Source organism: Microtus oregoni, unplaced genomic scaffold (genome assembly GCF_018167655.1).
Source record: "Microtus oregoni isolate MIOR12 unplaced genomic scaffold, Mior012 000129F_ref0000347, whole genome shotgun sequence".
Classification (NCBI taxonomy): domain Eukaryota; kingdom Metazoa; phylum Chordata; class Mammalia; order Rodentia; family Cricetidae; genus Microtus; species Microtus oregoni.
Window position 1 is genome coordinate 65,454 of NW_024544772.1, and position 288,358 is coordinate 353,811.

The window sequence follows — 288,358 nt, forward strand, 5'->3', positions numbered from 1 at the left end:
AGATCCCGATTTTTGCCTGGCAATCTTGTCTAATTCCCCTACCCAAAGGATAGCTATATGTTTTTCTTTGTGTTCACCTTCTTATTTAGATTCTTTAGAATATCCAATTATAGACTCACTGACCTTTATTTAAGTCTAGAAACCAATTATGAGTGAGTACATCCCATGTTCATCAGGATACTCAGGATAGTATTTTCTATTTCCATCCAATTGCATGGAAAATTTAGAATTCATTGTTTTTTACCGCTGAGTGGTACTCTAATGTGTAGATATTCCACACTTTCTTCATCCATTCTTCCATTGAAGGACATCTAGGTTGTTTCCAGGTTCTGGCTATAAAAATAATGCTGCTATGAACATAGTTGAACAAATGCCCTTTTCAGATGATCGGGCATCTCTTGGGTATATTCCCAAGAGTGGCATTGCGGGGTCCAGGGGTAGGTTGATCCCGAATTTCCTGAGAAACTGAAACACTGCTTTCCAAAGTGGTTGCACCATTTTGCATTCCCACCAGCAATGGATTAGGGAACCCATTACTCCACAACCTCTCCAGCAGAGGCTATCATTGGGGTTTTTGATTTTAGCCAATCTGACAGGTGTAAGATGATATCTCATAGTTGTTTTGATTTGCATTTCCCTGATCGCTAAGGAGGTTTAGCATGACGTTAAGTGTCTCTTGGCCATTTGAAGTTCTTCTGTTGAGAATTCTTTGTTCAGATCAGTGCCCCATTTTTTAATTGGGTTAATTAGCATTTTAAAGTCTCGTTTCTTGAGTTCTTTATATATTTTGGAGATCATACCTTTGTCTGTTGCAGGGTTGTTGAAGATCTTCTCCCAGTCAGTAGGTTGCTTTTTTGTCCTAGTGACAGTATCCTTTGCTTTACAGAAGCTTCTCAGTTTCAGTAGGTACCATTTATTCAATGTTGCCCTTAATGTCTGTACTTCTGTGGCTATTCCTAGGAAGCGATCACCTGTGCCCATCTGTTGTAGGGTACATCCCAATTTCTCTTCTATCAGGTTCAGTGTGCTTGGACTGATATTGAGGTCTTTGATCCATTTGGACTTGAGTTTTGTGCATGGAAATAAATATGGGTCAATTTTCATTCTTCTACAGGTTGACATCCAGTTGTGCCAGCACCATTTGTTGAAGATGCTTTCTTTCTTCCATTGTATACTTTTAGCTCCTTTATCGAAAATGGTTCATAGGTTTGTGGTTTAAAATCTGGGTCTTCTATACTATTCCATTGGTCGACTTCTCTGTTTTTATACCAATACCAAGCTGTTTTCAATACTGTAGCTCTGTAGTAGAGTTTGAAGTGAGGGATGGTAATGCCTCCCTACAATCCTTTATTGTATCGGATTGTTTTGGCTATCCTGGGTTTTTTGTTTTTCCATATAAAGTTGATTATTGTCCTCTCAAGATCTGTGAAGAATTTTGATGGGACCTTGATGGGGATTGCATTGAATCTATAAATTGCCTTTGGTAGAATTGCCATTTTTACTATGTTGATCCTCCCATTCCAAGAGCAAGGGAGATCTTTCCACTTTCTGGTGTCCTCTTCAAATTCTTTCTTCAATTCCTTAAAGTTCTTCTCAAATAGATCTTTCACTTCCTTGGTTAGAGTTACACCAAGATATTTTATGCTGTTTGTGCCTATCGTGAAAGTTGAAGCTTCTCTGATTTCCCTCTATGCTTCCATATCCTTTGTGTATAGGAGGGCAACTGATTATTTGGAGTTGATCTTGTATCCTGCCACATTACTAAATGTGTTTATCAGCTGTAAAAAGTTCTTTTGTGGAGTTTTTGGGGTCGCTTATGTACGCTATCATATCATCTGCAAATAATGAAAGTTTAATCTCTTCCTTTTCAATTCGAATCCCCTTGATCCCCTTATGTTGTCTTATTGCAATTGCTAAAATTTCAGGCACTATATTGAAGAGGTATGGAGAAAGTGGACAGCCTTGCCATGTTCCTGATTTTAGTGGGATGGGTTTGAGTTTCTCTCCAGTTAGTTTGATGTTAGCTGTCGGTTTACTGTAAATAGCTTTTATTATATTTAGTTATGACGCTTGTATCCCTAATCTCTCCAAGACTTTTATCATAAAGGGATGTTGAAATTGTCAAAAGCTTTTTCAGCATCTAATGAAATGATCGTATGTTTTTTTTTCTTTAAGTTTCTTTATATGATGGATTACATTGATAGATTTTCGTATGTTGAACCAGCCCTGCATCTATGGGATGAGGCCTACTTGATCAAAATGGGTAATTTTTCTAATATGTTCATGGATACAGTTTGCCAGAATTTTTAGAGTATTATTGCGTCGATGTTCATGAGTGAGATTGGCGTGTAATTCTCTTTCTTGGTTGAGTCTCTGTGTAATTTTGGTATCAGGGTAACTGTAGCTTCATAAAAGGAATTTGGCAATGAGTCTGTTTCTATATTGTGAAATACATTAAGGAGTATAGGTATCAGCTCTTCTAGGAAGTTTGTTTGGCAAATGATGGAGATCAAGTCAGGGTAAAAATCAGAAAACTAGATGGAGCTTCCAAGCTCCAGTTGAATAGCTGACTGAGGGAGAATACGAGCAAGGATGTCAGGATTAAATGGCTTGGTCCACACACTGAGACACTGTGCCTGAACGAAGGGGATTTCAACTAAACCAGTGGGCTGGGAATGAAAGAACATGGGATCAAACTGGAAGCTCTGAATTAGGATGAAAATTGGGGCAGACTGAGAAGCCAATGATAATGGCACTGACATTTGTCTGCACTTCATATACAGGCTTTTTTGTGATCCTATTCTATGTGGATGCATACCTTCCTAAATCTTGATGGATGAAGGGTGGGCTTGGACTTCCCACAGCTAGGGCACCCTGCCCTCTATTTAGAATGGAGTTGGAGTGGAGCGGTTTAATGGAGGAGAGAGAAAAATGTGGGAGGAGGAAAGGTAATGGAAATTTTGATATTTATTATTTATGAAGTAAAAATCAATAGAGGATAAGCAATGAAGAGATTGGAGCTTGGAAAAAAAAATTCATGTGAGCTGTTGACTCAGACACCAAAGACATTTTACAGAATAAAACACATAAAAGGATTGAGTTACTTGGTAAAATATGACTCATGTATTTGGGAAGATGAGTGGGGTTTTTATTCTGGGTCTCAGGGGGCTGTGTGAGCAGCATTATAAGACCTGTATGCTGGGTATTTCTATGGGTTAGTAGGGAAGAAACCTGCTTATGAGGGGTTTTATGTCATAAGTAGAGCCTTTTTGTACCGTGTTCCCTTTCATTGATCATGTTCTGTAGGACTTGGTCTAGAAAGCTAATGAACAGACTCAACCACACACAGGATAAACATAAACACATGGTGCATACTGGTTTGTGACATGTAAACATATGATGTATGCTCTGAACTCCATAAAATCGGTTAACTAGGGAATCTATGATGTGAAGTGGAGTGTGACAAAAACCCCACAAACACATTAGACCCTAATATACCAGTATGGTATTGATATCTGACTTCCATCATGTAAGGATCCTGCCATACTGTAAAGTGGCGATTTTTCGTTGTTCGTCTTCACAAAGTTAATTAAAATATTAGAATTTTCAAGCTGCCAGTTAGGGTCCAGCATGTAGATCAGCTTTCCCACGTCAGGTGATTTGGCTACAATTTGGGTGAAAACTTATACCAGGTTATGATGGTACACCCTCTCCCTTCTTCTCCCTGTCCTCATCGTCACTCTCATGTGTGGGCCTGGGGCACAAAGAAGGCAAAATGGAATAAGCCTCCTCTTTAGTGGAAAACCTTGTCAATCCTCAATTTGTCCTGACTCTCAAAAGGAATGCAGCACATATTATCCTACTAGGTCTCCTCATTCATTGGTTCACTCATTTATCCAATGAATGATTGAATTCATCCATTCTTCCATGTCTCTCTCTCTCTTTCTTCTTCCTTACCTTCTTCCATTTCCCCCTTTATTGTAGTAACTTGAGCAGTGGGGCTGCATCCCCAGCACCATGGCTGCTTCGCTAGCTAATGCCCTGAAATAACAACACAAAAACTGTATTCTATTAAACACTGCCTGGCCCATTATTTTCAGCCTCTCAATGCATTTCTAATAATGTATGAAGCACCACGAGGTTCTGGTAAAAATTCAGCATGTCTGACCTGTTGGCTGGCTGTATCGCCATCTGCCTCAGAGAGCAGAGCTATAGCATCTGCCCGAGTAGGGGAGCATGGCGTCTCTGAGCTCACTGCCCATGCAAGGTGATTTGTTGAGATTCCATCTCAATTGCCATTGGCTCCATTAGATATGTGGTCAACAATTTAGAAAGCGCTGTCTGTGGTGAGGACATTACTTGTGTCTTGAAGAGGACGACACACTCATGGTCATCTGCTGCTATCACCCATCTAAATGCATCTCACCTTAGCAGAGACTGATTTTGTTTTATCATAAAAAGAATTCCACTTTACTGCCTTAGGAAAAACTTAATGAAGATCAGTCAAAAAGAATGGGAAACAAGTCAAAGGTGGTTACCAGGTGGAGTGGATTTCTGAAAATAAACTGTATATTCAGAGTATCCCTTCAGAATCTCCTTTTTAATATCATTCTGCATCTGGAAGGCCACACAGCCCTCTATTAAGCCATATTTATATTTATTTTCAGGGAAAAAGGTTGCATACAGAACTCTCTGGGAGTTCAAGGCATGTCTGGTCTACAAGAGCTAGTTCCGGTACAGGAACCAAAGCTAAAAAAAAAAAAAAAAAAACCCTGTTTCAAAAAAAAAAAGTAATGTTTAAATTCAGAGATGAAAGCTGTCCTCGGCTTTCCCAAGAATGAACCAGGGAGTATCAGAAAGATTTTCTTAGTCATAAAATGTTGTCTGTGTTTTATTCATCTTATTTCTGAATAAGTCAACTATAGGATAATTCTTACCTCAGGGAAATTGCAGAAGAAAGGGTTAGCATATGTAAAACCTAGAAGATAACATAAAACGTTCTGAAAAGTATTCTCTAGCTACATTGGAAGCTAGAGATGGAGGGCCTATTTGAAGATAACTTGCAGAATGAGAAGATCTGAGGCTTTCTGGTAAATCATAGGCATAGTAGAATGAAACTTCTTTGGTCACATCACAGTGGTATGTGGCCCAAGTATATTTACCTAGAGAGTGTACTCCCATATATTCAGAAGATCTGGGAACCCTTTTTATGTGGGTGGGCTGTACCTCTATATAAGAGCAGGCAGGTCTGAAACCGTTTTTCAGACGACACTACCAGGGAGTATATTTGGGTGAGGGAATAATCTAAAAGCAACTTCAGGAAGAAAAAGAGGACACTCTCAAATTTCTCTAGGTAGGTGGACCATATCCATGATTGTGGAGTTTCCTCTGTGTTCTGTGAATATGATAAATAAATAAAAATCTATACTGTTTTGGACCTCTAGAAAGGCAGAACTTAGGTAGACACGGAAAGCTTAAATGGTCAGAAGAATTCCTGCTTCCACTTTAGGAGCAGGTGAAAGAGCTAAGCCTCTCTAGCTTAGAAGGAGGAGTCAGATGCTTCTTAGGAATGGGTAGAATAATCTCAGCCTCCTTTGGTCATATTTCTATGAGCTTATTGGCCAGAAGCTAAAACTTGAATGATACCCTGTGAAAGAGAAGAAGTCCCAGGCCCTTCCTTCTTCATCGGCATCAAACTTGAAATCACAATCTATAATACATATTTTCTGAATGTGCACGTCAGGCTTGTCAGAAGTCGTAGAAGTCTGTGACTCAGTTTCTTCATCTGATTTAGGTCCATCCACAAATTCCTCTTCATGTAGGATAGGAAATTTCTGTCAAAGGGGCTAGAGTGAAGACATTATTCTATGTTATACTCAGCTTGCGGTTGTGTTCAGGGACCTCGGTCCAGAGAGCTGAGATCTATTGAGTCAGAACAGCACTATATAGGCCACCCAAATTAGAAGTTATAGGTATGAAATCAAATGAAAATTACCTTGATCAAACATTGAAGGCCTGAGGCACTCTTTATTGATGTGAATCTAACTCTCACTAAGTAAGATAGAATGAAGCCTTGGTGATTTGGACAGAAATAAAAGGACAATTACAATCTTCCTCAAAAATGTAATGTGGCTGAATTCATGGGAATAATGAGAAATATTAATGCACTCTGGCCAGAACTGGAACTTATGAGACATTTTGTGCACAGGTAAGGTCTACACCTTTTTTGTCAGAGATGTGAAGTCTACGGCAATGTGCAATTAAACAGGAATGGCAATTTTCGATCAAGTGTAAAATAAGCACCTTGTAGATCAGAGGAAGGTCTTGTCGGGGCTAATCAGCTTCCAAATGTTTTTCAGTATTGAGAATATCCATTCTGCGCTTGTGAAATGCTGGGAAGTAATCAATGCATATTTTCCAAGTGGATGGATGATGTTTTTCTGTGTAAGAAGCCATTGGTCAGATAAGATATTCCCATATATGTAGATGAAAGAAAGTTTGAAGAATCCTAGAAAGTTGGATATATACCAGACATACATTATCAAGAGAACAAGATCTATAGGCCGCATTGTAGAGGTGGTAGGCCTGAGTCATTTTTGTGCAAAATAGTGTATATTTCATGCCATCTTGGTCTTTGTGAGTAAGCTCTATTTCACCATAGATAGAGTGGAAACACACGTATTTCCAAAGAGTGTATGATGCTATAATATTCTGAGTAAGACATTCTTAATCTCTATGAAAGCAAGGCATTTTCAGACTTCTGACAAGAGGACAGGAGTTTGAGGAACCTGGGAAAAATAACAAGGATAATGATGATGGTAACAGGTGATGTACTGGAGGTGAAACATATTTTAGTAAAAGGGGAGAAGGTCTTCCCATCCTTCATCAAGAAATAAATGATTGGATGCATGTTAAGTGACAGTAAGTTTTGAATGCCTTTTTGATTGGAATTTGAATGTTTTGGGCCTTGAGAAGGTAAAGACCTTCCCTGGCCACCTCATTCAGGCAGGGTAAGTGTAAGGCTCTCTTGATTACCAAGTGTGCATTTGAGGTCAGTTTGACTAAATAGATGGTGGTGATGAATGCAAGACTTTGGCAGACATAAAGAGAAAACCAAAGTCACAAACCACTTAGGTAACAGGTAGTATCCTAGTAGACCTTGTGCAGTGGAGGAAGGACTGCATCACAGTCTAGAATATTCACATCTTGAGGCAACTGTGGAAGGGCTGGCAGCAATTTGAACATCATGTATCAGTCATTGGCAGGCTCCAGTTCTCATCAGCAACATTGATGTGTGAATGAAGGATGAGACCTCTTCATTCTGCTGACTTTAATGAAGCAAAGATGTCCTAATTTCAGACTCTGTCACTTCAAAGCAGAGCAAGATTAAATTTCTTTGGGTACTCATATATTTTTAAAGTGGATGTAGTTAGAGGGGAAATATCTCCATTATGGGGATATTTCTGAGGCCCACAAGCAAAGAGGGGATGATCTGAGGATCCTTTGATCCTGTTCACCTTGAGAAAAATGGAAATTCTGGGATGACTTTAGTAAAACCCACATATTTTTATGAATTTCCTTAAACAGAGTGATAAAGCCTTGAGTGCTATTTGTAATTGCAGAAAGGCCAAACAGCTATTTTAATCATAAAGATCTTCAGATAACCAGTCATCAAAAATGCACAGTGTGAGATGCCTTGATAAAAGGAACATTTTGGGGAGATGATATTCATGGGGGAAACTTCTGAGGTCATTCTGAATAGTCTTGCTATGTGAGAAAATGCCTGACAATGTATGACCAAATATCAAGGTTTAATCACACCATTGTGTAGAAGGGAAAGAACAAGTTTAACTTGAGTAAGATTATTTTAGTCATCATTTGCTTCCTACTGTGTTTCCAACTTCCATGACCCATATATTACATCAAATATTGGGAAGATTACAAGAAACAATTACAATGCTCTTTCCTCATGATTAGTGGTGGTATAAACTTTCCTGCTTCCGAAGAGTTGTATTGGTCTGTGCATATCCACCAATGTAAGTGATGTAGGATGCCCTTGTATATGTGTTTTTCTTTCCCAGTTAATGAATAAATCTGCTTTGACCTATGGCAGGGTGGAATTTAGTCAGGCTGGAATAGATATCGAAAGAGAATAGGTGGATTCCAGGAGAGGCCATGTGCCTGCTCAAGGAGAAGTATACCGGAATTTTCCAGTAGGCCAGAGCCATACGGTGATACAAAGATGAACAGAAATGGGTTAATTTAAGATGTAAGAGTTAGCTAAAAAGGAGACTGAGTTAATTCATTAAGTGATATTGTAATTTTCTCTGTAATTATTTGGGTGGGGGCAGTTGGGAAACATAAGGGCAGTCTTCATTTACATGAATGATATGAATATTTTGCATTTCTGACTGGTACATTTTAGGCAGAGTCCATGATTATTAGTTTTAGCTTTTTATATTTTTCCCTCTACCAAAAGTCTTCTGAGGTCCCATGGTTACGAAAGTGTTTCCCTAGCAGTCGTAGACCCTGGGATTGGCACTAAGGTAATATGAGTCCAATGGTCAAGTTAAATGTGTCAATGGAAGCAGGGGGATGCTCTAAGGCCTCCCAGGGTCATTGGCTAGATCTGAATCTCTATTTATACTAAGTGAATTATTTGCAATCCCTTTGGTCATGGAAACCAATTCTGACATGTTATTCACCATTATGGACTCTTCCAGACACCCTATGGAAAAAATGGGATCTTTGTAAATTTTGTGGTTGAAGTTTGTATTCATAGTACCCCTTTCACTATACTGGACTGAATATGGGCAAATATGAATCTCACTTTTACATTGTCAGTGGTTTAAGGATTATTTAATCTGGGCCCTTTGTATAAAAAGGTAAAGCTTGAGGGATTTTGCCAAAAAATGAATCTTTGAGACCATCTTTGGCAAATGGCGAAAGTCAGGAGTAAGCTTTGTCCTAGGAGGGATGTCTGACAGTTTCTTCAGTGAAATCAATGGAGGAAGCTAACTTGAGGAGAGTCCAGGCATTGGCTCCTCATGAGAAAGGGTAAATTTTGAGACCTCTGTAGGGCAAGTGTATAAGTTGGAAAACCCTTGCACACAAGGGAGAAGTATTATTCAACATCCTGTTGTAGGTACATGTTCTTACTAACCCATTTAGAGAAGGAAGGTCCCATTATTGCACTTTAACTTCCAATACTTCTTGAGAGCTTTCTTATCTTTTTTTTGTCTCTTGGAGAGTTAGGCATCAGCAAGAGCTTTCTTCATTATGCCTTGGTGCCCGTCAGCAGCTAGATTTTTTCTTCTTTCTCTGGTTGTTTACTTATACCATGTATGGGCAGCTGTGATGGGGCCAGTTGATTTCTAGTGATTCGATTGAAAAACATAGCTTAGGATTCAGTTTCTAATTTTAAAGTTATGACAGGGACCCAAAACCTACAGGGAGCAATGCATTTCACTAACTACCTGTATCAAATATTAAAGGTTTAAATCATTTTTATTTAGAGCAGCATATTTTTGAGTTAGTTTAAAACAGAATAAAATTCTTGAGAGTTCTTGACAGAATCCTACAAGGTAGGATGCAGTATTATTCAAAATAACATCTCAAATGTCACCTTGTGAATAAAAGGAATGTATGAGTTTCCTTGAGTCAAAGACAATGCTTCCTAATCTTCCTGAGATAGGTGGATTAGGTGTAAGTACACATTCTTAATGGAGAAAAGGGTGATGGCCCAGTTTTACACAGGGTAGTTCTCATGAAACCTTCATTAAACAAAGTATATATGAGGTCTCTTGGAAACAGGACTACAGAAAACCTCTTCTTAGAATGGAAAGTTATGAGACTATCTTCAGCAAATGAGAAATCCCAATTGTTTTTATTCAAAGAGAGGAGGGCTCCAGTCATATTTGGTAAAATAGTAATATGCAATTCATCCAGGATCAAAAGTGGAAGGTCGCAAGGCATCATGGGTAATCAATAAGAGTCTGGCTCTGCACTAGCATCCAGCTAATTTTCACAATGCAAACATACATACCCAATGAGAAATATTTGATAGTCTAAGGCAAATATCATAACAATCTTCCAAGAGCCTAAGTAGTAATGCAAGAATTAATGTTTCCTCAAGGATGTGTTGAGCTGTACATATCTGTACATATAGAAACCCTGCATTTAGGCAGCCTTCATGTTCTGAATGGGAAATATGAACAAATTCCATGTTAGAGGGGACCTGTTCCAATTTGATTTTGGTAGATTTGAAATATCTAGAAATTCCTTGGGAAGAAGGAGAAAATCTGAGGCCCTCCTAATAAGGTTGTGAGGATTTCAAACTCCCTTTGCAGAAGTAGTAGTGAGGCTCTCTTTAGGCTCAGTGTTAAGCCTTGCAGCAACATTGATAGAAACAAAATCTCTGCCCGTTTTTGGGAGAATGGTGAAATTTCAAGCCTTCATCTTCTGTTGGCACAGATTTGAGGCATGATTCTTTAGAATCAAGTTTTGATTTTGTTTTCTTTGATTACAAATGTTTTGACCAACCTAGTCGAGAGGGAGTACATCTTTGATATTTTGTAGGAGTGGAACTAGATATGAAGTTCAATTCTGATGATACTTTGTTTGGAAACAATCCTGGGAGTGGTAGCGGTAGAGCGTGAGTCCTTTCTGATATATATGCAAGTGCGAGCCTACTTTTGGCAGACGTGAATGATCTTAAGGCATCCATTTCTAAAAGTAAATATCTGATACTTCATTTAATAAATGAAGCATGCTTCACTATTTTTTGGTTGAATTGGAACTTCTATGGCTTTTATTTTGATAAGAGTAAGAGCTCAGACAGTCACATGAGAAGGAATAGGAATGAACTGTCATGTGCACAAGTAGACATTCTTAAAGACTCCATTGAAAAGAAAGTTCCCACTCCTTCTTGGGTAGATAGTATAGGTTCTAGAAGCCATTGGGATGGTGTGGTATTTCCAAATGTAAACCAAATACGTCTTGGGGGCTCCATATTCTTGTGGTTATATACTGAAGGGCCTCGAGTACATTTTTCAGAATTACAATGTCTCAGAGCCTCTAGAAAGAATGGTAAAGATTCTAACGCACCTGACACAGTATCTGAGGTCTTACAAACCTCTTTTGCTGTTGGCAAAGTTTCTGAGGTCTCTTGTGTAAGGGAAGGTTGCAGAGTCTACATTGGGGGAGGTTGATATTCTAAGGAATCTTGGGAAGTTGTTGAAGTTTCTGTAACCTTATTGTAAGAAGATGTTATTTCTAGAAAACTTTTGTGAAATGGTGGAGTTTAATTGTACCATAATGAGAGTAAGAAAGTTGAAGCTTTCCAGTATCAGATGATGACTGTCCTAAGTCTCAAGGGTAAAAGGAGGGACTGAAGCCCCTTGGGAGGACAAAAAATTATCTGGAGACTCTTGAGTAGATGATGAATGTCCAAGTGATTCCTATGCTGAGATGGACAGTCCCAGAGCTTCTTGGGAATGCAATGAATTTCCTGTATAGCCTTGCTGAGAGGAAAATCTACTTGTACAAGTTAAGATATTTCCTGACAATGTTGTGCTGAATGGGATAATGACCAAGTCCCAGATGCAGGTAGAGTGGGTCTCAGAAAACCTAGGTCCAGCAGAGGAGGTCCCAGAGATTCATCCAGAGATACCGATGGTCCAAAAATTTCTTTTGCAGATACAGATGGTCCTATAGTACTTTGGCCAGAGAATGAAATTTTGAGAGTTTCTAGGGTAGACAGAAAAGTTTCGAAATCCCTAAGTAAGAGTCTGATATAATACCATCTTCTTGGGGGATGCCAATTTTCTTATGTCTCTCGCATAAGGGGGCCCGGTTTTAGACTCTGTACTGAAAGACCCATATGTGCTACAGCATTTTGGCCAGGTGCTGAAGTATCTATAATCCCCTGGGTAGAAGACGCATCTTCTAGAGTGCTATGCGTAGATGGTGATGTTTCTCATGGTCCTTTGAGTATTCCCTAGTCCAAGATTTCTTAGATCAGATAATGATAATGACTATTGTTCAAAACAAGTGCCTGAAGCCTATTTAGGTATAAGGAAATATATGGAGACCCAAAAGCATTTATTTAATGTCTATGCTGAAATAGACAATCTCAGAGCCTTTTGTGAAATCATAAAACTCTGGCTTAGGTTTTCTGAGTTGGTGAATCCTCTTGTAAATATAAAGATGTGTCCCAACAACATTTTTTCTGAGAGGGAGAGTGACCCTCTTTCCAGATGCAGGTGGAGTGGAACCCATAGATGCTTGCTCAGGAGTAGAAGTTTTCAGGTATTCCTCCAGAGATACTGATCCTCCTAAATTTCTTTCTCAGATACAGATGATCCCACAGTACTTTGGCAGAGAATGAAATTTCCAGAGATCGTGAGGTAAATGGAAAAGTTTCTGAAGTTCTTGGGGAAGAGTCTGATATATTACAAGCCTCTTTGTTAGATGAAATATTCTGATGTCTCTGGCATACGGGAGCCTGTTTTAGAATCTGCACTGAATAAAGGAGATGTGCTAGAGTATTTTGGACAGGTGGTGTAGTTCTATATTCCTTTTGGTAGAAGATGGTATTTCTAGAGTGCTATGGGTAGATCATGGTGTTTCTAGTGACCCCATGAATATTCAGATAGCCCAAGTTCTCCTAGATCAGATAATGCTAATGATAAGGACTGCCCTGAATGCCCTTGTTCCAAACAAGTGCCTGAAGCCTCTTCAAGTGACAGGGAAGTATCTGAAGAACTATGAAAATATGGTGAGTGTCAAAGAGATTCTTTTGCTGATACGGACATTCCTAGAGCCCCTTGTGCAGACAATGCATTTACTGGACAGTTTTGCTTCAGTGGTTTCATAAAGTAACCTGTTTGCATGAACACATTTGTTTTAAATCTTTGTCCATAAATGAAATTCTATCAGGCCCCCTTTGAGATGAGGCAGTATTCACAAATTGTTGCTTAGATGGAGAAAATCCCAGAGCTCTATAAGAAATTGTTGGTTATCTCAATGTCACTTGTTCAGTTATAGAAGGCCTGTGCACCTTTGGCAAATGTTGAAAATCTCATTGTCTCTAAAATAGATGTCAGGATGTATATAGACCTTGAGAGAGATTTCAAAATACTACAAATCTTTATATAAAATGGCAAAGGAACTGTTGTCTCTTTAGCAATATTCCGAAGAACGCAGAGGCCACTCCAAAGAAGCATGAATTTTTGGAACAATTTGAGCTAATAATGGTGCTGTTACTACAGACTTTTGGAGAGCACTGTGTGGAGATATTGATGTTCCTAAAAAATCTTTTAAAGACTGAGAAGGTCCACAATCTTGTAGAATATATGATGAATGGACACCAGCCTCTTGGGATAAAGAAGGTTCTAGGTCTTCTTGAGAAGATATGAACATTTCTAGAGGTTCTTTTTCAGATTTAGAATGTCCTACAAATGATTGTGCTGATATGGAAATTGCAAGAGCCTGGGTAACGAATCTCCTAAACACCCTTACTTAAGTGGTGATAATCTGAGAATCCCTTTGGCAGCTCTAGACAATTTTGAGTACAATTGAGCTGATAATAAATATTGGGATGTCCCTAGTACAGATGGGGTAGGTCTCAGTGAACATTTAGAAGATAGAGAAAATTGGACAGATTTTTGGAGAGATGATGTTTCCTGAATTTATTAGTCAGAACCAGAAAGGAACAGAGCACTTAGGGCAGACATTGAAAGTCCAAGATTAACCGGAAGAGGTGTTAATGTTTCAATACTCACAGATGAAAACTCTGAACATTTAAAAACCATTAGGCGAGATGTTATAGTTTCTGATGACTTTGGAATCCATTGGGAATTTCCCAACTACTCTGTGAATCAGGTTGAAGTTGCCTAGCACCGTGCACATCTAAAGAACCTTCTACTTTCTGGAGAGAAGAAGATGTTTCTAGAATAACTTGAGAAGCTGAAAAATATTACAATATTCCCTGGGCAGGAAATATGTGTTTCTTGTGGGAGAGATGGTAACTTTGCCACAAACCCTTGATGATAAGAAGTGTCTTGCACTTTGTGGGAAGGTCTAGATGATTCTGGAGACCCTTGGACTAATGGGCAATGTCCTAGAGACTCTTGTCCTGATATACACTATCACAAAGTACCTTGGAGAGATAATGAATGTCCTTCATATGCCTTCTGATGTGTTGTTTATCCTAGAGTCACTTTTGTGTATACAGATATTTTCTACCACAACTGATCAAGTGGGGAATATTCCAGAGTACCTGGTGTAGGTGGGGTAGGTCCCAGAGACTCTTGGGAAGATAAAGAATATTTTAGATAAATCTGGACATTTGGTGAAGAATCTAGATGCTTCTTGTAGGTATGTACAGTTCTGACTTATTTTGGGAAGATAGAGAAAAGCTCACAGTATGTTGTAGTGTAGAACTGAAAAGCCATTATGTCCTTGAGGCCGATAGAAATTTTTCTACAGGCCCTGAAATAGACAGAGCAGTTTTAAACACCCCTTTGGCAGATGACCAGTCTTTTAATTTCCCCTTGGAAAATTAAGAATTTGCATCAGTTCATCGGAAAGTGATAATCATTGGCATATGGAAAAGTCTCTGTTCTCCTCTGATTAACAATGCATTCCTACACCTCTTGGGAAGATGTAGGTGTTCTTGGAACACCCTGAATAGACACAGGAGGTCTGAGCATCCATGAAACAGATGGAGATATTCCTAACTCCATTTGGTTATGTGGAAATAATCCTAGAGTCATGGGAGTAGAAAATGAAGATATCAAATCCACTCTTGAGGAATTGGATAACACTAGATTTCCATGTGCACAGGTAGTAACTCCCAGAGTGTTTTTTCCACATGAATAAAGGCAAGATTCCACAACTTCTAGTAAAGATAATGAATGTCTGGAACTCACTTGAACAGATAAGGAAATTTCCAAAGACTCTAGGAAAGAGGATAGAGTGCTTTGCCCTGATAAAGGAATCATCATTTGCCCTTCTCAAGAAGTCAAATTTCCTAAAGTGTCTGGAGCAGATGGATCTCTTTGGTGAACCCTTTGTGCAGAATTCCAATATCCAATAGGTCCCATAAAATGAAAGATAGGTCCCTAGATAGACTTGCATAGATTTAGAGTAATGAAAAGTTTCTTCTTCCGACAGTTTAGATTTTAAAAGGCACTGGAAAGAATGGAAATAACTCAAGATTTCTGGGGCATATACAGAATGTTCCCATGGATCACCAGATTCCACATGTCATCAGGTAGTTGTAGAACTTTTGCATATACCTGATGAAAATGCTGAATATCTTGGGGAGTCCCAGGGTGGTAGCAAAAGTTCTACAAAAATTTTGGAGACCCTGGAACAGATTTCAAAGTTTCTATCATTTTTGGCATGCTGGCTATATCCCTGAGACTCTGCGGTACATGATGCATATGCTAATGTACTTTGTGCAGAGGTGAACATGATAATGTATGTTGTGTATATGAGGAAGTTCCTGGTAGCCCTTGAGCATGTATGTTGTCCTAGACTTCTTTGTGCAGTGTGGCTATACCCTTGTGTAAATACACAGGAACCTAAAGTTTCTTGAGGTCATTGAAAAGTTGATTAGCTCTTCTGGGAAAAGGAGTAATATCCCAGAGTCTCCTGAGGACAAGGATCATATACTGAACTTCCTTCATGAGATGGAGAAGTTTCTAATGTCTCTCTTTTAAGTGACATTGCCCGTGATAACTATTTGTATTTTGAACTTTTCCTTGGATGTCTGCAGAAGATAACAAAGGCCACAGAGTTCCTTTTGAAGATGCTGATGGACTCAGTGATCAGATACATTAACTTCTAGAGGCAGATTAGCAGAGATTAGAAATGCTGGATTACTTGGGACATGTGATGAAAATCTTCTAGGCACTTTATTAAATGGTGAAGATTATGTAGGACCTGGGATAAATGGACAGATTACCCCAGGCTCTCTGACAGAAGACAAATGGCTGAGATTCATTCGGACAAGTTGAGATGATTATAGATTAGCAAAAAAATGAGGTAAAGATAAAGTTCTCCATGAGGAAATGAAAAAATTACAGAGTTCCTTGTGCATACAAAGAAATTTCCGGAGGTGATCCAAAATATAGAAAATGTTCAGGATATCCTGAACTCACAGAAATTTGGAATATTTCCTGAGAACCAGAGCTAGATATTCCAGTACCTCGAAGAGAGGACAAAGATCCTTGTGTGCTCTTTTCAGATTTAGAAGGTTTCAGAGATCTGGGGACAGATGGTGGATACTGTAAAGAGTTTTGCACAGAATGGGAAGTTTTCTGAGGGATTTGGGATGAAGCAGGATGCTTCCTAGTTCCTTGATTACACAGCAATGTCACTAGTGTTCCTTGTACAGACACAGATAAGTCCAAACACCCTTGGGGATACAGAAGGGGCCACAAGCCCTTCTGCACCCTGACACTCACAAATATACCTGACTAGATTGCAAGGATTCTAACAGTGTCTGGGTATTTTGTATAAACATCAGAGGTTCTGTCCTTGATGCAAAATGTCCTACTGTATTTCTTACAGATGTCAAATTTCCAATTGTGCCTTTGGCAGCTAGAAACACTCCACAGTGTCCTTTGAAGCATAGGAACACTCTCAGAGTCCCTGTGCAGATTTGGACATTTTCAGAGTTCCTTGTGCTGGTGGGCATGTTGCCACAATCATTTCATTAGAACAAGAAGATGCTGGAGTTGTTTATCTTGATGACAAAACAGCCAGATGCCCTGGTACACATGGAATGTTCCCCTGTTCACTTGGGTAGATGGAGAATTTTTATATGGCACTGGAACTGCTTTGAAAAGTGTAGAAATTTGCAGAGTCTTTTCAGCTAATTATGCTAATTTCAGCATTTCCTCAGATGATATAACATGTTCCAGAGGCCCATATGCAGGTTTCAAAGCTCTTATATTCCCTTAGCCAGAAGGGAAAAAAAATCTGCAGATCTATGGCAGAACTTAGAAATCAGCTAGGCACTAGAGTTTGTTACCAAGTTTCTATTATGCTTGTAGCAGACTGAGAAGTTTACACACCCTCTCTCACACCTGAAAAATGCCCCAAGGTATTCTGGGAATATTGCTATTGCCTCAAAATTTTTGAAGTATATACTGACTGTTTTGAAGACTTTGCATAAAAGACAAAGTACTTGGGCAAGCAAAGTTACCTCTGTAGCTGTCGAGACTACTTTAGGAAATTTCAAAATAGCAAATTTCCTAGAGACCATGGATTATATTAATGATTTTCCTGAGCACCTAGAGAAAATGATAAATGTTTTATGTGTTCTAGTGAACACAAAAATTTCCCTGATGTTTCTGGCTAGATTTGTTTTGTTCTGTACTCCTGGTAATCCTTACAGTATGTTGGATAGATGAAGATAAATTTTAGACTATTGGGAAGAAATTAGATGTTTCAAAGCCCTATTAGACGGTAGCAGAGTCCCTACAATTCATTGTGTTGATATAGATAGTGTTAGAGACCCTTGTTCACATATGGAAGATCCTAGATTCTTGGGCAGATTCCCAAAATTCTACAGTTCCTTTTGTAGGTAAAGAAATTACCAGCAGCATTTGAGCAGATGGAGAAACACTGAGTTACTTATGGGCACATTGATTAGTCTCTAACTTAGAAGGTGGATGTCTTTCTGTGCTTTGTGCCTGTGTGGGCTTTACCAAAGTAGGTTCTATATAAGGAATAGATTTTCAGGAATTTGAGCAGTTTTCAGCATCACCTGCCTGATGTGTTCACTTCCAGTTTTTTGTGAAGATGGTCAAAATTAACCATCTTTTTTCAAAGATGGAGAAGGAGGCTCATTGGGCTACCAGCTGTCCTGTTTAGGTGCTGAGGAGATCCATCTGGAGGGGTGAGTGTGTGTGATCCAGGGGTGGAAATCCCGGAAGAGAGCATAAACCCCCCTCCCCAAGCTCCTTCTGAAGGGTTGTCTTTCTTACCGACAACCCCCACTCCAAGCATGCTTGCTCTGAAAGGTCCTTGCTCAGGAACAGGTTTCTGCTCCTACACTGAGGCTAGACACCCAGAGAGGTGAGTGCCTGCCTACCGGGCTGGCCTCAACAACCCCCAAAATTAGCACGGGCACCTTCAGCTTGGAGGCAGAGTCTCCTGTGCTATTCCGGAACCTGCCCTGCCTGCCACGTTCTTCCTTTTATCCCAGGTTCATTGGGTTACCTGCTGTCCCTGTTTTGGTGCTGAGGAATTCCATCTGGACTGGTGAGTGTGTGTTATCCAGGGGCGGATTGTCCCAGAAGAGAGCACAAACCCTTCTCCCCCAGCTCATTCAGCAAGGCTATCTTTTTTAACACTCCCCCAAAGCCGGTGTGGTCTGCAAGGTCCTTTGCTCAGAACAGGTTTCTGTTCCTACACTAAGGCTACCCACCCAGAGAGGTGAGTGCCTGCCTACCGGGCAGGCCTCAAGGACCCCAAAGGTAGTATGGGGATCTTCAGCTTGGTGGCAGGGTCTCCTGTGCTCTACTGGACCCAGCTTTGCCCCACAAGTTTGCCCAGTTGTCTGTGGGTCATTGGATTACGAGGCGTACATTTTTAGGTGCTGAAGAGTTTCATATGGAATGGAATGATTCCTGCTTCTACACTGAGGAGATACACCCAAAGAGTCATCACAGCAAAGTCTGTACCAAGACACCAGGCCCCTCCTGGCTCCATTTGAAATGAAAGATGGGAAAGTGCCAAAGCAGGTATTCCTCCAGCAACCTGAAAGGCAACATGACATCACCAGAATCCAGGGACCCCGAAATAAGAAGAATTGTACAGCCTACTCCAGAAGAATTAGAAGAAATTGGCCCAAAATGAATTATATGAAAATAATAGAGGACCTTAAAAAGGAGGTAAAAACTGCCATAAACAATTAGAGATTACAAACAAAAAGGTCAACTTCAAATTAAAATCAATCAGAGTAGATGGAGATGGACATTTTTACTTTTCACAGAAACAATTCACGAGGACAAAGTCTCAATCCTGAATATCTATGCCCATAATATAAAAGCACTCACTTATGTAAAAGAAAAATTACTAAAACTCAAGGCAGTCATCAAACCACACACACTAACAGTAGGAGATTTCAACAATCCTCTCTCACCAATGGACAGGTCAATCAGACAGAAAACTAACAGAGAAAGAAGATGATTAAGGGAGGTAATGAATCAAATGGAATTAACAGACCTCTATAGATCATTCCACCCAAATAGTAAAGAATATACCTTCTTCTCTGCAGCTCATGGAACCTTCTCGATAATTGACCACATAATTGTTAACAATGCAAACTTACACAGTTACAAGAAAATATTAGGAACAACCTATAGCTTATCGGATCACCGTGGTTTAAATTTAGAATTCAACAATGATGCTACCCCTAGAAAGCCTATGAAATCATGGAAACTGGACAGCCAACTATTGAACCACACCTGGATCAAGGAAGAAATAAAGAAAGAAATTAAAGTCTTTCTTGAACTCAATGAAAATAAAGACTCAACATACTCAAACCAATGGGACACTATGACAGCTGTGCTAAGAGGAAAGATCATAGCACTAAGTGCTCACTTAACAAAAAACAGAGAAAGCACACATTGGAGACATAACAGCCCACCTGAAAGCTCTAGAAAAAAGAAGCAGACTCACATAGTAGGAGTAGAAGACTGGAAATAATCAAACTGAGGGATGAAATCAACAAAATAGAATCACAGAAAACAATCCAAAGAATCAATGAAACAAAAAGCTGGTTCCTGGAGAAAATAAACAAGAATGATAAATCCCTATTCAAACTAGGCAAACGACCAGGAGTGAATACACAAATTAACATGATCAGTAATGAAAAAGGAGACATAACCCCAGACACAGAGGAAATTCAGAAAATCATTAGATCTTACTACAAAAGCCTATATGCCATAAAATTGGAAAATATTAAAGAAACAGACACTTTTTAGATAAGTTCCATATATAAAAGTTTGCCCAGAACCAGGTGAACAATCTAAACAGACCTGTTAGCGTGAAGAATTAGAAGTTGTTATACAAAAACTCCCAACCACAAAAAGCCCACGTCCAAATAATTTCAATGAAGAATTCTACCAGAACTTCCAAGAAGACCTAATACCTATTCTCTTTAATGTATTTCACAGTAAAGAAACAGAAATGTCATTGCCAAATTTCTTTATGAAGCTACAGTTACCCTGACCCATAACCACACAATGACTCAACCAAGAAAAATAATTGCAGGCCAATCTCACTCATGAACATCAACGCCAAAATCCTCAATAAAATAGTGGCAAACCGAATCCAAGAACACATTAGAAAAATTATCCATTATTATCAGGTAGGCTACATTCCAGGGATACAGGGCTGGTTCAACATACGCAAATCTATCAATGTAATCCATCATATAAATAAACAGAAAGAAAAAAAAATATGAACATTTCATTAGATGCTGAAAAAACATTTGACAAAATTCAACATCCCTTTATGATAAAGGTCTTAGAGAGATTAAGGCTACAAGGGTCATACCTAACTATAATAAAAGCCATTTATAGCAAGCCGACAGGATACATCAAATTAAATGCAGAGAAACTCAAAATTATCCCACTAAAATCAGAAGCACGACAAGGCTGTCCACTCTCTACATACATCTTCAATATAGTGCTTGAAGTTCTCACAATATCAATAAGGCAAGATAAGGGGATCCAAATGATTTGAATTGGAAAGGAAGAAGTTTAACTTTCATTATTTGCAGATGATATGATAGTGTACATGAGCGAGTCTATAAACTCCAGCAAAGAACTCCTACAGCTGATAAACACCTTTAGTTGCATGGCAGGATACAAGACCAATTCCAAAATATCAGTTGCCCTCCTATACACAAAGGATAAGGAAGCAGAGAAGGAAATCAGAGAAGCATCATCTTTCATGATAGCCACAAATAGCATAACATATCTTGGGGTAACTCTAACCAAGGATCTGAAGGAAGGACCTATTTGACAAGAACTTTAAGTCTTTGAAGAAAGAAATTGAGGAGGATACCAGAAAATGGAAGGACCTCCCTTGATCATGGATTGGGAGGATCAACATAGTAAAAATGGCAATTCTACCAAGGGTAATTTATAAATTCAATGCTGTTCTCATTTAAGTCCCATCAAAATTCTTCAAGATCTTGAGAGGATATAAATCAACTTTATATGAAAAACAAAGAACCCAGGATTGTCAAAACAGTCTTATACAATAAAAAGTCTTCTGAAGACATTACCATCCCTGACTTCAAATCTATTACAGAACTTCAGTAATGAAAACACCTTGGTATTGGCACAAAAACCGAGAAGTTGATCAATGGAATAGAGTAGAAGAGCTGTATTTTATCCCACAAATGTATGAACATCTGATATTTGATAAAGGAGCTAAAATTATTCAATGGAAGAAAGAAAGCGTCTTCAGCAAGTGGTGCTGGCAGATCTGGCCGTCAACCTATAGAAAAATGAAAATAGATCTATATCTATCGCCATGGACAAAAATCAAGTGAGAATGGAGTAAAGACCTCAATATCAGGCTGAACACACTGAACCTGATAGAAGAGAAAGTGGGAAGTACTCTACCACATATGGGCACAGGAGATCACTTCCTAGGTATATCCCCAGCAGCACAGACATTAAGGACAACATTGAATAAATGGAACCTCCTGAAACTGAGAAGCTTCTGTAAAGCAAAGGACACTGTCACTAAGAAAAGAAGGCAACCCACTGACTAGCAGAAAATCTTCACCAAATAGCAACAGACAAATATCTGATATCCAAAATATATAAAGAAACTGAATTTTAAAATGCTAATAAATACAATTCAAAAGTAGGGCACTGAACTGAAAGGAGAATTCCAAACAAAAGAAGTTCAAATGACCAAAAGACACTTAAGGTCATGCTCGTCCTCCATGGTGATCAGGGAAATGCAAATTATAACTAATTAGAGATATCACCTTACACCAGTCAGAATGGCTAAAATCTAAAAGACAAATGATAGCCTTTGCTGGAGAGGTTGTGGAGTAAGGGGCACACTCATTCATTGTTGGTGGGAAGGCAAACTTGTGCAACCACTTTAGAAATCTGTGTCGCGATTTCACAGGAAATTCGGGATCAACCTACCCCAAGATCCAGTAATACCACACTTGGGAATATACACAAGAGATGCCATATCATATGTCAAAAGCATTTCTTCAATTATGTTCATAGCAGCATTATTTGTAATAGCCAGAACCTGGAAACAACCTAGATGCCATTCAATGGAAGAATGGATGATGAAAGTGTGCAGTATATACTATTCAGCGGTTAAAAAAAAAAGAAAAAGAAAAGAATTCGCGAATTTTGCCTGAGAATCGATGGAAATATAGAACACTATCCTAAGTGAGGTATCTCTGACTGAAAAAGATGAGCATGGGATGTACTCACTCCTAATTGGTCTCTAGCCATAAATTAAGGACACTGAGCATATAATTTATGATCCTAGAGAAGCTAAATAAGAACGTGAACCCCCCCCCCCAAAAAAAAGATATATAGTCATCTGCCTGGATATGGGAAGTAGAAAAGATTGCAGGGCAATTCCTGGGATCTTGGAGGTGAGGTGGCTTGGGGCTACGGGAAAATGGAGTGAGAAATGGGAGAATGGGAGAATGGGAGCATCATGGGAGAATGGGATGTTTGGGATATAGGAAGGGTGGGCACGGGAGCAGAGAAATTTATATCCTAATTAAGGGAGCCATCTTAGAGTTGGCAAGAGACTTGACTCTAGTGGGGCTCGCAGGTGTCCAGGGAGATGTCCCCAGCTAGTACCTTTAGCAACTGAGGAGAGGGAACCTGAAATGACCCTATCCTATAGCCATACTGATGAATATCTTTCATATCACCTTAGAGCCTTCATCTGGCGACGGATCGAGATATAGACAGAGACCCAAATTGGAGCACTTGACTTAGCTTAAGATCCCAAGGCCAGCTGGAATGTGACTGAAAAAGCATTGGATAAAACTGGACTCTCTGAATCTGGCGGACAATGATGGGTGCTGGGAAGCCAAGGACAATGACACTGTCAATGATCCTACTTCATGTTCTGGCTTTGTGGGATCCTAGCCAGGTTGGATGTTCACCTTCCTAGGTTAGGATGGAGGCGGGAGCACTTTGGACTTTTCACAGGGCAGGAACCCTGACTGCTCTTCAGTCTGGAGAAGGAGGGTAGAACAGTGGGGGGAGGGGAAGAAGAGTGGGTTGAGGAGGAGGGAAATGGGAGGCTGGAAGAAGGCAGAATTTTTTTTTCAATTAAAAAATTAGATCCAAATGAGGAGCAGGAGGAGGGACAACATGAGCAAGGAAGTCAGGACAATGAGTGGTGCATCCACCCACTATGATAGCGGAACTGATCTATTGGGATCTCAACATGGCCAGTGTGACTGGGACTGAATAGCATGGAATGATACGGTACTTTCTGAAACTGGCGGAGAAAGAAGGCTGATGAGAAACCAAGGAAAATGGCACTAGGTTTCGATCCTAATGCATGAACTGGCTTTGTGGGAGCCTATCCTGTTTGGATGCCCACCTTCGTGGTCCTGGATAGAAGTGGAAGAACCTTGGACTTCAGGGAGGGCAGAGAATCTGGACTGCTCTTCAGTCTTGAGAGAGAGGGGGAATGGAGTTGGGGGAGGTGAAAGGGTTACAGCAGTGAGGGAATGGGACACTGTGTGTGAGGATGGGGAGGGTAATGAGAAATGGGAATGAGGTGGAAATTTTTTGCAATAACTAAAAAATAAAATAAACAAAAAAAGATGGAGAAGGAACTAGACTTGCTTCTGTTAGAGAGGAAAGTCCTTGAGTCATTGGTGTTGGTGGCAATGTTCCTGTAATCACTGGGACAAGTGGAGACATTCCCAAATCATCTGGTATAGAAGACAGATGGCTATGTGTGCACTGGTCAAACTTATATAGTCCCAACTATTCATGGAAAGATGCTGACTGTTGTAGTGATTGTTGGTTATATGGTGAAGAAGGTAGAGTTTCAAACGTAGATATGTAAAGTTGGTCATATAGAAAATGTGCTAGATCTTTGGATGTAGATGAAAAAGATTCATTGGATCTGGTGCCATGTTGTAAATGTCCTGTAGTTCCAGAAGGAAATCACCAAGGCCCTGTAGGCCCTTTGAAAAATGGTGATAAATATGTGCAAATCAAGTGTCCTAGCTTATTTTGCAAAGACGCTGGTGGACCCAGAATTGATGTGCAATATGCTCAATATTCTTCATTCCCTGATTTTGATGAGAAAGAACTCAGTGTACCTTGGAGAGACATAGAATTTTCCCAATGCCTTTGATAACACATGCAATTTGGTTGATTCCTTAGAGTTGTTTGACGAGGTATATGAGCATCTGGTGAGTTCGTTTAAATATCTGCCTTACCATATCTGAGAAACATTGCTCCTTTGTCATTGAACATGTTCTGTGGGACTTGGGCTATAAAACTCATGAACAGTCTCACTGGCACACAGGATAAATATGTACACATCGATGAACACTGCTGTGTGATATGAACACCTATGGTGAATGCACCGATCTCCATATAATTACTTAACTAGGGAATCTGTGATGTTAGGTGGAGTGTGGGAAAGACACCAAAAATTCATCATACCCCCAAATACCAGTGTTATATTGATGCCTGACTCCTATTATGCAAGTATCCTGCTCTCTTGTAAAGGGGCAATTTTTGGCTCCTTCATCTTCTCAAACTTGGTTAACAATTTGGAGGTATCAAACTGCCAGTCAGCATTCAGCATGTAGATCAGCTGTCCCTGAAAACGTGATTTGGGTAAAATGTGGGTGAGAACTTGTACCAGGAAACCCTGATACATCATCACCCATTATCCTCTTCCTCATCGTTACTCTCCTGGGTGGGCCTGAAGCACAAAGAAGAAAAAATGCAATAAGCCTCCTCCTTAGTAGAAAAGCATGTAAATCCTCAACTTAGATTACTGTCAGAGGGAATGCAGCACATTTTATCTTACAAGGCATACTCATCCATTGGTTCACTCACTTATCCAATGAATGTTAAAATTCATCCATTTTCCCATGTCTCTCTCTCTTTCTTTCAATCCCTCTTCTATTTCCCCCTGTATCCTGTCAACATCTTGCCTAGATAAATCTTCTATGTCTCTTCTGCTCTAGAACCTTTCATTTGTAAAGAACTTGCCCTCTCAGGGAAATTTTTTCTCTCTTCTCTATGGAAGGAGACCATATGTGTAATTTCCCATGAGCAACCATGACAAGTAGTGTGCTGTAAAGATAGGCAGACCATATAATGATGGCAGACATTCCTATACAATGAGTCAGAGGTCCATGAGCTCTGCCCTTGTTAACAGATATGCAGGCATCACTGTGGCCACACAATCTTAACTCACTCAGTGTTCACAAATCCTGGAGATTGAGGCTTAATTCTTGTCCTAATCTGATGAAGAAACAAAAATGAAGAGAACAGAGGAGCCTGAAGTAAGGCCTTCCATAGAGTACCAATGTCCAGCCAACTGCTAACCACACATTGGAACCCAACTGCCTTTGATTTCTGAAAGAATTGCTGTCTCCTTAAGGTCTCATAACAACACAAAAAGGTACATCAGATGTCTCCAGCACAAAATTAGACAAATTATAAGACCCAAAAGATGCATCAAGTTATGTTTATTGGTAAGAAAGATGGTTCTAGTGGGACAAAATGATGTAGCATTAAAAAACAGATTGGCGTTATCAATATGATTGCATGTGATATGGCCCACACAGGCTTCTGGTTCTGAATACTTGGACCTCAGCAGGTTTTGGAGATTGTGGGCTCCCAGAATTTGGCTGTAGGCATTGGGGTCTGAAAGGACAAGCCTTGATGTTTCAGGACATCCTTTCACTTGATCTCGACTGTTTACTGATTCTCTTACAGGGAACAAGCAGCCTCCTATTACTGGTGCCATGCCTTCCCCAACAAGAACAGAGAGAATCCTCTCCACACCCTAGTTGCTTTCATCACATATGAAGGCATAAGTCAGAAACTGTCTCCCACACCAGTTTATAATTATGATTAATTGAATGGTTATTTCTTTAAAGGGGAAAAATTTACAGATCACCATCCAAGTCAAGAGCCTTCTGCAGTATCAGGAAAGGAGCCTAGTAGTCGGAAGTGAAGCTATCTATCTATCTATCTATCTATCTATCTATCTATCTATCTATCTATCTATCTATTATTCATGTCCATAAAAGAGTCCAGAAATAATCAATATTATGTAAGCAAAAAAAAAAGTAAGACTTTTTCAAACTCTAGAAATGACAGAGTCATGTTGCTACGTGGAAAGGCATTGAAAGTTCCTCCATACTGTTGGGGTATCCATCATCAGCCTACAGGCCCATAGTTTACAGCAGACATTTCCATGAAGCTGGAAATTTCAAAGACAGTCACTATCTGCTTGTCTTGAAGAATGTCTTGCAGAATCTTTCATGAGTCAGGAACACCAAAAGATCATCTCATCTTTAGGCAAGTTCAGTAGTCCTCTCTCTGTGTATTCTCTGTGTCCATATTATGCAATATTCCAGGCAAGAGCAGTTTCTTGCCCAATTGGCTATCAAACTCCATAAAGATCCTTTTTGTTGTCCATCTTCTTTTTGAAGTAGATCGGTGCTGCCAAGAGCAGAGTGTCTCATTATCATGAAAAACACTAAGTTATTCAAATATTAAATAGCATATTTTGTAGTTTTGAAAAATATGAAGAATGCCTATGTAAATGAAATATATATCTATATAGCTAGAAAATCTAACTGACTACAAACTAGACTATTAAGGATTATCTATTGACAACGTATATACATTACATTTTTAAATGAACTACACAATCACAATAGCTCAATAAAGATCAAAAATGCAAATACATATTACAAATTTGACCTTAAATCTCTATCAATAAGGCAAAATCTAGAGTAATGCAAATTATTCTTGTCTATATCATATCCCCCTTTAAATGTAAAAGAACGTTTATAAACCATATTTGGGAACATGGGTGCAGTTTTTTTTTCTTTCCAAACAGCTTCCTGCTGAATGGGGGCATTGTTATTTTGGTCTTTCATGGTATAAGCTGTGTGCTAGTTTCATCTCAGTTGGCAGTTGAGCGTAGCAATTTTTTGAAGGTGTGCACAGCAACATTTCAGGAGGGCATGGTCCATCATACCATTTTGGGCTAGAGGCAATCCACAGACTCTCACCCTTAGTGAAAACAAAATAAGAAACTCCTTTCCAAAGCATGTCATTAGATCCAAATTTCAAAGTCAAGTCATTTTCAAAATATCTATGTTGGATTAGTTCACAAGCATTTATAAAAAAATATCTTTTAGCAGCTATTACTCCTTCCTCAGAATTCAAACGATTCAAACAGAGCATAATAGCATACAATACCAAAATTCTCTGTGTATTTTCCATCATTGTGTGTTTTATTTTAACCTCTATTTTGTTTATTTTTCTTTTTTTTGCCTTTTGAGACAGGTTCTCTGTATCTTTGACAAGGACTAACTCTGTAGATCTCAGAGATCCACCTGTCTCTGCCTCCCAGTCATTGGGATTAAAGCTGTATGCTACTACACCTTGAACTCACAGAGATATGTTTGTCTCTGCTTACTAGGCACTGAGATTAAGGATGTGTGCTACCACACCTTGAAGTTACAGAGGTCAATCTCCCTCTGCCTCCCAAGTGTTGGGATTAAAGGTGTGTACTACTGCAACCAACAACTCTCTTCATTTTATTTTAACTTTAAGAACTTCAACTTTTAGCCTGCACATATTTTTAACACACTGTAAATCATTTAAAAAATTTTTTTTGTCTTTGAATCTCTCTTTTTATCACTCTCAGTTTTTCTGACCACATGAGTCATTAATTTTCCAAGCAATCTCAGTAGAAATAAAGCCGTGGCTTTGCAGGCTAGATGTAGCCCCTTCCTTAGCTTTCTGCCATTCCAAACTTGTGGCTGAGGTACAGACCAGAGCTGCATTCAGTGCCACAAGTCTACAGTGTTTCACGGTTCTTGCCATCAAACAATCTGCAACAGACAACATTCAAGCCCTCTCACTGTAGCTGGCCCTCCTGCCTTAAACAGTCAGAGTTTGCCCTGGCAGGATGGCTCAGAAACTGACATTTTAAAAAAACACAGGTTTTTTTTTCCTGCTACTGCTGAAAACAAACAAGCATTCAGTTGGCTTTATCAACACCATTTAAATGTTTCGTGGCAGGACCTCTTAAGTGCTGCAGGGGTTTGCAGCTGAAGCTGAGTCAGGAAGCCTCTTTTAAATGAGTGTGCTTGCTTGCTTCTAGCAAGCAGAGCAGGCCCGAGAAATCGCTGCTACCAAGAAAACATGCTTTACTCTTTCCCGAGCTTTCTCAGGCTTTCAGTGTTTCAGTTGTCCACACAACTGAGTGCCATTCTGTAGTAATTTGAGCAGCAGGGCTGCATCCCCACCACCACAATTGCCTTGGAGGCTTATCTCCCAAAATAATTACACACAAACAGTATTCTTTTAAACACTGTCTGGCCCATTAGTTTAGCCTCTTAACCCATTTCTAATAATCTATGTAGCACCACATGCTGCGATTATCAGGAAAGATTCAGCATGTCTGACCTTGTGGCTGGCTGCATCGCCTTCTGTCTCAGAGCAGAGCTATCGTGTCTGCCCGGGAGAGGGGAGCATGGTGTCTCTGAGCTCACTTACTGTTCCTTCCAGCATTCTGTTCTTTTTACTCCACCCACATATGTTCAAACCTATCAGGGCAAGCAGTTTCTTTATTGAATTAACCAATGACCTTACTCCATCATTTCCCCTATTTCTGTTTAAACAAGAACGGAATCTTTAAATTTAATATAGCAAAATTACATATAACAAAACAGTTATCAAGCAAGAATTACAGTTACAATATTTATATCTATTTTATCTTTTCCATAACAATGGAAATCTATAACTATCAATTTATTCTTCAACCCCATCAAAGACTCTAGAAGAATACAATATTACATAAGCAAAAAAAAAGTAAGCAATATTCAAACTCTCGAAATGACAGAGACCTCTCGCTGCCTGTACAGTCAACCAACATTCCTCTGTACTGTTGGGGTATCCATCTTCAGTCAACAGGCCCATAATTTCCAGCAGACATTTCCATGAAGCAGGACATTTCAAAGGCAGTCACTATCTGCTTGTCTTGAAGAATGTCTTGTAGACTCTTTCATAAATCAGGAAACCCGAAAGATCATCTCAACTTTAGGCAAGTTCGGTAGTCCTCTCTCTACGTGTTCTCTGTGTCTTTATGCAATCGTTTAGGCAAGAGCAGTTTCTTGCCCAAATGTCTATCACACTCCAGAAGGATCCTCTTTGATGCCCATCTTCTTCCTGATGTAGATTGGTGCTGCCAGTAGCAGAGTGTCTCATTGTCTCGAAAAACCCTAAGGTATTAAAACATTAAATAGCATATTTTGTAGTCTAAGAAAGATATGAAGAATGCCTATCTAACTGAAATATATATCTATAGAGCTAGAAAATCTAACTAACATGACTACAAACTTGACTATTATTAATGATTATCCATTAACAACCTATATACATTACATTTTTAAATGAACTACACAATCCCAATACCTTAATAAAGATCAAAAATGCATATATATTGACCTTAAATCTCTATCAATAAAGCAAAATCTATACTAATGCAAATTATACATATCTATATCATATCCCCATTTAAATGTAAAAGAACATTTATAAGCCATATTTGAGAACATGAGTTCAGCTTTTTATCTCCAAACTGCTTCCTGCTGAATTGGTGCCTCGTTAATTATGTCTTTAATGGAAAAACCTTGTTGAGGTAGGTCTCCCCTTTCTCCAGCCTATAGCTGCTGAGATACCAGCCAATTGGGGGATGGTCTCTCTCTCTTTTAAAAATCCACAACTTCCCTCCCCTTGCTCTCTTCACTTCCTACTGACCAGCGACTAGACTCCATTCCTAGATGCGCAGAGGGCTGATGGTGACCTGTATGTTTTTTCCCCTTTAAATAAATACCACCCTATTAATCATAATTCCAAACTGGTGTGGCATTGTTTATGACTTCTGCCTTCAGTTGGCACCCAACATTTGGTGTTAGGACCTCTCCTTCCCTTGCTCGGCCTCCGGGCACGAGTTCAGCTTGGCGTGAGCCTCCCTTCCTCAGCTGCCGAGGCCGGCAGGCGGCCTTGTGGCCTGTGTCTTGTATGTGGAGCCAGCAGATTAATATAAATCTTCATGCACTGGCTTTTATTGCTGCAGTTCTTTATATTTTCTCTTTAGACACCTCAGATTGACTTCCAGTCCACATGCACCCTATCATATCCACAGGCCTGCATAGTCACCGCCCGCATGGTTTGCTCTTTTCTGAGTCATTTTTAAATCTCACTTGCAAGCACAGCTCTTAAGTGGCATGAACCAGACCACGTGGTTACGGAAAGCTGCAACCCCTCAGGGTGACTCTGTCACGTGGAGGCATAAGGGGCTTCCAGGTTGGTCTTCTCTACCCTTGGATTCTGGGTTTCTGGTTCCATCTCTAGAAATGATTTAATTACATTTACTTTGTTGAGCAACTTACATTTTTCAGTTTTATCAAATACTAGGCAGATTCTGAAAAAGGACCCTGTTTTCCTCGTGAGTTGGCAACAGCGCCACAAGCTGGATGATAGGTAATATGGCAGTTATCGTTTCCAACGCGAATTTTACTGTTCTTGTTACCAATACAATGGGTTATATCATGCAAGGTTTATATGACTATGGGGATAACTTAATTTACTGGTTACTGGGTTTCATTATTCTTTTACATATTCTATCATTTCGGAAGAATATGGCACTCCTAATAACCACACAATCTTTACTAGAAACTCATTCAGGTCAGGAGATTCAGGATTCAAAATAGACAAAAATAAAGACAATAATAAAAAGACTTGAAATGATTGAAGAAATGATTGGAGCTGGTGAACAGAGTAATAAGGCACAAGGACAGGATATAATGCCAACACCGGCTATTAGTACTGGCTTACCAAGGATTTAGCAGCATAAACTATACTTAATTCTGACAGAGCGTCAACTTCTAAAGGCTCAAAGGGAGTCACAGAAGCTAGATGGACGCCAATAGCAATGAATGATCTAAAAGAAATTAAGCAAGCTATTGTTAATTTTGTCTTGCACTCTGCATATGTAAAGGAAAGGGTAAGGACTTGGGCTTCTAATGCTAGAGCAACCCCCCATGATTTCCATCCGTTAGTGTCCGCAGTTTTAGATAATGGAACTTCCTTGATGTTTGGAATTTATTTCAGTGACGAATCCAAGCATATGGAACAGCAAGGAAGAGCAAAAGGTGTGGAGGTTTCCCAAGATAAAATTCTTGGTGCAGGACAATATGCTCATCCACAGGTCAAAGTTCTTTAGGACGATGAAGTACTGTGTCTAAGTCACCAAGCAGCTTTAAATGCTTGGAATAGGATACAAGATCCAGCAAAAAGGGTAGAATCATATACCAGAATTAGGCAGGGACAGAGAGAACCCTTTCTTGACTTTTTGCAAAGAATAAAGAAGGCTCTGGACGTAGGTGTAACAGACCCAGAAGCTAGACGAATACTTCTTGAATCTCTAGCTTTTGAGAATGCAAACATAGAATGCAAAAAGATAACTGGGCCTTTAAAGTCTAGATCAGCACCTATGGATGAATGGATTCAGCATACGATGAATGTTGAGACGTTTAGCAATAACGATGAATCTTGGGTAGGAGAAGCGATTTCCACAGCAATGAGGAGACATCAAACTGCCAGGTGTTTTAATTGTGGTAAATTAGGACATCTGAGAAGTGATTGCAGGCACAGAATTTCTAGGAATAATATCTCCTCTAGGAATGGCATAAATAGGAGACCTAGGCCTTCAGGTATATGTAGGAGATGTGGTAAAGTCCTTAATTGGTCCAACGGGTGCAGGTCAACAACCGACAAACAAGGCAACCCAATACCGTCAGGCAACTCCTTGAAGGGCCTCTCACAGGCCCCCAAGCCAACAGTGGCCCAGTCATTCCCAGTCACAGTGGAAAACGTGCCTCACCAAGAAAATTAAAAGCTCCAATTTCTGCTGTAAAACGTAATACTGGTCGAAATGATGAATTACGTGTGGATGATGAGTCAAAAAAACCCAGTAGGACAGAGTAAACATATATTTTGGCAGACTTCTATTAACGATCAAAGACCAAAGTGAAGGGTCTGTATAAATGGCATTTTATTGAAGGCTTCTTAGACACAGGTGCGGATGTAAGTATCATTACCCCAGAATCTTGGCATCCGAATTGGCCACATCAAGGGGTAGATGTTCAGTTTCTGGGAATTTGAACCCTATCTCGTGTAAAACAAAGCACAAGATGGGTTGAATGCATAGGGCCCGAAGGACAAATAGGAAGACGAAGGCAATATATAGCCAATATTGCCATAAATCTGTGGGGCCGTGACCTGCTACAGCAATGGAATACCCAGATTAACATTCCTGTAGTTCCAGGAACTCATAATTCTGGGACAATATGATGAGGTATTATGGAAAAAGGTCACCAGCCATTCAGGCTCTACAAGAACATTCAGCAAATATCAAACCTTTAGAGGTCCCAACAGCCCTACCTTTAAAATGGCTAACTGAGAAGCCAGTTTGGAACAAACAGTGGCCTCTAGCTGAAGATAAAATACAGGCATTGAACAGCTGTTGTAAGAGCAAATAGATGCTCACCATATTGAAGAATCAACCAGCCCTTGGAATTCTCCTGTGTTTGTTGTAAAAAAGAAATCTGGTAAATGGAGAATGGTGACAGATCTAAGAGCTGTCAACAAAGTAATTCAACCTATGGGCCCACTACAATCTGGAATTCCTTTTCCTTCTCTGTTACCAAAATGATGGCCTCTTATAGTTATTGATTTGAAAGATTGTTTTTTCACTATACCGTTACAAGAAGAGGATAGAGAAAAAATTGCCTTCACAGTGCCTACTTATAATAATTCTCAGCCTAATAGGATATATCAATGGACTGTCCTCCCACAGGGTATGCTCAATAGTCCTACATCGTGCTAATATTTTGTAAGTAAGCCATTGGAAATAATTCGTAAACAATTCCCAAGGTCCATAATTTATCATTACATGGATGACATCTTGTTATCTGATTCAAAAAAAAGATACATTAGAAAGGATGTTTGAAGAAGTAAAGAAAGTCTTGCCTAGGTGGGGATACCAAATTGTCCCTGAAAAGATTCAAAGAGAAAATTCTATTTATTACCTAGGTTACAGAATAGGGTTAGAGAAAATTAAAATGCAAAACGCACAAATTAGGAGAGACCAGTTAAACACCCTTAATGACTTCCAAAGATTGTTAGGAGACATTTCCAGTCTACAACCAGCTGTTGGGATAACACATGATCATTTAAACAAAACCTTAGATGGTGATAAAGATTTGAATAGTCCAAGAAAACTGACAGCTGAAGCAGAAAAGGAACTGACAATGATTGAGGAAAAATTACAGGAGGCACATGTGGATAGGGTGAACCCAAATCTTAGCTGCATCCTAGTCATATTGCCTTCCAGAATTTTTCCTACAGGGATTCTAATGCAGAGGGAAGATATTATTTTAGAGTGGATATTTATACCTAAGAAACCAAGTAAAACATTAAAAACTTATGTGGAAAAAGTCTCTGAATTAATTATAAAAGGTAAGCTGAGACTTCGTCAACTAGCAGGTATAGACCCAGCAGAAATTACAGTGCCTTTTACGACTGAAGAAAAAAAAAGTTATGGGAAGACAATGAACCGTGGCTAAGAGCTTTTGCTAATTTTGGGGGAGAAATTAATAGCAACTATCCCAAAATGGTAGACTTAACCTTATTAAAAGAACTTCTTGGATTCTTCCTAGAATTGTATGTGATGCTCCCATAACTGGAGGCCTCACATTCTATACTGATGCAAATAAATCAGGGAAAGCAGGTTACAAGTTAGATGAATTGAGTAAGGTGGAACAAAGCCCTTATAATTCTGTCCAAAAGTTAGAATTATCTGCCATTCTTATGGTGCTAAGGGATTTTAAAGAAACTCTTACTATAGTTACAGATTCACAATATGCAGAAAGAGTTATCTTGCATATTGAAACCGCTGAATTTATATCATATTACACAGAGTTGACTTCATTGTTTATCCAGGTACAAGAGATAGTCAGGAATAGGCTTTGTCCGATGTACATAACACACATCCGGAAAAAAGAAATGACAACTCATCCACAATGATGATATTCGTACAGGTAGTAAGAAAAACATATAAAGTGGGGGCAGGGTTCTGTTCTTATCTCCACAGGAAGACACTCATCTTTGAAAAATTCAAGGGACCCTGGATATTTGGATACTGACAGATGGAAAAATACCTGCCCAATAGGAAATATCAAGAAAACTGAATGAGTAGTATAAGTAAAATATATTAAGCCATATTTCTAAATTTATAAAGCTGGTGTTGAAGTTGGACTCTGGCTCAGTCCCTCTCTATTTCCAAGCCTGTTAGTAAGAGAAAAACCCAGAATGTGTGGAGTTTCTGTCTCATATTAAGAGAAATGATGTGGGACAGAAAGAAATATGAGTTTAGAAAACATCTTTGCTTTTCTTCATATCTATCATACTTTTCAATGAATATTTCTATCAGGACTTTCAATGAATATATATATATATATATATATATATATATATATATATATATATATATATGTATGTATGACTAAATTTTAAGTTTTTCACAATGAACAATGAGTTTTTCCTGAAGTGACATTTGAAGTTTCCAGGAAGAAGATGGGGCCCCATAACAACAACTCCACCTGGTTGATATGACGTCATGATACTGATAGTGCTACTACAAGACCTGATTTGGGTACAAGCTGCTCAAGACAATTCCAACTTGGTTAGCTGAAATGGTGCACATCTTATACAATCTTTTGGCCAGACCAGCACAAAATACTCAGAGACTATTGGCAATTTTAAAAGACATTTATCTTGAAATTTAACCATCATTTTACTTTCACAGGATCCCCCAGAGAGAACGTCACCCCCATGACACCTGGAAGTAATTCTAGAGGACAACGCCCCTCTCCCAGTAAAGTTTGCCCTTGGGTTTAGGGACATCAGTTAGGGGTTGATTATAATTATTATACGATTGAAGGTTGGGGGAGGAATTTAATAAGCTCAGGAATCATTTTAAAAAAAGTGGATGATAGGATAATAGATTTGTAATGCTGAGTTACTTTTTTTAGACTAATATATTGCTATAGATACTTGTATATTGATACAATTTACAATAAATGTAAATTTTATTGACTATTGTATGCATGCATGTTTCTACCTCTGTTTAAAACAATTTTATGTATTGTCATACATTGTATTGATATATATACATATATGTATATATATATTGTATATATTTACCATATTGTAGTGTACATTCCTACCTCTGATTAAGACGTTTATATAATGTTTGTGTATTGATATATATTTACCTACTGCAAAGTATATTTGAACTTGCATTGCGACAAAAAATGCCCATACCTCAACCACTGACAGACATACAGAGCGTGCATCAATGGATAAAACAAGATGGTCATATCCTGCCTAGACAGGGTAAGATAGTTTTGAAAAGTTGCCTGCCTTTGAAATGGTATGTCAGTTATGTTAGGCCTTAGCCAAAGTTGGTTGCTTCAACGCTGCTACCGTGAATTTGGGTGATTGTCCAGGTAGCTAATTGTCTCTGTGATTTGTTGCATGTTTTGGAAGTTGTTTTACTCAACTTCCTAATTAACCAGATAACATTATTTCCCTTCTCAGATCTTTGATGGGGTTGAAGACTATATAAATGTAGTTACATTCTCTCATGACTTGGCCAAGTTATTTATTATACAAGACCTATCTAGTTAGAATAGTATGTTTGTACTTATTGTATATAATTTCATAGTAGGTTTAGAACTCTCTTATTTAAACGAAAGGGGGAGTTGTTGTGGGAGGTCCTCCCATTGCTCAACCTATAGCTGCTGAGATAGCAGCCAATTGGGGCTTGGTCTCTCTCACTTTAAAAAAGCGGCCACTTCCCTCTCCTCTCTCAATTCATTTTCTGTTCTGCCGGTGACTAGACTCCCTTGCTGTTTGCACAGAGGGCTGACAGTGATCTGTAAGTTATTTCCCCTTTAAGTAAATACCAGCCTATTAATCATAATTCCAAACTGGTGTGGCATTGTTTATGACTTATGCCTTCATAACCTGTGTGCTAGTTTCATCTCAAATCGCAGTTAACTGAAGCTAATTTTGAAGGTGTTCACAGCAACCTTTCAGGAGGGTGTGATCCATCATACCATATTGGGATAGCCGCAATCCACAGACTCTCACCCTGTGTGAAAACAAAATAAAAACCTCCTTTCCAAAGCATCATGTCCTTAGATCCAAATTTCAAGTCAAGGCACTTTCAAAATATCTATGTTGGATTAGTTCAGCAGCATTTATAAACAAATATCTTTTAGCAGCTATTGCTCCTTCCTCAGCATTCAAATGATGCAAACAAAGCACAATAGCATACAATATCAAAATTCTCTGTGTATTTTCCATCTTTGTTAGCTTCAATTTAAGCTCTAATTTATTTTTCCTTTTTATTTTTTGCCTCTTGAGACAGGTTCTCTGTATCTTTTGACCTGGAATAACTCTGTAGAACAGGCTGTCCTTGAAGTTTCAGAGATCCACATGTCTCTGCCTCCAAGCATTGGGATCAAAGGTGTATGGTACTACACCTGAATTCACAGAGACCTGTTTGTCTCTGCCTTCTCGGCACTGGGAAAAAAAGTGTGTGCCACCACACCTTGAAGTTACAGAAGTCAATCTCCCTCTGCCTCCCATGTGTTGGGATTAAAGGTGTGTACTACTGCAACCAAAAACTCTCTTTGTTTTTTTTAACTTTCAGAACATCAACTTTTAGCCTGCACATATTTTCAACACACTGTAAATCATTTAAAAATTCTCTTTTCTTTGAATCTCTCTTTACTATATATCTCTCTTTGTTTTTTTTGACCACATGAATCTTTAATTTACACAGCAATCTCAGTATGACGAAAAGGTGGCTTTGCCAGCAAGATGTAGCCCATTCCTTAGCTTTCTGCCATTCCAACCTTATGGCTGAGGTAACGGCCAGAGCAGCATTCAGTGCCACAAGTCTACAGTGTTTCAAGGTCCTTGCCATCAAACAAGCTGCAAAAGACAACATTCAAGCCCTCTCTTTGGAGCTGGCCCTCCTGACTCAAACAGTCAGAGTTTGCCCTGGCAGGATGGCCCAGAATTCCGGCAGTTTAAAACAACACAGTTTTTTTCCTGCTACTGCTGAAAACAAACAAGGATTCAGTTGGCTTTATCAACACCATTTAAATGTTTCGTGGCAGGACCACTTAACAGCTGCAGGGTTTTGCAGCTGAAGGTGAGTCAGGAGTCTTCTCTTAAATGAGTGTGCTTGCTTGCTATTAGCATGTAGAGCAGACCTGAGATATAGCTGCTAAAAAGAAAACATGCTTTACTCTTTCCAGAGCTTTCTCGGGCTTTCAGTGGATTCAGTTTTCCACATGTCTGAGTGCCATTCTGTAGTAATTTGAGCAGCGGGGCTGCGTCCCCAGCACCAGGGCAGCCTCACTAGCGAATGTCCAGAAATAATTACACACAAACGATTCTTTTAAATACAGCCTTGCCCATTAGTTTAGCCTCTTAACCTATTTCTAATAATCTATGTAGCATCACGAGTGTGCTCACCAGAAAAGATTCAACAGGTCTGACCTGGTTGCTGGCTGCATCGCCATCTGCCTCAAAGAGGAGAGATATCATGTCTTACCGCGAGAGGGTATCATGGTGTCTCTGAGCTCACTGCTTCTTCCTCCCAGCATTTTGTTCTCTTTCTCCTCCCACCTATGTTCTAAATTAACAGGGGAAGCAGTTACTTTATTTAATTAAGCAATGAAATACTACCATAACTTTATCCTTTTAAGAGCTTACCCATATAAATCTTCCATGTCGATTCTGTTGTATAATCTTTCATTTGTAAAGAACTTGCCTTTTCAGGGGAGGATTTTTTTGACATCTCTGTGGATGGAGATCATATGAAGAGGATCAGATGAGCAACCATGACAATTTCGATTGGATTAGGAGTGGAGAAGTTTGGAGGGGGAGCGAGAAGAAAGTGGGAGGAGGAAATAAAGTGGAAATTTTGGTATTCATTATTATGAAGTAATATAAAAATCAATAGAAGATAACCAATGAAGAGATTGGAGCTAGGAAAAAAAACATTCATGTGAGTTGTTGACTCAGATACCAAAGAATTTTTTACAGAAAAAAACACATAAAGGGATTGAGTTACTTGGCAAAATATGACTCATGTATTTGGGAAGATGAGTGGGGTTTTTATTTTGGGTCTGCAGGGAGCTGTGTGAGAAGCATTATAGGACCTGCATGCTGGATATTTCTGAGCATAAGTAGGGAAGAAAATTGCCTATGAGGGGTTTTATGACATAAATATAGCCTTGATGATGTGACAAAGCTGTGGTTGGGGTTGGCAACTCTCTCCCACATGAAGCACTATTCTTCTGTGAAGGTGTCCTTACTATCTTCATTGTGGCTGAGGAGGTGAGTTCAGCTCTTGGGCTCCACAACTGTTCAACAGGATTAGGCAGCTGAACATTTCCAGAAGATGGAATCTGGAGAGCCAAGACATTTTCTTTTGGTAAATATGTTTAGGAAGCAACTGGGACCTCTGTAGTCCCAGAGAGGTTTCCTTCTAATCTCCTGTGAGTCTAAAATTTATGTTGTTAACAGCTTCGATATTTAATAGCTGTGGGGACGGTGAATGCCAGGTATTCTTCCCACTTTATCTTTGCTATCAATGTCCAATTCATCATTCCACGAAAGTGGCAAAGATCCTCTTTGTCCATATGTGTTTTAAAAGATAATAATTATTTCTAAATGGTGCTGTTGCCCAGATTAATGAGTCTTTATTTTTGCAGTTTGTCTCACAAAACTCACTTCTCTAATGAAGACATGGAATGGCTTTATGTAATAAACCTGGGTCTGGAACAGGAGACACAATACATAGAACCAATGGACTGGAGTGCCATGACCTTGGGCAGGTGGTTTTGGATCAACCACCTATCCAACACCTTGAGTGTGAAGGAGAAAAGTGGCTGTCCTTTGAATTCTTTGCCATCTGTTCAGATTTTTCTTTCTCACTTTGGGCATCGGCATACAGTCTCCTCTCATTGACACAGTCAGTCCGGAATTAGGTTTCTCAGTAGAGGTCCATTGCCTTTGGGCAGCAGGAATGTGTCTCTGATACACATATACTGAGCTGTAGACAATAGTTTGATAATTTTCCTATGAATTTCTTAAGACCAAATTACATTTAGGCAGCCCAAATCTATTCAGCACTGCCTTTTCACCTTCCCCAAAGATCTTCCAGAAAAGAATCTTGACCTCCCATCCTCCCCTTCTTATCCTTGCATGCACTTAAGGTGGAGGAAACCTCTTTGTGTCTGATTGAAACTGAAGAATTCTCCCAATGCAGAGATTGGTAGCGATGAAGCCCAAGCACAGAAAGAGTGCCAAGAGACAGTGGAACAGGAGTGTTGTGGCCTATCTCAGTAAGTCTACCACCATGATAAAGATGCCTCTTAGTATGAGATGCATGCCACCTCTCCAGAAGAAGAATGGGCCAATTCTCCAGAAGCAAAAACTGAGTAAGCCTTTTGAGGCCCTGGAGAATATTGTTGGCCGCAGAATTTCTCATGGCTGGAAGGAAGCCAATGAAACAGTCCCACAGTGGAAAGCCATCATTCTAGATCAACTGCCAACATTTCCCTTTCTCTATTTGTTGAAATATGATGGGATTGATTGTGTCTATGGCTTGGAGCTTCACAGTGATTAAAGGATTTTAATCCTTAAGGTCCTGCCTAATAATGTGCCATTTCCTCAGGTGGCAGACACTCATCTGTCAAACACCATAGTTGGCAGAGCAGTGAAACATACATTCACGGGCACTAATGGCTCTAAGGAAGACTGGAATGGGATGGTCCTAGAGGAGGTGCCAATCATGATGACTTGGTTCTATATTACCTACAAGAAAGATCCGGTCTAGTACATTTACTACCTCCTGGATGACTACCTTGAAGGCAAGCTCCACATCATGCCAAGCTCTAAGGAGGAGTGCAGTGGCGTGGTCCCAGATGTGGAGCAGACCATGATGACCTGTTTCTACATTGTCAAGGAGAATGATCCAGTCCTGTACCTTTACCACCATCTTGATGACTCCATTGAAGGCAATCTCCACATCATGCCTGAATGTCCTCCAGTAGAGGTGACTTTTTAATTAGGCAAGGATTCCTTGGCAGGCAAAATTGTGCAGTACAACAAAAAAGATGGAACCCAAGAGATAGGTAAAATTATTTGCCAAGTTCCCACCAAACCTTCTGTGTGTTTCATCAAGTTTAATAATGACTTCCATATCTATGTCAATGAATTGGTGAAGAAATGTTAAAGTGAAATTCTCAAATTTTGAGGGGCACACTTAAAACGCTGTTTCTGGAATGTGTTTTTTTTTTCAGAGATACCTCAGTTCTTCTATTAATCCTGGTATTTTTTCCAATGGAATATTCTTGCTTGAAAAATAAAAATTTGTGAACATGTTGTGATCTTTGGTGAATGATGGATTGTGATTGGTGGATGGGACATCACAGAAATACATGCCTCAAAACAAAGCAGGATTTATGGTCTTTCCCCTTGGAGAGGATGGACTGGGAATGCTTGGTGTAGTAAAGGACAAGATGGCTGTCTAGGAAGTAGTGGAGAGGGGAGAAAAACTTGTAGGATCTCGGGGCGGGATAAAGCTTGAGGGAAAAACATGTCAAATGGAAAGATGTGACAGATATCAGAGTGAGATATTGGGAGTTTAGAGGATAAAGAGTAGATTAATCAGGAAGGGACACAAATGTATACTCAAAATCAGAGGAAATTAGGTTTCATTTGATGAATAGTTTAATTCGTACTGGCTGTAAGTCACTGGATGTTTGATCTCCACTGGAGCATGTTGAGTGACCAGGAGCTTCCTGCTTAGATAAAAGTGTCTACTCCCAGTTGCTCTTCTGCAGTGGGATGGATGTCAAGCTACCTACTTTCTTTTGTCAGAATTCTTTCTGCCACCTACTTTGTCATGCCTGGATTGGGTATGCCTTGAACTCGCATAGGTCCTTTGCATGCCATCCAACCCTTGTGAGTTCATTTAAATAATTGCCCTGCCATATCAGGAAAACAGTGTTCCCTTTCATTGATCATGTTCTGTAGGACTTGGGCTATAAAACTCATCGACAGACGCACCCACACACAGGATAAACATGTACACATTGATGCCCACTAACGTGTGACTTGCACACATATGATGAATGCACCAATCTCCATCAAATCAGTAAACGAGGGAATCCCTGATGCTAGGTGGAGTGTGGCAAAGACACCACAAACCCATCAGACCCCCAAATACCAGTATGGTGTTGATGTCTGACTCCCATCATGTAAGGATCCTGCCATCCTGTAATGGGGCAATTGTTTCTTCCTTCCTCTTCACAAACTTGGTTAAAATGTTAGAGTTGTCAAACTGCCAGTTAGGGCCCAGCATGTAGATCAGCTGTCCCAGGTCAGGTGATTTGGCTACAATTTGGGTGAGAACTTCTACCAGGGCATTCTGGTACACCCTCACCTCTTCTTCTCCCAGTCCTCATCATCACTCTTGTGGCTGGGATTGGAGCTCAAAGAAGGCAAAATTGGAAAAGCCTCCTCCTCAGTGGAAAACAATGTCCATCTTTCATATGACCTGACTCTCACAGGGAATGTAGCATATTTTATCCTTCTAGGTCTCCTCATTCATTGGTTCACTCATCTTTCCAATGAATGATTGAATTCATCCATTATTCCATCTCTCTCTCTCTCTCTTTTCTTCTTTCCGTTCTTGCATTTCCCCCTGTATAGTAGTAATTTGAGCAGCGGGGCTGCGTCCCAGCTCCATGGCCGCCTAGCTAGCTTATGCCCCAAAATAAGAACAAAAAACTGTATTCTTTTAAACAGACCCAGGCCCATTATTTTCAGCCTCTTAACCCATCTCTAATAATGTATGTTGCAGCACGAGGTGTGGTTACCAGGAAAGATTCAGCACGTCTGACCTGCTGGCTGGCTGCATTGCCATCTGCCTCAGAGAGCAGAGCTCCCGTGTCTGCCCGGGAGAGGGGTACATGGCATCTCTGAGATCACTTCCTCTTTCTCACAGCATTCTGTTCTCTTTACTTCTCCCACCTATGTTCTAACATATCAAGGGAAGCAGATTCTTTATTTAATTAAGCAATGACCTTCTTCCATCACTTTATTCTTTCAACAGCATGCCCAAAAAATCTTCCATGTCTCTTCTGTTGTATAATCTTTCATTTGTAAAGAACTTGCCCTCTCAGGGAAGGATATTTCTGACATCTCTGTGGATGGAGGTCATATGAGGAAGATCAGATGAGCAACCATGACAACTGTTATGCTGTAGAATTAGCTGGACCTGGGATTGATTGCTGACAATCCTGTGCTATGCGTCAGATGCCCATGAACTCTGCCCCTGTTGTCAGACAGGCAGACATCACGGTGGTCACACATACTTAACTCATTCAGTGTTCACAGATCATGCAGATTGAGTTCTAATTCTTCTCCTAAACTAATAGAGAAACCAAGATTAGGAGAAGAGAAGAGCCTGAAGTAAGGCCTCAAATGGGTCGTTGTGCAAAAGTAAGTTTACCTGCCTCCATTTATGCTGTCTCCCTTTCTTAGTCAAATCCATCCTTCCATAGAGTAGCTATAGGCAAACCAATTTCTCGCCAACAGCTAAGCATAGGTTTGAACCCTTTGATTTCTGAAATAAGAACTGTCCCCTTTAGGTCTCATAACAACACAGGAAGTTTTGTAAGACTGTCCCAGCAACAATTTAAAGCAATTCTAGGACACCAAAGATGCAGCAAGTTATGTTTAATGGTAATAAACATGGTTTGGATGGGACAAAAGAAAAACAGATTTGTGTACTCACGATGATTTCATGTCATTTGGCAAAGACAGGCTTCTGGTTCTGAATACTTCATGCTCAGTGGGTTTTTGAGATTGTGGTGACCCTGAACCTAGCTGGAGGCTTTGGGGCCTGAAAGGACAAGCCTTGATATTTTAGGACATCCTTGTCCTTGGTTTCCCTGTTTACTGATTTCCATTCAGAGAATGTGCAGCCATCTACTCCTGGTGCCATGTCTTCCCACATGAACAGAGAGAACAACATTCACACCCAGGTTGCTTGAATCACATATGAAGGCATAAGTCACAAACAATCTCCCAGAATAGTTTAGAATTGTGATTAATAGAATGATTATATCTTTAAAGGGCAAAAACTTACAGATGGCCGTCCCTGTCAAAAGCCCTCAGCGGGATCAGGAAAGGAGCATAGAAGCCAGAAGGGAAACTGGAAGCAAGAGATCAAGCTGAAGGTAAATGTTGGTTTTTGAATGAGAGAGAGACCACACCTCAATGGGCTGGTATATCAGTGGCTATTGCCTGAAAGAGTGGAAGAAACCCTTGCAACACACTTATTTGGATATAACAAAAAAAAAGGTTACTAGAATGTGAGAAAAAAAACTATTTTAGTTCATTTATTACAGTCCTTCCAGATACATCACAGAGATCGGATCTCTTTATGCATGAGAGTCACCAATGATTTCCCTTTAAGAAAAAACCCACAAAACTCCCAATAACATCATCAGCATTCAACAACGTGTCTATGATTGCTTTGCCTTGCCTTTGCTTGTCAGTAAATGATGCTGCTAGTTAATCTCTGCAAACAATGCAAATTTCCCTGTAACTAAATAGACAGAATTGACAGGTTATCTTAAACACAACAGGGAGTCACACTACGATCGAATGGGTTAATCATCACCAGTGTGACAGTGACATATTTAAGATCTTTCCTTTGTCTATAAATCTCAGAATTGTCAACATGATATGTTGTCATACAGATTGCTTAGGGTTTTGTCCCACTGGTGGTTTCCTTGGTATGCTTCCACAATTTTTGCCAGATCCAATCAGTTTTGCCATGCACTCTCAGCTCCACATCATTGTGTTCCCCTTAAGTTCTTGTCCAGGCATTTTTGACATCTTGAAACTGTTGCAAGAGTATCTCATGTTCCACCTAAATGATTTGGACTGTTATTTAGGCTGAGTTTTATCTTCCATCCATGAGGTCATTGACTTTCCTTGGGCGTAATTCCTGGGACACTAAGCCTAACTCCTGGGGGATTCCTCTAGTTACTTCTCCTTGCTGAGACAGCTTACACTCCTTGTACGACTATGACAGTATTTCTGTAGCAAACATTCTTCTCAAGATGAGAAGAAATTTTAATATTACAATCCATTTGTTTTTATTTTGATTTAAACACACACACAAATTAATGCAAATACACTGATGATATCAATTTATTGGGCCATTCTGGGGTTGTCAAGATCATTATCTCTCAAGGGGTTCTTAGAAAGCCATGGAATGACCCCCTCTAGGAACTTGGGCAGGTGAGGAGAGGTTGACTGCACTATGCCATGTCCATAGTCACTAAGGGTGCCTTGTCCTATAGTCAGACTGAGGACTATCTTGAATATCACCATGGAACTTTTGTATGGCAAATAATGGAGATCAAGTGGGTAAAAGTCAGAAAACTAGATGGAGCTTCCAAGCTCCAGTTGAATAGCCGACTGATGGAGAATAAGAGCAAGGATGTCAGGAATAAAATGGCTTGGTCCACTCACTGAGACACTGTGCTTGAACGAAGGGGATTTCAACTAAACCAGTGGCCTGGGAATGAAAGAACATGGGATCAAAGTGGAAGCTCTGAATGTGGCTGACAATTGGGGCAGACTGAAAAGCCAATGATATTGGCACTGGCATTTGTCGGCACTTCATATACAGGCATTTTGTGATCCTATTTTATGTGGATGCATACCTTCCTAAATCTCAATGGATGATGGTTGGGCTTGGACTTCAAACAGGTCAAGGTACCCCACCCTCAATTTGGATTGGCGTAGGAGTGGAGAGGTTTGGTGGGGGAGCGAGAAGAAAGTGGGAGGAGGAAATGAAGTGGAAATTTTGATATTCATTATTATGAAGTAATTTAAAAATCAATAGAAAATGACCAATGAAGAGATTGGAGCTTGGAAAAAAAACATTCATGTGAGTTGTTGACTCAGACACCAAAGACTTTTTTAGAGAAAATAAAAAACATAAAGGGCTTGAGTTACTTGGCAAAATGTGACTAATGTATTTGGGAAGATGAGTGGGGTTTTTATTTTGGGTCTCCAGGGGGCTGTGTGAGCAGCATTATCAGACCTGTATGCTGGATATTTCTGTGGGTTAGTAGGGAAGAAACCTGCCTATGAGGGGTTTAATAACATAAGTAGAGCCTTGGTGATGTCACAAAGCTGTGGTTGGGTGTGGCAACTCTGTTCCACATGAATCACTAGTCTTCTGTGAAGGTGGGCTTACTATCTTCACGGTGGCTGAGGAGGTGAGTTCAGCTCTTGGGCTCCACAACTGTTCAACAGGATTAGGCAGCTGAACATTTCCAGAAGATGGAATCTGGAGAGCCAAGACATTTTCTTTTGGTAAATATGGTTAGGAAGAAACAGGGACCTCTGTAGTCCCAGAGAGGTTTCCTTCAAATCTCCTGTGAGTCTAAAATTTATGTTGTTAACAGCTTCTATATTTGATAGCTGTGGGGACAGTGAATGCCAGGTATTCTTCCCACTTTATCTTTGCTATCAATGTCCAATTCATCAGTTCATGAAAGGGGCGAAGATCCTCTTTGTCCATATGTGTTTTAAAAGGTATTAATTATTTCTAAATGGTGCTGTTGCCCAGTTTAATGAGTCTTTATTTTTGCAGTTTGTCTCACAATACTCACTTCTCTAGTGAAGACATGGGATGGCTTTATGTAACAACCTGGGTCTGGATCAGGAGACATAATACATAGAACCAGTGGATTGGTGTAGGAGTGGAGAGGTTTGGTGGGGAAGCGAGAAGTATGTGGGAGGAGGAAATGAAGTGGAAATTTTGATATTCATTATTTTTTTATTAAGAAAAGAAGAAAAAAAACATAAACAAAAAACAAGTTTCCACCTCCTCCCAGCCTCCCATTTCCCTCCCCCTCCTCCCACCCTTCTCCCCCTCCCCCCACTCCTCTCCCCCTCCCTCTCCTGTCCACAGAGCACTCTGGGTTCCCTGCCCTGTGGTAAGTCGTAGGTCCTCCCCCCTCCGTCCATATCTAGGAAGGTGAACATCCAAACTGGCTAGGCTTCCACAAAGCCAGCACATTAAATAGAATCAAAACCCCGTGCCATTGTCCTTGGCGTCTCATCAGCCCTCATTGTTCGCCATGTTCAGAGAGTCCGGTTTTATCCCATGCTTTTTCGGTCACAGTCCAGCTGGCCTTGGTGAGCTCCCAGTAGATCAGCTCCACTGTCTCAGTGGGTGGGTGCATGCCTCATGGTCCCGACTTCTTTCCTCATGTTCTCCCTCCTTCTGCTCCTCATTGGGACCTTGGGAGTTCAGTCCAGTGCTCATGTGTGGGTCTCTGTCTCTATCTCTATCCATCACCAGATGAAGGTTCTATGATGATATGCAAGATATTCGTCAGTATTGCTCTAGGATAGGGTCATTTCAGGTTCCCAATCCTCAGCTGCCCAAGGAACTAACTGGGAACCTCATCTTGGGCACTTGGGAGCCCCTCTAGGGTCAAATCTCTTGCCCACCCTAAAGTGGCTCCCTTAACTAAGAATTGTGGTTCCGTGCTCCCCTATCCACCTTTCCTTTATCCCAATTCTCCTGATTCCCCAAGTCCCCCCTCCTTCCCTTCTATCTTTTCTCTCCCCATCTCCCCTTACCCCCATCCCACCCCACCCCCAAGATCCTAATTTTCTCCCCGGCAATTTGGTCTACTTCCCTTAGCCAAGAGGACAACTCTATGTTTTTCCTTGGGTTCACCTTCTTACTTAGCTTCTTTAGGTTCACCTATTGTAGACTCCGTGGCCCTTATTTATGGCTAGAAACCAATTATGAGCGAGTACATCCCATATTCAACTTTTTGGGTCTGGGACACCTCACTCAGTATAGTGTTTTCTATTTCCATCCATTTGCATGCATAATTCGAGAAGTCATTGTTTTTTACCGCAGTGTAGTACTCTAGCGTGTATATATTCCATACTTTCTTCATCCATTCTTCCATTGAAGGGCATCTAGGTTGTTTCCAGGTTCTGGCTATTAAAAATAATACTGCTATGAACATAGTTGAACAAATGCTTTTGTCATATGATAGAGCATCTCTTGGGTATATTCCCAGGAGTGGTATTGCTGGGTCCAGGGGTAAGTTGATCCCGAATTTCCTGAGAAACCGAAACACTGACTTCCACAGTGGTTGCACAAGATTGCATTCCCAACAGCAATGGATGAGGGTACCCGTTCCTCCACGGCCACTCCAGCAAAGGTTATCCTTGGTGTTTTTGACTTTAGCCATTCTGACAGGTGTAAGATGATATCTCAAAGTTGTTTTGATTTGCATTTCCCTGATTGCGAAGGAAGTTGAGCACGACTTTAAGTGTCTTTTGGCCATTTGAACTTCCTCTGCTGAGAATTCTCAGTTAAGTTCAGTGCCCCATTTTTTAATTGGGTTAATTAGCATTTTAAAGTCTAGTTTCTTGAGTTCTCTATATATTTTGGAGATCAGACCTTTGTCTGTTGTGGGGTTGGTGAAAATCTTCTCCCAGTCAGTAGGTTGCCTTTGTGTCTTAGTGACTATGTCCTTTGCTTTACAGAAGCTTCTCAGTTAAAGTAGGTCCCATTTATTCAATGTTGCCCTTAATGTCTGTGCTTCTGGGGCTATACATCGGAAGTGAACTCCTGTGCCCATCTCCTGTAGGGTACTTCCCACTTTCTCTTCTATCAGGTTCAGTGTGTTCGGGCTGATATTGAGTTTTTTTTTTTTTTTAATTTATTTATTTATTAAAGATTTCTGTCTCTTCCCAGCCACCGCCTCCCATTTCCCTCCCCCTCCCCTAATTAAGTCCCCCCCCCCCCCCTCAGCCCGAAAAGCAATCAGGGTTCCCTGTCCTGTGGGAAGTCCAAGGAACCCCCCACCTCCATCCAGGTCTAGTAAGTTGAGCATCCAAACTGCCTAGGCTCCCACAAAGCCAGTACGTGCAGTAGGATCAGAAACCCAGTGCCATTGTTCTTGAGTTCTCAGTAGTCCTCATTTTCCGTTATGTTCAGAGAGTCCGGTTTTATCCCAGGCTTTTCCAGACCCAGGCCAGCTGGTCTTGGTGAGTTCCCAGTAGAACATCCCCATTGTCTCAGTGTGTGGGTGCACCCCTCATGGTCCTGAGTTCCTTGCTCTTGCTCTCTCTCCTTCTGCTCCTGATTTGGACCTTGAGAATTCAGTCCTGTGCTCCAATGTGGGTCTCTGTCTCTGTCTCCTTTCATCGCTTGCTGAAGGTTAATATTCAGGAGGATGCCTATATGTTTTTCTTTGGGTTCTTCTTATTTAGCTTCTCTAGGATCACTAATTATAGGCTCAATGTCCTTGGTTTATGGCTAGAAACCAAATATGAGTGAGTACATCCCATGTTCCTCTTTTTGTGTCTGGCTTACCTCACTCAGGATAGTGTTTTCTATTTCCATCCATTTGTATGCAAAATTCAAGAAGTCCTTGTTTCTTACTGCTGAATAATACTCTAATATGTATATATTCCATACTTTCTTCATCCATTCTTCCATTGAAGGGCATCTAGGTTGTTTCCAGGTTCTGGCTATGACAAACAATGCTGCTATGAACATAGTAGAGCATATACTTTTGTTGTATGATAAGGCCTCTCTTGGGTATATTCCCAAGAGTGGTATTGCGGGGTCCAGGGGTAAGTTGATCCCAAATTTCCTGAGAAACCGCCACACTACTTTCCAAAGTGGTTGCACAAGTTTGCATTCCCACCAGCAATGGATGAGTGTACCCCTTTCTCCACAACCTCTCCAACAAAGGCTATCATTGGTGTTTTTGATTTTCGCCATTCTGACAGGTGTAAGATGGTATCTTAAAGTTGTCTTGATTTGCATTTCCCTGATCGCTAAGGAAGTTGAGCATGACCTTAAGTGTCTTTTGGCCATTTGAAGTTCTTCTGTTGAGAATTCTCTGTTCAGCTCAATGCCCCATTTTATAATTGGGTTGGTTAGCCTTTTACAGTCTAGTTTCCTCCTGAGACTGAGAAGCTTCTGTAAAGCAAAGGACACTGTCGCTAAGACACAAAGGCAACCCACTAACTGGGAGAAGATCTTCACCAACCCCACAACTGACAAAGGTCTGATCTCCAAAATATATAAAGAACCCACGAGAACTTTTATCTCTCAAGCTCTTCCAGAAAGTTATGAGCAAGCTGGCATAGCTGGCCACCAGATTTCTTCTGTCAGTCTACAGCCCCACAGTGCTGAGTGCTATGAATCATTTGGGAATGAACAAGTAACTCTTTTGTAACCCACGGCAACCAGGCTTGCATCTTCCTTACCCCTCAGTCACACAAGAGATATCCCTGGCCTCCTCTTTGCAGACAGTCCTTTATATCTCTCAAGAAATTCTTAGTCTTCTTCTGTATAGAAAGTTGTTCTGTATTCTAAGTTGTTCACTTGCAGTGTTTGAACAATAATTATATTTCTTAAGCCATTTGAACATCTTACATATGGATTTTGGGAACTGTTACTTAATAATGGTAGGAAAAATGTTAAGAAGCTGACAGTTGTTAAGAATTACTTTATGTCATGAATTAGAGGCCACCAATCAAGCTGGCAAGGGCAAAATCCAACCGTGTTCGCAGTTTTTATGACTCCAGCAGTTTCATTGATGCTGACAAAGATACCCAGAGAAGTCCAGCTACTAACACTGTGTGTACAGATAATAAATTGTGACACAAAGACTGGGCACAAACTTCACCTCAAAGTCATGATCTCATAGTGACAGTGTGCTTCCCACTGAGGACTCATCCCCTGGGGGCTTCATCCAAACACAAACTCCCATACAGAGGTTTGAACTGGGTCTGAGATTTTGCATAAGTGACACCCTTCCAGGTAAGAAGAGGATGCTGGTCTGCAGAGCTCACTCTGAATACAGTGCTCTGCTAAGCCTTGTTTCACAGATCGGGAGAGGGCAAGCCTTAGGCCATTGACTCCAAATGCCACAAATCTCATGAGGGAAGTTCTGTGTATAGATTTGATGAGAATATGCAATTAAAGCTGTCTTTTCTCCAAGTGTGTTCCTCAGATCGCTTGTACAGAAACCCTTGTAATGTCTTCTATGTGCCACGTCCTGAGCATCATCACAGCTCTATTGGACCAGACTAGGAGAGGGATGAAACTGCGAGGCTGCTGAAGGATGCTACTACAGGCTGCAGTAATGACAATCTCCCTGGAACCTTCTAATGCAATTTAAGTTTGAGACAAGCTACAGGTAACCTTTCCACTGGATGGGTAGAAAGGAAATGAATGATGTTAATGATGACAGAAACAATTTGGAAAAGGCCCACAAACAAAAGATTCCAGAGGCAAGAGGAAGCCTTTCCCTCTACTGTGTCAAATGTGAGATTAAAACTGAAGATCTGAGCCCATAAAGTTTTAGAGTTGGAAGGAATCCAACAGGCAAAGGAAATTGACAGGCGAAATTGCATTTGAGATCTCAAGAAGGAATCTATCTCTCTTCTTTGCAGGGGAAAAGTCTCACTCACCTATAAAATCTGATCAGACATTCCACATGGATTCTTTGCATGCTATCTTGGCAGTGTAGAAAAGGAATAGATAAAAAGCTCTTACTTTGAAGCATGCCATCTTGTGTTAATATTCATGACATAATCATTCTTATCCATTGGCAGAGAAGATATGCAAACATAAGCCCTGGCTTACTCCCACCTCTGAAGTGAGCATGCTCACCTCCAGGAAGTGGTTATTATGTCAAAGTCAACTGCTTATCTCCAACTTCATGACTATATTTGGCAACAAGTTTCAGATCTTTCAGATATAGCTTGCATCAACCCATTAACATGTCCCCACCCCAGGCCATTGAGTCAGAATCTTGAGGACTAGGCTTGGAAATCTGCATTTCCAAAATCAATATTTTTGGTGATTCTTCCACGATCAACCTAAGGAACCATGTTAGGAACTGTTCACCTAGCTTATGTGATTAACAAAAATGTATCTTCTTACTCCTCCAGGGGACATCTGTAAGTTAAAAAGTGATGGGAATGGGACCTGTGACCTTTCTGAAGATCATAATGGTGGTAAGTACAACTTAGGGCCTTTGCTGGGTTTCAAATGTTGCTTGAAATGGTGAGCTTCCCAGAGAGGCTCCCTGATTCCTGGAGGTAGGAAGCTTTCTGAGATTCTCTTTTAAGAAACTGAGGGAAAGAAGTCATCACTCAGAACCATGACAGCTTCATTATCAATCTTTTAAGGTTAATGGACAAATTCAAATTTCTATAATTACAAGACATGGACAAAGTCAAAGAGGTCAGTGCAGAGTTAGATTCCAAAATGGCTCCTGGTTTGAGTCTTTATTAGGTGGATGGCCTGGGCTAAGTCAGCTAACATCTGGGATGTACAGACTCCTTCAGAACATGCTAACATAGTCGGGGTGGTGATAGGAGAGAACAAGAATGGGAAAATAACACAAAATAGATGCTCTTTCCATCTTAGTTTGTATCAAAGCTGAGTTTCCTCAAAAGGTTTAAAACAGGAACAAAAATTTGAGATTCCCTGTTCCTACAGGCAAGATCCAAGCCGCTGAGCCTCTAGGATCTAGTCCTTCTGTCAGATGGCACAGCCTTCCTTCCACATCAACAGGGAGGGCATCAAACCAACGAGTGTGAATGCTAAGTTTCTGAAAAGTTCCTAAGTAGGGCACTGTCTTAAAATCTAATATTTAAGCATGTGGAGACTGTTCTTTCAAAAATGTAATGCTTCTCTTTGAGAAACAAGAAAGCTCCAATGACTTGACTTTGTTCTAACATTAACAGCCCGCTCTTGCCAGAGGAATGACAAGAACACGCTGTCAGCGAACAAATGCTTCTCTCTTCATCAAGAGAGAAGGGGACACAGGGAAGTAGGGTTCCAAAGCCGGGTTCCACTGGATTCACAGAAAACAGGTACATTATGTGAGAAGAGAAACTCAGGTGCTATGGTGAAGACAGGTGGCCATAAAAATGGAAAACCAAAGCTTTGCTACCCGGAGGAATCTATCTGCATCCACTCTCCTTAAGTGGAGCACGAAGGCCCTCTGTTAATGGAAGCCATTTTATGACGGCATTCGCTGAAGGAGACAGTCAACTTCCTTAGATTGGGGGGAAGTCTGTTTGGGCGAGAGGATAAAATGTGAAGTAGTCTCACTGATAAAAGCTTTGTTTCCTCATAAACAACTCTCAGAAAGTCTATTTCTGGCCTCAGGCTGAGTAATAAAAAGCACCCGATAGGGGCAGAAAGACACAGGGTGTGCTCAGGAGGAGCTGGTCACACTCATGCTGCCTGAGATGTTCCTTTGTAAGACTTCAGCTGTCCAGACGTACATAGTATCCCTCCATCTGCAGGGTCTTGGGACTAAAAAGCCACAGACACATTTCTTCTCTAGTCAGATGACCTAGGGAAGATGGACCACTTAGCAGAGCATTTGGAGAATATGAATGCTTATCAAGCAGAGCAGGCACTTTTGCTGTTTGATTATGATGGGATGGATTCCATCAGTTCTTACGGAGTCACAGAGGTTCATCTGTCTCTTGCCAACAGACAGGGACATCTGTCTTTTTCTTTGTCATATTTAGACTGTACAGTGGCCACTTGTTGTGTATGGAATTTGCTGAGCTAGCTCATCCATACCCTTTCATCTCCCGAGTTGCACATATCCTGCCAGAATGGCAGTGTAAGGATAGATTTAGCGCCTCTGGCGGCCCAGTATTGGCCCCACTGCCTTCAGCTTCCTCCTCTGAAGCTGTGGCTCTCCAATGTGCTTCCTTCATCAAGCAGGGTAAATTCTCTTTCAAAAGCAGCTTTCAGTCCTGGCAACATGACTCCTGTCACTATAGCTCCCTTGGCCATACTTAGGCCCAATACATTTACAGAATTCATTTTTTTTTTATTTTTTGCCATTCTCTGTTTCATTCTTCTGTATCAATCACCAGAGCCAACAGGCACTGTCGAGTACAGCACTCCACTAAAATTCAAGCTATTTCCAGCCCTAAGGGATTTTTGTTACCTTAAAAGAAGTTAGTCTCTCACCAGCACTGGCTCTAAGAATGGTGCAGTCTGAATGTTCTATGGTATAGGATACAGCAGAAGAAAAATTTAAGGACTGTTTAGGGGAGAATTGGGGAGCTTAACACTCACCCTACAGAGGAGAAACTGGCTGTACCATTATAGAATCCACTCCAACAATGCCAGCCTTGGAGTGGAGGTAGATATAAAGGCCAGCTCTGTGCAGTTGCTGAGAAGCAAAAGATAATAGCGTCTCTGGGAAGGATGCCAAAGCTTGTATGGGAAGCTGCTCACTGCGGTACCCATTCTCAGCTTACTGCAGGACAGAGAGCTCGTTTAGGAAAACAAGGCAGTTGCTCCGGCAGTCATAACAGGTGAAAAAGAACACTCACTTGCCTGACTTGGGCTTGAAAGATAAATTCCTTAATCCAGTAGGAAACTCTGTGCCACCTCTCCTAAGTCAGTCTTCTGCCTTCTCACAAAGGGGTCAAGACAGTGTCTACAAACAAGGCCCCACTAAAGCTCTCCTTTCATTTTATCTGCACCTGAGCTAGTTGACAACAATGAAATTACTTTAATCACTAAGTGAAACTACCTCATCTTGACCAGGAGAAAATGAGATGATGACTCATTTAATTAAGTTGAACCTCTAAAGAGAAATTCTCCAGTATGGTTAGGACTTAGTAGGTATTATGAACTTAAAGGAGACACACATCAAAACTAAGCAGCATGCCAGGCAGCCATGAACATGTATTCCTCAGACCTGCTGAAAAGCATTGCCCACCCCAGACCTTCCCTGAGGTACCTAGCCAGGGCTGCACAGGTCCATTCAAGACCCGTGTGAGAATTAGCATGATACAGTGTAACTCAGGCTAAAGGACATACCAACACAGCTTCTGTAAGGGCTCTTATGCCTGGGTCACAATCTGGAATATCGTGCACTCTCCTGAGCAAACATCAGACCTCCTGCCTGAGAGTATTTGCTGCCTCTGCTCCTCTTCTCTACGGATTTTCCCTTAAAAGCCCTTCTGCACCCTCCGGTTGCTATCCTGGTATGTGTGCAGAGCAGAGGGCCTCCACTGAGACAGATGCAATGTGTCAGCTGGCATTTTTATTGCTGAGACTAAATGCCTGAGATGAACAACTTAAGTGGCAAAATATTCATTTTGGCTTATGATTCTCATAGGATTTCAGCCAACGGTTTTCCAACTATTGTCATATGCTGGAGGCAAGGCACCACATCTTCCAGACAATGTGTGGAAGCAGAGACACTCACTCATCATGACTGCTGGAAAGCAGTAACAGCAAGGAGAGCTCGGTGGTGAAAGACACACCCTTCACAGGCACGTCGGTGATCTACTTTCTCCAGCCAGTTCTTTCCCACATGGGTTCAATGAATGAATACACTGAGAAGGTGAAAGGAAATTACAACCAGGATCCAATTATCTCCCAGAGCAAAGCTCATCAGCTAACAGCCAAGTGTACATCACACGAGCCCTTTGGAGGCATTTCATATCCAAAACCATAACATGAAACAAGACACTAGAAAAATTATCAATGTAAAAACCATAACCCAAGATCTTGGAAGACTACATTCAGATGACAAACACAATTGGCTTCAATGGTTTCTAATAGAATCAAAGCAATACACTGAGTAATGGGCACTGTTAATACAGCTTATCTGAAGACTGATTTGCATTTGGAGGATTTGAGAGAGTTGAAGTTGGAAAGGTACAGAGAACAGATGCAGATAGCACTAAGTACATTGTAGCTGAGCCCCAAGAAAGTTTATCATGGAGACACGTTAGGATTAGTCACTGCAGAGGTGAGACAGACATCTTCCAAAGTCTCCAAGATTAAAGCTGTCACATTCCTGCTTCAGAGCAGACAGTGTAAGCAGCACAGGAAACCGGGAATGGAAAGCCAGCCCCAGTTGCCTGAGGGCTGTGATAACTAAGCAGTCCTGGGAGAACTCAGCTGCCGAGTGCTAAGCTGCCAGGTATGCTTCTTGTGAGCTTTAGGTGCAATTAGGTTTCCTAACTTATCTCCAAAAACTATCTGTTAAATGACAGGATGCACAAATTTAAGAAATGACATTAACAGTCATCAAGTCTAAGCTTCAAAGTGATGAAAAACCTCAACTCTGTTGGCATATTAGCAGCCCAGACCAGCCAAATTAAAGGCTGCAATTTTATACTTTCTTTCAAAACCTGCATTATTATATTTTTAGAACTTAATATGAGAGTCTAGTCAGGATTTCTAGTGAGTCCATGTAGAAGAGGAGGAGGAGGAGGAGGAGGGAGAAAGAAAAGAGAGAACAGAGAGAAAGCCGAGGGGTGTCTCCTTAGCATGCCTTCTCTTGAAGCTTTGCTGATATTATAAATACATGCCTTGAAGATGGAGAGATGGCTTAGAAGTAAAAATGTTTGCTACTCTTCTGGAGACCTGACTTCAACTCTTCGCAGTCACATGGGGTGACTCCCAACAACCTGTGACTCAAGTTCCAGAGGATCCGATGCCCTTTTCACTTCCACAGGCATGATATAAACATGCTATATGTTCACACAGGCACATATGCCCGCACATAAATAAAAATAATAAAAAATAAATATTAAAAAATATGTCTGGCCACACAGAAATAAAGTACTAAGGAGTTAAAATATCACCACCATAATGGACTCTCTATATCCAGTCACATGCATAGCCCAGATGTAGTTCTTGGTTGAAGTAGAGTCCCCACTGTCACACTTCTTTAAAGATAATTGAGATTCTATACACTCAATATCTTGTGTTCCCAGAAGAGAAAGAGCTAATTGATAGTCATTGGCATCAACATTGTTCCTATCCTATACCAGGTAAAGCTGCATGTGGTCTAGCCCTTACCAAGAGCTAATAATGCTTTGATTACATTAAAGTGTGTATGTCGAATTGCAAACACTAGCATACACATGTTCATTATCTGAAATGAACTGAATAACACTTCTAATAAATTCATTTAATTATGCTCTGTATTCCAATGCTATACATTACAGCCCGTTATCATTGACTTTGAGAAATGTTGCAATCACTTCCTGGTGGATGGAGCACCCTGGATAATAAATATCAGACATCATACACACTATACAGCTGTTACCAACTCTCAAAGAATGGGATGACATGAATTTAACAGAAGAAAAGGTAAGCATAGGAAATGGGTCTCTTGCATTCATATTGCTCTGGTGATCTCCAGTCTTTGCCTCTTCCTATGAGCACGGCCATGATAGCTGTCTTGTGCTGTGTTGGGAACACATGGGTCTAGGGAAAACAGGAATGTTAAACACAAAGTTGTCTTTTCAAAGAAAAAGATGTTTAACCTGTTTTCCCACCCATAAGGTGAGGAATGGAAGTGGTTAATAGTCTGTTGATCAGCCTTATCTGTAGAGCCAGGCCATACCTAGCTTCCAGATGCAGGGGCAGAGGTGGTTAATAGTCTAGGTGACCTTTATATTACATATGGCCAGTGGCTCTCCCAATCTCCCACCACCAGGACTAGAGATATTTAATAGTCTAGGTGACCACTGTGTTATCTCGATGGGAAGTGGATTCCCCCAGCCCCCCATAAAGAGGACAGGAAGTAGCTAACAGCCCAAATCACCTCTGTACTATCTGAATGACCGAGACCACAAGAGCTCCTCTCCTAGGTCCTTAAGGTAACACATGTAGCCATCTCTAGAACCATCTTCATGAAAGAAGTGACAAGTGCTTTAAAAAGAGTTTTGATGTAGGTATGCCTTTTTGTGCACAGGGGATTATGATATACCAAAAACCTTTTTTTTCCAAATTGTAGTGTACTTAAATATGTGTACAAAAAACTACCCAGGGTCAGAGTCCAGAAGTTTGAACCAACACCAGCTAACTAAGTTGTGTGGAGCTGGATTTCCTTCTTGCTTCATGGAAGTCATTGCTCTGCCAGCTGTAGCATTTACAGAAACTCCCACAATGTTTTCTTATAGATGGATTTTGCCTAAGGCGACCAACTCACAAAAAAAATACATGGAGATTTATTGTTAATTATGAAAACACGGCCTATAGCTTAGGCTTGTCCCACTAGCTCTTGTAACTTAAATGTTTTACCTCATGGCCTTTTACCTTTTTCCATCTTGCACCTTCTATTTCCTCTCCATGACCTCTGGCATGTCTTCTCTCACTCTTTGCCTGGAAGTCTGACCTAACTTCTTCCTGCCTAGCTATTGACCATATATCTCTTTATTAAAGCAATCAGAAGGTGCCTCTGCAAAGATACATCTTCACAGAGTATGGAAAGATTACTCCACAACATTTTCATAGTAAATTTTTTTTTTCGAGACAGGGTTTCTCTGTAGCTTTTGGTTCCTGTCCTGGAACTAGCTCTTCTAGACCAGGCAGGCCTCGAACTCACAGAGATCCGCCTGCCTCTGCCTCCCGAGTGCAGAGCTTAAAGGCGTGCGCCACCACGGCCCGGCCTTTAGTAAAATATTTTTTTTTTAATAATTTTTTTATTAAGAAAAGAAGAAAAAAAAACATAAACAAAAAACAAGTTTCCACCTCCTCCCAGCCTCCCATCTCCCTCCCCCTCCTCCCACCCTTCTCCCCCTCCTCCCACCCTTCTACCCCTCCCCCCACTCCTCTCCCCCTCCCTCTCCAGTCCACAGAGCAGTCCAGGTTCCCTGCCCTGTGGCAAGTCCTAGGTCCTCCCCCCTCCGTCCATATCTAGGAAGGTGAACATCCAAACTGGCTAGGCTTCCACAAAGCCAGCACATTAAGTAGGATCAAAACCCCGTGCCATTGTCCTTGGCGTCTCATCAGCCCTCATTGTTCGCCATGTTCAGAGAGTCTGGCTTTATCCCATGCTTTTTCAGTCACAGTCCAGCTGGCCTTGGTGAGCTCCCAGTAGATCAGCTCCACTGTCTCAGTGGGTGGGTGCACGCCTCGTGGTCCCGACTTCTTTGCTCATGTTCTCCCTCCTTCTGCTCCTCATTGGGACCTTGGGAGCTCAGTCCAGTGCTCCAGTGTGGGTCTCTGTCTCTGTCTCCATCCATCACCAGATGAAGGTTCTATGATGATATGCAAGATATTCGTCAGTATTGCTCTCGGATAGGGTCATTTCAGGTTCCCAATCCTCAGCTACCCAAGGAACTAACTGGGAACCTCATGTTGGGCACTTGGGAGCCCCTCTAGGGTCAAATCTCTTGCTCACCCTAAAGTGGTTCCCTTAACTAAGAATTGTGGTTCCGTGCTCCCCTATCCACCTTTCCTTTATCCCAATTCTCCTGATTCCCCAAGTCCCCCCTCCTTCCCTTCTACCTTTTCTCTCCCCATCTCCCCTTACCCCCATCCCACCCCACCCCCAAAATCCTAATTTTCTCCCCGGCAATTGGGTCTACTTCCCTTAGCCAAGAGGATAACTATATGTTTTTCCTTGGGTTCACCTTCTTACTTAGCTTCTTTAGGTTCACCTATTGTAGACTCCGTGGCCATAAATTATGGCTAGAAACCAATTATGAGCGAGTACATCCCATGTTCATCTTTTTGGGTCTGGGACACCTCACTCAGGATAGTGTTTTCTATTTCCATCCATTTGCCTGCAAAATTCGAGAAGTCATTGTTTTTTACCGCAGCGTAGTACTCTAGCGTGTATATATTCCATACTTTCTTCATCCATTCTTCCATTGAAGGGCATCTAGGTTGTTTCCAGGTTCTGGCTATTACAAATAATACTGCTATGAACATAGTTGAACAAATGCTTTTGTCATATGATAGAGCATCTCTTGGGTATATTCCCAGGAGTGGTATTGCTGGGTCCAGGGGTAAGTTGATCCCGAATTTCCTGAGAAACCGAAACACTGACTTCCACAGTGGTTGCACAAGATGGCATTCCCACCAGCAATGGATGAGGGTACCCGTTCCTCCACAGCCTCTCCAGCAAAGGTTATCCTTGGTGTTTTTGACTTTAGCCATTCTGACAGGTGTAAGATGATATCTCAAAGTTGTTTTGATTTGCATTTCCCTGATTGCTAAGGAAGTTGAGCACGACTTTAAGTGTCTTTTGGCCATTTGAACTTCCTCTGCTGAGAATTCTCTGTTCAGTTCAGTGCCCCATTTTTTAATTGGGTTAATTAGCATTTTAAAGTCTAGTTTCTTGAGTTCTTTATATATTTTGGAGATCAGACCTTTGTCTGTTGTGGGGTTGGTGAAGATCTTCTCCCAATCAGTAGGTTGCCTTTGTGTCTTATTGACTATGTCCTTTGCTTTACACAAGCTTCTCAGTTTCAGTAGGTCCCATTTATTCAATGTTGCCCTTAATGTCTGTGCTTCTGGGGTTATACATAGGAAGCGATCTCCTGTGCCCAGCTCCTGTAGGGTACTTCCCACTTTCTCTTCTATCAGGTTCAGTGTGTTCGGGCTGATATTGAGGTCTTTAATCCATTTGGACTTGAGTTTTGTGCACGGTGATAGATAAGGGTCTATTTTCATTCTTCTACAAGATGACATCCAGTTGTGCCAGCACCATTTGTTGAAGATGCTTTCTTTCTTCCATTTTATACTTTTAGCTCCTTTATCGAAAATCAGGTGTTCATAGGTTTGTGGGATAAAATTCGGGTCTTCTATACGATTCCATTGGTCGACTTCTCTGTTTTTATGCCAGTACCACACTGTTTTCATTACTGTAGCTCTGTAATAGAGTTTGAAGTCAGGGATGGTAATGCCTCCAGAAGATCCTTTATTGTATAGGATTGTTTTGGCTATCCTGGGTTTTTTGTTTTTCCATATAAAGTTGATTATTGTCCTCTCCAGATCTGTGAAGAATTTTGATGGGATCTTGATGGGGATTGCATTGAATCTATAAATAGCCTTTGGTAGAATTGCCATTTTTACTATGTTGATCCTCCCAATCCAAGAGCAAGGGAGGTCCATCCATTTTTTGGTATCCTCTTCAATTTCTTTCTTCAATGCCTTAAAGTTCTTGTCAAATAGATCTTTCACTTCCTTGGTTAGATGTACCCCAAGATATTTTATGCTGTTTTTGGCTATTGTGAATGGTGAAGCTTCTCTGATTTCCCTCTCTGCTTCCATATCCTTTGTGTATAAGAGGGCGACTGATTTTTTGGAGTTGATCTTGTATCCTGCCACATTACTAAAGCTGTTTATCAGCTGTAGGAGTTCTTTGGTGGAGTTTTTGGGGTCGCTTATGTACACTATCATATCATCTGCAAATAACGAAAGTTTAACTTCTTCCTTTCCAATTCGAATCCCCTTGATTCCATTATGTTGTCTTATTGCTATTGCTAGAACTTCAAGCACTATATTGAAGAGGTATGGGGAGAGTGGACAGCCTTGTCGTGTTCCTGAGTTAAGTGGGATGGCTTTGAGTTTCTCTCCGTTTAATTTGATGTTAGCTGTCGGCTTGCTGTATATAGCTTTTATTATATTTAGGTATGACCCTTGTATCCCTAATCTCTCCAAGACTTTTAACATAAATGGATGTTGAATTTTGTCAAATGCTTTTTCAGCATCTAATGAAATGATCATATGGTTTTTTTCTTTCAGTTTATTTATATGCTGGATTACATTGATAGATTTTCGTATGTTGAACCAGCCCTGCATCTCAGGAATGAAGCCTACTTGATCATAATGGATAATTTTTCGGATGTGTTCTTGGATTCGATTTGCCAGTATTTTGTTGAGGATTTTTGCGTCGATATTCATGAGTGAGATTGGCCTGTAGTTCTCTTTCCTGGTTGAGTCTTTGAGTGGTTTTGGTATCAGAGTAATTGTGGCTTCATAAAAGGAGTTTGGTAATGACCCTTCTGTTTCTATCTTGTGGAATACATTAAGGAGTATAGGTATTAGATCTTCTTGGAAGATCTGGTAGAATTCCGCATTGAAACCATCTGGTCCTGGGCTTTTTTTGGTAGGGAGGTTTTTGATAACCTCTTCTAATTCTTCGCGACTAACAGGTCTATTTAGATTGTTCACCAGGTCCTGATTTAACTTTGGTATATGATATTTATCTAAAAAAGTATCCATTTCCTTTACATTTTCCAATTTTGTGGCATATAGGCTTTTGTAGTAAGATCTAATGATTCTCTGAATTTCCTCTGTGTCTGTGGTTATGTCCCCCTTTTCATTTCTGATCTTATTAATTTGCAAATTCTCTCTCTGCCGTTTGATTAGCTTGGATAGTGGTTTGTCAATCTTGTTGATTTTCTCCAGGAACCAGCTTTTTGTTTCATTGATTTTTTGTATTGTTTTTTTGTGTTTCTATTTTGTTGATTTCAGCCCTCATTTTGATTATTTCCAGTCTTCTACTCCTCCTAGGTGAGTCTGCTTCTTTTTTTTCTAGAGCTTTCAGGTGGGCTGTTAAGTCTCCAATGTGAGCTTTCTCTGTTTTCTTTAAGTGGGCACTTAGTGCTATGAACTTTCCTCTTAGGACTGCTTTCATAGTGTCCCATAAGTTTGAGTATGTTGTTTCTTTATTTTCATTGAATTCCAGGAAGACTTTAATTTCTTTCTTTATTTCTTCCTTAATCCAGCTATGGTTCAATAGTTGACTGTTCAGTTTCCATGACTTTGTATGCTTTCTGGGGGTAGCATTATTGTTGAATTCTAACTTTAATCCATGGTGATCTGATAAGACACAGGTGGTTACTAATATTTTTTTGTAACTGTGGATGTTTGCTTTGTTACCGACTATGTGGTCGATTTTCGAGAAGGTTCCATGAGCTGCAGAGAAGAAGGTATATTCTTTCCTATTTGGATGGAATGTTCTATAGATGTCTGTTAAGTCCATTTGATTCATTACCTCCACTAATTCTCTTATTTCTCTGTTAGGTTCCTGTCTGATTGACCTGTCCATTGGTGAGAGAGGAGTGTTGAAGTCTCCTACTATTAGTGTGTGCGGTTTGATGGCTGCCTTGAATTTTAGCAATGTTTCTTTTATGTACGTGGGTGCTTTTATATTAGGGGCATAGATGTTCAGGATTGAGACTTCATCCTGATGAACTGTTCCTGTTATGAGTATAAAATGCCCCTCTCCATCTCTTCTGATTGATTTAAGTTTAAAGTCAACTTTGTTAGAGATTAGTATGGCCACACCTGCCTGTTTCTTAGGACCATTTGCTTGATAGGCCTTTTCCCAGCCCTTTACTCTGAGTAGGTGCCTGTCTTTGTGGTTGAGGTGTGTTTCTTGTAAACAGCAGAATGTTGGATCCTGTTTTCTTATCCAATCTCTTAGCCTGTGCCTTTTTATAGGTGAGTTGAGTCCATTGACATTAAGTGATATTAATGACCAGTGGTTGTTAACTCCGGTCATTTTTTTTTTTTAGTCGTAGAGTTTGTGAGTTTCCCTTCTTTGTTTTGTGTTGGTGAAGGGTCTCTAGATGTCTGAGGTATTGTGGTCATTGTTGGACTCCTTGGTTAGTGATTTTCCTTCAATTACTTTCTGTAAGGCTGGATTTGTGGCTGCGTATTGTTTAAATTTGTTTTTATCCTGGAAAATTTTATTTTCTCCATTTATAGTGAATGAAAGCTTGGCTGGGTATAGTAATCTGGGCTTGCACCCATGGTCTCTCAGTTTCTGCAGTACATCTAACCAGGACCTTCTGGCTTTCATGGTTTCCATGGAGAAGTCAGGTGTAAGTCTGATAGGTTTACCTTTATAAGTAATTTGGCCTTTTTCCTTTGCAGCTCTTAATATTCTTTCCTTATTTTGTATGCTTTGTGTTTTGATAATTATATGGCGAGGGGATGTTTTTTTTTGATCCAGCCTATTCGGTGTTCTGTATGCTTCTTGCACCTTCATAGGAAAATCTTTCCTTAGGTTGGGAAAGTTTTCTTCTATAATTTTATTAAATAGATTTTCTGGACCATTGAGCTGCCCTTCTTCTCCTTCTTCTACTCCTATTATTCTTAGGTTTGGTCTTTTTATTGTGTCCCATATTTCCTGAATGTTTTGTGATGAGAGTTTGTTGGACTTGCTGTTTTCTTTGATCAGTGTGTTTATTTTCTCTATGGTATCTTCAGAATCTGAGAGTCTTTCTTCTATCTCTTGTATTCTGCTGGTTATGCTTGTTTCTGTAGTCTCTATTCGTTTACCTAGATTTTCCATGTCCAGACGGCCCTCTGTTTGTGTTTTCTTCTTTGCCTCCATTTCAGTTTTCAGGTCTTGAACTGTTTCCATTATCTGTTTGATTGTTTTTCCTTGGTTTTTTAGGGTATCATTCACTGATTTATTCAATTCTTCAAACTTTCTGTTATATTTCTCATCCATTTCTATAAGGGCGTTTTTTACATGCTGTTTAAGGGTGTCAATCACTTTCATGAAGTCAATCTTTTCTCCTTCCTCTTGATTAAGGGGTTCTTGTCCTCCCGTTGTGAGGTCGCTTGTTTCTGGTAGCTTCATGTTGCTTTTCAGCTTGTTGGGCGAATTCTTGCCTTGACGTCGGCCCATCTCTTCTTCCAAATGCTCCCTATGGATCTTCTTTTACCGGATTAGGTCTCCTTGCCTACCAAACGCTGTCTCTCCCCAATGTTGGCTCTCCCAATGCTGGGACTCCCCAATGCTGGGTCTCCCCAATGCTGGGTCTCCTGGCGCCGAAAGATCAGGCCTCCGTGCTGGTTGGGCAGCCCGCAGACAAAGCGCCTACCCCGCTTGGTGCAGGCAGGCCACAGAAACAAAGAAACTGCTGCCCGCCCGGGAGCCCCGGGTACTCGGACCCAGCGCCCAGATAGGCTGCGCTGGGCGATGCTACGCGCCAAAAGAGGGCAGTGGGGGCGAAGTGGGGAGGGGTCTGGACGGAAGCTGGTTGGGCCAGGAAGAAAGAGGCAGCAGAGAGCCCAAGCAGGACAGGGGGCCAAGAAACCCCCGAGCTCCCCGTCCCAGGCTGGCGCCGTGGGCCAGAAACTCACCCCAATGCTGGGTCTCCTGACGCCGAAAGATCAGGCCTCCGTGCTGGTTGGGCAGCCCGCAGACAAAGCGCCTACCCAGCTTGGTGCAGGCAGGCCACAGAAACAAAGGAACTGCTGCCCGCCCGGGAGCCCCGGGTACTCGGACCCAGCGCCCAGATAGGCTGCGCTGGGCGATGCTACGCGCCAAAAGAGGGCAGTGGGGGCGAAGTGGGGAGGGGTCTGGACGGAAGCTGGGTGGGCCAGGAAGAAAGAGGCAGCAGAGAGCCCAAGCAGGACAGGGGGCCAAGAAACCCCCAAGCTCCCCGTCCCAGGCTGGCGCCGTGGGCCAGAAACTCACCCCAATGCTGGGTCTCCTGGCGCCGAAAGATCAGGCCTCCGTGCTGGTTGGGCAGCCCGCAGACAAAGCGCCTACCCCGCTTGGTGCAGGCAGGCCACAGAAACAAAGGAACTGCTGCCCCCCCGGGAGCCCCGGCTACTCGGACCCAGCGCCCAGATAGGCTGCGCTGGGCGATGCTGCGCGCCAAAAGAGGGCAGTGGGGGCGAAGTGGGGAGGGGTCTGCTGATATTGAGGTCTTTAATCCATTTGGACTTGAGTTTTGTGCATGGTGATAGATAAGGGTCTATTTTCATTCTTCTACAGGATGACATCCAGTTGTGCCCGCACCATTTGTTGAAGATGCTTTCTTTCTTCCATTGTATACTTTTAGCTTCTTTATCAAAAATGAGGTGTTCATAGATTTGTGGGATAAAATCCGGGTCTTCTATACAATTCCATTGGTCGTCTTCTCTGTTTTTATGCCAGTACCACACTGTTTTCATTACTGTAGCTCTGTAATAGTCAGGGATGGTAATGCCTCCAGAAGATCCTTTATTGTATAGGATTGTTTTGGCTATCCTGGGTTTTTTTGTATTTCCATATAAAATTGATTATTGTCCTCTCCAGATCTGTGAAGAATTTTGATGGGATCTTGATGGGGATTGCATTGAATCTATAAATTGCCTTTGGTAGAATTGCCATTTTTACTATGTTGATCCTCCCAATCCAAGAGCAAGGGAGGTCCATCCATTTTTTGGTATCCTCTTCAATTTCTTTCTTCAATGCCTTAAAGTTCTTGTCAAATAGATCTTTCACTTCCTTGGTTAGATTTACCCCAAGATATTTTATGCTGTTTTTGGCTATTGTGAACGGTGAAGCTTCTCTGATTTCCCTCTTTGCTTCCATATCCTTTGTGTATAAGAGGGCAACTGATTTTTTGGAGTTGATCTTGTATCCTGCCACATTACTAAAGCTGTTTATCAGCTGTAAAAGTTCTTTGGTGGAGTTTTGGGGGTCACTTATATACACTATCATATCATCTGCAAATAACGAAAGTTTAACTTCTTCCTTTCTAATTCGAATCCCCTTGATTCCCTTATGTTGTCTTATTGCTATTGCTAGAACTTCAAGCACTATATTGAAGAGGTATGGCGAAAGTGGACAGCCTTGTCGTGTTCCTGAGTTAAGTGGGATGGCTTTGAGTTTCTCTCCGTTTAATTTGATGCTAGCTGTCGGCTTGCTGTATATAGCTTTTATTATATTTAGATATGACCCTTGTATCCCTAATCTCTCCAAGACTTTTAACATAAATGGATGTTGAATTTTGTCAAATGCTTTTTCAGCATCTAATGAAATGATCATATGGTTTTTTTCTTTCAGTTTATTTGTATGCTGGATTACATTGATAGATTTTCATATGTTGAACCAGCCCTGCATCTCAGGAATGAAGCCTACTTGATCATAATGGATAATTTTTTGGATGTGTTCTTGGATTCGATTTGCCAGTATTTTGTTGAGGATTTTTGTGTCGATATTCATGAGTGAGATTGGCCTTTAGTTCTCTTTCCTGGTTGAGTCTTTGAGTGGTTTTGGTATCAGAGTAATTGTGGCTTCATAAAAGGAGTTTGGTAATGACCCTTCTGTTTCTATATTGTGGAATACATTAAGGAGTATAGGTATTAGATCTTCTTGGAAGTTCTGGTAGAATTCCGCATTGAAACCATCTGGTCCTGGGCTTTTTTTGGTAGGGAGGTTTTTGATAACCTCTTCTAATTCTTCGCGAATAGCAGGTCTATTTAGATTGTTCACCAGGTCCTGATTTAACTTTGGTATATGGTATTTATCTAAAAAAGTATCCATTTTCTTTACATTTTCCAATTTTGTGGCATATAGGCTTTTGTAGTAAGATCTAATGATTCTCTGAATTTCCTCTGTGTCTGTGGTTATGTCCCCCTTTTCATTTCTGATCTTATTAATTTGCAAATTCTCTCTCTGCCATTTGATTAGCTTGGAAAGTGGTTTGTCAATCTTGTTGATTTTCTCCAGGAACCAGCTTTTTGTTTCATTGATTCTTTGTATTGTTTTCTGTGTTTCTATTTTGTTGATTACAGCCCTCATTTTGATTATTTCCAGTCTTCTACTCCTCCTAGGTGAGTCTGCTTCTTTTTTTTTCTAGAGCTTTCAGGTGGGCTGTTAAGTCTCCAATGTGAGCTTTCTCTGTTTTCTTTAAGTGGGCACTTAGTGCGATGAACTTTCCTCTTAGCACTGCTTTCATAGTGTCCCATAAGTTCGAGTATGTTGTTTCTTTATTTTCATTGAATTCCAGGAAGACTTTAATTTCTTTCTTTATTTCTTCCCTAATCCAGGTATGGTTCAATAGTTGACTGTTCAGTTTCCATGACTTTGTATGCTTTCTGGGGGTAGCATTATTGTTGAATTCTAACTTTAATCCATGGTGATCTGTTAAGACACAGGTGGATACTAATATTTTTTTTTAACTGTGGATGTTTGCTTTGTTACCGACTATGTGGTCGATTTTCGAGAAGGTTCCATGAGCGGCAGAGAAGAAGGTATATTCTTTCCTATTTGGATGGAATGTTGTATAGATGTCTGTTAAGTCCATTTGATTCATTACCTCCATTAATTCTCTTATTTCTCTGTTAGGTTTATGTCTGATTGACCTGTCCATTGGTGAGAGAGGAGTGTTGAAGTCTCCTACTATTAGTGTGTGCGGTTTGATGGCTGCCTTGAATTTTAGCAATGTTTCGTTTATGTACGTGGGTGATTTTATATTAGTGGCATAGATGTTCAGGATTGAGACTTCATCCTGATGAACTGTTCCTGTTATGAGTATAAAATGCCCCTCTCCATCTCTTCTGATTGATTTAAGTTTGAAGTCAACTTTGTTAGAGATTAGTATGGCCACACCTGCCTGTTTCTTAGGTCCATTTGCTTGATAGGCCTTTTCCCAGCCCTTTACTCTGAGTAGGTGCCTGTCTTTGTGGTTGAGGTGTGTTTCTTGTAAACAGCAGAATGTTGGATCCTGTTTTCTTATCCAATCTCTTAGCCTGTGCCTTTTTATAGGTGAGTTGAGTCCATTGACATTAAGTGATATTAATGACCAGTGGTTGTTAACTCCGGTCATTTTTTTTTTAGTCATAGAGTTTGTGTGTTTCCCTTCTTTGTTTTGTGTTGGTGAAGGGTCTCTAGATGTCTGAGTTATTGTGGTCATTGTTGGACTCCTTGGTTAGTGATTTTCCTCAATTACTTTCTGTAAGGTTGGATTTGTGGCTGCGTATTGTTTAAATTTGTTTTTATCCTGGAAAATGTTATTTTCTCCATTTATAGTGAATGAAAGCTTGGCTGGGTATAGTAATCTGGGCTTGCACCCATGGTCTCTCAGTTTCTGCAGTACATCTATCCAGGACCTTCTGGCTTTCATGGTTTCCATGGAGAAGTCAGGTGTAAGTCTGATAGGTTTACCTTTATAAGTAATTTGGCCTTTTTCCTTTGCAGCTCTTAATATTCTTTCCTTATTCTGTATGCTTTGTGTTTTGATAATTATATCGTGAGGGGATTTTTTTTTTTGATCCAGCCTATTCGGTGTTCTGTATGCTTCTTGCACCTTCATAGGTATATCTTTCTTTAGGTTGGGAAAGTTTTCTTCTATAATTTTGTTAAATATATTTTCTGGACAATTGAGCTGCCCTTCTTCTCCTTCTTCTACTCCTATTATTCTTAGGTTTTGTCTTTTTATTGTGTCCCATATTTCCTGAATGTTTTGTGATGAGAGTTTGTTGGACTTGCTGTTTTCTTTTATGAGTGTGTTTATTTTCTCTATGGTATCTTCAGAATCTGAGAGTCTTTCTTCTATCTCTTGTATTCTGCTGGTTATGCTTGTTTCTGTAGTCTCTATTCGTTTACCTAGATTTTCCATGTCCAGCCGGCCCTCTGTTTGTGTTTTCTTCTTTGCCTCCATGTCAGTTTTCAGGTCTTGCACCGTTTCCATCATCTGTTTGATTGTTTTTCCTTGGTTGTCTAGGGTATCATTCACTGATTTATTCAATTCTTCCAACTTTCTGTTATATTTCTCATCCATTTCTATAAGGGCGTATTTTACATGCTGTTTAAGGGTGTCAATCAGTTTCATGAAGTCAATCTTTTCTCCTTCTTCTTGATTAAGGGGTTCTTGTCCTCCCATTGTGAGGTCGCTTGTTTCTGGTGGCTCCATGTTGCTTTTCAGCTTGTTGGGCGAATTCTTACCTTGACGTCGGCCCATCTCTTCTTCCAAATGCTCCCTATGGATCTTCTTTTACCGGATCAGGTCTCCTTGCCTACCAAACGCTGGCTCTCCACAATGTTGGCTCTCCTGGCGCCGAGAGATCAGGCCTCCATGCTGGTTGGGCAGCTCACAAACAAAGCACCTACCCCGCTTGGTGCAGGCAGGCCACAGAAACAAAGGAACTGCTGCCCGCCCGGGAGCCCCGAGTACTCGGACACAGCGCCCAGATAGGCTGGGCTGGGCGATGCCACGCGCCAAAAGAGGGCTGTGGGGCTGAAGTGGGGAGGGCTCTGGATGGAAGCTGGGTGGGCCAGGAAGAAGGAGGCAGCACCCAGGGAGTAGAGGCCCTGCAGGGAGCCCAAGAAGGAAAGGGGGCCAAGGAACCCCCGAGCTCCCTGTCCCAGGCTGGCGCCAAGGGCCAGAAACTCATCCCAACGCTGGGTCACCTGGCGCCGAGAGATCAGGCCTCCATGCTGGTTGGGCAGCTCACAAACAAAGCACCTACCCCGCTTGGTGCAGGCAGGCCACAGAAACAAAGGAACTGCTGCTCGCCCGGGAGCCCCGAGTACTCGGACACAGCGCCCAGATAGGCTGGGCTGGGCGATGCCACACGCCAAAAGAGGGCTGTGGGGCTGAAGTGGGGAGGGCTCTGGATGGAAGCTGGGTGGGCGAGGAAGGAAGAGGCATCACCCAGGGAGTAGAGGCCCTGCAGAGAGAACAAGAAGGACAGGGGGCCAAGAAACCCCCGAGCTCCCCGTCCCAGGCTGGCGCCGAGGGCCAGAAACTCACCCCAATGCTGGGGCTCTTGGCGCCGAAAGATCAGGCCCTTGATATTCATTATTATGAAGAAATATAAAAATCAATAGAAAATAACCAATGAAGAGGTAGGATCTAGGAAAAAAAAACATTAATGTGATTTGTTGACTCAGACACCGAAGACTTTTTTACAGAAAAAAAAAAACAGACATAAAGGGATTGAGTTACTTGGCAAAATATGACTCATGTATTTGGGAAGATGAGTGGGGTGTTATTTTGGGTCTCCAGGCGGCTGTGTGAGCAGCATTATAGGACATGCATGCTGGATATTTCTGTGGGTAAGTAGAAAAGAAACCTGACTATGAGGGGTGTTATGACATAAGTATAGCCTTGGTGATGTCACAAAGCTATGGTTGGGGTTGGCAACTCTCTTCCACATGAATCACTAACTTCTGTGAAGGTGTGCTTACTATATTCACGGTGGCTGAGGAGGTGAGTTCAGCTCATGGGCTCCACAACTGTTCAACAGGATTAGGCAGCTGAACATTTCCAGAAGATGGAATCTGGAGAGCCAAGACATTTTCTTTTGGTAAATATGTTTTGGAAGAAACAGGGACCTCTGTAGTCCCAGAGAGGTTTCCTTCAAATCTCCTATGAGTCTAAAATTTATGTTGTTAACATCTTCTATATTTGATAGCTGTGGGGACGGTGAATGTCAGGTGTTCTTCCCACTTTATCTTTGCTATCAATGTCCAATTCATCAGTCCACGAAAGTGGCAAAGATCCTCTTTGTCCATATGTGTTTTAAAAGATATTAATTATTTATAACTGGTGCTGTTGCCCAGATTAATGAGTCTTTATTTTTGCAGTTTGTCTCACAAAACTCACTTCTCTAATGAAGACATGGAATGGCTTTATGTAATAAACCTGGGTCTGGCTTGAACTCTCATAGGTCATTTGCATACCATCCAACCCTTGTGAGTTCATTTAAATAATTGCCCTGCCATATCTGGAAAACAGTGTTCCCTTTCATTGATCATGTTCTGTAGGACTTGGGCTTTAAAACTCATCGACAGACGCACCCACACACAGGATAAACATGTACACATTGATGCCCAGTAATGTGTGACATGCACACATATGAAGAGTGCCATCAAATCAGTAAACGAGGGAATCCCTGATGGTAGGTGTAGTGTGGCAAAGACCCCACAAACCCATCAGACCCCAAATACCATTATGGTATTGATGTCTGACTCCAATCATGTAAGGATCCTGCCATCCTGTAACGGGGCAATTTTTTCTTCCTTCATCTTCACAAACTTGGTTAAAATGTTAGAGTTGTCAAACTGCCAGTTCGGGTCCAGCATGTAGATCAGCTGTCCCAGGTCAGGTGATTTGGCTACAATTTGTGTGAGAGCCTGTACCCGGGCATTCTGGTACACCCTCACCTCTTCTTCTCCCAGTCCTCATCATCACTCTTGTGGCTGGGCTTGGAGCACAAAGAATGCAAAATGGAAGAAGCCTCCTCCTCAGTGGAAATCAATGTCCATCTTTCATTTGACCTGACTCTCACAGGGAATGCAGCACATTGTATCCTTCTAGGTCTCTTCATTCATCACTACACTCATTTTTCCAATGAATGATTGAATTCATCCATTCTTCCTTATCTCTGTCTCTCTCTCTTCTTCCTTCCCTTCTTCCATTTCCCCGTTTATAGTAGTAATTTGAGCAGCGGGGCTGCGTTCCCAGCACCATGGACGCCTAGCTAGCTTATGCCCCGAAATAACAACACAAAAACTGTATTCTGTTAAACACTCCCTGGCCCATTATTTTCAGCCTCTTAACCCATTTCTAATAATATATGTTGCAGCACGTGGTGTGCTTACCAGGAAAGATTCAGCATGTCTGACCTGCTGGCTGGCTACATCGTCATCTGCCTCAGAGAGCAGAGCTACCCTGTCAGCCCGGGAGAGGGATAACCTGGCGTCTCTAAGCTCACTTCCTCTTCCTCCCATCACTCTGTTATATTTACTCCACCCACCTATGTTCTAACCTATCAGGGCAAACAGTTTCTTCATTTAATTAACCAATGACCATCATTTCCAATATTTCTGTTTAAACAAGAAAGGAATCTTTAACTTTAACATATAACACATAACAAAACAGAACAGTTATCAAGCTAGAATGTCAGTCACAATATTTATATCTATTTTATCTTTTATCATAATATTTGAAATATATAACTATCTATCTATTTTCAACTCCATCAAATTCTCCAGAAGAATACAATATTCCCGAAGCAAACAAAAAGTAAGCCATTATCAAAGTCTAGAAATGACAGAGACATCTCGCTCCCTGGTCAGTCACCGAGAGTTCCACTGTACTATTAGGGTATCCATCCTCAGCTTACAGGCCCACAGACATTTCCACAAAGCAGAAAATTTCAAAGGCAGTCATTATCTGCTTGTCTTGAAGAATGTCTTGCAGACTCTTTCATGAATCAGGAAAACCAAAAGACCATCTCACCTTTAGGCAAGTTCAGTAGTCCTCTCTCTGCGTGTTCTGTGTGTCCAGTTTATGCAATTGTCCAGGTAAGAGCAGTTTCTTGCCCAAATAGCTATCAAACTCCATAAGGATCCTCGTTGATGCCCACCTTCTTCCTGAAGTAGATTGTTGCTGCCAGGAGCAGAGTGTCTCATTGTCACAAAACCCTAAGGTATAAAAACATTAAATAGCATATTTCGTAGTCTAAGAAAGATATGAAGAATGCCTATCTAACTGAAATATATATCTATATAGCTAGAAATCTAACTAACATGACTACTAACGTGACAATTATTAATGATTATCCATGAACAACCTATATACATTACATTTTTAAGTGAACTACACAATCACAATACCTTAATAAAGATCAAATATGCATATACATATAAGAAAATTGACCTTAAATCTCTATCAATATTGCAAAATCTATACTAATGCAAATTATTCATATCTATATTACATCCCCCTTTAAATATAAAAGAACATTTATAAAGCATATTTGGGAACATTGGTCAGTTTTTTTCTCTCCAAACTCCTTCCTGTTGTATGGGGGCATCATTAATTAGATGTTTCATGGTATAACCTGTGTGCTAGTTTCATCTCAGTTGGCAGTTGAGCGAAGCAGTGTTTCGAAGATGTTCACAGCAACCTTTCAGGAGGGTGTGGTCCTTCATACCATGTTGGGATAGACGCAATCCACAGACTCTCACCCTCTGTGAAAACAAAATAAGAAACTCCTTTCCAACGCATCATGTCCTTAGATCTAAATTTCAAAGTCAAGGCATTTTCAAAGTATCTATGTTGGATTAGTTCAGAAGCATTTATAAACAAATATCTTTTAGCAGCTATTGCACCTTCCTCAGAATTCAGACGATTCAAACAGAGCATAATAGCATACAATATCAAAATTCTCTGTGTATTTTCCATCATTGTGAGCTTCAATTTAAGCTCTATTTTGTTTATTTTTCCATTGTCCTTGGCTTCTCAGCAGCCCTCATTGTCCGCCATATTCAGAGAGTCCGGATTTATCCCCTGCTTTTTCAGTCATAGTCCAGCTGGCCTTGGTGAGCTCCCAATAGATCAGCCCCACTGTCTCCGTGGGTGGGTGCACCCCTCTTGGTCCTGACTTCCTTGCTCATCTTCTCCCTCCTTCTGTTCCTCATTGGGACTTTGGGAGCTCAGTCCAGTACTCCAGTGTGGATCTCTGTCTCTATCTCCATCCATCGCCAGATGAAGGTTCTATGGTGATATGCAAAATATTCATCAGTATGGCTATAGGATACGATCATTTCAGGTTCCCTATCTTCAGCTGCCCCAGGAACTAACTGGGGACATTGCCTTGGGCACCTGGAAGCCCCTCTAGGTCCAAGTCTCTTCCCAACCGTAAGATGGCTCCCTTAATTAAGATATGTGCTTCCCTGCTCCCCTATCCAACCTTCCTTTATCCCAATCATCCTGTTGCCCCAAGTTCTCCCCATTTTACCCTTCTCACTTTTCTCTCCCCTCCCTTTATCCCCCTACCCCTCCACCCTTAAGATCACGATTTTTGCCTGGCAATCTTGTCTACTTCCCCTACACAAAGGATAGCTATATGTTTTCTTTGTGTTCACCTTCTTATTTAGATTTTTTTAGAATATCCAATTATAGACTCACTGACCTTTATTTAAGTCTAGAAACCAATTATGAGTGAGTACATCCCATGTTCATCAGGATACTCAGGATAGTATTTTCTATTTCCATCCAATAGCATGCAAAATTTAGAATTCATTGTTTTTTACCGCTGAGTAGTACTCTAATGTGTATATATTCCACACTTTCTTCATCCATTCTTCCATTGAAGGACATCTAGGTTGTTTCCAGGTTCTGGCTATTAAAATAATGCTGCTATGAACATCGTTGAACAAATGCCCTTTTCAGATGATCGGGCATCTCTTGGGTATATTCCCAAGAGTGGTTTAGCTGGGTCCAGGGGTAGGTTGATCCCGAATTTCCTTAGAAACCGAAACACTGCTTTCCAAAGTGGTTGCACAATTTTGCATTCCCACCAGCAATGGATGAGGGAACCCATTCCTCCACAACCTCTCCAGCAGAGGCTATCATTGGGGTTTTTGATTTTAGCCAATCTGACAGGTGTAAGATGATATCTCATAGTTGTTTTGATTTGCATTTCCCTGATCACTAAGGAGGTTGAGCATGACCTTAAGTGTCTCTTGGCCATTTGAACTTCTTCTGTTGAGAATTCTCAGTTCAGATCAGTGCCCCATATTTTAATTGGGTTAATTAGCATTTTAAAGTCTAGTTTCTTGAGTTCTTTATATATTTTGGAGATCATACCTTTGTCTGTTGCAGGGTTGGTGAAGATCTTCTCCCAGTCAGTAGGTTGCTTTTTTGTCCTAGTGACAGTATCCTTTGCTTTACAGAAGGTTCTCAGTTTCAGTAGGTACCATTTATTCAATGTTGCCCTTAATGTCTGTGCTTCTGTGGTTATACCTAGGAAGCGATCACCTGTGCCCATCTGTTGTAGGGTACCTCCCAATTTCTCTTCTATCAGGTTCAGTGTGCTTGGACTGATATTGAGGTCTTTGATCCATTTGGACTTGAGTTTGTGCATGGAAATAGATATGGGTCAATTTTCATTCCTCTACAGGTTGACATCCAGTTGTGCCAGCACCATTTGTTGAAGATGCTTTCTTTCTTCCATTGTATACTTTTAGCTCCTTTATCGAAAATGGTTCATAGGTTTGTGGTTTAAAATCTGAGTCTTCTATACGATTCCATTGGTCGACTTCTCTGTTTTTATACCAATACTAAGCTGTTTTCAATACTGTAGCTCTGTAGTAGAGTTTGAAGTGAGGGATGGTAATGCCTCCAGACAATCCTTTATTGTATATGATTGTTTTGGCTATCCCGGGTTTTTTGTTTTCCCATATAAAGTTGATTATTGTCCTCTCAAGATCTGTAAAGAATTTTGATGGGACCTTGATGGGGATTGCATTGAATCTATAAATTGCCTTTGGTAGAATTGCGATTTTTACTATGTTGATCCTCCCAATCCAAGATCAAGGGAGATCTTTCCACTTTCTGGTGTCCTCTTCAATTTCTTTCTTCAATTCCTTAAAGTTCTTGTCAAATAGATCTTTCACTTCCTTGGTTAGAGTTACCCCAAGATATTTTATGCTATTTTTGGCAATCAGGAAAGGTGATGCTTCTCTGATTTCCCTCTCTGCTTTCATATCCTTTGTGTATAGGAGGGCAACTGATTATTTGGAGTTGATCTTGTATCCTGCCACATTACTAAATGTGTTTATCAGCTGTAAAAGTTCTTTTGTGGATTTTTTGGGGTCGCTTATGTACACTATCATATCATCTGCAAATAATGAAAGTTTAATCTCTTCCTTCCCAATTCGAATCCCCTTGATCCCCTTATGTTGTCTTATTGCAATTGCTAAAACTTCAAGCACTATATTGAAGAGGTATGGAGAAAGTGGACAGCCTTGCCATGTTCCTGATTTTAGTGGGATGGGTTTGAGTTTCTCTCCAGTTAGTTTGATGTTAGCTGTCGGTTTGCTGTAAATAGTTTTTATTATATTTAGGTATGACCATTGTATCCCTAATCTCTCCAAGACTTTTATCATAAAGGGATGTTGAATTTTGTCAAAAGCTTTTTCAGCATCTAATGAAATGATCATATGTTTTTTTTTTCTTTAAGTTTCTTTATATGATGGATTACATTGATCGATTTTCATATGATGAACCAGCCCTGCATCTCTGGGATGAGGCCTACTTGATCAAAATGGGTAATTTTTCTAATATGTTCATGAATACAGTTAGCCGGTATTTTGTTGAGGATTTTTGCGTCGATGTTCATGAGTGAGATTGGCGTGTAATTCTCTTTCTTGGTTGAGTCTCTGTGTAGTTTTGGTATCAGGGTAACTGTAGCTTCATAAAAGGAATTTGGCAATGAGTCTTCTGTTTCTATATTGTGAAATACATTAAGGAGTATAGGTATCAGCTCTTCTAGGAAGTTTGTTTGGCAAATGATGGAGATCAAGTCAGGGTAAAAATCAGAAAACTAGATGTAGCTTCCAAGCTCCAGTTGAATAGCCGACTGATGGAGAATACGAGCAAGGATGTCAGGATTAAATGGCTTGGTCCACACACAGAGACACTGTGCCTGAACGAAGGGGATTTCAACTAAACCAGTGGGCTGGGAATGAAAGAACATGGGATCAAACTGGAAGCTCTGAATGAGGATGAAAATTGGGGCAGACTGAGAAGCCAATGATAATGGCACTGGCATTTGTCTGCACTTCATATACAGGCTTTTTTGTGATCCTGTTCTATGTGGATGCATACCTTCCTAAATCTCGATGGATGAAGGGTGGGCTTGGACTTCCCACAGCTAGGGCACCCTGCCCTCTATTTAGAATGGAGTTGGAGTGGAGCGGTTTGATGGAGGAGAGAGAAGAATGAGGGAGGAGGAAAGGTAATGGAAATTTTGATATTTACTATTTATGAAGTAAAAATCAATAGAAGATAACCAATGAAGAGATTGGAGCTAGGAAAAAAAAAACATTCATGTGAGATGTTGACTCAGACACCAAAGACATTTTACAGAATAAAACACATAAAAGGATTGAGTTACTTGGTAAAATATGACTCATGTATTTGGGAAGATGAGTGGGGTTTTTATTTTTTGGTCTCAGGGGTCTGTATGAGCAGCATTATAGGACCTGTATGCTAGGTATTTCCGTGGGTTAGTAGGGAAGAAACCTGCCTATGAGGGGTTTTATGTCATAAGTAGAGCCTTTTTCTACCGTGTTCCCTTTCATTCATCATGTTCTGTAGGACTTGGGCTAGAAAACTAATGAGCAGACTCATCCACACACAGGATAAACATAAACACATTGATGCATACTGGTTTGTGACATGTAAACATATGATGTATGCTCTGAACTCCATAAAATCAGTTAACTAGGGTATCTATGATGCGAAGTGGAGTGTGACAAAGACCCCACAATCCCATCAGAACCTAATATACCAGTATGGTATTGATATCTGACTTCCATCATGTAAGGATCCTGCCATACTGTAAAGAGGCGATTTTTGGTTGTTCGTCTTCCCAAAGTTAATTAAAATATTAGAGTTTTCAAACTGCCAGTTAGGGTCCAGCATGTAGATCAGCTGACCCAGTTCAGGTGATTTGGCTACAATTTGGGTGAAAACTTATACCAGGTTATGATGGTACACCCTCCCCCTTCTTCTCCCTGTCCTCATCGTCACTCTCATGTGTGGGCCTGGAGCACAAAGAAGGCAAAATGGAATAAGCCTCCTCTTTAGTGGAAAACCTTGTCAATCCTCAATTTGTCCTGACTCTCAAAAGGAATGCAGCACATATTATCCTACTAGGTCTCCTCATTCATTGGTTCACTCATTTATCCAATGAATGATTGAATTCATCCATTCTTCCATGTCTCTCTCTCTCTCTCTCTCTCTCTCTCTCTTCTTCCTTACCTTATTCCATTTCCCCCTTTATTGTAGTAACTTGAGCAGCGGGGCTGCATCCCCTGCACCATGGCCGCCTCGCTAGCTTATACCCTGAAATAACAACACAAAAACTGTTTTCTTTTAAACACTGTCTGGCCCATTATTTTCAGCCTCTCAACACATTTCTAATAATGTATGATGCACCACGAGGTGCTGGTAAAAATTAAGCATGTCTGACCTGTTGGCTGGCTGTATCGCCATCTGCCTCAGAGAGCAGAGCTATAGTGTCTGCCCGAGTAGGGGAGCATGGCGTCTCTGAGCTCACTGCCCATTGCAAGGTGATTTGTTGAGATTCCATCTCAATTGACATTGGCTCCATGAGATATGTGCTCAACAATTTAGAAAGCCCTGTCTGTGGTGATGACATTATTGGTGTCTTGAAGAGGAGGATACACTCATTGACATCTGCTGCTATCACCCATCTAAATGCATCTCACCTTTGCTGAGACTGATTTGTTTTATCATAAAAAGAATTCCACTTTACAGCCTTAAAGAAAAACTTAATGAAGGTCAGTCATAAAGAATGGGAAACAAGTCAAAGGTGGTTACCAGGTGGAGTGAATTTCTGAAAATAAACTGTATATTCAGAGAAACCCTTCAGAATCTCCTTTTTAATATCATCCTGCATCTGGAAGGCCACACAGCTCTCTATTAAGCCATATTTATATATATTTTCAGGGAAAAAGGTTGCATACAGAAAATATACACAGGATCTGGAATATGGTATCTTTCTTCTCTGTTATGCTTGAAAAACTCTTTTATGTTTCATTTTATTTGAAGCACAAAATATAAGATTAACTGTATTAAAATGAATACTTGATTGGTAACATAGAAAAGTTTTTCTTTATGTTTTTACAATATAATTCTTCTGTGGTTTGTTAGTGTCTGCTTATCATCTATTTCCCCAACATGATTAGTTAAAGTTTAACATCAGGATGTATGTAATGTAGAATGGTGTCTAATGGGGTTCAACCAGGTGGTGTCAATTGCCTTTTGTGGTCACAGAAGGTATTCGTGAGAAATAAGGACACTCTTTAACAATTCATTATGTGATTATATTTTTCATTTTCCAGAGAAAGTAAGCTTGACAACTCTAACAATTGTTGTCTAATATTTGCTTGTCCAATAAGAATATGACAATTTGGTGGTCACAGGAAGAAAATTTTAGACCTTCTGTGTCAAAGGTATGTTATACCAATATTCAGGCAAAGCTTGAAAATACCTGTGGAACCTTGGCTATCAGGGACTTTTTTTGAAATTCTCTTGGCAAAAAATGAGCTTCATGGGGCAGAATGGGAATGTCCAAGTATAATTACCACCTGGAAGTGTCTATGGGGCTCTTATAAACACAGAGGCAATATTGCTCAGAGGTGGCTTTCTGTATCACCCTTTATTAACATGGGAAAGATCGATGTTCCATATTTTCAAAGCCCACCCTTATCTGGAACACAACTCCTTTGAATTACTTTTTAAAATGGTTTACTTCAATAGACCTCTGTGTAGGACAGGACAAAAAAGAGGCTCCATAGATACAAAGTCTTTTATCCTCTCTTCTGGACAGCAAACAGTAGTCCATCCACCCTGGAGAGCCACTTCTTCCCTCTCCTCCGACAACTTTCATTATCAAATCATACTTTGGTTCTTCCTCATGATAACTGCATACAGTATCTCTGCCCCAGCAAATTCATTCTGCTTATCCCTTCTTAGATCCTGGTCAAAACTGCTCTTTCTCTCATGTAAGAACCTTCTACTTCACGCAGTGCTTCTCCTTCTAACTCTCTCTCTCTCCTTTGGTTCTGCTTAGTGTTTCTATGCCATCCTTGTTTCACTTGGTCTCAGAGCTGGCAAGCTCATTCTACCCCCATGAAGACTTAAGCCAGTTTTACCCTAAAGCAAATTTCCTTGCACAAAGGAATGTTTGAGTTGGGCGGTGGTGACACCCAATTTTAATCCCAGCACCCTGGGTGCAGAGGCAGGAGGATCTCTGGGAGTTCGAGGCAAGTCTGGTCTAGAAGAGCTAGTTCCGGGACAGGAACCAACACTAAAAAAAACCCTGTTTCAAAAAAAAAGATTAATGTTTAAATTCAGAGATGAAAGCGGTCCTCGGCTTTCCCAAGAATGAACCAGTGATTATCAGAAAGATTTTCTTAGTCATAAAATGTTGTCTGTGTTTTATTCATCTTATTTCTGAATAAGTCACCTATAGCATAATTCTTACCTCAGGGAAATTGCAGAAGAAAGGGTTAGCATATGTAAAACCTAGAAGATAACATAAAATGTTCTGAAATGTATTCTCTAGCTACATTGGAAGCTAGAGATGGAAGGGCCTATTTGAAGATAACTTGCAGAATGAGAAGATCTGAGGCTTTCTGGTAAATCATAGGCAGTAGAATGAAACTTCTTTGGTCACATCACAGGGGTATGTGGCCCAAGTATATTTACCTAGAGAGTGTAACCCTTTGTATGTTTTGGGCTGTACCTCTATATTAGAGCAGGCAGGTCTGAAACCGTTTATTCAGAAGACACTACCAGGGAGTATATTTGGGTGAGGGAATAATCTAAAAGCAACTTCAGGAAGAAAAAGAGGACACTCTCAAAATTTTCTAGGTAGGTAGACCATATCCATGTTTGTGGAGTTTCCTCTGTGTTCTGTGAATATGATAAATAAATAAAAATCAAAATTGTTTTGGACCTCTAGAAAGGCAGAACTTAGGTAGACACGGATAGCTTAAGTGGTCAGGAGAATTCCTGCTTCCACTTTAGGAGCAGGTGAAAGAGCTAAGCCTCTCTAGCTTAGAAGGAGGAGTCAGATGCTTCTTAGGATTGGGTGGAATAATCTCAGCCTCCCTTGGTCATATTTCTATGAGCTTATTGGCCAGAAGCTAAAACTTGAATGATACCCTGTGAAAGAGGGGAAATCCCAGGCCCTTCCTTCTTCATCAGCACCAAACTTGAAATCACAATCTATAATATATATTTTATGAATGTGCACGTCAGGCTTGTCAGAAGTCATAGAAGTCTGTGACTCAGTTTCTTCATCTGATTTAGGTCCATCCACAAATTCCTCTTCATGTAGGATAGGAAATTTCTGTCAAAGGGGCTAGAGTGAAGACATTATTCTGTGTTATACTCAGCTTGCGGTTGTGTTCAGGGACCTCGGTCCAGAGAGCTGAGATCTATTGAGTCAGAACAGCACTATATGGGCCACCCAAATTAGAAGTTATAGGTATGAAATCAACTGAAAATTACCTTGATCAAACATTGCAGGCCTGAGGCACTCTTTATTGATGTGAATCTAACTCTCACTAAGTAAGATAGAATGAAGCCTTGTTGATTTGGACAGAAATAAAAGGACAATTACAATCTTCATCAAAAATGTAATGTGGCTGAATTCATGGGAATAATGAGAAATATTAATGCACTCTGGCCAGAACTGGAACTTATGAGACATTTTGTGCACAGGTAAGGTCTACACCTTTTTGTCAGAGCTGTGAATTCTATGGCAATGTGCAATAAAACAGGAATGGCAATTTTCCATCAAGTGTAAAATAAGCACCTTGTAGAGCAGAGGAAGGTCTTGTTGGGGCTAATCAGCTTCCAAATGTTTTTCAGTATTGAGAATATCCATTGTGTGCTTGTGAAATGCTGGGAAGTAATCAATGCATATTTTCCAAGTGGATGGATGATGTTTTTCTGTGTAAGAAGCCATTGGTCAGATAAGATATTCCCATATATGTAGATGAAAGAAATTTTGAAGAATCCTAGAAAGTTGGATGTATACCAGATAAACATTGTCAAAAGAACAAGATCTATAGGCCGCATTGTAGAGGTGGTAGGCCTGAGTCATTTTTGTGCAAAATAGTGTATATTTCATACCATCTTGGTCTTGTGAGTAAGTTCTATTTCACCATAGATAGAGTTGAAACACAAGTATTTCCAAAGAGTGTATGATGCTATATTATTCTGAGTAAGACATTCTAAATCTCTATGAAAGGAAGGCATTTTCAGAATTCTGACAAGAGGACAGGAGTTTGAGGACCCTGGGGAAATACAAGGATAATGATGATGGTAACAGGTGATGTACTGGAGGGGAAACATATTTTAGTAAAAGGGGAGAAGGTCTTGCCATCCTTCATCAAGAAATAAATGATTGGATGCTTGTTAAGTGACAGTAAGTTTTGAATGCCTTTTTGATTGGAATTTGAATGTTTTGGGCCTTGAGAAGGTATAGACCATCCCTGGCCCCCTCAGTCAGGCAGGGTAAGTGTAAGGCTCTCTTGATTACCAAGTGTGCATTTGAGGTCTATTTGACTAAATAGATGGTGGTGATGAATGGAAGTCTTCGGCAGACATAAAGAGAAAACCAAAGTCACAAACCACTTAGGTAACAGGTAGTATCCTAGTAGACCTTGTGCAGTGGAGGAAGGACTGCATCACAGTCTAGAAGATTCACATCTTGAGGCAACTGTGGAAGGGCTGGCAGCAATTTGACATCATGTATCAGTCATTGGCAGGCTCCAGTTCTCATCAGCAACATTGATGTGTGAATGAAGGATGAGACCTCTTCATTCTGCTGACTTTAATGAAGCAAAGATGTCCTAATTTCAGACTCTGTCACTTCAAAGCAGAGCAAGATTAAATTTCTTTGGGTACTCATGTATTTTTAAAGTGGATGTAGTTAGAGGGGAAAGATCTCCATTATGGGGATATTTCTGAGGCCCACAAGCAAAGAGGGGATGATCTGAGGATCCTTTGATCCTGTTCACCTTGAGAAAAATGGAAATTCTGGGATGACTTTAGTAAAACCCACATATTTTTATGAATTTCCTTAAACACAGTGATAAAGCCTTGAGTGCTATTTGTAATTGCAGAAAGGCCAAACAGCTATTTTAATCATAAAGATCTTCAGTCATCAAAAATGCACAGTGTGAGATGCCTTGATAAAAGGAACATTTTGGGGAGATGATATTCATGGGGGAAACTTCTGAGGTCATTCTGAATAGTCTTGCTATGTGAGAAAATGCCTAACAATGTATGACCAAATATCAAGGTTTAATCACACCATTGTGTAGAAGGTAAAGAACAAGTTTAACTTGAGTAAGATTATTTTAGTCATCATTTGCTTCCTACTGTGTTTCCAACTTCCATGACCCATATATTACATCAAATATTGGGAAGATTACAAGAAACAATTACAATGCTCTTTCCTCATGATTAGTGGTTGTATAAACTTTCCTGCTTCCAAAGAGTTGTATTGGTCTGTGCATATCCATCAATGTAAGTGATGTAGGATGCCCTTGTATATGTGTTTTTCTTTCCCGGTTAATGAATAAATCTGCTTTGACCTATGGCAGTGTGGAATTTAGTCAGGCTGTAAGAGATATGGAAAGAGATTAGGTGGATTCCAGGAGAGGCCATGTGCCTGCTCAAGGAGAATTATACCAGAATTTTCCAGTAGGCCAGAGCCATACGGTGATACAAAGATGAACAGAAATGGGTTAATTTAAGATGTAAGAGTTAGCTAAAAAGAAGACTGTGTTAATTCCTTAAGTGATATTGTAATTTTCTCTGTAATTATTTGGGTGGGGGCAGTTGGGAAACATAAGGGCAGTCTTCATTTACATGAATGATATGAACCTTTTGCATTTCTGACTGGTACATTTTAGGCAGAGTCCATGATTATTAGTTTTAGCTTTTTATATTTTTCCCTCTACCTAAAGTCTTGTGAGGTCCCATGGTTACGAATGTGTTTCCCTAGCAGTCGTAGACCTGGGATTGGCACTGATTTAATATGAGTCCAATGGTCAAGTTAAATGTGTCCATGGAAGCAGGGGGATGCTCTATGGCCTACCAGGTTCATTGGCTAGATCTGAATCTCTATTTATACTAAGTGAATGGTTTGCAACCCCTTTGGTCATGGAAACCAATTCTGACATGTTATTCACCATTATGGACTATTCCAGACACCCTATGGAAAAAATGGGATCTTTGTAAATTTTGTGGTTGAAGTTTGTATTCATAGTACCCCTTTCACTACACTGGACTGAATATGGGCAAATCTGAATCTCACTTTTACAGTGTCAGTGGTGAAAGGATTATTTAATCTGGGCCCTTTGTATTCAAAGGTAAAGCTTGAGTGTTTTTGCCAAAAAATGAATCCTTGAGACGACCTTTGACAAATGGCGAAGTTCAGGAGTAATCTTTGTCCTAGGATGGATGTCTGACAGTTTCTTCAGTGAAATCAATGGAGGAAGCTAACTTGAGGAGATTTGAGGCATTGACTCTTCGTGAGACAGGGTAAATTTTGAGACCTCTGTAGGGCAAGTGATATAGATATGAATAATTTGCATTAATGTAGATTTTGCTTTATTGACAGAGATTTAAGGTCAATTTTGTTATATGTATAAGTGTTTCTGATTTTGATTAAGGTATTGTGATTGTGTAGTTCATTAAATACGTACTGTATAATTAAGAAATATTGGTTGTTAATGGATAATCATCGATAATAGTAAAGCTTGTAGTCATGTTAGTTAGATTTTCTAGACATATAGAGATATATTTCAGATAGGCATTCTTCATATCTCTCAAAGGCTGCAGAATATGGCATTTTAAATGTTTTAATAACTTAGGACTTTTCATGACAATGAGACACTCTGCTCCTGGCAGCACCAATGTACTTCAAGAGGAAGATGGACATCGAAGAGGCACCTTATGGTGTTTGATATCCGTTTGGGCAAGAAACTGCTCTTGCCTGGACTATTGCATAAACTGGACACAGAGAACCCACAGAGAGAGGACTACTGAACTTGCCTAAGGTGAGATGATCTTTCGGGGTTCCTGATTCATGAAAGAGTCTGCGAGACATTCTGCAGGACACAACAGATAGTGACTGAACTGATTTTGAATTTTCCTGCTTTATGGAAATGTCTGCTGGATACCATGGGCCTGAAGGCTGAAGATGGATGCCCCAACAGTACAGAGGAACTTTGGGTGACTGTCCAGGTAGCGAGATGTCTCTGTCATTTCTAGAGTTTTAAAAGTTGCTTTTTTCTTGTTTGCTTAGGTAGTATTGTATCTTTCTGGAGTCTTTGATGGAGTTAAGAATAGTTAGTTATAGTTACAGTTTTCCTTAGTTTTGATACAGATTATTGTAACTTTTACTTGATAACTGTTTTGTTATATGTAATTTTTCTATGTTAAAGTTAATGCCTTTTTTTTTGTTTAAACCGAAAAAGGGGAAATGATGGAGGAAGGTCATTGGCCAATAAAGAAACTGCTTGGCCCTGTGGGTGGAGTAAACCGAACAAAATGCTGGGAGGAAGAGGAAGTGAGGTCAGAGACTCCACTGCTCTGCTCTCGGGAGCAGACGCCTCAGGGAGACGCCATCCTTCCAGCTCCCAGGCAGACACACGCCATGAAGCTCGACCGAGGATGGACTAGCCTAGAATCTTCCCGGTAAGACTGGTGCTCACCGATTATTACAGATGGGTTGATCGGGATATCAGAATTAGCCAGTAAGGGCTAGGGCAGAAGGGCCAAGCAGTGATTAAATGAATACAGTTTGTGTGTTGTTATTTCAGGCATAAGCTAGCCGGGCAGGCGGCTGGGGTGTTGGGGACGCAGCCCCGCTGCTGCCCTTATTACTTCAGGCAAGTGTATAAGTTGGAAAACCATTGCACACAAGGGAGAAGTATTATTCACCATCCTGTTGTAGGTACATGTTCTTACTAACCCATTTAGAGAAGGAATGTCCCATTATTGCACTTCAACTTACAATATTTCCTTAGAGCTTTCTTATCTTTTTTTGTCTCTTGGAGAGTTAGGCATCAGCAAGAGCTTTCTTCATTATGCCTTGGTGCCCGTCAGCAGCTAGATGTTTTCTTCTTTCTCTGGTTGTTTACTTATTCCATGTATGGGCAGCTGTGATGGGGCCAGTTGATTTCTAGTGATTTGATTGAAAAACATAGCTTAGGATTCAGTTTCTAATTTTAAAGTTATGACAGGGACCCAAAACCTACAGGGAGCAATGCCTTTCACTAACTACCTGTACCAAACATTAAAGGTTTAAATCATTTTTATTTAGAGCAGCATATTTTTGAGTTAGTTTAAAACAGAATAAATTCTTGAGAGTTCTTGACAGAATCCTACAAGGTAGGATGCAGTATTATTCAAAATAACATCTCAAATGTCACCTTGTGAATAAAAGGAATGTATGAGTTTCCTTGAGTCAAAGACAATGCTTCCTAATCTTCCTGAGATAGGTGGATTAGGTGTAAGTACACATTCTTAATGGAGAAAAGGATGATGGCCCAGTTTTACACAGGGTAGTTCTCATGAAACCTTCATTAAACAAAGTATATATGAGGTCTCTTGGAAACAGGACTACAGAAAACCTCTTCTTAGAATGGAAAGTTATGAGACTATCTTCAGCAAATGAGAAATCCCAATTGTTTTTATTCAAAGAGAGGAGGGCTCCAGTTATATTTGGTAAAATAGTAATATGCAATTTATCCAGGATCAAAAGTGGAAGGTCGCAAGACATCATGGGTAATCAATAAGAGTATGGCTCTGCATTAGCATCCAGCTAATTTTCACAATGCAAACATACATACCCAATGAGAAATATTTGATAGTCTAAGGCAAATCTCATAACAATCTTCCAAGAGCCTAAGTAGTAATGCAAGAATTATTGTTTCCTCAAGGATGTGTTGAGCTGTACATATCTGTACACATAGAAACACTGCATTTTTTTGATTATGTCAGTTTATTTATTTATTAATAATTTCTGTCTCCTCCCGACCTCCTCCTCCTATTCCCTCCCCCTCCCCCTCCCCCAATCAAGTTCGTTTTCCTTGTCAGCCCATAGAACTCTCCCGGTTCCCTGCCCAGTGGAAGGTCCAAGGACCACCCACCTCCATCCAGGTCTATTAAGGTGAGCATCCATACTGCCTATGCTCCCACAAAGCCAGTACATGCAGTAGGATCAAAAAACCCACTGACATTGTTCTTGAGTTCTCAGTAGTCCTTATTGCCTGCTACGTTCAGTGAGTCCGGTTTGATCCCAGTTATTTTTCAGACCCAAGCCAGCTGGCCTTGGTGAGTGAACCATAGAACATCCCCATTATCTCAGTGTGTGGGTGCACCCCTCACGGTCCTGAGTTCCATGCTCGTTCTCTCTCTCTACTTCTGCTCCTGATTTGGACCTTGAGATTTCTTTGAATAGTCAAGAAGCATACAGAAAACCAAAAAGACTGGATCAAAGAAAATCATCCCCTCACCATTTAATAATCAAAACACTAAATACACAGGTTAAAGAAAGAATATTAAGAAACAGTGCATTTTTGAAAACATATTTGCAGACAGATGGCTTCAGAGCTAATTTTCTCTTTCCACCTTCTGTCCTGTGATCTAAAAGAAGAAAGTTGTAAGATCCCATAGATCACATATGTGTTTGTCTGATTATCTTTGTCAGAGGGGTTTCTTTGCCTTTTGGAGATGAAAAATGTCTAAATCCTCTTTGTGACAAAGAGAGATGATTACAGCCCCCATGTTCTTTATGGGAAGCATGAATATCTGCTTTGTTAGAGCTGGTTCTCATTTAGTTTTGATAGGTCTTGAATATTGATGACTGCCTTTGGGAGAAGCAGTACCTCTATCACACTTCTCATGTGATTGCAAGGATCTGCAGCCTCCCTTAGACATGGAAGGTTCTATGCACACTTGAGTAGTAGCTTTTTGTTTCTGGCTCACTTTGGAGGGTGAATCCTTGAACTCTATTTTGGACAAAGAGCATATTAGGCAGCCTTCATGTTCTGAATGGGAAACATGAACAACTTCCATGTTAGAGGGGACCTGTTCCAATTTGATTTTGGTAGATTTGAAATATCTAGGAATTCCTTGGGAAGAAGGAGAAAATCTGAGGCCCTCCTAATAAGGTTATGAGGATTTCAAACTCCCTTTGCAGAAGTAGTAGTGAGGCTCTCTTTAGGCTCAGTGTTAAGCCTTGCAGCAACATTGATAGAAACAAAATCTCTGCCCGTTTTTGGGAGAATGGTGAAATTTCAAGCCTTCACCTTCTGTTGGCACAGATTTGAGGCATGATTCTTTAGAATCAAGTTTTGATTTTGTTTTCTTTGATTACAAATGTTTTGACCAACCTAGTCGAGAGGGAGAACATCTTTGATATTTTGTAGGAGTGGAACTAGATTTGAAGTTCAATTTTGATGATACTTTGTTTGGAAACAATCCTGGGTGGTGTAGCGATAGAGCGTGAGTCCTTTCTGATATATATGCAAGTGCGAGCCTACTTTTGGCAGATGTGAATGATCTTAAGGCATTAAATTCCAAAAGTAAAAATCTGATTCTTCATTTAATAAATGAAGCATGCTTCACTATTTTTTGGTTGAATTGGAACTTCTATGGCTTTTATTTTGATAAGAGTAAGAGCTCAGACAGTCTCATGAGAAGGAATAGGAATGAACTGTCATGTGCACAAGTAGACATTCTTAAAGACTCCATTGAAAAGAAAGTTCCCACTACTTCTTGGGTAGATGGTATAGGTTCTAGAAGCCATTGGGATGGTGTGGTATTTCCAAGTGTAAAATAAATACGTCTTGGGGGCTCCATATTCTTGTGGTTATATACTGAAGGGCCTCGAGTACATTTTTCAGAATTACAATGTCTCAGAGCCTCTACAAAGAATGGTAAAGTTTCTAAAGCACCTGACACAGTATCTGAGGTCTTACAAACCTCTTTTGCTGTTGGCAAAGTTTCTGAGGTCTCTTGTGTAAGGGAAGGTTGCAGAGTCTACATTGGGGGAAGTTGATATTCTAAGGAATCTTGGGAAGTTGTTGAAGTTTTTGTAACCTTATTGTAAGAAGATGTTATTTCTAGAAAACTTTTGTGAAACGGTGGAGTTTAATTGTACCATAATGAGAGTAAGAAAGTTGAAGTGTTCCAGTATCAGATGATGACTGTCCTAAAGTCTCAAGTGTCAAAGGAGGGACGGAAGCCTCTTGGGAGAACAAAAATTATCTGGAGACTCTTGAGCAGATGATGCATGTCCAAGTGATTCCTATGCTGATATGGACAGTCCCAGAGCTTCTTGGGAATGCAATGAATTTCCTGTATAGCCTTGCTGAGAGGATAATCTACTTGTGCAACTTAAGATATTTCCTGACAATGTTGTGCTGAATGGGATAATGACCAAGTCCCAGATGCAGGTAGAGTGGGTCTTAGAAAACCTAGGTCCAGTGGAGGAGGTCCGAGAGATTCATCCAGAGATACTGATGGTCCAAAAATTTCTTTTGCACATACAGATGGTCCTATAGTACTTTGGCCAGAGAATGAAATTTTTAGAGTTTCTAGGGTAGACGGAAAAGTTTCTGAAATCCCTAGATAAGAGTCTGATATGTTACCAGCTTCTTGGGGGATGCCAAATTTCTTATGACTCTCGCATAAGGGGGGCCAGTTTTAGAGTCTGTACTGAAAGACCCATATGTGCTACAGCATTTTGGGCAGGTGCTGAAGTATCTATAATCCCCTGGGTAGAAGTTGCCTTTTCTAGAGTGCTATGCATAGATGGTGATGTTTCTCATGGTCCTTTGAGTATTCCCTAGTCCAAGATTTCTTAGATCAGATAATGAAAATGACTGTCCTTAATGCCAGTGTTCAAAACAAGTGCCTGAAGCCTATTTAGGTATAAGAAAATATCTGGAGACCCAAAAGCATTTATTGAATGTCTATCTGCTGAAATAGACAATCTCAGAGCCTTTTGTGAAATCATAAAACTCTGGCTTAGGTTTTCTGAGTTGGGGAATCCTCTTGTAAATATAACGATGTGTCCCGACAACATTTTTTTCTGAGAGGGAGAGTGACCCTCTTTCCAGATGCAGGTGGAGTGGAACCCATAGATGCTTGCTCGGGAGTAGAAGTTTTCAGGGATTCCTCCATAGATACTGATCCTCCTAAATTTCTTTCTCAGATATAGATGGTCCCACAGTACTTTGGCAGAGAATGAAATTTCCAGAGATCGTGAGGTAAATGGAAAAGTTTCTGAAGTTCTTGGGGAAGAGTCTGATATATTACAAGCCTCTTTGTTAGATGAAATATTCTGATGTCTCTGGCATACGGGAGCCTGTTTTAGAATCTGCACTGAATAAAGGAGATGTGCTAGAGTATTTTGGACAGGTGGTGTAGTTCTATATTCCTTTTGGTAGAAGATGGTATTTCTAGAGTGCTATGGGTAGATCATGGTGTTTCTAGTGCCCCCATGAATATTCAGATAGCCCAAGGTCTCCTCGATCAGATAATGCTAATGATAAGGACTGCCCTGGATGCCCTTGTTCCAAACAAGTGCCTGAAGCCTCTTCAAGTGACAGGGAAGTATCTGAAGAACTATGAAAATATGGTGAGTGTCAAAGAGATTCCTTTGCTGATATGGACAATCCTAGAGCCCCTTGTGCAGACAATGCATTTACTGGACAGTTTTGCTTCAGTGGTTTCATAAAGTAACCTGTTTGCATGAACACATTTTTTTTAAATCTTTGCCCTCCTAATAAGGTTGTGAGGATTTCAAACTCCCTTTGCAGAAGTAGTAGTGAGGCTCTCTTTAGGCTCAGTGTTAAGCCTTGCAGCAACATTGATAGAAACAAAATCTCTGCCCCGTTTTTGGGAGAATGGTGAAATTTCAAGCCTTCATCTTCTGTTGGCACAGATTTGAGGCATGATTCTTTAGAATCAAGTTTTGATTTTGTTTTCTTTGATTACAAATGTTTTGACCAACCTAGTCGAGAGGGAGAACATCTTTGATATTTTGTAGGAGTGGAACTAGATTTGAAGTTCAATTTTGATGATACTTTGTTTGGAAACAATCCTGGGTGGGGTAGCGGTAGAGCGTGAGTCCTTTCTGATATATATGCAAGTGCGAGCCTACTTTTGGCAGATGTGAATGATCTTAAGGCATTAAATTCTAAAAGTAAAAATCTGATTCTTCATTTAATAAATGAAGCATGCTTCACTATTTTTTGGTTGAATTGGAACTTCTATGGCTTTTATTGGGAAAAGAGTAAGAGCTCAGACAGTCTCATGAGAAGGAATAGGAATGAACTGTCATGTGCACAAGTAGACATTCTTAAAGACTCCATTGAAAAGAAAGTTCCCACTCCTTCTTGGGTAGATGGTATAGGTTCTAGAAGCCATTGGGATGGTGTGGTATTTCCAAATGTAAAATAAATACGTCTTGGGGGCTCCATATTCTTGTGGTTATATACTGAAGGGCCTCGAGTACATTTTTCAGAATTACAATGTCTCAGAGCCTCTACAAAGAATGGTAAAGTTTCTAAAGCACCTGACACAGTATCTGAGGTCTTACAAACCTCTTTTGCTGTTGGCAAAGTTTCTGAGGTCTCTTGTGTAAGGGAAGGTTGCAGAGTCTACATTGGGGGAAGTTGATATTCTAAGGAATCTTGGGAAGTTGTTGAAGTTTTTGTAACCTTATTGTAAGAAGATGTTATTTCTAGAAAACTTTTGTGAAATGGTGGAGTTTAATTGTACCATAATGAGAGTAAGAAAGTTGAAGCGTTCCAGTATCAGATGATGACTGTCCTAAAGTCTCAAGTGTCAAAGGAGGGACTGAAGCCCCTTGGGAGAAAAAAAATAATCTGGAGACTCTTGAGCAGATGATGCATGTCCAAGTGATTCCTATGCTGATATGGACAGTCCCAGAGCTTCTTGGGAATGCAAGGAATTTCCTGTATAGCCTTGCTGGGAGGATAATCTACTTGTGTCAATGTTTCAAGACTCACAGATGAAGACTCTGAACATTTAAAAACCATTAGGCGAGATGTTATAGTTTCTGATGACTTTGGAATCCATTGGGAATTTCCCAACTACTCTGTGAATCAGGTTGAAGTTGCCGAGCACCATGCACATCTAAAGAACTTCTACTTTCTGGAGAGAAGAAAATGTTTCTAGAATAACTTGAGAAGCTGAAACATATTACAATATTCCCTGGGCAGGAAATATGTGTTTCTTGTGGGAGAGATGGGAACTTTGCCACAAACCCTTGATTATAAGAAGTGTCTTGCACTTTGTGGGAAGGTCTGGAAGATTCTGTAGACCCTTGGGCAAATGGGCAATGTCCTAGAGACTCTTGTCCTGATATAGACTATCACAAAGTACCTTGGAGAGATAATGAACGTCCTTCATATGCCTTCTGATGTGTTGTTTATCCTAGAGTCACTTTTGTGTATACAGATATTTTCTACCACAACTGATCAAGTGGGGAATGTTCCAGAGTACCTGGTGTAGGTGGGGTAGGTCCCAGAGACTCTTGGGAAGATAGAGAATGTTTTAGATAAGTTTGGACATTTGGTGAAGAATCTAGATGCTTCTAGTAGGTGTGTACAGTTCTGATTTATTTTGGGAAGATAGAGAAAAGCTCCCAGTATGTTGGAGTGTAGAACTGAAAAGCCATTGTGTCCTTGAGGCAGATAGAAATTTTTCTACAGGCCCTGAAATAGACAGAGCCGTTTTAAACACCCCTTTGGCAGATGAACAGTCTTTTAATTTCCACTTTGAAAATTAAGAATTTGCATCAGTTCATAGGAAAGAGATCATCATTGGCATATGGAAAAGTCTCTGTTTTCCTCTGATTAACGATGCATTCCTATACCTCTTGGGAAGATGTAGGTGTTCTTGGAACACCCTGAATAGACACAGGAGGTCTGAGCATCCATGAAACAGATGGAGATATTCCTAACTCCACTTTGTTATGTGGAAATAATCCTAGAGTCATGAGAGTAGATAATGAAGATATCAAATCCACTCTTGAGGAATTGGATAACACTAGATTTCCATGTGCACAGGTAGTAACTTCCAGAGTGTTTTTTCCACATGAATAAAGGCAAGATTCCACAACTTCTAGTAAAGATAATGAATGTCTGGAACTCACTTGAACAGATAAGGAAATTTCCAAAGACTCTAGGAAAGAGGATAGAGTGCTTTGCCCAGATAAAGGAATCATCATTTGCCATTTTCAAGAAGTCAAAGTTCCTAAAGTGTCTGGAGCAGATGGATCTCTTTGGTGAACCCTTTGTGCAGAATTCCAATATCCAAGAGGTCCCATAGAATGAAACATAGGGCCCTAGATAGCCTTGCATAGATTTAGAGTAACGAAAAGTTTCTTCTTCTGACAGTTTAGATTTTAAAAGGCACTGGAAAGAATGGAAATAACTCAAGTTTTCTGGGGCATATACAGAATGTTCCCATGGCTCATCAGATTCCACATGTCATCTGGTAGTTGTAGAAGTTTTGCATATGCCTGATGAAAATGATGATTATCTTGGGGAGTCCCAGGGTGGTAGCAAAAGTTCTACAAAAATTTTTGAGACCCTGAAACAGATTTCAAAGTTTCTACCATTTTTGGCATGCTGGCTATATCCCTGAGACTCTGCAGTACATGATGCATATGCTAATGTACTTTGTGCAGAGGGGAACTTGATAATGTATGTTGTGTATATGAGGAAGTTCCTGGTAGCCCTTGAGCATGTATGTTGTCCTAGACTCCTTTGTGCAGCGTGGCTAGACCCTTGTGTAAATACACAGGAACCTAGTTTCTTGAGGACATTGAAAAGTTGATTAGCTCACCTGGGAAAAGAAGTAAAGTCCCAGAGTCTCCTGAGGACAAGGATCATATACTGAACTTCCTTCATGAGATGGAGAAGTTTCTAATGTCTCTCTTTTAAGTGACATTGCCCGTGATAACTATTTGTATTTTGGACTTTTACTTGGATGTCTGCAGAAGATAACAAAGGCCCCAGAGTTCCTTTTGAAGATGCTGATGGACTCAGTGATCAGATACACTAACTTCTAGAGCCAGATGAGCAGAGATTAGAAATGCTGGATTACTTGGGACATGTGATGAAAATCTTCTAGGCACTTTATTAAATGGTGAAGACTATGTAGGACCTGGGATAAATGGACAGATTACCACAGGCTCTCTGACAGAAGACAAATGGCTGAGATTCATTCGGACAAGTTGAGATAATTATAGATTAGCAAAAAAATGAGGTAAAGATAAAGTTCTCCATGAGGAAATGAAAAAAAAATCACAGAGTTCCTTGTGCATACAAAGAAATTTCCAGAGGTGATCCAAAATATAGAAAATGTTCAGGATATCCTGAACTCACAGAAATTTGGAATATTTCCTGAGAACCAGAGCTAGATATTCCAGTACCTCGAAGAGAGGACAAAGACCCTCGTGTGCTCTTTTCAGATTGAGAAGGTTTCAGAGATCTGGCGACAGATGGTGGATACTGTAAAGAATTTTGCACAGACAGGGAAGTTTTCTGAGGGATTTCGGATGAAGCAGGATACTTCCTAGTTCCTTGATTACACAGCAATGTCACTAGAGTTCCTTTTGCAGACACAGATAAGTCCAAAGACCCTTGTGGATACAGAAGGGGCCACAAGCCCTTCTGCACCCTGACACTCACAAATATACCTGACTAGATTGCAAAGATTCTAACAGTGTCTGGGTATTTTGTATAAACATCAGAGGTTCTGTCCTTGATGCAAAATGTCCTACTGTATTTCTTACAGATGTCAAATTTCCAATTGTGCCTTTGGCAGGTAAGAGACTCTCCACAGTGTCCTTTGAAGCATAGGAATACTCTAAGAGTCCCTGTGCAGATTTGGACAATTTCAGAGTTCCTTGTGATGGTGGGCATGTTCCCACAATCATTTCATCAGAGCAAGAAGATGCTGGAGTTGTTTATCTTGATGACAAAACACCCAGATGCCCTGGTACACATGGAATGTTCCCCTGGTCACTTGGGTAGATGGAGAATTTTTATATGGCACTGGAACTGCTTTGAAAAGTGTAGAAATTTGCAGAGTCTCTTCAGCTAATTATGCTAATTTCAGCATTTCCTCAGATGATATAACATGTTCCAGAGGCCCATATGCAGGTTTCAAAGCTCTTATATTCCCATAGCCAGAAGGGAAAAAAGAATCTGCAGATCTACGGCAGAACTTAGAAATCATCTAGGCATTAGAGTTTGTTACCAAGTGTCTATTATGCTTGCAGCAGACTGACAAGTTTCCACACCCTCTCTCACACCTGAAAAATGCCCCAAGGTATTCTGGGAATATTGCTATTGCCTCAAATTTTTTGAAGAATATACTGACTGTTTTGAAGTCCTTTGCATAAAAGACAAAGTACTTGGGCAAGCAAAGTTACCTCTGTAGCTGTTGAGACTCCATTAGGAAATTTCAAAATAGCAAATTTCCTGGAGACCATGAATTATATTAAGGATTTTCCTGAGCACATAGAGAAAATGATAAATATTCTATGTGTTCTAGTGAAGACAAAAATTTCCCTGATGTTTCTAGCTAGATTTGTCATGTTCTGTACTCCTTGTAAACCTTATAGTATGTTGGATAGATGAAGAAAAATTTTAGACTATTGGGAAGAAATTAGATGTTTCAAAGCCCTATTAGACGGTAGCAGAGTCCCTACAATTCATTGTGTTGATATAGATAGTGTTAGAGACCCTTGTTCACATAGGGAAGATCCTAGATTCTTGGGCAGATTCCCAAAATTCTACAGTTCCTTTTGTAGGTAAAGAAATTACCAGCAGTGTTTGAGCAGATGGAGAAACACTGAGTTACTTATGGGCACATTGATTAGTCTCTAACTTAGAAGGTGGATGTCTTTCTGTTCTGTGTGCCTGTGTGGGCTTTACCAAAGTAGGTTCTATATAAGGAATAGCTTTTTCAGGAATTTGAGCAGTTTTCAGCATCACCTGCCTGATGTGTTCACTTCCAGTTTTTTGTGAAGATGGTCAAAATTAACCATTTTTTTCAAAGATGTAGAAGGAGGCTCATTGGGCTACCAGCTGTCCTGTTTAGGTGCTGAGGAGATCCATCTGGAGGGGTGAGTGTGTGTGATCCAGGGGCGGATAATCCCGGAAGAGAGCACAAACCCCCATCCCCATGCTCCTTCTGAAGTGCTGTCTTTCTTACCGACAACCCCCCCAAGCCTGCTTGCTCTGAAATGTCCTTGCTCAGGAACAGGTTTCTGCTCCTACACTGAGGCTAGCCACCCAGAGATGTGAGTGCCTGCCTACCGGGCAGGCCTCAACAACCACAAAAGTAGCACGGGCACCTTCAGCTTGCAGGCAGAGTCTCCTGTGCTATTCTGGACCCTGCCCTGCCTGCCACGTTCTTCCTTTTATCCCAGGTTCATTGGGTTACCTGCTGTCCCTGTTTTGGTGCTGAGAAATTCCATCTGGACTGGTGAGTGTGTGTTATCCAGTGGAGGATTGTCCCAGAAGAGAGCACAAACCCTTCTCCCACAGCTCCTTCTGCAAGGCTATCTTTTTTTAACACTCCCCCAAAGCCGGTGTGGTCTGCAAGGTCCTTTGTGCAGAACAGGTTTCTGCTCCTACACTAAGGCTACCCACCCAGAGAGGTGAGTGCCTGCCTACCGGGCAGGCCTCAAGGACCCCAAATGTAGTATGGGAATCTTCAGCTTGGTGGCAGGGTCTCCTGTGCTCTACTGGACCTAGCCCTGCCCCACAAGTTTGCGCAGTTGTCTGTGGGTCATTGGATTACAAGGCATACATTTTTCGGTGCTGAGGAGTTTCATATGGAGTGGAATGATTCCTGCTTCTACACTGAGGAGATACACCCAGAGAGTCATCACAGCAAAGTCTGTACCAAGACACCAGGCCTCTCCTGGCTCCATTTGAAGGAAAAGATGGGAAAGTGCCAATGCAGGAATTCCTCCAGCAACCTGAAAGGCAACATGACATCACCAGAATCCAGGGATACTGAAATAAGTAGAACTGTCCAGCCTACTCCAGAAGAATTAGAAGAAATCGACTCAAAATGAATTATATGAAAATAATAGAGGACCTTAAAAAGGAGGTAAAAACTGCCATAAACAATTAGAGATTACAAACAAAAAGGTCAACTTCAAACTAAAATCAATCAGAGTAGATGGAGATGGACATTTTTACTCTTAACAGAAAGAATTCATGAGGACAAAGTCTCAATCCTGATTATCTATGCCCATAATATAAAAGCACCCACTTATGTAAAAGAAACATTACTAAAACTCAAGGCAGTCATCAAAGCACACATACTAACAGTAGGAGATTTCAACAATCCTCTCTCTCCAATGGACAGGTCAATCAGACAGAAAACTAACAGAGAAAGAAGAGGATTAAGGGAGGTAATGAATCAAATGGAATTAACAGACCTCTATCGATCATTCCACCCAAATAGGAAAGAATATACCTTCTTCTCTACAGCTCATGGAACCTTCTCGATAATTGACCACATAATTGTTAACAATGCAAACTTACACAGTTACAAGAAAATATTAGGAACAACCTGTATCTTATCGGATCACCATGGATTAAATTTAGAATTCAACAATGATGCTACCCCTAGAAAGCCTATGAACTCATGGAAACTGCACAGCCAACTACTGAACCACACCTGGATCAAGGAAGAAATAAAGAAAGATATTAAAGTCTTTCTTGAACTCAATGAAAATAAAGACTCAACATACTCAAACCTATGGGACACTATGAAAACTGTGCAAAAAGGAAAGTTCATAGCACTAAGTGCTCACTTAAAGTAAACAGAGAAAGCACACATTGGAGACTTAACAGCCCACCTGAAAGCTCTAGAAAAAAAGAAGCAGACTCACATAATAGGAGAAGACTGGAGAAAATCAAACTGAGGGATGAAATCAACAAAATAGAATCACAGAAAACAATGCAAAGAATCAATGAAACAAAAAGCTGGTTCCTGGAGAAAATAAACAAGACTGATAAATCCCTATTCACACTAAGCCAATGACCAGGAGTGAATACACAAATTAACAATTAACATGAACAGTAATGAAAAGGGAGACATAACCCCAGAGACAGAGGAAATTCAGAAAATCATTAGATCTTACTACAAAAGCCTATATGCCATAAAATTGAAAAATATTAAAGAAACAGATACTTTTTAGATAAGTTCCATATACAAAAGTTTGCCCAGAACCAGGTGAGCAATCTAAACAGACCTGTTAGTCGTGAAGAATTAGAAGTTGTTATACAAAAACTCCCTACCACAAAAAGCCCACGTCCAAATAATTTCAATGAAGAATTCTACCAGAACTTCCAAGAAGACCTAATACCTATACTCCTTAATATATTTTACAATAAAGAAACAGAAAAGTCATTGCCAAATTTCTTTATGAAGCTACAGTTACCCTGATAACAAAACCACACAAAGACTCAACCAAGAAAAATAATTACAGGCCAATCTCACTCATGAACATCAATGCGAAAATCCTCAATAAAATAGTTGCAATACGAATCCAAGAACACATTAGAAAAATTATCCATTGTTATCAGGTAGGCTACATCCCAGGGATACAGGGCTGGTTCAGCATACGCAAATCTATCAATGTAATCCATCATATAAATAAACTGAAAGAAAAAAAATATGATCATTTCATTAGATGCTGAAAAAACATTTGACAAAATTCAACATCCCTTTATGATAAAGGTCTTAGAGAGATTAAGGCTACAAGGGTCATACCTAACTATAATAAAAGCCATTTATAGCAAGCTGACAGCTTACATCAAATTAAATGCAGAGAATCTCAAAATTATCCCACTAAAATCAGAAGCACGACAAGGCTGTCCACTCTCTACATACATCTTCAATATAGTGCTTGAAGTTCTCACAATAGCAATAATGCAACACAAGTGGATCCAAAGGATTTGAATTGGAAAGGAAGAAGTTAAACTTTCATTATTTGCAGATGATATGATAGTGTACATGAGCGAGTCTAAAAACTCCAGCAAAGAACTCCTACAGCTGATAAACACCTTTAGTTGCATGGCAGGATACAAGACCAATTCCAAAAAAAATCCGTTGCCCTCCTATACACAAAGGATAAGGAAGCAGAGAAGGAAATCAGAGAAGCATCCTCTTTCATGATAGCCACAAATAGCATAAAATATCTTGGGGTAACTCTAACCAAGGATCTGAAGGACCTATTTGACAAGAACTTTAAGTCTTTGAAGAAAGAAATTGAGGAGGATAGCAGAAAATGGAAGGACCTCCCTTGATCATGGATTGGGAGGATCAACATAGTAAAAATGGCAATTCTACCAAGGGTAAATTATAAATTCAATGCTATTCCCATTTAAGTCCCATCAAAATTCTTCAAGATCTTGAGACGATATTAATCAACTTTATATGAAAAACAAAGAACCCAGGATTGTCAAAACAGTCTTATACAATAAAAAATCTTCTGAAGACATTACCATCCCTGACTTCAAATCTATTACAGAACTTCAGTAATGAAAACACTTTGGTATTGGCACAAAAACCGAGAAGTTGATCAATGGAATAGAGTAGAAGAGCTGGATTTTATCCCACAAATGTATGAACATCTGATATTTGATAAAGGAGCTAAAATTATTCAATGGAAGAAAGAAAGCGTCTTCAGCAAGTGGTGCTGGCAGATCTGGCCGTCAACCTATAGAAAAATGAAAATAGATCTATATCTATCGCCATGGACAAAAATCAAGTGAAAATGGATTAAAGACCTCAATATCAGGCTGAACACACTGAACCTGATAGAAGAGAAAGTGGGAAGTACTCTACCACATATGGGCACAGGAGATCACTTCCTAGGCATATCCCCAGCAGCACAAACATTAAGGACAACATTGAATAAATGGAACCTCCTGAAACTGAGAAGCTTCTGTAAAGCAAAGGACACTGTCACTAAGACAAGAAGGCAACCCACTGACTGGGAGAAGATCTTCACCAAATAGCAACAGACAAATATCAGATATCCAAAATATATAAAGAAACTGAATTTTAAAATGCTAATAAATACAATTCAAAAGTAGGGCACTGAACTGAAAGGAGAATTCCAAACAAAAGAAGTTCAAATAACCAAAAGACACTTAAGGTCATGCTCGTCCTCCATGGTGATCAGGGAAATGCAAATTACAACAAATTAGAGATATCACCTTACACCAGTCAGAGTGGCTAAAATCTAAAAGACAAATGATAGCATTTGCTGGAGAGGTTGTGGAGTAAGGGGCACACTCATTCATTGTTGGTGAGAAGGCAAACTTGTGCAACCACTTTAGAAATCTGTGTGGCAATTTCTCAGGAAATTTGGGATCAACCTACCCCAAGATCCAGTAATACCACACTTGGGAATATACCCAAGAGATGCCATATCATATGTCAAAAGCATTTCTTCAACTATGTTCATAGCAGCATTATTTGTAATAGCCAGAACCTGGAAACAACCTAGACGCCCTTCAATGGAAGAATGGATGATGAAAGTGTGGAGTATATACATATACTATTCAGCGGTTAAAAAAAAAAGAAAAAGAAAAGAATTCGCGAATTTTGCCTGAGAATGGATGGAAATATAGAACACTATCCTAAGTGAGGTATCCCTGACTGAAAAAGATGAGCATGGGATGTACTCACTCCTAATTGGTCTCTAGCCATAAATTAAGGACATTGATGATCCTAGAGAAGCTAAATAAGAACGTGAACACTGCCCCCCCAAAAAAAGACATATAGTCATCTGCCTGTATATGGGAAGTAGACAAGATTGCAGGGCAATACCTGGGATCTTGGGGGTGAGGTGGCTTGGGGCTATGGCAAAATGGAGTGAGAAATGTGAGAATGGGAGAATGGGAGCATTATGGGAGAATGGGATGTTTGGGATATAGGAAGGGTGGGCACGGGAGCAGAGAAATTTATATCCTAATTAAGGGAGCCATCTTAGAGTTGGCAAGAGACTTGACTCTAATGGGGCTCGCAGGTGTCCAGGGAGATGTCCCCAGCTAGTACCTTTAGCAACTGAGGAGAGGGAACCTGAAATGACCCTATCCTATAGCCATACTGATGAATATCTTTCATATCACCTTAGAGCCTTCATCTGGCGACGGATCGAGATATAGACAGAGACCCAAATTGGAGCACTTGACTTAGCTTAAGATCCCAAGGCCAGCTGAAATGTGACTGAAAAAAGCATGGGATAAAACCGCACTCTCTGAATCTGGCGGACAATGATGGGTGCTGGGAAGCCAAAGACAATGACACTGTCAATGATCCTACTTCATGTTCTGGCTTTGTGGGATCCTAGCCAGGTTGCATGTTCACCTTCCTAGGTTAGGATGGAGGCGGGAGCACTTTGGAATTTTCACAGGGCAGGGAACCCTGACTGCTCTTCAGTCTGGAGAAGGAGGGTAGAGCAGTGGGGGGAGGGGAAGAAGAGTGGGATGAGGAGGAGGGAAATGGGACGCTGGAAGAAGGCAGAATTTTTTTTTTCAATTAATAAATTAGATCCAAATGAGGAGCAGGAGGAGGGAGAACATGAGCAAGGAAGTCAGGACAATGAGTGGTGCATCCACCCACTATGATAGTGGAACTGATCTATTGGGATCTCAACATGGCCAGTGGGATTGGGACTGGATAGCATGGAATGATACCATACTTTCTGAAACTGGCGGAGAAAGATGGCTGATGAGAAACCAAGGAAAATGGCACTAGGTTTCGATGCTAATATATGAACTGGCTTTGTGGGAGCCTATCCTGTTTGGATGCTCACCTTCCTGGTCCTGGAAAGAAGTGGGAGAACCTTGGATTTCGGGGAGGGTAGAGAATCTGGACTGCTCTTCAGTCTTGAGAGAGAGGGGGAATGGAGTTGGGGGAGGGGAAAGGGTTACAGAAGTGAGGGAATGGGACACTGTGTGTGAGGATGGGGAGGGTAATGAGAAATGGGAATGAGGTGGAAATTGTTGGCAATAACTAAAAAATAAAATAAACAAAAAAAGATGGAGAAGAAACTAGACTTTCTTCTGTTAGAGAGGAAAGTCCTTGAGTCATTGGTGTTGGTGGCAATGTTCCTGTAATCATTGGGAAAAATGGAAACATTCCCAAATCATCTGGTATAGAAGACAGATGTGTGCACTGGTCAAACTTATATAGTCCCAACTATTCATGGAAAGATGCTGACAGTTGTAGTGTTTGTTGGCTATATGGTGAAGAAGGTAGAGTTTCAAAAGTAGATATGTAAAGTTGGTCATATAGAAAATGTGCTAGATCTTTGGATGTAGATGAAAAAGATTCATTGGATCTGGTGCCATGTTGTAAATGTTCTGTAGTTCCAGAAGGAAATCACCAAGGCCCTGTAGGCCCTTTTGAAAATGGTGATAAATCTGTGCAAAACAAGTGTCCTCGCTTATTTTGCAAAGATGCTGGTGGACACAGAATTGATGTGCAAGATGCTCAATATTCTTCATTCCCTGATCTTGATGAGAAAGAACTTACTGTACCTTGGAGAGACATAGAATTTTCCCAATGCCTTTGATAACACATGCAAGTTGGTTGATTCCTTAGAGTTGTTTGATGAGATAAATGAGCATCTGGTGAGTTCGTTTAAATATCTGCCCTACCATATCTGAGAAACATTGATCCATTGTCATTGAACATTTTCTGTGGGACTTGGGCTATAAAAACTCATGAACAGTCTCACAGGCACACAGGATAAATATGTACACATCGATGAACACTGCTGTGTGATATGAACACCTATGGTGAATGCACCGATCTCCATAAAATTACTTAACTAGGGAATCTGTGATGTTAGGTGGAGTGTGGGAAAGACACCACAAACTCATCATACCCCCAAATACCAGTGTTATATTGATACCTGACTCCTATCATGCAAGGATCCTGCAGTCTTGTAATGGGGCAATTTTTGGCTCCTTCATCTTCTCAAACTTGGTTAACAATTTGGAGGTATCAAACTGCCAGTCAGCATTCAGCATGTAGATCAGCTGTTCCTGGAAACGTGATTTGGCTAAAATGTGGGTGAGAACTTGTACCAGGAAACCCTGATGCATCATCACCCATTATCCTCGTCCTTATCGTTACTCTCCTGGGTGGGCCTGAAGCACAAAGAAGAAAAAATGCAATAAGCCTCCTCCTTAGTAGAAAAGCATGTAAATCCTCAATTTAGATTACTGTCAGAGGGAATGCAGCACATTTTATCTTACAAGGCATACTCATCCATTGGTTCACTCACTTATCCAATGAATGTTAAAATTCATCCATTTTCCCATGTCTCTCTCTCTCTTTCCTTCAATCCCTCTTCTATTACCTCGTGTATCCTGTCAACATCTTGCCTAGATAAATCTTCTATGTCTCTTCTGCTCTAGAACCTTTCATTTTTAAAGAACTTGCCCTCTCAGGGAAATTTTTTCTCTCTTCTCTATGGATGGAGACCATATGAGGAAGATCTGATGAGCAACCATGAAAACTAGTGTGCTGTAAAGATAGGCAGACCATATAATGATGGCTGACATTCCTATACAATGAGTCAGAGGTCCATGAGCTCTGCCCCTGTTAACAGATATGCAGGCATCACTGTGGCCACACATACTTAACTCACTCCGTGTTCACAAATCCTGGAGATTGAGGTTTAATTCTTGTCCTAATCTGATGAAGAAACCAAAATGAAGAGAACAGAGGAGCCTGAAGTAAGGCCTTCCATAGAGTACCAATGTCCAGCCAACTGCTAACCACACGTTGGAACCCAACTGCCTTTGATTTCTGAAACAATTGCTGTCTCTTTAAGGTCTCATAACAACACAAAAAGGTACATCAGACGTCTCCAGCACAAAATTAGACCAATTATAAGACCCAAAAGATGTAGCAAGTTATGTTTATTGGTAAGAAAGATGGTTCTAGTGGGACAAAATGATGTAGCATTAAAAAACAGATTGGCGTTATCAATATGATTGCATGTGATATGGCCCACACAGGCTTCTGGTTCTGAATACTTGGACCTCAGCAGGTTTTGGAGATTGTGGACTCCCAGAATTTAGCTGTAGGCATTGGGGTCTGAAAGGACAAGCCTTGATGTTTCAGGACATCCTTATACTTGATCTCCACTGTTTACTGATTCTCTTACAGGGAACAAGCAGCCTCCTATTACTGGTGCCATGATCCCCACTCTGTTCCCCAACAAGAACAGAGAGAACCCCCTCCACACCCTAGTTGCTTTCATCACATATGAAGGCATAAGTCAGAAACTGTCTCCCACACCAGTTTATAATTATGATTAATTGAATGGTTATTTCTTTAAAGGGGAAAAATTTACAGATCACCATCCAAGTCAAGAGCCTTCTGCAGTATCAGGAAAGGAGCCTAGTAGTTGGAAGTGAAGCTTTCTATCTATCTATCTATCTATCTATCTATCTATCTATCTATGTATCTATCTATCTATCTATCTATCTATCTATCTATCTATCTATCTATCTATCTATCTATCCTTCTATCTATCTATCTATCTATCTATCTATCTATCTATCTATCTATCTATCTATCTATCTATCTATGTATCTATTATTCATGTCCATAAAAGAATCCAGAAGTATACAATATTACGTAAGCAAAAAAAAAAGTAAGACATTTTCAAACTCTAGAAATGACAGAGTCATGTTGCTACGTGGAAAGGCATTGAAAGTTCCTCCATACTGTTGGGGTATCCATCATCAGCCTAGAGGCCCATAGTTTACAGCAGACATTTCCATGAAGCTGGAAATTTCAAAGACAGTCACTTTCTGCTTGTCTTGAAGAATGTCTTTCAGAATCTTTCATGAACCAGGAACATCAAAAGATCATCTCACCTTTAGGCAAGTTCAGGAGTCCTCTCTCTGTGTGTTCTCTGTGTCCATATTATGCAATATTCCAGGCAAGAGCAGTTTCTTGCCCAATTGGCTATCAAACTCCATAAAGATCCTTTTTGTTGTCCATCTTCTTTCTGAAGTAGATCGGTGCTGCCAAGAGCAGAGTGTCTCATTATCATGAAAAACACTAAGTTATTAAAATATTAAATAACATATTTTGTAGTTTTGAAAAATATGAAGAATGCCTGTGTAAATGAAATATATATCTATATGGCAAGAAAATCTAACTGACTACAAACTAGACTATTAAGGATTATCTATTGACAACATATATACATAACATTTTTAAATGAACTACACAATCACAATAACTTAATAAAGATCAAAAACGCAAATACTTATTACAAATTTGACCTTAAATCTCTATCAATAAGGCAAAATCTACACTAATGCAAATTATTCTTATCTATATCATATCCCCCTTTAAATGTAAAAGAATGTTTATAAACCATATTTGGGAACATGGGTGCAGTTTTTTTTTCTTTCTAAACTGTTTCCTGCTGAATGGGGGCATTGTTATTTTGGTCTTTCATGGTATAACCTGTGTGCTAGTTTCATCTCAGTTGGCAGTTGAGCGTAGCAATTTTTTGAAGGTGTGCACAGAAACCTTTCAGGAGGGCGTGGTCCATCATACCATATTGGACTAGAGGCAATCCACAGACTCTCACCCTTTGTGAAAACAAAATAAGAAACGCCTTTCCAAAGCATGTCCTTATATCCAAATTTCAAAGTCAAGGTATTTTCAAAATATCTATGTTGGATTAGTTCACAAGCATTTATAAAAAAAATATCTTTTAGCAGCTATTACTCCTTCCTCAGAATTCAAACGATTCAAACAGAGCATAATAGCATACAATACCAAATTCTCTGTGTATTGTCCATCATTGTGTGTTTTATTTTAACCTCTATTTTGTTTATTTTTCTTTTTTTTTTTGCCTTTTGAGACAGGTTCTCTATATCTTTGACCAGGACTAACTCTGTAGATCTCGAGATCCACCTGTCTCTGCCTCCCAGTCATTGGGAATAAAGCTGTATGCTACTACACCTTGAACTCACAGAGATATGTTTGTCTCTGCTTACTAGGCACTGGGATAAAGGATGTGTGCTACCACACCTTGAAGTTACAGAGGTCAATCTCCCTCTGCCTCCCAAGTGTTGGGATTAAAGGTGTATACTACCGCACCCAACAACTCTCTTCCTTATTTTAACTTTAAGAACTTCAACTTTTAGCCTGCACATATTTTTAACACACTGTAAATCATTTAAAAATTTTCTTTGTCTTTGAATCTCTCTTTTTATCACTCTCAGTTTTTCTGACCACATGAGTCATTAATTTTCCGAGCAATCACAGTAGAAATAAAGCCGTGGCTTTGCAGGCTAGATGTAGCCCCTTCATTACCTTTCTGCCATTCCAAACTTGTGGCTGAGGTACAGGCCAGAGCTGCATTCAGTGCCACAAGTCTACAGTGTTTCACGGTTCTTGCCATCAACCAATCTGCAACAGACAACACTCAAGCCCTCTCTCTGTAGCTGGACCTCCTGCCTCAAACAGTCAGAGTTTGCCCTGGCAGGATGGCTCAGGAACTGACATTTTAAAACAACACAGGTTTTTTTTTTCTGTTACTGCTGAAAACAAACAAGCATTCAGTTTGCTTTATCAACACCATTTAAATGTTTCGTGGCAGGACCTCTTAAGTGCTGTAGGGTTTTGTAGCTGAAGCTGAGTCAGGAAGCCTCTTTTAAATGAGTGTGCTTGCTTGCTTCTAGCAAGCAGAGCAGGCTCGAGAAATCTCTGTTACCAAGAAAACATGCTTTACTCTTTCCCGAGCTTTCTCAGGCTTTCTGTGGATTCAGTTGTCCACACGACTGAGTGCCATTCTGTAGTAATTTGAGCAGCAGGGCTGCATCCCCAGCACCATGATTGCCTTGGAGGCTTATGTCCTGAAATAATTACACACAAACAGTATTCTTTTAAACACTGCCTGGCCCAGTAGTTTAGCCTCTTAACCCATTTCTAATAATCTATGTATCACCACAAGCTGCGATTATCAGGAAAGATTCAGCATGTCTGACCTTGTGGCTGGCTGCATCGCCTTCTGTCTCAGAGCAGAGCTATCGTGTCTGCCCAGGAGAGGGGAGCATGGTGTCTCTGAGCTCACTTACTGTTCCTCCCAGCATTCTGTTCTTTTTACTCCACCCACATATGTTCAAACCTATCAGGGCAAGCAGTTTCTTTATTGAATTAACCAATGACCTCACTCCATCATTTCCCCTATTTCTGTTTAAACAAGAACGGAATCTTTAACTTTAATATAGCAAAATTACATATTACAAAACAGTTATCAAGCAAGAATTACAGTTACAATATTTATATCTATTTATCTTTTACATAATAATGGAAATCTATAACTACCAATCTATTCTTCAACTCCATCAAAGACTCTAGAAGAATACAATATTACATAAGCAAAAAAAAAGTAAGCAATATTCAATCTCTCGAAATGACAGAGACCTCTTGCTGCCTGTACAGTCAACCAACATTCCTCTGTACTGTTGGGCTATCCATCTTCAGTCAACAGGCCCATAATTTCCAGCAGACATTTCCATAAAGCAGAACATTTCAAAGACATTCACTATCTGCTTGTCTTGAAGAATGTCTTGCAGACTCTTTCATAAATCAGGAAACCCGAAAGATCATCTCAACTTTAGGCAAGTTCGGTAGTCCTCTCTCTACGTGTTCTCTGTGTCCTTTATGCAATCGTTTAGGCAAGAGCAGTTTCTTGCCCAAATGGCTATCACACTCCAGAAGGATCCTATTTGATGCTCATCTTCTTCCTGATGTAGATTGGTGCTGCCAGGAGCAGAGTGTCTCATTGTCACGAAAAACCCTAAGGTATTAAAACATTAAATAGCATATTTTGTAGTCTAAGAAAGATATGAAGAATGCCTATCTAACTGAAATATATATCTATAGAGCTAGAAAATCTAACTAACATAACTACAAACTTGACTATTATTAATGATTATCCATTAACAACCTATATACATTACATTTTTAAATGAACTACACAATCACAATACCTTAATAAAGATCAAAAATGCATATATATATATATATATCAAAATTGACCTTAAATCTCTATCAATAAAGCAAAATCTATACTAATGCAAATTATACATATCTATATCATATCCCAATTTAAATGTAAAAAAACGTTTATAAGCCATATTTGAGAACATGAGTTCAGAGTTTTATCAAAACTGCTTCCTGCTGAATTGGTGCCTCATTAATTATGTCTTTAATGGAATAACCTTGTTGCGGTAGGTCTCCCCTTTCTCCAGCCTATAGCTGCTGAGATACCAGCCAATTGGGGCATGGTCTCTCTCTCTTTTAAAAAGCCGCAACTTCCCTTGCCTCGCTCTCTTCACTTCCTGCTGACCAGCGACTAGACTCCCTTCCTGGTTGCGCAGAGGGCTGATGGTGATCTGTACGTTTTTTCCCCTTTAAATAAATACCACCCTATTAATCATAATTCCAAACTGGTGTGGCATTGTTTATGACTTCCGCCTTCAGTTGGCACCGAACGTTTGGTGTTAGGACCTCTCCTTCCCTTGCTCGGCCTCCGGGCGCGAGTTCAGCTTGGTGCGAGCCTCCCTTCCTCAGCTGCCGGGGCCGGCAGGTGGCCTTGTGGACTGTGTCTTGTATGTGGAGCCAGCAGATTAATATAAATCTTCATGCACTGGCTTTTATTGCTGTAGTTCTTTATATTTTCTATTTAGACACCTCAGATTGACTTCCAGTCCACATGCACCCTATCGTATCCACAGGCCTACTTAGTCACCGCCCGAATGGTTTGCTCTTTTCTGAGTCATTTTTAAATCTCACTTGCAAGCACAGCTCTTAAGTGGCACGAACCAGAGCACGTGGTTGCTGAAAGCTGCAACCCCTCAGGGTGACTCTGTCACGTGGAGGCATAAGGGGCTTCCAGGTTGGTCTTCTCTACCCTTGGATTCTGGGTTTCTGGTTCCATCTCTGGAAATGATTTAATTACATTTACTTTGTTGAGCAACTTACATTTTTCAGTTTTTATCAAATACTAGGCAGATTCTGAAAAAGGACCCTGTTTTCCTCGCGACTTGGCAACAGCGCCACCTGCTGGATAATAGGTAATATGACAGTTATCGTTTCCACCGCGAATTTTACTGTTCTGGTTACCAATACAATGGGTTATATCATGCAAGGTTTATATGACTATGGGGATAACTTAATTTACTGGTTACTGGGTTTCAGTATTCTTTTACATATTCTATCATTTCGGAAGAATATGGCACTCCTAAGAACCACAAATATTTACTAGAATCTCATGCAGGTCATGAGATTCAGGATTCAAAAGAGACAAAAATAAAGACAATAATAAAAAGACTTGAAATGATTGAAGAAATGATTGGAGCTGGTGAACAGAGTAATAAGGCACAAGGACAGGATATAATGCCAACACCGGCTATTAGTACTGGCTTACCAAGGATTTAGCAGCATAAACTATACTTAATTCTGACAAAGCGTCAACTTCTAAAGGCTCAAAGGGAGTCACAGAAGCTAGATGGACGCCAATAGCAATGAATGATCTAAAAGAAATTCAGCAAGCTATTGTTAATTTTGTCTTGCACTCTGCATATGTAAAGGAAAGGGTAAGGACTTGGGCTTCTAATGCTAGAGCTACCCCCCATGATTTCCATCCGTTAGTGTCTGCAGTTTTAGATAATGGAACTTCCTTGATGTTTGGAATTTATTTCAGTGAAGAATCCAAACATATGGAACAGCAAGGAAGAGCAAAAGGTGTGGAGGTTTCCCAAGATCAAATTCTTGGTGCAGGAGAATATGCTCATACACAGGTCCAAGTTCTTTAGGACGATGAAGAACTGTGTCTAAGTCACCAAGCAGCTTTAAATGCTTGGAATAGGATACAAGATCCAGCAAAAAGGGTAGAATCATATACCAGAATTAGGCAGGGACAGAGAGAACCCTTTCTTGACTTTTGCAAAGATTAATGAAGGCTCTGGACGTAGGGGTAACAGACCCAGAAGCTAGACGAATACTTCTTGAATCTCTAGCTTTTGAGAATGCAAACATAGAATGCAAAAAGATAACTGGGCCTTTAAAGTCTAGATCAGCACCTATGGATGAATGGATTCAGCATACGATGAATGTTGAGACGTTTAGCAATAACGATGAATCTTGGGTAGGAGAAGCGATTTCCACAGCAATGAGGAGACATCAAACTGCCAGGTGTTTTAATTGTGGTAAATTAGGACATCTGAGAAGTGATTGCAGGCACAGAATTTCTAGGAATAATATCTCCTCTAGGAATGGCATAAATAGGAGACCTAGGCCTTCAGGTATATGTAGGAGATGTGCTAAAGTCCTTAATTGGTCCAACGGATGCAGGTCAACAACCGACAAACAAGGCAACCTAATACCGTTGGGAAACTCCTTGAGGGGCCTCTCTCAGGCCCCCAAGCCAACAGTGGCCCAGTCATTCCCAGTCACAGTGGAAAACGTGCCTCACCAAGAAAATTAAAAGCTCCAATTTCTGCTGTAAAACGTAATACTGGTCTAAATGATGAATTACGTGTGGAGGATGAGTCAAAAAAAAAACCCAGTAGGACAGAGTAAACATATATTTTGGCAGACTTCTATTAACGATCAAAGACCAAAGTGAAGGGTCTGTATAAATGGCATTTTATTGAAGGCTTCTTAGACACAGGTGCGGATGTAAGTATCATTACTCCAGAATCTTGGCATCCGAATTGGCCACATCAAGGGGTAGATGTTCAGTTTCTGGGAATTTGAACCCTATCTCGTGTAAAACAAAACACAAGATGGGTTGAATGCATAGGGCCCGAAGGACAAATAGGAAGACTAAGGCAATATATAGCCAATATTGCCATAAATCTGTGGGGCTGTGACCTGCTACAGCAATGGAATACCCAGATTAACATTCCTGTAGTTCCAGGAACTCATAATTCTGGGACAATATGATGAGGTATTATGGAAAAAGGTCACCAGCCATTCAGGCTCTACAAGAACATACAGCAAATATCAAACCTTTAGAGGTCCCAACAGCCCTACCTTTAAAATGGCTAACTGAGAAGCCAGTATGGAACAAACAGTGGCCTCTAGCTGAAGATAAAATACAGGCATTGAACAGCTGTTGTAAGAGCAAATAGATGCTCACCATATTGAAGAATCAACCAGCCCTTGGAATTCTCCTGTGTTTGTTGTAAAAAAGAAATCTAGTAAATGGAGAATGGTGACAGATCTAAGAGCTGTCAACAAAGTAATTCAACCTATGGGCCCACTACAATCTGGAATTCCTTTGCTTTCTCTGTTACCAAAATGATGGCCTCTTATAGTTATTGATTTGAAAGGTTGTTTTTTCACTATACCGTTACAAGAAAAGGATAGAGAAAAAATTGCCTTCACAGTGCCTACTTATAATAATTCTCAGCCTAATAGGATATATCAATGGACTGTCCTCCCACAGGGTATGCTCAATAGTCCTACATTGTGCTAATATTTTGTAAGTAAGCCATTGGAAATAATTAGTAAACAATTCCCAAGGTCCATAATTTATCATTACATGGATGACATCTTGTTATCTGATTCAAAAATAAAGATACATTAGAAAGGATGTTTGAAGAAGTAAAGAAAGTCTTGCCTAGGTGGGGATACCAAATTGTCCCTGAAAAGATTCAAAGAGAAAATTCTATTAATTACCTTGGTTACAGAATAGGGTTAGAGAAAATTAAAATGCAAAAGGCACAAATTAGGAGAGACCAATTAAACACCCTTAATGACTTCCAAAGATTGTTAGGAGACATTTCCAGTCTACGACCAGCTGTTGGGATAACACATGATCATTTAAACAAAACCTTAGATGGTGATAAAGATTTGAATAGTCCAAGAAAACTGACAGCTGAAGCAGAAAAGGAACTGACAATGATTGAGGAAAAATTACAGGAGGCACATGTGGATAGGGTGAACCCAAATCTTAGCTGCATCCTAGTCATATTGCCTTCCAGAATTTTTCCTACAGGGATTCTAATGCAGAGGGAAGATATTATTTTAGAGTGGATATTTATACCTAAGAAACCAAGAAAACATTAAAAACTTATGTGGAAAAAGTCTCTGAATTAATTATAAAAGGTAAGCTGAGACTTCGTCAACTAGCAGGTATAGACCCAGCAGAAATTACAGTGCCTTTTACGACTGAAGAAAAAAAAAGTTATGGGAAGACAATGAACCGTGGCTAAGAGCTTTTGCTAATTTTGGGGGAGAAATTAATAGCAACTATCCCAAAATGGTAGACTTAACCTTATTAAAAGAACTTCTTGGATTCTTCCTAGAATTGTATGTGATGCTCCAATAACTGGAGGCCACACATTCTATACTGATGCAAATAAATCAGAGAAAGCAGGTTACAAGTCAGGTGAATTGAGTAAGGTGGAAAAAAGCCCTTATAATTCTGTTCAAAAGGCAGAATTATATGCCATTCTTATGGTGCTAAGGGATTTTAAATAAACTCTTACTATAGTTACAGATTCACAATATGCAGAAAGAGTTATCTTGCATATTGAAACCGCTGAATTTATACCAGATGACACAGAGTTGACTTCATTGTTTATCCAGGTACAAGAGATAGTCAGGAATAGGCTTTGTCCGATGTACATAACACACATCTGGCCCTATACAGGTCTGCCTGGTCCTCTAGGCCAAGGCAACACTGAGATTGATCAATTATTGATTGGAAGTGTGTTGCAGGCCTCAGAATTTCATAAGAAGCATCATGTCAATAGTAAAGGCCTAAAGAAAGAATTTCCCATTACTTGGCAACAAGCTAAGGACATTATCAAGAGATGTCCTACTTGTTCTTTCTATAATCAAACAGCGTTGCCTGCAGGGAGTAACCCAAAGGGCACTAAGAGAAATGAAATCTGGCAGATGGATGTGTTCCACTTTATGGAATTTGGTAAATCAAAATATGTACACTACACCATAGACACGTATTCAGGTTTTCAATGGGCAACTGCCCTGAACTCAGAAAAGGCTGATTCAGTAATCACACATTTATTGGAAGTTATGGCCATCATGGGTATACCAGCACAAATAAAGACAGATAATGGTCCAGCAAATGTATCTAAGAAAATGAAACACTTTTTTTGAGTATTATAGTATAAAACACATTACAGGTATACCAAATAATCCTACTGGTCAGGCAGTTATAGAAAGATCAAATCGTACTATAAAGCATATGCTGAACAAACAGAAAGGGACCATAAATACCCCCAGAAATAGATTACATAATGCTTTATCAACCTTGAATTTTCTTAACGCTAATGAGAAAGGAATGACAGCAGCAGAAAGACATTGGATAATGGAAAAGTCTGCCGAACTAAATCAACCAATTTATTTCAAAGATGTGCTGACCTCTAAGTGGAAGCCAGGAGATGTGCTACGTTGGGGAATGGGATTTGCTCTTGTTTCCACAGAGGAGAAAAAATTGTGGATACCATCAAAATTAATAAAGTTTCAATTTGAAGAGGAGAAACCTCTTGGAAAGGAGAAATGACAACTCATCCACAATGATGATATTCATACAGGTAGTAAGAAAAACATAAAATGGGGGCAGGGTTCTGTTCTTATCTCCACAGGAAAACACTCATCTTTGAAAAATTCAAGGGACCCTGAATGTTTGGATACTGACAGATGGAAAAATACCTGCCCAATAGGAAATATCAAGAAAACTGAATGAGTTGTATAAGTAAAATATACTAAACCATATTTCTAAATTTATAAAGCTGGTGTTGAAGTTGGACTCTGGCTCAGTCCCTCTCTATTTCCAAGCCCGTTAGTAAGAGAAAAACCCAGAATTTCTGGAGTTTCTGTCTCTTATTAAGAGCCATGATGTGGGACAGAAAGAAATATGAGTTTAGAAAACATCTTTGCTTTTCTTCATATCTATCATACTTATCATTGAATATATCTATCATGCCTTTCAATGAATATACATATATATATATATATATATATATATATATATGACTAAAGTTTAATTTTTTTCACAATGAACAATGAGTTTTTCCTGAAGTGACATTTGAAGTTTCCAGTAAGAAGATGGGGCCGCATAACAACAACTCCACCTGTTTGATATGACGTCATGATACTGATAGTGCTACTACAAGACCTGATTTGGGTACCAGCTGCACAAGACAATTCCAACTTGGTTAGCTGAAATGGTGCACATCTTATACAATCTTTTGGCCAGACCAGCACAAAATACTCAGAGACTATTGGCAATTTTAATAAACATTGACCTTGGAATTTAACCATCATTTTACTTTCACAGGATCCCCCAGAGAGCACGTCACCCCATGACAGCTGGAAGAAATTCTAGAGGACAACGCCCCTAACCCAGTAAAGTTTGCCCTTGGGTTTAGGGACATCATTTAGGGGTTGATTATAATTAGTATACGATTGAGGGTTGCGGGAGGAATTTTATAAGTGCAGGAATCATTTGAAAATAAAAGGGGATGATAGGATAATAGATTTGTAAATCTGAGTTTCTGTTTTTAGACAAATATATTGGTATAGATACTTGTATATTGATACAAAGTTAAATTGTATTGACTTTTGTATGCCTGCATGTTTCTACCTCAGTTTAAAACATTTTCATGTATTGACTTATATTGTATTGATATATATATATATATATATATATATATATATATATATATATTGTATATATTTACCATATTGTAGTGTACATTTCTACCTCTGATTAAGATACTTATATAATGTTTGTGTATTGATATATATTTAACTACTGCAATAAATATTTGTACACTGTTTATATTTGGAGGTCATTGTCCTCATTTGTTTCATAGTCATTTATTGTCAGTCTTTAAGTTAGATAGATATTGAGAATTATATAGACTAATAGTCATCTAAGTTTGTCATTTATAATTAGACTAATCAGGTTCTTTAGATATATAGAGATCATACTCAGTATAGATAGATAATCTTCAACTTCTTCAAAGAGCTGTAGAAAATGGCCTTTAATCTAACTCAGAGTTTAGTGGGAATGAGATACAATTGCTCCTGGCAACACCACTCTATTCCCGAGAGAATGTTGAGCACGAAGACACTCCACCTGTAGCCTTTCTTTTAGGCAGAACTTGCCTTGGGGCAAAGAAATGACCATACCTCAACCACTGACAGAGATACAGAGCGTGCATCAATGGATAAAACAAGACAGTCATGTCCTGCCTAGACAGGGTAAGATAGTTTCAAAAAGTTACCTGCCTTTGAAAATGATTTGTCAGTTATGTTAGGCCTTAGCCAAAGTTGGTTGCTTCAATGCTGCTAACGTGAATTTGGGTGATTGTCCAGGTAGCTAGTTGTCTCTGTGATTTGTTGCATGTTTTGGAAGTTGTTTTACTCAACTTCCTAATTAACCAGATAACATTATTTCGCTTCTAAGATTTTTGATGGGGTTGTAGACTATATAAATGTTGTTACTTTCTCTCATGACTTGGCCAAGTTATTTTTTTATACAAGACCTATCTAGTTAGAATAGGATATTTGTACTTATTGTATATAATTTCATAGTAGGTTTAGAACTCTCTTATTTAAACAAAAGGGGAGGTATAGTGGGAGGTCCTCCCGTTCCTCCAGCCTATAGCTGCTGAGATACCAGCCAATTGGGGCGTGGTCTCTCTCTCTTTAAAAAAGCGGCCACTTCCCTCTCCTCGCTCTATTCATTTTCTGCTCTGCAGGTGACTAGACTCCCTTCCTGGTTGCACAGAGGGCTGACGGTGATCTGTAAGTTATTTCCCCTTTAAGTAAATACCAGCGTATTAATCATAATTCCAAACTGGTGTGGCATTGTTTATGACATACGCCTTCATAACCTGTGGGCTAGTTTCATCTCAATTGGCAGTTGACCGAAGCTATTTTTTGAAGGTGTTCACAGCAACCTTTCAGGAGGTCGTGATCCGTACTACCATATTGGGATAGCGGCAGTCCACAGACTCTCACCCTCTGTGAAAACAAAATAAGAACCTCCTTTCCAAAGCATCATGTCCTTAGATCCAAATTTTAAAGTCAAGGCACTTTCAAAATATCTATGTGGGATTAGTTCAGCAGCATTTATAAACAAATATCTTTTAGCAGCTATTGCTCCTTCCTCAGCATTCAAATGATTCAAACAGAGCACAATAGCATACAGTATCAAAATTCTCTGTGTATTTTCCATCTTTGTTAGCTTCAATTTAAGCTCTAATTTATTTTTCCTTTTTATTTTTTTGCCTTTTGAGACAGGTTCTCTGTATCTTTGACCTGGAATAACTCTGTAGAACAGGCTGTCCTTGAAGTTTCAGAGATCCACATGTCTCTGCCTCCCAGCATTGGGATCAAAGGTGTATGGTACTACACCTGAATTCACAGAGACCTGTTTGTCTCTGCCTTCTCGGCACTGGGATTAAAGGTATGTGCTACCACACCTTGAAGTTACAGAGGTCAATCTCTCTCTGCCTCCCAAGTGTTGGGATTAAAGGTGTGTACTACTGCAACCAACAACTCTCTTCATTTTATTTTAACTTTAAGAACTTCAACTTTTAGCCTGCACATATTTTTAACACACGGTAAATCATTTAAAAGTTTTCTTTGTCATTGAATCTCACTTTACTCAATATCTCTCTTTGTTTTTTTGACCACATGAATCCTTAATTTACACAGCAATCTCAATATGACGAAAAGGTGGCTTTGCCAGCTAGATGTAGCCTATTCCTTAGCTTTCTGCCATTCCAACCTTATGGCTGAGGTACCGGCCAGAGCCGCATTCAGTGCCACAAGTCTACAGTGTTTCAAGGTCCTTGCCATCAAACAAGCTGCAAAAGACAACACTCAAGACCTCTATTTGTAGCTGGCCCTCCTGACTCAAACAGTCAGAGTTTGTTCTGGCAGGATGGCCCAGAATTCCGGCATTTTAAAACATCACAGTTTTTTTTTTCCTGCTACTGCTGAAAACAAACAAGCATTCAGCTGGCTTTTATCAACATCATTTAAATGTTTCGTGGCAGGACCACTTAACAGCAGCAGGGTTTTGCAGCTGAAGGTGAGTCAGGAATCTTTTCTTAAATGAGTGTGCTTGCTTGCTACTAGCAAGTAGTGCAGACCCGAGATATAGCTGCTAAAAAGAAAACATGCTTTACTCGTCCCCGGGCTTTCTCAGGCTTTCAGTGGATTCAGTTTTCCACATGTCTGAGTGCCATTCTGTAGTAATTTGAGCAGCGGAGCTGTGTAACCAGCACCAGGGCAGCCTCGCTAGCTAATGTCCAGAAATAATTACACACAAACGATTCTTGTAAACACTGCCTGGCCCATTAGTTTAGCCTATTAACCCATTTCTAATAATCTATGTAGCATCACGAGTGTGCTCACCAGGAAAGATTCAACAGGTCTATCCTGGTTGCTGGCTGCATTGCCCTCTGCCTCAGAGAGGAGAGCTATCACGTCTTCCCACGAGAGTGGATCATGGTGTCTCTGAGCACACTGCTTCTTGCTCCCAGCATTCTGTTCTCTTTCTCCTCCCACCTATGTTCTAAATTAACAGGGGAAGCAGTTGCTTTATTTAATTAAGCAATGAATTACTACAATCACTTTATCCTTTCAAGAGCTTGCCCTAATAAATCTTCCATGTCTCTCCTACTGTATAATCTTTCATTTGAAAAGAACTTGCCTTTTCAGGGGAGGATTTTTTTGACATCTCTGTGGATGGAGATCATATGAAGAGGATCAGATGAGCAACCATGACAGCTCTTATGCTGTAGAGTTAGGTGGACCAGAGATTGATTGCTGACAATCCTGTGCTATGCGTCAGATGCCCATGAACTCTGCCCCTGTTGTCAGACAGGCAGACATCAAGGTGGTCACACATACTTAACTCATTCAGTGTTCACAGACATTTATATTGAGTTTTAATCTTGTCCTAAACTAGTAAAAAAAAACAAGAATAGGAGAAGAGAGGAGCCTGAAGTAGGGCCTCCAAATGGGTCATTTGCAAAGGTAAGGTTTCCTGCCTATATGTATGCTTTCTCCTTTCCTTAGTCAAATAATCCCCCACACCAGTTTAGAATTGTGATTAATAGAATGATTATATCTTTAAAGGGCAAAAACTTACAGATGACCATCCCTGACAAAATCCCTCAGCGGGATCAGGAAAGAAGCATAGAGGCCGGAAGGGAAACTGGAAGCAAGAGATCAAGCTGAAGGTAAATGTTGGTTTTTGAAAGAGAGAGAGACCACACCTCAATGGGCTGGTATCTCAGTGGCTATTGGCTGAAGGAGTGGAAGAAACTCATGCAACACACTTATTTGGATATAGCAAAAAAAATGTTACTAGAAGGTGAGAAAAAAAACTATTTTAGTTTATTTATTTCAGTCCTTCCAGACACATCACAGAGATAGGATCTCTTCATGCATGAGAGTCACCGATGATTTCCCTTTAAGAAAATACCCACAAAACTCCCAATAACATCATCAGCATTCAACAACATGTCTATGATTGCTTTGCCTTGCCTTTGCTTCTCAGTAAATGATGCTGTTAGTTAATCTCTGCAAACAATGCAAATTTCCCTGTACCTAAATAGACAGAATTGACAGGTTATCTTAAACACAACAGGGAGTCACACTACGATGGAATGGGTTAATCATCACCAGTGTGGCAGTGACATATTTAGGATCTTTCCTTTGTCTAAAAATCACAGAATTGTAAACATGATATGTTGTCATACAGATTTCTTAGGGTTTTGTCCCCCTGGTGGTTTCCTTGGTATGATTCCATAATTTTTGCCAGATCCAATCAGTTTTGCCATGCACTCTCAGCTCCACATCATTGTGTTCCCCTTATGTTCTAGTACAGGCATTTTTGACATCTTGAAACTGTTGCAAGAGTATCTCATGTTCCACCTAAATGATTTGGAGTGTTATTTAGGCTGAGTTTTATCTTCCATCCATGAGTTCATTGACTTTCCTTGGGCGTAATTCCTGGGACACTGAGCCTAACTCCTGGGGGATTCCTCTAGTTACTTCTCCTTGCTGAGACAGCTTACACTCTCAGTACTACTATGACAGTATTTCTGTAGCAAACATTCTTCTCAAGATGAGAAGAAATTTCAATATTACAATCCATTTGTTTTTATTGTGATTTAAACACACACACACGCACACACACTCACACAAGTTAATGCACATACACTGATGATATTAATTGAGTAGGCCATTCTGGGGTTGTCAAGATCATTATCTCTCAAGGGGTTCTTAGAGGCATGAGGTGACCCCCTAGAGGAACTTGGGCAGGTGAGGAGAGGTTGACTGCACTGTGCCATGTCTATAGTCACAATGGGTGCCTTATCCTATAGTCAGACTGATGACTATCTTGAATATCACCATGGAACTTTTGTATGGCCAAGATGGAGATCAAGTCAGGGTAAAAATCAGAAAACTAGATGGAGCTTTCAAGCTCCAGTTGAATAGCCGACTGAGGGAGAATAAGAGCAAGGATGTCAGGAATAAAATGGCTTGGTCCACACACTGAGACACTGTGCCTGAACAAAGGGGGTTTCAACTAAACCAGTGGACTGGGAATGAAAGAACATGGAATCAAAGTGGAAGCTCTGAATGTGGCTGACAATTGGACCAGACTGAGAAGCCAATGATAATGGCACTGACATTTGTCTGCACTTCATATACAGGCTTTTTTGTGATCATATTCTATGTGGATGCTTGCCTTCCTAAATCTCGATGGATGATGGGTAGGCTTGGACTTTAAACAGGTCAAGGTACCGCGCCCTCAATTTACATTGGAGTAGGAGTGGAGAGGTTTGGTGGGGGAGCGAGAAGAAAGTGGGAGAAGGAAACGAAGTGGAAATTTTGATATTCATTTTTATGAAGTAATATAAAAATCAATAGTAGATAACCAATAAAGAGATTGGAGCTAGAAAAAAAAAACATTCATGTGAGTTTTTGACTCAGACACCAAAGACTTTTTTACAGAAAAGGCACAAAAAGAGATTGGGTTACCTGGCAAAAAATGACTCATGTATTTGGGAAGATGAGTGAGGTTTTATTTTGGGTCTCCAGGGGGCTGTGTGAGCAGCATTATAGGACATGTATGCTGGATATTTCTGTGGGTTAGTAGGGAAGAAAACTGCCTATGAGGGGTTTAATGACCTAAGTAGAGTCTTGATGATGTCACAAAGCTTTGGTTGGGGGTGGCAACACTGTTCCACATGAAGCACTAGTCTCCTGTGAAGGTGGGCTGACTATCTTCACGGTGGCTGAGGAGGTGAGTTCAGCTCTTGGGCTCCACAACTGTTCAACAGGATTAGGCAGCTGAACATTTCCAGAAGATGGAATCTGGAGAGCCAAGACATTTTCTTTTGGTAAATATGTTTAGGAAGAAACAGGGACCTCTGTAGTCCCAGAGAGGTTTCCTTCAAATCTCCTGTGAGTCTAAAATTTATGTTGTTAACAGCTTCTATATTTGTTCGCTGTGGGGACAGTGAATGCCAGGTATTCTTCCCACTTTATCTTTGCTATCAATGTCCAATTCATCAGTTCACGAAAGGGGCGAAGATCCTCTTTGTCCATATGTGTTTTAAAAGATAATAATTATTTCTAAATGGTGCTGTTGCCCAGATTAATGAGTCTTTATTTTTGCAGTTTGTCTCACAAAACTCACTTCTCTAGTGAAGACATGGAATGGCTTTATGTAATAAACCTGGGTCTGGATCAGGAGACACAATACATAGAACCAGTGGACTGGAGTGCCATGACCTTGGGCAGGTGGTTTTGGATCAACCACCTAACCAACAGCTTGAGTGGGAAGGAGAGAAGTGGCAGTCCTTCGAATTCTTTGCCATCTGTTCAGATTTTTCTTTCTCACTTTGGGTATAGGCATCCAGTCTCCTCTCATTGACACAGTCAGTCCGGAATTAGGTTTCTCAGTAGAGGTCCATTGCCTTTGGGCAGCAGGAATATGTCTCTGATACACATATACTGAGCTGTAGACAATAGTTTGATAATTTTCCTATGAATTTCTTAAGACCAAATTACATTTAGGCAGCCCAAATCTATTCAGCACTGCCTTTATCACCTTCCCCAAAGATCTTCCAGAAAAGAATCTTGACATCGCATCCTCCCCTTCTTAACCTTGCAGGCATTTATGGTGGAGGAAACCACTTTGTGTCTGATTGAAACTGAAGAATTCTTCCAATGCAGAGATTGGCAGCTATGAAGCCCAAGCACAGAAAGAGAGCCAAGAGACAGTGGAACAGGAGTGTTGTGGCCTATCTCAGTAAATCTACCACCATGATAAAGATGCCTCTTAGTATGAGATGCATGCCACCTCTCCAGAAGAAGAATGGGCCAACTCTCCAGAAGCAAAAACTGAGTAAGCCTTTTGAGGCCCTGGAGAATATTGTTGGCCGCCGAATTTCTCATGGCTGGAAGGAAGCCAATGAACCAGTCACCCAGTGGAAAGCCATCATTCTAGATCAACTGCCAACATACCCCTCTCTCTATTTGTTGAAATATGATGGGATTGATTGTGTCTATGGCTTGGAGCTTCACAGCGATGAAAGGATTTTAAACCTTAAGATCCTGCCTAATAATGTGCCATTTCCTCAGGTGACAGACACTCATCTGTCAAACACCATAGTTGGCAGAGCAGTGAAACATACATTCACGGGCACAAATGGCTCTAAGGAAGACTGGGATGGGATGGTCCTAGAGGAGGTGCCAATCATGAAGACCTGGTTCTATATTACGTACAAGAAAGATCCGGTCTTGTATATTTACCACCTCCTGGATGACTACCTTGAAGGCAACCTCCACATCATGCCAGGCTCTAAGGAGGAGTGCAGTGTCATGGTCCCAGATGAGGTGCAGACCAGGATGACATGTTTCTACATTGTCAAGGAGAATGATCCAGTCCTGTACCTTTACCACCAACTTGCTGACTCCTTTGAAGGCAACGTCCACATCATGCCTGAATGTCCTCCAGTAGAGGTGACTTTGGCATTAGGCAGGGTTTCCTTGGCAGGCAAAGGTGTGCAGTACAACAAAAAAGATGGAACCCAAGAGATAGGTAAAATTATTTGCCAAGTTCCCACCAAAGCTTCTGTGTATTTCATCAAGTTTAATAATGACTTCCATATCTATGTCTACGATTTGGTGAAGATCTGTTAAAGTGAAATTCTCAAAATTTGAGGGGCACACTTAAAACTGTGTTTGGGGAATGTGTTTTTTTCAGAGATACCGCAGGTCTTCTATTAATCCTGGTATTTTTTTTTCCAATGGAATATTCTTGCTCGAAAAATAAAAATTTGTGAACATGTTTTTTCTTTGGTGAATGATGGATTATGTTTGGTGGATGGGACATCACAGAAATACATGCCTCAAAACAAAGCAGGATTTATGGTCTTTCCCCTTGGAGAGGATGGACTGGGAATGCTTGGTGTGGTAAAGGACAAGATGGCTGTCTAGGGAGTAGTGGAGAGGGAACAAAAGTTGTAGGATCTCGGGGCGGGATAAAGCTTGAGGGAAAGACATGTCAACTGGAAAGATGTGACAGATATCAGAGTGAGGTATTGGGACTTAAGAGGATAAAGAGTAGATTAATCAGGAAGGGACACAAATGTATACTCAAAATCAGAGGAAATTAGGTTTCATTTGATGAATAGTTTAATTCGTACTGGCTGTAAGTCACTGGATGTTTGAACTCCACTGGAGCATGTTGAGTGACCAGGAGCCTCCTGCTTAGAGAAAAGTGTCTCTGCCCAGTTGCTCTTCTGCAGTGGGATGGACATCACGCTATCTACTTCCTTTTGTCAGAATTCTGTCTGCCACCTACTTTGTCATGCCTGGATTCGGTATTCCTTGAACTCTCATTGGTCCTTTGCATGCCATCCAACCCTTGTGAGTTCATTTAAATAATTGCCCTGTCATATCTGGAAAACAGTGTTCCCTTTCATTGATCATGTTCTGTAGGACTTGGGCTATAAATCTCATCGACAGACGCATCCACACACAGGATAAACATGTACACATTGATGCCCACTAATGTGTGACATGCACACATATGATGAATGCACCGATCTCCATCAAATCAGTAAACGAGGGAATCCCTGATGCTAGGTGGAGTGTGGCAAAGACCCCACAAACCCATCAGACCCCCAAATACCAGTATGGTATTGATGTCTGACTCCCATCATGTAAGGATCCTGCCATCCTGTAACGGGGCGATTTTTGCTTCCTTGATCTTCACAAACTTGGTTAAAATGTTAGAGTTGTCAAACTGCCAGTTAGGGTCCAGCATGTAGATCAGCTGTCTCAGGTCAGGTGATTTGGCTACAATTTGGGTGATAACTTATACCAGGGAATTCTGGTACACCCTCACCTCTTCTTCTCCCAGTCCTCATCATCACTCTTGTGGCTGGGCTTGGAGCACAAAGAAGGCAAAATGGAAAAATCCTCCTCCTCAGTGCAAAACAATGTCCATCTTTCATATGACCTGACTCTCACAGGGAATGCAGCACATTTTATCCTTCTAGGTCTCCTCATTCTTTGGTTCACTCATTTTTCCAATGAATGATTGAATTCATCCATTCTTCCATCTCTCTCTCTCTCTCTCTCTCTCTCTCTCTCTCTCTCTCTCTCTCTCTTCTTCCTTCCCTTCTTCAATTTCACCCTTTATAGTAGTAATTTGAGCAGCGGGGCTGCGTCCCCAGCACCATGGCCGCCTACCTAGCTTATGCCCCTAAATAAGAATACAAAAACTGTATTCTTTTAAACACTTCCTGGCCCAGTATTTTCAGCCTCTTAACCCATTTCTAATAATGTATGTTGCAGCATGAGGTGCGCTTACCAGGAAAGATTCAGCATGTCTGACCTGGTGGCTGGCTGCATTGCCATCTGCCTCAGGGAGCAGAGCTCCCGTGTCTGCCCGGGAGAGGGGTGCATGGCATCTCTGAGCTCACTTCCTCTTTCTAGCAGCATTCTGTTCTCTTTACTCCTCCCACCTATGTTCTAACCTATCAAGGGATGCAGATTCTTTATTTAATTAAGCAATGACCTTCTTCCATCACTTTATCCTTTCAACAGCTTGCCCAAATAAATCTTCCATGTCTCTTCTGTTGTATAATCTTTCATTTGTAAAGAACTTGCCCTCTTAGGGAAGGATTTTTCTGACATCTCTGTGGACGGAGGTCATATGAGGAAAGTCGTGATCCGTAATACTATATTGGGATAGCGGCAGTCCACAGACTCTCACCCTCTCTGAAAACAAAATAAGAACCTCCTATCCAAAGCATCATGTCCTTAGATCCAAATTTTAAAGTCAAGGCACTTTCAAAATATCTATGTGGGATTAGTTCAGCAGCATTTATAAACAAATATCTTTTAGCAGCCATTTCTCCTCCCTCAGCATTCAAATGATTCAAACAGAGCACAATAGCATACAGTATCAAAATTCTCTGTGTATTTTCCATCTTTGTTAGCTTCAATTTAAGCTCTAATTTATTTTTCCTTTTTATTTTTTGCCTTTTGAGACAGGTTCTCTGTATCTTTGACCTGGAATAACTCTGTAGAACAGGCTGTCCTTGAAGTTTCAGAGATCCACATGTCTCTGCCTCCCAGCATTGGGATCAAAGGTGTATGGTACTACACCTGTATTCACAGAGACCTGTTTGTCTCTGCCTTCTCGGCACTGGGATTAAAGGTATGTGCTACCACACCTTGAAGTTACAGAGGTCAATCTCTCTCTGCCTCCCAAGTGTTGGGATTAAAGGTGTGTACTACTGCAACCAACAACTCTCTTCATTTTATTTTAACTTTAAGAACTTCAACTTTTAGCCTGCACATATTTTTAACACACTGTAAATCATTTAAAAATTTTCTTTGTCTTTGAATCTCTCTTTACTCAATATCTCTCTTTGTTTTTGTGACCACATGAATCCTTAATTTACACAGCAATCTCAATATGACGAAAAGGTGGCTTTGCCAGCTAGATGTAGCCTATTCCTTAGCTTTCCATTCCAACCTTATGTCTGAGGTACCGGCCATAAGCGTTAAGAAAATTCAAGGTTGATAAAGCATTATGTAACCTATTTCTGGGGGTATTTATGGTCCCTTTCTGTTTGTTCAGCATATGCTTTATAGTACGATTTGATCTTTCTATAACTGCCTGACCAGTAGGATTATTTGGTATACCTGTAATGTGTTTTATACTATAATACTCAAAAAAAGTGTTTCATTTTCTTAGATACATATGCTGGACCATTATCTGTCTTTATTTGTGCTGGTATACCCATGATGGCCATAACTTCCAATAAATGTGTGATTACTGAATCAGCCTTTTCTGAGTTCAGGGCAGTTGCCCATTGAAAACCTGAATACATTTCTATGGTATAGTGTATATAATTTGATTTACCAAATTCCATAAAGTGGAACACATCCATCTGCCAGATTTCATTTCTCTTAGTGCCCTTTGGGTTACTCCCTGCAGGCAACACTGTTTGATTATAGAGAGAACATGTAGGACATCTCTTGATAATGTCCTTAGCATGTTGCCAAGTAATGGGAAATTCTTTCTTTAGGCCTTTATTATTGACATGATGCTTCTTATGAAATTCTGAGGCCTGCAACACACTTCCAATCAATAATTGATCAATCTCAGCGTTGCCTTGGCCTAGAGGACCAGGCAGACCTGTATAGGGCCAGATGTGTGTTATGTACATCGGACAAAGCCTATTCCTGACTATCTCTTGTACCTGGATAAACAATGAAGTCAACTCTGTGTCATCTGGTATAAATTCAGCGGTTTCAATATGCAAGATAACTCTTTCTGCATATTGTGAATCTGTAACTATAGTAAGAGTTTATTTAAAATCCCTTAGCACCATAAGAATGGCATATAATTCTGCCTTTTGAACAGAATTATAAGGGCTTTTTTCCACCTTACTCAATTCACCTGACTTGTAACCTGCTTTCTCTGATTTATTTGCATCAGTATAGAATGTGCGGCCTCCAGTTATTGGAGCATCACGTACAATTCTAGGAAGAATCCAAGAAGTTCTTTTAATAAGGTTAAGTCTACCATTTTGGGATAGTTGCTATTAATTTCTCCCCCAAAATTAGCAAAAGCTCTTAGCCACGGTTCATTGTCTTCCCATAACTTTTTTTTTCTTCAGTCGTAAAAGGCACTGTAATTTCTGCTGGGTCTATAAAATGCCATTTATACAGACCCTTCACTTTGGTCTTTGATCGTTAATAGAAGTCTGCCAAAATATATGTTTACTCTGTCCTACTGGGTTTTTTTGACTCATCCTCCACACGTAATTCATCATTTAGACCAGTATTACGTTTTACAGCAGAAATTGGAGCTTTTAATTTTCTTGGTGAGGCACGTTTTCCACTGTGACTGGGAATGACTGGGCCACTGTTGGCTTGGGGGCCTGTGAGAGGCCCCTCAAGGAGTTTCCCGACAGTATTGGGTTGCCTTGTTTGTCGGTTGTTGACCTGCATCCGTTGGACCAATTAAGGACTTTACCACATCTCCTACATATACCTGAAGGCCTAGGTCTCCTATTTATGCCATTCCTAGAGGAGATATTATTCCTAGAAATTCTGTGCCTGCAATCACTTCTCAGATGTCCTAATTTACCACAATTAAAACACCTGGCAGTTTGATGTCTCCTCATTGCTGTGGAAATCGCTTCTCCTACCCAAGATTCATCGTTATTGCTAAACGTCTCAACATTCATCGTATGCTGAATCCATTCATCCATAGGTGCTGATCTAGACTTTAAAGGCCCAGTTATCTTTTTGCATTCTATGTTTGCATTCTCAAAAGCTAGAGATTCAAGAAGTATTCGTCTAGCTTCTGGGTCTGTTACCCCTACGTCCAGAGCCTTCATTAATCTTTGCAAAAGTCAAGAAAGGGTTCTCTCTGTCCCTGCCTAATTCTGGTATATGATTCTACCCTTTTTGCTGGATCTTCTATCCTATTCCAAGCATTTAAAGCTGCTTGGCAACTTAGACACAGTACTTCATCGTCCTAAAGAACTTGGACCTGTGGATGAGCATATTCTCCTGCACCAAGAATTTGATCTTGGGAAACCTCCACACCTTTTGCTCTTCCTTGCTGTTCCATATGTTTGGATTCTTCACTGAAATAAATTCCAAACATCAAGGAAGTTCCATTATCTAAAACTGCAGACACTAACGGATGGAAATCATGGGGGGTAGCTCTAGCATTAGAAGCCCAAGTCCTTAACCTTTCCTTTACATATGCAGAGTGCAAGACAAAATTAACAATAGCTTGCTTAATTTCTTTTAGATCATTCATTGCTATTGGCGTCCATCTAGCTTCTGTGACTCCCTTTGAGCCTTTAGAGGTTGACACGTTGTCAGAATTAAGTATAGTTTATGCTGCTAAATCCTTGGTAAGCCAGTACTAATAGCCGGTGTTGGCATTATATCCTGTCCTTGTGCCTTATTACTCTGTTCACCAGCTCCAATCATTTCTTCAATCATTTCAAGTCTTTTTATTATTGTCTTTATTTTTGTCTCTTTTGAATCCTGAATCTCATGACCTGCATGAGATTCTAGTAAATATTTGTGGTCCTTAGGAGTGCCATATTCTTCCGAAATGATAGAATATGTAAAAGAATACTGAAACCCAGTAACCAGTAAATTAAGTTATCCCCATAGTCATAAAAACCTTGCATGATATAACCCATTGTATTATTGGTAACCAGAACAGTAAAATTCGCGGTGGAAACGATAACTGTCATATTACCTATTATCCAGCAGGTGGCGCTGTTGCCAAGTCGTGAGGAAAACAGGGTCCTTTTTCAGAATCTGCCTAGTATTTGATAAAAACTGAAAAATGTAAGTTGCTCAACAAAGTAAATGTAATTAAATCATTTCCAGAGATGGAACCAGAAACCCAGAATCCAAGGGTAGAGAAGACCAACCTGGAAGCCCCTTATGCCTCCACGTGACAGAGTCACCCTGAGGGGTTGCAGCTTTCAGCAACCACGTGCTTGGTTCGTGCCACTTAAGAGCTGTGCTTGCAAGTGAGATTTAAAAATGACTCAGAAAAGAGCAAACCATTCAGGCCCTGACTATGTAGGCCTGTGGATATAATAGGGTGCATGTGGACTAGAAGTCAACCTGAGGTGTCTAAAGAGAAAATATAAAGAACTACAGCAATAAAAGCCAGTGCATGAAGATTTATATTAATCTGCTGGCTCCACATACAAGACACAGGCCACAAGGCCACCTGCCGTCCCCGGCAGCTGAGGAAGTGAGGCTCGCACCAAGCTGAACTCGCGCCCGGAGGCCGAGCAAGGGAAGGAGAGGTCCTAACACCAAACGTTCGGTGCCAACTGAAGGCGGAAGTCATAAACAATGCCACACCAGTTTGGAATTATGATTAATAGGGTGGTATTTATTTAAAGGGGAAAAAACGTACAGATCACCATCAGCCCTCTGCGCAACCAGGAAGGGAGTCTAGTCGCTGGTCAGCAGGAAGTGAAGAGAGCGAGGAGAGGGAAGTTGTGGCTTTTTAAAAGAGAGAGAGACCATGCCCCAATTGGCTGGTATCTCAGCAGCTATAGGCTGGAGAAAGGGGAGACCTACCGCAACAAGGTTATTCCATTAAAGACATAATTAACGAGGCACCAATTCAGCAGGAAGCAGTTTGGAGATAAAAAACTGAACTCATGTTCTCAAATATGGCTTTTAAACGTTCTTTTACATTTAAATGGGGATATGATATAGATATGTATAATTTGCATTAGTATAGATTTTGCTTTATTGATAGAGATTTAAGGTCAATTTTGTTATATATATATATATATATATATATATATATATATATATATATATGCATTTTTGATCTTTATTAAGGTATTGTGATTGTGTAGTTCATTTAAAAATGTAATGTATATAGGTTGTTAATGGATAATCATTAATAATAGTCAAGTTTGTAGTCATGTTATTTAGATTTTCTAGCACTATAGATATATATTTCCTTTAGATAGGTATTCTTCATATCTTTCTTAGACTACAAAATATGCTATTTAATGTTTTAATACCTTAGGTTTTTTCGTGACAATGAGACACTCTGCTCCTGGCAGCACCAATCTACATCAGGAAGAAAATGGGCATCAAATAGGATCCTTCTGGAGTGTGATAGCCATTTGGGCAAGAAACTGCTCTTGCCTAAACGATTGCATAAAGGACACAGAGAACACGTAGAGAGAGGACTACCGAACTTGCCTAAAGTTGAGATGATCTTTCGGGTTTCCTGATTTATGAAAGAGTCTGCAAGACATTCTTCAAGACAAGCAGATAGTGACTGCCTTTGAAATGTCCTGCTTCATGGAAATGTCTGCTGGAAATTATGGGCCTGTTGACTGAAGATGGATACCCCAACAGTACAGAGGAATGTTGGTTGACTGTACAGGCAGCGAGAGGTCTCTGTCATTTCGAGAGATTGAATATTGCTTACTTTTTTTTGCTTATGTAATATTGTATTCTTCTAGAGTCTTTGATAGAGTTGAAAAATAGATTGATAGTTATAGTTTTCCATTATTATGTAAAAGATAAATAGATATAAATATTTCAACTGTAATTCTTGCTTGATAACTGTTTTGTTATATGTAATTTTGCTATATTAAAGTTAAAGATTCCGTTCTTGTTTAAACAGAAATAGGGGAAATGATGGAGTAAGGTCATTGGTTAATTCAATAAAGAAACTGCTTGCCCTGATAGGTTTGAACAGAATGCTGGGAGGAACAGTAAGTGAGCTCAGACACACCATGCTCCCCTCTCCCGGGCAGACACAATAGCTCTGCTCTGAGACAGAAGGCGATGCAGCCAGCCACAAGGTCAGACATGCTGAATCTTTCCTGATAATCGCAGCTTGTGGTGATACATAGATTATTAGAAATGGGTTAAGAGGCTAAACTACTGGGCCAGGCAGTGTTTAAAAGAATACTGTTTGTGTGTAATTATTTCAGGACATAAGCCTCCAAGGCAATCATGGTGCTGGGGATGCAGCCCTGCTGCTCAAATTACTACAGAATGGCACTCAGTCGTGTGGACAACTGAATCCACAGAAAGCCTGAGAAAGCTCGGGAAAGAGTAAAGCATGTTTTCTTGGTAACAGCGATTTCTCGAGCCTGCTCTGCTTGCTAGAAGCAAGCAAGCACACTCATTTAAAAGAGGCTTCCTGACTCAGCTTCAGCTGCAAAACCCTGCAGCACTTAAGAGGTCCTGCCACGAAACATTTAAATGGTGTTGATAAAGCCAACTGAATGCTTGTTTGTTTTCAGCAGTAGCAGGAAAAAAAAACCTGTGTTGTTTTAAAATGTCAGTTTCTGAGCCATCCTGCCAGGGCAAACTGCAGGGGAAATTGAAGAAGGGAAGGAAGAAGAGAGAGAGAGAGAGAGAGAGAGAGAGAGAGAGAGAGAGAGAGAGAGAGAGAGAGAGAGAGAGAGAGATGGAAGAATGGATGAATTCAATCATTCATTGGAAAAATGAGTGAACCAAAGAATGAGGAGACCTAGAAGGATAAAATATGCTGCATTCCCTGTGAGAGTCAGGTCATATGAAAGATGGACATTGTTTTGCACGGAGGAGTAGGATTTTTCCATTTTGCCTTCTTTGTGCTCCAAGCCCAGCCACAAGAGTGATGATGAGGACTGGGAGAAGAAGAGGTGAGGGTGTACCAGAATTCCCTGGTATAATTTATCACCCAAATTGTAGCCAAATCACCTTACCTGAGACAGCTGATCTACATGCTGGACCCTAACTGGCAGTTTGACAACTCTAACATTTTAACCAAGTTTGTGAAGATCAAGGAAGCAAAAATCGCCCCGTTACAGGATGGCAGGATCCTTACATGATGGGAGTCAGACATCAATACCATACTGGTATTTGGGGGTCTGATGGGTTTGTGGGGTCTTTGCCACACTCCACCTAGCATCAGGGATTCCCTCGTTTACTGATTTGATGGAGATCGGTGCATTCATCATATGTGTGCATGTCACACATTAGTGGGCATCAATGTGTACATGTTTATCCTGTGTGTGGATGCGTCTGTCGATGAGATTTATAGCCCAAGTCCTACAGAACATGATCAATGAAAGGGAACACTGTTTTCCAGATATGACAGGGCAATTATTTAAATGAACTCACAAGGGTTGGATGGCATGCAAAGGACCAATGAGAGTTCAAGGAATACCGAATCCAGGCATGACAAAGTAGGTGGCAGACAGAATTCTGACAAAAGGAAGTAGATAGCGTGATGTCCATCCCACTGCAGAAGAGCAACTGGGCAGAGACACTTTTCTCTAAGCAGGAGGCTCCTGGTCACTCAACATGCTCCAGTGGAGTTCAAACATCCAGTGACTTACAGCCAGTACGAATTAAACTATTCATCAAATGAAACCTAATTTCCTCTGATTTTGAGTATACATTTGTGTCCCTTCCTGATTAATCTACTCTTTATCCTCTTAAGTCCCAATACCTCACTCTGATATCTGTCACATCTTTCCAGTTGACATGTCTTTCCCTCAAGCTTTATCCCGCCCCGAGATCCTACAACTTTTGTTCCCTCTCCACTACTCCCTAGACAGCCATCTTGTCCTTTACCACACCAAGCATTCCCAGTCCATCCTCTCCAAGGGGAAAGACCATAAATCCTGCTTTGTTTTGAGGCATGTATTTCTGTGATGTCCCATCCACCAAACATAATCCATCATTCACCAAAGAACAAAACATGTTCACAAATTTTTATTTTTCGAGCAAGAATATTCCATTGGAAAAAAATACCAGGATTAATAGAAGACCTGCGGTATCTCTGAAAAAAAACACATTCCCCAAACACAGTTTTAAGTGTGCCCCTCAAATTTTGAGAATTTCACTTTAACAGATCTTCACCAAATCGTAGACATAGATATGGAAGTCATTATTAAACTTGATGAAATACACAGAAGGTTTGGTGGGAACTTGGCAAATAATTTTACCTATCTCTTGGGTTCCATCTTTTTTGTTGTACTGCACACCTTTGCCTGCCAAGGAATCCCTGCCTAATTCCAAAGTCACCTCTACTGGAGGACATTCAGGCATGATGTGGACGTTGCCTTCAATGGAGTCATCAAGATGGTGGTAAAGGTACAGGACTGGATCATTCTCCTTGACAATGTAGAAACAGGTCATCCTGGTCTGCACCTCATCTGGGACCATGACACTGCACTCCTTCTTAGAGCCTGGCATGATGTGGAGGTTGCCTTCAAGGTAGTCATCCAGGAGGTGGTAAATATACAAGACCGGATCTTTCTTGTAGGTAATATAGAACCAGGTCTTCATGATTGGCACCTCCTCTAGGCCCATCCCATTCCAGTCTTCCTTAGAGACATTTGTGCCCGTGAATGTATGTTTCACTGCTCTGCCAACTATGGTGTTTGACAGATGAGTGTCTGTCACCTGAGGAAATGGCACATTATTAGGCAGGATCTTAAGGTTTAAAATCCTTTCATCGCTGTGAAGCTCCAAGCCATAGACACAATCAATCCCATTATATTTCAACACATAGAGAGAACGATATGTTGGCAGTTGATCTAGAATGATGGCTTTCCACTGGGTGACTGGTTCATTGACTTCCTTCCAGCCATGAGAAATTCGGCGCCAACAATATTCTCCAGGGCCTCAAAAGGCTTACTCAGTTTTTGCTTCTGGAGAGTTGGCCCATTCTTCTTCTGGAGAGGTGGCATGCATCTCATACTAAGAGGCATCTTTATCATGGTGGTAGATTTACTGAGATAGGCCACAACACTCCTGTTCCACTGTCTCTTGGCTCTCTTTCTGTGCTTGGGCTTCATAGCTGCCAATCTCTGCATTGGAAGAATTCTTCAGTTTCAATCAGACACAAAGTGGTTTCCTCCACCATAAGTGCCTGCAAGGTTAAGAAGGGGAGGATGCGATGTCAAGATTCTTTTCTGGAAGATCTTTGGGGAAGGTGATAAAGGCAGTGCTGAATAGATTTGGGCTGCCTAAATGTAATTTGGTCTTAAGAAATTCATAGGAAAATTATCAAACTATTGTCTACAGCTCAGTATATGTGTATCAGAGACATATTCCTGCTGCCCAAAGGCAATGGACCTCTACTGAGAAACCTAATTCCGGACTGACTGTGTCAATGAGAGGAGACTGGATGCTTATGCCCAAAGTGAGAAAGAAAAATCTGAACAGATGGCAAAGAATTCGAAGGACAGCCACTTCTCTCCTTCCCACTCAAGCTGTTGGTTAGGTGGTTGATCCAAAACCACCTGCCCAAGGTCATGGCACTCAAGTCCACTGGTTTTATGTATTGTGTCTCCTGATCCAGACCCAGGTTTATTACATAAAGCCATTCCATGTCTTCACTAGAGAAGTGAGTTTTGTGAGACAAACTGCAAAAATAAAGACTCATTAATCTGGGCAACAGCACCATTTAGAAATAATTATTTACCGCAGCATAGTACTCTAGCGTGTATATATTCCATACTTTCTTCATCCATTCTTCCATTGAAGGGCATCTAGGTTGTTTCCAGGTTCTGGCTATTACAAATAATACTGCTATGAACATAGTTGAACAAATGCTTTTGTCATTTGATAGAGCATCTCTTGGGTATATTCCCAAGGGTGTTATTGCTGGGTCCAGGGGTAAGTTGATCCCGAATTTCCTGAGAAACCGAAACACTGACTTCCACAGTGGTTGCATAAGATTGCATTCCCACCAGCAATGGATGAGGTTCCCAGTTAGTTCCTTGGGCAGCTGAGGATTGGGAACCTGAAATGACCCTATCCTAGAGCAATACTGACGAATATCTTGCATATCATCATAGAATCTTCATCTGGTGATGGATAGAGCTCGAGACAGTGACCCACACAGGAGCACTGGACTGAGCTCCCAAGGTCCCAAGGAGGAGCAGAAGGAGGGAGAACATGAGCAAAGAATTCGGGACCACGAGGCGTGCATCCACCCACTGAGACAGAGGAGCTGATCTACGGGGAGCTCACCAAGGCCAGCTGGACAGTGACCGAAAAAGCATGGGATAAAACCGGACTCGCTGAACATGGCGAACAATGAGGGCTGATGAGACACCAAGGACAATGGCAGGGGGTTTTGATCCTACTTAATGTGCTGGCTTTGTGGGAACCTAGCCAGTTTGGATGTTCACCTTCCTAGATATGGACGGAGAGGACCTAGGACTTAACACAGGGCAGGGAACCCAGACTGCTCTGTGGACTGGAGAGGGAGGGGGAGAGGAGTGGGGGGAGGGGGAGATGGGTGGGTGGAGGGGGAGTAGGGTGGGAGGAAGGGGAGAAGGGTGGGAGGAGGGGAAGGGAAATGGGAGGCTGGGAGGAGGTGGAAACTTGTTTTTTGTTTATGTTTTTTTTTCTTCTTTTCGCAATAAAAAAAATTATTCTTACTTAGAAGTGAAAAAAAAAAGAAATAATTAATATCTTTTAAAACACATATGGACAAAGAGGATCTTCGCCCCTTTTGTGAATTGGACATTGATAGCAAAGATAAAGTGGGAAGAATACCTGGCATTCACTGTCCCCACAGCTATCAAATATAGAAGCTGTTAACAACATAAATTTTAGACTCACAGGAGATTTGAAAGAAACCTCTCTGGGACTACAGAGGTCCCTGTTTCTTCCTAAACATATTTACCGAAAGAAAATGTCTTGGCTCTCCAGATTCCATCTTCTGGAAATGTTCAGCTGCCTAATCCTGTTGAACAGTTGTGGAGCCCAAGAGCTGAACTCACCTCCTCAGCCACCGTGAAGATAGTCAGCCCACCTTCACAGAAGATTAGTGCTTCATGTGGAACAGTGTTGCCACCCCCAACCAAAGCTTTGTGACATCATCAAGACTCTACTTAGGTCATTAAACCCCTCATAGGCAGTTTTCTTCCCTACTAACCCACAGAAATATCCAGCATACATGTCCTATAATGCTGCTCACACAGCCCCCTGGAGACCCAAAATAAAACCTCACTCATCTTCCCAAATACATGAGTCATATTTTGCCAGGTAACCCAATCTCTTTTTGTGCCTTTTCTGTAAAAAAGTCTTTGGTGTCTGAGTCAACAACTCACATGAATGTTTTTTTTTCTAGCTCCAATCTCTTTATTGGTTATCTACTATTGATTTTTATATTACTTCATAATAATGAATATCAAAATTTTCACTTCGTTTCCTCCTCCCACTTTCTTCTCGCTCCCCCACCAAACCTCTCCACTCCTACTCCAATTTAAATTGAGGGCGGGGTACCTTGGCCTGTTTGACGTCCAAGCCTACCCTTCATCCATCGAGATTTAGGAAGGCAAGCATCCACATAGAATATGATCACAAAAAAGCCTGTATATGAAGTGCAGACAAATGTCAGTGCCATTATCATTGGCTTCTCAGTCTGGTCCAATTGTCAGCCACATTCAGAGCTTCCACTTTGATTCCATGTTCTTTCATTCCCAGGCCACTGGTTTAGTTGAAACCCCCTTTGTTCAGGCACAGTGTCTAGGTGTGTGGACCAAGCCATTTTATTCCTGACATCCTTGCTCTTATTCTCCATCAGTTGGCTATTCAACTGGAGCTTGAAAGCTCCATCTAGTTTTCTGATTTTTACCCTGACTTGATCTCCATCTTGGCCATACAAAAGTTCCATGGTGATATTCAAGATAGTCATCAGTCTGACTATAGGATAAGGCACCCATTGTGACTATAGACATGGCACAGTGCAGTCAACCTCTCCTCACCTGCCCAAGTTCCTCTAGGGGGTCACCCCATGCCTCTAAGAACCCCTCGAGAGATAATGATCTTGACAACCCCAGAATGGCCTACTCAATTAATATCATCAGTGTATGTGCATTAACTTGTGTGTGTGTGTGTGTGTGTGTGTGTGTTTAAATCACAATAAAAACAAATGGATTGTAATATTGAAATTTCTTCTCATCTTGAGGAGAATGTTTGCTACAGAAATACTGTCATAGTAGTACTGAGAGTGTAAGCTGTCTCAGCAAGGAGAAGTAACTAGAGGAATCCCCCAGGAGTTAGGCTCAGTGTCCCAGGAATTACGCCCAAGGAAAGTCAATGAACTCATGGATGGAAGATAAAACTCAGCCTAAATAACACTCCAAATCATTTAGGTGGAACATGAGATACTCTTGCAACAGTTTCAAGATGTCAAAAATGCCTGTACTAGAACATAAGGGGAACACAATGATGTGGAGCTGAGAGTGCATGGCAAAACTGATTGGATCTGGCAAAAATTATGGAAGCATACCAAGGAAACCTCCAGGGGGACAAAACCCTAAGAAATCTGTATGACAACATATCATGTTTACAATTCTGTGATTTTTAGACAAAGGAAAGATCCTAAATATGTCACTGCCACACTGGTGATGATTAACCCATTCCATCGTAGTGTGACTCCCTGTTGTGTTTAAGATAACCTGTCAATTCTGTCTATTTAGGTACAGGGAAATTTGCATTGTTTGCAGAGATTAACTAACAGCATCATTTACTGAGAAGCAAAGGCAAGGCAAAGCAATCATAGACATGTTGTTGAATGCTGATGATGTTATTGGGAGTTTTGTGGGTATTTTCTTAAAGGGAAATCATCGGTGACTCTCATGCATGAAGAGATCCTATCTCTGTGATGTGTCTGGAAGGACTGAAATAAATAAACTAAAATAGTTTTTTTTTCTCACCTTCTAGTAACATTTTTTTTGCTATATCCTAATAAGTGTGTTGCATGAGTTTCTTCCACTCCTTCAGCCAATAGCCACTGAGATACCAGCCCATTGAGGTGTGGTCTCTCTCTCTTTCAAAAACCAACATTTACCTTCAGCTTGATCTCTTGCTTCCAGTTTCCCTTCCGGCCTCTATGCTTCTTTCCTGATCCCGCTGAGGGCTTTTGTCAGGGATGGTCATCTGTAAGTTTTTGCCCTTTAAAGATATAATCATTCTATTAATCACAATTCTAAACTGGTGTGGGGGATTATTTGACTAAGGAAAGGAGAAAGCATACATAGAGGCAGGAAACCTTACCTTTGCAAATGACCCATTTGGAGGCCCTACTTCAGGATCCTCTCTTCTCCTATTCTTGTTTTTTTTATTAGTTTAGGACAAGATTAAAACTCAATATATATGTCTGTGAACACTGAATGAGTTAAGTATGTGTGACCACCTTGATGTCTGCCTGTCTGACAACAGGGGCAGAGTTCATGGGCATCTGACGCATAGCACAGGATTGTCAGCAATCAATCTCTGGTCCACCTAACTCTACAGCATAAGAGTTGTCATGGTTGCTCATCTGATCCTCTTCATATGATCTCCATCCACAGAGATGTCAAAAAAATCCTCCCCTGAAAAGGCAAGTTCTTTTCAAATGAAAGATTATACAGCAGAAGAGACATGGAAGATTTATTAGGGCAAGCTCTTGAAAGGATAAAGTGATGGTAGGAATTCATTGCTTAATTAAATAAAGAAACTGCTTCCCCTGTTAATTTAGAACATAGGTGGGAGGAGAAAGAGAACAGAATGCTGGGAGCAAGAAGCAGTGTGCTCAGAGACACCATGATCCACTCTCGTGGGAAGACGTGATAGCTCTCCTCTCTGAGGCAGAGGGCAATGCAGCCAGCAACCAGGTTAGACCTGTTGAATCTTTCCTGGTGAGCACACTCGTGATGCTACATAGATTATTAGAAATGCGTTAATAGGCTAAACTAATGGGGCAGGCAGTGTTTAAAAGAATCGTTTGTGTGTAATTATTTCTGGACATTAGCTAGCGAGGCTGCCCTGGTGCTGGTTACACAGCTCCGCTGCTCAAATTACTACAGAATGGCACTCAGACATGTGGAAAACTGTATCCACTGAAAGCCTGAGAAAGCCCGGGAACGAGTAAAGCATGTTTTCTTTTTAGCAGCTGTATCTCGGGTCTGCTCTGCTTGCTAGAAGCAAGCAAGCACACTCATTTAAAAGAGGCTTCCTGACTCAGCTTCAGCTGCAAAACCCTGCAGCACTTAAGAGGTCCTGCCACGAAACATTTAAATGGTGTTGATAAAGCCAACTGAATGCTTGTTTGTTTTCAGCAGTAGCAGGAAAAAAAAACCTGTGTTGTTTTAAAATGTCAGTTTCTGAGCCATCCTGCCAGGGCAAACTCTGACTGTTTGAGGCAGGAGGGCCAGCTACAGTGAGAGGGCTTGAATGTTTTCTGTTGCAGATTGTTTGATGGCAAGAACCGTGAAACACTGTATACTTGTGTCACTGAATGCAGCTCTGGTCTGTACCTCAGCCACAAGTTTGGAATGGCAGAAAGCTAAGGAAGAGGCTACATCTAGCCTGCAAAGCCACGGCTTTATTTCTACTGAGATTGCTTGGAAAATTAATGACTCATGTGGTCAGAAAAACTGAGAGTGATAAAAAGAGAGATTCAAAGACAAAAAAATTTTTTAAATGATTTACAGTGTGTTAAAAATATGTGCAGGCTAAAAGTTGAAGTTCTTAAAGTTAAAATAAGGAAGAGAGTTGTTGGGTGCGGTAGTATACACCTTTAATCCCAACACTTTGGGAGGCAGAGGGAGATTGACCTCTGTAACTTCAAGGTGTGGTAGCACACATCCTTAATCTCAGTGCCTAGTAAGCAGAGACAAACATATCTCTGTGAGTTCAAGGTGTAGTAGCATACAGCTTTAATCCCAATGACTGGGAGGCAGAGACAGGTGGATCTCCGAGATCTACAGAGTTAGTCCTGGTCAAAGATACAGAGAACCTGTCTCAAAAGGCAAAAAAAAAGAAAAATAAACAAAATAGAGGTTAAAATAAAACACACAATGATGGAAAATACACAGAGAATTTTGGTATTGTATGCTATTATGCTCTGTTTGAATCGTTTGAATTCTGAGGAAGGATTAATAGCTGCTAAAAGATATTTTTTTTTATAAATGCTTGTGAACTAATCCAACATAGATATTTTGAAAATACCTTGACTTTGAAATTTGGATCTAAGGACATGCTTTGGAAAGGAGTTTCTTATTGTGTTTTCACAAAGGGTGAGAGTCTGTGGATTGCCTCTAGTCCAAAATGGTATGATGGACCATGCCCTCCTGAAATGTTGCTGTGCACACCTTCAAAAAATTGCTATGCTCAACTGCCAACTGAGATGAAACTAGCACACAGCTAATACCATGAAAGAGCAAAATAATAATGCCCCCATTCAGCAGGAAGCTGTTTGGAAAGAAAAAAAAACTGCACCCATGTTCCCAAATATGGTTTATAAACGTTCTTTTACATTTAAAGGGGGATATGATATAGACAAGAATAATTTGCATTACTGTAGATTTTGCCTTATTGATAGAGATTTAAGGTCAAATTTGTAATATGTATCTGCATTTTTGATCTTTATTGAGTTATTGTGATTGTGTAGTTCATTTAAAAATGTAATGTATATACGTTGTCAATAGATAATCCTTAATAGTCTAGTTTGTAGTCAGTTAGATTTTCTAGCTATTTAGATATATATTTCATTTACATAGGCATTCTTCATATTTTTCAAAACTACAAAATATGCTATTTAATATTTTAATAACTTAGTGTTTTTCATGATAATGAGACACTCTGCTCTTGGCAGCACCGATCTACTTCAGAAAGAAGATGGACAACAAAAAGGATCTTTATGGAGTTTGATAGCCAATTGGGCAAGAAACTGCTCTTGCCTGGAATATTGCATAATATGGACACAGAGAACACATAGAGAGAGGACTACTGAACTTGCCTAAAGGTGAGATGATCTTTTGGTGTTCCTGATTCATGAAAGATTCTGCAAGACATTCTTCAAGACAAGCAGATAGTGACTGTCTTTGAAATTTCCAGCTTCATGGAAATGTCTGCTGTAAACTATGGGCCTGTAGGCTGATGATAGATACCCCAACAGTATGGAGGAACTTTCAATGCCTTTCCACGTAGCAACATGACTCTGTCATTTCTAGAGTTTGAAAAAGTCTTACTTTTTTTTTTGCTTATATAATATTGATTATTTCTGGACTCTTTTAAGGACATGAATAATAGATAGATAGAAAGATAGATAGATAGATAGATAGATAGATAGATAGATAGATAGCTTCACTTCCGACTACTAGGCTCCTTTCCTGATACTGCAGAAGGCTCTTGACTTGGATGGTGATCTGTAAATTTTTCCCCTTTAAAGAAATAACCATTCAATTAATCATAATTATAAACTGGTGTGGGAGACAGTTTCTGACTTATGCCTTCATATGTGATGAAAGCAACTAGGGTGTGGAGAGGATTCTCTCTGTTCTTGTTGTTCTTCCCAGGCATGGCACCAGTAATAGGAGGCTGCTTGTTCCCTGTAAGAGAATCAGTAAACAGTCGAGATCAAGTGAAAGGATGTCCTGAAACATCAAGGCTTGTCCTTTCAGACCCCAATGCCTACAGCTAAATTCTGGGAGTCCACAATCTCCAAAACCTGCTGAGATCCAAGTATTCAGAACCAGAAGCCTGTGTGGGCCATATCACATGCAATCATATTGATAACGCCAATCTGTTTTTTAATGCTACATCATTTTGTCCCACTAGAACCATCTTTCTTACCAATAAACATAACTTGCTGCATCTTTTGGGTCTTATAATTGGTCTAATTTTGTGCTGGAGACATCTGATGTACCTTTTTGTGTTGTTATGAGACCTTAAGGAGACAGCAATTCTTTCAGAAATCAAAGGCAGTTGGGTTCCAATGTGTGGTTAGCAGTTGGCTGGACATTGGTACTCTATGGAAGGCCTTACTTCAGGCTCCTCTGTTCTCTTCATTTTTGTTTCTTCATCAGATTAGGACAAGAATTAAACCTCAATCTCCAGGATTTGTGAACACGGAGTGAGTTAAGTATGTGTGGCCACAGTGATGCCTGCATATCTGTTAACAAGGGCAGAGCTCATGGACCTCTGACTCATTGTATAGGAATGTCTGCCATCATTATATGGTCTGCCTATCTTTACAGCACACTAGTTGTCATGGTTGATCATGGGATATTCCGCATATGGTCTCCTTCCATAGAGAAGAGAGAAAAAAATTCCCTGAGACGGCAAGTTCTTTACAAATGAAAGGTTCTAGAGCAGAAGAGACATAGAAGATTTATCTAGGCAAGATGTTGACAGGATACAGGGGGAAATAGAAGAGGGATTGAAAGAAAGAGAGAGAGACATGGGAAAATGGATGAATTTTAACATTCATTGGATAAGTGAGTGAACCAATGGATGAGTATGCCTTGTAAGATAAAATGTGCTGCATTCCCTCTGACAGTAATCTAAGTTGAGGATTTACATGCTTTTCTACTAAGGAGGAGGCTTATTGCATTTTTTCTTCTTTGTGCTTCAGGCCCACCCAGGAGAGTAACGATGAGGACGAGGATAATGGGTGATGATGTATCAGGGTTTCCTGGTACAAGTTCTCACCCACATTTTAGCCAAATCACGTTTCCAGGGACAGCTGATCTACATGCTGAATGCTGACTGGCAGTTTGATACCTCCAAATTGTTAACCAAGTTTGAGAAGAAGAAGGAGCCAAAAATTGCCCCTTTACAAGAGAGCAGGATACTTGCATGATAGGAGTCAGGCATCAATATAACACTGGTATTTGGGGGTATGATGAATTTTTGGTGTCTTTCCCACACTCCACCTAACATCACAGATTCCCTAGTTAAGTAATTTTATGGAGATCGGTGCATTCACCATAGGTGTTCATATCACACAGCAGTGTTCATCGATGTGTACATATTTATCCTGTGTGCCAGTGAGACTGTTCATGAGTTTTATAGCCCGAGTCCCACAGAACATGGTCAATGACAATGGAGCAATGTTTCTCAGATATGGTAGGGCAGATATTTAAACGAACTCACCAGATGCTCATATACTTCGTCAAACAACTCTAAGGAATCAACCAACTTGCATGTGTTATCAAAGGCATTGGGAAAATTCTATGTCTCTCCAAGGTACACTGAGTTCTTTCTCATCAAGATCAGGGAATGAAGAATATTGAGCATATTGCACATCAATTCTGGGTCCACCAGCATCTTTGCAAAATAAGCTAGGACACTTGATTTGCACATATTTATCACCATTTTTCAAAGGGCCTACAGGGCCTTGGTGATTTCCTTCTGGAACTACAGGACATTTACAACATGGCACCAGATCCAATGAATCTTTTTCATCTACATCCAAAGATCTAGCACATTTTATATATGACCAACTTTACATATCTACGTTTGAAACTCTACCTTCTTCACCATATAACCAACAATCACTACAACAGTCAGCATCTTTCCATAAATAGTTGGGACTATATAAGTTTGACCAGTGCACACATAGCCATCTGTCTTCTATACCAGATGATTTGGGAATGTCTCCATTTGTCCCAGTGATTACAGGAACATTGCCACCAACACCAATGACTCAAGGACTTTCCTCTCTAACAGAAGAAAGTCTAGTTCCTTCTCCATCTTTTTTTTGTTTATTTTATTTTTTAGTTATTGCAAAAAATTTCCACCTCATTCCCATTTCTCATTACCCTCCCCATCCTCACACACATTGTCCCATTCCCTCACTTCTGTAACCCTTTCACCTCCCCCAACTCCATTCCCCCTCTCTCTCAAGACTGAAGAGCAGTCCAGATTCTCTGCCCTCCCCGAAGTCCAAGGTTCTCCCACTTCTATCCAGGACCAGGAAGGTGGGCATCCAAACAGGATAGGCTCCCACAAAGCCAGTTCATGTATTAGGATCGAAACCTAGTGCCATTTTCCTTGGTTTCTCATCAGCCTTCTTTCTCCGCCAGTTTCAGAAAGTACGGTATCATTCCATGCTATTCAGTTCCAGTCACACTGGCCATGTTGAGATCCCAATAGATCAGTTCCGCTATCAGAGTGGGTGGATGCACCACTCATTGTCCTGACTTCCTTGCTCATGTTGTCCCTCCTCCTGCTCCTCATTTGGATCTAATTTTTTAATTGAAAAAAAAATTCTGCCTTCTTCCAGCCTCCCATTTCCCTCCTCCTCAACCCACTCTTCTTCCCCTCCCCCCACTGTTCTACCCTCCTTCTCCAGACTGAAGAGCAGTCAGGGTTCCTGCCCTGTGAAAAGTCCAAAGTGCTCCCGCCTTCATCCTAACCTAGGAAGGTGAACATCCAACCTGGCTAGGATCCCACAAAGCCAGAACATGAAGTAGGATCATTGACAGTGTCATTGTCCTTGGCTTCCCAGCACCCATCATTGTCCGCCAGATTCAGAGAGTCCAGTTTTATCCCATGCTTTTTCAGTCACATTCCAGCTGGCCTTGGGATCTTAAGCTAAGTCAAGTGCTCCAATTTGGGTCTCTGTCTATATCTCGATCCATCGCCAGATGAAGGCTCTAAGGTGATATGAAAGATATTCATCAGTATGGCTATAGGATAGGGTCATTTCAGGTTCCCTCTCCTCAGTTGCTAAAGGTACTAGCTGCGGACATCTCCCTGGACACCTGCGAGCCCCACTAGAGTCAAGTCTCTTGCCAACTCTAAGATGGCTCCCTTAATTAGGATATAAATTTCTCTGCTCCCGTGCCCACCCTTCCTATATCCCAAACATCCCATTCTCCCATGATGCTCCCATTCTCCCATTCTCCCATTTCTCACTCCATTTTCCCGTAGCCCCAAGCCACCTCACCTCCAAGATCCCAGGAATTGCCCTGCAATCTTGTCTACTTCCCATATCCAGGCAGATGACTATATGTCTTTTTTTTCGGGGGGGGGGGTTCACGTTCTTATTTAGCTTCTCTAGGATCATAAATTATATGCTCAATGTCCTTAATTTATGGCTAGAGACCAATTAGGAGTGAGTACATCCCATGCTCATCTTTTTCAGTCAGAGATACCTCACTTAGGATAGTGTTCTATATTTCCATCGATTCTCGGGCAAAATTCGCGAATTATTTTTTTCTTTTTTTTTTAACCGCTGAATAGTATATGTATATACTCCACACTTTCATCATCCATTCTTCCATTGAGGGGCATCTAGGTTGTTTCCAGGTTCTGGCTATTACAAATAATGCTGCTATGAACATAGTTGAAGAAATGCTTTTGACATATGATATGGCATCTCTTGGGTATATTCCCAAGTGTGGTATTACTGGATCTTGGGGTAGGTTGATCCCAAATTTCCTGAGAAATTGCGACACAGATTTCTAAAGTGGTTGCACAAGTTTGCCTTCCCACCAACAATGAATGAGTGTGCCCCTTACTCCACAACCTCTCCAGAAAAGGCTATCATTTGTCTTTTAGATTTTAGCCATTCTGACTGGTGTAAGGTGATATCTCTAATTTGTTGTAATTTGCATTTCCCTGATCACCATGGAGGACGAGCATGACCTTAAGTGTCTTTTGGTTATTTGAACTTCTTTTGTTTGGAATTCTCCTTTCAGTTCAGTGCCCTACTTTTGAATTGTATTTATTAGCATTTTAAAATTCAGTTTCTTTATATATTTTGGATATCAGATATTTGTCTGTTGCTATTTGGTGAAGATCTTCTCCCAGTCAGTGGGTTGCCTTCTTGTCTTAGTGACAGTGTCCTTTGCTTTACAGAAGCTTCTCAGTTTCAGGAGGTTCCATTTATTCAATGTTGTCCTTAATGTTTGTGCTGCTGGGGATATGCCTAGGAAGTGATCTCCTGTGCCCATATGTCGTAGAGTACTTCCCACTTTCTCTTCTATCAGGTTCAGTGTGTTCAGCCTGATATTGAGGTCTTTAATCCATTTTCACTTGATTTTTGTCCATGGCGATAGATATAGATCTATTTTCATTTTTCTATAGGTTGACGGCCAGATCTGCCAGCACCACTTGCTGAAGACGCTTTCTTTCTTCCATTGAATAATTTTAGCTCCTTTATCAAATATCAGATGTTCATACATTTGTGGGATAAAATCCAGCTCTTCTACTCTATTCCATTGATCAACTTCTCTGTTTTTGTGCCAATACCAAAGTGTTTTCATTACTGAAGTTCTGTAATAGATTTGAAGTCAGGGATGGTAATGTCTTCAGAAGATTTTTTATTGTATAAGACTGTTTTGACAATCCTGGGTTCTTTGTTTTTCATATAAAGTTGATTAATATCGTCTCAAGATCTTGAAGAATTTTGATGGGACTTAAATGGGAATAGCATTGAATTTATAAATTACCCTTGGTAGAATTGCCATTTTTACTATGTTGATCCTCCCAATCCATGATCAAGGGAGGTCCTTCCATTTTCTGGTATCCTCCTCAATTTCTTTCTTCAAAGATTTAAAGTTCTTGTCAAATAGGTCCTTCCTTCAGATCCTTGGTTAGAGTTACCCCAAGATATTTTATGCTATTTGTGGCTATCATGAAAGAGGATGCTTCTCTGATTTCCTTCTCTGCTTCCTTATCCTTTGTGTATAGGAGGGCAACTGATTTTTTTGGAATTGGTCTTGTATCCTGCCATGCAACTAAAGGTGTTTATCAGCTGTAGGAGTTCTTTGCTGGAGTTTTTAGACTCGCTCATGTAAACTATCATATCATCTGCAAATAATGAAAGTTTAACTTCTTCCTTTCCAATTCAAATCTTTTGGATCCCCTTGTGTTGCATTATTGCTATTGTGAGAACTTCAAGCACTATATTGAAGATGTATGTAGAGAGTGGACAGCCTTGTCGTGCTTCTGATTTTAGTGGGATAATTTTGAGTTTCTCTGCATTTAATTTGATGTAAGCTGTCAGCTTGCTATAAATGGCTTTTATTATAGTTAGGTATGACCCTTGTAGCCTTAATCTCTCTAAGACCTTTATCATAAAGGGATGTTGAATTTTGTCAAATGTTTTTTCAGCATCTAATGAAATGATCATATTTTTTTTCTTTCAGTTTATTTATATGATGGATTACATTGATAGATTTGCGTATGTTGAACCAGCCCTGTATCCCTGGGATGTAGCATACCTGATAACAATGGATAATTTTTCTAATGTGTTCTTGGATTCGTATTGCAACTATTTTATTGAGGATTTTCGCGTTGATGTTCATGAGTGAGATTGGCCTGTAATTATTTTTCTTGGTTGAGTCTTTGTGTGGTTTTGGTATCAGGGTAACTGTAGCTTCATAAAGAAATTTGGCAATGACTTTTCTGTTTCTTTATTGTAAAATATATTAAGGAGTATAGGTATTAGGTCTTCTTGGAAGTTCTGGTAGAATTCTTCATTGAAATTATTTGGACGTGGGCTTTTTGTGGTAGGGAGTTTTTGTATAACAACTTCTAATTCTTCACGACTAACAGGTCTGTTTAGATTGTTCACCTGGTGCTGGGCAAACTTTTGTATATGGAACTTATCTAAAAAGTGTCTGTTTCTTTAATATTTTCCAATTTTATGGCATATAGGCTTTTGTAGTAAGATCTAATGATTTTCTGAATTTCCTCTGTGTCTGGGGTGATGTCTCCCTTTTCATTACTGTTCATGTTAATTTGTGTATTCACTCCTGGTCATTTGCTTAGTGTGAATAGGGATTTATCATTCTTGTTTATTTTCTCCAGGAACCAGCTTTTTGTTTCATTGATTCTTTGGATTGTTTTCTGTGATTCTATTTTGTTGATTTCATCCCTCAGTTTGAATATTTCCAGTCTTCTACTCCTACTATGTGAGTCTGCTTCTTTTTTTCTAGAGCTTTCAGGTGGGCTGTTAAGTCTCCAATGTGTGCTTTCTCTGTTTACTTTAAGTGAGCACTTAGTGCTATGAACTTTCCTTTTTGCACAGTTTTCATAGTGTCCCATAGGTTTGAGTATGTTGAGTCTTTATTTTCATTGAGTTCAAGAAAGACTTTAATTTCTTTCTTTATTTCTTCCTTGATCCAGGTGTGGTTCAGTAGTTGGCTGTGCAGTTTCCATGAGTTCATAGGCTTTCTAGGGGTAGCATCATTGTTGAATTCTAAATTAAATCAATGGTGATCCAATAAGATACAGGTTGTTCCTAATATTTTCTTGTAACTGTGTAAGTTTGCATTGTTAACAATTATGTGGTCAATTATCGAGAAGGTTCCATGAGCTGTAGAGAAGAAGGTATATTCTTTCCTATTTGGGTGGAATGATCGATAGAGGTCTGTTAATACCATTTGATTCATTACCTCCCTTAATCCTCTTCTTTCTCTGTTAGTATTCTGTCTGATTGACCTGTCCATTGGAGAGAGAGGATTGTTGAAATCTCCTACTGTTAGTGTGTGTGGTTTGATGACTGCCTTGAGTTTTAGTAATGTTTCTTTTACATAAGTGGGTGCTTTTATATTATGGGCATAGATAATCAGGATTGAGACTTTGTCCTCATGAATTCTTTCTGTTAAGAGTAAAAATGTCCATCTCCATCTACTCTGATTGATTTTAGTTTGAAGTTGACCTTTTTGTTTGTAATCTCTAATTGTTTATGGCAGTTTTTACCTCCTTTTTAAGGTCCTCTATTATTTTTATATAATTCATTTTGAGTCGATTTCTTCTAATTCTTCTGGAATAGGCTGGACAGTTCAACTTATTTCGGGGTCCCTGGATTCTGGTGATGTCATGTTGCCTTTCAGGTTGCTGGAGGAATTCCTGCATTGGCACTTTCCCATCTTTTCCTTCAAATGGAGCCAGGAGAGGCCTGGTGTCTTGGTACAGACTTTGCTGTGATGAATCTCGGGGTGTATCTCCTCAGTGTAGAAGCAGGAATCATTCCACTCCATCTGAAACTCCTCAGCACCGAAAAATGTATGCCTTGTAATCCAATGACCCACAGACAACTGCGCAAACTTGTGGGGCAGGGCTAGGTCCAGTAGAGCACAGGAGACCCTGCCACCAAGCTGAAGATTCCCATACTACATTTGGGGTCCTTGAGGCCTGCCCAGTAGGCAGGCACCCATCTCTGGGTGGGTAGCCTTAGTGTAGGAGCAGAAACCTGTTCTGAGCAAAGGACCTTGCAGACCACACCGGCTTTGGGGGAGTGTTAAAAAAGATAGCCTTGCTGAAGGAGCTGTGGGAGAAGGGTTTGTGCTCTCTTCTGGGACAATCCTCCCCTGGATAACACACACTCACCAGTCCAGATGGAATTCCTCAGCACCAAAACAGGGACAGCAGGTAACCCAATGAACCTGGGATAAAAGGAAGAACGTGGCAGGCAGGGCAGGGTCCAGAATAGTACAGGAGACTCTGCCTGCAAGCTGAAGGTTTTTTTGGTTGTTGAGGCCTGCCCGGTAGGCAGGCACTCACATCTCTGGGTGGCTAGCCTCAGTGTAGGAGCAGAATCCTGTTCCTGAGCAAGGACATTTCAGAGCAAGCAGGCTTGGGGGGGTTGTCGGTAAGAAAGACAGCACTTCAGAAGGAGCATGGGGATGGGGGTTTGTGCTCTCTTCCGGGATTATCCACCCCTGGATCACACACACTCACCCCTCCAGATGGATCTCCTCAGCACCTAAACAGGACAGCTGGTAGCCCAATGAGCCTCCTTCTACATCTTTGAAAAAAGATGGTTAATTTTGACCATCTTCACAAAAAACTGGAAGTGAACACATCAGGCAGGTGATGCTGAAAACTGCTCAAATTCCTGAAAAAGCTATTCCTTATATAGAACCTACTTTGGTAAAGCCCACACAGGCACACAGAACAGAAAGACATCCACCTTCTAAGTTAGAGACTAATCAATGTGCCCATAAGTAACTCAGTGTTTCTCCATCTGCTCAAACACTGCTGGTAATTTCTTTTTTTTTTTTTTTTTTTTTTTTTATTTTTATTTTTTTTTTTTTATTTCTATTTTTTTTTTATTTATTTTTAATTTATTTATTTATTAAGGATTTCTGCCTCGTCCCCACAACCGCTTCCCATTTCCCTCCCCCTCCCCCGATCAATTCCCCCTCCCTCATCTGCTCGAAGAGCAATCAGGGTTCCCTGACCTGTGGGAAGCCCAAGGACTGCCCACCTCTATCCAGGTCTCGTAAGGTGAGCATCCAAACTGCCTAGGCTCCCACAAAGCCAGTACGTGCAGTAGGATCAAAAACCCACTGCAATTGTTCTTGAATTCTCAGTATTCCTCATTGTCCGCTATGTTCAGCTAGTCCGGATTTATCCCATGTTTTTTCAGACCTAGGCCAGCTGGCCTTGGTGAGATCCCAATAGAACATCCCCATTGTCTTAGTGTGTGGGTGCACCCCTCGTGGTCCTGAGTTCCTTGCTCGTGCTCCGTCTCCTTCTGCTCCTGATTTGGACCTTGAGATTTCTGTCCGGTGCTCCCGTGTGGGTCTCTGTCTCTGTCTCCTTTCATCGCCTGATGAAGGTTAATATTCCTGAGGATGCCTATGTGTTTGTCTTTGGATTCACCTTCTTATTTAGCTTCTCTAGGAACATGAATTATAAGCTCAATGTCCTTTATTTATGGCTAGAAACCAAATATGAGTGAGTACATCCCATGTTCCTCTTTTTGGGTCTGGCTTACCTCACTCAGGATAGTGTTTTCTATTTCCATCCATTTGTATGCAAAATTCAAGAAGTCCTTGTTTTTTACTGCTGAGTAATACTCTAATATGTATATATTCCATACTTTCTTCATCCATTCTTCCGTTGAAGGGCATCTAGGTTGTTTCCAGGTTCTGGCTATTACAAACAATGCTGCCATGAACATAGTTGAGCATATACTTTTGTTGTATGATAGGGCCTCTCTTGGGTATATTCCCAAGAGTGGTATTGCTGGATCCAGGGGTAGGTTGATCCCGAATTTCCTGAGAAACCGAAACACTGCTTTCCAGAGTGGTTGCACAAGTTTGCATTCCCACCAGCAATGGGTGAGTGTACCCCTTTCTCCACAACCTCTCCAGCAAAGGCTATCATTGGTGTTTTTTATTTTCGCCATTCTGACAGGTGTAAGGTGGTATCTTAAAGTTGTCTTGATTTGCATTTCCCTGATTGCTAAGGAAGTTGAGCATGACCTTAAGTGTCTTTTGGCCATTTGAAGTTCTTCTGTTGAGAATTCTCTGTTCAGATCAGTGCCCCACTTTATAATTGGGTTGATTAGCCTTTTACGGTCTAGTTTCTTGAGTTCTTTATATATTTTGGAGATCAAACCTTTGTCAGTAGCAGGGTTGGTGAAGATCTTCTCCCAGTCAGTGGGTTGTCTTTTTGTCTTAGTGACAGTGTCCTTTGCTTTACAGAAGCTTCTCAGCCTCAGGGAGTCCCATTTATTCAATGATGCCCTTAGTGTCTGTGCTGCTGGGGTTATACATAGGAAGTGGTCTCCTGTGCCCATGTGCTGTAGAGTACTTCCCACTTTCTCTTCTATCAGGTTCAGTGTGTTCGGACTGATATTGAGGTCTTTAATCCATTTGGATTTGAGTTTTGTGCATGGTGATAGATATGGATCTATTTTCATTCTTCTACAGATTGACATCCAGTTTTGCCAGCACCATTTGTTGAAGATGCTCTCTTTTTTCCATTGTATACTTTTAGCTCCTTTATCGAAGATCAGGTGTTCATAGGTTTGTGGGTTAATGTCAGGGTCTTCTATTCGATTCCATTGGTCGACTTCTCTGTTTTTATGCCAATACCAAGCTGTTTTCAATACTGTAGCTCTGTAATAGAGTTTGAAGTCAGGGATGGTAATGCCTCCAGACAATCCTTTATTGTATAAGATTGTTTTGGCTATCCTGGGTTTTTTGTTTTTCCATATAAAGTTGATTATTGTCTTCTCCAGATCTGTGAAGAATTTTGATGGGATTTTGATGGGGATTGCATTGAATCTATAGATTGCTTTTGGTAGAATTGCCATTTTTACTATGTTGATCCTCCCAATCCAAGAGCAAGGGAGGTCTTTCCATTTTCTGGTGTCTTCTTCAATTTCTTTCTTCAAAGACTTATAGTTCTTGTCAAGTAGATCTTTCACTTCCTTGGTCAGGGTTACCCCAAGGTATTTTATGCTATTTGTGGCTATCGTGAAAGGTGATGCTTCTCTGATTTCCCTCTCTGCTTCCTTATCCTTAGTGTATAGGAAGGCAACTGATTTTTTGGAGTTGATCTTGTATCCTGCCACATTACTAAAGCTGTTTATCAGCTGTAGGAGTTCTTTGGTAGAATTTTTGGGGTCGCTTATGTACACTATCATATCATCTGCAAATAACGAAAGCTTAACTTCTTCCTTTCCAATACTAATCCCCTTGATCTCCTTATGTTGTCTTATTGCTATTGCTAGAATTTCAAGCACTATATTGAAGAGGTATGGAGAAAGTGGACATCCTTGTCGTGTTCCTGATTTAAGTGGGATGGCTTTGAGTTTTTCTCCGTTTAATTTAATGTTAGCTGTTGGCTTGCTGTAAATAGCTTTTATTATATTTAGGTAGGACCCTTGTATCCCTATTCTCTCCAAGACCTTTATCATAAAGGGGTGTTGAATTTTGTCGAATGCTTTTTCAGCATCTAGTGAAATGATCATATGGTTTTTTTCTTTCAGTTTATTTATATGGTGGATTACATTGATAGATTTGCGTATGTTGAACCAGCCCTGCATCTCTGGGATGAAGCCTACTTGATCATAATGGATAATTTTTCTTATGTGTTCTTGGATTCGGTTTGTCAGTATTTTATTGAAAATTTTTGCGTCGATGTTCATGAGTGAGATCGGTCTGTAATTCTCTTTCTTGGTTGGGTCTTTTTGTGGTTTTGGTATCAGGGTAACTGTAGCTTCATAAAAGGAATTTGGCAATGACTCTTCTGATTCTATATTGTGAAATACATTAAGGAGTATAGGTATTAGTTCTTCTTGGAAGTTCTGGTAGAATTCTGCATTGAAACCATCTGGTCCTGGGCTTTTTTTCGAAGGGAGATTTTTGATAACCATTTCTAATTCTTCGCGAGAAACCGGTCTATTTAGATCATTCACCTGGTCTTGGTTTAGCTTTGGTATGTGGTACTTATTTAAAAAAATGTCCATTTCTTTTGTATTTTCCAGTTTTGTGGCATACAGGCTTTTGTAGTAAGATCTAATGATTCTCTGAATTTCCTCTGTGTCTGTGGTTATGTCCCCCTTTTCATTTCTGATCTTATTTATTTGCGTGTTCTCTCTCTGTCGTTTAATTAGTTTGGATAGGGGTTTGTCGATCTTATTGATTTTCTCCAAGAACCAGCTTTTTGTTTCATTGATTCTTTGGACTGTTTTCTGTGTTTCTATTTTGTTGATTTCAGCCCTCAGTTTTATTATTTCCAGTCTTCTACTTCTCCTGGGCGCGTCTGCTTCTTTTTTTTCTAGAGCTTTCAGGTGTGTTGTTAAGTCCCCAATGTATGCATTCTCCGTTTTCTTTAAGTGGGCACTTAGTGCTATGAACTTTCCTCTTAGCACTGCTTTCATTGTGTCCCATAGGTTTGAGTATGTTGTCCCTTTATTTTCATTAAATTCAAGGAAGACTTTAATTTCTTTCTTGATTTCTTCCTTGACCCAGGTGTGGTTCAGTAGTTGACTGTTCAGTTTCCATGAGTTTGTCGGTTTTTTGGGGGCAGCGTGGTTGTTGCCTTCTAATTTTAATCCGTGATGATCTGATAAGACACAGGTGGACACTGATATTTTTTTGTATCTGTGGAGGTTTCCTTTGTTTCCGAGTATGTGGTCAATTTTTGAGAAGGTTCCATGAGCTGCAGAGAAGAAGGTATATTCTTTCCTATTTGGGTGGAATGTTCTATAGATGTCTGTTAAGTCCATTTGCTTCATTACCTCCAATAATTCTCTTAATTCTCTATTAGGTTTCTGTCTGATTGACCTGTCCCTTGGAGAGAGCGGTGTGTTGAAGTCTCCTACTACTAGTGTGTGTGGTTTGATGTCTGCCTTGAGTTCTAGTAATATTTCTTTTACATAAGTAGGTGCTTTTATATTGGGGGCGTATATATTCAGGATTGAGACCTCCTCCTGATGAATTGTTCCTGTTATGAGTATAAAGTGACCGTCTCGGTCTCTTCTGATTGATTTTAGTTTGAAGTCAGTTTTGTTAGAAATTAGTATGGCCACACCTGCTTTTTTCTTAGGACCATTTGCTTGAAACACCTTTTCCCAACCCTTTACTCTGAGTAGGTGCCTGTCTTTGTGGTTGAGATGTGTTTCTTGCAAACAGCAGAATGTTGGATCCTGTTTTCGTATCCAATCTTTTAGCCTGTGCCTTTTTATAGGTGAATTGAGCCCATTAATATTAAGTGATATTAATGACCAGTGGTTGTTTACTCCGGTTATTCTTATTGCTTTTGGTAGTAGAGATTGTCTCCCTTCTTTGAGATGTGCTCGTGAAGGGTCATTAGATGCCTGGGTTATTGTAGGCAGTGTTGGCAGTGTTGGATTCCTTGGGTTGCGATTTTCCTTCTATTACTTTCTGTAGGGCTGGATTTGTGGCTACGTATTGTTTAAATTTGTTCTTATCCTGGAATGTCTTGTTTTCTCCATTGATAATGAACGATAGCTTGGCTGGGTATAGTAGTTTGGGTTTGCATCCATGGTCTCTTAGCTTCTGCAGAACCTCTATCCAGGACCTTCTGGCTTTCATAGTTTCCATCGAGAAGTCAGGTGTAAGTCTGATCGGTTTACCTTTATAAGTTACTTGCCCTTTTTCTTTTGCAGCTCTTAATATTTTTTCTTTAACCTGTATATTTTGTGTTTTGATTATTATATGGCGAGGAGATGTTTTTCTTTGATCCAGTCTGTTTGGTGTTCTGTATGCTTCTTGAATATTTAAGTGAATATCTTTCTTTAAGTTGGGAAAGTTTTCTTCCATAATTTTGTTGAAAATATTTTCTGGGCCTTTGAGCTGTGACTCTTCTCCTTCTTCTATTCCTATTATTCTTAGGTTTGGTTTTTTTATTGTGTCCCATAGTTCCTGAATGTTTTGTGTTGAGAATTTGTTGGCTTTGCTGTTTTCTTTGATCTGTTCGTTTATTTTCTCTATGGTGTCCTCAGCATCTGAGAGTCTTTCTTCTAGCTCTTGTATTCTATTGATTATGCTTGTTTCTGTAGACTCTGCTCGTTGGCCTAGATTTTCCATATCCTGCTGGTCCTCAGTTTGTATTATCTTCTTTGCCTTCATTTCAGTTTTCAATTCTTGAACTGTTTCCATTACCTGTTTGATGGTTTTTTCTTGGTTTCCCAGGGTATCATGTACGTATTTACTCATTTCTTCAAACTTTTTGTTATACTTCTCATCCATTTCTATAAGGGCATTTTTTACATGTTGTTTAAGGGACTCTATTATCTTCATAAAGTCGATTTTTTCCATTTCTTCTGTGTTAGGTTGTTCAAATACTTCTGTTGTAAGATCATTGGGTTCTGATGTTTTCATGTTGTTTTTCGGATTATTGGGAGAATTCTTGCCTTGGCGCCTGCCCATCTCCTCCTATTGATCCTATCCAATGGGTCCTTTAAAAACCGGATCAGGTTTCCCTGCTGGCCAAGGGCTCCGCTTACAAAATGCCCTCACTCTCTTTTGTGGTTCCTGCTGCAGGCCAAGAACCCTCTCACCCCTCTGAAGGATCTTCAGGACAGGACCAGGCTCCCCTTGTGCCAGTGACCTGGCCAACCAAAGGCCTACCTCTTTGATTCGATTGTAGTAGGGTGATCTGCTCTCCTTATTGCACGCCTGTTCCCGCCGCTTGGGTCTGTCTCTGCGCAGGTCCCCGAAAGCCTCTTCCTGTATGCGGTGTTGCTCCGCCGCGTCTGGCCGCCGCCGCTCCGCCGCGTCTGGCCGCCGCCGCTCCGCCGCGTCTGGCCGCCGCCGCTCCGCCGCGTCTGGCCGCCGCCGCTCCGCCGCGTCTGGCCGCCGCCGCTCCGCCGCGTCTTGCTGGTAATTTCTTTACCTACAAAAGGAACTGTAGAATTTTGGGAATCTGCCCAAGAATCTAGGATCTTCCCTATGTGAACAAGGGTCTCTAACACTATCTATATCAACACAATGAATTGTAGGGACTCTGCTACCGTCTAATAGGGCTTTGAAACATCTAATTTCTTCCCAATAGTCTAAAATTTTTCTTCATCTATCCAACATACTATAAGGTTTACAAGAAGTACAGAACATAACAAATCTAGCTAGAAACATCAGGGAAATTTTTGTCTTCACTAGAACACATAGAACATGTATCGTTTTCTCTAGGTGCTCAGGAAAATCCCTTATATAATCCATGGTCTCTAGGAAATTTGCTATTTTGAAATTTCCTAATGGAGTCTCGACAGCTACAGAGGTAACTTTGCTTGCCCAAGTACTTTGTCTTTTATGCAAAGGACTTCAAAACAGTCAGTATATTCTTCAAAAAATTTGAGGCAATAGCAATATTCCCAGAATACCTTGGGGCATTTTTCAGGTGTGAGAGAGGGTGTGGAAACTTGTCAGTCTGCTGCAAGCATAATAGACACTTGGTAACAAACTCTAATGCCTAGATGATTTCTAAGTTCTGCCGTAGATCTGCAGATTCTTTTTTCCCTTCTGGCTATGGGAATATAAGAGCTTTGAAACCTGCATATGGGCCTCTGGAACATGTTATATCATCTGAGGAAATGCTGAAATTAGCATAATTAGCTGAAGAGACTCTGCAAATTTCTACACTTTTCAAAGCAGTTCCAGTGCCATATAAAAATTCTCCATCTACCCAAGTGACCAGGGGAACATTCCATGTGTACCAGGGCATCTGGGTGTTTTGTCATCAAGATAAACAACTCCAGCATCTTCTTGTTCTGATGAAATGATTGTGGGAACATGCCCACCATCACAAGGAACTCTGAAAATGTCCAAATCTGCACAGGGACTCTTAGAGTATTCCTATGCTTCAAAGGACACTGTGGAGAGTCTCTTACCTGCCAAAGGCACAATTGGAAATTTGACATCTGTAAGAAATACAGTAGGACATTTCGCATCAAGGACAGAACCTCTGATGTTTATACAAAATACCCAGACACTGTTAGAATCTTTGCAATCTAGTCAGGTATATTTGTGAGTGTCAGGGTGCAGAAGGGCTTGTGGCCCCTTCTGTATCCCCAAAGGTCTTTGGACTTATCTGTGTCTGCAAAAGGAACTCTAGTGACATTGCTGTGTAATCAAGGAACTAGGAAGTATCCTGCTTCATCCGAAATCCCTCAGAAAACTTCCCTGTCTGTGCAAAATTCTTTACAGTATCCACCATCTGTCGCCAGATCTCTGAAACCTTCTCAATCTGAAAAGAGCACACGAGGGTCTTTGTCCTCTCTTCGAGGTACTGGAATATCTAGCTCTGGTTCTCAGGAAATATTCCAAATTTCTGTGAGTTCAGGATATCCTGAACATTTTCTATATTTTGGATCACCTCTGGAAATTTCTTTGTATGCACAAGGAACTCTGTGATTTTTTTTCATTTCCTCATGGAGAACTTTATCTTTACATCATTTTTTTGCTAATCTATAATCATCTCAACTTGTCCGAATGAATCTCAGCCATTTGTCTTCTGTCAGAGAGCCTGTGGTAATCTGTCCATTTATCCCAGGTCCTACATAGTCTTCACCATTTAATAAAGTGCCTAGAAGATTTTCATCACATGTCCCAAGTAATCCAGCATTTCTAATCTCTGCTCATCTGGCTCTAGAAGTTAGTGTATCTGATCACTGAGTCCATCAGCATCTTCAAAAGGAACTCTGGGGCCTTTGTTATCTTCTGCAGACATCCAAGTAAAAGTCCAAAATACAAATAGTTATCACGGGCAATGTCACTTAAAAGAGAGACATTAGAAACTTCTCCATCTCATGAAGGAAGTTCAGTATATGATCCTTGTCCTCAGGAGACTCTGGGACTTTACTCCTTTTCCCAGGTGAGCTAATCAACTTTTCAATGTCCTCAAGAAACTTTAGGTTCCTGTGTATTTACACAAGGGTCTAGCCACGCTGCACAAAGGAGTCTAGGACAACATACATGCTCAAGGGCTACCAGGAACTTCCTCATATACACAACATACATTATCAAGTTCACCTCTGCACAAAGTACATTAGCATATGCATCATGTACCGCAGAGTCTCAGGGATATAGCCAGCATGCCAAAAATGGTAGAAACTTTGAAATCTGTTCCAGGGTCTCCAAAATTTTTGTAGAACTTTTGCTACCACCCTGGGACTCCCCAAGATAATCATCATTTTCATCAGGTATATGCAAAACTTCTACAACTACCTGATGACATGTGGAATCTCATGAGCCATGGGAACATTCTGTATATGCCCCAGAAAACTTGAGTTATTTCCATTCTTTCCAGTGCCTTTTAAAATCTAAACTGTCAGAAGAAGAAACTTTTCATTACTCTAAATCTATGCAAGGCTATCTAGGGCCCTATGTTTCATTCTATGGGAACTCTTGGATATTGGAATTCTGCACAAAGGGTTCACCAAAGAGATCCATCTGCTCCAGACACTTTATGACCTTTGACTTCTTAAAAAGGGCAAATGATGATTCCTTTATCTGGGCAAAGCACTCTATCCTCTTTCCTAGAGTCTTTGGAAATGTCCTTATCTGTTCAAGTGAGTTCCAGACATTCATTATCTTTACTAGAAGTTGTGGAATCTTGCCTTTATTCATGTGGAAAAAACACTCTGGAAGTTACTACCTGTGCACATGGAAATCTAGTGTTATCCAATTCCTCAAGAGTGGATTTGATATCTTCATTATCTACTCCCATGACTCTAGGATTAATTCCACATAACAAAGTGGAGTTAGGAATATTTCCATCTGTTTCATGGATGCTCAGACCTCCTGTGTCTATACAGGGTGTTCCAAGAACACCTACACCTTCCCAAGAGGTATAGGAATCCATCGTTAATCAGAGGAGAACAGAGACTTTTCCATATGCCAATGATTATCTCTTTCCGATGAACTGATGCAAATTCTTAATTTTCAAAGTGGAAATTAAAAGACTGGTCATCTGCCAATGGGGTGTTTAAAACTGCTCTGTCTATTTCAGGGCCTGTAGAAAAATTTCTATCTGCCTCAAGGACAAAATGGCTTTTCAGTTCTACACTCCAACATACTGGGAGCTGTTCTCTATCTTCCCAAAATAAATCAGAACTGTACACACCTACTAGAAGCATCTAGATTCTTCACCAAATGTCCAGACTTATCTAAAACATTCTCTATCTTCCCAAGAGTCTCTGGGACCTACCCCACCTACCCCAGGTACTCTGGAACATTCCCCACTTGATCAGTTGTGGTAGAAAATATCTGTATTCACAAAAGTGACTCTAGGATAAACAACACATCAGAAGGCATATGAAGGATGTTCATTATCTCTCCAAGGTACTTTGTGATAGTCTATATCAGGACAAGAGTCTCTAGGACATTGCCCATTTGTCCAAGGGTCTACAGAATCATCCAGACCTTCCCACAAAGTGCAAGACACTTCTTATAATCAAGGGTTTGTGGCAAAGTTCCCATCTCTCCCACAAGAAACACATATTTCCTGCCCAGGGAATATTGTAATATTTTTCAGCTTCTCAAGTTATTCTAGAAACATCTTCTTCTCTCCAGAAAGTAGAAGTTCTTTAGATGTGCACGGTGCTCGGCAACTTTGGAGTGGCCTCTGCGTTCTTCCCAATATTGCTTAAGAGACAACAGATACTTTGACATTTTATATAGAGATTTGTAGTATTTTGAAATCTCTCTCAAGGTCTATAGACACTCTGACATCTATTATAGAGACAATGAGATTTTCAACAATTGCCAAAGGTGCACAGGCCTTCTATAACTGAACAAGTGACATTGAGATAACCAACAATTTCTTATAGAGCTCTGGGATTTTCTCCATCTAACCAACACTTTGTGAATACTGCCTCATCTCAAAGGGGGCCTGATAGAATTTCATTTATGGACAAAGATTTAAAACAAATGTGTTCATGCAAACAGGTTACTTTATGAAACCACTGAAGCAAAACTGTCCAGTAAATGCATTGTCTGCACAAGGGGCTCTAGGAATGTCCATATCAGCAAAGGAATCTCTTTGACACTCACCATATTTTCATAGTTCTTCAGATACTTCCCTGTCACTTGAAGAGGCTTCAGGCACTTGTTTGGAACAAGGGCATCCAGGGCAGTCCTTATCATTAGCATTATCTGATCGAGGAGACCTTGGGCTATCTGAATATTCATGGGGGCACTAGAAACACCATGATCTACCCATAGCACTCTAGAAATACCATCTTCTACCAAAAGGAATATAGAACTACACCACCTGTCCAAAATACTCTAGCACATCTCCTTTATTCAGTGCAGATTCTAAAACAGGCTCCCGTATGCCAGAGACATCAGAATATTTCATCTAACAAAGAGGCTTGTAATATATCAGACTCTTCCCCAAGAACTTCAGAAACTTTTCCATTTACCTCACGATCTCTGGAAATTTCATTCTCTGCCAAAGTACTGTGGGACCATCTATATCTGAGAAAGAAATTTAGGAGGATCAGTATTTATGGAGGAATCCCTGAAAACTTCTACTCCTGAGCAAGCATCTATGGGTTCCACTCCACCTTATCTGGAAAAAGGGTCACTCTCCCTCTCAGAAAAAATGTTGTCGGGACACATCTTTATATTTACAAGAGGATTCACCAACTCAGAAAACCTAAGCCAGAGTTCTATGATTTCACAAAAGGCTCTGAGATTGTCTATTTCAGCAGATAGACATTCAATAAATACTTTTGGGTCTCCAGATATTTTCTTATACCTAAATAGGCTTCAGGCACTTGTTTGGAACAATGGCATTAAGGACAGTCATTATCATTATCTGATCTAAGAAATCTTGGACTAGGGAATACTCAAAGGACCATGAGAAACATCACCATCTACGCATAGCACTCTAGAAGAGGCGTCTTCTACCCAGGGGATTATAGATACTTCAGCACCTGCCCAAAATGCTGTAGCACATATGGGTCTTTCAGTACAGAGTCTAAAACCGGCCCCCAATATGCGAGAGACATTAGAAATTTGGCATCGCCCAAGAAGCTGGTAATATATCAGACTCTTATCTAGGGATTTCATAAAATTCTCCGTCTACCCTAGAAACCCTCAAAATTTCATTCTCTGGCCAAAGTACTATAGGACCATCTGTATCTGCAAAAGAAATTTTTGGACCATCAGTATCTCTGGATGAATCTCTGGGACCTCCTCCGCTGGACCTAGGTTTTCTAAGACCCACTCTACCTGCATCTGGGACTTGGTCATTATCCCATTCAGCACAACATTGTCAGGAAATATCTTAACTTGTACAAGTAGATTTTCCTCTTAGCAAGGCTATACAGGAAATTCATTGCATTCCCAAGAAGCTCTGGGACTGTCCATATCAGCATAGGAATCACTTGGACATTCATCATCTACTCAAGAGTCTCCAGATAATTTTTTGTCCTCCCAAGGGGCTTTAGTCCCTCCTTTTACACTTGAGACTTTAGGACAGTCATCATCTGATACTGGAACGCTTCAACTTTCTTACTCTCATTATGGTACAATTAAACTCCACCATTTCACAAAAGTTTTCTAGAAATAACAACTTCTTACAATAAGGTTACAGAAACTTCAACAACTTCCCAAGATTCCTTAGAATATCAACTTCCCCCAATGTAGACTCTGCAACCTTCCCTTACACAAGAGACCTCAGAAACTTTGCCAACAGCAAAAGAGGTTTGTACGACCTCAAATAGTGTGTCAGGTGCTTTAGAAACTTTACCATTCTTTATAGAGGCTCTGAGACAATTTGTAATTCTGAAAAATGTACCTGAGGCCCTTCAGTATATAACCACAAGAATATGGAGCCCCCAAGACCTATTTATTTTACATTTGGAAATACCACACCATCCCAATGGCTTCTAGAACCTATACTATCTGCCCAAGAAGGAGTGGGAACTTTCTTTTCAATGGAGTCTTTAAGAATGTCTACTTGTGCACATGACAGTTCATTCCTATTCCTTCTCATGAGACTGTCTGAGCTCTTACTCTTATCACAATAAAAGCCATAGAAGTTCCAATTCAACCAAAAAATAGTGAAGCATGCTTCATTTATTAAATGAAGTATCAGATATTTACTTTTAGAAATGGATGCCTTAAGATCATTCACGTCTGCCAAAAGTAGGCTCGCACTTGCATATATATCAGAAAGGACTCACGCTCTACCGCTACCACTCCCAGGATTGTTTCCAAACAAAGTATCATCAGAATTGAACTGCATATCTAGTTCCACTCCTACAAAATATCAAAGATGTACTCCCTCTCAACTAGGTTGGTCAAAACATTTGTAATCAAAGAAAACAAAATCAAAACTTGATTCTAAAGAATCATGCCTCAAATCTGTGCCAACAGAAGATGAAGGCTTGAAATTTCACCATTCTCCCAAAAACGGGCAGAGATTTTGTTTCTATCAATGTTGCTGCAAGGCTTAACACTGAGCCTAAAGAGAGCCTCACTACTACTTCTGCAAAGGGAGTTTGAAATCCTCACAACCTTATTAGGAGGGCCTCAGATTTTCTCCTTCTTCCCAAGGAATTCCTAGATATTTCAAATCTACCAAAATCAAATTGGAACAGGTCCCTTCTAACATGGAATTTGTTCATGTTTCCCATTCAGAACATGAAGGCTGCCTAAATGCAATGTTTCTATATGTACAGATATGTACAGCTCAACACATCCTTGAGGAAACATTAATTCTTGCATTACTAATTAGGCTCTTGGAAGATTGTTATGATATTTGCCTTAGACTATCAAATATTTCTCATTGGGTATGTATGTTTGCATTGTGAAAATTAGCTGGAAGCTAGTGCAGAGCCAGACTCTTATTGATTACCCATAATACCTTGCGACCTTCCACTTTTGATCCTGGATGAATTGCATATTACTATTTTACCAAATATGACTGGAGCCCTCCTCTCTTTGAATAAAAACAATTGGGATTTCTCATTTGCTGAAGATAGTCTCATAAATTTCCATTCTAAGAAGAGGTTTTCTGTAGTCCTGTTTCCAAGAGACCTCATATATACTTTGTTTAATGAAGGTTTCATGAGAACTACCCTGTGTAAAACTGGACCATCACCCTTTTCTCCATTAAGAATGTGTACTTACACCTAATCCACCTATCTCAGGAAGATTAGGAAGCATTGTCTTTGACTCAAGGAAACTCATACATTCCTTTTATTCACAAGGTGACATTTGAGATGTTATTTTGAATAATACTGCATCCTACCTTGTAGGATTCTGTCAAGAACTCTCAAGAATTTTATTCTGTTTTAAACTAACTCAAAAATATGCTGCTCTAAATAAAAATGATTTAAACCTTTAATATTTGATACAGGTAGTTAGTGAAATGCATTGCTCCCTGTAGGTTTTGGGTCCCTGTCATAACTTTAAAATTAGAAACTGAATCCTAAGCTATGTTTTTCAATCGAATCACTAGAAATCAACTGGCCCCATCACTGCTGCCCATACATGGAATAAGTAAACAACCAGAGAAAGAAGAAAAAATCTAGCTGCTGACGGGCACCAAGGCATAATGAAGAAAGCTCTTCCTGATGCATAACTCTCCAAGAGACAAAAAAAAGATAAGAAAGCTCTAAAGAAGTATTGGAAGTTAAAGTGCAATAATGTGACCTTCCTTCTCTAAATGGGTTAGTAAGAACATGTACCTACAACAGGATGTTGAATAATACTTCTCCCTTGTGTGCAAGGGTTTTCCAACTTATACACTTGCCCTACAGAGGTCTCAAAATTTACCCTTTCTCATGAGGAGCCAATGCCTGGACTCTCCTCAAGTTAGCTTCCTCCATTGATTTCACTGAAGAAACTGTCAGACATCCCTCCTAGGACAAAGCCTACTCCTGACTTTCGCCATTTGCCAAAGGTGGTATGAAGGATTCATTTTTTGGCAAAATCCCTCAAGCTTTACCTTTGTATATAAAGGGCCCAGATTAAATAATCCTTTCACCACTGACACTGTAAAAGTGAGATTCAGATTTGCCCATATTCAGTCCAGTATAGTGAAAGGGGTACTATGAATACAAACTTCAACCACAAAATTTACTAAGATCCCATTTTTTCCATAGGGTGTCTGGAATAGTCCATAATGGTGAATAACATGTCAGAATTGGTTTCCATGACCAAAGGGATTGCAAATAATTCACTTAGTATAAATAGAGATTCAGATCTAGCCAATGACCCTGGGAGGCCTTAGAGCATCCCCCTGCTTCCATTGACACATTTAACTTGACCATTGGACTCATATTACCTTAGTGCCAATCCCAGGGTCTACGACTGCTAGGGAAACACTTTCGTAACCATGGGACCTCAGAAGACTTTTGGTAGAGGGAAAAATATAAAAAGCTAAAACTAATAATCATGGACTCTGCCTAAAATGTACCAGTCAGAAATGCAAAATGTTCATATCATTCATGTAAATGAAGACTGCCCTTATGTTTCCCAACTGCCCCCACCCAAATAATTACAGAGAAAATTACAATATCACTTAATGAATTAACTCAGTCTTCTTTTTAGCTAACTCTTACGTCTTAAATTAACCCATTTCTGTTCATCTTTGTATCACCGTATGGCTCTGGCCTACTGGAAAATTTTGGTATACTTCTCCGTGAGCAGGCACATGGCCTCTCCTGGAATCCACCTATTCTCTTTCTATATCTCTTCCAGCCTGACTAAATTCCACACTGCCATAGGTCAAAGCAGATTTATTCATTAACTGGGAAGGAAAAACATATATACAAGGGCATCCTACATCACTTACATTGGTGGATATGCACAGACCAATACAACTCTTCGGAAGCAGGAAAGTTTATACCACCACTAATCATGAGGAAAGAGCATTGTAATTGTTTCTTGTAATCTTCCCAATATTTGATGTAATATATGGGTCATGGAAGTTGGAAACACAGTAGGAAGCAAATGATGACTAAAATAATCTTACTCAAGTTAAACTTGTTCTTTCCCTTCTACACAATGGTGTGATTAAACCTTGATATTTGGTCATACATTGTCAGGCATTTTCTCACATAGCAAGACTATTCAGAATGACCTCAGAAGTTTCCCCCATGAATATCATCTCCCCAAAATGTTCCTTTTATCAAGGCATCTCACACTGTGCATTTTTGATGACTGGTTATCTGAAGATCTTTATGATTAAAATAGCTGTTTGGCCTTTCTGCAATTACAAATAGCACTCAAGGCTTTATCACTCTGTTTAAGGAAATTCATAAAAATATGTGGGTTTTACTAAAGTCATCCCAGAATTTCCATTTTTCTCAAGGTGAACAGGATCAAAGGATCCTCAGATCATCCCCTCTTTGCTTGTGGGCCTCAGAAATATCCCCATAATGGAGATATTTCCCCTCTACCTACATCCACTTTAAAAATACATGAGTACCCAAAGAAATTTAATCTTGCTCTGCTTTGAAGTGACAGAGTCTGAAATTAGGACATCTTTGCTTCATTAAAGTCACCAGATTGAAGAGGTCTCATCCTTCATTCACACATCAATGTCGCTGATGAGAACTGGAGCCTGCCAATGACTGATACATGATGTTCAGATTGCTGCCAGCCCTTCCAGAGTTGCCTCAAGATGTGAATCTTCTAGTCTGTGATGAAGTCCTTCCTCCACTGCACAAGGTCGACTAGGATACTACCTGTTACCTAAGTGGTTTGTGACTTTGGTTTTCTCTTTATGTCTGCCAAAGTCTTGCATTCATCACCACCATCTATTTAGTCAAATTGACCTCAAATGCACACTTGGTAATCAAGAGAGCCTTACACTTACCCTGCCTGAATGAGGTGGCCAGGGAAGGTCTTTACCTTCTCAAGGCCCAAAACATTCAAATTCCAATCAAAAAGGCATTCAAAACTTACTGTCACTTAACATGCATCCAATCATTTATTTCTTGATGAAGGATGGCAAGACCTTCTCCCCTTTTACTAAAATATGTTTCACCTCCAGTACATCACCTGTTACCATCATCATTATCCTTGTTATTTTTCCCAGGGTCCTCAAACTCCTGTCCTCTTGTCAGAAGTCTGAAAATGCCTTGCTTTCATAGAGATTAAGAATGTCTTACTCAGAATATTATAGCATCATACACTCTTTGGAAATACGTGTGTTTCCACTCTATCTATGGTGAAATAGAGCTTACTCACAAAGACCAAGTTGGCATGAAATATACACTATTTTGCACAAAAATGACTCAGGCCTACCACCTCTACAATGCGGCCTATAGATCTTGTTCTCTTGATAATGTATGTCTGGTATATATTCAACTTTCTAGGATTCTTCAAACTTTCTTTCATCTACATATATGGGAATATCTTATCTGACCAATGGCTTCTTACACAGAAAAACATCATCCATCCACTTGGAAAATATGCATTGATTACTTCCCAGCATTTCACAAGTGCACAATGGATATTCTCAATACTGAAAAACATTTGGAAGCTGATTAGCCCCGACAAGACCTTCCTCTGATCTACAAGGTGCTTATTTTACACTTGATGGAAAATTGCCATTCCTGTTTAATTGCACATTGCCATAGACTTCACATCTCTGACAAAAAGGTGTAGACCTTACCTGTGCACAAAATATCTCATAAGTTCCAGTTCTGGCCAGAGTGCATTAATATTTCTCATTATTCCCATGAATTCAGCCACATTACATTTTTGAGGAAGATTGTAATTGTCCTTTTATTTCTGTCCAAATCACCAAGGCTTCATTCTATCTTACTTAGTGAGAGTTAGATTCACATCAATAAAGAGTGCCTCAGGCCTGCAATGTTTGATCAAGGTAATTTTCATTTGATTTCATACCTATAACTTCTAATTTGGGTGGCCTATATAGTGCTGTTCTGACTCAGTAGATCTCAGCTCTCTGGACCGAGGTCCCTGAACACAACCGCAAGCTGAGTATAACATAGAATAATGTCTTCACTCTAGCCCCTTTGACAGAAATTTCCTATCCTACATGAAGAGGAATTTGTGGATGGACCTAAATCAGATGAAGAAACTGAGTCACAGACTTCTACGACTTCTGACAAGCCTGACGTGCACATTCAGAAAATATGTATTATAGATTGTGATTTCAAGTTTGCTGCCGATGAAGAAGGTAGGGCCTGGGACTTCCTCTCTTTCACAGGGTATCATTCAAGTTTTAGCTTCTGGCCAATAAGCTCATAGAAATATGACCAAAGGAGGCTGAGATTATTCTACCCATTCCTAAGAAGCATCTGACTCCTCCTTCTAAGCTAGAGAGGCTTAGCTCTTTCACCTGCTCCTAAAGTGGAAGCAGGAATTCTTCTGACCATTTAAGCTTTCCGTGTCTACCTAAGTTCTGCCTTTCTAGAGGTCCAAAACAGTATAGATTTTTATTTATTTATCATATTCACAGAACACAGAGGAAACTCCACAATCATGGATATGGTCCACCTACCTAGAGAAATTTGAGAGTGTCCTCTTTTTCTTCCTGAAGTTGCTTTTAGATTATTCCCTCACCCAAATATACTCCCTGGTAGTGTCGTCTGAAAAACGGTTTCAGACCTGCCTGCTCTTATATAGAGGTACAGCCCACCCACATAAAAAGGGTTCCCAGATCTTCTGAATATATGGGAGTACACTCTCTATGTAAATATACTTGGGCCACATACCACTGTGATGTGACCAAAGAAGTTTCATTCTACTGCCTATGATTTACCAGAAAGCCTCAGATCTTCTCATTCTGAAAGTTATCTTCAAATAGGCCCTTCCATCTCTAGCTTCCAATGTAGCTAGAGAATACTTTTCAGAACATTTTATGTTATCTTCTAGGTTTTACATATGCTAACCCTTTCTTCTGCAATTTCCCTGAGGTAAGAATTATCCTATAGGTGACTTATTCAGAAATAAGATGAATAAAACACAGACAACATTTTATGACTAAGAAAATCTTTCTGATACTCCCTGGTTCATTCTTGGGAAAGCCAAGGACAGCTTTCATCTCTGAATTTAAACATTACTTTTTTTTTTTTTTTTTGAAACAGGGTTTTTTTTTTTTTTTTTTAGCTTTGGTTCCTGTACCGGAACTAGCTCTTGTAGACCAGACATGCCTTGAACTCCCAGAGAGTTCTGTATGCAACCTTTTTCCCTGAAAATAAATATAAATATGGCTTAATAGAGGGCTGTGTGGCCTTCCAGATGCAGAATGATATTAAAAAGGAGATTCTGAAGGGATACTCTGAATATACAGTTTATTTTCAGAAATCCACTCCACCTGGTAACCACCTTTGACTTGTTTCCCATTCTTTTTGACTGATCTTCATTAAGTTTTTCCTAAGGCAGTAAAGTGGAATTCTTTTTATGATAAAACAAAATCAGTCTCTGCTAAGGTGAGATGCATTTAGATGGGTGATAGCAGCAGATGACCATGAGTGTGTCGTCCTCTTCAAGACACAAGTAATGTCATCACCACAGACAGGGCTTTCTAAATTGTTGACCACATATCTAATGGAGCCAATGGCAATTGAGATGGAATCTCAACAAATCACCTTGCATGGGCAGTGAGCTCAGAGACGCCATGCTCCCCTACTCGGGCAGATGTTATAGCTCTGCTCTCTGAGGCAGATGGCGATACAGCCAGCCAACAGGTCAGACATGCTGAATTTTTACCAGCACCTCGTGGTGCTTCATACATTATTAGAAATGCATTGAGAGGCTGAAAATAATGGGCCAGGCAGTGTTTAAAAGAATACAGTTTTTGTGTTGTTATTTCAGGGCATTAGCTAGCGAAGCGGCCATGGTGCTGGGGATGCAGCCCCACTGCTCAAGTTACTACAATAAAGGGGGAAATGGAAGAAGGTAAGGAAGAAGAGAGAGAGAGAGACATGGAAGAATGGATGAATTCAATCATTCATTGGATAAATGAGTGAACCAATGAATGAGGAGACCTAGTAGGATAAAATGTGCTGCATTCCCTTTGAGAGTCAGGCCAAATTGAGGATTGACAAGGTTTTCCACTAAAGAAGAGGCTTATTCAATTTTGCCTTCTTTGTGCCCCAGGCCCACACATGAGAGTGACGATGAGGACAGGGAGAAGAAGGGAGAGGGTGTACCATCATAACCTGGTATAAGTTTTCACCCAAATTGTAGCCAAATCACCTGACGTGGGAAAGCTGATCTACATGCTGGACCCTAACTGGCAGCTTGAAAACTCTAATATTTTAATTAACTTTGTGAAGACGAACAACGAAAAATCGCCACTTTACAGTATGGCAGGATCCTTACATGATGGAAGTCAGATATCAATACCATACTGGTATATTAGGGTCTAATGGGTTTGTGGGGTTTTTGTCACACTCCACTTCACATCATAGATTCCCTAGTTAACCGATTTTATGGAGTTCAGAGCATACATCATATGTTTACATGTCACAAACCAGTATGCACCATGTGTTTATGTTTATCCTGTGTGTGGTTGAGTCTGTTCATTAGCTTTCTAGACCAAGTCCTACAGAACACGATCAATGAAAGGGAACACGGTACAAAAAGGCTCTACTTATGACATAAAACCCCTCATAAGCAGGTTTCTTCCCTACTAACCCATAGAAATACCCAGCATACAGGTCCTATAATGCTGCTCACACAGCCCCCTGAGACCCAGAATAAAAACCCCACTCATCTTCCCAAATACATGAGTCATATTTTACCAAGTAACTCAATCCTTTTATGTGTTTTATTCTGTAAAATGTCTTTGGTGTCTGAGTCAACATCTCACATGAATGTTTTTTTTTCCAAGCTCCAATCTCTTCATTGGTTATCTTCTATTGATTTTTACTTCATAAATAATAAATATCAAAATTTCCATTACCTTTCCTCCTCCCACATTTTTCTCTCTCCTCCATCAAACCGCTCCACTCCAACTCCATTCTAAATAGAGGGCAGAGTGCCCTAGCTGTGGGAAGTCCAAGCCCACCCTTCATCCATCAAGATTTAGGAAGGTATGCATCCACATAGAATAGGATCACAAAAAAGCCTGTATATGAAGTGCAGACAAATGCCAGTGCCATTATCATTGGCTTCTCAGTCTGCCCCAATTTTCATCCTCATTCACAGCTTCCAGTTTGATCCCATGTTCTTTCATTCCCAGCCCACTGGTTTAGTTGAAATCCCCTTCGTTCAGGCACAGTGTCTCAGTGTGTGGACCAAGCCATTTAATCCTGACATCCTTGCTCGTATTCTCCCTCAGTCGGCTATTCAACTGGAGCTTGGAAGCTACATCTAGTTTTCTGATTTTTACCCTGACTTGATCTCCATCATTTGCCAAACAAACTTCCTAGAAGAGCTGATACCTATACTCCTTAATGTATTTCACAATATAGAAACAGAAGACTCATTGCCAAATTCCTTTTATGAAGCTACAGTTACCCTGATACCAAAATTACACAGAGACTCAACCAAGAAAGAGAATTACACGCCAATCTCACTCATGAACATCGACACAAAAATACTCTAAAAATTCTGGCAAACTGTATCCATGAACATATGAGAAAAATTACCCATTTTGATCAAGTAGGCCTCATCCCAGAGATGCAGGGCTGGTTCAACATACGAAAATCTATCAATGTAATCCATCATATAAAGAAACGTAAAGAAAAAAAAACATATGATCATTTCATTAGATGCTGAAAAAGCTTTTGACAATTTCAACATCCCTTTATGATAAAAGTCTTGGAGAGATTAGGGATACAAGGGTCATACCTAAATATAATAAAAGCTATTTACAGCAAACCGACAGCTAACATCAAACTAACTGGAGAGAAACTCAAACCCATCCCACTAAAATCAGGAACATGGCAAGGCTGTCCACTTTCTCCATACCTCTTCAATATAGTGCTTGAAATTTTAGCAATTGCAATAAGACAACATAAGGGGATCAAGGGGATTCGAATTGAAAAGGAAGAGATTAAACTTTCATTATTTGCAGATGATATGATAGTGTACATAAGCGACCCCAAAAACTCCACAAAAGAACTTTTTACAGCTGATAAACACATTTAGTAATGTGGCAGGATACAAGATCAACTCCAAATAATCAGTTGCCCTCCTATACACAAAGGATATGGAAGCATAGATTCCCTCTATCAGAGAAGCTTCAACTTTCACGATAGGCACAAACAGCATAAAATATCTTGGGGTAACTCTAACCAAGGAAGTGAAAGATCTATTTGAGAAGAACTTTAAGGAATTGAAGAAAGAATTTGAAGAGGACACCAGAAAGTGGAAGTATCTCCCTTGCTCTTGGAATGGGAGGATCAACATAGTAAAAATGGCAATTCTACCAAAGGCAATTTATAGATTCAATGCAATCCCCATCAAGGTCCCATCAAAATTCTTCACAGATCTTGAGAGGACAATAATCAACTTTATATGGAAAAACAAAAAACCCAGGATAGCCAAAACAATCCGATACAATAAAGGATTGTAGGGAGGCATTACCATCCCTCACTTCAAACTCTACTACAGAGCTACAGTATTGAAAACAGCTTGGTATTGGTATAAAAACAGAGAAGTCGACCAATGGAATCGTATAGAAGACTCAGATTTTAAACCACAAACCTATGAACCATTTTCGATAAAGGAGCTAAAAGTATACAATGGAAGAAAGAAAGCATCTTCAACAAATGGTGCTGGCACAACTGGATGTCAACCTGTAGAAGAATGAAAATTGACCCATATTTATTTCCATGCACAAAACTCAAGTCCAAATGGATCAAAGACCTCAATATCAGTCCAAGCACACTGAACCTGATAGAAGAGAAATTGGGATGTACCCTACAACAGATGTGCACAGGTGATCGCTTCCTAGGAATAGCCACAGAAGTACAGACATTAAGGGCAACATTGAATAAATGGTACCTACTGAAACTGAGAAGCTTCTGTAAAGCAAAGGATACTGTCACTAGGACAAAAAAGCAACCTACTGACTGGGAGAAGATCTTCACCAACCCTGCAACAGACAAAGGTATGATCTCCAAAATATATAAAGAACTCAAGAAACTAGACTTTAAAATGCTAATTAACCCAATTAAAAAATGGCGCACTGATCTGAACAAAGAATTCTCAACAGAAGAAGTTCAAATGGCCAAGAGACACTTAACGTCATGCTAAACCTCCTTAGCGATCAGGGAAATGCAAATCAAAACAACTATGAGATATCATCTTACACCTGTCAGATTGGCTAAAATCAAAAACCCCAATGATAGCCTCTGCTGGAGAGGTTGTGGAGTAATGGGTTCCCTAATCCATTGCTGGTGGGAATGCAAAATTGTGCAACCACTTTGGAAAGCAGTGTTTCAGTTTCTCAGGAAATTCGGGATCAACCTATCCCTGGACCCCGCAATGCCACTCTTGGGAATATACCCAAGAGATGCCCGATCATCTGAAAAGGGCATTTGTTCAACTATGTTCATAGCAGCATTATTTTTATAGCCAGAACCTGGAAACAACCTAGATGTCCTTCAATGGAAGAATGGATGAAGAAAGTGTGGAATATCTACACATTAGAGTACTACTCAGCGGTAAAAAACAATGAATTCTAAATTTTCCATGCAATTGGATGGAAATAGAAAATAATATCCTGAGTATCCTGATGAACATGGGATGTACTCACTCATAATTGGTTTCTAGACTTAAATAAAGGTCAGTGAGGCTATAATTGGATATTCTAAAGAATCTAAATAAGAAGGTGAACACAAAGAAAAACATATAGCTATCCTTTGGGTAGGGGAATTAGACAAGATTGCCAGGCAAAAATCGGGATCTTAAGGGTGGAGGGGTAGGGGGATAAAGGGAGGGGAGAGAAAAGTGAGAAGGGTAGGATGGGGAGAACTTGGGGCAACAGGATGATTGGGATAAAGGAAAGTTGGATAGGGGAGCAGGGAAGCACATATCTTAATTAAGGGAGCCATCTTACGGTTGGGAAGAGACTTGGACCTAGAGGGGCTTCCAGGTGCCCAAGGCGAGGTCCCCAGTTAGTTCCTGGGGCAGCTGAAGCTAGGGAACCTGAAATGATCCTATCCTATAGCCATACTGATGAATATTTTGCATATCACCATAGAATCTTCATCTGGCGATGGATGGAGATAGAGACAGAGATCCACACTGGAGTACTGGACTGAGCTCCCAAAGTCCCAATGAGGAACAGAAGGAGGGAGAAGATGAGCAAGGAAGTCAAGACCAAGAGGGGTGCACCCACCCACGGAGACAGTGGGGCTGATCTATTGGGAGCTCACCAAGGCCAGCTGGACTGTGACTGAAAAAGCAGGGGATAAAACCGGACTCTCTGAATATGGCGGACAATGAGGGCTGCTGAAAAGCCAAGGACAATGGAAAAAAAAAAACAAAATAGAGCTTAAATTGAAGCTCACAATGATGGAAAATACACAGAGAATTTTGATATTGTATGCTATTATGCTCTGTTTGAATCATCTGAATTCTGAGGAAGGAGCAATAGCTGCTAAAAGATATTTGTTTATAAATGCTTCTGAACTAATCCAACATAGATATTTTGAAAATGCCTCGACTTTGAAATTTAGATCTAAGGACATGATGCATTGGAAAGGAGATTCTTATTTTGTTTTCACAGAGGGTGAGAGTCTGTGGATTCCATCTCTCCCAACATGGAATGAAGGACCATGCCCTCCTGAAAGGTTGCTGTGAACATCTTCGAAACACTTCTTCGCTCAACTTCCAACTGAGATGAAACTAGCACACAGGTTATACCATGAAACACCTACTTACTGACGCCCCCATTCAACAGGAAGGAGTTTGGAGAGAAAAAAACTGACCCATGTTCCCAAATATGCTTTATAAATGTTCTTTTATATTTAAAGGGGGATGTAATATAGATATGAATAATTTGCATTAGTATAGATTTTGCAATATTGATAGAGATTTAAGGTCAATTTTCTTATATGTATATGCATATTTGCTCTTTATTAAGGTATTGTGATTGTGTAGTTCACTTAAAAATGTAATGTATATAGGTTGTTCATGGATAATCATTAATAATTGTCATGTTTGTAGTCATGTTAGTTAGATTTCTAGCTATATAGATATATATTTCAGTTAGATAGGCATTCTTCATATCTTTCTTAGACTATGAATTATGCTATTTAATGTTTTTATACCTTAGGGTTTTGTGACAATGAGACACTCTGCTCCTGGCAGCAACAATCTACTTCAGGAAGAAGGTGGGCATCGACAAGGATCCTTATGGAGTTTGATAGCTATTTGGGCAAGAAACTGCTCTTACCTGGACGATTGCATAAAATGGACACACAGAACACGCAGAGAGAGGACTACTGAACTTGCCAAAAGGTGAGATGGTCTTTTGGTATTCCTGATTCATGAAAGATTCTGCAAGACATTCTTCAAGACAAGCAGATAGTGACTGCCTTTGAAATTTTCTGTTTTTGGAAACGTCTGTGGGCCTGTAGGCTGAGGATGGATACCCTAATGGTACAGTGGAACTTAGGGTGACTGACCAGGCAGCGAGATGTCTCTGTCATTTCTAGACTTTGATAATGGCTTACTTTTTGTTAGCTTAGGGAATATTGTATTCTTCTGGAGACTTTGATGGAGTTGAAAATAGATAGATAGTTATAGATTTCAAATATTATGATACAAGATAAAATAGATATAAATATTGTGACTGACATTCTTGCTTGATATCTGTTCTGTTTTGTTATGTGTTATGTTCCTATGTTAAAGTTAAAGATTCCTTTCTTGTTTAAACAGAAATAGGGGAAATGATGGAGGATAGGTCATTGGTTAATTAAAAGAATAAACTGTTTGCCCTGATAGGTTAGAACATAGGTGGGTGGAGTAAACATAACAGAATGCTGGGAGGAAGAGGAAGTGAGTTTAGAGACGCCAGGTTATCCCTCTCCCGGGCTGACAGGGTAGCTCTGCTCTCTGAGGCAGATGACGATGCAGCCAGCCACCAGGTCAGACATGCTGAATCTTTCCTGGTAAGCACACCACGTGCTGCAACATATATTATTAGAAATGGGTTAAGAGGCTGAAAATAAGGGGCCAGGGAGTGTTTAAAAGAATACAGTTTTTGTGTTGTCATTTCGGGGCATAAGCTAGCTAGGCGTCCATGGTGCTGGGAATGCAGCCACGCTGCTCAAATTACTACTATAAAGGGGGAAATGGAAGAAGGGAAGGAAGAAGAGAGAGAGAGAGAGAGAGAGAGATAAGGAAGAATGGATGAATTCAATCATTCATTGGAAAAATGAGTGTAACCATGAATGAGGAGACCTAGAAGGATAAAATGTGCTGCATTCCCTGTGAGAGTCAGGTCAAAGGAAAGATGGACATTGTTTTGCACTGAGGAGGAGGCTTCTTCCATTTTGCCTTCTTTGTGCTCCAAGCCTAGCCACAAGAGTGATGATGAGGACTGGGAGAAGAAGAGGTGAGGGTGTACCAGAATTCCCTGGTATAAGTTATCACCCAAATTGTAGCCAAATCACCTGACATGGGACAGCTGATCTAAATGATGGACCCGAACTGGCAGTTTGACAACTCTAACAATTTAACCAAGTTTGTGAAGATGAAGGAAGCAAAAATCGCCCCGTTACAGGATGTCAGGATCCTTACATGATGGGAGTCAGACATCAACCATACTGGTATTTTCAGGTCTGATGGGTTTGTGGGTTCTTTGCCACACTACACCTAGCATCAGGGATTCCCTAGTTTACTGATTTGATGGCACTCATCATATGTGTGCAGGTCACATATTAGTGGGCATCAATGTGTACATGTTTATCACTGCTCTGCCAACTATGGTGTTTGACAGATGAGTGTCTGTCACCTGACGAAATGGCACATTATTAGCCAGGATCTTAAGGTTTAAAATCCCTTCATCGCTGTGAATCTCCAAGCCATAGACACAATCAATCCCATCATATTTCAACAAATAGAGAGAGGGAAATGTTGGCAGTTGATCTAGAATGATGGCTTTCCAATGGGTGACTGTTTCATTGGCTTCCTTCCAGCCATGAGAAATTCTGCTGCCAACAATATTCTCCTGGGCCTCAAAGGGCTTACTCAGTTTTTGCTTCTGGAGAGTTGGCCCATTCTTCTTCTGGAGAGGTGGCATGCATCTCATACTAAGAGGCATCTTTATCATGGTGGTAGACTTACTGAGATAGGCCACAACACTCCTGTTCCACTGTCTCTTGGCACTCTTTTTGTGCTTGGGCTTCATAGCTGCCAATCTGTGCCTTGGAAGTATTCTTCAGTTTCAATCAGACACAAAGTGGTTTCTTCCACCATAAGTGCCTGCAAGGATAAGAAGGGGAGGATGCGAGGTCAAGACTCTTTTCTGGAATATCTTTGGGGAAGGTGACAAAGGCAGTGCTGAATAGATTTGGGCTGCCTAAATGTAATTTGGTCTTAAGAAATTCATAGAAAATTATTAAACTATTGTCTACAGCTCAGTATATGTGTATCAGAGACATATTCCTGCTGCCCAAAGGCAATGGACCTCTACTGAGAAACCTGATTCCAGACTGACTGTGTCAATGAGAGGAGAATATATGCCTATGCCCAAAGAGAGAAAGAAAGATCTGAACAGATGGCAAAGAATTTGAAAGACAGCCACTTCTCCCCTTGCCACTCAATCTTTTGGTTAGGTGGTTGATCCAAAACCACCTGCCCAGGGTCATGGCACTCCAGTCCTCTGGCTCTCTGTATTGTGTCTCCTGATCCAGACCCAGGTTTATTACATAAAGCCATTCCATGTCTTCATTAGAGAAGTGAGTTTTGTGAGACAAACTGCATTAATAAGACTCATTAATCTGGGCAACAGCACCATTTAGAAATAAATGATATCTTTTAAAACACATATGGACAAAGTGGATCTTTGCCACTTTCGTGGACTGATGAATTGGACATTGATAGCAAAGATAAAGTGGGAAGAATACCTGGCATTCACCGTCCCCACAGCTATTAAATATCGAAGCTGTTAACAACATAAATTTTAGACTCAGAGGAGATTTGACGGAAACCTCTCTGGGACTACAGAGGTCTCAGTTGCTTCCTAAACATATTTACCAAAAGAAAATGTCTTGGCTCTCCAGATTCCATCTTCTGGAAATGTTCAGCTGCCTAATCCTGTTGAACAGATGTGGAGCCCAAGAGCTGAACTCACCTCCTCAGCCACCGTGAAGATAGTAAGCACACCATCACAGAAGACTAGTGCTTCATGTGGAAAAGAGTTGCCAACCCCAATCACAGCTTTGTGACATCACCAAGGCTCTACTTATGTCATAAAAACCCTCATAGGCAGGTTTCTTCCCTTCTATCCCACAGAAATATCCAGCATGCAGGTCCTATAATGCTGCTCACCCAGCCCCCTGGAGACCCAAAATAAAATCCCCAATCATCTTCCCAAATACATGAGTCATATTTTGCCAAGTAACTCAATCAGTATATGTATTTTTTTTTATTTTTTTTTCTGTAAAAAGTCTTTGGTGTCTGAGTCAACAACTCACATGAATGTTTTTATTTCCTAGCTCCAATCTCCTCATTGGTTATTTTCTATTGATTTTTATATTACTTCATAATAATGAATATCAAAATTTCTACTTTGTTTCCTCCTCCCAATTTCTTCTCGCTCCCCCACCAAACATCTCCACTTCTTCTCCAATCCAAATTGAGGGTGGGGTACCTTGACCTGTTTGAAGTCCAAGCCCAAACTTCATCTATCGAGATTTAGGAAGGTATGCATCCACATCAAATAGGATCACATAAAAGCCTGTATATGAAGTGCAGACAAATGCCAGTGCCAATATCATTGGCTTTTCAGTCTGCCCCAATTGTCAGCCACATTCAGAGCTTCCACTTTGATCTCATGTTCTTTCATTCCCAGGCGAATGGTTTAGTTGAAATCCCCTTCATACAGGCACAGTGTCTCAGTGTCACAGTGTGTGGACCAAGCCATTTTATTCCTGACATCCTTGCTCTTATTCTCCATCAGTCGGCTATTCAACTAGAGCTTGGAAGCATCATCTAGTTTTCTTATTTTTACACACTTGATTTCCATCATTTGTCATACAAATGTTCCATGGTGATATTCAAGATAGTCCTCTGTCTGACTATAGGAAAAGGCACCCATGGTGACTATGGACATGTCATAGTGCAGTCAATCTCTCCTCACCTGCCCAAGTTCCTAGATGGGGTCAGCCCATGGCTTTCTAAGAACCCCTCGAGTGGTAATGAACTTGACAACCCCAGAATGGCCTACTCAATTAATATCATCAGTTCATTTGCATTAATTTGTATGTGTGTGTGTGTATAAATCACAATAAAAACAAATGGATTGTAATATTGAAATTTTTTTCTCATCTTGAGAAGAATGTTTGCTACAGAAATACTGTCATAGTAGTACTGAGAGTGTAAGCTGTCTCAGCAAGGAGAAGTAACTAGAGGAATCCCCCAGGAGTTAGGCTCAGTGTCCCAGGAATTATGCCCAAGGAAAATCAATGAACTCATGGATGGAAGATAAAACTCAGCATAAATAACACTCCAAATCAATTAGGTGGAACATGAGATACTCTTGCAACAGTTTCAAGATCTCTAAAATGTCTGGACTAGAACATAAGGGGAACACAATGATGTGGAGCTGAAAGTGCATGGCAAAACTGATTGGATCTGGCAAAAATTATGGAAGCATACCCAGGAAACCACCAGTGGAACAATACCCTAAGTAATCTCTATGACAATATATCATGTTGACAATTCTGAGGTTTATAGACAAAGGAAAGATCTTAAATATGTCAGTGTCACACTGGTGATGATTAACCCATTCCATCGTAGTGTGACTCCCTGATGTGTTTAAGATAACCTGTCAATTCTGTCTATTTAGTTACAGGGAAATTTGCATTGTTTGCAGAGATTAACTAGCAGCACCATTTACTGACAAGCAAAGTCAAGGCAAAGCAATCATAGACATGTTGTTGAATGCTGATGATGTTATTGGGAGTTTTGTGGGTTTTTTTTTCTTTTTTTTATTTTTTTATTTTTTTTGTGGGTTTTTTTCTTAAAGGGAAATCATCGGTGACTCTCATGCATGAAGAGATCCTATCTCTGTGATGTGTCTGGAAGCACTGTAATAAATAAACTAAAATAGTTTTTGTTTTCTCACATTCTAGTAACCTTTTTTTTTGTTATATCCAAATAAGTGTGTTGCATGAGTTTCTTCTACTCTTTCAACCAATAGCCACTGACATACCAGCCCATTGAGGGGTGGTCTCTCTCTCATTCAAAAACCAACATTTACCTTCAGCTTGATCTTTTGCTTCCAGTTTCCCTTCTGGTTTCTAGGCTCCTTTCCTGATCCTGCTGAGGGCTTTTGTCAGGGCTGGTCATCTGTAAGTTTTTGCCCTTTAACGAAATAATCATTCTATTAATGACAATTCTAAACTGGTGTGGGAGATTGTTTGTGACTTATGCCTTCATTTGTGATTCAAGCAACCTGGGTGTGAATGGTGTTCTCTCTGTTCATGTGGGAAGGCATGGCACCAGGAGTAGATGGCTGCTCATTCTCTGAATGGAAATCAGTAAACAGTGGAAACCAAGGACAAGGATGTCCTGAAATATCAAGGCTTGTCCTTTCAGGCCCCAAAGCCTCCTGCTAGGTTCAGGGTCACAACAATCTCCAAAACCCACTGAGCATGAAGTATTCAGAACCAGAAGCCTGTGTGTGCCAAATCACATGAAAACATCGTGAGTACGCCAATCTGCTTTTTAATGCTACATTCTTTTATCCCATCAGAACCATGTCTATTACCAATAAACATAACTTGCTGCATCTTGGGTGTCCTAGAATTGCTTTAAATTGTTGCTGGGACACTCTTACAAAGCTTCCTGTGTTGTTATGAGACCTTAAGGGGACAGCACTTATTTCAGAAATCAAAGGCTGTTGGGTTCAAACCTATGCTTAGCTGTTGGTGAAAAATCGGTTGCCTATAGCTACTCTATGGAAGGATGGATTTGACTAAGAAAGGGAGAGAGCATTAATGGAGGCAGGTAACCTTGCTTTTGCACAACGACCCATTTTGAGGCCTTACTTCAGCTCCTCTCTTCTCCTAATCTTGGTTTCTTTATTAGTTTAGGAGAAGAATTAGAACTCAATCTACACGATCTGTGAAGACTGAATGAGTTAAGTATGTGTGACTACCTTGTTGTCTGCCTGTCTGACAACAGGGGCAGAGTTCATGGGCATCTGACACATAGCACAGGATAGTCAGCAATCAATCTCTGGTCCACCAAACTCTAAAGCATAAGAGTTGTCATGGTTGGTCATCTAATCTTCCTCATATGACCTCCATCCACAGAGATGTCAGAAAAATCCTTCCCTAAGAGGGCAAGTTCTTTACAAATGAAAGATTATACAACAGAAGAGACATGGACGATTTATTTGGGCAAGCTGTGAAAGGATAAAGTGATGGAAGAAGGTCATTGCTTAATTAAATAAAGAATCTGCTTCCCTTGATATGTTAGAACATAGGTGGGAGGAGTAAAGAGAACAGAATCCTGCTAGAAAGAGGAAGTGAGCTCAGAGATGCCATGCACCCCTCTCCCGGGCAGACACGGGAGCTCTGCTCCCTGAGGCAGATGGCAATGCAGCCAGCCACCAGGTCAGACGTGATGAATCTTTCCTGGTAAGCGCACCTCATGCTGCAACATACATTATTAGAAATGGGTTAAGAGGCTGAAAATACTGGGCCAGGAAGTGTTTAAAAGAATACAGTTTTTGTGTTCTTATTTAGGGGCATAAGCTAGGTAGGCGGCCATGGTGCTGGGGACGCAGCCCCGCTGCTCAAATTACTACTATAAAGGGCGGAATTGAAGAAGGGAATGAAGAAGAGAGAGAGAGAGAGAGAGAGAGAGAGAGAGAGAGAGAGAGAGAGAGAGAGAGAGAGAAAGAGAGAGAGATGGAAGAATGGATGAATTCAATCATTCATTGGAAAAATGAGTGAACCAAAGAATGAGGAGACCTAGAAGGATAAAATGTGCTGGATTCCCTGTGAGAGTCAGGTCATATGAAAGATGGACATTGTTTTGCACTGAGGAGGAGGATTTTTCCATTTTGCCTTCTTTGTGCTCCAAGCCCAGCCACAAGAGTGATGATGAGGACTGGGAGAAGAAGAGGTGAGGGTGTACCAGAATTCCCTGGTATAAGTTATCACCCAAATTGTAGCCAAATCACCTGACCTGAGACAGCTGATCTACATGCTGGACCCTAACTGGCAGTTTGACAACTCTAACATTTTAACCAAGTTTGTGAAGATCAAGGAAGCAAAACTCGCCCCGTTACAGTATGGCAGGATCCTTACATGATGGGAGTCAGACATCAATACCATACTGGTATTTGGGGGTCTGATGGGTTTGTGGGGTCTTTGCCACACTCCACCTAGCATCAGGGATTCCCTCGTTTACTGATTTGATGGAGATCGGTGCATTCATCATATGTGTGCATGTCACACAATAGTGGGCATCAATGTCTACATGTATATCCTGTGTGTGGATGGGTCTGTCGATGAGATTTATAGCCCAAGTCCTACAGAACATGATCAATGAAAGGGAACACTGTTTTACAGATATGACAGCGCAATTATTTAAATGAACTCACAAGGGTTGGATGGCATGCAAAGGACCAATGAGAGTTCAAGGATTACCGAATCCAGGCATGACAAAGTAGGTGGCAGAAAGAATTCTAACAAAAGGAAGTAGATAGCGTGACGTCCATCCCACTGCAGAAGAGCAACTGGGCGGAGACACTTTCCTCTAAGCAGGAGGCTCCTGGTCACTCAACATGCTCCAGTGGAGTTCAAACATCCAGTGACTTACAGCCAGTACGAATTAAACTATTCATCAAATGAAACCTAATTTCCTCTGATTTTGAGTATACATTTGTGTCCCTTCCTGATTAATCTACTCTTTATCCTCTTAAGTCCCAATACCTCACTCTGATATCTGTCACATCTTTCCAGTTGACATGTTTTTCCCTCAAGCTTTATCCCGCCCCGAGATCCTACAACTTTTGTCCCCTCTCCACTACTCCCTTGACAGCCATCTTGTCCTTTACCACACCAAGCATTCCCAGTCCATCCTCTCCAAGGGGAAAGACCATAAATCCTGCTTTGTTTTGAGGCATGTATTTCTGTGATGTCCCATCCACCAAACATAATCCATCATTCACCAAAGAACAAAACATGTTCACAAATTTTTATTTTTCGAGCAAGAATATTCCAAAAAATAAAATACCAGGATTAATAGAAGACCTGCGGTATCTCTGAAAAAAACACATTCCCCAAACACAGTTTTAAGTGTGCCCCTCCAATTTTTAGAATTTCACTTTAACAGATCTTCACCAAATCGTAGACATAGATATGGAAGTCATTATTAATCTTGATGAAATACACAGAAGGTTTGGTGGGAACTTGGCAAATAATTTTACCTATCTCTTGGGTTCCATCTTTTTTGTTGTACTGCACACCTTTGCCTGCCAAGGAATCCCTGCCTAATGCCAAAGTCACCTCTACTGGAGGACATTCAGGCATGATGTGGACGTTGCCTTCAATGGAGTCATCATGATGGTGGTAAAGGTACAGGACTGGATCATTCTCCTTGACAATGTAGAAACAGGTCATCCTGGTCTGCACCTCATCTGCGACCATGACACTGCACTCCTCCTTAGAGCCTGGCATGATGTGGAGGTTGCCTTCAAGGTAGTCATCCAGGAGGCGGTAAATATACAAGACCAGATCTTTCTTGTAGGTAATATAGAACCAGGTCTTCATGATTGGCACCTCCTTTAGGACCATCCCATTCCAGTCTTCCTTAGAGCCATTTGTGCCCGTGAATGTATGTTTCACTGCTCTGCCAACTATGGTGTTTGACAGATGAGTGTCTGTCACCTGAGGAAATGGCACATTATTAGGCAGGATCTTAAGGTTTAAAATCCTTTCATCGCTGTGAAGCTCCAAGCCATAGACACAATCAATCCCATCATATTTCAACAAATAGAGAGAGGGATATGTTGGCAGTTGATCTAGAATGATGGCTTTCCACTGGGTGACTGGTTCATTGGCTTCCTTCCAGCCATGAGAAATTCGGCGCCAACAATATTCTCCAGGGCCTCAAAAGGCTTACTCAGTTTTTGCTTCTGGAGAGTTGGCCCATTCTTCTTCTGGAGAGGTGGCATGCATCTCATACTAAGAGGCATCTTTATCATGGTGGTAGATTTACTGAGATAGGCCACAACACTCCTGTTCCACTGTCTCTTGGCTCTCTTTCTGTGCTTGGGCTTCATAGCTGCCAATCTCTGCATTGGAAGAATTCTTCAGTTTCAATCAGACACAAAGTGGTTTCCGCCACCATAAGTGCCTGCAAGGTTAAGAAGGGGAGGATGTGATGTCAAGATTCTTTTCTGGAAGATCTTTGGGGAGGTGATAAAGGCAGTGCTGAATAGATTTGGCCTGCCTAAATGTAATTTGGTCTTAAGAAATTCATAGGAAAATTATCAAACTATTGTCTACAGCTCAGTATATGTGTATCAGAGACATATTCCTGCTGCCCAAAGGTAATGGACCTCTACTGAGAAACCTAATTCCGGACTGACTGTGTCAATGAGAGGAGACTGAATGCCTATGCCCAAAGTGAGAAAGAAAAATCTGAACAGATGGCAAAGAATTCGAAGGACAGCCACTTCTCTCCTTCCCACTCAAGCTGTTGGTTAGGTGGTTGATCCAAAACCACCTGCCCAAGTCATGGCACTCCAGTCCACTGGTTCTATGTATTGTGTCTCCTGATCCAGACCCAGGTTTATTACATAAAGCCATTCCATGTCTTCACTAGAGAAGTGAGTTTTGTGAGACAAACTGCAAAAATAAAGGCTCATTAATCTGGGCAACAGCACCATTTAGAAATAATTAATATCTTTTAAAACACATATGGACAAAGAGGATCTTCGCCCCTTTCGTGAACTGATGAATTGGACATTGATAGCAAAGATAAAGTGGGAAGAATACCTGGCATTCACTGTCCCCACAGCTATCAAATATAGAAGCTGTTAACAACATAAATTTTAGACTCACAGGAGATTTGAAGGAAACCTCTCTGGGACTACAGAGGTCCCTGTTTCTTCCTAAACATATTTACCAAAAGAAAATGTCTTGGCTCTCCAGATTCCATCTTCTGGAAATGTTCAGCTGCCTAATCCTGTTGAACAGTTGTGGAGCCCAAGAGCTGAACTCACCTCCTCAGCCACCGTGAAGATAGTCAGCCCACCTTCACAGAAGACTAGTGCTTCATGTGGAACAGTGTTGCCACCCCCAACCAAAGCTTTGTGACATCATCAAGACTCTACTTAGGTCATTAAACCCCTCATAGGCAGTTTTCTTCCCTAATAACCCACAGAAATATCCAGCATACATGTCCTATAATGCTGCTCACACAGCCCCCTGGAGACCCAAAATAAAACCTCACTCATCTTCCCAAATACATGAGTCATATTTTGCCAGGTAACCCAACCTCTTTTTGTACCTTTTCTGTAAAAAAGTCTTTGGTGTCTGATTCAACAACTCACATGAATGTTTTTTTTTCTAGCTCCAATCTCTTTATTGGTTATCTACTATTGATTTTTATATTACTTCATAATAATGAATATCAAAATTTTCACTTCGTTTCCTCCTCCCAATTTCTTCTCGCTCCCCCACCAAACCTCTCCACTCCTACTCCAATTTAAATTGAGGGCGGGGTACCTTGACCTGTTTGAAGTCCAAGCCTACCCTTCATCCATCGAGATTTAGGAAGGCAAGCATCCACATAGAATATGATCACAAAAAAGCCTGTATATGAAGTGCAGACAAATGTCAGTGCCATTATCATTGGCTTCTCAGTCTGGTCCAATTGTCAGCCACATTCAGAGCTTCCACTTTGATTCCATGTTCTTTCATTCCCAGGCCACTGGTTTAGTTGAAACCCCCTTTGTTCAGGCACAGTGTCTCAGTGTGTGGACCAAGCCATTTTATTCCTGACATCCTTGCTCTTATTCTCCATCAGTCGGCTATTCAACTGGAGCTTGGAAGCTCCATCTAGTTTTCTGATTTTTACCCTGACTTGATCTCCATCTTGGCCATACAAAAGTTCCATGGTGATATTCAAGATAGTTATCAGTCTGACTATAGGATAAGGCACCCATTGTGACTATAGACATGGCACAGTGCAGTCAACCTCTCCTCACCTGCCCAAGTTCCTCTAGGGGGTCAGCCCATGCCTCTAAGAAGCCCTCGAGAGATAATGATCTTGACAACCCCAGAATGGCCTACTCAATTAATATCATCAGTGTATGTGCATTAACTTGTGTGTGTGTGTGTGTGTGTGCGTGTGTGTGTTTAAATCACAATAAAAACAAATGGATTGTAATATTGAAATTTCTTCTCATCTTGAGAAGAATGTTTGCTACAGAAATACTGTCATAGTAGTACTGAGAGTGTAAGCTGTCTCAGCAAGGAGAACTAACTAGAGGAATCCCCCAGGAGTTAGGCTCAGTGTCCCAGGAATTACGCCCAAGGAAAGTCAATGAACTCATGGATGGAAGATAAAACTCAGCCTAAATAACACTCCAAATCATTTAGGTGGAACATGAGATACTCTTGCAACAGTTTCAAGATGTCAAAAATGCCTGGACTAGAACATAAGGGGAACACAATGATGTGGAGCTGAGAGTGCATGGCAAAACTGATTGGATCTGGCAAAAATTATGGAAGCATACCAAGGAAACCACCAGGGGGACAAAACCCTAAGAAATCTGTATGACAACATATCATGTTTACAATTCTGTGATTTTTAGACAAAGGAAAGATCCTAAATATGTCACTGCCACACTGGTGATGATTAACCCATTCCATCATAGTGTGACTTCCTGTTGTGTTTAAGATAACCTGTCAATTCTGTCTATTTAGGTACAGGGAAATTTGCATTGTTTGCAGAGATTAACTAAGAGCATCATTTACTGAGAAGCAAAGGCAAGGCAAAGCAATCATAGACATGTTGTTGAATGCTGATGATGTTATTGGGAGTTTTGTGGGTATTTTCTTAAAGGGAAATCATCGGTGACTCTCATGCATGAAGAGATTGTATCTCTGTGATGTGTCTGGAAGGACTGAAATAAATAAAATAAAATAGTTTTTTTTCTCATCTTCTACTAACATTTTTTTGCTATATCCAAATAAGTGTGTTGCATGAGTTTCTTCCACTCCTTCAGCCAATAGCCACTGAGATACCAGCCCATTGAGGTGTGGTCTCTCTCTCTTTCAAAAACCAACATTTACCTTCAGCTTGATCTCTTGCTTCCAGTTTCCCTTCCGGACTCTATGCTTCTTTCCTGATCCCGCTGAGGGCTTTTGTCAGGGATGGTCATCTGTAAGTTTTTGCCCTTTAAAGATATAATCATTCTATTAATCACAATTCTAAACTGGTGTGGGGGATTATTTGACTAAGGAAAGGAGAAAGCATACATATAGGCAGGAAACCTTACCTTTGCAAATGACCCATTTGGAGGCCCTACTTCAGGCTCCTCTCTTCTCCTATTCTTGTTTTTTTTATTAGGTTAGCACAAGATTAAAACTCAATATAAATGTCTGTGAACACTGAATGAGTTAAGTATGTGTGACCACCTTGATGTCTGCCTGTCTGACAACAGGGGCACAGGATTGTCAGCAATCAATCTCTGGTCCACCTAACTCTACAGCATAAGAGTTGTCATGGTTGCTCATCTGATCCTCTTCATATGATCTCCATCCACAGGGATGTCAAAAAATCCTCCCCTGAAAAGGCAAGTTCTTTTCAAATGAAAGATTATACAGCAGAAGAGACATGGAAGATTTATTAGGGCAAGCTCTTGAAAGGATAAAGTGATGGTAGCAATTCATTGCTTAATTAAATAAAGAAACTGTTTCCCCTGTTAATTTAGAACATAGGTGGGAGGAGAAAGAGAACAGAATGCTGGGAGCAAGAAGCAGTGTGCTCAGAGACACCATGATCCACTCTCATGGGAAGACGTGATAGCTCTCCTCTCTGAGGCAGAGGGCAATGCAGCCAGCAACCAGGTTAGACCTGTTGAATCTTTCCTGGTGAGCACACTCGTGATGCTACATAGATTATTAGAAATGGGGTTAATAGGCTAAACTAATGGGCCAGGCAGTGTTTAAAAGAATCGTTTGTGTGTAATTATTTCTGGACATTAGCTAGCGAGGCTGCCCTGGTGCTGGTTACACAGCTCCGCTGCTCAAATTACTACAGAATGGCACTCAGACATGTGGAAAACTGAATCCACTGAAAGCCTGAGAAAGCCCGGGAACGAGTAAAGCATGTTTTCTTTTTAGCAGCTATATCTCGTGTCTGCACTACTTGCTAGTAGCAAGCAAGCACACTCAATTAAGAGAAGAATCCTGACTCACTTTCAGCTGCAAAACCCTGCAGCTGTTAAGTGGTCCTGCCACGAAACATTTAAATGGTGTTGATAAAAGCCAGCTAAATGCTTGTTTGTTTTCAACAGTAGCAGGAAAAAAAAAGAAAACTGTGATGTTTTAAAATGCCGGAATTCTTGGCCATCCTGCCAGAACAAACTCTGACTGTTTGAGTCAGGAGGGCCAGCTACAAAGAGAGGGCTTGAGTGTTGTCTTTTGCAGCTTGTTTGATGGCAAGGACCTTGAAACACTCTAGACTTGTGGCACTGAATGCGGCTCTGGCCGGTACCTCAGCCATAAGGTTGGAATGGCAGTAAGCTAAGGAATGGGCTACATCTAGCTGGCAAAGCCACCTTTTCGTCATATTGAGATTGCTGTGTAAATTAAGGATTCATGTGGTCAAAAAAACAAAGAGAGATATTGAGTAAAGACAGATTCAAAGACAAAGAAAATTTTTAAATGATTTACAGTGTGTTAAAAATATGTGCAGGCTAAAAGTTGAAGTTCTTAATGTTAAAATAAAATTAAGAGAGCTGTTGGTTGCAGTAGTACACACCTTTAATCCCAACACTTGGGAGGCAGAGAGAGATTGACCTCTGTAACTTCAAGGTGTGGTAGCACATACCTTTAATCCCAGTGCCGAGAAGGCAGAGACAAACAGGTCTCTGTGAATTCAGGTGTAGTACCATACACCTTTGATCCCAATGCTGGGAGGCAGAGACATGTGGATCTCTGAAACTTCAAGGACAGCCTGTTCTACAGAGTTATTCCAGGTCAAAGATACAGAGAACATGTCTCAAAAGGCAAAAAATAAAAAGGAAAACTAAATTAGAGCTTAAATTGAAGCTAACAAAGATGGAAAATACACAGAGAATTTTGATACTGTATGCTATTGTGCTCTGTTTGAATCATTTGAATGCTGAGGAAGGAGCAATAGCTGCTAAAAGATATTTGTTTATAAATGCTGCTGAACTAATCCCACATAGATATTTTGAAAGTGCCTTGACTTTAAAATTTGGATCTAAGGACATGATGCTTTGGAAAGGAGGTTCTTATTTTGTTTTCAGAGAGGGTGAGAGTCTGTGGACTGCCGCTATCCCAATATGGTATTACGGATCATGACCTCCTGAAAGGTTGCTGTGAACACCTTCAAAAAATAGCTTCGGTCAACTGCCAATTGAGATGAAACTAGCCCACAGGTTATGAAGGCGGATGTCATAATCAATGCCACACCAGTTTGGAATTATGATTAATACGCTGGTATTTACTTAAAGGGCAAATAACTTACAGATCACCGTCAGCCCTCTGTGCAACTAGGAAGGGAGTCTAGTCACCTGCAGAGCAGAAAATGAATAGAGCAAGGAGAGGGAAGTGGCCGCTTTTTTAAAGAGAGAGAGACCACGCCCCAATTGGCTGGTATCTCAGCAGCTATAGGCTGGAGGAACGGGAGGACCTCCCACAATACCTCCCCTTTTGTTTAAATAAGAGAGTTCTAAACCTACTATGAAATTATATACAATAAGTACAAATATCCTATTCTAACTAGATAGGTCTTGTATAAAAAATAACTTGGCCAAGTCATGAGAGAAAGTAACTACATTTATATAGTCTACAACCCCATCAAAAATCTGAGAAGGGAAATAATGTTATCTGGTTAATTAGGAAGTTGAGTAAAACAACTTCCAAAACATGCAACAAATCACAGAGACAACTAGCTACCTGGACAATCACCCAAATTCACGTTAGCAGCATTGAAGCAACCAACTTTGGCTAAGGCCTAACATAACTGACAAATCATTTTCAAAGGCAGGTAACTTTTTGAAACTATCTTACCCTGTCTAGGCAGGACATGACTGTCTTGTTTTATGCATTGATGCACGCTCTGTATCTCTGTTAGTGGTTGAGATATGGTCATTTCTTTGCCCCAAGGCAAGTTCTGCCTAAAAGAAAGGCTACAGGTGGAGTGTCTTCGTGCTCAACATTCTCTCGGGAATAGAGTGGTGTTGCCAGGAGCAATTGTATCTCATTCCCACTAAACTCTGAGTTAGATTAAAGGCCATTTTCTACAGCTCTTTGAAGAAGTTGAAGATTATCTATCTATACTGAGTATGATCTCTATATATATAAAGAACCTGATTAGTCTAATTATAAATGACAAACTTAGATGACTATTAGTCTATATAATTCTCAATATCTATCTAACTTAAAGACTGACAATAAATGACTATGAAACAAATGAGGACAATGACCTCCAAATATAAACAGTGTACAAATATTTATTGCAGTAGTTAAATATATATCAATACACAAACATTATATAAGTATCTTAATCAGAGGTAGAAATGTACACTACAATATGGTAAATATATACAATATATATATATATATATATATATATATATATATATCAATACAATATATGTCAATACATAAAAATGTTTTAAACTGAGGTAGAAACATGCAGGCATACAAAAGTCAATACAATTTAACTTTGTATCAATATACAAGTATCTATACCAATATATTTGTCTAAAAACAGAAACTCAGATTTACAAATCTATTATCCTATCATCCCCTTTTTTTCAAATGATTCCTGCAGTTATAAAATTCCTCCCCCAACCCTCAATCGTATACTAATTATAATCAACCCCTAAATGATGTCCCTAAACCCAAGGGCAAACTTTACTGGGAGAGGGGCGTTGTCCTCTAGAATTTCTTCCAGATGTCATGGGGTGACGTGCTCTCTGGGGGATCCTGTGAAAGTAAAATGATGGTTAAATTTCAAGATCAATGTTTATTAAAATTGCCAATAGTCTCTGAGTATTTTGTGCTGGTCTGGCCAAAATATTGTATAAGATGTGCACCATTTCAGCTAACCAAGTTGGAATTGTCTTGTGCAGCTGGTACCCAAATCAGGTCTTGTAGTAGCACTATCAGTATCATGACGTCATATCAACCAGGTGGAGTTGTTGTTATGGGGCCCCATCTTCTTACTGGAAACTTCAAATGTAACTTCAGGAAAAACTCATTGTTCATTGTGAAAAAAATTAAACTTTAGTCATATATATATATATATATATATATATATATGTATATTCATTGAAAGGCATGATAGATATATTCAATGATAAGTATGAAGAAAAGCAAAGATGTTTTCTAAACTCATATTTCTTTCTGTCCCACATCATGGCTCTTAATAAGAGACAGAAACTCCAGAAATTCTGGGTTTTTCTCTTACTAACGGGCTTGGAAATAGAGAGGGACTGAGCCAGAGTCCAACTTCAACACCAGCTTTATAAATTTAGAAATATGGTTTAATATATTTTACTTATACAACTCATTCAGTTTTCTTGATATTTCCTATTGGGCAGGTATTTTTCCATCTGTCAGTATCCAAACATCCAGGGTCCCTTGAATTTTTCAAAGATGAGTGTTTTCCTGTGGAGATAAGAACAGAACCCTGCCCCCATTTTATATGTTTTTCTTACTACCTGTATGAATATCATCATTGTGGATGAGTTGTCATTTCTCCTTTCCAAGAGGTTTCTCCTCTTCAAATTGAAACTTTATTAATTTTGATGGTATCCACAATTTTTCCTCCTCTGTGGAAACAAGAGCAAATCCCATTCCCCAACTTAGCACATCTCCTGGCTTCCACTTAGAGGTCAGCACATCTTTGAAATAAATTGGTTGATTTAGTTCAGCAGACTTTTCCATTATCCAATGTCTTTCTGCTGCTGTCATTCCTTTCTCATTAGCGTTAAGAAAATTCAAGGTTGATAAAGCATTATGTAATCTATTTCTGGGGGTATTTATGGTCCCTTTCTGTTTGTTCAGCATATGCTTTATAGTACGATTTGATCTTTCTATAACTGCCTGACCAGTAGGATTATTTGGTATACCTGTAATGTGTTTTATACTATAATACTCAAAAAAAGTGTTTCATTTTCTTAGATACATATGCTGGACCATTATCTGTCTTTATTTGTGCTGGTATACCCATGATGGCCATAACTTCCAATAAATGTGTGATTACTGAATCAGCCTTTTCTGAGTTCAGGGCAGTTGCCCATTGAAAACCTGAATACGTGTCTATGGTGTAGTGTACATATTTTGATTTACCAAATTCCATAAAGTGGAACACATCCATCTGCCAGATTTCATTTCTCTTAGTGCCCTTTGGGTTACTCCCTGCAGGCAACGCTGTTTGATTATAGAAAGAACAAGTAGGACATCTCTTGATAATGTCCTTAGCTTGTTGCCAAGTAATGGGAAATTCTTTCTTTAGGCCTTTACTATTGACATGATGCTTCTTATGAAATTCTGAGGCCTGCAACACACTTCCAATCAATAATTGATCAATCTCAGCGTTGCCTTGGCCTAGAGGACCAGGCAGACCTGTATAGGGCCAGATGTGTGTTATGTACATCGGACAAAGCCTATTCCTGACTATCTCTTGTACCTGGATAAACAATGAAGTCAACTCTGTGTCATCTGGTATAAATTCAGCGGTTTCAATATGCAAGATAACTCTTTCTGCATATTGTGAATCTGTAACTATAGTAAGAGTTTCTTTAAAATCCCTTAGCACCATAAGAATGGCATATAATTCTGCCTTTTGAACAGAATTATAAGGGCTTTTTTCCACCTTACTCAATTCACCTGACTTGTAACCTGCTTTCTCTGATTTATTTGCATCAGTATAGAATGTGCGGCCTCCAGTTATTGGAGCAGCACGTACAATTCTAGGAAGAATCCAAGAAGTTCTTTTAATAAGGTTAAGTCTACCATTTTGGGATAGTTGCTATTAATTTCTCCCCCAAAATTAGCAAAAGCTCTTAGCCACGGTTCATTGTCTTCCCATAACTTTTTTTTTCTTCAGTCGTAAAAGGCACTGTAATTTCTGCTGGGTCTATACCTGCTAGTTGACGAAGTCTCAGCTTACCTTTTATAATTAATTCAGAGACTTTTTCCACATAAGTTTTTAATGTTTTACTTGGTTTCTTAGGTATAAATATCCACTCTAAAATAATATCTTCCCTCTGCATTAGAATTCCTGTAGGAAAAATTCTGGAAGGCAATATGACTAGGATGCAGCTAAGATTTGGGTTCACCCTATCCACATGTGCCTCCTGTAATTTTTCCTCAATCATTGTCAGTTCCTTTTCTGCTTCAGCTGTCAGTTTTCTTGGACTATTCAAATCTTTATCACCATCTAAGGTTTTGTTTAATTGATCATGTGTTATCCCAACAGCTGGTCGTAGACTGGAAATGTCTCCTAACAGTCTTTGGAAGTCATTAAGGGTGTTTAACTGGTCTCTCCTAATTTGTGCCTTTTGCATTTTAATTTTCTCTAACCCTATTCTGTAACCTAGGTAATTAATAGAATTTTCTCTTTGAATCTTTTCAGGGACAATTTGGTATCCCCACCTAGGCAAGACTTTCTTTACTTCTTCAAACATCCTTTCTAATGTATCTTTTTTTTTTGAATCAGATAACAAGATGTCATCCATGTAATGATAAATTATGGACCTTGGGAATTGTTTACAAATTATTTCCAATGGCTTACTTACAAAATATTAGCACGATGTAGGACTATTGAGCATACCCTGTGGGAGGACAGTCCATTGATATATCCTATTAGGCTGAGAATTATTATAAGTAGGCACTGTGAAGGCAATTTTTTCTCTATCCTCTTCTTGTAACGCTATAGTGAAAAAACAATCTTTCAAATCAATAACTATAAGAGGCCATCATTTTGGTAACAGAGAAGGCAAAGGAATTCCAGATTTTAGTGGGCCCATAGGTTGAATTACTTTGTTGACAGCTCTTAGATCTGTCACCATTCTCCATTTACCAGATTTCTTTTTTACAACAAACACAGGAGAATTCCAAGGGCTGGTTGATTCTTCAATATGGTGAGCATCTATTTGCTCTTACAACAGCTGTTCAATGCCTGTATTTTATCTTCAGCTAGAGGCCACTGTTTGTTCCATACTGGCTTCTCAGTTAGCCATTTTAAAGGTAGGGCTGTTGGGACCTCTAAAGGTTTGATATTTGCTGTATATTCTTGTAGAGCCTGAATGGCTGGTGACCTTTTTCCATAATACCTCATCATATTGTCCCAGAATTATGAGTTCCTGGAACTACAGGAATGTTAATCTGGGTATTCCATTGCTGTAGCAGGTCACGGCCCCACAGATTTATGGCAATGTTGGCTATATATTGCCTTAGTCTTCCTATTTGTCCTTCGGGCCCTATGCATTCAACCCATCTTGTGCTTTGTTTTACACGAGATAGGGTTCAAATTCCCAGAAACTGAACATCTACCCCTTGATGTGGCCAATTTGGATGCCAAGATTCTGGGGTAATGATACTTACATCCGCACCTGTGTCTAAGAAGCCTTCAATAAAATGCCATTTATACAGACCCTTCACTTTGGTCTTTGATCGTTAATAGAAGTCTGCCAAAATATATGTTTACTCTGTCCTACTGGGTTTTTTTTGACTCATCCTCCACACGTAATTCATCATTTAGACCAGTATTACGTTTTACAGCAGAAATTGGAGCTTTTAATTTTCTTGGTGAGGCACGTTTTCCACTGTGACTGGGAATGACTGGGCCACTGTTGGCTTGGGGGCCTGTGAGAGGCCCCTCAAGGAGTTTCCCGACGGTATTGGGTTGCCTTGTTTGTCGGTTGTTGACCTGCATCCGTTGGACCAATTAAGGACTTTACCACATCTCCTACATATACCTGAAGGCCTAGGTCTCCTATTTATGCCATTCCTAGAGGAGATATTATTCCTAGAAATTCTGTGCCTGCAATCACTTCTCAGATGTCCTAATTTACCACAATTAAAACACCTGGCAGTTTGATGTCTCCTCATTGCTGTGGAAATCGCTTCTCCTACCCAAGATTCATCGTTATTGCTAAACGTCTCAACATTCATCGTATGCTGAATCCATTCATCCATAGGTGCTGATCTAGACTTTAAAGGCCCAGTTATCTTTTTGCATTCTATGTTTGCATTCTCAAAAGCTAGAGATTCAAGAAGTATTCGTCTAGCTTCTGGGTCTGTTACCCCTACGTCCAGAGCCTTCATTAATCTTTGCAAAAGTCAAGAAAGGGTTCTCTCTGTCCCTGCCTAATTCTGGTATATGATTCTACCCTTTTTGCTGGATCTTGTATCCTATTCCAAGCATTTAAAGCTGCTTGGCGACTTAGACACAGTACTTCATCGTCCTAAAGAACTTGGACCTGTGGATGAGCATATTCTCCTGCACCAAGAATTTGATCTTGGGAAACCTCCACACCTTTTGCTCTTCCTTGCTGTTCCATATGTTTGGATTCTTCACTGAAATAAATTCCAAACATCAAGGAAGTTCCATTATCTAAAACTGCAGACACTAACGGATGGAAATCATGGGGGGTAGCTCTAGCATTAGAAGCCCAAGTCCTTACCCTTTCCTTTACATATGCAGAGTGCAAGACAAAATTAACAATAGCTTGCTGAATTTCTTTTAGATCATTCATTGCTATTGGCGTCCATCTAGCTTCTGTGACTCCCTTTGAGCCTTTAGAAGTTGATGCTTTGTCAGAATTAAGTATAGTTTATGCTGCTAAATCCTTGGTAAGCCAGTACTAATAGCCGGTGTTGGCATTATATCCTGTCCTTGTGCCTTATTACTCTGTTCACCAGCTCCAATCATTTCTTCAATCATTTCAAGTCTTTTTATTATTGTCTTTATTTTTGTCTCTTTTGAATCCTGAATCTCATGACCTGCATGAGATTCTAGTAAAGATTTGTGGTTCTTAGGAGTGCCATATTCTTCCAAAATGATAGAATATGTAAAAGAATACTGAAACCCTGTAACCAGTAAATTAAGTTATCCCCATAGTCATAAAAACCTTGCATGATATAACCCATTGTATTGGTAACCAGAACAGTAAAATTCGCGGTGGAAACGATAACTGTCATATTACCTATTATCCAGAAGGTGGCGCTGTTGCCAAGTCGCGAGGAAACCAGGGTCCTTTTTCAGAATCTGCCTAGTATTTGATAAAAACTGAAAAATGTAAGTTGCTCAACAAAGTAAATGTAATTAAATCATTTCCAGACATGGAACCAGAAACCAAGAATCCAAGGGTAGAGAAGACCAACCTGGAAGCCCCTTATGCCTCCACGTGACAGAGTCACCCTGAGGGGTTGCAGCTTTCAGCAACCACGTGCTCTGGTTAATGCCACTTAAGAGCTGTGCTTGCAAGTGAGATTTAAAAAAGACTCAGAAAAGAGCAAACCATGCGGGCGGTGACTATGCAGGCCTGTGGATATGATAGGTTGCATGTGGACTGGAAGTCAATCTGAGGTGTCTAAAGAGAAAATATAAAAAAAACTACAGCAATAAAAGCCAGTGCATGAAGATTTATATTAATCTGCTGGCTCCACATACAAGACACAGGCCACAAGGCCACCTGCCGGCCCCGGCAGCTGAGGAAGGGAGGCTTGCACCAAGCTGAACCCACTCCCGGAGGCCGAGCAAGGGAAGGAGAGGTCCTAACACCAAACGTTCGTTACCAACTGAAGGCGGAAGTCATAAACAATGCCACACCAGTTTGGAATTATGATTAATAGGGTGGTATTTATTTAAAGGGGAAAAAACGTACAGATCACCATCAGACCTCTGCGCAACAAGGAAGGGAGTCTAGTCGCTGGTCAGCAGGAAGTGAAGAGAGCGAGGAGAGGGAAGTTGCGGCTTTTTAAAAGAGAGAGAGACCATGCCCCAATTGGCTGGTATCTCAGCAGCTATAGGCTGGAGAAAGGGGAGACCTACCGCAACAAGGTTATTCCATTAAAGACATAATTAACGAGGCACCAATTCAGCAGGAAGCAGTTTGGAGATAAAACTCTGAACTCATGTTCTCAAATATGGCTTATAAACGTTCTTTTACATTTAAATGGGGATATGATATAGATATGTATAATTTGCATTAGTATAGATTTTGCTTTATTGATAGAGATTTAAGGTCAATTTTGAAATATATATATATATATATATATATATATATATATATATATGCATTTTTGATCTTTATTAAGGTATTGTGATTGTGTAGTTCATTTAAAAATGTAATGTATATAGGTTGTTAATGGATAATCATTAATAATAGTCAAGTTTGTAGTCATGTTAGTTAGATTTTCTAGCTCTATAGATATATATTTCAATTAGATAGGCATTCTTCATATCTTTCTTAGACTACAAAACATGCTATTTAATGTATTAATACCTTAGGGTTTTTCGTGACAATGAGACACTCTGCTCCTGGCAGCTCAAATCTACATCAGGAAGAAGATGGGCATCAAATAGGATCCTTCTGGAGTATGATAGACATTTGGGCAAGAAACTGCTCTTGCCTAAACGATTGCATAAAGGACACAGAGAACACATAGAGTGAGGACTACCGAACTTGCCTAAAGTTGAGATGATCTTTCGGCTTTCCTGATTTATGAAAGAGTCTGCAAGACATTCTTCAAGACAAGCAGATAGTGACTGCCTTTGAAATGTCCTGCTTCATGAAAATGTCTGCTGGAAATTATGGGCCTGTTGACTGAAGATGGATACCCCAACAGTACAGAGGAATGTTGGTTGACTGTACAGGCAGCGAGAGGTCTCTGTCATTTCGAGAGATTGAATGTTGCTTACTTTTTTTTGCTTATGTAATATTGTATTCTTCTAGAGTCTTTGATGGAGTTGAAGAATAGATTGATAGTTATAGTTTTCCATTATTATGTAAAAGATAAATAGATATAAATATTGTAACTGTAATTCTTGCTTGATAACTGTTTTGTTATATGTAATTTTGCTATATTAAAGTTAAAGATTCCGTTCTTGTTTAAACAGAAATAGGGGAAATGATGGAGTAAGGTCATTGGTTAATTCAATAAAGAAACTGCTTGCCCTGATAGGTTTGAACATATGTGGGTGGAGTAAAAAGAACAGAATGCTGGGAGGAACAGTAAGTGAGCTCAGAGACACCATGCTCCCCTCTCCCGGACAGACACGATAGCTCTGCTCTGAGACAGAAGGCGATGCAGCCAGCCACAAGGTCAGGCATGCTGAATCTTTCCTGAAATTCGCAGCTTGTGGTGATACATAGATTATTAGAAATGGGTTAAGAGGCTAAACTACTGGGCAAGGCAGTGTTTAAAAGAATACTGTTTGTGTGTAATTATTTCAGGACATAAGCCTCCAAGGCAATCGTGGTGCTGGGGATGCAGCCCTGCTGCTCAAATTACTACAGAATGGCTCTCAGTCGTGTGGACACCTGAATCCACAGAAAGCCTGAGAAAGCTCGGGAAAGAGTAAAGTATGTTTTCTAGGTAACAGCGATTTCTCGAGCCTGCTCTGCTTGCAAGAAGCAAGCAAGCACACTCATTTAAAAGAGGCTTCTTGACTCAGCTTCAGCTGCAAAACCCTGCAGCACTTAAGAGGTCCTGCCACGAAACATTTAAATGGTGTTGATAAAGCCAACTGAATGCTTGTTTGTTTTCAGCAGTAGCAGGAAAAAAAAAACCTGTGTTGTTTTAAAATGTCAGTTTCTGAGCCATCCTGCCAGGGCAAACTCTGACTGTTTGAGGCAGGAGGTCCAGCTACAGAGAGAGGGCTTGAGTGTTGTCTGTTGCAGATTGTTTGATGGCAAGAACCGTAAAACACTGTAGACTTGTGGCACTGAATGCGGCTCTGGCCGGTACCTCAGCCATAAGGTTGGAATGGCAGAAAGCTAAGTAATAGGCTACATCTAGCTGGCAAAGCCACCTTTTCGTCATATTGAGATTGCTGTGTAAATTACGGATTCATGTGGTCAAAAAAAACAAAGAGAGATATTGAGTAAAGAGAGATTCAAAGATAAAGAAAATTTTTAAATGATTTACAGTGTGTTAAAAATATGTGCAGGCTAAAAGTTGAAGTTCTTAAAGTTAAAATTAAATGAAGAGAGTTGTTGGTTGCAGTAGTACACACCTTTAATCCCAACACTTGGGAGGCAGAGAGAGATTGACCTCTGTAACTTCAAGGTGTGGTAGCACATACCTTTAATCCCAGTGCCGAGAAGGCAGAGACAAACAGGTCTCTGTGAATTCAGGTGTAGTACCATACACCTTTGATCCCAATGCTGGGAGGCAGAGACATGTGGATCTCTGAAACTTCAAGGACAGCCTGTTCTACAGAGTTATTCCAGGTCAAAGATACAGAGAACCTGTCTCAAAAGGCAAAAAATAAATTAGAGCATAAATTGAAGCTAACAAAGATGGAAAATACACAGAGAATTTTGATACTGTATGCTATTGTGCTCTGTTTGAATCATTTGAATGCTGATGAAGGAGCAATAGCTGCTAAAAGATATTTGTTTATAAATGCTGCTGAACTAATCCCACATAGATATTTTGAAAGTGCCTTGACTTTAAAATTTGGATCTAAGGACATGATGCTTTGGAAAGGAGGTTCTTATTTTGTTTTCACAGAGGGTGAGAGTCTGTGGACTGCCGCTATCCCAATATGGTATTACGGATCACGACTTTCCTCATATGACCTCCGTCCACAGAGATGTCAGAAAAATCCTTCCCTAAGAGGGCAAGTTCTTTACAAATGAAAGATTATACAACAGAAGAGACATGGAAGATTTATTTGGGCAAGCTGTTGAAAGGATAAAGTGATGGAAGAAGGTCATTGCTTAATTAAATAAAGAATCTGCTTCCCTTGATAGGTTAGAACATAGGTGGGAGGAGTAAAGAGAACAGAATGCTGCTAGAAAGAGGAAGTGAGCTCAGAGATGCCATGCACCCCTCTCCCGGGCAGACACGGGAGCTCTGCTCCCTGAGGCAGATGGCAATGCAGCCAGCCACCAGGTCAGACATGCTGAATCTTTCCTGGTAAGCGCACCTCATGCTGCAACATACATTATTAGAAATGGGTTAAGAGGCTGAAAATACTGGGCCAGGAAGTGTTTAAAAGAATACAGTTTTTGTGTTCTTATTTAGGGGCATAAGCTAGGTAGGTGGCCATGGTGCTTGGGACGCAGCCCCGCTGCTCAAATTATGACTATAAAGGGGGAAATTGAAGAAGGGAAGGAAGAAGAGAGAGAGAGAGAGAGAGAGAGAGAGAGAGAGAGAGAGAGAGAGAGAGAGAGAGAGATGGAAGAATGGATGTATTCAATCATTCATTGGAAAAATGAGTGAACCAAAGAATGAGGAGACCTAGAAGGATAAAATGTGCTGCATTCCCTGTGAGAGTCAGGTCATATGAAAGATGGACATTGTTTTGCACTGAGGAGGAGGATTTTTCCATTTTGCCTTCTTTGTGCTCCAAGCCCAGCCACAAGAGTGATGATGAGGACTGGGAGAAGAAGAGGTGAGGGTGTACCAGAATTCCCTGGTATAAGTTATCACCCAAATTGTAGCCAAATCACCTGACCTGAGACAGCTGATCTACATGCTGGACCCTAACTGGCAGTTGGACAACTCTAACATTTTAACCAAGTTTGTGAAGATCAAGGAAGCAAAAATCGCCCCGTTACAGGATGGCAGGATACTTACATGATGGGAGTCGGACATCAATACCATACTGGTATTTGGGGGTCGGATGAGTTTGTGGGGTCTTTGCCACACTCCACCTAGCATCAGGGATTCCCTCATTTACTGACTTGATGGAGATCGGTGCATTCATCATATGTGTGCATGTCACACATTATTGGGCATCAATGTGTACATGTTTATCCTGTGTGTGGATGCGTCTGTCGATGAGATTTATAGCCCAAGTCCTACAGAACATGATCAACGAAAGGGAACACTGTTTTCCAGATATGACAGGGCAATTATTTAAATGAACTCACAAGGGTTGGATGGCATGCAAAGGACCAATGAGAGTTCAAGGAATACCGAATCCAGGCATGACAAAGTAGGTGGCAGACAGAATTCTGACAAAAGGAAGTAGATAGCGTGATGTCCATCCCACTGCAGAAGAGCAACTGTGCGGAGACACTTTTCTCTAAGCAGGAGGCTCCTGGTCACTCAACATGCTCCAGTGGAGTTCAAACATCCAGTGACTTACAGCCAGTACGAATTAAACTATTCATCAAATGAAACCTAATTTTCTCTGATTTTCAGTATACATTTGTGTCCCTTCCTGATTAATCTACTCTTTATCCTCTTAAGTCCCAATACCTCACTCTGATATCTGTCACATCTTTCCAGTTGACATGTTTTTCCCTCAAGCTTTATCCCGCCCCGAGATCCTACAACTTTTGTCCCCTCTCCACTACTCCCTAGACAGCCATCTTGTCCTTTACCACACCAAGCATTCCCAGTCCATCCTCTCCAAGGGGAAAGACCATAAATCCTGCTTTGTTTTGAGGCATGTATTTCTGTGATGTCCCATCCACCAAACATAATCCATCATTCACCAAAGAACAAAACATGTTCACAAATTTTTATTTTTCGAGCAAGAATATTCCATTGGAAAAAAAATACCAGGATTAATAGAAGACCTGCGGTATCTCTGAAAAAAACACATTCCCCAAACACAGTTTTAAGTGTGCCCCTCAAATTTTGAGAATTTCACTTTAACAGATCTTCACCAAATCGTAGACATAGATATGGAAGTCATTATTAAACTTGATGAAATACACAGAAGGTTTGGTGGGAACTTGGCAAATAATTTTACCTATCTCTTGGGTTCCATCTTTTTTGTTGTACTGCACACCTTTCCCTGCCAAGGAATCCCTGCCTAATGCCAAAGTCACCTCTACTGGAGGACATTCAGGTATGATGTGGACGTTGCCTTCAATGGAGTCATCAAGATGGTGATAAAGGTACAGGACTGGATCATTCTCCTTGACAATGTAGAAACAGGTCATCCTGGTCTGCACCTCATCTGGGACCATGACACTGCACTCCTCCTTAGAGCCTGGCATGATGTGGAGGTTGCCTTCAAGGTAGTCATCCAGGAGGTGGTAAATATACAAGACCGGATCTTTCTTGTAGGTAATATACAACCAGGTCTTCATGATTGGCACCTCCTCTAGGACCATCCCATTCCAGTCTTCCTTAGAGCAATTTGTGCCCGTGAATGTATGTTTCACTGCTCTGCCAACTATGGTGTTTGACAGATGAGTGTCTGTCACCTGAGGAAATGGCACATTATTAGGCAGGATCTTAAGGTTTAAAATCCTTTCATCGCTGTGAAGCTCCAAGCCACAGACACAATCAATCCCATCATATTTCAACAAATAGAGAGAGGGATATGTTGGCAGTTGATCTAGAATGATGGCTTTCTACTGGGTGACTGGTTCATTGGATTCCTTCCAGCCATGAGAAATTCGGCGGCCAACAATATTCTCCAGGGCCTCAAAAGGCTTACTCAGTTTTTGCTTCTGGAGAGTTGGCCCATTCTTCTTCTGGAGAGGTGGCATGCATCTCATACTAAGAGGCATCTTTATCATGGTGGTAGATTTACTGAGATAGGCCACAACACTCCTGTTCCACTGTCTCTTGGCTCTCTTTCTGTGCTTGGGCTTCATAGCTGCCAATCTCTGCATTGGAAGAATTCTTCAGTTTCAATCAGACACAAAGTGGTTTCCTCCACCATAAGTGCCTGCAAGGTTAAGAAGGGGAGGATGCGATGTCAAGATTCTTTTCTGGAAGATCTTTGGGGAAGGTGATAAAGGCAGTGCTGAATAGATTTGGGCTGCCTAAATGTAATTTGGTCTTAAGAAATTCATAGGAAAATTATCAAACTATTGTCTACAGCTCAGTATATGTGTATCAGAGACATATTCCTGCTACCCAAAGGCAATGGACCTCTACTGAGAAACCTAATTCCGGACTGACTGTGTCAATGAGAAGAGACTGGATACCTATGCCCAAAGTGAGAAAGAAAAATCTGAACAGATGGCAAAGAATTCGAAGGACAGCCACTTCTCTCCTTCCCACTCAAGCTGTTGGTTAGGTGGTTGATCCAAAACCACCTGCCCAAGGTCATGGCACTCCAGTCCACTGGTTCTATGTATTGTGTCTCCTGATCCAGACCCAGGTTTTTTACATAAAGCCATTCCATGTCTTCACTAGAGAAGTGAGCTTTGTGAGACAAACTGCAAAAATAAAGACTCATTAATCTGGGCAACAGCACCATTTAGAAATAATTAATATCTTTTAAAACACATATGGACAAAGAGGATCTCCGCCCCTTTCGTGAACTGATGAATTGGACATTGATAGCAAAGATAAAGTGGGAAGAATACCTGGCATTCACTGTCCCCACAGCTATCAAATATAGAAGCTGTTAACAACATAAATTTTAGACTCACAGGAGATTTGAAGGAAATCTCTCTGGGACTACAGAGGTCCCTGTTTCTTCCAAAACATATTTACCAAAAGAAAATGTCTTGGCGCTCCAGATTCCATCTTCTGGAAATGTTCAGCTGCCTAATCCTGTTGAACAGTTGTGGAGCCCAAGAGCTGAACTCACCTCCTCAGCCACCGTGAAGATAGTCAGCCCACCTTCACAGAAGACTAGTGCTTCATGTGGAACAGTGTTGCCACCCCCAACCAAAGCTTTGTGACATCATCAAGACTCTACTTAGGTCATTAAACCCGTCATAGGCAGATTTATTCCCTACTAACCCACAGAAATATCCAGCATACATGTCCTATTATGCTGCTCACACAGCCCCCTGGAGACCCAAAATAAAACCTCACTCATCTTCCCAAATACATGAGTCATATTTTGCCAGGTAACCCAATCTCTTTTTGTGCCTTTTCTGTAAAAAAGTCTTTGGTGTCTGAGTCAACAACTCACATGAATGTTTTTTTTTCTAGCTCCAATCTCTGTATTGGTTATCTACTATTGATTTTTATATTACTTCATAATAATGAATGTCAAAATTTTCACTTCGTTTCCTCCTCCCACTTTCTTCTCGCTCCCCCACCAAACCTCTCCACTCCTACTCCAATTTAAATTGATGGCGGGATACCTTGACCTGTTTGAAGTCCAAGCCTACCCTTCATCCATCGAGATTTAGGAAGGCAAGCATCCACATAGAATCTGATCACAAAAAAGCCTGTATATGAAGTGCAGACAAATGTCAGTGCCATTATCATTGGCTTCTCAGTCTGGTCCAATTGTCAGCCACATTCAGAGCTTCCACTTTGATTCCATGTTCTTTCATTCCCAGGCCACTGGTTTAGTTGAAACCCCCTTTGTTCAGGCACAGTGTCTCAGTGTGTGGACCAAGCCATTTTATTCCTGACATCCTTGCTCTTATTCTCCATCAGTCGGCTATTCAACTGGAGCTTGGAAGCTCCATCTAGTTTTCTGATTTTTACCCTGACTTGATCTCGATCTTGGCCATACAAAAGTTCCATGGTGATATTCAAGATAGTCATCAGTCTGACTATAGGATAAGGCACCCATTGTGACTATAGACATGGCACAGTGCAGTCAACCTCTCCTCACCTGCCCAAGTTCCTCTAGGGGGTCACCCCATGCCTCTAAGAACCCCTCGAGAGATAATGATCTTGACAACCCCAGAATGGCCTACTCAATTAATATCATCAGTGTATGTGCATTAACTTGTGTGTGTGTGCGTGTGTGTGTTTAAATCACAATAAAAACAAATGGATTGTAATATTGAAATTTCTTCTCATCTTGAGAAGAATGTTTGCTACAGAAATACTGTCATAGTAGTACTGAGAGTGTAAGCTGTCTCATCAAGGAGAAGTAACTAGAGGAATCCCCCAGGAGTTAGGCTCAGTGTCCCAGGAATTACGCCCAAGGAAAGTCAATGAACTCATGGATGGAACATAAAACTCAGCCTAAATAACACTCCAAATCATTTAGGTGGAACATGAGATACTCTTGCAACAGTTTCAAGATGTCAAAAATGCCTGGACTAGAACATAAGGGGAACACAATGATGTGGAGCTGAGAGTGCATGGCAAAACTGATTGGATCTGGCAAAAATTATGGAAGCATACCAAGGAAACCACCAGGGGGACAAAACCCTAAGAAATCTGTATGACAACATATCATGTTTACAATTCTGTGATTTTTAGACAAAGGAAAGATCCTAAATATGTCACTGCCACACTGGTGATGATTAACCCATTCCATCGTAGTGTGACTCCCTGTTGTGTTTAAGATAACCTGTCAATTCTGTCTATTTAGGTACAGGGAAATTTGCATTGTTTGCAGAGATTAACTAACAGCATCATTTACTGAGAAGCAAAGGCAAGGCAAAGCAATCATAGACATGTTGTTGAATGCTGATGATGTTATTGGGAGTTTTGTGGGTATTTTCTTAAAGGGAAATCATCGGTGACTCTCATGCATGAAGAGATCCTATCTCTGTGATGTGTCTGGAAGGACTGAAATAAATAAACTAAAATAGTTTTTTTTCTCACCTTCTAGTAACATTTTTTTTGCTATATCAAATAATTGTGTTGCATGAGTTTCTTCCACTCCTTCAGCCAATAGCCACTGAGATACCAGCCCATTGAGGTGTGGTCTCTCTCTCTTTCAAAAACCAACATTTACCTTCAGCTTGATCTCTTGCTTCCAGTTTCCCTTCCGGCCTCTATGCTTCTTTCCTGATCCCGCTGAGGGCTTTTGTCAGGGATGGTCATCTGTAAGTTTTTGCCCTTTAAAGATATAATCATTCTATTAATCACAATTCTAAACTGGTGTGGGGATTATTTGACTAAGGAAAGGAGAAAGCATACATAGAGGCAGGAAACCTTACCTTTGCAAATGACCCATTTGGAGGCCCTACTTCAGGCTCCTCTCTTCTCCTATTCTTGTTATTTTTTATTAGTTTAGGACAAGATAAAACTCAATATAAATGTCTGTGAACACTGAATGAGTTAAGTATGTGTGACCACCTTGATGTCTGCCTGTCTGACAACAGGGGCAGAGTTCATGGGCATCTGACGCATAGCACAGGATTGTCAGCAATCAATCTCTGGTCCACCTAACTCTACAGCATAAGAGTTGTCATGGTTGCTCATCTGATCCTCTTCATATGATCTCCATCCACAGAGATGTCAAAAAAAATCCTCCCCTGAAAAGGCAAGTTCTTTTCAAATGAAAGATTATACAGCAGAAGAGACATGGAAGATTTATTAGGGCAAGCTCTTGAAAGGATAAATTGATGGTAGTAATTCATTGCTTAATTAAATAAAGAAACTGCTTCCCCTGTTAATTTAGAACATAGGTGGGAGGAGAAAGAGAACAGAATGCTGGGAGCAAGAAGCAGTGTGCTCAGAGACACCATGATCCACTCTCGTGGGAAGACGTGATAGCTCTCCTCTCTGAGGCAGAGGGCAATGCAGCCAGCAACCAGGTTAGACCTGTTGAATCTTTCCTGGTGAGCACACTCGTGATGCTACATAGATTATTAGAAATGGGTTAATAGGCTAAACTAATGGGCCAGGCAGTGTTTAAAAGAATCGTTTGTGTGTAATTATTTCTGGACATTAGCTAGCGAGGCTGCCCTGGTGCTGGTTACACAGCTCCGCTGCTCAAATTACTACAGAATGGCACTCAGACATGTGGAAAACTGAATCCACTGAAAGCCTGAGAAAGCCCGGGAACGAGTAAAGCATGTTTTCTTTTTAGCAGCTATATCTCGGGTCTGCACTAATTGCTAGTAGCAAGCAAGCACACTCATGTAAGAGAAGATTCCTGACTCACCTTCAGCTGCAAAACCCTGCTGCTGTTAAGTGGTCCTGCCACGAAACATTTAAATGGTGTTGACAAAAGCCAGCTGAATGCTTGTTTGTTTTCAGCAGTAGCAGGAAAAAAAAACTGTGATGTTTTAAAATGCCGGAATTCTGGGCCATCCTGCCAGAACAAACTCTGACTGTTTGAGTCAGGAGGGCCAGCTACAAAGAGAGGGCTTGAGTGTTGTCTTTTGCAGCTTGTTTGATGGCAAGGACCTTGAAACACTGTAGACTTGTGGCACTGAATGCTGCTCTGGCCGGTACCTCGGCCATAAGGTTGGAATGGCAGAAAGCTAAGGAATAGGCTACATCTAGCTGGCAAAGCCACCTTTTCGTCATATTGAGATTGCTGTGTAAATTAAGGATTCATGTGGTCAAAAAAACAAAGAGAGATATTGAGTAAAGAGAGATTCAAAGACAAAGAAAATTTTTAAATGATTTACAGTGTGTTAAAAATATGTGCAGGCTAAAAGTTGAAGTTCTTAAAGTTAAAATAAAATGCAGAGAGTTGTTGGTTGCAGTAGTACACACCTTTAATCCCAACACTTGGGAGGCAGAGAGAGATTGACCTCTGTAACTTCAAGGTGTGGTAGCACATACCTTTAATCCCAGTGCCGAGAAGGCAGAGACAAACAGGTCTCTGTGAATTCAGGTGTAGTACCATACACCTTTGCTCCCAATGCTGGGAGGCAGAGACATGTGGATCTCTGAAACTTCAAGGACAGCCTGTTCTACAGAGTTATTCCAGGTCAAAGATACAGAGAACCTGTCTCAAAAGGCAAAAAATAAAAAGGAAAAATAAATTAGAGCTTAAATTGAAGCTAACAAAGATGGAAAATACACAGAGAATTTTGATACTGTATGCTATTGTGCTCTGTTTGAATCATTTGAATGCTGAGGAAGGAGCAATAGCTGCTAAAAGATATTTGTTTATAAATGCTGCTGAACTAATCCCACATAGATATTTTGAAAGTGCCTTGACTTTAAAATTTGGATCTAAGGACATGATGCTTTGGAAAGGAGGTTCTTATTTTGTTTTCAGAGAGGGTGAGAGTCTGTGGACTGCCGCTATCCCAATATGGTAGTACGGATCACGACCTCCTGAAAGGCTGCTGTGAACACCTTCAAAAAATAGCTTCGGTCAACTGCCAATTGAGATGAAACTAGCCCACAGGTTAAGAAGGCGTATGTCATAAACAATGCCACACCAGTTTGGAATTATGATTAATACGCTGGTATTTACTTAAAGGGGAAATAACTTACAGATCACTGTCAGCCCTCTGTGCAACCAGGAAGGGAGTCTAGTCACCTGCAGAGCAGAAAATGAATAGAGCGAGGAGAGGGAAGTGGCCACTTTTTTAAAGAGAGAGAGACCACGCCCCAATTGGCTGGTATCTCAGCAGCTATAGGCTAGAGGAACGGGAGGACCTCCCACAATACCTCCCCTTTTGTTTAAATAAGAGATTTCTAAACCTACTATGAAATTATTTACAATAAGTACAAATATCCTATTCTAACTAGATAGGTCTTGTATAAAAAATAACTTGGCCAAGTCATGAGAGAAAGTAACTACATTTATATAGTCTACAACCCCATCAAAAATCTGAGAAGGGAAATAATGTTATCTGGTTAATTAGGAAGTTGATTAAAACAACTTCCAAAACATGCAACAAATCACAGAGACAACTAGCTACCTGGACAATCACCCAAATTCACGTTAGCAGCATTGAAGCAACCAACTTTGGCTAAGGCCTAACATAACTGACAAATCATTTTCAAAGGCAGGTAACTTTTTGAAACTATCTTACCCTGTCTACGCAGGACATGACTGTCTTGTTTTATCCATTGATGCACGCTCTGTATCTCTGTCAGTGGTTGAGGTATGGTCATTTCTTTGCCCCAAGGCAAGTTCTGCCTAAAAGAAAGGCTACAGGTGGAGTGTCTTCGTGCTCAACATTCTCTCAGGAATAGATTGGTGTTGCCAGGAGCAATTGTATCTCATTCCCACTAAACTCTGAGTTAGATTAAAGGCCATTTTCTACAGCTCTTTGAAGAAGTTGAAGATTATCTATCTATACTGAGTATGATCTCTATATATCTAAAGAACCTGATTAGTCTAATTATAAATGACAAACTTAGATGACTATTAGTCTATATGATTCTCAATATCTATCTAACTTAAAGACTGACAATAAATGACTATGAAACAAATGAGGACAATGACCTCCAAATATAAACAGTGTACAAATATTTATTGCAGTAGTTAAATATATATCAATACACAAACATTATATAAGTATCTTAATCAGAGGTAGAAATGTACACTACAATATGGTAAATATATATATATATATATATATATATATATATATATCAATACAATATATGTCAATACATAAAAATGTTTTAAACTGAGGTAGAAACATGCAGGCATACAAAAGTCAATACAATTTAACTTTGTATCAATATACAAGTATCTATACCAATATATTTGTCTAAAAACAGAAACTCAGATTTACAAATCTATTATCCTATCATCCCCTTTTTTTCAAAGGATTCCTGCACTTATAAAATTCCTCCCCCAACCCTCAATCGTATACTAATTATAATCAACCCCTAAATGATGTCCCTAAACCCAAGGGCAAACTTTACTGGGAGAGGGGCGTTGTCCTCTAGAATTTCTTCCAGCTGTCATGGGGTGACGTGCTCTCTGGGGGATCCTGTGAAAGTAAATTGATGGTTAAATTTCAAGATCAATGTTTATTAAAATTGCCAATAGTCTCTGAGTATTTTGTGCTGGTCTGGCCAAAATATTGTATAAGATGTGCACCATTTCAGCTAACCAAGTTGGAATTGTCTTGTGCAGCTGGTACCCAAATCAGGTCTTGTAGTAGCACTATCAGTATCATGACGTCATATCAACCAGGTGGAGTTGTTGTTATGGGGCCCCATCTTCTTACTGGAAACTTCAAATGTAACTTCAGGAAAAACTCATTGTTCATTGTGAAAAAAATTAAACTTTAGTCATATATATATATGTATATTCATTGAAAGGCATGATAGATATATTCAATGATAAGTATGATAGATATGAAGAAAAGCAAAGATGTTTTCTAAACTCATATTTCTTTCTGTCCCACATCATGGCTCTTAATAAGAGACAGAAACTCCAGAAATTCTGGGTTTTTCTCTTACTAACGGGCTTGGAAATAGAGAGGGACTGAGCCAGAGTCCAACTTCAACACCAGCTTTATAAATTTAGAAATATGGTTTAATATATTTTACTTATACAACTCATTCAGTTTTCTTGATATTTCCTATTGGGCAGGTATTTTTCCATCTGTCAGTATCCAAACATCCAGGGTCCCTTGAATTTTTCAAAGATGAGTGTTTTCCTGTGGAGATAAGAACAGAACCCTGCCCCCATTTTATATGTTTTTCTTACTACCTGTATGAATATCATCATTGTGGATGAGTTGTCATTTCTCCTTTCCAAGAGGTTTCTCCTCTTCAAATTGAAACTTTATTAATTTTGATGGTATCCACAATTTTTCCTCCTCTGTGGAAACAAGAGCAAATCCCATTCCCCAATGTAGCACATCTCCTGGCTTCCACTTAGAGGTCAGCACATCTTTGAAATAAATTGGTTGATTTAGTTCGGCAGACTTTTCCATTATCCAATGTCTTTCTGCTGCTGTCATTCCTTTCTCATTAGCGTTAAGAGAATTCAAGGTTGATAAAGCATTATGTAATCTATTTCTGGGGGTATTTATGGTCCCTTTCTGTTTGTTCAGCATATGCTTTATAGTACGATTTGATCTTTCTATAACTGCCTGACCAGTAGGATTATTTGGTATACCTGTAATGTGTTTTATACTATAATACTCAAAAAAAGTGTTTCATTTGCTGGACCATTATCTGTCTTTATTTGTGCTGGTATACCCATGATGGCCATAACTTCCAATAAATGTGTGATTACTGAATCAGCCTTTTCTGAGTTCAGGGCAGTTGCCCATTGAAAACCTGAATACGTGTCTATGGTGTAGTGTACATATATTGATTTACCAAATTCCATAAAGTGGAACACATCCATCTGCCAGATTTCATTTCTCTTAGTGCCCTTTGGGTTACTCCCTGCAGGCAACGCTGTTTGATTATAGAATGAACAAGTAGGACATCTCTTGATAATGTCCTTAGCTTGTTGCCAAGTAATGGGAAATTCTTTCTTTAGGCCTTTACTATTGACATGATGCTTCTTATGAAATTCTGAGGCCTGCAACACACTTCCAATCAATAATTGATCAATCTCAGCGTTGCCTTGGCCTAGAGGACCAGGCAGACCTGTATAGGGCCAGATGTGTGTTATGTACATCAGACAAAGCCTATTCCTGACTATCTCTTGTACCTGGATAAACAATGAAGTCAACTCTGTGTCATCTGGTATAAATTCAGCGGTTTCAATATGCAAGATAACTCTTTCTGCATATTGTGAATCTGTAACTATAGTAAGAGTTTCTTTAAAATCCCTTAGCACCATAAGAATGGCATATAATTCTGCCTTTTGAACAGAATTATAAGGGCTTTTTCCACCTTACTCAATTCACCTGATTTGTAACCTGCTTTCTGTGATTTATTTGCATCAGTATAGAATGTGCGGCCTCCAGTTATTGGAGCATCACGTACAATTCTAGGAAGAATCCAAGAAGTTCTTTTAATAAGGTTAAATCTACCATTTTGGGATAGTTGCTATTAATTTCTCCCCCAAAATTAGCAAAAGCTCTTAGCCACGGTTCATTGTCTTCCCATAACTTTTTTTTTCTTCAGTCATAAAAGGCACTGTAATTTCTGCTGGGTCTATACCTGCTAGTAGACGAAGTCTCAGCTTACTTTTTATAATTAATTCAGAGACTTTTTCCACATAAGTTTTTAATGTTTTACTTGGTTTCTTAGGTATAATTATCCACTCTAAAATAATATCTTCCCTCTGCATTAGAATCCATGTAGGAAAAATTCCGGAAGGCAATATGACTAGGATGCAGCTAAGATTTGGGTTCACCCTATCCACATGTGCCTCCTGTAATTTTTCCTCAATCATTGTCAGTTCCTTTTCTGCTTCAGCTCTCAGTTTTCTTGGACTATTCAAATCTTTATCACCATCTAAGGTTTTGTTTAAATGATCATGTGTTATCCCAACAGCTGGTCGTAGACTGGAAATGTCTCCTAACAATCTTTGGAAGTCATTAAGGGTGTTTAACTGGTCTCTCCTAATTTGTGCCTTTTGCATTTTAAATTTCTCTAACCCTATTCTGTAACCTAGGTAATTAATAGAATTTTCTCTTTGAATCTTTTCAGGGACAATTTGGTATCCCCACCTAGGCAAGACTTTCTTTACTTCTTCAAACATCCTTTCTAATGTATCTTTTTTTTTTGAATCAGATAACAAGATGTCATCCATGTAATGATAAATTATGGACCTTGGGAATTGTTTACAAATTATTTCCAATGGCTTACTTACAAAATATTAGCACGATGTAGGACTATTGAGCATACCCTGTGGGAGGACAGTCCATTGATATATCCTATTAGGCTGAGAATTATTATAAGTAGGCACTGTGAAGGCAATTTTTTCTCTATCCTCTTCTTGTAACGCTATAGTGAAAAAACAATCTTTCAAATCAATAACTATAAGAGGCCATCATTTTGGTAACAGAGAAGGCAAAGGAATTACAGATTGTAGTGGGCCCATAGGTTGAATTACTTTGTTGACAGCTCTTAGATCTGTCACCATTCTCCACTTACCAGATTTCTTTTTTACAACAAACACAGGAGAATTCCAAGGGCTGGTTGATTCTTCAATATGGTGAGCATCTATTTGCTCTTACAATAGCTGTTCAATGCCTGTATTTTATCTTCAGCTAGAGGCCACTGTTTGTTCCATACTGGCTTCTCAGTTAGCCATTTTAAAGGTAGGGCTGTTGGGACCTCTAAAGGTTTGATATTTGCTGTATGTTCTTGTAGAGCCTGAATGGCTGGTGACCTTTTTCAATAATACCTCATCATATTGTCCCAGAATTATGAGTTCCTGGAACTACAGGAATGTTAATCTGGGTATTCCATTGCTGTAGCAGGTCACGGCCCCACAGATTTATGGCAATATTGGCTATATATTGCCTTAGTCTTCCTATTTGTCCTTCGGGCCCTATGCATTCAACCCATCTTGTGCTTTGTTTTACACGAGATATGGTTCAAATTCCCAGAAACTGAACATCTACCCCTTGATGTGGCCAATTCGGATGCCAAGATTCTGGGGTAATGATACTTACATCCGCACCGGTGTCTAAGAAGCCTTCAATAAAATGCCATTTATAGAGACCCTTCACTTTGGTCTTTGATCGTTAATAGAAGTCTGCCAAAATATATGTTTACTCTGTCCTACTGGGTTTTTTTTGACTCATCCTCCACACGTAATTCATCATTTAGACCAGTATTACGTTTTACAGCAGAAATTGGAGCTTTTAATTTTCTTGGTGAGGCACGTTTTCCACTGTGACTGGGAATGACTGGGCCACTGTTGGCTTGGGGGCCTGTGAGAGGCCCCTCAAGGAGTTTCCCGATGGTATTGGGTTGCCTTGTTTGTCGGTTGTTGACCTGCATCCGTTGGACCAATTAAGGACTTTACCACATCTCCTACATATACCTGAAGGCCTAGGTCTCCTATTTATGCCATTCCTAGAGGAGATATTATTCCTAGAAATTCTGTGCCTGCAATCACTTCTCAGATGTCCTAATTTACCACAATTAAAACACCTGGCAGTTTGATGTCTCCTCATTGCTGTGGAAATCGCTTCTCCTACCCAAGATTCATCGTTATTGCTAAACGTCTCAACATTCATCGTATGTTGAATCCATTCATCCATAGGTGCTGATCTAGACTTTAAAGGCCCAGTTATCTTTTTGCATTCTATGTTTGCATTCTCAAAAGCTAGAGATTCAAGAAGTATTCGTCTAGCTTCTGGGTCTGTTACCCCTACGTCCAGAGCCTTCATTAATCTTTGCAAAAGTCAAGAAAGGGTTCTCTCTGTCCCTGCCTAATTCTGGTATATGATTCTACCCTTTTGCTGGATCTTGTATCCTATTCCAAGCATTTAAAGCCGCTTGGTTACTTAGACACAGTACTTCATCGTCCTAAAGAACTTGGACCTGAGGATGAGCATATTCTCCTGCACCAAGAATTTGATCTTGGGAAACCTCCACACCTTTTGCTCTTCCTTGCTGTTCCATATGTTTGGATTCTTCACTGAAATAAATTCCAAACATCAAGGAAGTTCCATTATCTAAAACTGCAGACACTAAAGGATGGAAATCATGGGGGGTAGCTCTAGCCTTAGAAGCCCAATCCTTACCCTTTCCTTTACATATGCAGAGTGCAAGACAAAATTAACAATAGCTTGCTTAATTTCTTTTAGATCATTCATTGCTATTGGCGTCCATCTAGCTTCTGTGACTCCCTTTGAGCCTTTAGAAGTTGACGCTCTGTCAGAATTAAGTATAGTTTATGCTGCTAAATTCTTGGTAAGCCAGTACTAAAAGCCGGTGTTGGCATTATATCCTGTCCTTGTGCCTTATTACTCTGTTCACCAGCTCCAATCATTTCTTCAATCATTTCAATTCTTTTTATTATTGTCTTTATTTTTGTCTCTTTTGAATCCTGAATCTCATGACCTGCATGAGATTCTAGTAAAGATTTGTGGTTCTTAGGAGTGCCATATTCTTCCGAAATGATAGAATATGTAAAAGAATACTGAAACCCAGTAACCAGTAAATTAAGTTATCCCCATAGTCATATAAACCTTGCATGATATAACCCATTGTATTGGTAACCAGAACAGTAAAATTCGCGGTGGAAACGATAACTGTCATATTACCTATTATCCAGCAGGTGGCGCTATTGCCAAGTCGCGAGGAAAACAGGGTCCTTTTTCAGAATCTGCCTAGTATTTGATAAAAACTGAAAAATGTAATTTGCTTAACAAAGTAAATGTAATTAAATCATTTCCAGAGATGGAACCAGAAACCCACAATCCAAGGGTAGAGAAGACCAACCTGGAAGCCCCTTATGCCTCCACGTGACAGAGTCACCCTGAGGGGTTGCAGCTTTCAGCAACCACGTGCTCTGGTTCGTGCTACTTAAGAGCTGTGCTTGCAAGTGAGTTTTAAAAATGACTCAGAAAAGAGCAAACCATTCGGGCGGTGACTATGTAGGCCTGTGGATATGATAGGGTGCATGTGGACTGGAAGTCAATCTGAGGTGTCTAAAGAGAAAATATAAAGAACTACAGCAATAAAAGCCAGTGTATGAAGATTTATATTAATCTGCTGGCTCCACATACAAGACACAGGCCACAAGGCCACCTACCGGCCCCGGCAGCTGAGGAAGGGAGGCTCGCACCAAGCTGAACTCGCGCCCGGAGGCCGAGCAAGGGAAGGAGAGGTCCTAACACCAAACGTTCGGTGCCAACTGAAGGAGGAAGTCATAAACAATGCCACACCAGTTTGGAATTATGATTGATAGGGTGGTATTTATTTAAAGGGGAAAAAACGTACAGATCACCATCAGCCCTCTGCGCAACCAGGAAGGGAGTCTAGTCGCTGGTCAGCAGGAAGTGAAGAGAGCGAGGAGAGGGAAGTTGCGGCTTTTGAAAAGAGAGAGAGACCATGCCCCAATTGGCTGGTATCTCAGCAGCTATAGGCTGGAGAAAGGGGAGACCTACCGCAACAAGGTTATTCCATTAAAGACATAATTAACGAGGCACCAATTCAGCAGGAAGCAGTTTGGAGATAAAAAACTGAACTCATGTTCTCAAATATGGCTTATAAACGTTCTTTTACATTTAAATGGGGATATGATATAGATATGTATAATTTGCATTAGTATAGATTTTGCTTTATTGATAGAGATTTAAGGTCAATATATATATGCATTTTTGATCTTTATTAAGGTATTGTGATTGTGTAGTTCATTTAAAAATGTAATGTATATAGGTTGTTAATGGATAATCATTAATAATAGTCAAGTTTGTAGTCATGTTAGTTAGATTTTCTAGCTCTATAGGTATATATTTCAGTTAGATAGGCATTCTTCATATCTTTCTTAGACTACAAAATATGCTATTTAATGTTTTAATACCTTAGGGTTTTTCGTGACAATGAGACACTCTGCTCCTGGCAGCACCAATCTACATCAGGAAGAAGATGGGCATCAAATAGGATCCTTCTGGAGTGTGATAGACATTTGGGCAAGAAACTGCTCTTGCCTAAATGATTGCATAAAGGACACAGAGAACACGTAGTGAGAGGACTACCGAACTTGCCCAAAGTTGAGATGATCTTTCGGGTTTCCTGATTTATGAAAGAGTCTGCAAGACATTCTTCAAGACAAGCAGATAGTGACTGCCTTTGAAGTGTCCTGCTTCATGGAAAAGTCTGCTGGAAATTATGGGCCTGTTGACTGAAGATGGATACCACAACAGTACAGAGGAATGTTGGTACAGGCAGCTAGAGGTCTCTGTCATTTCGAGAGATTGAATATTGCTTACTTTTTTTTTGCTTATGTAATATTGTATTCTTCTAGAGTCTTTGATGGAGTTGAAGAATAGATTGATAGTTATAGTTTTCCATTATTATGTAAAAGATAAATAGATATAAATATTGTAACTGTAATTCTTGCTTGATAACTGTTTTGTTATATGTAATTTTGCTATATTAAAGTTAAAGATTCTGTTCTTGTTTAAACAGAAATAGGAGAAATGATGGAGTAAGGTCATTGGTTAATTCAATAAAGAAACTGCTTGCCCTGATAGGTTTGAACACATGTGGGTGGAGTAAAAAGAACAGAATGCTGGGAGGAACAGTACGTGAGCTCAGAGACACAATGCTCCCCTCTCCCGGGCATACACGATAGCTCTGCTATGAGACAGAAGGCGATGCAGCCAGCCAGAAAGTCAGACATGCTTAATCTTTCCTGATTATCGCAGCTTGTGGTGATACATAGATTATTAGAAATGGGTTAAGAGGCTAAACTACTGGGCCAGGCAGTGTTTAAAAGAATACTGTTTGTGTGTAATTATTTCAGGACATAAGCCTCCAAGGCAATCGTGGTGCTGGGGATGCAGCCCTGCTGCTCAAATTACTACAGAATGGCACTCAGTCGTGTGGACAACTGAATCCACAGAAAGCCTGAGAAAGCTCAGGAAAGAGTAAAGCATGTTTTCTTGGTAACAGCGATTTCTCGAGCCTGCTCTGCTTGCTAGAAGCAAGAAAGCAAACTCATTTAAAAGAGGCTTCCTGACTCAGCTTCAGCTGCAAAACCCTGCAGCACTTAAGTGGTCCTGCCACGAAACATTTAAATGGAGTTGATAAAGCCAACTGAATGCTTGTTTGTTTTCAGCATTACCAGGAAAAAAAAAACTGTGATGTTTTAAAATGCCAGAATTCTGGGCCATCCTGCCAGAACAAACTGTGCCTGTTTGAGTCAGGAGGGCCAGCTACAAAGAGAGGGCTTGAGTGTTGTCTTTTGCAGCTTGTTTGATGGCAAGGACCTTGAAACACTGTAGACTTGTGGCACTGAATGTGGCTCTGGCCGGTACCTCAGCCATAAGGTTGGAATGGCAGAAAGCTAAGGAATGGGCTACATCTAGCTGGCAAAGCCACCTTTTCGTCATATTGAGATTGCTGTGTAAATTAAGGATTCATGTGGTCAAAAAAACAAAGAGCGATATTGAGTAAAGAGAGATTCAAAGACAAAGAAAATTTTTAAATGATTTACAGTGTGTTAAAAATATGTGCAGGCTAAAAGTTGAAGTTCTTAAAGTTAAAATAAAATGAAGAGAGTTGTTGGTTGCAGTAGTACACACCTTTAATCCCAACACTTGGGAGGCAGAGGGAGATTGACCTCTGTAACTTCAAGGTGTGGTAGCACATACCTTTAATCCCAGTGCCGAGAAGGCAGAGACAAACAGGTCTCTGTGAATTCAGGTGTAGTACCATACACCTTTGATCCCAATGCTGGGAGGCAGAGACATGTGGATCTCTGAAACTTCAAGGACAGCCTGTTCTACAGAGTTATTCCAGGTCAAAGACACAGCGAACCTGTCTCAAAAGGCAAAAAATAAAAAGGAAAAATAAATTAGAGCTTAAATTGAAGCTAACAAAGATGGAAAATACACAGAGAATTTTGATACTGTATGCTATTGTGCTCTGTTTGAATCATTTGAATGCTGAGGAAGGAGCAATAGCTGCTAAAAGATATTTGTTTATAAATGCTGCTGAACTAATCTCACATAGATATTTTGAAAGTGCCTTGACTTTAAAATTTGGATCTAAGGACATGATGCTTTGGAAAGGAGGTTCTTATTTTGTTTTCAGAGAGGGTGAGAGTCTGTGGACTGCCGCTATCCCAATATGGTATTATGGATCACGACTTTCCTCATATGACCTCCGTCCACAGAGATGTCAGAAAAATCCTTTCCAAAGAGGGCAAGTTCTTTACAAATGAAAGATTATACAACAGAAGAGACATGGAAGATTTATTTGGGCAAGCTGTTGAAAGGATAAAGTGATGGAAGAAGGTCATTGCTTAATTAAATAAAGAATCTGCTTCCCTTGATAGGTTAGAACATAGGTGGGAGGAGTAAAGAGAACAGAATGCTGCTAGAAAGAGGAAGTGAGCTCAGAGATGACATGCACCCCTCTCCCGGGCAGACACGGGAGCTCTGCTCCCTGAGGCAGATGGCAATGCAGCCAGCCACCAGGTCAGACATGCTGAATCTTTCCTGGTAAGCGCACCTCATGCTGCAACATACATTATTAGAAATGGGTTAAGAGGCTGAAAATACTGGGCCAGGAAGTGTTTAAAAGAATACAGTTTTTGTGTTCTTATTTAGGGGCATAAGCTAGGTAGGCGGCCATGTTGCTGGGGACGCAGCCCCGCTGCTCAAATTACTACTATAAAGGGGGGAATTGAAGAAGTGAAGGAAGAAGAGAGAGAGAGAGAGAGAGAGAGAGAGAGATGGAAGAATGGATGAATTCAATCATTCATTGGAAAAATGAGTGAACCAAAGAATGAGGAGACCTAGAAGGATAAAATGTGCTGCATTCCCTGTGAGAGTCAGGTCATATGAAAGATGGACATTGTTTTGCACTGAGGAGGAGGATTTTTCCATTTTGCCTTCTTTGTGCTCCAAGCCCAGCCACAAGAGTGATGATGAGGACTGGGAGAAGAAGAGGTGAGGGTGTACCAGAATACCCTGGTATAAGTTATCACCCAAATTGTAGCCAAATCACCTGACCTGAGACAGCTGATCTACATGCTGGACCCTAACTGGCAGTTTGACAACTCTAACATTTTAACCAAGTTTGTGAAGATCAAGGAAGCAATAATCGCCCCGTTACAGGATGGCAGGATCCTTACATGATGGGAGTCAGACATCAATACCATACTGGTATTTGGGGGTCTGATGGGTTTGTGGGCTCTTTGCCACACTCCACCTAGCATCAGGGATTCCCTCGTTTACTGATTTGATGGAGATCGGTGCATTCATCATATGTGTGCATGGCACACATTAGTGGGCATCAATGTGTACATGTTTATCCTGTGTGTGGATGCGTCTGTCGATGAGATTTATAGCCCAAGTCCTACAGAACATGACCAATGAAAGGGAACACTGTTTTCCAGATATGACAGGGCAATTATTTAAATGAACTCACAAGGGTTGGATGGCATGCAAAGGACCAATGAGAGTTCAAGGAATACCGAATCCAGGCATGACAAATTAGGTGGCAGACAGAATTCTGACAAAAGGAAGTAGATAGCATGACGTCCATCCCACTGCAGAAGAGCAACTGGGCGGAGACACTTTTCTCTAAGCTGGAGGCTCCTGGTCACTCAACATGCTCCAGTGGAGTTGAAACATCCAGTGACTTACAGCCAGTACGAATCAAACTATTCATCAAATGAAACCTAATTTCCTCTGATTTTGAGTATACATTTATGTCCCTTCCTGATTAATCTACTCTTTATCCTCTTAAGTCCCAATACCTCACTCTGATATCTGTCCCATCTTTCCAGTTGACATGTTTTTCCCTCAAGCTTTATCCCGCCCCGAGATCCTACAACTTTTGTCCCCTCTCCACTACTCCCTAGACAGCCATCTTGTCCTTTACCACACCAAGCATTCCCAGTCCATCCTCTCCAAGGGTAAAAACCATAAATCCTGCTTTGTTTTGAGGCATGTATTTCTGTGATGTCCCATCCACCAAACATAATCCATCATTCACCAAAGAACAAAACATGTTCACAAATTTTTATTTTTCGAGCAAGAATATTCCATTGGAAAAAAATACCAGGATTAATAGTAGACCTGCGGTATCTCTGTAAAAAAACACATTCCCCAAACACAGTTTTAAGTGTGCCCCTCAAATTTTGAGAATTTCACTTTAACAGATCTTCACCAAATCGTAGACATAGATATGGAAGTCATTATTAAACTTGATGAAATACACAGAAAGTTTGGTGGGAACTTGGCAAATAATTTTACCTATCTCTTGGGTTCCATCTTTTTTGTTGTACTGCACACCTTTGCCTGCCAAGGAAACCCTGCCTAATGCCAAAGTCACCTCTACTGGAGGACATTCAGGCATGATGTGGACGTTGCCTTGAATGGAGTCATCAAGATGGTGGTAAAGGTACAGGACTGGATCATTCTCCTTGACAATGTAGAAACAGGTCATCCTGGTCTGCACCTCATCTGGGACCATGACACTGCACTCCTCCTTAGAGCCTGGCATGATGTGGAGGTTGCCTTCAAGGTAGTCATCCAGGAGGTGGTAAATATGCGAGACCGGATCTTTCTTGTAGTTAATATAGAACCAGGTCTTCATGATTGGCACCTCCTCTAGGACCATCCCATTCCAGTCTTCCTTAGAGCCATTTGTGCCCGTAAATGTATGTTTCAGTGCTCTGCCAACTATGGTGTTTGACAGATGAGTGTCTGTCACCTGAGGAAATGGCACATTATTAGGCAGGATCTTAAGGTTTAAAATCCTTTCATCGCTGTGAAGCTCCAAGCCATAGACACAATCAATCCCATCATATTTCAACAAATAGAGAGAGGGATATGTTGGCAGTTGATCTAGAATGATGGCTTTCCACTGGGTGACTGGTTCATTGGCTTCCTTCCAGCCATGAGAAATTCGGCGCCAACAATATTCTCCAGGGCCTCAAAAGGCTTACTCAGTTTTTGCTTCTGGAGAGGTGGCATGCATCTCATACTAAGAGGCATCTTTATCATGGTGGTAGATTTACTGAGATAGGCCACAACACTCCTGTTCCACTGTCTCTTGGCTCTCTTTCTGTGCTTGGGCTTCATAGCTGCCAATCTCTGCATTGGAAGAATTCTTCAGTTTCAATCAGACACAAAGTGGTTTCCTCCACCATAAGTGCCTGCAAGGTTAAGAAGGGGAGGATGCGATGTCAAGATTCTTTTCTGGAAGATCTTTGGGGAAGGTGATAAAGGCAGTGCTGAATAGATTTGGGCTGCCTAAATGTAACTTGTTCTTAAGAAATTCATAGGAAAATTATCAAACTATTGTCTACAGCTCAGTATATGTGTATCAGAGACATATTCCTGCTGCCCAAAGGCAATGGACCTCTACTGAGAAACCTAATTCCGGACTGACAGTGTCAATGAGAGGAGACTGGATGCCTATGCCCAAAGTGAGAAAGAAAAATCTGAACAGATGCTAAAGAATTCGAAGGACAGCCACTTCTCTCCTTCCCACTCAAGCTGTTGGTTAGGTGGTTGATCCAAAACCACCTGCCCAAGGTCATGGCACTCCAGTCCACTGGTTCTATGTATTGTGCCTCCTGATCCAGACCCAGGTTGATTACATAAAGCCATTCCATGTCTTCACTAGAGAAGTGAGTTTTGTGAGACAAACTGCAGAAATAAAGACTCATTAATCTGGGCAACAGCACCATTTAGAAATAATTAATATCTTTTAAAACACATATGGACAAAGAGGATCTTCGCCCCTTTCGTGAACTGATGAATTGGACATTGATAGCAAAGATAAAGTGGGAAGAATACCTGGCATTCACTGTCCCCACAGCTATCAAATATAGAAGCTGTTAACAACATAAATTTTAGACTCACAGGAGATTTGAAGGAAACCTCTCTGGGACTACAGAGGTCCCTGTTTCTTCCTAAACATATTTACCAAAAGAAAATGTCTTGGCTCTCCAGATTCCATCTTCTGGAAATGTTCAGCTGCCTAATCCTGTTGAACAGTTGTGGAGCCCAAGAGCTGAACTCACCTCCTCAGCCACCGTGAAGATAGTCAGCCCACCTTCACAGAAGACTAGTGCTTCATGTGGAACAGTGTTGCCACCCCCAACCAAAGCTTTGTGACATCATCAAGACTCTACTTAGGTCATTAAACCCCTCATAGGCAGTTTTCTTCCCTACTAACCCACAGAAATATCCAGCATACATGTCCGATAATGCTGCTCACACAGCCCCCTGGAGACCCAAAATAAAACCTCACTCATCTTCCCAAATACATGAGTCATATTTTGCCAGGTAACCCAATCTCTTTTTGTGCCTTTTCTGTAAAAAAGTCTTTGGTGTCTGAGTCAACAACTCACATGAATGTTTTTTTTTTCTAGCTCCAATCTCTTTATTGGTTATCTACTATTGATTTTTATATTACTTCATAATAATGAATATCAAAATTTCCACTTCGTTTCCTCCTCCCACTTTCTTCTCGCTCCCCCACCAAACCTCTCCACTCCTACTCCAATTTATTTATTTATTTATTTTTTTAATTTTTTTTATTGCGAAAAGAAGAAAAAGAAACATAAAAAAAACAAGTTTCCACCTCCTCCCAGCCTCCCATTTCCCTTCCCCTCCTCCCACCCTTCTCCCCTCCTCCCACCCTTCTCCCCCTTCCCCCCACTCCTCTCCCCCCATCCCTCTCCAGTCCACAGAGCAGTCCGGGTTCCCTGCCCTTTGGTAAGTCCTAGGTCCTCCCCCCTCCGTCCATAACTAGGAAGGTGAACATCCAAACTGGCTAGGCTCCCACAAAGCCAGCACATTAAGTAGGATCAAAACCCCCTGCCATTGTCTTTGGTGTCTCATCAGCCCTCATTGTTCGCCATGTTCAGAGAGTCCGGTTTTATCCCATACTTTTTCGGTCACAGTCCAGCTGGCCTTGGTGAGCTCCCCGTAGATCAGCTCCACTGTCTCAGTGGGTGGATGCACGCCTCGTGGTCCCGAATTCTTTGCTCATGTTCTCCCTCCTTCTGCTCCTCCTTGGGACCTTGGGAGCTCAGTCCAGTGCTCCTGTGTGGGTCTCTGTCTCTATCTCTATCCATCACCAGATGAAGATTCTATGATGATATGCAAGATATTCGTCAGTATTGCTCTAGGATTGGGTCATTTCAGGTTCCCAATCCTCAGCTGCCCAAGGAACTAACTGGGAACCTCATCTTGGGCACTAGGGAGCCCCTCTAGGGTCAAGTCTCTTGTCCACCGTAAACTGGCTCCCTTAACTAAGAATTGTGGTTCCGTGCTCCCCTATCCACCTTTCCTTTATCCCAATTCTCCTGTTTCCCAGGTCCCCCCTCCTTCCCTTCTACCTTTTCTCTCCCCATCTCCCTTTACCCCCATCCCACCCCATCCCCAAGATCCCATTTTCTCCCCGGAAATTTGGTCTACTTCCCTTAGCCAAGAGGACAACTATATGTTTTTCCTTGGGTTCACCTTTTTACTTAGCTTCTTTAGGTTCACCTCTTGTAGACTCCGTGGTCCTTATTTATGTCTAGAAACCAATTATGAGTGAGTACATCCCATATTCATCTTTTTGGGTCTGGGACACCCCACTCAGGATAGTGTTTTCTATTTCCATCCATTTGCATGCAAAATTCGAGAAGTCATTGTTTTTTACCGCAGCTTAGTACTCTAGCGTGTATATATTCCATACTTTCTTCATCCATTCTTCCATTGAAGGGCATCTAGGTTGTTTCCAGGTTCTGGCTATTACAAATAATACTGCTATGAACATAGTTGAACAAATGCTTTTGTCATTTGATAAAGCATCGCTTGGGTATATTCCCAAGAGTGGTATTGCTGGGTCCAGGGGTAAGTTGATCCCGAATTTCCTGAGAAACCGAAACACTGACTTCCACAGTGGTTGCACAAGATTGCATTCCCACCAGCAATGGATGAGGGTACCCGTTCCTCCACAGCCTCTCCAGCAAAGGTTATCCTTGGTGTTTTTGACTTTAGCCATTCTGACAGGTGTAAGATGATATCTCAAAGTTGTTTTGATTTGCATTTCCCTGATTGCTAAGGAAGTTGAACACGACCTTAAGAGTCTTTTGGCCATTTGAACTTCTTCTGTTGAGAATTCTCTGTTCAGTTCAGTGCCCCATTTTTTAATTGGGTTAATTAGCATTTTAAAGTCTAGTTTCTTGAGTTCTCTATATATTTTGGAGATCAGACCTTTGTCTGTTGTGGGGTTGGTGAAAATCTTCTCCCAGTCAGTAGGTTGCCTTTGTGTCTTAGTGACCATGCCCTTTGCTTTACAGAAGCTTCTCAGTTTAAGTAGGTCCCATTTATTCAATGTTGCCCTTAATGTCTGTGCTTCTGGGGTTATACATAGGAAGCGATCTCCTGTGCCCATCTGTTGTAGGGTATTTCCCACTTTCTCTTCTATCCTTTTCAGTGTGTTCAGGCTGATATTGAGGTCTTTAATGCATTTGGACTTGAGTTTTGTGCACGGTGAGAGATATGGGTCTATTTTCATTCTTCTACAGGTTGACATCCAGTTGTGCCAGCACCATTTGTTGAAGATGCTTTCTATCTTCCATTGTATACTTTTAGCTCCTTTATCAAAAATGAGGTGTTCATAGGTTTGTGGGATAAAATCCGGGTCTTCTATACGATTCCATTGGTCGACTTCTCTGTTTTTATGCCAGTACCACACTGTTTTCATTACTGTAGCTCTGTAATAGAGTTTGAAGTCAGGGATGGTAATGCCTCCAGAAGATCCTTTATTGTATAGGATTGTTTTGGCTATCCTGGGTTTTTTGTTTATCCATATAAAGTTGATTATTGTCTTCTCCAGATCTGTGAAGAATTTTGATGGGATCTTGATGGGGATTGCATTGAATCTATAAATTGCCTTAGGTAGAATTGCCATTTTTACTATGTTGATCCTCCCAATCCACGAGCAAGGGAGGTCCATCCATTTTTTGGTATCCTCTTCAATTTCTTTCTTCAATGCCTTAAAGTTCTTGTCAAATAAATCTTTCACTTCCTTGGTTAGATTTACCCCAAGATATTTTATGCTGTTTGTGGCTATCGTGAATGGTGAAGCTTCTCTGATTTCCCTCTCTGCTTCCATATCCTTTGTGTATAAGAGGGCAACTGATTTTTTGGAGTTGATCTTGTATCCTGCCACATGACTAAAGCTGTTTATCAGCTGTATAAGTTCTTTGGTGGAGTTTTGGGGGTCGCTTATGTACACTATCATATCATCTGCAAATAACGAAAGTTTAACTTCTTCCTTTCCAATTCGAATCCCCTTGATCCCATTATGTTGTCTTATTGCTATTGCTAGAAATTCAAGCACTATATTGAAGAGGTATGGCGAGAGTTGACAGCCTTGCCGTGTTCCTGAGTTAAGTGGGATGGCTTTGAGTTTCTCTCCGTTTAATTTGATGTTAGCTGTCGGCTTGCTGTATATAGCTTTTATTATATTTAGGTATGACCCTTGTATCCCTAATATCTCCAAGACTTTTAACATAAATGGATGTTGAATTTTGTCAAATGCTTTTTCAGCATCTAATGAAATGATCATATGGTTTTTTTCTTTCAGTTTATTTATATGCTGGATTACATTGATAGATTTTCGTATGTTGAACCAGCCCTGCATCTGAGGAATGAAGCCTACTTGATCATAATGGATAATTTTTCGGATGTGTTCTTGGATTCGATTTGCCAGTACTTTGTTGAGGATTTTTGCGTCGATATTCATGAGTGAGATTGGCCTGTAGTTCTCTTTCCTGGTTGAGTCTTTGAGTGGTTTTGGTATCAGAGTAATTGTGGCTTCATAAAAGGAATTTGGTAATGACCCTTCTGTTTCTATATTGTGGAATACATTAAGGAGTATAGGTATTAGGTCTTTTTGGAAGTTCTGGTAGAATTCTGCATTGAAACCATCTGGTCCTGGGCTTTTTTTGGTAGGGAGGTTTTTGATAACAGCTTCTAATTCTTCGCGACTTACAGGTCTGTTTAGATTGTTCTCCTGGTCCTGGTTTAGTTTTGGTAAATGGTATTTGTCTAAAAAAGCGTCCATTTCTTTTACATTTTCCAGTTTTGTGGCATACAGGCTTTTGTAGTAAGATCTAATGACTCTCTGAATTTCCTCTGTGTCTGTGGTTATGTCCCCCTTTTCATTTCTGATCTTATTAATTTGCGTGTTCTCTCTCTGTCGTTTGATTAGTTTGGATAGGGGTTTATCAATCTTGTTGATTTTCTCCAGGAACCAGCTTTTTGTTTCATTGATTCTTTGGATTGTTTTCTGTGTTTCTATTTTTTTTATTTCAGCCCTCAATTTGATTATTTCCAGTCTTCTACTCCTCCTAGGTGAGTCTGCTTCTTTTTTTTCTAGAGCTTTCAAGTGGGCTGTTAAGTCTCCAGTATGTGCTTTCTCTGTTTTCTTTAGGTGGGCACTTAGTGCTATGAACTTTCCTCTCAGGACTGCTTTCATAGTGTCCCATAAGTTCGAGTATGTTGTTTCTTTATTTTCATTGAATTCAAGGAAGACTTTAATTTCTTTCTTTATTTCTTCCTTAATCCAGGTATGGTTCAGTAGTTGACTGTTCAGTTTCCATGAGTTTGTAGGCTTTCTGGGGGTAGCATTGTTGTTGAATTCTAACTTTACTCCATGGTGATCTGATAAGACACAGGTGGTTACTAATATTTTTTTGTAACTGTGTAAGTTAGCTTTGTTACCAAGTATATGGTCAATTTTCTAGAAGGTTCCATGAGCTGCAGAGAAGAAGGTATATTCTTTCCTCTTTGGGTGGAATAATCTATAGATGTCTGTTAAGTCCATTTGCTTCATTGCCTCCATTAATTCTCTAATTTCTCTGTTAGGTTTCTGTCTGATTGACCTGTCCATTGGTGAGAGAGGAGTGTTGAAGTCTCCTACTATTAGTGTGTGTGGTTTGATGTCTGCCTTGATTTTTAGTAATGTTTCTTTTACGTACGTGGGTGCTTTTATATTAGGGGCATAGATATTCAGGATTGAGACTTCTTCCTGATGAATTGTTCCTGTTATGAGTATAAAATGTCCCTCTCCATCTCTTCTGATTGATTTAAGTTTGAAGTCAACTTTGTTAGAAATTAGTATGGCCACAACTGCTTGTTTCTTAGGTACATTTGCTTGATAAGCTTTTTCCTAGCCCTTTACTCTGAGTAGGTGCCTGTCTTTGTGGTTGAGGTGTGTTTCTTGTAGACAGCAGAATTTTGGATCCTGTTTTCTTATCCAATCTCTTAGCCTGTGCCTTTTTATAGGTGAGTTGAGCCCATTGATATTAAGTGATATTAATGACCAGTGGTTGTTGACTCTGATCATTTTTTTTAGTAGTATAGTTTGTGTGTTTCCCTTCTTTGAGTTGTGCTTGTGAAGGGTCTCTAGATGTCTGAGTTATTGTGGTCATTGTTGGACTCCTTGGTTAGTGATTTTCCTTCTATTACTTTCTGTAAGGCTGGATTTGTGGCTACGTATTGTTTAAATTTGTTTTTATCCTGGAAAATTTTGTTTTCTCCATTTATAGTGAATGAAAGTTTGGCTGGATATAGTAGTCTGGGCTTGCATCCGTGGTCTCTTAGTTTTTGGAGAACATCTATACAGGACCTTCTGGCTTTCATGGTTTCCATAGAGAAGTCAGGTGTAAGTCTGATAGGTTTACCTTTATAAGTAACTTGGCCTTTTTCCTTTGCGGCTCTTAATATTCTTTCTTTATTCTGTATATTTTGTGTTTTGATTATTATATGGCGAGGGGATGTTTTCTTTTGATCCAGCCTATTTGGTGTTCTGTATGCTTCTTGAACCTTCATAGGTACATCTGTCTTCAGGTTGGGAAAGTTTTCTTCTATAATTTTATTAAGTATATTTTCTGTACCGTTGAGCTGCACTTCTTCTCCTTCTTCTACTTCAATTATTCTTAGGTTTGGTCTTTTTATTGTGTCCCATATTTCCTGAATGTTTTGTGATGAGAGTTTGTTGGACTTGCTGTTTTCTTTGATCAGCGTGTTTATTTTCTCTATGTTATCCTCAGAATCTGAGATTCTTTCTTCTATCTCTTGTATTCTGCTGGTTATAATTGATTCTGTAGTCACTATTTGTTTACCTAGATTTTCCATGTCCAGACGGCCCTCTGTTTGTGTTTTATTCTTTGCCTCCATTTCAGTTTTCAAGTCATGAACTGTTTCCTTTATCTGCTTGATTGTTTTTCCTTGGTTTCCTAGGGTATCATTCACTGATTTACTCAATTCCTCGAACTTTCTATTATACTTCTCATCCATTTCCATAAGGGCGTTTTTTATATGCTGTTTAAGGGTGTCAATCACTTTCATGAAGTCCGTTTTTTCTACTTCTTCTTGATTAGGGCAAGCTCTTGAAAGGATAAAGTGATGGTAGTAATTCATTGCTTAATTAAATAAAGAAACTGCTTCCCCTGTTAATTTAGAACATAGGTGGGAGGAGAAAGAGAACAGAATGCTGGGAGCAAGAAGCAGTGTGCTCAGAGACACCATGATCCACTCTCGTGGGAAGATGTGATAGCTCTCCTCTCTGAGGCAGAGGGCAATGCAGCCAGCAACCAGGTTAGACCTGTTGAATCTTTCCTGGTGAGCACACTCGTGATGCTACATAGATTATTAGAAATGGTTTAATAGGCTAAACTTATGGGCCAGGCAGTGTTTAAAAGAATCGTTTGTGTGTAATTATTTCTGGACATTAGCTAGCGAGGCTGCCCTGGTGCTGGTTACACAGCTCCGCTGCTCAAATTACTACAGAATGGCACTCAGACATGTGGAAAACTGAATCCACTGAAAGCCTGAGAAAGCCCGGGAACGAGTAAAGCATGTTTTCTTTTTAGCAGCTATTTCTCGGGTCTGCACTACTTGCTAGTAGCAAGCAAGCACACTCATTTAAGAGAAGATTCCTGACTCACCTTCAGCTGCAAAACCCTGCTGCTGTTAAGTGGTCCTGCCACGAAACATTTAAATGGTGTTGATAAAAGCCAGCTGAATGCTTGTTTGTTTTCAGCAGTCGCAGGAAAAAAAAAACCGTGATGTTTTAAAATGCCGGAATTCTGGGCCATCCTGCCAGAACAAACTCTGACTGTTTGAGTCAGGAGGGCCAGCTACAAAGAGAGGGCTTGAGTGTTGTCTTTTGCAGCTTGTTTGATGGCAAGGACCTTGAAACACTGTAGACTTGTGGCACTGAATGCGGCTCTGGCCGGTACCTCAGCCATAAGGTTGGAATGGCAGAAAGCTAAGGAATAGGCTACATCTAGCTGGCAAAGCCACCTCTTAATCCTACTGAGATTGCTGTGTAAATTAAAGACTCATGTGGTAAAAAAAAAAGAGAGATATATAGAGTAAAGAGAGATTCAAAGACAAAGAAAATTTTTAAATGATTTACAGTGTGTTAAAAATATGTGCAGGCTAAAAGTTGAAGTTCTTAAAGTTAAAAAAAGGGAGAGAGTTGTTGGTTGCAGTAGTACACACATTTAATCCCAACACTTGGAGGCAGAGAGAGATTGACCTCTGTAACTTCAAGGTGTGGTAGCATATACCTTTAATCCCAGTGCCGAGAAGGCAGAGACAAACAGGTCTCTGTGAGTTCACGGTGTAGTACCATACACCTTTGATCCCAATGCTGGGAGGCAGAGACATGTGGATCTCTGAAACTTCAAGGACAGCCTCTTCTACAGAGTTATTCCAGGTCAAAGATACAGAGAACCTGTCTCAAAAGGCAAAAAAATAAAAAGGAAAAATAAATTAGAGCTTAAATTGAAGCTAACAAAGATGGAAAATACACAGAGAATTTTGATACTGTATGCTATTGTGCTCTGTTTGAATCATTTGAATGCTGAGGAAGGAGCAATAGCTGCTAAAAGATATTTGTTTATAAATGCTGGTGAACTAATCCCACATAGATATTTTGAAAGTGCCTTGACTTTAAAATTTGGATCTAAGGACATGATGCTTTGGAAAGGAGGTTCTTATTTTGTTTTCAGAGAGGGTGAGAGTCTGTGGACTGCCGCTATCCCAATATGGTAGTACGGATCACGACCTCCTGAAAGGTTGCTGTGAACACCTTCAAAAAATATCTTCGGTCAACTCCAATTGAGATGAAACTAGCCCACAGGTTATGAAGGCTTATGTCATAAACAATGCCACACCAGTTTGGAATTATGATTAATACGCTGGTATTTACTTAAAGGGGAAATAACTTACAGATCACTGTCAGCCCTCTGTGCAGCCAGGAAGGGAGTCTAGTCACCTGCAGAGCAGAAAATGAATAGAGCTAGGAGAGGGAAGTGTCTGCTTTTTTTAAGAGAGAGATACCATGCCCCAATTGGCTGGTATCTCAGCAGCTATAGGCTGGAGGAACGGGAAGACCTCCCACAATACCTCCCCTTTTGTTTAAATAAGAGAGTTCTAAACCTACTATGAAATTATATACAATAAGTACAAATATCCTATTCTAACTAGATAGGTCTTGTATAAAAAATAACTTGGCCAAGTCATGAGAGAAAGTAACTACATTTATATAGTCTACAACCCCATCAAAAATCTGAGAAGGGAAATAATGTTATCTGGTTAATTAGGAAGTTGAGTAAAACAACTTCCAAAACATGCAACAAATCACAGAGATAACTAGCTACCTGGACAATCACCCAAATTCACGTTAGCAGCATTGAAGCAACCAACTTTGGCTAAGGCCTAACATAACTGACAAATCATTTTCAAAGGCAGGTAACTTTTTGAAACTATCTTACCCTGTCTAGGCAGGACATGACTGTCTTGTTTTATCCATTGATGCACGCTCTGTATCTCTGTCAGTGGTTGAGGTATGGTCATTTCTTTGCCCCAAGGCAAGTTCTGCCTAAAAGAAAGGCTACAGGTGGAGTGTCTTCGTGCTCAACATTCTCTCGGGAATAGAGTGGTGTTGCCAGGAGCAATTGTATCTCATTCCCACTAAACTCTGGGTTAGATTAAAGGCCATTTTCTACAGCTTTTTGAAGAAGTTGAAGATTATCTATCTATACTGAGTATGATCTCTATATATCTAAAGAACCTGATTAGTCTAATTATAAATGACAAACTTAGATGACTGTTAGTCTATATAATTCTCAATATCTATCTAACTTAAAGACTGACAATAAATGACTATGAAACAAATGAGGACAATGACCTCCAAATATAAACAGTGTACAAATATTTATTGCAGTAGTTAAATATATATCAATACACAAACATTATATAAGTATCTTAATCAGAGGTAGAAATGTACACTACAATATGGTAAACATATACAATATATATATCAATACAATATATGTCAATACATAAAAATGTTTTAAACTGAGGTAGAAACATGCAGGCATACAAAAGTCAATACAATTTAACTTTGTATCAATATACAAGTATCTATACCAATATATTTGTCTAAAAACAGAAACTCAGATTTACAAATCTATTATCCTATCATCCCCTTTTTTTTCAAATGATTCCTGCACTTATAAAATTCCTCCCCCAACCCTCAATCGTATACTAATTATAATCAACCCCTAAATGATGTCCCTAAACCCAAGGGCAAACTTTACTGGGAGAGGGGCGTTGTCCTCTAGAATTTCTTCCAGCTGTCATGGGGTGACATGCTCTCTGGGGGATCCTGTGAAAGTAAAATGATGGTTAAATTCCAAGGTCAATGTTTATTAAAATTGCCAATAGTCTCTGAGTATTTTGTGCTGGTCTGGCCAAAATATTGTATAAGATGTGCACCATTTCAGCTAACCAAGTTGGAATTGTCTTGTGCAGCTGGTACCCAAATCAGGTCTTGTAGTAGCACTATCAGTATCATGACATCATATCAACCAGGTGGAGTTGTTGTTATGGGGCCCCATTTTCTTACTGGAAACTTCAAATATCACTTGAGGAAAAACTCATTGTTCATTGTGAAAAAAATTAAACTTTAGTCATATATATATGTATATTCATTGAAAGGCATGATAGATATATTCAATGATAAGTATGATAGATATGAAGAAAAGCAAAGATGTTTTCTAAACTCATATTTCTTTCTGTCCCACATCATGGCTCTTAATAAGAGACAGAAACTCCAGAAATTCTGGGTTTTTCTCTTACTAACGGGCTTGGAAATAGATAGGGACTGAGCCAGAGTCCAACTTCAACACCAGCTTTATAAATTTAGAAATATGGTTTAATATATTTTACTTATACAACTCATTCAGTTTTCTTGATATTTCCTATTGGGCAGGTATTTTTCCATCTGTCAGTATCCAAACATCCAGGGTCCCTTGAATTTTTCAAAGATGAGTGTTTTCCTGTGGAGATAAGAACAGAACCCTGCCCCCATTTTATATGTTTTTCTTACTACCTGTATGAATATCATCATTGTGGATGAGTTGTCATTTCTCCTTTCCAAGAGGTTTCTCCTCTTCAAATTGAAACTTTATTAATTTTGATGGTATCCACAATTTTTCCTCCTCTGTGGAAACAAGAGCAAATCCCATTCCCCAACGTAGTACATCTCCTGGCTTCCACTTAGAGGTCAGCACATCTTTGAAATAAATTGGTTGATTTAGTTCGGCAGACTTTTCCATTATCCAATGTCTTTCTGCTGCTGTCATTCCTTTCTCATTAGCGTTAAGAAAATTCAAGGTTGATAAAGCATTATGTAATCTATTTCTGGGGGTATTTATGGTCCCTTTCTGTTTGTTCAGCATATGCTTTATAGTACGATTTGATCTTTCTATAACTGCCTGACCAGTAGGATTATTTGGTATACCTGTAAAGTGTTTTATACTATAATACTCAAAAAAAGTGTTTCATTTTCTTAGATACATATGCTGGACCATTATCTGTCTTTATTTGTGCTGGTATACCCATGATGGCCATAACTTCCAATAAATGTGTGATTACTGAATCAGCCTTTTCTGAGTTCAGGGCAGTTGCCCATTGAAAACCTGAATACGTGTCTATGGTGTAGTGTACATATTTTGATTTACCAAATTCCATAAAGTGGAACACATCCATCTGCCAGATTTCATTTCTCTTAGTGCCCTTTGGGTTACTCCCTGCAGGCAACGCTGTTTGATTATAGAAAGAACAAGTAGGACATCTCTTGATAATGTCCTTAGCTTGTTGCCAAGTAATGGGAAATTCTTTCTTTAGGCCTTTACTATTGACATGATGCTTCTTATGAAATTCTGAGGCCTGCAACACACTTCCAATCAATAATTGATCAATCTCAGCGTTGCCTTGGCCTAGAGGACCAGGCAGACCTGTATAGGGCCAGATGTGTGTTATGTACATCAGACAAAGCCTATTCCTGACTATCTCTTGTACCTGGATAAACAATGAAGTCAACTCTGTGTCATCTGGTATAAATTCAGCGGTTTCAATATGCAAGATAACTCTTTCTGCATATTGTGAATCTGTAACTATAGTAAGAGTTTATTTAAAATCCCTTAGCACCATAAGAATGGCATATAATTCTGCCTTTTGAACAGAATTATAAGGGCTTTTTCCACCTTACTCAATTCACCTGATTTGTAACCTGCTTTCTGTGATTTATTTGCATCAGTATAGAATGTGCGGCCTCCAGTTATTGGAGCATCACGTACAATTCTAGGAAGAATCCAAGAAGTTCTTTTAATAAGGTTAAGTCTACCATTTTGGGATAGTTGCTATTAATTTCTCCCCCAAAATTAGCAAAAGCTCTTAGCCACGGTTCATTGTCTTCCCATAACTTTTTTTTTCTTCAGTCATAAAAGGCACTGTAATTTCTGCTGGGTCTATACCTGCTAGTAGACGAAGTCTCAGCTTACTTTTTATAATTAATTCAGAGACTTTTTCCACATAAGTTTTTAATGTTTTACTTGGTTTCTTAGGTATAATTATCCACTCTAAAATAATATCTTCCCTCTGCATTAGAATCCATGTAGGAAAAATTCCGGAAGGCAATATGACTAGGATGCAGCTAAGATTTGGGTTCACCCTATCCACATGTGCCTCCTGTAATTTTTCCTCAATCATTGTCAGTTCCTTTTCTGCTTCAGCTCTCAGTTTTCTTGGACTATTCAAATCTTTATCACCATCTAAGTTTTTGTTTAAATGATCATGTGTTATCCCAACAGCTGGTCGTAGACTGGAAATGTCTCCTAACAATCTTTGGAAGTCATTAAGGGTGTTTAACTGGTCTCTCCTAATTTGTGCCTTTTGCATTTTAATTTTCTCTAACCCTATTCTGTAACCTAGGTAATTAATAGAATTTTCTCTTTGAATCTTTTCAGGGACAATTTGGTATCCCCACCTAGGCAAGACATTCTTTACTTCTTCAAACATCCTTTCTAATGTATCTTTTTTTTGAATCAGATAACAAGATGTCATCCATGTAATGATAAATTATGGACCTTGGGAATTGTTTACGAATTATTTCCAATGGCTTACTTACAAAATATTAGCACGATGTAGGACTATTGAGCATACCCTGTGGGAGGACAGTCCATTGATATATCCTATTAGGCTGAGAATTATTATAAGTAGGCACTGTGAAGGCAATTTTTTCTCTATCCTCTTCTTGTAACGGTATAGTGAAAAAACAATCTTTCAAATCCATAACTATAAGAGGCCATCATTTTGGTAACAGAGAAGGCAAAGGAATTCCAGATTGTAGTGGGCCCATAGGTTGAATTACTTTGTTGACAGCTCTTAGATATCTGTCACCATTCTCCATTTACCAGATTTCTTTTTACAACAAACACAGGAGAATTCCAAGTGCTGGTTGATTCTTCAATATGGTGAGCATCTATTTGCTCTTACAACAGCTGTTCAATGCCTGTATTTTATCTTCAGCTAGAGGCCACTGTTTGTTCCATACTGGCTTCTAAGTTAGCCATTTTAAAGGTAGGGCTGTTGGGACCTCTAAAGGTTTGATATTTGCTGTATGTTCTTGTAGAGCCTGAATGGCTGGTGACCTTTTTCCATAATACCTCATCATATTGTCCCAGAATTATGAGTTCCTAGAACTACAGGAATGTTAATCTGGGTATTCCATTGCTGTAGCAGGTCACGGCCCCACAGATTTATGGCAATATTGGCTATATATTGCCTTAGTCTTCCTATTTGTCCTTCGGGCCCTATGCATTCAACCCATCTTGTGCTTTGTTTTACACGAGATAGGGTTCAAATTCCCAGAAACTGAACATCTACCCCTTGATGTGGCCAATTCGGATGCCAAGATTCTGGGGTAATGATACTTACATCCGCACCTGTGTCTAAGAAGCCTTCAATAAAATGCCATTTATACAGACCCTTCACTTTGGTCTTTGATCGTTAATAGAAGTCTGCCAAAATATATGTTTACTCTGTCCTAATGGGTTTTTTTGACTCATCCTCCACACGTAATTCATCATTTAGACCAGTATTACGTTTTACAGCAGAAATTGGAGCTTTTTATTTTCTTGGTGAGGCACGTTTTCCACTGTGACTGGGGAATGACTGGGCCACTGTTGGCTTGGGGGCCTGTGAGAGGCCCCACAAGGAGTTTCCCGACGGTATTGGGGTTGCCTTTTTTGTCGGTTGTTGACCTGCATCCGTTGGACCAATTAAGGACTTTACCACATCTCCTACATATACCTGAAGGCCTAGGTCTCCTATTTATGCCATTCCTAGAGGAGATATTATTCCTAGAAATTCTGTGCCTGCAATCACTTCTCAGATGTCCTAATTTACCACAATTAAAACACCCTGGCAGTTTGATGTCTCCTCATTGCTATGGAAATCGCTTCTCCTACCCATGGTTCATCGTTATTGGTAAACGTCTCAACATTCATCGTATGCTGAATCCATTCATCCATAGGTGCTGATCTAGACTTTAAAGGCCCAGTTATCTTTTTGCATTCTATGTTTGCATTCTTTTTTTTTTTTTGGTTTTTCGAAACAGGGTTTCTCTGTGGCTTTGGAGCCTGTCCTGGAGCTAGCTCGGTAGACCAGGCTGGTCTCGAACTCACAGAGATCCGCCTGCCTCTGCCTCCCGAGTGCTGGGATTAAAGGCGTGCGCCACCATCGCCCGGGAGGTGGCATGCATCTCATACTAAGAAGTATTCGTCTAGCTTCTGGGTCTGTTACCCCTACGTGAGAGCCACAACAACCTTTCCACTGTCTCTGGCTTCTTTCTGTGCTTGCCTTCATGCTGGAATCTCTGCATTGGAAGAATTCTTGTTTCAATTAGACACAAAGTGCTTTCCTCCACATAAGTACCTGCAAGGTTAAGGAGGGGAGGATGCGATGTCAAGATTCTTTTCTGGAAGATCTTTGGGGAAGGTGATAAAGGCAGTGCTGAATAGATTTGGGCTGCCTAAATGTAATTTGGTCTTAAGAAATTCATAGGAAAATTATCAAACTATTGTCTACAGCTCAGTATATGTGTATCAGAGACATATTCCTGCTGCCCAAAGGCAATGGACCTCTACTGAGAAACCTAATTCCGGACTGACTGTGTCAATGAGAGGAGACTGGATGCCTATGCCCAAAGTGAGAAAGAAAAATCTGAACAGATGGCAAAGAATTCGAAGGACAGCCACTTCTCTCCTTCCCACTCAAGCTGTTGGTTAGGTGGTTGATCCAAAACCACCTGCCCAAGGTCATGGCACTCCAGTCCACTGGTTCTATGTATTGTGTCTCCTGATCCAGACCCAGGTTTATTACATAAAGCCATTCCATGTCTTCACTAGAGAAGTGAGTTTTGTCGAGACAAACTGCAAAAATAAAGACTCATTAATCTGGGCAACAGCACCATTTAGAAATAATTAATATCTTTTAAAACACATATAGACAAAGAGGATCTTCGCCCCTTTCGTGAACTGATGAATTGGACATTGATAGCAAAGATAAAGTGGGAAGAATACCTGGCATTCACTGTCCCCACAGCTATCAAATATAGAAGCTGTTAACAACATAAATTTTAGACTCACAGGAGATTTGAAGGAAACCTCTCTGGGACTACAGAGGTCCCTGTTTCTTCCTAAACATATTTACCAAAAGAAAATGTCTTGGCGCTCCAGATTCCATCTTCTGGAAATGTTCAGCTGCTAATCCTGTTGAACAGTTGTGGAGCCCAAGAGCTGAACTCACCTCCTCAGCCACCGTGAAGATAGTCAGCCCACCTTCACAGAAGACTAGTGCTTCATGTGGAACAGTGTTGCCACCCCCAACCAAAGCTTTGTGACATCATCAAGGCTCTACTTAGGTCATTAAACCCCTCATAGGCAGTTTTCTTCCTACTAACCCACAGAAATATCCAGCATACATGTCCTATAATGCTGCTCACACAGCCCCCTGGAGACCCAAAATAAAACCTCACTCATCTTCCCAAATACATGAGTCATATTTTGCCAGGTAACCCAATCTCTTTTTGTGCCTCTTCTGAAAAAAAATGTCCTTGGTGTCTGAGTCAACAACTCACATGAATGTTTTTTTTTCTAGCTCCAATCTCTTTATTGGTTATCTAATATTGATTTTTATATTACTCCATAATAATGAATATCAAAATTTTCACTTCGTTTCCTCCTCCCACTTTCTTCTTGCTCCCCCACCAAACGTCTCCACTCCTACTCCAATTTAAATTGAGGGTGGGGTACCTTGACCTGTTTGAAGTCCAAGCCTACCCTTCATCCATCGAGATTTAGGAAGGCAAGCATCCACATAGAATATGATCACAAAAAAGCCTGTATATGAAAGTGCAGACAAATGTCAGTGCCATTATCATTGGCTTCTCCGTCTGGTCCAATTGTCAGCCACATTCAGAGCTTCCACTTTGATTCCATGTTCTTTCATTCCCAGGCCACTGGTTTAGTTGAAACCCCCTTTGTTCAGGCACAGTGTCTCAGTGTGTGGACCAAGCCATTTTATTCCTGACATCCTTGCTCTTATTCTCCATCAGTCGGCTATTCAACTGGAGCTTGGAAGCTCCATCTAGTTTTCTGATTTTTACCCTGACTTGATCTCCATCTTGGCCATACAAAAGTTCCATGGTGATATTCAAGATAGTCATCAGTCTGACTATAGGATAAGGCACCCATTGTGACTATAGACATGGCACAGTGCAGTCAACCTCTCCTCACCTGCCCAAGTTCCTCTAGGGGGTCACCCCATGCCTCTAAGAACCCCTCGAGAGATAATGATCTTGACAACCCCAGAATGGCCTACTCAATTAATATCATCAGTGTATGTGCATTAACGTGTGTGTGTGTGTGTTTAAATCACAATAAAAACAAAGGGATTGTAATATTGAAATTTCTTCTCATCTTGAGAAGAATGTTTGCTACAGAAATACTGTCATAGTAGTACTGAGAGTGTAAGCTGTCTCAGCAAGGAGAAGTAACTAGAGGAATCCCCCAGGAGTTAGGCTCAGTGTCCCAGGAATTACGCCCAAGGAAAGTCAATGAACTCATGGATGGAAGATAAAAACTCAGCCTAAATAACACTCCAAATCATTTAGGTGGAACATGAGATACTCTTGCAACAGTTTCAAGATGTCAAAAATGCCAGGACTAGAACATAAGGGGAACACAATGATGTGGAGCTGAGAGTGCATGGCAAAACTGATTGGATCTGGCAAAAATTATGGAAGCATACCAAGGAAACCACCAGGGGGACAAAACCCTAAGAAATCTGTATGACAACATATCATGTTTACAATTCTGTGATTTTTAGACAAAGGAAAGATCCTAAATATGTCACTGCCACACTGGTGATGATTAACCCATTCCATCGTAGTGTGACTCCCTGTTGTGTTTAAGATAACCTGTCAATTCTGTCTATTTAGGTACAGGGAAATTTGCATTGTTTGCAGAGATTAACTAACAGCATCATTTACTGAGAAGCAAAGGCAAGGCAAAGCAATCATAGACATGTTGTTGAATGCTGATGATGTTATTAGGAGTTTTGTGGGTATTTTCTTAAGGGAAATCATCGGTGACTCTCATGCATGAAGAGATCCTATCTCTGTGATGTGTCTGGAAGGATTGAAATAAATAAACTAAAATAGTTTTTTTTTCTCACCTTCTAGTAACATTTTTTTTTTGCTATATCGAAATAAGTGAGTTGCATGAGTTTCTTCCACTCCTTCAGCCAATAGCCACTGAGATACCAGCCCATTGAGGTGTGGTCTCTCTCTCTTTCAAAAACCAACATTTACCTTCAGCTTGATCTCTTGCTTCCAGTTTCCCTTCGGCCTCTATGCTTCTTTCCTGATCCCGCTGAGGGCTTTTGTCAGGGATGGTCATCTGTAAGTTTTTGCCCTTTAAAGATATAATCATTCTTTTAATCACAATTCTAAACTGGTGTGGGGGATTATTTGACTAAGGAAAGGAGAAAACATACATAGAGGCAGGAAACCTTACCTTTGCAAATGACCCATTTGGAGGCCCTACTTCAGGCTCCTCTCTTCTCCTATTCTTGTTTTTTTTTATTAGTTTAGGACAAGATTAAAACTCAATATAAATGTCTGTGAACACTGAATGAGTTAATTATGTGTGACCACCTTGATGTCTGCCTGTCTGACAACAGGGGCAGAGTTCATGGGCATCTGACGCATAGCACAGGATTGTCAGCAATCAATCTCTCGTCCACCGAACTCTACAGCATAAGAGTTGTCCTGGTTGCTCATCTGATCCTCTTCATATGATCTCCATCCACAGAGATGTCAAAAAAATCCTCCCCTGAAAAGGCAAGTTCTTTTCAAATGAAAGATTATACAGCAGAAGAGACATGGAAGATTTATTAGGGCAAGCAGAAATAGGGGAAATGATGGAGTAAGGTCATTGGTTAATTCAATAAAGAAACTGCTTTCCCTGATAGGTTTGAACATATGTGGGTGGAGTAAAAAGAACAGAATGCTGGGAGGAACAGTAAGTGAGCTCAGAGACACCATGCTCCCCTCTCCCGGGCAGACACGATAGCTCTGCTCTGAGACAGAAGGCGATGCAGCCAGCCACAAGGTCAGACATGCTGAATCTTTCCTGATAATCGCAGCTTGTGGTGATACATAGATTATTAGAAATGGGTTAAGAGGCTAAACTACTGGGCCAGGCAATGTTTAAAAGAATCGTTTGTGTGTAATTATTTCTGGACATTAGCTAGCGAGGCTGCCCTGGTGCTGGTTACACAGCTCCGCTGCTCAAATTACTACAGAATGGCACTCAGACATGTGGAAAACTGAATCCACTGAAAGCCTGAGAAAGCCCGGGAACGAGTAAAGCGTGTTTTCTTTTTAGCAGCTATATCTCGGGTCTGCACTACTTGCTAGTAGCAAGCAAGCACACTCATTTAAGAGAAGATTCCTGACTCACCTTCAGCTGCAAAACCCTGCTGCTGTTAAGTGGTCCTGCCACGAAACATTTAAATGGTGTTGATAAAAGCCAGCTGAATGCTTGTTTGTTTTCAGCAGTAGCAGGAAAAAAAAAACTGTGATGTTTTAAAATGCCGGAATTCTGGGCCATCCTGCCAGAACAAACTCTGACTGTTTGAGTCAGGAGGGCCAGCTACAAAGAGAGGGCTTGAGTGTTGTCTTTTGCAGCTTGTTTGATGGCAAGGACCTTGAAACACTGTAGACTTGTGGCACTGAATGTGGCTCTGGCCGGTACCTCAGCCATAAGGTTGGAATGGCAGAAAGCTAAGGAATAGGCTACATCTAGCTGGCAAAGCCACCTTTTCGTCATATTGAGATTGCTGTGTAAATCAAGGATTCATGTGGTCAAAAAAACAAAGAGAGATATTGAGTAAAGAGAGATTCAAAGACAAAGAAAATTTTTTATATGATTTACAGTGTGTTAAAAATATGTGCAGGCTAAAAGTTGAAGTTCTTAAAGTTAAAATAAAATGAAGAGAGTTTTTGGTTGCAGTAGTACACACCTTTAATCCCAACACTTGGGAGGCAGAGAGAGATTGACCTCTGTAACTTCAAGGTGTGGTAGCACATACCTTTAATCCCAGTGCCGAGAAGGCAGAGACAAACAGGTCTCTGTGAATTCAGGTGTAGTACCATACACCTTTGATCCCAATGCTGGGAGGCAGAGACATGTGGATCTCTGAAACTTCAAGGACAGCCTGTTCTACAGAGTTATTTCAGGTCAAAGATACAGAGAACCTGTCTAAAAAGGCAAAAAATAAAAAGGAAAAATAAATTAGAGCTTAAATTGAAGCTAACAAAGATGGAAAATACACAGAGAATTTTGATACTGTATGCTATTGTGCTCTGTTTGAATCATTTGAATGCTGAGCAATAAGCAATAGCTGCTAAAAGATATTTGTTTATAAATGCTGCTGAACTAATCCCACGTAGATATTTTGAAAGTGCCTTGACTTTAAAATTTGGATCTAAGGACATGATGCTTTGGAAAGGAGGTTCTTATTTTGTTTTCAGAGAGGGTGAGAGTCTGTGGACTGCCGCTATCCCAATATGGTATTACGGATCACGACTTTCCTCATATGACCTCCGTCCACAGAGATGTCAGAAAAATCCTTCCCTAAGAGGGCAAGTTCTTTAGAAATGAAAGATTATACAACAGAAGAGACATGGAAGATTTATTTGGGCAAGCTGTTGAAAAGATAAAGTGATGGAATTAGGTCATTGCTTAATTAAATAAAGAATCTGCTTCCCTTGATAGGTTAGAACATAGGTGGGAGGAGTAAAGAGAACAGAATGCTGCTAGAAAGAGGAAGTGAGCTCAGAGATGCCATGCACCCCTCTCCCGGGCAGACACGGGAGCTCTGCTCCCTGAGGCAGATGGCAATGCAGCCAGCCACCAGGTCAGACATGCTGAATCTTTCCTGGTAAGCGCACCTTATGCTGCAACATACATTATTAGAAATGGGTTAAGAGGCTGAAAATACTGGGCCAGGAAGTGTTTAAAAGAATACAGTTTTTGTGTTCTTATTTAGGGGCATAAGCTAGGTAGGCGGCCATGGTGCTGGTGACCCAACCCCGCTGCTCAAATTACTACTATAAAGGGGGAAATTGAAGAAGGGAAGGAAGAAGAAGAAGAGAGACAGAGAGAGAGAGAGACAGAGAGAGAGAGAGAGAGAGAGAGAGATGGAAGAATGGATGAATTCAATCATGCATTGGAAAAATGAGTGAACAAAAGAATGAGGAGACCTAGAAGGATAAAATGTGCTGCATTCCCTGTGAGAGTCAGGTCATATGAAAGATGGACATTGTTTTGCACTGAGGAGGAGGATTTTTCCATTTTGCCTTCTTTGTGCTCCAAGCCCAGCCACAAGAGTGATGATGAGGACTGGGAGAAGAAGAGGTGAGGGTGTACCAGAATTCCCTGGTATAAGTTATCACCCAAATTGTAGCCAAATCACCTGACCTGAGACAGCTGATCTACATGCTGGACCCTAACTGGCAGTTTGACAACTCTAACATTTTAACCAAGTTTGTGAAGATCAAGGAAGCAAAAATCGCCCCGTTACAGGATGGCAGGATCCTTACATGATGGAAGTCAGACATCAATACCATACTGGTATTTGGGGGTCTGATGGGTTTGTGGGGTCTTTGCCACACTCCGCCTAGCATCAGGGATTCCCTCGTTTACTGATTTGATGGAGATCGGTGCATTCATCATATGTGTGCATGGCACACATTAGTGGGCATCAATGTGTACATGTTTATCCTGTGTGTGGATGCGTCTGTCGATGAGATTTATAGCCCAAGTCCTACAGAACATGACCAATGAAAGGGAACAGTGTTTTCCAGATATGACAGGGCAATTATTTAAATGAACTCACAAGGGTTGGATGGCATGCAAAGGACCAATGAGAGTTCAAGGAATACCGAATCCAGGCATGACAAATTAGGTGGCAGACAGAATTCTGACAAAAGGAAGTAGATAGCATGACGTCCATCCCACTGCAGAAGAGCAACTGGGCGGAGACACTTTTCTCTAAGCAGGAGGCTCCTGGTCACTCAACATGCTCCAGTGGAGTTCAAACATCCAGTGACTTACAGCCAGTACGAATTAAACTATTCAACAAATGAAACCTAATTTCCTCTGATTTTGAGTATACATTTCTGTCCCTTCCTGATTAATCTACTCTTTATCCTCTTAAGTCCAAATACCTCACTCTGATATCTGTCACATCTTTCCAGTTGACATGTTTTTCCCTCAAGCTTTATCCCGCCCCGAGATCCTACAACTTTTGTCCCCTCTCCACTACTCCCTAGACAGCCATCTTGTCCTATACCACACCAAGCATTCCCAGTCCATCCTCTCCAAGGGGAAAGACCATAAATCCTGCTTTGTTTTGAGGCATGTATTTCTGTGATGTCCCACCCACCAAGCATAATCCATCATTCACCAAAGAACAAAACATGTTCACAAATTTTTATTTTTCGAGCAAGAATATTCCATTGGAAAAAAAAACAGGATTAATAGAAGACCTGCGGTATCTCTGAAAAGAACACATTCCCCAAACACAGTTTTAGGTGTGCCCCTCAAATTTTGAGAATTTCACTTTAACAGATCTTCACCAAATCGTAGACATAGATATGGAAGTCATTATTAAACTTGATGAAATACACAGAAGGTTTGGTGGGAACTTGGCAAATAATTTTACCTATCTCTTGGGTTCCATCTTTTTTGTTGTACTGCACACCTTTGCCTGCCAAGGAATCCCTGCCTAATTCCAAAGTCACCTCTACTGGAGGACATTCAGGCATGATGTGGACGTTGCCTTCAATGGAGTCATCAAGATGGTGGTAAAGGTACAGGACTGGATCATTCCTCTTGACAATGTAGAAACAGGTCATCCTGGTCTGCACCTCATCTGGGACCATGACACTGCACTCCTCCTTAGAGCCTGGCATGATGTGGAGGTTGCCTTCAAGGTAGTCATCCAAGAGGTGGTAAATATACAAGACCGGATCTTTCTTGTAGTTAATATGGAACCAGGTCTTCATGATTGGCACCTCCTCTAGGACCATCCCATTCCAGTCTTCCTTAGAGCCATTTGTGCCCGTGAATGTATGTTTCACTGCTCTGCCAACTATGGTGTTTGACAGATGAGTGTCTGTCACCTGAGGAAATGGCACATTATTAGGCAGGATCTTAAGGTTTATAATCCTTTCATCGCTGTGAAGCTCCAAGCCACAGACACAATCAATCCCATCATATTTCAAGAAATAGAGAGAGGGATATGTTGGCAGTTGATCTAGAATGATGGCTTTCCACTGGGTGACTGGTTCATTGGCTTCCTTCCAGCCATGAGAAATTCGGCGGCCAACAATATTCTCCAGGGCCTCAAAAGGCTTACTCAGTTTTTGCTTCTGGAGAGTTGGCCCATTCTTCTTCTGGAGAGGTGGCATGCATCTCATACTAAGAGGCATCTTTATCATGGTGGTAGATTTACTGAGATAGGCCACAACACTCCTGTTCCACTGTCTCTTGGCTCTCTTTCTGTGCTTGGGCTTCATAGCTGCCAATCTCTGCATTGGAAGAATTCTTCAGTTTCAATCAGACACAAAGTGGTTTCCTCCACCATAAGTGCCTGCAAGGTTAAGAAGGGGAGGATGCGATGTCAAGATTCTTTTCTGGAAGATCTTTGGGGAAGGTGATAAAGGCAGTGCTGAATAGATTTGGGCTGCCTAAATGTAATTTGGTCTTAAGAAATTCATAGGAAAATTATCAAACTATTGTCTACAGCTCAGTATATGTGTATCAGAGACATATTCCTGCTGCCCAAAGGCAATGGACCTCTACTGAGAAACCTAATTCCGGACTGACAGTGTCAATGAGAGGAGACTGGATGCCTATGCCCAAAGTGAGAAAGAAAAATCTGAACAGATGGCAAAGAATTCGAAGGACAGCCACTTCTCTCCTTCCCACTCAAGCTGTTGGTTAGGTGGTTGATCCAAAACCACCTGCCCAAGGTCATGGCACTCCAGTCCACTGGTTCTATGTATTGTGTCTCCTGATCCAGACCCAGGTTTATTACATAAAGCCATTCCATGTCTTCACTAGAGAAGTGAGTTTTGTGAGACAAACTGCAAAAATAAAGACTCATTAATCTGGGCAACAGCACCATTTAGAAATAATTAATATCTTTTAAAACACATATGGACAAAGAGGATCTTCGCCCCTTTCGTGAACTGATGAATTGGACATTGATAGCAAAGATAAAGTGGGAAGAATACCTGGCATTCAATGTCCCCACAGCTATAAAATATAGAAGCTGTTAACAACATAAATTTTAGACTCACAGGAGATTTGAAGGAAACCTCGCTGGGACTACAGAGGTCCCTGTTTCTTCCGAAACATATTTACCAAAAGAAAATGTCTTGGCTCTCCAGATTCCATCTTCTGGAAATGTTCAGCTGCCTAATCCTGTTGTACAGTTGTAGAGCCCAAGAGCTGAACTCACCTCCTCAGCCACCGTGAAGATAGTCAGCCCACCTTCACAGAAGACTAGTGCTTCATGTGGAACAGTGTTGCCACCCCCAACCAAAGCTTTGTGACATCATCAAGACTCTACTTAGGTCATTAAACCCCTAATAGGCAGTTTTCTTCCCTACTAAACCACAGAAATATCCAGCATACATGTCCTATAATGCTGCTCACACAGCCCCCTGGAGACCCAAAATAAAACCTCACTCATCTTCCCAAATACATGAGTCCTATTTCGCCTGGTAACCCAATCTCTTTTTGTGCCTTTTTTGTAAAAAAGTCTTTGGTGTCTGAGTCAACAACTCACATGAATGTTTTTTTTCTAGCTCCAATCTCTTTATTGGTTATCTACTATTGATTTTTATATTACTTCATAATAATGAATATCAAAATTTTCACTTCGTTTCCTCCTCCCACTTTCTTCTCGCTCCCCCACCAAACCTCTCCACTCCTACTCCAATTTAAATTGAGGGCGGGGTACCTTGACCTGTTTGAAGTCCAAGCCTACCCTTCATCCATCGAGATTTAGGAAGGCAAGCATCCACATAGAATATGATCACAAAAAGGCCTGTATATGAAGTGCAGACAAATGTCAGTGCCATTATCATTGGCTTCTCAGTCTGGTCCAATTGTCAGCCACATTCAGAGCTTCCACTTTGATTCCATGGTCTTTCATTCCCAGGCCACCGGTTAAGTTGAAACCCCCTTTGTTCAGGCACAGTGTCTCAGTGTGTGGACCAAGCCATTTTATTCCTGACATCTTTGCTCTTATTCCCCATCAGTCGGCTATTCAACTGGAGCTTGGAAGCTCCATCTAGTTTTCTGATTTTTACCCTGACTTGATCTCCATCTTGGCCATACAAAAGTTCCATGGTGATATTCAAGATAGTCATCAGTCTGACTATAGGATAAGGCACCCATTGTGACTATAGACATGGCACAGTGCAGTCAACCTCTCCTCACCTGCCCAAGTTCCTCTAGGGGGTCAACCCATGCCTCTAAGAACCCCTCGAGAGATAATGATCTTGACAACCCCAGAATGGCCAACTCAATTAATATCATCAGTGTATGTGCATTAACTTGTGTGTTTGTGTGTGTGTGTGTGTGTGTGTGTGCGTGTGTGTGTTTAAATCACAATAAAAACAAATGGATTGTAATATTGAAATTTCTTCTCATCTTGAGAAGAATGTTTGCTACAGAAATACTGTCATAGTAGTACTGAGAGTGTAAGCTGTCTCAGCAAGGAGAAGTAACTAGATGAATCCCCCAGGAGTTAGGCTCAGTGTCCCAGGAATTACGCCCAAGGAAAGTCAATGAACTCATGGATGGAAGATAAAACTCAGCCTAAATAACACTCCAAATCATTTAGGTGGAACATGAGATACTCTTGCAACAGTTTCAAGATGTCAAAAATGCCTGGACTAGAACATAAGGGGAACACAACGAGGTGGAGCTGAGAGTGCATGGCAAAACTGATTAGATCTGGCAAAAATTATGGAAGCATACCAAGGAAACCACCAGGGGGACAAAACCCTAATAAATCTGTATGACAACATATCATGTTTACAATTCTGTGATTTTTAGACAAAGGAAAGATCCTAAATATGTCACTGCCACACTGGTTATGATTAACCCATTCCATCGTAGTGTGACTCCCTGTTGTGTTTAAGATAACCTGTCAATTCTGTCTATTTAGGTACAGGGAAATTTGCATTGTTTGCAGAGATTAACTAACAGCATCATTTACTGAGAAGCAAAGGCAAGGCAAAGCAATCATAGACATGTTGTTGAATGCTGATGATGTTATTGGGAGTTTTGTGGGTATTTTCTTAAAGGGAAATCATCGGTGACTCTCATGCATGAAGAGATCCTATCTCTGTGATGTGTCTGGAAGGACTGAAATAAATAAACTAAAATAGTTTTTTTTTCTCACCTTCTAGTAACATTTTTTTTGCTATATCCAAATAAGTGAGTTGCATGAGTTTCTTCCTCTTCTTCAGCCAATAGCCACTGAGATACCAGCCCGTTGAGGTGTGGTCTCTCTCTCTTTCAAAAACCAACATTTACGTTCAGCTTGATCTCTTGCTTCCAGTTTCCCTTCCGGCCTCTATGCTTCTTTCCTGATCCCGCTGAGGGCTTTTGTCAGGGATGGTCATCTGTAAGTTTTTGCCCTTTAAAGATATAATCATTCTTTTAATCACAATTCTAAACTGATATGGGGGATTATTTGACTAAGGAAAGGAGAAAGCATACATAGAGGCAGGAAACCTTACCTTTGCAAATGACCCATTTGGAGGCCCTTCTTCAGGCTCCTCTCTTCTCCTATTCTTGTTTTTTTTATTAGTTTAGGACAAGATTAATACTTAATATAAATGTCTGTGAACACTGAATGAGTTAAGTATGTGTGACCACCTTGATGTCTGCCTGTCTGACAACAGGGGCAGAATTCATGGGCATCTGACGCATAGCACAGGATTGTCAGCAATCAATCTCTGGTCCACCTAACTCTACAGCATAAGAGTTGTCATGGTTGCTCATCTGATCCTCTTCATATGATCTCCATCCACAGAGATGTCAAAAAAATCCTCCCCTGAAAAGGCAAGTTCTTTTCAAATGAAAGATTATACAGCAGAAGAGACATGGAAGATTTATTAGGGCAAGCTCTTGAAAGGATAAAGTGATGGTAGTAATTCATTGCTTAATTAAATAAAGAAACTGCTTCCCCTGTTAATTTAGAACATAGGTGGGAGGAGAAAGAGAACAGAATGCTGAGAGCAAGAAGCAGTGTGCTCAGAGACACCATGATCCACTCTCGTGGGAAGATGTGATAGCTCTCCTCTCTGAGGCAGAGGGCAATGCAGCCAGCAACCAGGTTAGACCTGTTGAATCTTTCCTGGTGAGCACACTCGTGATGCTACATAGATTATTAGAAATGGGTTAATAGGCTAAACTAATGGGCCAGGCAGTGTATAAAAGAATCGTTTGTGTGTAATTATTTCTGGACATTAGCTAGCGAGGCTGCCCTGGTGCTGGTTACACAGCTCCGCTGCTCAAATTACTACAGAATGGCACTCAGACATGTGGAAAACTGAATCCACTGAAAGCCTGAGAAAGCCCGGGAACGAGTAAAGCATGTTTTCTTTTTAGCAGCTATATCTCGGGTCTGCACTACTTGCTAGTAGCAAGCAAGCACACTCATTTAAGAGAAGATTCCTGACTCACCTTCAGCTGCAAAACCCTGCTGCTGTTAAGTGGTCCTGCCACGAAACATTTAAATGGTGTTGATAAAAGCCAGCTGAATGCTTGTTTGTTTTCAGCAGTAGCAGGAAAAAAAATGTGATATTTTAAAATGCCGGAATTCTGGGCCATCCTTCCAGAACAAACTCTGACTGTTTGAGTCAGGAGGGCCAGCTACAAAGAGAGGGCTTGAGTGTTGTCTTTTGAAGCTTGTTTGATGGCAAGGACCTTGAAACACTGTAGACTTGTGGCACTGAATGCATCTCTGGCCGGTACCTCAGCCATAAGGTTGGAATGGCAGAAAGCTAAGGAATAGGCTACATCTAGCTGGCAAAGCCACCTTTTCATCATATTGAGATTGCTGTGTAAATTAAGGATTCATGTGGTCACAAAAACAAAGAGAGATATTGAGTAAAGAGAGATTCAAAGACAAAGAAAATTTTTAAATGATTTACAATGTGTTAAAAATATGTGCAGGCTAAAAGTTGAAGTTCTTAAAGTTAAAATAAAATGAAGAGAGTTGTTGGTTGCAGTAGTACACACCTTTAATCCCAACACTTGGGAGGCAGAGAGAGATTGTCCTCTGTAACTTCAAGGTGTGGTAGCACATACCTTTAATCCCAGTGCCAAGAAGGCAGAGACAAACAGGTCTCTGTGAATTCAGGTGTAGTACCATACACCTTTGATCCCAATGCTGGGAGGCAGAGACATGTGGATCTCTGAAACTTCAAGGACAGCCTGTTCTACAGAGTTATTCCAGGTCAAAGATACAGAGAACCTGTCTCAAAAGGCAAAAAAAATAAAAAGGAAAAATAAATTAGAGCTTAAATTGTAGCTAACAAAGATGGAAAATACACATAGAATTTTGATACTGTATACTATTGTGCTCTGTTTGAATCATTTGAATGCTGAGGAAGGAGCAATAGCTGCTAAAAGATATTTGTTTATAAATGCTGCTGAACTAATCCCACATAGATATTTTGAAAGTGCCTTGACTTTAAAATTTGGATCTAAGGACATGATGCTTTGGAAAGGAGGTTCTTATTTTGTTTTCAGAGAGGGTGAGAGTCTGTGGACTGCCGCTATCCCAATATGGTATTACGGATCACGACTTTCCTCATATGACCTCCGTCCACAGAGATGTCAGAAAAATCCTTCCCTAAGAGGGCAAGTTCTTTACAAATGAAAGATTATACAACAGAAGAGACATGGAAGATTTATTTGGGCAAGCTGTTGAAAGGATAAAGTGATGGAAAAGGTCATTGCTTAATTAAATAAAGAATCTGCTTCCCTTGATAGGTTAGAACATAGGTGGGAGGAGTAAAGAGAACAGAATGCTGCTAGAAAGAGGAAGTGAGCTCAGAGATGCCATGCACCCCTCTCCCGGGCAGACACGGGAGCTCTGCTCCCGGAGGCAGATGGCAATGCAGCCAGCCACCAGGTCAGACATGCTGAATCTTTCCTGGTAAGCGCACCTCATGCTGCAACATACATTATTAGAAATGGGTTAAGAGGCTGAAAATACTGGGCCAGGAAGTGTTTAAAAGAATACAGTTTTTGTGTTCTTATTTAGGGGCATAAGCTAGGTAGGCGGCCATGGTGCTGGGGACGCAGCCCCGCTGCTCAAATTACTACTATAAAGAGGGAAATTGAAGAAGGGAAGGGAGAAGAGAGAGAGAGAGAGAGAGAGAGAGAGAGAGAGAGAGAGAGAGAGAGAGATGGAAGAATGGATGAATTCAATCATTCATTGGAAAAATGAGTGAACCAAAGAATGAGGAGACCTAGAAGGATAAAATGTGCTGCATTCCCTGTGAGAGTCAGGTCATATGAAAGATGGACATTGTTTTGCACTGAGGAGGAGGATTTTTCCATTTTGCCTTCTTTGTGCTCCAAGCCCAGCCACAAGAGTGATGATGAGGACTGGGAGAAGAAGAGGTGAGGGTGTACCAGAATTCCCTGGTATAAGTTATCACCCAAATTGTAGCCAAATCACCTGACCTGAGACAGCTGATCTACATGCTGGACCCTAACTGGCAGTTTGACAACTCTAACATTTTAACCAAGTTTGTGAAGATCAAGGAAGCAAAAATCGCCCCGTTACAGGATGGCAGGATCCTTACATGATGGAAGTCAGACATCAATACCATACTGGTATTTGGGGGTCTGATGGGTTTGTGGGGTCTTTGCCACACTCCGCCTAGCATCAGGGATTCCCTCGTTTACTGATTTGATGGAGATCGGTGCATTCATCATATGTGTGCATGTCACACATTAGTGGGCATCAATGTGTACATGTTTATCCTGTGTGTGGATGCGTCTGTCGATGAGATTTATAGCCCAAGTCCTACAGAACATGATCAATGAAAGGGAACACTGTTTTCCAGATATGACAGGGCAATTATTTAAATGAACTCACAAGGGTTGGATGGCATGCAAAGGACCAATGAGAGTTCAACGAATACCGAATCCAGGCATGACAAAGTAGGTGGCAGACAGAATTCTGACAAAAGGAAGTAGATAGCGTGACGTCCATCCCACTGCAGAAGAGCAACTGGGCGGAGACACTTTTCTCTAAGCAGGAGGCTCCTGGTCACTCAACATGCTCCAGTGGAGTTCAAACATCCAGTGACTTACAGCCAGTATGAATTAAACTATTCATCAAATGACAACTCATTTCCTCTGATTTTGAGTATACATTTGTGTCCCTTCCTGATTAATCTACTCTTTATCCTCTTAAGTTCCAATACCTCACTCTGATATCTGTCACATCTTTCCAGTTGACATGTTTTTTCCTCAAGCTTTATCCCGCCCCGAGATCCTACATCTTTTGTCCCCTCTCCACTACTCCCTAGACAGCCATCTTGTCCTTTACCAAACCAAGCATTCCCAGTCCATCCTCTCCAAGGGGAAAGACCATAATTCCTTCTTTGTTTTGAGGCATGTATTTCTGTGATGTCCCATCCACCAAACATAATCCATCATTCACCAAAGAACAAAACATGTTCACAAATTTTTATTTTTCTAGCAAGAATATTCCATTGGAAAAAAATACCAGGATTAATAGAAGACCTGCGGTATCTCTGAAAAAAACACATTCCCCAAACACAGTTTTAAGTGTGCCCCTCAAATTTTGAGAATTTCACTTTAACAGATCTTCACCAAATCGTAGACATAGATATGGAAGTCATTATTAAACTTGATGAAATACACAGAAGGTTTGGTGGGAACTTGGCAAATAATTTTACCTATCTCTTGGGTTCCATCTTTTTTGTTGTACTGCACACCTTTGCCTGCCAAAGAATCCCTGCCTAATTCCAGAATCACCTCTACTGGAGGACATTCAGGCATGATGTGGACGTTGCCTTCAATGGAGTCATCAAGATGGTGGTAAAGGTACAGGTCTGGATCATTCTCCTTGACAATGTAGAAACAGGTCATCCTGGTCTGCACCTCATCTGGGACCATGACACTGCACTCCTCCTTAGAGCCTGGCATGATGTGGAGGTTGCCTTCAAGGTAGTCATCCAGGAGGTGGTAAATATACAAGACCGGATCTTTCTTGTAGGTAATATGGAAGCAGGTCTTCATGATTGGCACCTCCTCTAGTACCATCCCATTCCAGTCTTCCTTAGAGCCATTTGTGCCCATAAATGTATGTTTCACTGCTCTGCCATCTATGGTGTTTGACAGATGAGTGTCTGTCACCTGAGGAAATGGCACATTATTAGGCAGGATCTTAAGGTTTAAAATCCTTTCATCGCTGTGAAGCTCCAAGCCAGAGACACAATCAATCCCATCATATTTCAACAAATAGAGAGAGGGATATGTTGGCAGTTGATCTAGAATGATGGCTTTCTACTGGGTGACTGGTTCATTGGCTTCCTTCCAGCCATGAGAAATTCGGCGGCCAACAATATTCTCCAGGGCCTCAAAAGGCTTACTCAGTTTTTGCTTCTGGAGAGTTGGCCCATTCTTCTTCTGGAGAGGTGGCATGCATCTCATACTAAGAGGCATCTTTATCATGGTGGTAGATTTACTGAGATAGGCCACAACACTCCTGTTCCACTGTCTCTTGACTCTCTTTCTGTGCTTGGGCTTCATAGCTGCCAATCTCTGCATTGGAAGAATTCTTCAGTTTCAATCAGACACAAAGTGGTTTCCTCCACCATAAGTGCCTGCAAGGTTAAGAAGGGGAGGATGCGATGTCAAGATTCTTTTCTGGAAGATCTTTGGGGAAGGTGATAAAGGCAGTGCTGAATAGATTTGGGCTGCCTAAATGTAATTTGGTCTTAAGAAATTCATAGGAAAATTATCAAACTATTGTCTACAGCTCAGTATATGTGTATCAGAGACATATTCCTGCTGTACAAAGGCAATGGACCTCTACTGAGAAACCTAATTCCGGACTGACTGTGTCAATGAGAGGAGACTGGATGCCTATGCCCAAATTGAGAAAGAAAAATCTGAACAGATGGCAAAGAATTCGAAGGACAGCCACTACTCTCCTTCCCACTCAAGCTGTTGGTTAGGTGGTTGATCCAAAACAACCTGCCCAAGGTCATGGCACTCCAGTCCACTGGTTCTATGTATTGTGTCTCCTGATCCAGACCCAGGTTTATTACATAAAGCCATTCCATGTCTTCACTAGAGAAGTGAGTTTTGTGAGACAAACTGCAAAAATAAAGACTCATTAATCTGGGCAACAGCACCATTTAGAAATAATTAATATCTTTTAAAACACATATGGACAAAGAGGATCTTCGCCCCTTTCGTGAACTGATGAATTGGACATTGATAGCAAAAATAATGTGGGAAGAATACCTGGCATTCACTGTCCCCACAGCTATCAAATATAGAAGCTGTTAACAACATAAATTTTAGACTCACAGGAGATTTGAAGGAAACCTCTCTGGGACTACAGAGGTCCCTGTTTCTTCCTAAACATATTTACCAAAAGAAAATGTCTTGGCTCTCCAGATTCCATCTTCTGGAAATGTTCAGCTGCCTAATCCTGTTGAACAGTTGTGGAGCCCAAGAGCTGAACTCACCTCCTCAGCCACCGTGAAGATAGTCAGCCCACCTTCACAGAAGACTAGTGCTTCATGTGGAACAGTGTTGCCACCCCCAACCAAAGCTTTGTGACATCATCAAGACTCTACTTAGGTCATTAAACCCCTCATAGGCAGTTTTCTTCCCTAATAACCCACAGAAATATCCAGCATACATGTCCTATAATGCTGCTCACACAGCCCCCTGGAGACCCAAAATAAAACCTCACTCATCTTCCCAAATACATGAGTCCTATTTCGCCAGGTAACCCAATCTCTTTTTGTGCCTTTTCTGTAAAATTCTTTGGTGTCTGAGTCAACAACTCACATGAATGTTTTTTTTTCTAGCTCCAATCTCTGTATTGGTTATCTACTATTGATTTTTATATTACTTCATAATAATGAATATCAAAATTTTCACTTCGTTTCCTCCTCCCACTTTCTTCTCGCTCCCCCAACAAACCTCTCCACTCCTACTCCAATTTAAATTGAGGGCGGGGTACCTTGACCTGTTTGAAGTCCAAGCCTACCCTTCATCCATCGAGATTTAGGAAGGCAAGCATCCACATAGAATATGATCACAAAAAGGCCTGTATATGAAGTGCAGACAAATGTCAGTGCCATTATCATTGGCTTCTCAGTCTGGTCCAATTGTCAGCCACATTCAGAGCTTCCACTTTGATTCCATGTTCTTTCATTCCCAGGCCACTGGTTTAGTTGAAATCCCCTTTGTTCAGGCACAGTGTCTCAGTGTGTGGACCAAGCCATTTTATTCCTGACATCCTTGCTCTTGTTCTCCATCAGTCGGCTATTCAACTGGAGCTTGGAAGCTCCATCTAGTTTTCTGATTTTTACCCTGACTTGATCTCCATCTTGGCCATACAAAAGTTCCATGGTGATATTCAAGATAGTCATCAGTCTGACTATAGGATAAGGCACCCATTGTGACTATAGACATGGCACAGTGCAGTCAACCTCTCCTCACCGGCCCAAGTTCCTCTAGGGGGTCACCCCATGCCTCTAAGAACCCCTCGAGAGATAATGATCTTGACAACCCCAGAATGGCCTACTCAATGAATATCATCAGTGTATGTGCATTAACTTGTGTGTGTGTGTGCGTGTGTGTGTTTAAATCACAATAAAAACAAATGGATTGTAATATTGAAATTTCTTCTCATCTTGAGAAGAATGTTTGCTACAGAAATACTGTCATAGTAGTACTGAGAGTGTAAGGTGTCTCAGCAAGGAGAAGTAACTAGAGGAATCCCCCAGGTGTTAGGCTCAGTGTCCCAGGAATTACGCCCAAGGCAAGTCAATGAACTCATGGATGGAAGATAAAACTCAGCCTAAATAACACTCCAAATCATTTAGGTGGAACATGAGATACTCTTGCAACAGTTTCAAGATGTCAAAAATGCCAGGACTAGAACATAAGGGGAACACAATGATGTGGAGCTGAGAGTGCATGGCAAAACTGATTGGATCTGGCAAAAATTATGGAAGCATACCAAGGAAACCACCAGGGGGACAAAACCCTAAGAAATCTGTATGACAACATATCATGTTTACAATTCTGTGATTTTTAGACAAAGGAAAGATCCTAAATATGTCACTGCCACACTGGTGATGATTAACCCATTCCATCGTAGTGTGACTCCCTGTTGTGTTTAAGATAACCTGTCAATTCTGTCTATTTAGGTACAGGGAAATTTGCATTGTTTGCAGAGATTAACTAACAGCATCATTTACTGAGAAGCAAAGGCAAGGCAAAGCAATCATAGACATGTTGTTGAATGCTGATGATGTTATTAGGAGTTTTGTGGGTATTTTCTTAAAGGGAAATCATCGGTGACTCTCATGCATGAAGAGATCCTATCTCTGTGATGTGTCTGGAAGGATTGAAATAAATAAACTAAAATAGTTTTTTTTTTCTCACCTTCTAGTAACATTTTTTTTGCTATATCGAAATAAGTGAGTTGCATGAGTTTCTTCCACTCCTTCAGCCAATAGCCACTGAGATACCAGCCCATTGAGGTGTGGTCTCTCTCTCTTTCAAAAACCAACATTTACCTTCAGCTTGATCTCTTGCTTCCAGTTTCCCTTCCGGCCTCTATGCTTCTTTCCTGATCCCGCTGAGGGCTTTTGTCAGGGATGGTCATCTGTAAGTTTTTGCCCTTTAAAGATATAATCATTCTTTTAATCACAATTCTAAACTGGTGTGGGGGATTATTTGACTAAGGAAAGGAGAAAACATACATAGAGGCAGGAAACCTTACCTTTGCAAATGACCCATTTGGAGGCCCTACTTCAGGCTCCTCTCTTCTCCTATTCTTGTTTTTTTTTATTAGTTTAGGACAAGATTAAAACTCAATATAAATGTCTGTGAACACTGAATGAGTTAATTATGTGTGACCACCTTGATGTCTGCCTGTCTGACAACAGGGGCAGAGTTCATGGGCATCTGACGCATAGCACAGGATTGTCAGCAATCAATCTCTCGTCCACCGAACTCTACAGCATAAGAGTTGTCCTGGTTGCTCATCTGATCCTCTTCATATGATCTCCATCCACAGAGATGTCAAAAAAATCCTCCCCTGAAAAGGCAAGTTCTTTTCAAATGAAAGATTATACAGCAGAAGAGACATGGAAGATTTATTAGGGCAAGCTCTTGAAAGGATAAAGTGATGGTAGTAATTCATTGCTTAATTAAATAAAGAAACTGCTTCCCCTGTTAATTTAGAACATAGGTGGGAGGAGAAAGAGAACAGAATGCTGGGAGCAAGAAGCAGTGTGCTCAGAGACACCATGATCCACTCTCGTGGGAAGACGTGATAGCTCGCCTCTCTGAGGCAGAGGGCAATGCAGCCCGCAACCAGGTTAGACCTGTTGAATCTTTCCTGGTGAGCACACTCGTGATGCTACATAGATTATTAGAAATGGGTTAATAGGCTAAACTAATGGGCCAGGCAGTGTTTAAAAGAATCGTTTGTGTGTAATTATTTCTGGACATTAGCTAGCGAGGCTGCCCTGGTGCTGGTTACACAGCTCCGCTGCTCAAATTACTACAGAATGGCACTCAGACATGTGGAAAACTGAATCCACTGAAAGCCTGAGAAAGCCCGGGAACGAGTAAAGCATGTTTTCTTTTTAGCAGCTATATCTCGGGTCTGCACTACTTGCTAGTAGCAAGCAAGCACACTCATTTAAGAGAAGATTCCTGACTCACCTTCAGCTGCAAAACCCTGCTGCTGTTAAGTGGTCCTGCCACGAAACATTTAAATGGAGTTGATAAAAGCCAGCTGAATGCTTGTTTGTTTTCAGCAGTAGCAGGAGAAAAAAAACTGTGATGTTTTAAAATGCCGGAATTCTGGGCCATCCTGCCAGAACAAACTCTGACTGTTTGAGTCAGGAGGGCCAGCTACAAAGAGAGGGCTTGAGTGTTGTCTTTTGCAGCTTGTTTGATGGCAAGGACCTTGAAACACTGTAGACTTGTTTCACTGAATGTGGTTCTGGCCTTTACCTCAGCCATAAGGTTGGAATGGCAGAAAGCTAAGGAATAGGCTACATCTAGCTGGCAAAGCCACCTTTTCGTCATATTGAGATTGCTGTGTAAATTAAGGATTCATGTGGTCAAAAAAACAAAGAGAGATATTGAGTAAAGAGAGATTCAAAGACAAAGAAAATTTTTAAATGATTTACAGTGTATTAAAAATATGTGCAGGCTAAAAGTTGAAGTTCTTAAAGTTAAAATAAAATGAAGAGAGTTGTTGGTTGCAGTAGTACACACCTTTAATCCCAACACTTGGGAGGCAGAGAGAGATTGACCTCTGTAACTTCAAGGTGTGGTAGCACATACCTTTAATCCCAGTGCCGAGACGGCAGAGACAAACAGGTCTCTGGGAATTCAGGTGTAGTACCATACACCTTTGATCCCAATGCTTGGAGGCAGAGGCATGTGGATCTCTGAAACTTCAAGGACAGCCTGTTCTACAGTTATTCCAGGTCAAAGATACAGAGAACATGTCTCAAAAAGGAAAAAATAAAAAGGAAAAATAAATTAGAGCTTAAATTGAAGCTAACAAAGATGGAAAATACACAGAGAATTTTGATACTGTATGCTATTGTACTCTGTTTGAATCATTTGAATGCTGAGGAAGGAGCAATAGCTGCTAAAAGATATTTGTTTATAAATGCTGCTGAACTAATCCCACATAGATATTTTGAAAGTGCCTTGACTTTGAAATTTGGATCTAAGGACATGATGCTTTGGAAAGGAGGTTCTTATTTTGTTTTCAGAGAGGGTGAGAGTCTGTGGACTGCCGCTATCCCAATATGGTATTACGGATCACGACTTTCCTCATATGACCTCCGTCCACAGATATGTCAGAAAAATCCTTCCCTAAGAGGGCAAGTTCTTTACAAATGAAAGATTATACAACAGAAGAGACATGGAAGATTTATTTGGGCAAGCTGTTGAAAGTATAAAGTGATGGAAGAAGGTCATTGCTTAATTAAATAAAGAATCTGCTTCCCTTGATAGGTTAGAACATAGGTGGCAGGAGTAAAGAGAACAGAATGCTGCTAGAAAGAGGAAGTGAGCTCAGAGATGCCATGCACGACTCTCCTGGGCAGACACGGGAGCTCTGCTCCCTGAGGCAGATGGCAATGCAGCCAGCCACCAGGTCAGACATGCTGAATCTTTCCTGGTAAGCGCACCTCATGCTGCAACATACATTATTAGAAATGGGTTAAGAGGCCGAAAATACTGGGCCAGGAAGTGTTTAAAAGAATACAGTTTTTGTGTTCTTATTTAGGGGCATAAGCTAGGTAGGTGGCCATGGTGCTGGGGACGCAGCCCTGCTACTCAAATTACTACTATAAAGGGGGAAATTGAAGAAGGGAAGGAAGAAGAGAGAGAGAGAGAGAGAGAGAGAGAGAGAGAGAGAGAGAGAGAGAGATGGAAGAATGGATGAATTCAATCATTCATTGGAAAAATGAGTGAACCAAAGAATGAGGAGACCTAGAAGGATAAAATGTGCTGCATTCCCTGTGAGAGTCAGGTCATATGAAAGATGGACATTGTTTTGCACTGAGGAGGAGGATTTTTCCATTTTGCCTTCTTTGTGCTCCAAGCCCAGCCACAAGAGTGATGATGAGGACTGGGAGAAGAAGAGGTGAGGGTGTACCAGAATTCCCTGGTATAAGATATCACCCAAATTGTAGCCAAATCACCTGACCTGAGACAGCTGATCTACATGCTGGACCCTAACTGGCAGTTTGACAACTCTAACATTTTAACCAAGTTTGTGAAGATCAAGGATGCAAAAATCGCTCCGTTACAGGATGGCAGGATCCTTACATGATGGGAGTCAGACATCAATACCATACTGGTATTTGGGGGTCTGATGGGTTTGTGGGGTCTTTTCCACGCTCCACATAGCATCAGGGATTCCCTCGTTTACTGATTTGATGGAGATCGGTGCATTCATCATATGTGTGCATGTCACACATTAGTGGGCATCAATGTGTACATGATTATCCTGTGTGTGGATGCATCTGTCGATGAGATTTATATCCCAAGTCCTACAGAACATGATCAATGAAAGGGAACACTGTTTTCCAGATATGACAGGGCAATTATTTAAATGAACTCACAAGGGTTGGATGGCATGCAAAGGACCAATGAGAGTTCAAGGAATACCGAATCCAGGCATGACAAAGTAGGTGGCAGACAGAATTCTGACAAAAGGAAGTAGATAGCGTGACGTCCAACCCACTGCAGAAGAGCAACTGGGCGGAGACACTTTTCTCTAAGCAGGAGGCTCCTGGTCACTCAACATGCTCCAGTGGAGTTCAAACATCCAGTGACTTACAGCCAGTACGAATTAAACTATTCATCAAATGAAACCTAATTTCCTCTGATTTTGAGTATACATTTGTGTCCCTTCCTGATTAATCTACTCTTTATCCTCTTAAGTCCCAATACCTCACTCTGATATCTGTCACATCTTTCCAGTTGACATGTTTTTCCCTCAAGATTTATCCAGCCCCGAGATCCTACAACTTTTGTCCCCTCTCCACTACTCCCTAGACAGCCATCTTGTCCTTTACCACACCAAGCATTCCCAGTCCATCCTCACCAAGGGGAAAGACCATAATTCCTGCATTGTTTTGAGGCATGTATTTCTGTGATGTCCCATCCACCAAACATAATCCATCATTCACCAAAGAACAAAACATGTTCACAAATTTTTATTTTTCTAGCAAGAATATTCCATTGGAAAAAAATACCAGGATTAATAGAAGACCTGCGGTATCTCTGAAAAAAACACATTCCCCAAACACAGTTTTAAGTGTGCCCCTCAAATTTTGAGAATTTCACTTTAACAGATCTTCACCAAATCGTAGACATAGATATGGAAGTCATTATTAAACTTGATGAAATACACAGAAGGTTTGGTGGGAACTTGGCAAATAATTTTACCTATCTCTTGGGTTCCATCTTTTTTGTTGTACTGCACACCTTTGCCTGCCAAGGAATCCCTGCCTAATTCCAAAGTCACCTCTACTGGAGGACATTCAGGCATGATGTGGACGTTGCCTTCAATGGAGTCATCAAGATGGTGGTAAAGGTACAGGACTGGATCATTCTCCTTGACAATGTAGAAACAGGTCATCCTGGTCTGCACCTCATCTGGGACCATGACACTGCACTCCTCCTTAGAGCCTGGCATGATGTGGAGGTTGCCTTCAAGGTAGTCATCCAGGAGGTGGTAAATATACAAGACCGGATCTTTCTTGTAGGTAATATAGAACCAGGTCTTCATGATTGGCACCTCCTCTAGGACCATCCCATTCCAGGCTTCCTTAGAGCCATTTGTGCCCGTGAATGTATGTTTCACTGCTCTGCCAACTATGGTGTTTGACAGATGAGTGTCTGTCACCTGAGGAAATGGCACATTATTAGGCAGGAACTTAAGATTTAAAATCCTTTCATCGCTGTGAAGCTCCAAGCCACAGACACAATCAATCCCATCATATTTCAACAAATAGAGAGAGGGATATGTTGGCAGTTGATCTAGAATGATGGCTTTCCACTGGGTGACTGGTTCATTGGCTTCCTTCCAGCCATGAGAAATTCGGCGGCCAACAATATTCTCCAGGGACTCAAAAGGCTTACTCAGTTTTTGCTTCTGGAGAGTTGGCCCATTCTTCTTCTGGAGAGGTGGCATGCATCTCATACTAAGAGGCATCTTTATCATGGTGGTAGATTTACTGAGATAGGCCACAACACACCTGTTCCACTGTCTCTTGGCTCTCTTTCTGTGCTTGGGCTTCATAGCTGCCAATCTCTGCATTGGAAGAATTCTTCAGTTTCAATCAGACACAAAGTGGTTTCCTCCACCATAAGTGCCTGCAAGGTTAAGGAGGGGAGGATGCGATGTCAAGATTCTTTTCTGGAAGATCTTTGGGGAAGGTGATAAAGGCAGTGCTGAATAGATTTGGGCTGCCTAAATGTAATTTGGTCTTAAGAAATTCATAGGAAAATTATCAAACTATTGTCTACAGCTCAGTATATGTGTATCAGAGACATATTCCTGCTGCCCAAAGGCAATGGACCTCTACTGAGAAACCTAATTCCGGACTGACTGTGTCAATGAGAGGAGACTGGATGCCTATGCCCAAATTGAGAAAGAAAAATCTGAACAGATGGCAAAGAATTCGAAGGACAGCCACTTCTCTCCTTCCCACTCAAGCTGTTGGTTAGGTGGTTGATCCAAAACCACCTGCCCAAGGTCATGGCACTCCAGTCCACTGGTTCTATGTATTGTGTCTCCTGATCCAGACCCAGGTTTATTACATAAAGCCATTCCATGTCTTCACTAGAGAAGTGAGTTTTGTGAGACAAACTGCAAAAATAAAGACTCATTAATCTGGGCAACAGCACCATTTAGAAATAATTAATATCTTTTAAAACACATATAGACAAAGAGGATCTTCGCCCCTTTCGTGAACTGATGAATTGGACATTGATAGCAAAGATAAAGTGGGAAGAATACCTGGCATTCACTGTCCCCACAGCTATCAAATATAGAAGCTGTTAACAACATAAATTTTAGACTCACAGGAGATTTGAAGGAAACCTCTCTGGGACTACAGAGGTCCCTGTTTCTTCCTAAACATATTTACCAAAAGAAAATGTCTTGGCGCTCCAGATTCCATCTTCTGGAAATGTTCAGCTGCCTAATCCTGTTGAACAGTTGTGGAGCCCAAGAGCTGAACTCACCTCCTCAGCCACCGTGAAGATAGTCAGCCCACCTTCACAGAAGACTAGTGCTTCATGTGGAACAGTGTTGCCACCCCCAACCAAAGCTTTGTGACATCATCAAGGCTCTACTTAGGTCATTAAACCCCTCATAGGCAGTTTTCTTCCCTACTAACCCACAGAAATATCCAGCATACATGTCCTATAATGCTGCTCACACAGCCCCCTGGAGACCCAAAATAAAACCTCACTCATCTTCCCAAATACATGAGTCATATTTTGCCAGGTAACCCAATCTCTTTTTGTGCCACTTCTGAAAAAAAATGTCCTTGGTGTCTGAGTCAACAACTCACATGAATGTTTTTTTTTCTAGCTCCAATCTCTTTATTGGTTATCTAATATTGATTTTTATATTACTCCATAATAATGAATATCAAAATTTTCACTTCGTTTCCTCCTCCCACTTTCTTCTCGCTCCCCCACCAAACGTCTCCACTCCTACTCCAATTTAAATTGAGGGCGGGATACCTTGACCTGTTTGAAGTCCAAGCCTACCCTTCATCCATCGAGATTTAGGAAGGCAAGCATCCACATAGAATATGATCACAAAAAAGCCTGTATATGAAAGTGCAGACAAATATCAGTGCCATTATCATTGGCTTCTCCGTCTGGTCCAATTGTCAGCCACATTCAGAGCTTCCACTTTGATTCCATGTTCTTTCATTCCCAGGCCACTGGTTTAGTTGAAACCCCCTTTGTTCAGGCACAGTGTCTCAGTGTGTGGACCAAGCCATTTTATTCCTGACATCCTTGCTCTTATTCTCCATCAGTCGGCTATTCAACTGGAGCTTGGAAGCTCCATCTAGTTTTCTGATTTTTACCCTGACTTGATCTCCATCTTGGCCATACAAAAGTTCCATGGTGATATTCAAGATAGTCATCAGTCTGACTATAGGATAAGGCACCCATTGTGACTATAGACATGGCACAGTGCAGTCAACCTCTCCTCACCTGCCCAAGTTCCTCTAGGGGTCACCCCATGCCTCTAAGAACCCCTCGAGAGATAATGATCTTGACAACCCCAGAATGGCCTACTCAATTAATATCATCAGTGTATGTGCATTAACGTGTGTGTGTGTGTTTAAATCACAATAAAAACAAAGGGATTGTAATATTGAAATTTCTTCTCATCTTGAGAAGAATGTTTGCTACAGAAATACTGTCATAGTAGTACTGAGAGTGTAAGCTGTCTCAGCAAGGAGAAGTAACTAGAGGAATCCCCCAGGAGTTAGGCTCAGTGTCCCAGGAATTACGCCCAAGGAAAGTCAATGAACTCATGGATGGAAGATAAAACTCAGCCTAAATAACACTCCAAATCATTTAGGTGGAACATGAGATAATCTTGCAACAGTTTCAAGATGTCAAAAATGCCTGGACTAGAACATAAGGGGAACACAATGATGTGGAGCTGAGAGTGCATGGCAAAATTGATTGGATCTGGCAAAAATTTTGGAAGCATACCAAGGAAACCACCAGGGGGACAAAACCCTAAGAAATCTGTATGACAACATATCATGTTTACAATTCTGTGATTTTTAGACAAAGGAAAGATCCTAAATATGTCACTGCCACACTGGTGATGATTAACCCATTCCATCGTAGTGTGACTCCCTGTTGTGTTTAAGATAACCTGTCAATTCTCTCTATTTAGGTACAGGGAAATTTGCATTGTTTGCAGAGATTAACTAACAGCATCATTTACTGAGAAGCAAAGGCAAGGCAAAGCAATCATAGACATGTTGTTGAATGCTGATGATGTTATTGGGAGTTTTGTGGGTATTTTCTTAAAGGGAAATCATCGGTGACTCTCATGCATGAAGAGATCCTATCTCTGTGATATGTCTGGAAGGACCGAAATAAATAAACTAAAATTGTTTTTTTTCTCACCTTCTAGTAACATTTTTTTTTGCTATATCCAAATAAGTGTGTTGCATGAGTTTCTTCCACTCCTTCAGCCAATAGCCACTGAGATACCAGCCCATTGAGGTGTGGTCTCTCTCTCTTTCAAAAACCAACATTTACCTTCAGCTTGATCTCTTGCTTCCAGTTTCCCTTCCGGCCTCTATGCTTCTTTCCTGATCCCGCTGAGGGCTTTTGTCAGGGATGGTCATCTGTAAGTTTTTGCCCTTTAAAGATATAATCATTCTTTTAATCACAATTCTAAACTGGTGTGGGGGATTATTTGACTAAGGAAAGGAGAAAACATACATAGAGGCAGGAAACCTTACCTTTGCAAATGACCCATTTGGAGGCCCTACTTCAGGCTCCTCTCTTCTCCTATTCTTGTTTTTTTTTATTAGTTTAGGACAAGATTAAAACTCAATATAAATGTCTGTGAACACTGAATGAGTTAATTATGTGTGACCACCTTGATGTCTGCCTGTCTGACAACAGGGGCAGAGTTCATGGGCATCTGACGCATAGCACAGGATTGTCAGCAATCAATCTCTCGTCCACCGAACTCTACAGCATAAGAGTTGTCCTGGTTGCTCATCTGATCCTCTTCATATGATCTCCATCCACAGAGATGTCAAAAAAATACTCCCCTGAAAAGGCAAGTTCTTTTCAAATGAAAGATTATACAGCAGAAGAGATATGGAAGATTTATTAGGGCAAGCTCTTGAAAGGATAAAGTGATGGTAGTAATTCATTGCTTAATTAAATAAAGAAACTGCTTCCCCTGTTAATTTAGAACATAGGTGGGAGGAGAAAGAGAACAGAATGCTGGGAGCAAGAAGCAGTGTGCTCAGAGACACCATGATCCACTCTCGTGGGAAGATGTGATAGCTCTCCTCTCTGAGGCAGAGGGCAATGCAGCCCGCAACCAGGTTAGACCTGTTGAATCTTTCCTGGTGAGCACACTCGTGATGCTACATAGATTATTAGAAATGGGTTAATAGGCTAAACTAATGGGCCAGGCAGTGTTTAAAAGAATCGTTTGTGTGTAATTATTTCTGGACATTAGCTAGCGAGGCTGCCCTGGTGCTGGTTACACAGCTCCGCTGCTCAAATTACTACAGAATGGCACTCAGACATGTGGAAAACTGAATCCACTGAAAGCCTGAGAAAGCCCGGGAACGAGTAAAGCATGTTTTCTTTTTAGCAGCTATATCTCGGGTCTGCACTACTTGCTAGTAGCAAGCAAGCACACTCATGTAAGAGAAGATTCCTGACTCACCATCAATTGCAAAACCCTGCTGCTGTTAAGTGGTCCTGCCACGAAACATTTAAATGGTGTTGATAAAAGCCAGCTGAATGCTTGTTTGTTGTCAGCAGTAGCAGGAAAAAAAACTCTGTTGTTTTAAAATGCCGGAATTCTTTGATATCCTGCCAGAACAAACTCTGACTGTTTGAGCCAGGAGGGCCAGCTACAAAGAGAGGGCTTGAGTGTTGTCTTTTGCAGCTTGTTTGATGGCAAGGACCTTGAAACACTGTAGACTTGTGGCACTGAATGCGGCTCTGGCCGGTACCTCAGCCATAAGGTTGGAATGGCAGAAAGCTAAGGAATGGGCTACATCTAGCTGGCAAAGACACCTCTTAATCCTACTGAGATTGCTGTGTAAATTAAAGACTCATGTGGTAAAAAAAAGAGATATATAGAGTAAAGAGAGATTCAAAGACAAAGAAAATTTTTAAATGATTTACAGTGTGTTAAAAATATGTGCAGGCTAAAAGTTGAAGTTCTTAAATTTAAAAGAAGGAAGAGAGTTGTTGGTTGCAGTTGTACACACATTTAATCCCAACACTTGGAGGCAGAGGGAGATTGACCTCTGTAACTTCAAGGTGTGGTAGCATATACCTTTAATCCCAGTGCCGAGAAGGCAGAGACAAACAGGTCTCTGTGAGTTCAAAGTGTAGTACAATACACCTTTGATCCCAATGCTGGGTGGCAGAGACATGTTGATCTCTGAAACTTCAAGGACAGCCTGTTCTACAGAGTTATTCCAGGTCAAAGATACAGAGAACCTGTCTCAAAAGGCAAAAAAAATAAAAAGGAAAAATAAATTAGAGCTTAAATTGAAGCTAACAAAGATGGAAAATACACAGAGAATTTTGATACTGTATGCTATTGTGCTCTATTTGAATCATTTGAATGCTGAGGAAGGAGCAATAGCTGCTAAAAGATATTTGTTTATAAATGCTGCTGAACTAATCCCACATAGATATTTTGAAAGTGCCTTGACTTTAAAATTTGGATCTAAGGACATGATGCTTTGGAAAGGAGGTTCAAATTTTGTTTTCACAGAGGGTGAGAGTCTGTGGACTGCCGCTATCCCAATATGGTAGTACGGATCACGACCTCCTGAAAGGTTGCTGTGAACACCTTCAAAAAATAGCTTCGGTCAACTGCCAATTGAGATGAAACTAGCCCACAGGTTATGAAGGCGTATGTCATAAACAATGCCACACCAGTTTGGAATTATGATTAATATGCTGGTATTTACTTAACGGGGAAATAACTTACAGATCACCGTCAGCCCTCTGTGCAACCAGGAAGGGAGTCTAGTCACCTGCAGAGCAGAAAATGAATAGAGCGAGGAGAGGGAAGTCCCTGCTTTTTTAAAGAGAGAGAGACCTGGCCCCAATTGGCTGGTATCTCAGCAGCTATAGGCTGGAGGAACGGGAGGACCTCCCACAATACCTCCCCTTTTGTTTAAATAAGAGTGTTCTAAACCTACTATGAAATTATATACAATAAGTACAAATATCCTATTCTAACTAGATAGGTCTTGTATAAAAAATAACTTGGCCATGTCATGAGAGAAAGTAACTACATTTATATAGTCTACAACCCCATCAAAAATCTGAGAAGGGAAATAATATTATCTGGTTAATTATGAAGTTGAGTAAAACAACTTCCAAAACATGCAACAAATCACAGAGACAGCTAGCTACCTGGACAATCACCCAAATTCACGTTAGCAGCATTGAAGCAACCAACTTTGGCTAAGCTCTAACATAACTGACAAACCATTTTCAAAGGCAGGTAACTTTTTGAAACTATCTTACCCTGTCTAGGCAGGACATGACTGTCTTGTTTTATCCATTGATGCACGCTCTGTATCTCTGTCAGTGGTTGAGGTATGGTCATTTCTTTGCCCCAAGGCAAGTTCTGCCTAAAAGAAAGGCTACAGGTGGAGTGTCTTCATGCTCAACATTCTCTCGGGAATAGAGTGGTGTTGCCAGGAGCAATTGTATCTCATTCCCACTAAACTCTGAGTTAGATTAAAGGCCATTTTCTACAGCTCTTTGAAGAAGTTGAAGATTATCTATCTATACTGAGTATGATCTCTATATATCTAAAGAACCTGATTAGTCTAATTATAAATGACAAACTTAGATGACTATTAGTCTATATAATTCTCAATATCTATCTAACTTAAAGACTGACAATAAATGACTATGAAACAAATGAGGACAATGACCTCCAAATATAAACAGTGTACAAATATTTATTGCAGTAGTTAAATATATATCAATACACAAACATTATATAAGTATCTTAATCAGAGGTAGAAATGTACACTACAATATGGTAAATATATACAATATATATATCAATACAATATATGTCAATACATAAAAATGTTTTAAACTGAGGTAGAAACATGCAGGCATACAAAAGTCAATACAATTTAACTTTGTATCAATATACAAGTATCTATACCAATATATTTGTCTAAAAACAGAAACTCAGATTTACAAATCTATTATCCTATTATCCCCTTTTTTTTCAAATGATTCCTGCGCTTATAAAATTACTCCCCCAACCCTCAATCGTATACTAATTATAATCAACCCCTAAATGATGTCCCTAAACCCAAGGGCAAACTTTACTGGGAGAGGGGCGTTGTCCTCTAGAATTTCTTCCAGCTGTCATGGGGTGACGTGCTCTCTGGGGGATCCTGTGAAAGTAAAATAATGGTTAAATTACAAGGTCAATGTTTATTAAAATTGCCAATAGTCTCTGAGTATTTTGTGCTGGTCTGGCCAAAATATTGTATAAGATGTGCACCATTTCAGCTAACCAAGTTGGAATTGTCTTGTGCAGCTGGTACCCAAATCAGGTCTTGTAGTAGCACTATCAGTATCATGACGTCATATCAACCAGGTGGAGTTGTTGTTATGGGGCCCCATCTTCTTACTGGAAACTTCAAATGTCACTTCAGGAAAAACTCATTGTTCATTGTGAAAAAAATTAAACTTTAGTCATATATATATATATGTATATTCATTGAAAGGCATGATAGATATATTCAATGATAAGTATGATAGATATGAAGAAAAGCAAAGATATTTTCTAAACTCATATTTCTTTCTGTCCCACATCATGGCTCTCAATAAGAGACAGAAACTCCAGAAATTCTGGGTTTTTCTCTTACTAACGGGCTTGGAAATAGAGAGGGACTGAGCCAGAGTCCAACTTCAACACCAGCTTTATAAATTTAGAAATATGGTTTAATATATTTTACTTATACAACTCATTCAGTTTTCTTGATATTTCCTATTGGCAGGTATTTTTCCATCTGTAAGTATCCAAACATCCAGGGTCCCTTGAATTTTTCAAAGATGAGTGTTTTCCTGTGGAGATAAGAACAGAACCCTGCCCCCATTTTATATGTTTTTCTTACTACCTGTATGAATATCATCATTGTGGATGAGTTGTCATTTCTCCTTTCCAAGAGGTTTCTCCTCTTCAAATTGAAACTTTATTAATTTTGATGGTATCCACAATTTTTCCTCCTCTGTGGAAACAAGAGCAAATCCCATTCCCCAACATAGCACATCTCCTGGCTTCCACTTAGAGGTCAGCACATCTTTGAAATAAATTGGTTGATTTAGTTCGGCAGACTTTTCCATTATCCAATGTCTTTCTGCTGCTGTCATTCCTTTCTCATTAGCATTAAGAAAATTCAAGGTTGATAAAGCATTATGTAATCTATTTCTGGGGGTATTTATGGTCCCTTTCTGTTTGTTCAGCATATGCTTTATAGTACGATTTGATCTTTCTATAACTGCCTGACCAGTAGGATTATTTGGTATACCTGTAATGTGTTTTATACTATAATACTCAAAAAAAGTGTTTCATTTTCTTAGATACATATGCTGGACCATTATCTGTCTTTATTTGTGCTGGTATACCCATGATGGCCATAACTTCCAATAAATGTGTGATTACTGAATCAGCCTTTTCTGAGTTCAGGGCAGTTGCCCATTGAAAACCTGAATACGTGTCTATGGTGTAATGTACATATTTTGATTTACCAAATTCCATAAAGTGGAACACATCCATCTGCCAGATTTCATTTCTCTTAGTGCCCTTTGGGTTACTCCCTGCAGGCAACGCTGTTTGATTATAGAAAGAACAAGTAGGACATCTCTTGATAATGTCCTTAGCTTGTTGCCAAGTAATGGGAAATTCTTTCTTTAGGCCTTTACTATTGACATGATGCTTCTTATGAAATTCTGAGGCCTGCAACACACTTCCAATCAATAACTGATCAATCTCAGTGTTGCCTTGGCCTAGAGGACCAGGCAGACCTGTATAGGGCCAGATGTGTGTTATGTACATCGGACAAAGCCTATTCCTGACTATCTCTTGTACCTGGATAAACAATAAAGTCAACTCTGTGTCATCTGGTATAAATTCAGCGGTTTCAATATGCAAGATAACTCTTTCTACATATTGTGAATCTGTAACTATAGTAAGAGTTTCTTTAAAATCCCTTAGCACCATAAGAATGGCATATAATTCTGCCTTTTGAACAGAATTATAAGGGCTTTTTTCCACCTTACTCAATTCACCTGACTAGTAACCTGCGTTCTCTGATTTATTTGCATCAGTATAGAATGTGCGGCCTCCAGTTATTGGAGCATCACGTACAATTCTAGGAAGAATCCAAGAAGTTCTTTTAATAAGGTTAAGTCTACCATTTTGGGATAGTTGCTATTAATTTCTCCCCCAAAATTAGCAAAAGCTCTTAGCCACGGTTCATTGTCTTCCCATAACTTTTTTTTTTCTTCAGTCGTAAAAGGCACTGTAATTTCTGCTGGGTCTATACCTGCTAGTTGACGAAGTCTCAGCTTACCTTTTATAATTAATTCAGAGACTTTTTCCACATAAGTTTTTAATGTTTTACTTGGTTTCTTAGGTATAAATATCCACTCTAAAATAATATCTTCCCTCTGCATTAGAATCCCTGTAGGAAAAATTCTGGAAGGCAATATGACTAGGATGCAGCTAAGATTTGGGTTCACCCTATCCACATGTGCCTCCTGTAATTTTTCCTCAATCATTGTCAGTTCCTTTTCTGCTTAAGCTGTCAGTTTTCTTGGACTATTCAAATCTTTATCACCATCTAAGGTTTTGTTTAAATGATCATGTGTTATCCCAACAGCTGGTCGTAGACTGGAAATGTCTCCTAACAATCTTTGGAAGTCATTAAGGGTGTTTAACTGGTCTCTCCTAATATGTGCCTTTTGCATTTTAATTTTCTCTAACCCTATTCTGTAACCTAGGTAATTAATAGAATTTTCTCTTTGAATCTTTTCAGGGACAATTTCGTATCCCCACCTAGGCAAGACTTTCTTTACTTCTTCAAACATCCTTTCTAATGTATCTTTTTTTTTGAATCAGATAACAAGATGTCATCCATGTAATGATAAATTATGGACCTTGGGAATTGTTTACGAATTATTTCCAATGGCTTACTTACAAAATATTAGCACGATGTAGGACTATTGAGCATACCCTGTGGGAGGACAGTCCATTGATATATCCTATTAGTCTGAGAATTATTATAAGTAGGAACTGTGAAGGCAATTTTTTCTCTATCCTCTTCTTGTAACGGTATAGTGAAAAAACAATCTTTCAAATCAATAACTATAAGAGGCCATCATTTTGGTAACAGAGAAGGCAAAGGAATTCCAGATTGTATTGGGCCCATAGGTTGAATTACTTTGTTGACAGCTCTTAGATCTGTCACCATTCTCCATTTACCAGATTTCTTTTTTACAACAAACACAGGAGAATTCCAAGGGCTGGTTGATTCTTCAATATGGTGAGCATCTATTTGCTCTTACAACAGCTGTTCAATGCCTGTATTTTATCTTCAGCTAGAGGCCACTGTTTGTTCCATACTGGCTTCTCAGTTAGCCATTTTAAAGGTAGGGCTGTTGGGACCTCTAAAGGTTTGATATTTGCTGTATGTTCTTGTAGAGCCTGAATGGCTGGTGACCTTTTTCCATAATACCTCATCAAATCCTTCCCAGAATTATGAGTTCCTGGAACTACAGGAATGTTAATCTGGGTATTCCATTGCTGTAGCAGGTCACGGCCCCACAGATTTATGGCAATATTGGCTATATATATTGCCTTAGTCTTCCTATTTGTCCTTCGGGCCCTATGCATTCAACCCATCTTGTGCTTTGTTTTACACGAGATAGGGTTCAAATTCCCAGAAACTGAACATCTACCCCTTGATGTGGCCAATTCGGATGCCAAGATTCTGGGTAATGATACTTACATCCGCACCTGTGTCTAAGAAGCCTTCAATAAAATGCCATTTATACAGACCCTTCACTTTGGTCTTTGATCGTTAATAGAAGTCTGCCAAAATATATGTTTACTCTGTCCTACTGTGTTTTTTTGACTCATCCTCCACACGTAATTCATCATTTAGACCAGTATTACGTTTTACAGCAGAAATTGGAGCTTTTAATTTTCTTGGTGAGGCACGTTTTCCACTGTGACTGGGAATGACTGGGCCACTGTTGGCTTGGGGGCCTGTGAGAGGCCCCTCAAGGAGTTTCCCAACGATATTGGGTTGCCTTGTTTGTCGGTTGTTGACCTGCATCCGTTGGACCAATTAAGGACTTTACCACATCTCCTACATATACCTGAAGGCCTAGGTCTCCTATTTATGCCATTCCTAGAGGAGATATTATTCCTAGAAATTCTGTGCCTGCAATCACTTCTCAGATGTCCTAATTTACCACAATTAAAACACCTGGCAGTTTGATGTCTCCTCATTGCTGTGGAAATCGCTTCTCCTACCCAAGATTCATCGTTATTGCTAAACGCCTCAACATTCATCGTATGCTGAATCCATTCATCCATAGGTGCTGATCTAGACTTTAAAGGCCCAGTTATCTTTTTGCATTCTATGTTTGCATTCTCAAAAGCTAGAGATTCAAGAAGTATTCATCTAGCTTCTGGGTCTGTTACCCCTACGTCCAGAGCCTTCATTAATCTTTGCAAAAGTCAAGAAAGGGTTCTCTCTGTCCCTGCCTAATTCTGGTATATGATTCTACCCTTTTTGCTGGATCTTGTATACTATTCCAAGCATTTAAAGCTGCTTGGTGACTTAGACACAGTACTTCATCGTCCTAAAGAACTTGGACCTGTGGATGAGCATATTCTCCTGCACCAAGAATTTGATCTTGGGAAACCTCCACACCTTTTGCTCTTCCTTGCTGTTCCATATGTTTGGATTCTTCACTGAAATAAATTCCAAACATCAAGGAAGTTCTATTATCTAAAACTGCAGACACTAACGGATGGAAATCATGGGGGGTAGCTCTAGCATTAGAAGCCCAAGTCCTTACCCTTTCCTTTACATATGCAGAGTGCAAGACAAAATTAACAATAGCTTGCTTAATTTCTTTTAGATCATTCATTGCTATTGGCATCCATCTAGCTTCTGTGACTCCCTTTGAGCCTTTAGAAGTTGACGCTTTGTCAGAATTAAGTATAGTTTATGCTGCTAAATCCTTGGTAAGCCAGTACTAATAGCCAGTGTTGGCATTATATCCTGTCCTTGTGCCTTATTACTCTGTTCACCAGCTCCAATCATTTCTTCAATCATTTCAAGTCTTTTTATTATTGTCTTTAATTTTGTCTCTTTTGAATCCTGAATCTCATGACCTGCATGAGATTCTAGTAAAGATTTGTGGTTCTTAGGAGTGCCATATTCTTCCGAAATGATAGAATATGTAAAAGAATACTGAAACGCAGTAACCAGTAAATTAAGTTATCCCCATAGTCATATAAACCTTGCATGATATAACCCATTGTATTGGTAACCAGAACAGTAAAATTCGCGGTGGAAACGATAACTGTCATATTACCTATTATCCAGCAGGTGGCGCTGTTGCCAAGTCGCGAGGAAAACAGGGTCCTTTTTCAGAATCTGCCTAGTATTTGATAAAAACTGAAAAATGTAAGTTGCTCAACAAAGTAAATGTAATTAAATCATTTCCAGAGATGGAACCAGAAACCCAGAATCCAAGGGTAGAGAAGACCAACCTGGAAGCCCCTTATGCCTCCACGTGACAGAGTCACCCTGAGGGGTTGCAGCTTTCAGCAACCACGTGCTCTGGTTCGTGCCACTTAAGAGCTGTGCTTGCAAGTGAGATTTAAAAATGACTCAGAAAAGAGCAAACCATTCGGGCGGTGACTATGTAGGCCTGTGGATATGATAGGGTGCATGTGGACTGGAAGTCAATCTGAGGTGTCTAAAGAGAAAATATAAAGAACTACAGCAATAAAAGCCAGTGCATGAAGATTTATATTAATCTGCTGGCTCCACATACAAGACACAGGCCACAAGGCCACCTCCCGGCCTGGCAGCTGAGGAAGGGAGGCTCGCACCAAGCTGAACTCTCGCCCGGAGGCCAAGCAAGGGAAGGAGAGGTCCTAACACCAAACGTTCGGTGCCAACTGAAGGCGGAAGTCATAAACAATGCCACACCAGTTTGGAATTATGATTAATAGGGTGGTATTTATTTAAAGGGGAAAAAACGTACAGATCACCATCAGCCCTCTGCGCAACCAGGAAGGGAGTCTAGTCGCTGGTCAGCAGGAAGTGAAGAGAGCGAGGAGAGGGAAGTTGCGGCTTTTTAAAAGAGAGAGAGACCATGCCCCAATTGGCTGGTATCTCAGCAGCTATAGGCTGGAGAAAGGGGAGACCTACCGCAACAAGGTTATTCCATTAAAGACATAATTAACGAGGCACCAATTCAGCAGGAAGCAGTTTGGAGATAAAAAACTGAGCTCATGTTCTCAAATATGGCTTATAAAAGTTCTTTTACATTTAAATGGGGATATGATATAGATATGTATAATTTGCATTAGTATAGATTTTGCTTTATTGATAGAGATTTAAGGTCAATTTTGTTATATATATATGTATATATATGCATTTTTGATCTTTATTAAGGTATTGTGATTGTGTAGTTCATTTAAAAATGTAATGTATATAGGTTGTTAATGGATAATCATTAATAATAGTCAAGTTTGTAGTCATGTTAGTTAGATTTTCTAGCTCTATAGGTATATATTTCAGTTAGATAGGCATTCTTCATATATTTCTTAGACTACAAAATATGCTATTTAATGTTTTAATACCTTAGGGTTTTTCGTGACAATGAGACACTCTGCTCCTGGCAGCACCAATCTACATCAGGAAGAAGATGGGCATCAAATAGGATCCTTCTGGAGTGTGATAGACATTTGGGCAAGAAACTGCTCTTGCCTAAACGATTGCATAAAGGACACAGAGAACACGTAGAGAGAGGACTACCGAACTTGCCTAAAGTTGAGATGATCTTTCGGGTTTCCTGATTTATGAAAGAGTCTGCAAGACATTCTTCAAGACAAGCAGATAGTGACTGCCTTTGAAATGTCCTGCTTCATGGAAATGTCTGCTGGAAATTATGGGCCTGTTGACTGAAGATGGATACCCCAACAGTACAGAGGAATGTTGGTTGACTGTACAGGCAGCGACAGGTCTCTGTCATTTCGAGAGATTGAATATTGCTTACTTTTTTTTTTGCTTATGTAATATTGTATTCTTCTAGAGTCTTTGATGGAGTTGAAGAATAGATTGATAGTTATAGTTTTCCATTATTATGGAAAAGATAAATAGATATAAATATTGTAACTGTAATTCTTGCTTGATAACTGTTTTGTTATATGTAATTTTGCCATATTAAAGTTAAAGATTCCGTTCTTGTTTAAACAGAAATAGGGGAAATGATGGAGTAAGGTCATTGGTTAATTCAATAAAGAAACTGCTTGCCCTGATAGGTTTGAACATATGTGGGTGGAGTAAAAAGAACAGAATGCTGGGAGGAACAGTAAGTGAGCTCAGAGACACCATGCTCCCCTCTCCTGGGCAGACATGATAGCTCTGCTCTGAGACAGAAGGGGATGCAGGCAGCCACAAGGTCAGACATGCTGAATCTTTCCTGATAATCGCAGCTTGTGGTGATACATAGATTATTAGAAATGGGTTAAGAGGCTAAACTACTGGGCCAGGCAGTGTTTAAAAGAATGCTGTTTGTGTGTAATTATTTCAGGACATAAGCCTCCAAGGCAATCGTGGTGCTGGGGATGCAGCCCTGCTGCTCAAATTACTACAGAATAGCACTCAGTCGTGTGGACAACTGAATCCACAGAAAGCCTGAGAAAGCTCGGAAAAGAGTAACGCATGTTTTCTTGGTAACAGCGATTTCTCGAGCCTGCTCAGCTTGCTAGAAGCAAGCAAGCACACTCATTTAAAAGAGGCTTCCTGACTCAGCTTCAGCTGCAAAACCCTGCAGCACTTAAGAGGTCCTGCCACGAAACATTTAAATGGTGTTGATAAAGCCAACTGAATGCTTGTTTGTTTTCAGCAGTAGCAGGAAAAAGAAACCTGTGTTGTTTTAAAATGTCAGTTTCTGAGCCATCCTGCCAGGGCAAACTCTGACTGTTTGAGGCAGGAGGTCCAGCTACAGAGAGAGGGCTTGAGTGTTGTCTGTTGCAGATTGTTTGATGGCAAGAACCGTGAAACACTGTAGACTTGTAGCACTGAATGTGGCTCTGGCCGGTACCTCAGCCATAAGGTTGGAATGGCTGAAAGCTAAGGAATAGGCTACATCTAGCTGGCAAAGCCACCTTTTCGTCATATTGAGATTGCTGTGTAAATTAAGGATTCATGTGGTCAAAAAACAAAGAGAGATATTGAGTAAAGAGAGATTCAAAGACGAAGAAAATTTTTAAATGATTTACAGTGTATTAAAAATATGTGCAGGCTAAAAGTTGAAGTTCTTAAAGTTAAAATAAAATGAAGAGAGTTGTTGGTTGCAGTAGTACACACCTTTAATCCCAACACTTGGGAGGCAGAGAGAGATTGACCTCTGTAACTTCAAGGTGTGGTAGCACATACCTTTAATCCCAGTGCCGAGCAGGCAGAGACAAACAGGTCTCTGTGAATTCAGGTGTAGTACCATACACCTTTGATCCCAATGCTGGGAGGCAGAGACATGTGGATCTCTGAAACTTCAAGGACAGCCTGTTCTACAGAGTTATTCCAGGTCAAAGATACAGAAAACCTGTCTCAAAAGGCAAAAAATAAAAAGGAAAAATAAATTAGAGCTTAAATTGAAGCTAACAAAGATGGAAAATACACAGAGAATTTTGATACTGTATGCTATTGTGCTCTGTTTGAATCATTTGAATGCTGAGGAAGGAGCAATAGCTGCTAAAAGATATTTGTTTATAAATGCTGCTGAACTAATCCCACATAGATATTTTGAAAGTGCCTTGACTTTAAAATTTGGATCTAAGGACATGATGCTTTGGAAAGGAGGTTCTTATTTTGTTTTCAGAGAGGGTGAGAGTCTGTGGACTGCCGCTATCCCAATATGGTATTACGGATCACAACTTTCCTCATATGACCTCCGTCCACAGAGATGTCAGAAAAATCCATCCCTGAGAGGGCAAGTTCTTTACAAATGAAAGATTATACAACAAAAGAGACATGGAAGATTTATTTGGGCAAGCTGTTGAAAGGATAAAGTGATGGAAGAAGGTCATTGCTTAATTAAATAAAGAATCTGCTTCCCTTGATAGGTTAGAACATAGGTGGGAGGAGTAAAGAGAACAGAATGCTGCTAGAAAGAGGAAGTGAGCTCAGAGATGCCATGCACCCCTCTCCCGGGCAGACACTGTAGGTCTGCTCTCTGAGGCAGATGGCGATGCAGCCAGCCAGCAGATCAGACATGCTGAATCTGTCCTGGTAAGCGCACCTTGTGCTGCAACAGACATTATTAGAAAAGGGTTAAGAGGCTGAAAATAATGGGCCAGGGAGTGTTTAAAAGAATACAGTTTTTGTGTTCTTATTTTGGGGCATAAGCTAGCTAGGCGGCCATGGTGCTGGGGACACAGCCCCACTGCTCAAATTACTACTATAAAGACGGAAATGGAAGAAGGGAAGGAAGAAGAGAGAGAGAGAGAGATGGCAGAATGGATGAATGCAATCATTCATTGGAAAGATGAGTGAACCAATGAATGAGGAGACCTAGAAGGATAAAATGTGCTGCATTCTCTGTGAGAGTCACGTCATATGAAAGATGGACATTTATTTCCACTGAGGAGGAGGCTTCTTCCATTTTGCCTTCTTTGTGCTCCAAGCCCAGCCACAAGAGTGATGATGAGGACTGGGAGAAGAAGAGGTGAGGGTGTACCAGAATTCCCTGGTATAAGTTCTCACCCAAATTGTAGCCAAATCACCTGACCTGAGACAGCTGATCTACATGCTGGACCCTAACTGGCAGTTTGACAACTCTAACATTTTAACCAAGTTTGTGAAGAGGAAGGAAGCAAAAATCGCCCCATACAGGATGGAAGGATCCTTACATGACGGGAGTCAGACATCAATACCATACTGGTATTTGGGGGTCTGATGGGTTTCTGGGGTCTTTGCCACACTCCACCTAGCTCCAGGGATTCCCTCGTTTATTGATTTGATGGAGATCGGTGCATTCATCATATGTGTGCATGTCACACATTAGTGGGCATCAATGTGAACATGTTTATCCTGTGTGTGGGTGCGTTTGTCGATGAGTTTTATTGCCCAAGTCCTACAGAACATGATCAATGAAAGGGAACACTGTTTTCCAGATATGGCAGGGCAATTATATAAATGAACTCACAAGGGTTGGATAGCATGCAAAGGACCTATGAGAGTTCAAGGCATACCAATCCAGACATGACAAAGTAGGTGGCAGAAAGAATTCTGACAAAAGGAAGTAGGTAGCTTGATATCCATCCCACTGTAGAAGAGCAACAGGGAGTAGACACTTGTCTCTAAGCAGGAGGCTCCTGGTCACTCAACATGCTCCAGTGGAGATCAAACATCCAGTGACTTACAGCCAGTACGAATTAAACTATTCATCAAATGAAACCTAATTTTCTCTGATTTTCAGTATACATTTGTGTCCCTTCCTGATTAATCTACTCTTTATCCTCTTAAGTCCCAATACCTCACTCTGATACTGTCACATCTTTCGATTTGACATGTTTTTCCCTCAAGCTTTATCCCGCCCCGAGATCCTACAACTTTTTGTCCCCTCTCCACTACTTCCTAGACAGCCATATTGTCCTTTAAAACACCAAGCATCCCCAGTCCATCCGCTCCAAGGGGAAAGACCATAAATCCTGCTTTGTTTTGAGGCATGTATTTCTGTGATGTCCCATCCACCAAACACAATCTATCATTCACCAAAGAACACAACATGTTCACAAATTTTTATTTTTTGAGCAAGAATATTCCATTGGAAAAAAAAGCCAGGATTAAAAGAAGAACTGAGGTATCTCTGAAAAAAACACATTCCCCAAACACAGTTTTAAGTGTGCCCCTCAAAATTTGAGAATTTCACTTTAACAGATCTTCACCAAATCGTAGACATAGATATGGAAGTCATTATTAAACTTGATGAAATACACAGAAGGTTTGGTGGGAACTTGGCAAATAATTTTACCTATCTCTTGGGTTCCATCTTTTTTGTTGTACTGCACACCTTTGCCTGCCAAGGAATCCCTGCCTAATTCCAAAGTCACCTCTACTGGAGGACATTCAGGCATGATGTGGACGTTGCCTTCAATGGAGTCATCAAGATGGTGGTAAAGGTACAGGACTGGATCATTCTCCTTGACAATGTAGAAACAGGACATCCTGGTCTGCACCTCATCTGGGACCATGACACTGCACTCCTCCTTAGAGCCTGGCATGATGTGGAGGTTGCCTTCAAGGTAGTCATCCAGGAGGTGGTAAATATACAAGACCGGATCTTTCTTGTAGGTAATATAGAACCAGGTCTTCATGATTGGCACCTCCTCTAGGACCATCCCATTCCAGTCTTCCTTAGAGCCATTTGTGCCCGTGAATGTATGTTTCACTGCTCTGCCAACTATGGTGTTTGACAGATGAGTGTCTGTCACCTGAGGAAATGGCACATTATTAGGCAGGATCTTAAGGTTTAAAATCCTTTCATCGCTGTGAAGCTCCAAGCCATAGACACAATCAATCCCATCATATTTCAACAAAAAGAGAGAGGGATATGTTGGCAGTTTATCTAGAATGATGGCTTTCCACTGGGTGACTGGTTCATTGGCTTCCTTCCAGCCATGAGAAATTCGGCGGCCAACAATATTCTCCAGGGCCTCAAAAGGCTTACTCAGTTTTTGCTTCTGGAGAGTTGGCCCATTCTTCTTCTGGAGAGGTGGCATGCATCTCATACTAAGAGGCATCTTTATCATGGTGGTAGATTTACTGAGATAGGCCACAACACTCCTGTTCCACTGTCTCTTGGCTCTCTTTCTGTGCTTGGGCTTCATAGCTGCCAATCTCTGCATTGGAAGAATTCTTCAGTTTCAATCAGACACAAAGTGGTTTCCTCCACCATAAGTGCCTGCAAGGTTAAGAAGGGGAGGATGCGATGTCAAGATTCTTTTCTGGAAGATCTTTGGGGAAGGTGATAAAGGCAGTGCTGAATAGATTTGGGCTGCCTAAATGTAATTTGGTCTTAAGAAATTCATAGGAAAATTATCAAACTATTGTCTACAGCTCAGTATATGTGTATCAGAGACATATTCCTGCTGCCCAAAGGCAATGGACCTCTACTGAGAAACCTAATTCCAGACTGACTGTGTCAATGAGAGGAGACTGGATGCCTATGCCCAAAGTGAGAAAGAAAAATCTGAACAGATGGCAAAGAATTCGAAGGACAGCCACTTCTCTCCTTCCCACTCAAGCTGTTGGTTAGGTGGTTGATCCAAAACCACCTGCCCAATGTCATGGCACTCCAGTCCACTGGTTCTATGTATTGTGTCTCCTGATCCAGACCCAGGTTTATTACATAAAGCCATTCCATGTCTTCACTAGAGAAGTGAGTTTTGTGAGACAAACTGCAAAAATAAAGACTCATTAATCTGGGCAACAGCACCATTTAGAAATAGTTAATATCTTTTAAAACACATATGGACAAAGAGGATCTTCGCCCCTTTCGTGAACTGATGAATTGGACATTGATAGCAAAGATAAAGTGGGAAGAATACCTGGCATTCACTGTCCCCACAGCTATCAAATATAGAAGCTGTTAACAACATAAATTTTAGACTCACAGGAGATTTGAAGGAAACCTCTCTGGGACTACAGAGGTCCCTGTTTCTTCCTAAACATATTTACCAACAGAAAATGTCTTGGCTCTCCAGATTCCATCTTCTGGAAATGTTCAGCTGCCTAATCCTGTTGAACAGTTGTGGAGCCCAAGAGCTGAACTCACCTCCTCAGCCACCGTGAAGATAGTCAGCCCACCTTCACAGAAGACTTATTCTTCATGGGGAACAGTGTTGCCACCCCCAACCAAAGCTTTGTGACATCATCAAGACTCAACTTAGGTCATTAAACCCCTCATAGGCAGTTTTCTTCCCTACTAACCCACAGAAATATCCAGCATACATGTCCTATAATGCTGCTCACACAGCCCCCTGGAGACCCAAAATAAAACCTCACTCATCTTCCCAAATACATGAGTCATATTTTGCCAGGTAACCCAATTTCTTTTTGTGCCTTTTCTGTAAAATAGTCTTTGGTGTCTGAGTCAACAACTCACATGAATGTTTTTTTTCTAGCTCCAATCTCTTTATTGGTTATCTACTATTGATTTTTATATTACTTCATAATAATGAAAATCAAAATTTTCACTTCGTTTCCACCTCCCACTTTCTTCTTGCTCCCCCACCAAACCTCTCCACTCCTACTCCAATTTAAATTGAGGGCGGGGTACCTTGACCTGTTTGAAGTCCATGCCTACCCTTCATCCATCGAGATTTAGGAAGGCAAGCATCCACATAGAATATGATCACAAAAAACCCTGTATATGAAGTGCAGACAAATGTCAGTGCCATTATCATTGGCTTCTCAGTCTGGTCCAATTGTCAGCCACATTCAGAGCTTCCACTTTGATTCCATGTTCTTTCATTCCCAGGCCACTGGTTTAGTTGAAACCCCCTTTGTTCGGGCACAGTGTCTCAGTGTGTGGACCAAGCCATTTTATTCCTGACATCCTTGCTCTTATTCTCCATCAGTCGGCTATTCAACTGGAGCTTGGAAGCTCCATCTAGTTTTCTGATTTTTACCCTGACTTGATCTCCATCTTGGCCATACAAAAGTTCCATGGTGATATTCAAGATAGTCATCAGTCTGACTATAGGATAAGGCACCCATTGTGACTATAGACATGGCACAGTGCAGTCAACCTCTCCTCACCTGCCCAAGTTCCTCTAGGGGGTCACCCCATGCCTCTAAGAACCCCTCGAGAGATAATGATCTTGACAACCCCAGAATGGCCTACTAAATTAATATCATCAGTGTATGTGCATTAACTTGTGTGTGTGTGTGTGCGTGTGTGTGTTTAAATCACAATAAAAACAAATGGATTGCAATATTGAAATTTCTTCTCATCTTGAGAAGAATGTTTGCTACAGAAATACTGTCATAGTAGTACTGAGAGTGTAAGCTGTCTCAGCAAGGAGAACTAACTAGAGGAATCCCCCAGGAGTTAGGCTCAGTGTCCCAGGAATTACGCCCAAGGAAAGTCAATGAACTCATGGATGGAAGATAAAACTCAGCCTAAATAACACTCCAAATCATTTAGGTGGAACATGAGATACTCTTGCAACAGTTTCAAGATGTCAAAAATGCCTGGACTAGAACATAAGGGGAACACAATGATGTGGAGCTGAGAGTGCATGGCAAAACTGATTGGATCTGGCAAAAATTATGGAAGCATACCAAGGAAACCACCAGGGGGACAAAACCCTAAGAAATCTGTATGACAACATATCATGTTTACAATTCTGTGATTTTTAGACAAAGGAAAGATCCTAAATATGTCACTGCCACACTGGTGATGATTAACCCATTCCATCGTAGTGTGACTCCCTGTTGTGTTTAAGATAACCTGTCAATTCTGTCTATTTAGGTACAGGGAAATTTGCATTGTTTGCAGAGATTAACTAACAGCATCATTTACTGAGAAGCAAAGGCAAGGCAAAGCAATCATAGACATGTTGTTGAATGCTGATGATGTTATTAGGAGTTTTGTGGGTATTTTCTTAAAGGGAAATCATCGGTGACTCTCATGCATGAAGAGATCCTATCTCTGTGATGTGTCTGGAAGGATTGAAATAAATAAACTAAAATAGTTTTTTTTTTCTCACCTTCTAGTAACATTTTTTTTTTGCTATATCGAAATAAGTGAGTTGCATGAGTTTCTTCCACTCCTTCAGCCAATAGCCACTGAGATACCAGCCCATTGAGGTGTGGTCTCTCTCTCTTTCAAAAACCAACATTTACCTTCAGCTTGATCTCTTGATTCCAGTTTCCCTTCCGGCCTCTATGCTTCTTTCCTGATCCCGCTGAGGGCTTTTGTCAGGGATGGTCATCTGTAAGTTTTTGCCCTTTAAAGATATAATCATTCTTTTAATCACAATTCTAAACTGGTGTGGGGGATTATTTGACTAAGGAAAGGAGAAAACATACATAGAGGCAGGAAACCTTACCTTTGCAAATGACCCATTTGGAGGCCCTACTTCAGGCTCCTCTCTTCTCCTATTCTTGTTTTTTTTTATTAGTTTAGGACAAGATTAAAACTCAATATAAATGTCTGTGAACACTGAATGAGTTAATTATGTGTGACCACCTTGATGTCTGCCTGTCTGACAACAGGGGCAGAGTTCATGGGCATCTGACGCATAGCACAGGATTGTCAGCAATCAATCTCTCGTCCACCGAACTCTACAGCATAAGAGTTGTCCTGGTTGCTCATCTGATCCTCTTCATATGATCTCCATCCACAGAGATGTCAAAAAAATCCTCCCCTGAAAAGGCAAGTTCTTTTCAAATGAAAGATTATACAGCAGAAGAGACATGGAAGATTTATTAGGGCAAGCTCTTGAAAGGATAAAGTGATGGTAGTAATTCATTGCTTAATTAAATAAAGAAACTGCTTCCCCTGTTAATTTAGAACATAGGTGGGAGGAGAAAGAGAACAGAATGCTGGGAGCAAGAAGCAGTGTGCTCAGAGACACCATGATCCACTCTCGTGGGAAGACGTGATAGCTCTCCTCTCTGAGGCAGAGGGCAATGCAGCCCGCAACCAGGTTAGACCTGTTGAATCTTTCCTGGTGAGCACACTCGTGATGCTACATAGATTATTAGAAATGGGTTAATAGGCTAAACTAATGGGCCAGGCAGTGTTTAAAAGAATCGTTTGTGTGTAATTATTTCTGGACATTAGCTAGCGAGGCTGCCCTGGTGCTGGTTACACAGCTCCGCTGCTCAAATTACTACAGAATGGCACTCAGACATGTGGAAAACTGAATCCACTGAAAGCCTGAGAAAGCCCGGGAACGAGTAAAGCATGTTTTCTTTTTAGCAGCTATATCTCGGGTCTGCACTACTTGCTAGTAGCAAGCAAGCACACTCATTTAAGAGAAGATTCCTGACTCACCTTCAGCTGCAAAACCCTGCTGCTGTTAAGTGGTCCTGCCACGAAACATTTAAATGGAGTTGATAAAAGCCAGCTGAATGCTTGTTTGTTTTCAGCAGTAGCAGGAAAAAAAAAAACTGTGATGTTTTAAAATGCCGGAATTCTGGGCCATCCTGCCAGAACAAACTCTGACTGTTTGAGTCAGGAGGGCCAGCTACAAAGAGAGGGCTTGAGTGTTGTCTTTTGCAGCTTGTTTGATGGAAAGGACCTTGAAACACTGTAGACTTGTGGCACTGAATGTGGCTCTGGCCTTTACCTCAGCCATAAGGTTGGAATGGCAGAAAGCTAAGGAATAGGCTACATCTAGCTGGCAAAGCCACCTTTTCGTCATATTGAGATTGCTGTGTAAATTAAGGATTCATGTGGTCAAAAAAACAAAGAGATATATTGAGTAAAGAGAGATTCAAAGACAAAGAAAATTTTTAAATGATTTACAGTGTATTAAAAATATGTGCAGGCTAAAAGTTGAAGTTCTTAAAGTTAAAATAAAATGAAGAGAGTTGTTGGTTGCAGTAGTACACACCTTTAATCCCAACACTTGGGAGGCAGAGAGAGATTGACCTCTGTAACTTCAAGGTGTGGTAGCACATACCTTTAATCCCAGTGCCGAGAAGGCAGAGACAAACAGGTCTCTGGGAATTCAGGTGTAGTACCATACACCTTTGATCCCAATGCTTGGAGGCAGAGGCATGTGGATCTCTGAAACTTCAAGGACAGCCTGTTCTACAGTTATTCCAGGTCAAAGATACAGAGAACATGTCTCAAAAAGGAAAAAATAAAAAGGAAAAATAAATTAGAGCTTAAATTGAAGCTAACAAAGATGGAAAATACACAGAGAATTTTGATACTGTATGCTATTGTGCTCTGTTTGAATCATTTGAATGCTGAGGAAGGAGCAATAGCTGCTAAAAGATATTTGTTTATAAATGCTGCTGAACTAATCCCACATAGATATTTTGAAAGTGCCTTGACTTTGAAATTTGGATCTAAGGACATGATGCTTTGGAAAGGAGGTTCTTATTTTGTTTTCAGAGAGGGTGAGAGTCTGTGGACTGCCGCTATCCCAATATGGTATTACGGATCACGACATTCCTCATATGAGCTCCGTCCACAGATATGTCAGAAAAATCCTTCCCTAAGAGGGCAAGTTCTTTACAAATGAAAGATTATACAACAGAAGAGACATGGAAGATTTATTTGGGCAAGCTGTTGAAAGGATAAAGTGATGGAAGAAGGTCATTGCTTAATTAAATAAAGAATCTGCTTCCCTTGATAGGTTAGAACATAGGTGGCAGGAGTAAAGAGAACAGAATGCTGCTAGAAAGAGGAAGTGAGCTCAGAGATGCCATGCACGACTCTCCTGGGCAGACACGGGAGCTCTGCTCCCTGAGGCAGATGGCAATGCAGCCAGCCACCAGGTCAGACATGCTGAATCTTTCCTGGTAAGCGCACCTCATGCTGCAACATACATTATTAGAAATGGGTTAAGAGGCTGAAAATACTGGGCCAGGAAGTGTTTAAAAGAATACAGTTTTTGTGTTCTTATTTAGGGGCATAAGCTAGGTAGGTGGCCATGGTGCTGGGGACGCAGCCCTGCTGCTCAAATTACTACTATAAAGGGGGAAATTGAAGAAGGGAAGGAAGAAGAGAGAGAGAGAGAGAGAGAGAGAGAGAGATGGAAGAATGGATGAATTCAATCATTCATTGGAAAAATGAGTGAACCAAAGAATGAGGAGACCTAGAAGGATAAAATGTGCTGCATTCCCTGTGAGAGTCAGGTCATATGAAAGATGGACATTGTTTTGCACTGAGGAGGAGGATTTTTCCATTTTGCCTTCTTTGTGCTCCAAGCCCAGCCACAAGAGTGATGATGAGGACTGGGAGAAGAAGAGGTGAGGGTGTACCAGAATTCCCTGGTATAAGATATCACCCAAATTGTAGCCAAATCACCTGACCTGAGACAGCTGATCTACATGCTGGACCCTAACTGGCAGTTTGACAACTCTAACATTTTAACCAAGTTTGTGAAGATCAAGGATGCAAAAATCGCTCCGTTAAAGGATGGCAGGATCCTTACATGATGGGAGTCAGACATCAATACCATACTGGTATTTGGGGGTCTGATGGGTTTGTGGGGTCTTTTCCACGCTCCACATAGCATCAGGGATTCCCTCGTTTACTGATTTTCTGGAGATCGGTGCATTCATCATATGTGTGCATGTCACACATTAGTGGGCATCAATGTGTACATGTTTATCCTGTGTGTGGATGCATCTGTCGATGAGATTTATATCCCAAGTCCTACAGAACATGATCAATGAAAGGGAACACTGTTTTCCAGATATGACAGGGCAATTATTTAAATGAACTCACAAGGGTTGGATGGCATGCAAAGGACCAATGAGAGTTCAAGGAATACCGAATCCAGGCATGACAAAGTAGGTGGCAGACAGAATTCTGACAAAAGCAAGTAGATAGCGTGACGTCCATCCCACTGCAGAAGAGCAACTGGGCGGAGACACTTTTCTCTAAGCAGGAGGCTCCTGGTCACTCAACATGCTCCAGTGGAGTTCAAACATCCAGTGACTTACAGCCAGTACGAATTAAACTATTCATCAAATGAAACCTAATTTCCTCTGATTTTGAGTATCCATTTGTGTCCCTTCCTGATTAATCTACTCTTTATCCTCTTAAGTCCCAATACCTCACTCTGATATCTGTCACATCTTTCCAGTTGACATGTTTTTCCCTCAAGCTTTATCCCGCCCCGAGATCCTACAACTTTTGTCCCCTCTCCAATACTCCCTAGACAGCCATCTTGTCCTTTACCACACCAAGCATTCCCAGTCCATCCGCTCCAAGGTGAAAGACCATAAATCCTGCTTTGTTTTGAGGCATGTATTTCTGTGATGTCCCATCCACCAAACATAATCCATCATTCACCAATGAACAAAACATGTTCACAAATTTTTATTTTTCGAGCAAGAATTTTCCATTGGAAAAAAATACCAGGATTAATAGAAGACCTGCGGTATCTCTGAAAAAAACACATTCCCCAAACACAGTTTTAAGTGTGCCCCTCAAATTTTGAGAATTTCACTTTAACAGATCTTCACCAAATCGTAGACATAGATATGGAAGTCATTATTAAACTTGATGAAATACACACAAGGTTTGGTGGGAACTTGGCAAATAATTTTACCTATCTCTTGGGTTCCATCTTTTTTGTTGTACTGCACAACTTTGCCTGCCAAGGAATCCCTGCCTAATTCCAAAGTCACCTCTACTGGAGGACATTCAGGCATGATGTGGACGTTGCCTTCAATGGAGTCATCAAGATGGTGGTAAAGGTACAGGACTGGATCATTCTCCTTGACAATGTAGAAACAGGTCATCCTGGTCTGCACCTCATCTGGGACCATGACACTGCACTCCTCCTTAGAGCCTGGCATGATGTGGAGGTTGCCTTCAAGGTAGTCATCCAGGAGGTGGTAAATATACAAGACCGGATCTTTCTTGTAGGTAATATAGAACCAGGTCTTCATGATTGGCACCTCCTCTAGGACCATCCCATTCCAGTCTTCCTTAGAGCCATTTGTGCCCGTGAATGTATGTTTCACTGCTCTGCTAACTATGGTGTTTGACAGATGAGTGTCTGTCACCTGAGGAAATGGCACATTATTAGGCAGGACCTTAAGGTTTAAAATCCTTTCATCGCTGTGAAGCTCCAAGCCATAGACACAATCAATCCCATCATATTTCAACAAATAGAGAGAGGGATATGTTGGCAGTTGATCTAGAATGATGGCTTTCCACTGGGTGACTGGTTCATTGGCTTCCTTCCAGCCATGAGAAATTCGGCGGCCAACAATATTCTCCAGGGACTCAAAAGGCTTACTCAGTTTTTGCTTCTGGAGAGTTGGCCCATTCTTCTTCTGGAGAGGTGGCATGCATCTCATACTAAGAGGCATCTTTATCATGGTGGTAGATTTACTGAGATAGGCCACAACACACCTGTTCCACTGTCTCTTGGCTCTCTTTCTGTGCTTGGGCTTCATAGCTGCCAATCTCTGCATTGGAAGAATTCTTCAGTTTCAATCAGACACAAAGTGGTTTCCTCCACCATAAGTGCCTGCAAGGTTAAGGAGGGGAGGATGCGATGTCAAGATTCTTTTCTGGAAGATCTTTGGGGAAGGTGATAAAGGCAGTGCTGAATAGATTTGGGCTGCCTAAATGTAATTTGGTCTTAAGAAATTCATAGGAAAATTATCAAACTATTGTCTACAGCTCAGTATATGTGTATCAGAGACATATTCCTGCTGCCCAAAGGCAATGGACCTCTACTGAGAAACCTAATTCCGGTCTGACTGTGTCAATGAGAGGAGACTGGATGCCTATGCCCAAAGTGAGAAAGAAAAATCTGAACAGATGGCAAAGAATTCGAAGGACAGCCACTTCTCTCCTTCCCACTCAAGCTGTTGGTTAGGTGGTTGATCCAAAACCACCTGCCCAAGGTCATGGCACTCCAGTCCACTGGTTCTATGTATTGTGTCTCCTGATCCAGACCCAGGTTTATTACATAAAGCCATTCCATGTCTTCACTAGGGAAGTGAGTTTTGTGAGACAAACTGCAAAAATAAAGACTCATTAATCTGGGCAACAGCACCATTTAGAAATAATTAATATCTTTTAAAACACATATAGACAAAGAGGATCTTCGCCCCTTTCGTGAACTGATGAATTGGACATTGATAGCAAAGATAAAGTGGGAAGAATACCTGGCATTCACTGTCCCCACAGCTATCAAATATAGAAGCTGTTAACAACATAAATTTTAGACTCACAGGAGATTTGAAGGAAACCTCTCTGGGACTACAGAGGTCCCTGTTTCTTCCTAAACATATTTACCAAAAGAAAATGTCTTGGCGCTCCAGATTCCATCTTCTGGAAATGTTCAGCTGCCTAATCCTGTTGAACAGTTGTGGAGCCCAAGAGCTGAACTCACCTCCTCAGCCACCGTGAAGATAGTCAGCCCACCTTCACAGAAGACTAGTGCTTCATGTGGAACAGTGTTGCCACCCCCAACCAAAGCTTTGTGACATCATCAAGGCTCTACTTAGGTCATTAAACCCCTCATAGGCAGTTTTCTTCCCTACTAACCCACAGAAATATCCAGCATACATGTCCTATAATGCTGCTCACACAGCCCCCTGGAGACCCAAAATAAAACCTCACTCATCTTCCCAAATACATGAGTCATATTTTGCCAGGTAACCCAATCTCTTTTTGTGCCACTTCTGAAAAAAAATGTCCTTGGTGTCTGAGTCAACAACTCACATGAATGTTTTTTTTTCTAGCTCCAATCTCTTTATTGGTTATCTAATATTGATTTTTATATTACTCCATAATAATGAATATCAAAATTTTCACTTCGTTTCCTCCTCCCACTTTCTTCTCGCTCCCCCACCAAACGTCTCCACTCCTACTCCAATTTAAATTGAGGGCGGGGTACCTTGACCTGTTTGAAGTCCAAGCCTACCCTTCATCCATCGAGATTTAGGAAGGCAAGCATCCACATAGAATATGATCACAAAAAAGCCTGTATATGAAAGTGCAGACAAATGTCAGTGCCATTATCATTGGCTTCTCCGTCTGGTCCAATTGTCAGCCACATTCAGAGCTTCCACTTTGATTCCATGTTCTTTCATTCCCAGGCCACTGGTTTAGTTGAAACCCCCTTTGTTCAGGCACAGTGTCTCAGTGTGTGGACCAAGCCATTTTATTCCTGACATC